The sequence below is a fragment of the Moschus berezovskii genome, chromosome 4 (assembly GCF_049115385.1).
Source record: "Moschus berezovskii isolate FMDL1 chromosome 4, NW_MosBer_1.0, whole genome shotgun sequence".
NCBI lineage: Eukaryota > Metazoa > Chordata > Mammalia > Artiodactyla > Moschidae > Moschus > Moschus berezovskii.
Genome location: NC_142463.1, coordinates 27,522,034 through 27,767,576, shown reverse-complemented (window position 1 = coordinate 27,767,576; position 245,543 = coordinate 27,522,034). Strand labels below are relative to the sequence as shown.

The window sequence follows — 245,543 nt, the reverse complement described above, 5'->3', positions numbered from 1 at the left end:
CTGAGGCCCCTTCCAGTATTAAGGGTGTATGATAAGAGCCCCTCATAGATCTTCATGGCATAAAGGATCAAATGTTGGAAGGTTACCTCCTCCAGTTGTTCTTAGGACTTGTAGAATTTAAGGCCAGGTGTTCATTTAGCAAAAACTCCACTTGGCTGCTGAGGAATTACTGGGAAGGAGGTGAAAGGACAGAGGACTTGGGGCAAGCTGAGGTGTTTCTGAGACTGACCAAGCTATCTCTGTTGGGACTAAGTATCCTGTCTGGGGGCAGGGGAGGGTGGGTAGGGACATGTTCAAATTGATGCTGACTGGCCTCAAGGGGGTGGCAAAAGACCGACACACTAGCCCTGAAGGGAAACTGAACCAAGTGGACTCTCAGTTCATAGGCCATTTTTATGATTTCAAAAGGCCTTATGGAAATTGCACGTTTATATATACTGTGCCACCCCCCAATAAAAATCACCAAAGGTTCAGAACATCAACATTCAGAGCCCACTTTCTACTGAATCAGAGCATCTGGGAGTAAAGCCTAGGCATGAATGTTTAGAGTTTCTCCAGGTGATTCTAAGGAGCCTCCACTAGTCTAGGTAAAGAATTCCTGGGTTAAGAATGGGCCAGCTTAGTAAAATCTTCACCTGATCAGACAAGGGGCAAAGAATCTCCCCTTTTCCTCCCTATCCCTAGAGCCTAGCATAAGGCAGGCACTGAAGAGGTCATTAAGTGGAGAGTTGTTTCTTGAAACTCTGATTGACTGATAAAGACAGCATTATGACTGGTGGATAAACAACCCAACAGAGCAAGAAGTCACAGGGTCCAGGTTAACTATCATGCAACAAATGCTCCTGTCCATTGGATATTGGTTTCAAGATAGAGCCCATAGTGGAGACGGAATAATAAACATTGCAGTTAATGCTGAAAAGGTTAGAAAGGGACACTTTCCCTTCCAATGTGGAAGACTAGATAATCCAAAAAGTCTACCACAAAATACCTAGAAATTCACCATAAAATACAATAAATGTTCTTTTAAAAGTATACAACATAGGAGAGGGACATTTTTTGTTTTAATTTTATAGCCCTCTGTACTGTTTGAATGTTTTGATCTTACATGTGTGGTTTTTTTGTCATTACTATAGTATGTCTTATTTTAATTTTTGTCATCATGTTCATTTTCATTTTAACTAATTATTTTTGAGTAGATAAGACTTAAAACATGAATCAAGATTCAAAAATTTTAAAAAGTCAAACTGTAAAATTTCTCTCTCCCACCCCTATTGTCAGTTCCCCAGTTCCTCTTCCCACAGAGTTGGACACGACTGAAGTGACTTAGCAGCAGCAGCAGCAGCAGCAGCTGCCTTATGAAAAGAGTTGCTCAGTCGTGTCCGACTCTGCGACCCCATGGACTATAACCCACCAGGCTCCTCTGTCCAGGGAATTTTTCAGGCAAGAATACTGGAGCATGTCGTCATTTCCTGCTCCAGGGGATTGTCCCAATCCAGAGATCAAACCCACTTCTGTTGTGTCTCCTGCATTGGCAGGTGGATTCTTTACCACTGCACCACTTGGGAAGCCACACAAGTGTATATATGCACACCTAAATAATGCTGTCCTTCTCTATAACACAAATTTTAGTTTTCTTCACACAGTCTGATAGCTCAGTTGGTAAAGAATCCGCCTGCAATGCAGGAGACCTGGGTTTGATCCCTGGGTTGGGAAGATCCCCTGTAGAAGGAAATGCTACCCACTCCAGTATTTTTGCCTGGAGAATCCCATGGACTGTACAGTCCCTGGGGTCGCAAAGAGTCGGACAGGACTGAGCGCCTTTCAATTAATTAAATTAAAAATCACACACTATTCCAATGTTGACTTTTTTCATACAATAGATTTGAAGCTCACATTAGAGCTTCCTGTGTTTTTTTTTCTTAACTGCATAGTATTCAATGTATCACTTCAGTTCAGTCGCTCAGCCATGTCTGACTCTTTGCGACCCTGTGAAGTGCAGCACACCAGACCTCCCTGTCCATCACCAACTCCTGGAGTTTACCCAAACTTATGTCCATTGAGTTTGATGCCATCCAACCATCTCATCCTCTATCATCCCCTTCTCCTCCTGCCCTCAATCTTTCCCAGCATCAGAGTCTTTTCCAATGAGTCAGCTCTTCGCATCAGGTGGCCAAAGTATTGGAGTTTCAGCTTCAACATCAGTCCTTCCAATGAACACCCAGGACTGATCTCCCTTAGGATGGACTGGTTGGATGTCCTTGCAGTCCAAGGGACTCCCAAGAGCCTTCTCCAACACCACAACTCAAAAGCATCAATTCTGTGATGCTCAGCTTTCTTTATAGTCCAACTCTCACATCCATATATGACTACAGGAAAAACCATAGCTTTGACTAGACGGACCTTTGTTGACAAAGTAAAGCATAATTTATTTAAGCAATCTCTATTGTATATTAACATGGTTTCCAGTTTTTTGCTATTATAAGCAATTCTGCAATGAATAACTTTGTATATATGATATTTCACACCTGTGTGGGTATATCTGCAGGCTAAATTCTTAATATTGGTATTTCATAGTAAAAAAATCGAGGTAATATCTACCTCTAAACATAAACTGTCAATTAGTCTCCATTAAAGATATTCCTATCATCATTGTCAGAGTGCTCTACATATATCCCTTAATAACTAAAACAGGACTTCCTTGGTGGCCCAGTGGTTAAGACTCCATCTGCCAATGTAGGGGACACGGGTTCAATCCCTGGTCCAGGAAGATTCCACATACCATGGGGCAACTAAGCACATGTGCCACAAGGACTGAACCACGCACCCTAGGGCCCATGCTCTGCAACAAGAGAAGCCATTACAATGAGAAGCCCTTGCACCCGTGGACAGCAACAAAGAGAAAAGAGAAAACCCGTGCACAGCAACAAAGAGTCAAGAAACTAAAACAAATAAATAAAATAACCAAAACAATAATTTTTATTTCATATTATAAATTCAGAAGAGATTATTGAGGGAGTTTGGCTTAAAACCAGCAGGATTTAAAAGGAGAAAAAAATGTTATTACTATGGCCATATTATTCAGTTCAGTTCGGTTCAGTCGCTCAGTCGTGTCCGACTCTTTGCGACCCCATGAATCACAGCACGCCAGGCCTCCCTGTCCATCACCAACTCCCGGAGTTCACTCAAACTCATGTCCATCGAGTCAGTGATGCCATCCAGCCATCTCATTCTCTGTCGTCCCCTTCTCCTGCCCTCAATCCCTCCCAGCATCAGAGTCTTTTCCAGTGAGTCAACTCGTCGCATGAGGTGGCCGAAGTATTGGAGTTTCAGCTTTAGCATGAGTCCTTCCAATGAACACCCAGGATTGATCTCCTCTAGAATGGACTGGTTGGATCTCCTTGCAGTCCACTACCACTCTAATCCTACCTCCATTGCTCTTTTGTTAAGCTTCCTTGGAATCCCAGAAATAATCATAATGTAGAGAGGAGGCAGAGCACCTTTTTATTTTAAAAACCAGGCACCAGATTTCCTCTTAGGAAAAGAAGTTTCTTTACTTGGTGTATTAGTTTTCTAGGGTTGCCATAACAAAGTCACAAAATGGATAATTTAAACAGCAGCAATGTATTTCTGCACAGTTCTGGGGGCTAGAAGTCTAGGATCAAGGTAATGGCAGGGTTCATTCTGTCTGAGGCCTTGGCTTCTCCTTGGCTTCTAAATGGCCATCTTCCCCTTTGTCTTCCCTTATACTCATCTGTGTTTAAAATTTTTTCTTCTTCTAGGGATATCAGTCATTTTTATTTAGGGCCAACCCTAATGACTTCATTTTAACTTAATTACCTCTTTAAAAACTCTGTCTACAAATACATTGTGAGGTACTGAGGGATAGGACTTCAACATATACATTTGGGGCAACACAATTCAGTCCATAACAGTTAGCCTTAACCTCCTTAAGTATGAGAAGTGAAGTCCCACAACTGTTTCCCAACACCTGTAAAAATCTTTCTATGCAGCCTTGGGTCTGTGATTCTTTAAGGAGTGGCAGAATTGGAGTTGTGTCCAGTAATGTGGAGAAAAGGGACAGGGAGAGATGGCCTGGTGATCCATAACCTGAATTAATTCATTGGAAACAAGGGCAGCTTATAAATAGCCAGAAGTGAGACAAACCCCAATTAACCTTGAGGGTCACAGAGAAGAACTATCATGAGGTAGTGACAAAGATTCTATCATTGAACTCTAGCCAGGGTCCTCTGAATCCTCTTCTCTACTAGGCTTCGGCCTCCCCTAAAGTAGTGAGAACAGATTTTACAAGGAGAAGAAGGAATAGGGAGGAGGGTGAGCCAGGAAGGTGTCCAGTCGGGGAAGTGAAAACTTTCAAAATACGCAGAGTGGGGTTTGTTCACATGGAACTTGCTGTCCCTTATGCAACCCACTCCAGTGTTCTTGCCTGGAGAATCCCAGGGACGGCAGAGCCTAGTGGGCTGCCATCTATGGGGTCGCACAGACTCGAACACAATTGAAGTGACTTAGCAGCAGCAGCAGCATGCAAACTTAGGCTCCCTCAGAGACTGGGAGATAGGAGCCCTACCTTCAGGTGTTGGCTGGAACAAACAGTAATTTCTTTCGTCAGTCTTGAGTTTTCTCAGGCAGGCACTTTAAAAGGGGCTAGAGACATCCTAGGGATGTGTCCTTGAGCTGTTAGAAACTATGTTAAGAGGTTCAGTTCATGCTGGACATTTCTCTTTTGCACCAGTGTATTACTGATTAAAATCTGTTCTCACTACTTTAGCTTTTGCTTTCTTTACCTTTGGCACTTCTCACTTTTATTACCCGTGCTTCACAGATTAAAATTTTGGCACTTAGAGAGATTGGCAGGCTTGTCCAAAATCACACAGCAGAGCTGGGCTTTCTCCCACCCATGTCTTCTGGTCTCCAACAGGCTGAGGGTGTTCCCAAAGGAGGAACAGCTTTTGAAGGCTTGGGGCAGAGCAGCGAGCTTTCAGCGGGAGGCGGTGGTGGACAGCCGAGCAGCCCGTTCCAAGAGTGGGCCCCAATGCTGCGCGCCTGACCAGCACCCTGCACTTTTCGCACCCCTGGAGGCCACTTGAGACACGAGGCTGCTCCTCCAACCACAGGGCTGCAGAGCAGGAGATCCAGGTGTGCGCTCCGGTGGGTCCAGACCGAGGTAAGTGCACTTGCTGTCCTGGTGAACCTCGGAGGCGAGCTCCACTGGGCTGAAGGAGACAGGTCCAGCATGCCTGGTGCTGTTGCCAGGCAGGGACCCATGGCCAGTGCTCCCACTGCATGCAGGCAGATTGAAGCAGATCTCAGAGAGAGAAAGGAATGAGTGGTCCTGAGAGAGAGCTTAGTCCCCCACCCAGAAATTGAACCTGGATGGGTAGCCCGGATGAAAACCAGGAATCCTAGCTGCTAGACCACCAGAGAGGAGAGGCTATAAGGAAAGTGGCCTTGGCCCCATTTGAAAACAGGAATGTTTCAAGGAGTCAAAGACTGTAAAAACAGATACAAAGCTTATGACAGACACAGCACAACATGTGGGAGAGCACACAGAGAAGCAGTTATATTTAAGTCAGAAAAGCTAGGCAGAAATACATACCCAGAGAGAAAGGGTATCAGGGGCCTCTCTAACGAGGAGGAGGACAGTAAAGAAGTGAGTTAAATCACTTATAAAGGACAGCCTTTGGGTGTTTATATGTATCTTGTTTCTTCACACCTGAATGGTCCTGGACCTCCCCAACATGTCAGTGTAACACTTTGCTAACATGGATCCCACTGCAGAGACCTATGGGGGTGTGTCCACGCTTACTATGGGGTGGCAACCCCGCCCTTTTTGACCCCCAATAAACCTTTCTGCACATGTATAGACAGGGACATTTTCCTTGACCTCAGGAGTGGTCACCTAACCTCTTTATTCCAGCAGAGCTCAGTTACTGACACTAGTTTTGTCCTTGGAGTGCCGGGGTAAGAACAAAACTTCAGTTTTACTTCACTTGACAAACACCAGCTGTCCAGCCCAGGGGCCTGTCTATCTCCTACCCCAAAACCAGTAGGGGGAGGCAGGTTGCTCAGTGTGCTTGAGGATTGGACCCCAAAGTTCCTGCATCCCAGTAGAGGCTCCCCAAGCCTAAATCCTTTGGTAGGTGACCACCTCACCTGCCACTCCCACCGTAATTGCGATGGGATTTTACATCAATATCTGTCCCTTCAGCCCTATATTTGGTTACCCGGGGCTGTGAGGAAAGAGAGGGGACTTGTTCAAGGGGTAGAACTAGGTGCCAGCAAGCCCAGCCCCCACTAAAGCTTTAAAATGCCTGATTTCATTGCAGGCCAAACTTCCTAGCAACGTTCCAGTGGACTGGCCAGCCAAAACAATTCCAATTTGGCTTAGTGTACCCGGCCTCCTGGAAAGGAGGAGCAGAGGAGAGGACCCGGTTGGGGGTCAGGGGGGAGGGGAGAGAGAAGAGGCCACGAGGAAGGCTTGGCGCCCCTCTGCACCATTGCCCTGCAGCTGCTGGTGGAGTTTGGAGTCCTGCTGAATCAAGAAAAGTTTGCAGCAGTCGCTCCTAAGAACACCTTGATTGAGCCTCGTCTGGGTTTAGTTTGGTTGTGTTTTATTTTGCTTTGTTTCTGTTTGGGGGTAGTGTTATCTGCAAAGGCGGGTGAAGGGCAGTGGTTGGACTTTGCAATCAGTGAGTGGCATTCCCCTGTGGGTTGTGTGTCACCAGCTGGGCACGGTCCTCTTGTCTACTATCTCCCCAGTTCCAACCCCTCTAACCTTCCCCCCATTTAAAGTAGAACTGTTTGTGCCCAAGTTTTAGTTTACACAGATTCAGTTGTTCTAGGCATTTTGTACATCTCCTTTTTTCTTGCTTGATATGAAGTTGAAGAGCTGTTCCTGGCGCCCTCCTGTTGCATACACTTCCCTATGTGCATCCCTCACTTTTGATGGATAAGGAGGAGAAGGGGGTGACAGAGGATGCTGGCACCTAGTTCTACCCTTGAACAAATCCCCTCTCTTTCCTCACAGCCCCAGGTAACCAAATATAGGGCATCCCATTACATCGTTTGGTGAAAATTCTCTGGCCATGTGGGATGGCGAGCATTAGAGGATACCCCGCTTGCTCTCATGCTCAGTTCACTGCCAAACTGGCAACAGCGTTTGGTTTGAAATAACTGTAACTATTCTCCCAGTATTTGGTCAATAAAACAAGGAGCAGATAGTTTAAGCAAATTGAACCAGGTCTGATTTTAAAACCTGTGTTCTCGACTATTAATGGTCATCACATTCTTCCAGTAATTCAGTGATTACTAGTAATTCTAGTAAATCACTAGAATTCTAGTAATTCTATAGCCCACCAGGCTCCCCTGTCCATGGGTTCTCCAGGCAAGAATACTGGAGTGGGTTGCCACGCCCTCTTCCAGGGGATCTTCCCAACACACGGATCGAACCAGGTCTCCCGCATCGCAGGCGGATTCTTTACTGTCTGAGCAAGCGGGGAAGCCCCTGAACCACAAGGGAAGCTCTTTAAGAAGACTGAACACCAAAGAATTGTTTCTTTCTAACTGTGGTGCTGGAGAAGGCTCTTGAGAGTCCCTTGGAGAGCAAAGAGCTCAAAACAGTCAATATTAAAGGAAATCAACCCCCCTGAATATTCATTGGAAGGACTGATGCTGAACCTGAAGCTCCAATATTCGGCCACCTGATGAAAAGAGCCAACTCACTGGAAAAGACCCTGATCTGAGAAGGACTGAGGGCAGGAGGAGAAGGGGGTGACAGAGGATGAAATGGTTGGATGCCAAGACTGACTCAAACGACATAAGTTTGAGCAAACTTAGGAGACAGTGAAAGACAGGGAAACCTGGAGTGCTGCAGCCAGTGGGTCACAAAGGATCAGAAATGACTGAGCCACTGAACAATAAGCGTCAGGAGATTAAGCTTCTGCCCTTGCCAGAGGGCATATAGAATGTCCTAGAGGGAGGAGATAAGGAAACCAAGAAGAGGCAGTGGAGGAGGCACGAGGAGGAGACCCTCACACAGGAGGACCATCCTACCATCCTCCTAGAAGTCACCAGTCTGTCTTCCACTGGGTGTGACAGAGCCAGAGCACTGTCACAGTGTGCCTATTGTCTTGAAAATGAGATTAGCCCGTTAACCACCCCTCACCCCTCACTTTACTCCAGCTCCTTCGCTGAATATTCAAGGTTCTCCACCACAACCTGACCACGTCACCTTATCTCTTCGACCATGGGTGTGTTCGTTTTAAGCCATCCCACTTAAGGGTTTTCTTCTAACTGTGCCCCTGACTGGGGTCCTCTCCTCCCTCTCTACCTTGTAAACCACTTAGGAATTACACCCTCTTCCCCCATCCTTGTCCTTTTACATTCCTTCTGTCTGGACTTGTCTTCCTCATCACTTGTTAACTCTGAGAGTGAGGATTGCTAGCTGGGTCCACCTAGTAACTGTGGCACATTCTCTTCTTTCTGAGCCTCCGTTTCCCCCTCTATATACTAAGGGATTATTAAGGCTTCCCACACAGCTCAGTAGTAAAAGAATCTGCCAGTGCAGGAGACACAGGAGACTTGGGTTTGATCCCTGGGTCAGGAAGATCCCCTGGAGAAGGGAATGGCAACACCCCTCCAGTATTCTGACCTCGAGAATCCCATGGACAGAGGAGCCTTGCAGGCTACAGTCCATAGGGATTACAAAGAGTCAGACACTACTGAGCAACTGAGCACACATACCCACACGACCTTCCAGTGGTTTCTATCGACTCCCACCCACATCACTGTGTGATCCAGACCATCCAGATAGATGTGACTCTAGGTCTTCTGCTAAGCAAATCAAACCATCACGGGAGTCTGAGAAGAGTAGAGAGGGTGCAATGCAAACCCATCATTATCACTGGGGTCCAGCAAGGGCAATGGTCCCAGAATAGGGTGTCAATTAAGAAGTCAGGGACCACGGCTGAGTCCTCTATTTCTCCGGGGCCTGGCATGTGGTAGTACAAGTTGAACATTGTCAGGTGAATGAATGAAAGCCAAAGACACCCTGTCTGGCTCCTTAGGTCTCCCAGCTTAGAGCTCACACCTCATATTGGGTGTGAGCTCTAAGACTTTCAGACTTTCACCAGCTTCTGTGCATTTTCCCTGCTCAAAGTGCCCACAAACTCTAATTGTGCACTTATGGACATTATCTCTTTTAATCTTCATTACAACCTTTTTAGTATTTCTATTTATAGATCAGGAAAGTGAAGGTCAGAAGGATAAAGTAACTTGTCCAAGGCCATGGAGCTGGTATGTGACTGAGCTGTGACTTCAGCCGAGCACCATATTTGCATTCTGCAAGAGGGAGCTAGAGATGAAATATGGGAGAGAGTTAGCCAGAGAAAAAGGAAAGACCGAACAGGAAAGTGAAGAGGAGAGAGGAAAGTTCCTGTCAATCCCAGGATGTCATGATTATATTTGTTTTCTACTGCCACATAACAGATTACCACAGACTCTGTTGCTTAAAATAGCATACATTTATTATCTCATAGTTTCCATAGGTCAGAAGATCAGGCACAATTTTGCTGGGTTCTCTGCTGCAAAGTGCCCACAAACTCCCTTCTCAGGGTTTTAGCAGGCTGCAGTCCTGAAGCTGGAAGGGACTATGGTCTTTCATTATGGGCTTCAACAGGGAGTTGAAGCCATGAGAATTCTACACAAACAGACAAGTGTGTTGAAATAGACAGTGTGAACAGACAACTGTGTAGAAACAGGTCTTCTCTTCCTGTAGACCCCCACACAGTTAACTTTCCCACAAGTGCTGCTCTTCATTCAACCTACTGTAAAAGCACGTTGTTTGCTGTTTGTCTGCCCAGTTGTGTCTGACTCTTTGCGACCCCATGGACTGCAACACACGAGGCCTCCCTGTTCTCATCATCTCCCAGAATTCATGTGCATTGCATGGGTGATGCGTCCAGCAACCTCATCCTCTGACACGCTCTTCTCCTTTTGCCCTCATTTTTTCTCAGCATCAGGGACTTTTCCAGTGAGTCGGTTGTTCACCTAAGGTGACCGAAATACTAGAGCTTCAGCTTCAGCATCAGTCCTTCCAATGAGTATTCAGGGTTGATTTATCTTAAGATTGACTGGTTCGATTTCTGTGCTGTCCAAGGGACTGTCAGGAGTCTTCTCCAGCACCACAGTTCAAAGGTGTTTGGCACAGTCTTTGGCGCTCTGCCTTCTTTACAGTTCAGCTCTCACAACCGTATGTGACCACTGGGAAGACCATAGCCTCAACTATACAGACTTTTGCCAGCAGAGTAATGTTTCTGCTTTTCAACATGCTACCTAGGTTTGTCATAGCATGTAGGCCTTACCATTCTTGGGGTCTTCATTTCCTTTTGAAGGCTAGTGTGTTACATAAAATTTGAACAAATTTGTATGCTTTTCTCCTGTTAATCTGTTTTATCTTGGCTTAATTCTCAGGTGCAGCCAAAAAACATTGAAGGCCCAGCTCTACAAACCCTATAGTACCCCTCTGCTACACTCAGGGTCCTCATCCGTGCCACTCGCTCTGTCTGAAATAGGCTTTTCCCCACCAACACGCTTTTCCCCAGACAACACACTTTTGCCTGGCTAACTCCTATTTATTCCTCAGCTCTCAGCTGAAAGGTCACTTCTTCCCCCAGGAAGTCACTGCTGATCTTCTACACTAGGGCTCCCCGCTGCCACTCTAAACCCCCAACCTCCTGTCTCTTTTCCCCCATGTTCTTGTCACAAATAGTAATTACCTGTTGAATGCCTATCTCCTCTGTTAGACTGTAGGATCTAAGAGGGCAGGGACTGAGTCTGCTCTAGTCTCTGACATCAGTGTTTGGTACAGAGGCCAGTGTGTGTTAAATGCAAAACTGTACAAAGGACTGAATAAAGAGACCTTGGATTGACCTTTCAGGAACTTCAACTACTTGAGTAGTCTCATAGAGAACAGACTTGTGGTAGCCAAGGGGAAGGAAAGGTTGGGGAAGAATGGATTAGGAGTTTGGGGTTAGCAGATGCAAACTATTATATATAGAATGGATAAACAAGGTCCTACTGTATAACACAGGGAACTATATTCAATATCTTGTGATAAATCATAATGGAAAAGAATAGGAAAAGAAGAATATATGTATATAACTGAATCATTTTGTTGTACAATAGAAATTAACACATTCAATAAGATACAAATTTTCAAATGGAGTAGTCTCTTACCTGTAGTATCTTTCCCACTATACCTAACTCTGAAAATGAAAATTTTTACCTATTTCTACTTTGCTCAAATGCTTCCATCTATGAGCTGCCATTTATAATCCTATAGTACTTTATGTATTCATTTTTACTTATGACCTCATATTATCATTTACTTATATTAGGCTATAGCACTAATACAATAATCTTTTGAAGACAGGGATTGTTACATACCCTTTTAACTCACACAATTTATTATATATCAAAGTTGTTCAGTAGATATGCAGGGTTTTTTTTTTAATAACCAACACTTTATTTTTATTTTTCGCCTGCTTAGTTTTAGTCATTGTAACTAGTCATGGTGTACAGTCATATCTAGGCTTTTTTAAACTCTCATCTATTGGATACCAATAAAACTAAACATCTTTTCATATGCTTCGTGGTCATTTGTATATCTTCTTTTGTGCAGTTTTCTTCTGTTTAAAAAGTGGGTTTTTAATCAAGATATAATTGACATATTAATCAATATATAATTGACGTATTAGTTTCAGATATACAGCATAACAATTCAATATTTGTTACATGATAAAATAACCACCACAGTAAGGGTAGTTAAGATCCATCACCACACAGTTGCACAATTTTGTGTGTGTGTTGGGAACTTTTAAGATGTACTCTCTTAGTACAAATATTGTTAAAACTTTCAAATATTGTTAACTCTAGTGACCATGCTGTACATTACATACCCAAGACTTATTTATTATAGATATATGTTGAATAAATGAATTAAGAATTTTTAAATTAGGTAGAAGGAAACCTAGAAAAAAAGGGCAGGGCATCATCTGAGAGGTAGGAAGGCCAGGAAAATGTGGGGCCACAGGCAGGCACACGTCGTTATATGTTTGTCAAAACCCATAGGCTATGCAACACTGAGAGTGAACCCTAATGTAAACATGAAAGTTGGGTGATAATGACATATGCATGGAGGTTAATCTTTGGTAACAAATGTCCCACTCTGGTGGGAGGCCATGCCTATGCAGTGGCTAGAGGATTTATGGGAATCTCCACACTTTCTCAGTCGTGTCTGACTCCTTTCAATCCCACGGCCTGTAGCCTGCCAGGCTCCTCCGTCCGTGGAATTCTCCAGGCAAGAATGGGGGAGCGGGTTGCCACTTCCTTCTTCAGGGGATCTTCCAAACCCAGGGATTGAACCTGGGTCTCCTGCATTGCAGGAATATGCTCTACCCTCTGAGCCATCAGGGAAGCACTTTCTAATCCACTTTGCTGTGAACTTAAAACTGTTCTGAAAAAACTGCCTACTTAAAACAAAAAAGGCCACGGCAGAAAATGTTCACAGAGGAGCAGGTGTATGGTCAGAAGAGTTAATTGTTGCTGGGCCTGGAGCAGGATGGAAATATGTCCCTCAGTTAGTGATTTGATTACACTGGTTACACTGGCCTCACTTAGGTGAGACAGCTCCTGCTGAGTGACGGGGTGGGAGCTAGACTGGAGAAGACTTAAGTGAATGGAAGGCAAGAAAACTATTAACTGATACAGAAAACCCTTTCAAGAAGTTTCACTGGTGCTCATGAAAGAATATCACATGAGTAGGGAACAGGATATTCTCTTGCCAAACAGGACAGAATGTGAATGTGCTCAAGCCTCTGGATTAATTGTTAAATTCTTATCACAGAAGCTTCTGTTCGTTTGCCCCATGAGTGTGCAATCAGTAAATTCCACACTGCAGGAAATCATACAGGTCAAATACCCCAAGTTCTTTTTTATTGTTTTGGCTGTGCCAGTCTTTGTTGCAGTATTTGGGTCTTAGTTTCAGCATGTGGGGTCTAGTTCCCTGACCAGGGATTGAACCCAGGCTTCCTGCATTAAGGGAGTCTTAGCCACTGGACCACCAAGAAAGTCCCACTCCAGATTCTTTAATAAATAACTTTTGAGGGAAAGACAGGGCTAGAAGCAGAACCTGAGGGGTTTTAACAAGATTTTAAGAGTTTTTTTTTTTTAATAGCAAGTCTAAACTATAATGTCTAAAGAAGAATATTTTTGTGATAAAATTGTTAAGAAACGCATGAAAGTGATCACCATAAAAACTCAGGAGGAAAAAGAAAGTCAGGAGAGTTGTTACTTTTGGGGCGAAGTGGGAGCAGTGAATGAGTCAGGGCACACAGGGTTTCTGGGTGGTGGTGTTATCATAACTCATTCAGCTCGAGAGGAAGAAGTCCCGCTGTAGAGAAAAGAATCACATGGAGAGAAATACATGAAATTGAAGAAGGGGTGTGTGGGTGTGTGTGTGTCTCACAATGGCAGAAGCAGGCAGGAACCACTGGGGCAGTCATTCTCGTCCCTCTCCCCATGGTGCTCCGAAGTTCTCAAGCCCTTCCACTTCTGTGAGGCAGAAAGGGCAACGGTTATGCTACCGATTTTATGGGTGGGAAAACCGTGGCCTGAGTGTGTGTGACTTGCCTCAGGTCACACTGCTCATCAAGGGTAGAGGCTGCTCAGATCCCAGGCCCCAGCCCAGGAGTGAGCAGGGCAGCTGGCTCACCCGAGGCTGCCTTGTCCCCTGCAGGAATTGCTGAGATTCTGATGAACAGACCGAGTGCCCGCAATGCCCTGGGGAACGTCTTCATCAGTCAGGTGAGTAAGGGCGGGCACCAGGGTGGGTTGGGGCTGAGCTGGGAGGGGTCTGATCAGGTGTCCTCTGCAGCTGCTGGAAGCTCTGGCCCAGCTTCGGGAGGACCGGCAAGTGCATGTCCTGATCTTCAGGAGAAGAGTGAAGGGTGTGTTCTGTGCAGGTGGGTTTCCTTCCTTGCCCCCAATCCAGAGTTCAGCATGGCTCCCACCAGCCTGCACTTAGGGGATACTTAGGTCATTTCTAGCACAGGACTCAGGGCTTCCCAGGTGGCACTATTGCTAATGAACCCACTTGGTGACACAGGAGACATGGGTTCAATCCCTGAGTTGGGTACATCCCTTGGAGGAGGAAATTGCAACCCACTCCAGTATTCTTGCCTACATAATCCCTATTGACTGAGAAGCCTGGCGAGCTACGGTCCATAGGGTCGCAAAGCGTCAGACATGACTGAAGCGACTCAGCACACAGCACAGGACTCATTCCCACTTAAAGATATGAACTCAGAGCTGAAATTCCTTGCTTAGAGCAACACAGCTAGTGAGAATTCAGTTAGAACTGGACCTCTCTGAACCCCAAATCCTTGTTCTGTTCTGACCCTTCATTGAGGAAATGAGAAAACGGAGTCCAAAGACACTCACCAGGTCTGTGGCCAAGACAGGACTGACTTGCTGCCCCTTTGCCCACCTACAAGATTTCAGTCCCTGTCTACAAAACTCCCATGTTTCTGCACCATTTGGTCCTCACAACAGGGCAAGCACCACGCACTTCCTTTCTGAGACAAGAAATGTCGCATCCCAGGCCTATAACAAGAAGCAAGCAAATGAGAGCTCAGCTAAGAACTGACTTTGGGGTGGCTGTGGAGGGGGTGCTGGGGAGACGGGAAGAGGCTGCGGAGGGCGAGGGTGGGAGGCGAGTTATTCTTAGGCGCTTTCAAGGACATGTGGCTCAGTCCCCAGGCCTCAACTGTCAGGATCACGGTGAGCAGCTAGGGGAGGGAGGTGGCAGGGGAAGTAAGTATGAGGACCACTCTGCCTGACCCCGCTGCCCTGATCGAGGCCCTCCTCCTACTCCAGCCCCTTCCTTTGGCTCTCCCATGGCCTGACGTCTTCAATCACGGTCACTTCATGACTGTTAGCCCCGCTCCTCACCTCCTCCCAGTGAAGGACAGGAGTAGGGGGCGTGCAGGAGGTCTGAATCTGCCCCCGATTTGCTCTGAAATCCTGGGCTAGTCCCTGTCTCTCTCTGGGCCTCAGTGTCCCCATCTGTCACTGAGGGTCTAGGACTAATCAGACTCCCAAGGGCTCTCCCAACTGACTGTCACATAATCTAGGACTTCCAGGCACTATGTTCACCCCTTATTCGTGACTCAGGCTCCTGCTATCTGGCCTTCAGTGACCCTCCACCGTCACTACTCTCACCTAGGACGCTGCCCACCCCTATGCCACTGTCCCCTGCACTCACTCCTCATCTTACTTGACCTTCAGCCTCTTCCACCAAGCCCTTCTTTTAAAAAATAATTATATCTGATGTATGCCAATTATTTCTCAATAAAACAGGAAAAAATAATTAATAAAAAATTATTACTATTTAATGTATTTTTTGAGTTGTCACAAATATATACATTACACAAAATGTATATTTTAATCACTTTTAAGTGTAAAATTCACTAGCTTTAAGTACATTCACAAGGTTATTCAACAATCACCACTATCCATTTCCAGAAAACTTTCATCATCTCAATAAACTGTATACTTATTAAGCAATTCCTCCCCATTTCCCTAACACCCAGTAACCTCCATTCTACTTTCTATCTTTACGAATTTGCTTACTCTAAGTATTTAATACAAGTAGAATCATACATTTGTCCTTTCATGGCTAGCTTCTTTCACGTAGCATCATGTACTTCATGTTCATCCATGTTGTAGCATATTGCAGAATTTCTATCCTTTTTAAAAATGAATAATTTTCCTTTTCACATATATATTCCACAATTTTTTTATCCATCCGTTGATGGACTTGGATGGTTCCCACATTTTGGCTATTGTGATTAATACTGCTATGAACATTGGTGTGCACATATCTGTTTTGAGTCCTTGCTTTCAATTCTTTGGGGTATATACTTAGGAATAAAATGGATGGACCATATAGTAACCCTATGTTGAACTTTGGGAGGAAGCACCAAAACATTTTTCACAGCAGCTGTATCATTCTACATTCCTACCAGCAGTACATCAGAGTTCTCCACACCAATGTCAACACTTTTTTATTTGTTGTTTATAATCACCGTCTGAATGAGTACAAAGCACTATCCTATTGTGGTTTTTATTTGCATTTCCCCAGTGATGCTAAAGGGCTTCCCTGGTGGCTCAGAGGTTAAAGCGTCTGCCTCCAATGCGGGAGACCCGGGTTCGATCCCTGGGTCGGGAAGATCCCCTGGAGAAGGAAACGGTAACCCACTCCAGTATTCTTGCCTGGAGAATCCCGTGGATGGAGAAGCCTGGTACGCTACAGTCCACGGGGTCGCATAGAGTCGGACACGACTGAGGGACGGAACGGAATGATCCTGAACACATTTTCCAGTGCTTACTGGCTTATATTCCTTTTTAAATATTTATTTGGCTGCACTGGGTCTTAGCTGAGGGACATAGGATCTTCAGTCTTCATTGTGACATGCCACCTTTTAGTTCTGGCATGAGAGCTCTAGTTCCCCAACTAGGGATCGAACTCGGGCCACCTGCATTAGAAGCCGAATCTTAGCCATTGGACTAGCCGGGAAATCCCACTGGCTTATTTTCCTTGGAGAAATGTCTACTCAAGTCCTTTGTGAGGTTGTTTTTTTTTTGATCACTCTGCACAGCTTTCATGATACGCTCCCCAATCAGAGATCAAACCATGTCCCTTGCAGTTGAAGCGTGGAGTCTTAAACCACTGGACCACCAGGGAAGTCCTTTGTATATGGTTGTAGGAAATCTTTATATATCCTAGATATCAGTTCCTTTCCAGATGTATGATTTGCCAGTATTTCTTTCCATTCATGGGTTGTCTTTGCTCTCTTGATAGTGTCTTTTGATGCATTAGTTTTTAATTTTGATGAAATCCAATTTATCATTTTGTTATTGTTATGTGTCTCTTTTTTTGACCATCCTCCCCCCTCCCTGGCTTCCGTGACGGAGTTTTCCTGGTGTTTCTCTTTCCTCTCTGGCTGCTTCTCTTCAGGTTTCCATTGCTGGATCCTTTGACAGCCTGGGATTCAGCGCCAGGTCATATCCCAAGGGCTGTCACCCTTGCATCTACAGGTGCAGACCTGAAGGAGCGGGAGCAGATGAGTGAGGCAGAAGTGGGGGTCTTTGTCCAGCGGCTCCGAGGTCTGATGACTGAGATTGGTGAGGTTCTGGAGTGGGGAGGAGGAGACATTCAGGGGTCCTGCTGATCCCAGCCTCACCCAATCTACCATACTCTAAAGACAGAATGGTTTCTGTTGTGAGCTCTGTGGAGACACAGGTGATTCTCCCAGGGAGAAGGGGTAGGGACAAGGAATTCTACAAGGAGGAGGGTGTCACGAGGTTCCAAAGGGAGCACTGGCTCCCCAGCATTAGTGCCCTGCTAGTTCTGACCCCTAGCCCTTGTGCCCTCAGGGTACAAGTCTGGCCATACCAGAGTCAACTTTCAGCAAGCATGCTTGCAGGCTTTGACAAATGCTTGTTCCTTTTTCTGGAATATTCCTCCAAGGCCATCTGAGCTGTTTATGCATTCTTTAAGACCACCAGTGCCTCTTTCTCCAGGAAGCCATCCCTGGCCCCTCATCCAAGCTTCCTTTCTCAGATCACTGATCACCCAAGATCGTCATCACCTCTTTGTCCTTCTGCCTTCCCCATGTCGGATTCAATTCTGTTCCCAGCACACAGAATGAGAAGGGAGAGCAAAAAGGCTGGTCCCCGGGAGGCCCACCAGGCATCACCCTGCCCATCCATCTCCCCACTTCTATTCCCCTGCTGATCCCACAACTTTCCCCAGTGGGAAAACTGACTGCTAAGATAACCTGGCTGAGGTACCAGGTAAGGTCCCCAAACTTGGGACCAATGAAGCCTTCTATCACAACCAGCTAGACCGTCTCCTACCCTGAGACACTGTCCTGATCCTACCAGGGCCTCGCAGGCTGAGCCCTCCTTTGTCTCCACAGCAGCGTTCCCTGCACCCACCATTGCAGCTATGGATGGGTTTGCCTTGGGTGGAGGCCTGGAACTCGCCCTGGCCTGTGACCTCCGAGTGGCAGGTACTGGGTAGAGGGAGAGGTGTGGAAGGGTGGGAGGGAAGAGTGAATGAAGCTAATTCTGGCGATTCTGCAGTCAGCCACTGCTCTCGGCTTTCCAACAAGCCCCAGAACTAAAGACAAAGTGGGAGCCAAGGAATTCAGGCAGTAGCGGTTCCCCACCGACCGCCCAGACCCTGACTGCTGCAGGACTCGTCCCTTCTGAGTCAGCTGCCCTCAGCTCAGGACTGCTTGTCCCAACCCCAGGGCAACTGCTGATACAACTAGAAAGAACATAGAGAGCGAAGGTTGAGGACAAAGGTATCTTATTCAGTCTTCCAGTTCTGTCCAAGCCAGCTTTATCCACCATATTGTGAACAAAGGTGAGCCGCGAGGGCAGTCTGTTATACACCCAGTTAATCACAAGCATGACTGGGCAGGAACAGTGCCCTACAGTAGCTCTATCAGAATCCACAAAGGTTTGCATTAGTAGTTCAAAGAAACTGAACTTCAAAATGTGGAGGGCAGGGAGGATAAAGATAATTGATCACTTTTAACCTTGCTGACTTGGTGGTTAGCTGTGCCCTTTTTAGGGAGATAAGAGAAGATCTGAGTGCCATAATGGTGCCACATTTTCTCCTGCCACCAAGCAAGAAACTTTCATCTTTTTTTTTAACATGTAGCCCCAGGCATAGAAGAACTTTATATCCACATGATGCATAACAAAGAGAAGCCATCAAATACCAGGTCAGGTCATAGCACCAACTCTGGTTCTACCTGTCTGTGTTTAGGGGAGCTAACTTGCAGGGTTTGGTGGATAGAAGGTGAATGTAAACCCCTCCTTCAAATACTGCATGGTTCACAGGGGCCATGTTGAAGGAATTCAGGAGAAGCCTGTGGAGTGGGACACTCAAGGAGGGCCTCTCACATGAAGTACAACTGTGAAAGGAGAATGTGGATCAGAATACAGGAAAATTTCAGGCTGACAAAAAGCTGGGAGGAAAACTGGTAGAAGCAGGAGTCACTGAGACTCTAGGCCAGACCTGAGCTAAGAATGCATGAGACAGAGAATCCATTAACTTACAAATAGGTACCGGGCAGCATCCAGGAACCCTTCCTTGTTCGAAGCACCATGACCTCACTTGATCATTATCAACTCTATAAAGCAGGTAAAAGAGAGGTTATCAATTTTTTTTCCCCATCCGTGAGGCTCAGCAAGGCTAAGAAAATTGCTCAGTGGGTTGTGGAGGTAGGGTGAGTGCTGGGCCTCCTGACTTCCAGGCTAGGGCTCTTCCAAAGGCAGTGACTGGAGGAGTATGGCTGTGGCTGCACCATGAGGGAAGTGATCAGCTGGATGGGTGAGCAGAGCCCGCAGACAGTGTCTCCTCTCCTCAGGGACTGGTGCTGGAAGACAGGTGAGGGCCTCACTGTTTCGTCTAAGCAGCTTCCTCGGCTGTCATGGGGCTGATCGAGACCGCCCGAGGGCTCCTCCCAGGAGCAGGTAATCTCAACACATACCATCCATCCTCTACCTGTTCTTTCTATCCAGCATAATTCCCTACTTTCCTCTTTTGCCCTATGTTCTGGGCTCTCCCCCACCACCCTAACCCAATCTTGTCCTCTGAGAGGTCTTGGCTGACTACCAGCCAGGGCCTCCTCTGGGCCCCCACATTCCATGAGGATTCACCATCCCTACTCCACCCTGACAGGAGGGACTCAGAGGCTGCCTCGATGCCTGGGGGTGGCCCTGGCAAAGGAGCTCATCTTCACAGGCCAACGACTGAGTGGGGCGCAGGCCCAGGCTCTGGGGCTGGTGAACCACGCTGTGGCCCAGAATGAGGAGGGCAATGCTGCCTACCACCGGGCACGAGAACTGGCCCAGGAGATCCTGCCCCAGGTACGACTGCTGCTCAGCACGGGCGGGCTTGTGCCACTGGGGATCACGGGTGGGGAGGCCAGGGGTCAAGGGTGTCTCATGCAACCACACAAGATCCATTTTCCCAGATTTATAAAATCAACCGTCTTTGGCGGTCTTGCCTCCATTCAGCCATCTAGTAAAATAATTTAAATCAGATTTTAAGTTAAGATGAAAATTGAGTTCCGAAGGGCTGGGATCAATTAAGTTTGAAAATCCTCAAAACAGCCTATAAAACAGAACTTCCTGTGATGATGCAAACGATCTCTATCTGTGCCATCCACTAAGGCAGTCACTAGCCACATTTTGTCTCTATGTCCGACTCTGTGCTACTCCATAGACTCTAGCCCACCAGACTCCTCTTGTCCATGGTATTTTACAAGCAAATATACTAGAGTGGGCTACCATTTCCTTCTTCAGGGGATCTTCCCAACCCAGGGACTGAACCCAAGCCTCCTGCGTGCCAAGCAGTTTTTTACCATTGAGCTACCTAGGAATCCCCACTAGTCACATTACTTAAATTAAAATTTTAATTTCTCAATTACACTTCCCATAATTTTAATGCTAATAGACACATTTGGCTGTTGGCTATTTTACTGGACAGTAAAGCATGAATGTGTCCCAAAATTGAAACTGCAAGATTCTTTAAAGCAGGTAATGAACTACCAGCCCATCTTTCAACCATACTACGTGGTGGAAAAGCACTTGAAATACATGATGTAGGACATGTGTTAAGACCCATACTTCTTTTTTTAAATCCTCTAATAGCCTATTAGCATAGTCTCCCCAAAAGTGTAGATACCCAGGGAGTGGGTTAGGCCCTTCCTACATGTAATCTCCAAGTATCTGAGAGGCTCCACTGGCTTCTCACTTCTCTAAGAGAGCCAGAGGGAGGTCCGAAGTTTCCACAAAGATAGGCAAGCAGCTGAAATGGAGCCAGGTTCGCTTAAGTTGTAATACTCACCGAGCCCATATAGTGCATCCTCATTCAGACATAATCAGATGCAAACAAGCCTGGGTAGTGTAAGAGTGTCCCAGTGTTAGAACCATCCAGTTGAGGTGATTATCCCTGTCGTGTCTGTGCTATAACAGACCCAACAAGGTTAAGTGAATGCTCATCAAAGTCAAAGAAAGTGACTGCAATAATACCACAAAGACAGACACTATTTTGGCATTCATTCCGCATAATACAGAAATACATATAATAACTAGTTTTTAAAGAGTGCAGACCATGTACAAAATTTTTAAAGAACAAACTAAATCTTTAATGGATTTCAAATACAAAAAATTAAAGACATATAACAAAGGTCAAATACAACAATGTTAACCATATTCTTTCATTTTAATATTATCAACACAGAAAAGTATTTGAATTAATCAAGAAAAGTAAAAAAGAGTTATCCTATTTTGGGGAAAAAAGTCTCCCTTAAATAATCCTGCCTCTTTTATAATTTTGAGATCTTTACTTACTTGCTTGCTTAGTTACTTGAGGGTAAGGACTATGAAAAACTAATGGTAAGTTTGGTTTTCGGTGTTGGCCATCTGGTGATGTCCATGTGTAGAGTCTTCTCTTGTGTTGTTGGAAGAGGGTGTTTGCTATGACCAGTGCGTTCTCTTGGCAAAACTCTATTAGCCTTTGCCCTGCTTCATTCCGTGCTCCAAGGCCAAATTTGCCTGTTACTCCAGGTGTTTCTTGACTTCCTACTTTTGCATTCCAGTCCCCTAGAATGAAAAGGACATCTTTTTTGGGTGTTAGTTCTAAAAGGTCTTGTAGGTCTCCATAGAATTGTTCAACTTCAGCTTCTTCAGTGTTACTGGTTGGGGCATAGGCTTGGATTACTGTAATATTGAATGGTTTGCCTTGGAAACAAACAGAGATCATTCTGTCGTTTTTGAGATTGCATCCAAGTACTGCATTTCGGACTCTTTTGTTGACCTTGATGGCTACTCCATTTCTTCTAAGAGATTCCTGCCCACAGTAGTAGATATAATGGTCATCTGAGTTAAATTCACCCATTCCAGGCCATTTTAGTTCACTGATTCCTAGAATGTCTATGTTCACTCTTTTCATCTCCTGTTTGACCACTTACAATTTGCCTTGATTCATGGACCTGACATTCCAGGTTCCGATGAAATATTGCTCTTTATAGCATTGGACCTTGCTTCTATCACCACTCACATCCACAACTGGGTATTGTTTTTGCTTTGGCTCCATCCCTTCATTCTTTCTGGAGTTATTTCTCCACTGATCTCCAGTAGCATACTGGGCACCTACCGACCTGGGGAGTTCCTCATTCAGTATCCTATCATTCTGCCTTTTCATACTGTTCGTGGGGTTCTCAAGGCAAGAATACTGAAGTGGTTTGCCATTCCCTTCTCCAGTGGACCACATTCTGTCAGACCTCTCCACCATGACCTGCCCATCTTGGGTGGCCCCACATGGCATGGCTTAGTTTCATTGAGTTAGACAAGGCTGTGGTCCATGTGATCAGACTGACTAGTTTTCTGTGATTATGATTTCGGTGTGTCTGCCCTCTGATGCCCTCTCGCAACAACTACTGTTTTACTTGGGTTTCTCTTACCTTGGTCATGGGGTATTTCTTCATGGCTGTTCCAGCAAAGCTTGGCCGCTGCTCCTTACCTTGGACGAGGGGTATCTGCTCACGGTCGCCCCTCCCGACCTTGAACATGGAGATGCACACTGGGGTGGATATTTCTTGTCACTTCACCATGAGGTTTCGTGTTTCCCTGGCAGAAAGAAACTGTCTGCCTGGGTTACTAATCCCCCAGGATGGAGGTTCGTGACATTGTACAGGAGACAGGGATCAAGACCATCCCCATGGAGAAGAGATGCAAAAGAGCAAAATGGCTGTCTGAGGAGGCCTTACAAATAGCTGTGAAAAGAAGAGAAGCAAACAGCAAAGGAGAAAAGGAAAGATATAAGCATCTGAATGCAGAGTTCCAAAGAATAGCAAGGAGACATAAGAAAGCCTTCCTCAGGGATCAATGCAAAGAAATAGAGGAAAACAATAGAATGGGAAAGACTAGAGATCTCTTCAAGAAAATTGCAGATACCAAGGGAACATTTCATGCAAAGATGGGCTCGATAAAGGACAGAAATGGTATGGACCGAACAGAAGCAGAAGATATTAAGAAGAGGTGGCAAGAATACACAGAAGAACTGTACAAAAAAGATCTTCACGACCTGGATAATCACGAGGGTGTGATCATTCACCTAGAGCCAGACATCCTGGAATGTGAAGTCAAGTGGGCCTTAGGAAGCATCACTATCAACAAAGCTAGTGGAGGTGATGGAATTCCAGTTGAGCTATTTCAAATCCTGAAAGATGATGCTGTGAAAGTACTGCACTCAGTATGCCAGCAAATTTGGAAAACTCAGCAGTGGCCACAGGACTGGAAAAGGTCAGTCTTCATTCCAATCCCAAAGAAAGGAAATGCCAAAGAATGCTCAAACTACCGCACAATTTCACTCATCTCACATGCTAGTAAAGTCATGCTCAAAATTCTCCAAGCCAGGCTTCAGCAATATGTGAACCGTGAACTTCCAGATATTCAAGCTGGTTTTAGAAAAGGCAGAGGAACCAGAGATCAAATTGCCAACATCCACTGGATCATTGAAAAAGCAAGACAGTTCCAGAAAAACATCTACATCTGCTTTATTGACTATGCCAAAGCCTTTGACTGTGTGGATCACAATAAACTGTGGAAAATTCTTCAAGAGATGGGCATACCAGACCACCTGACCTGCCTCTTGAGAAACCTGTTTGCAGGTCAGGAAGCAATAGTTAGAACTGGACATGGAACAACAGACTGGTTCCAAATAAGAAAAAGATTATGTTAAGAATGTATATTGTCACCCTGCTTATTTAACTTATATTCAGAGTACATCATCAGGAACGCTGGGCTGGAAGAAGCACAAGCAGGAATCAAGATTGCCCGGAGAAATATCAATAACCTCAGATATGCAGATGACACCACCCTTATAGCATAGTGTGAGGAGGGACTAAAAAGCCTCTTGTTGAAAGTGAAAGAGGAGAGTGAAAACGTTGGCTGAAAGCTCAACATTCAGAAATCTAAGATCATGGCATCTGGTCCCATCGCTTCATGGGAAATAGATGGACAAACAGTGGAAACAGTGTCAGACTTTATTTTGGGGGGCTCCAAAATCACTGCGGATGCTGATTGCAGCCATGAAATTAAAAGACGCTTACTCCTTGGAAGGAAAGTTATGACCAACCTAGATAGCATATTAAAACGCAGAGACATTACTTTGCCAACCAACTAGGTCCGTCTAGTCAAGGCTATGGTTTTTCCCGTGGTCATGTATGGATGTGAGAGTTGGACTGTGAAGAAAGCTGATCGCCGAAGAACTGATGCTTTTGAACGGTGTGTTGGAGAAGACTGTTGAGAGTCCCTTGGACTGCAAGGAGATCCAAGCAGTCCATTCTAAAGATCAGTCCTGGGTGTTCATTAGAAGGACTGATGATAAAGCTGAAACTCCAATACATTGGCCACCTCATGCAAAGAATTGACTCACTGGAAAAGAGTCTGATGCTGGGCGGGATTGGGGGCAGGAGAAATAGAGGACGACAAAGAATGAGATGGCTGGATGGCATCACTGACTCGATGGACATGAGTCTGAGTGAACTCCAGGGGTTGGTGATGGACAGGAAGGCCTGGCATGCTGCGGTTCATAGGGTCGCAAAGAGTCGGACATGACTGAGTGACTGAACTGAACTGAGGTTTGGTTTAAAAGCATTTGTCTTGTCTTCATTTCTTGTTTATAGTTTCATCACACAAAAATGGAGAGTCTGATGCTGTTCATTTTAATGCTATCATGTTTCTGTTATACTTGGCCAGAAAGTCTCTCAACTGATACAAAACTCCGAGTAACTCAGGATAGTAGCTGATTACACTTCCATGGAGTGGGGGTCCTATTTGTATAGAGCTTGTCTTTTTGCATAAAATGAATAACTTGGTCTTTGAGCTTGATCTCAAGATGATTCAGGTTTCAGATTTTTCAATATATTGAAATAATGGTATTTTACTCATTACTAGCATTTCAGCATTTAAAAGTAGCTTTCTATACCAAAGGACTTCCCTGATAGCTCAGCTGGTAAAGGATCTGCCTGCAGTGCAGGAGACCCCTGTTTGATTCCTCGGTCGGTAAGATCCGCTAGAGAAGGGATAGGCTACCCACTCCAGTAGTCTTGGGCTTCCCTTGTGGCTCAGGTGGTAAAGAATCCGCCTGTGATACGGGACACTGGGTGCAATCCCTGGGCTGGGAAGATCCCCTGGAGAAGGAAAAGGCTACCCACTCCAGTATCCTGGCCTGGAGAATTCCATGGAGTGTAGAGTCCATGGGTTTGCAGAGTCGGACACGACTGAGTGACTTTCACTTTCTATACCAAATCAACATCGTATCAAAAACTAGTGCTAGAATCACTAATGAAAATGTTGGGACATTCTGATGCAACCTGTTTAACTTCCAGGTGAGTTACTGAGTGCCACTGAGTGCAAAGTATGAAGATGCCCTATAGGGTGAGTGCAAGAGATACTGTGGTAGATGGCTGCCCTCTAGTGGAGAAACTATCAAGACCAGGGAGTCAAAACGGTCCAGAAACTACATCCACCCCAAAAAGAAAGTTCACTTTCACACATTGGAGAAGGAAATGGCAACCCACTCCAGTGTTCTTGCCTGGAGAATCCCAGGGACAGGGGAGCCTGGTGGGCTTCCGTCTATGGGGTCACACAGAGTCGACACGACTGAAGTGACTTAGCAGCAGCAGCAGCAGCAAAAGGAAAGTGAAGTTGCTCAGTCAGGTCCGATCCTTTGCGACCGCATGGACTGTAGCCTACCAGGCTCCTCCATCCATGGAATTTTCCAGACAAGAGCACTGGAGTGGGTTGCCATTGCTTCTCCAGGGAATCTTCCCAACTCAGGGATCAAACCCGGGTTTCCCACATTGCAGACAGATTCTTTACCCTCTGAGCCACCAGGGAAGCCCTACAGCCCCAAAGAGCCTGTCAATAAACACAAGGTCCACAAATTAACACTCAGATTTTCCCTTTAAGTGGTAAATACACTTTACCCTAGGAATATGGATTTGGCTACATTTTCCATGGAACATCAAAGGAATGGAACATCCTGTGGCAACTGTGACTCATTTCCAAATAACATAAAATGATCCATCATATTTCTAATTGAGCTACTTCACACAGTGTTACCTCGAACACCACAGGTTGGACCTGTGTAGGTTCACTTATTCATGGATATTTTTTCCCACTAAATACATACTACAGTACTACATGATCCAAGGTTGGTTGAATTTGTGGATGAAGAACTGTTTACAGGGCGGGTTGGCTGCAAAGTTATGTACAGATTTTCTATGGCATGAATGATCAGTTCCCCTAAGCTCCAGGCTGTTCAAGGCTCAACTGCAATTATGCATACATGCACAGACACACTCAGAAACATAAATATGTATGTTTTCAACACAGAGTCAACATGGCTATATAGTTTTTAATTTTCTCTGACAAGAAATCAGTAGTTAAATAATACATATTCATAACAAGCAAATCAAAGGACATAGAATAAAAATCAAAAGTAGGGTGATCCTGTTATCCTGGGGCTGTCCAGGTTCAAAGTGAAAAGTCCCACATCGTAAAACAGCACATCAGTCACTGGCAAACCAGGACAGTTGGTCACCAAAACATTCCTCAGTTCCCCAGTCACTCTCCCCAGAGATGACCACTGTTAACAGTTTTCATACTCTTCCAGAAATTTTCATTGTACATGTAAAATATGCACATATACTCACATATCTAAATAATTCTAAATTCCTTTAGGACAATTTAGGGGAGAAGGAACACACCTTTAATGGCTAGTCTAGTTCTAACTGATGTTTAAAAACATAAACTATGCACAGAAAAGAATTCAAACAGTATAGAAAAGTACAAAACAGTGAAGTTCTCCATTCTCTTGATCCTTCTCCTCAAAGACACATCATACCAACACCTTCCACACAAATGGAATAATATATACAGCCACTATGCAGCTTCCTTTTTTCACCTAATATGTTGGAGAGTTACCCATTTCAGCACATACTTATCAACCTCATTCATTTAAACTGCACACTTTTTCATTCATGGTATGGATGTGTCATCATTTAACCAGTACTCTAGTGAGGAACATCACATTACTGACATCTTTAAGCTCCTGAAAAATAGCTGGAGTGATGAACTTTGGACATCTTAGTGTACTCCTGAAAGTGCACCTGTAGGGCAGATGCCTTCGTGGAGTTACAACAGGAAAGAGCATGGGCATCTATCTAATTTGCCAGTTCTTGTCAAACTGTGCTCCTGAAGCATTGTTCCAGTTTACTCTCCATTCAATTATGTGAGCAAATACTTCTCAACAGTAATGGGCATTACCAACCTTTTACAGTTTCCAAGTGTGAGGTGAAAAGGAGCACCCAACTGTTCTGATTTATGTTTCTCTAAAAGTAAAGCTGAGCACACCTTGTATCTGTTTTTCTTTTTGGTGAACTAGCTTTCCATACTGCATGAATGCTAAAAATATATATATATATATATCAGCTTTTTTAAAGGAAATGCTTCTGTCACAATATCACAAATATATTCTCCCAGATCTTGATTTTTGCTTGAATCTGTGGCATTTTTCCCAGTCGTAAGTTCTTTTATCTTTATGAAGCTAGTTTTTCATTTATGCCTTCAATGCTAACAGACTTTTTAAATTGTTCTTTTCCTGATAAAGTCTTATAAAAACTTCAAATAATACAATGTGAATAAAATACGAGGTAAATGCCTGGAAGCAGGGCCCAGGATGGACAGCCAAACCTGCAGTAGGACAAGATAACTAGAAGCAAGATCAATGAGGCAAAAATGGTCACCGTGGTGCTCGTGCTTCCAAGTGGCCCTACAAAACGCCCCTCAGGATTTCAATCCAGGCCTGTCAGATTCCAAAGTCCAAGTTCCTAATACTGACCTTTTTTCGCCCTACTGGGGAAAAGCGTGCTTTCAGTGGAGGCTTGCATTTGCTGAGATGAGAAGGGTAGAGGAAGGCAGCAGCAGCGGGAAAGGTGACCGGGAATCAGATCTAAGTTTCACCACTGACTCACTGGACAATCGTGGCCAAGTGCTTCACCACCGTGAGCCTCAATCAAACCCATCCTGAAGGGGTGGGGAGCAGCCTGTGACCATTAGACAAGTCTGTGGGTGGGAAAGCATTTATACAATGGAGTATGTTGTACACGCTGGAGGATGTATTAAAGGACAAGAATTCCAGATGGTCAGGACTAGAAGGGTTAGGGATCAGTTAGGCTTCCTTCATTATTGAAAAGGAACATCAGCTAAGTAGTAGGTGTAACACTAACAAAAGTAAACACTGTCACTAGAATAGTTGGATTTCTATCCAGACCTCTTCCCGCATCATGGAGCTTGTGTGCAACTGTGAGCACCAGCTGATCCCCTTCTCAACCAAGCGTTTGCTTTTCCCTAGGCCCCCACTGCTGTGCGGCTGAGCAAAGTAGCCATTGACCGAGGAATAGAGGTGAGAGGGTTCTGGGTCGGGACTCAGCATCTGCTAAGGTCAGTGGGGTGGCTGGGAGGCAGTGCTTTCAGGGCACATAGATGGACAGTACAGCTGGAAAGAACTCAGGAACTGGACTCTTCCTACAGACTTTGAGCCTGATCTCTCTCTCTGTGCCTTAGTTTTACCCATCTAACAAAGCATTTGCCATCTGTCTCTGTGGAGATACAACCCTGTGCTGCTGCAGCTGTCGACCTTTAACACTTCCCCTAGAGGGAGTTCAGGGTGGAGTGAGGCACTCTGTGCTCCAGGAAATCTGGAGGAACAGGTGTTTAGATAGTTAGATTTTCAGGAACCGATTTCATAACAATCTTTATATCTCTTCATATCTAGTTCAGTTCAGTCGCTCAGTCATGTCCGACTTTTTGCAACCCCATGAATCACAGCACGCCAGGCCTCCCTGTCCATCACCAACTCCTGGAGTTCACTCAAACTCCTGTCCATCGAGTCAGTGATGCCATCCAGCCATCTCATTCTCTGTCGTCCGCTTCTCCTCCTGCCCCCAATCCCTCCCAGCATCAGAGTCTTTTCCAATGAGTCAAGTCTTACCATGAGGTGGCCAAAGTATTGGAGTTTCAGCTTTAGCATCAGTCCTTCCAATGAACACCCAGGACTGATGCCCTTTAGGATTGACTGGTTGGATCTCCTTGCAGGGACTCTCAAGAGTCTTCTGTAACACCACCGTTCAAAAGCATCAATTCTTCAGCTCTCAGATTTCTTCACAGTCCAACTTTCACATCCATACATGACCACTGGAAAAACCATAGCCTTGACTAGAGAGACCTTTGTTGGCAAAGCAATGTCTCTGCTATTTAATATGCTATCCAGCTTGATCATAACTTTCCTTCCAAGGAGTAAGCGTCTTTTAATTTCATGGCTGCAATCACCATCTGCAGTGATTTTGGAGCCCCCAAAATATAAAGTCTGACACTGTTTCCATTGTTTCCCATCTATTTTCCATGAAGTGATGGGACCAGATGCCATGATCTTGGTTTTCTGAATGTTGAGCTTTAACCCAACTTTTTCACTCTCCTCTTTCACTTTCAACAAGAGGCTTTTTAGTTCCTCCTCACACTATGCCATAAGGGTGGTGTCATCTGCATATCTGAGGTTATTGATATTTCTCCCGGATATCTTGATTCCTGCTTGTGCTTCTTCCAGCCCAGCGTTCCTGATGATGTACTCTGCATATAAGTTAAATAAGCAGGGTGACAATATACAGCCTTGACGTACTCCTTTTCCTATTTAGAACCAGTCTGTTGTTCCATGTCCAGTTCTAACTGTTGCTTCCTGACCTGCATACAGGTTTCTCAAGAGGCAGGTCAGGTGGTCTGGTATGCCCATCTCTTGAAGAATTTTCCACAGTTTATTGTGATCCACACAGTCAAAGGTTTTGGCATAGTCAATAAAACAGAAGTAGATATTTTTCTGGAACTCTCTTGCTTTTTCCGTGATTCAACAGATGTTGGCAATTTGATCTCTGGTTCCTCTGCCTTTTCTAAAACCAGCTTGAACATTTGGAAGTTCACGGTTCACATATTGCTGAAGCCTGGTTTGGAGAACTGTGAGCATAACTTGACTAGCATGTGAGATGAGTGCAACTCTGCAGTAGTTTGAGCATTCTTTGGCATTGCCTTTCTTTGGGATTGGAATGAAGACTGACCTTTTCCAGTCCTGTGGCCACTGTGGTCATTATGGTGTGTAGGCTCTTTTAATTACAGTGTGTGTGTTCTAGTTCCCTGACTATAGTGACTAAAAAGATGCACAATTTGAGAGTTGTGAGTTAAGTTTTATTTGGGGCAAAATCAGGACTGCAGCCCAGGAGGGAGCACCTCAGATAGCTCTGAGAGACTGCTCCAAAGAGGCAGTCAGGGAAGGTCAATATATAAGATTTCAGCGAAGTGGGAGTTCAATATAGTCAAGCTTACTTTGTAAAAGATTTTCTGCTAGTCGGAGGAGCTGATATCACCAGGAAGGGATTTAGTGTTTTTCTAGATATGAATGGGGCGGTGGCCGAGAGGAGCTACCCCACATCTGAGGTCGGGGCAGCGGCCAAGAGGAGCAACCTGATGTCCAAGTAGCGGCGGCTATGCGGGCACAGGAGGGCCGAGAGGAGCTACTCCACATTCAAGGTCAGGAGAGGCGGCCGTGAGGAGATACCCCTCGTCCAAGGTAAGGAGCAGCAGCTGCGCTTTGCTGGAGCAGCCATGAAGAAATACCCCACGTCCAAGGTAAGAGAAACCCAAGTAAAACGGTAGGTGTTGTGAGAGGGCATAGAGGGCAGACATACTGAAATCATAATTACAGAAAACTAGTCAATCTGATCACATGGACCACAACCTTGTCTAACTCAATGAAAATAAGCCATGCCATGTTGGGCCACCCAAGACGGGCGGGTCATGGTGGAGAGGTCTGACAGAATGTGGTCCACTGGAGAAGGGAATGGCAAACCACTTCAGTATTCTTGCCTTGAGAACCCCATGAACAGTATGAAAAGGCAGAATGATAGGATACTGAAAGAGGAACTCCCCAGGTCGGTAGGTGCCCAGTATGCTACTGGAGATCAGTGGAGAAATAACTCCAGAAAGAATGAAGGGATGGAGCCAAAGCAAAAACAATACCCAGTGGTGGATGTGACTGGTAATAGAAGCAAGGTCCGAGCAATATTGCATACAAACCTGGAATGTCAGGTCCATGAATCAAGGCAAATTGGAAGTGGTCAAACAGGAGATGGCAAGAGTAAATGTTGACATTCTAGGAATCAGCAAACTAAAATGGACTGGAATGGGTGAATTTAACTCAGATGACCATTGTATCTACAACAGTGGGCAGGAATCCCTTAGAAGAAATGGAGTAGCCATCATGGTCAACAAAAGAGTCCGAAATGCAGTACTTGGATTTAATCTCAAAAACGACAGAATGATCTCTGTTCGTTTCCACGGCAAACCATTCAATATCACGGTGATCCAAGCCAATGCCCCAAGCAGTAACGCTAAAAAAGCTGAAATTGAATGGTTCTATGAAGACCTACAAGACCTATTAGAACTAATACCCAAAAAAAATGTCCTCTTCATTATAGGGGACTGGAATGCAAAAGTAGGAAGTCAAGAGTAACAGGCAAATTTGGCCTTGGAGTACAGAATAAAGCAGGGCAAAGGCTAATAGAGTTTTGCCAAGAGAACGCACTGGTCATAGCAAACACCCTCTTCCAACAACACAAGAGAAGACGCTACACATGGACATCACCAGATGACCAATACCGAAATCAGATTGATTATATTCTTTGCAGCCAAAGATGGAGAAGCTCTATACAGTCAGCAAAAATAAGACCAGGAGCTGACTGTGGCTCAGATCATGAACTCCTTATTGCCAAATTCAGACTGAAATTGAAGAAAGTATGAAAAAACACTAGACCATTCAGGTATGACCTAAATCAAATCCTTTATGATTATACAGTAGAAGTGAGAAGTAGATTTAAGGGACTAGATCTGATAGACAGAGTGCCTGATGAACTATGGATGGAGGTTCGTGACATTGTACAGAAAGACAGGAACCAAGATCATCCCCATGGAAAAGAGATGCAAAAGAGCAAAATGGCTGTCTGAGGAGGCCTTACAAATACCTGTGAAAAGAAGAGGAGCGAAAAGCAAAGGAGAAAAGGAAAGACATAAGCATCTGAATGCAGAGTTCCAAAGAATAGCAAGGAGAGATAAGAAAGTCTTCCTCAGTGATCACTGAAAAGAAATAGAGGAAAACAACAGAATGGGAAAGACTAAAGATCTCATCAAGAAAATTAGAGATATCAGTGGAACATTTCATGCAAAGATGGGCTCGATAAAGGACAGAAATGGTACGGACCTAACAGAAGCAGAAGATATTAAGAAGAGGTGGTAAGAATACACAGAAGAACTGTACAAAAAAGATCTTCATGACCCAGATAATCACGATGGTGTGATCACTCACCTAGAGCCAGACATCCTGGAATGTGAAGTCAAGTGAGCCTTAGGAAGCATCACTATGAATGAAGCTACTGGAGGTGATGGAATTCCAGTTGAGCTATCTCAAATCCTGGAAGATGATGCTGTGAAAGTGCTGCACTCAATATGTCAGCACATTTGGAAAACTCATCAGTGTTCACAGACTGGAAAGGGTCAGTTTTCATTCCAATCCCAAAGAAAGGCAACGCCAAAGAATGCTCAAACTACCTCACAATGGCACTCATCTCACACGCTAGAAAGTCATGCTCAAAATTCTCCAAGCCAGGCTTCAACAATACATGAACCGTGAACTTCCAGATGCTCAAGCGGTTTCAGAAAAAGCAGAGGAACCAGAGATCAAATTGCCAACATCTGCTGGATCATTGAAAAAGCAAGAGAATTCCAGAAAAACATCTATTTCTGCTTTATTGACTTATGCCAAAGCCTTTGACTGTGTGGATCACAATGAACTGGAAAATTCATCAAGAGATGGGAATACTAGAGCACCTGACCTACCTCTTGAGAAACCTATATGCATGTCAGGAAGCAACAGTTAGAACTGGACATGGAGCAACAGACTGGTTCCAAATAGGAAAGGGAGTACGTCAAGGCTGTATATTGTCACCTGCTTATTTAACGTATATGCAGAGTACATCATGAGAAACGCTGGGCTGGAAGAAGCACAAGCAGGAATCAAGATATCCGGGAGAAATATCAATAACCTCAGATATGCAGATTACACCACCCTTATCGCATAAAGTGAAGAACTAAAGAACCTCTTGATGAAAGTGAAAGAGGAGAGTGAAAAAGTTGACTTAAAGCTCAACATTCAGAAATCTAAGATCATGGCATCTGGTCCCATCACTTCATGGGAAATAGATAGACAAACAGTGGAAACAGTGTCAGACTTTATTTTTTTGGACTCCAAAATCACTGCAGATGGTGATTGCAGCCATGAAATTAAAAGACGCTTACTCCTTGGAAGGAAAGTTATGACCAACCTAAATAGCATATTAAAAAGCAGAGATATTACTTTGCCAACAAATGTCCGTCTAGTCAAGTCTATGGTTTTTCCAGTGGTCATGTAGGGATGTCAGAGTTGGACTGTGAAGAAAGCCGAGCGCTGAAGAATTGATGCTTTTGAACTGTGGTGCTGGAGAAGACTCTTGAGAGTCCCTTGGACTGCAAGGAGGTCCAACCAGTGCATTCTAAAGGAGACCAGTCCTGGGTGTTCATTGGAAGGAACGATGCTAAAGCTGAAATTCCAATACTTTGGTCACATTATGGGAAGACTTGACTCATTGGAAAACACTCTGATGCTGGAAGGGATTGGGGGCAGGAGGAGAAGGGGATGACAGAGGATGAGATGGCTGGATGGCATCACCAACTTGATGGACATGAGTTTGAGTGAACTCCGGGAGTTGGTGATGGACAGGGAGGCCTGGCATGCTGTGATTCATGAGGTCACAAAGAGTCAGACACAAGTGAGTGACTGAACGGAAACCACTGCCGGGCCGCTCACAGAACAAAGGACTGAGAGAATACCAGAGGAAAGCTAGTCAGCAGCAGACTGGCCCATCCTCCATCGGAGGCAGGGAGGCAGGCGGGCAACAGCCAGAGCCGGAAGGCAAGGGGCAACTCGGCCCCAGAGATGGCATCCTCTACCAAACTGCCAGCAGGCTCCCAGTTGCTAACCAAGTCTTCCTGGGACCCTGGATGGCTAACATCCACCAGGAGGGTTGCAGTCAGAGATCAGCTCCCCAGAGGAGACACACGGCATACCTGAGATGGTGCTACTGCTACATACCCAGGAAACCGAGTGGCCTGGACCAGGGAGGTGATAAGATGCACTGCCCCACCTGGGGAGAGTGTGCTCGCCAAGTACCTGGTCGCCTGACCTGCTCAGACCTGGGAAGGGCACAAAATGCAGACCCAACCAAGTCTGTGCCTTTGTGGAGTACCCAAGAACCTGAACCTGAGCAGCTTAGATCTGGGAAGTGCACGCAACCAAGGGCACACTTTAGACAGTTCCCCTGCAGAGCAATCTGGAGCCTAAGCAGTGTAGACTGGGAAAGCCCACACTGAGAGCAAAGGGAAAACCCAGTGTGGCCCAGACACTGCAAGCACTCCCCACACACACCAGTGATATTTGTTTTTAATGTTCCTCCCTCCCCGCAGCACAATTGAACAAGTGAGCCTAAATAAAGGACCACCTTTGCCCCCTTGTGTCAGGGCAGAATTTAGATACTGAAGAGACTTGCAAACAGAGGAAGCTGAAATAAAGAATAGGGAACCACTTTGGAAGTGACAGGTGCAACAGATTAAAACACTGTAGTTAGTATTGACTACACTGGAAGGGACCTATAGACCTTGAGAGGAAGTATAAGCTGGAACAAGGAACTATCTGAAACTGAACTGACCCCACACTGCCCTCAACAGATCCAAAGAAATTCCTAGATATATTTCTCTAATATCATTTTTAATTTTTTTAATTTTTAAGTTCTTTATTACTCCTTTAACTTTCATTTTAAAACCTACTATTGCCTTGCAAAAAAAAAGACCCTATTTTTAAATCAGATTTCATATATATTTTTTAATAACTTTTGCGATTTTGTTTTTTTTAATATTGCATTTTTGAGAGTCTAACCTCTACTCTAGATTTTTAGTCTTCACTTTTTGGTATTACCAATTTTGTACCTTTAAGAATCCAATCTTCAGTACCCCTGATGACCGGCTTGATTGCTCTCTCCCCTTTTGATTCTCCTTGTTCTCCCCCAGGTCACCTCTACCTTCTCCCTCCCTCTTCTCTTCTATACTTAACGCTGTGAGGCTCTTTGGGTGTCCAGGCTGTGGAGGACACTTAGGGAACTGATCACTGGCTAGATTGCTCTCTACCCTTTTGAGGCCCCCTCCTCTCCTCCTGGTCACCTCTATCTCCTTCCTCCCTCTTCTCTTCTCTGTGGAACTCTGTGAACCTCTCTGGGTGTCCCTCACTGTGGAGAATCTTTTCACCATTAACCTAATTGTTTTATCATCAGTGCTGTATGGATGGAGAAGTCTTGAGGCTACTGTAACAATAAGACTGAAAGTCAGAGGCATGAGGCTTAAATCCAAAACTTGAGAACACCAGAAAACTCCTGACTCCAGGGAACATTGATCGACAAGAGCTCATCCAAAAGCCTCCATACCTACACTGAAACCAAGCTCCACCCAAGAGCCAACAAGTTTCAGAGCAAGACATACCAAGCTAATTCTCCAACAACACAGGAACATAACCCTGAGCACAAAAATACAGGCAGTCAAAAGTCACACCAAACCCACAAACACCTCAAAACTCATTGCACTCCAGAGAGAAGAGATCCAGCTCCACCCACCAGAACACCGACACAAGCTTCCCTAACCAGGAAACCTTGACTCGTCCAACCCCACCCACAGGAAGGAACATCCACAATAAAGAGGAATCACAAAGTTCCAGCATACTGAAAGGCCACCCCAAACACAGCAACCTAAACAAGATGAAAAGGCAGAGAAGTATTCAGCAGGTAAAGGAACATGATAAAAGCCCACCAAACCAAACAAAAGAGGAGGAGATAGGGAGTCTACCTGAAAAAGAATTCAGAATAATGATAGTAAAAATGATCCAAAAGCTTGAAAACAAAATGGAGCTACAGATAAATAGCCTGGAGACAAGGATTGAGGAGATGCAAGAAAAGTTTAACAAGGACCTAGAAGAAATAAAAAAGAGTCAATCAATAATGAATAATGCAATAACTGAGATCAAAAGCACTCTGGAGGGAACCAACAGTAGAATAACTGGGGCAGAAGATAGGATAAATGAGGTGGAAGATAGAATAGTGGAAATAAATGAAGCAGAGAGGAAAAAAGAATTAAAAGAAATGAGGATAACCTGAGAGACCTCTGGGACAATGTTAAACACCCCAACATTCGAATCATAGGAGTCCCTGAAGAAGAAGACAAAAAGAAAGGCCATGAGAAAACACTTGAGGAGATAATAGCTGAAAACTTCCCTAAAATGAGGAAGGAAATAACCACCCAAGTCCAAGAAATCCAGAGAGTCCCAAACAGGATAAACCCAAGCCGAAACACTCCAAGTCACATATTAATCAAATTAACAAAGAACAAATATTAAAAGCAGCAAGAGAAAAACAAGAAATAACTCACAAGGGGATTCCCATAAGGATAACAGCTGATCTTGCCATAGAAACTCTTTAAGCCAGAAGGGAATGGCAGGACATACTTAAAATGATGAGAGAGAAAAACCTACAACCCAGATTACTGTACCCAGAAAGGATCTCATTCAAATATGAAGGAGATATCAAAAGCTTTCAGTTCAGTTCAGTTCAGTCACTCAGTCGTGTCCGACTCTTTGCGACCCCATGAATCACAGCACGCAAGGCCTCCCTGTCCATCACCAACTCCCGGAGTACACTCAAACTCATGTCCACAGAGTTGGTGATGCCATCCAACCATCTCATTCTTGGTCGTCCCCTTCTCCTCCCGCCCCCAACCTTTCCCAGCATCAGAGTCTTTTCCAGTGAATCAACTCGTCGCATGAGGTGGCCAAAGTATTGCAGTTTCAGCTTTAGCATCAGTCCCTCCAATGAACACCCAGTATTGATCTCCTCTAGAATGGACTGGTTGGATCTCCTTGCAGTACAAGGGACTCTCAAGAGTCTTCTCCAGCACCACAGTTCAAAAGCATCAATTCTTCGGCGATCAGCCTTCTTCATAGTCCAACTCTCACATCCATACATGACCACAGGAAAAACCATTGCCTTGACTAGACGGACCTTGGTTGGCAAAGTAATGTCTCTGCTTTTCAATATACTATCCAGGTTGGTCATAAATTTCCTTCCAAGGAGTAAGCGTCTTTTAATTTCATGGCTGCAGTCAGCATCTGCAGTGATTTTGGAGCCCAAAAAAATAAAATCTGACACTGTTTCCACTGTTTTTCCATCTATTTGCCATGAAGTGATGGGACCAGATGCCATGATCTTAGTTTTCTGAATGTTGAGCTTCAAGCCAACCTTTTCACTCTCCTCTTTCACTTTCATCAAGAGGCTTTTGAGTTCCTCTTCACTTTCTGCCATAAGGGTGGTATCATCTGCATATCTGAGGTTATTGATATTTCTCCCGGCAATCTTGATTCCAGCTTGTGCTTCTTCCAGCCCAGCTTTCCTCATGATGTACTCTGCATATAAGTTAAATAAGCAGGGTGACAATATACAGCCTTGATGTACTCCTTTTCCTATTTGTAACCATTCTGTTGTTCCATGTACAGTTCTGACTGTTGCTTCCTGACCTGCATACAGGTTTCTCAAAAGGCAGGTCAGGTGGTCTGGTATTCCCATCAAAAGCTTTACAGAGAAGCAAAAGCTCAGAGAATTCAGCACCACCAAACCAGCTCTTCAACAAACGCTAAAGGATCTTCTCTAGACAGGAAACACAGAAAAGGTTTATAAACTTGAACTCAAAACAACAAAGTAAATGGCAACAGGATCAAACTTATCAATAATTACCTTAAATGTAAATGGGTTGAATGCCCCAACCAAAAGACAAAGACTGGCTGAATGGACACAAAAACAAGACACCTATATATGCTGTCTACAAGAGACCCACCTCAAAACAAGGGACACATACAGACTGAAAGTGAAGGGCTAGAAGAAGATATTTCAGGCAAATGGAGACCAAATACTCATATCAGATAAAACAGACCTTGAAATAAAGACTGTGAAAAAAGACAAAGAAGGACATTACATAATGATCAAAGGATCAATCCAAGAAGAAGATATACCAATTATAAATATATATGCACTCAACATAGGAGCACCGCAATATGTAAGGCAAATGCTGCTGCTGCTGCTAAGTCACTTCAGTCGTGTCCAACTCTGTGTGACCCCATAGACGGAAGCCCACCAGGCTCCCCATTTTCCAGGCAAGAACAGTGGAGTGGGTTGCCATTTCCTTCTCCAATGCATGAAAGTGAAAAGTGAAAGTGAAGTCGCTCAGTCATGTCCAATCCTCAGTGACCCCATGGACTGCAGCCTTCCAGACTCCTCCACCCATGGGATTTTCCAGGCAACAGTACTGGAGTGGGGTGCCATTGCCTTCTCCAAAGGCAAATGCTAACAAGTATGAAAGGGGAAATTAACAGTAACACAATAATATTGGGAGATTTTAATACCCCACTCACACTTATGGATAGACCAACTAAACAGAAAATTAGCAAAGAAGCACAAACTTTAAATGATACAATAGATCAGCTAGACCTAATTGATATCTATAGGACATTTCACCCTAAAACAATGAATTTCACCTTTTTCTCAAGTGCACACGAAACCTTCTCCAGGATAGATCACATCCTGGGCCATAAATCTAGCCTCGGTAAATTCAAAAAAATCTAAATCATCTCAAGCATCTTTTCTGATCACAATGCGGTAAGATTAGATGTCAACTACAGGGGAAAAAACTGTTAAAAATACAAACATATGGAGGCTAAACAACACACTTCTGAATAACCAACAAATCACAGAAGAAGTAAAAATATGCATAGAAAAGAATGAAAATGAAAACACAACAACAACCCAAAACCTATGGGATTCAGTAAAAGCAGTGCTAAGGGGAAGGTTCATAGCAATACAAGCCCACCTCAAGAAACAGGAGAAAAATCAAATAAATAACCTAACTCTACACCTAAAGCAACTAGAAAAAGAAGAAATGAAGCACCCCAGGGTTAGTAGAAGGAAAGAAATCATAAAAATTAGGGCAGAAATAAATGAAAAAGAAACAAAGGAGACCATAGCCAAAATCAACAAAGCTAAAAGTTGGTTCTTTAAGGAGATAAATAAAATAGACAAGCCATTAGCCAGACTCATCAAGAAAAAAAGGGAGAAGAATCAAATCAACAAAATTAGAAACGAAAATGGAGAAACCACAACAGACAACACAATAATACAAAGGATCATAAGAGACTACCATCAGCAACTACATGCCAATAAAGTGGACAACTTGGAAGAAATGGACAAATTCTTAGAAAAGTATAACTTTCCAAAACTGAACCAGGAAGAAATAGAAAATCTTAACAGATCCATCACAAGCACAGAAATCGAAACTATAATCAGAAATCTTCCAACAAGCAAAAGCCCAGGACCAGATGGCTTCACAACTGAATTCTACCAAAAATTTAGAAACGAGCAAACACCTATCCTACTCAAACTCTTTCAGAAAACTGCAGAGGAAGGTAAATGTCCAAACTCATTCTGTGAGGCCACCATCACCCTAATACCAAAACTAGACAAAGATGCCACAAAAAAAGAAAACTACAGGCCAATATCACTGATGAACATAATGCAAAAATCCTTAAAAAAAAATTCCAGCAAACAGAATCCAATAACATATTAAAAAGCTCATACATCATGACCAAGTGGGCTTTATCCCAGAGATGCAAGGATTCTTCAATATTTCCAAATAAATCAATGTGATACACCACATTAACAAATTGAAAGATAAAAACCATATGATCATCTCAATAGAAGCAGAGAAAGCTTTTGACAAAATTCAACATCCATTTATGATAAAAAAAAAAACCCTCCAGAAAGCAGGCATAGAAGGAACATACCTCAACATAATAAAAACCATATATGACAAACCCACAGCAAACATTTTCCTCAATGGTGAAAATTGAAAGCATTTCCCCTAAAGTCAGGAACAAGACAAGGATGCCCACTCCCTAATACTATTCAACATAGTTTTGGAAATTTTATCCACAGCAATCAGAGAAGAAAAAGAAATAAAAGGAATCCAGACTGGAAAAGAAGAAGTAAAACTCTCATTGTTTGCAGATGACATAATCCTCTACACAGAAAACCCTAAAGACTCCACCAGAAAATTACTAGAGTTAATCAATGAATATAGTAAAGTTGCAGGAATTAAAATTAACACACAGAAATCCCTTGCATTCCTATACACTAACAATGAAAAAACAGACAGAGAAATTAAGGAAACAATTTCATTCACCATTGTAATGAAAAGAATAAAATATTTAGGAATAAATCTACCAAAAGAAACAAAAGACCTATATATATAAAACTATAAAACACTGACTGATGAAAGAAATCAAAGATGACACAAGTAGATGGGGAAATATACCATGTTCATGGATCAGAAGAATCAATATAGTGAAAATAAGTATACTATCCAAAGCAATCTATAGATTCAATACAATCCCTATCAAGCTACAAATAGTATTTTTCAGAGAACTAGAACAAATAATTTCACAATTTGTATGGAAATACAAAAAACCTCGAATAGCCAAAGCCATCTTGAGAAAGAAGAATGGAACTGGAGGAATCAACCTGCCTGACTTCAAGCTATCCTACAAAGCTACAGTCATCAAGACAGCATGGTACTGGCACAAAGACAGAAACAGATCAATGGAACAAAATAGAAAGTCCAGAGATAAATCCACAGACTTATGGACACATTATCTTTGACAAAGGAGGCAAGAATATGCAATGGAAAAAAGACAATCTCTTTAACAAGTGGTGCTGGGAAAACTGGCCAACAACTTGTAAAGGAATGAAACTAGAACACTTTCTAACACCATACACAAAAATAAATTCAAAATGGATTAAAGATCTAAATGTAAGACCAGAAACTAAAAAACTCCTAGAGGAAAACATAGGCAAAACACTCTCTGACGTAAATCATAGCAGGATCCTCTATGACCCACCTCCCAGAGTAATGGAAATAAAAGCAAAAATAAACAAATGGGACCTAATTAAACTTAAAAGCTTTTGCACAATGAAGGAAACTATAAGCAAAGTGAAAAGACAGCCCTCAGAATGACAGAAAATCATAGCAAATGAAGCAATTGACAAAGGATTAATCTCAAAAATATCCAAGCAACTCCTGTAGCTCAATTCCCGAAAAATAAGTGACCCAATTAAAAAATAAGCCAAAAAAGTCATTAAATTGTAATGTTTAAAATTATTTAATTAAAAATAAAGAAAGCTTAATGAGGAATAAATTAAAACAAGAAAAAGTGTTGAAATGACTCAAATGTTCATCAACTGGTGATCAAATAAATAAAACATGCAATGCAATATTATTCAGCCATCAAATGAATCTGATATATGCTATAACATGCTATAACCCTGAAATGATCATATTAAAAGACTCCAGGCACAAAAGGCTGCATATTGCATTATTCTGTTCATGTGAATAAATATGTCACAGACTAGGTAATCCACTAAAGACAGAAAATAGAGGAGTGGGTGCCAGGGCCTAGATGAAGGGGAAATGGAAAATGTCTGCCAGCTGGATAGTGTTTCCTGTTAGAGTGATGAAAATATTCTAGAATGAGGGAGTGGTTATGGTTATGCAACCTATAAAGAAATAACAAATCAATGAATAATACAGTTTAACTGCTAACAAACATGAAAATATGCTCAACATCACTCATCAGAGAAAAGCAAATCAAAACCACAGTGAGGTACCATCTCACACTGGTCAGAATGGCTGCTATCAAAAAGTCCACAAACAATAAATGCTGGAGAGGGTGCAGAGAAAAAGGAACTCTCTTACACTGTTGGTGGGAATGCACACTAGGACAGTCACTATGGAGAACAGTATGGAGATTCCTTAAAAAACTGGAACTAGAACTGCCATACGCCCCAGCAATGCCACTGCTGGGCATACACACCGAGGAAACCAGAATTGAAAGAGACATGTACCCCAATGTTCATCACAGCACTGTTGACAATAGCCAGGACATGGAAGCAACCTAGATGTCCACTGGCAGACAAATGGATAAGAAAGCTGTGGTACATATACACAATAGACTACTACTCAGCTATTAAAAAGAATGCATTTGAATCCGTTCTAATGAGGTGGATGAAACGGGAGCCTATTGTACAGAGTGAAGTAAGTCAGAAAGAAAAACATCAATGCAGTATATTAACACATATATATGGAATTTAGAAGATGGTAACAATGAGCCTATATGTGAGACAGCGAAAGAGACACAGATGTAAAGAACAGACTTTTGGACTCTGTAGGAGAAGGCGAGGGTGGGATGATTTGAGAGGGTAGCGTTGAAACATGTGTATTATCATATGTGAAAAGATCGCCAGTCCAGGTCCAATGCATGAGGCAGGGTGCTCAGGGCTGGTGCACTAGGATGACCCTGAGGGATGGGATGGGTAGGGAGGTGGGAGGGAGGTTCAGGATGGGGAACACATGTACACTGGGGCTGATTCATGTGAGTGTATGGCAAAAACCACCACAATATTGTAATTAGCCTCCAATTAAAAAAAAAAAAAAAGATTCTAGCACCAGACTCTAGCCGGGGTCCTGTGAGCCCTCTTCTCTACTAGGCTTCAGCTTCCCCTAAAGTAGTGAGAACAGATTTTACAAGGAGAATGAAGGAAAAAGGTGGGTGAGTTAGGACTGTGTACAGTCAGGGAAGTGAAAACTCAAAATACGCAGAACAGGGTTAGTTCACATGGAACTATTCTAGGTTTGCTGTCCCTTATGCAAGCTTCAGTTCAGTTCAGTTCCGTTCAGTCGCTCAGTCGTGTCCGACTCTCTGCGACCCCATGCAAGCTTAGGCTCCCTCAGAGACTGGGAGATAGGAGCCTTACCTTCAGGTATTGGCTGGAACAAGACCTTTCGGCAGTCTTGAGTTTTCTCAGGCAGGCACTTTAAAAGGGGCTAGAGTCATGCTAGGGATGTGTCCTTGAGCTGTTAGAAACTGTGTTAAGAGTTCATGTTGGACATTTCTCTTTTGCAACAGTGTATTACTGATTAAAATCTGTTCTCACTCCTTTAGCTTTTGGCTTTATCTTTGGCACTTCTCACTTTTATTACCTGCGCTTTACAGATTAAAATTCTGGCACTTAGATCGGCTGCTGCTGCTGCTGCTGCTAAGTCACTTCAGTCGTGTCCGACTCTGTGTGACCCCATAGACAGAAGCCCACCAGGCTCCCCCGTCCCTGGGATTCTCCAGGCAAGAACACTGGAGTAGGTTGCCATTCTCCAAAAGCACACAACAGAGCCGGGCTTTCTCCTTACATGTCTTTCGGTTTCCTACAGGCTCAGGAAGCCGCGCAGGGCTCTCGGCCTATAGGAGGAGCAGTTTGTAAAGGCCTGGTGTAGAGCAGCGAGCTTTCAGCGGGAGGCGGTGGTGGAGGGCCGAGTGGCCCTTTCCCAGAGTGGGCCCCAATGCTGCGCGCCCTGACCAGCACCCTACGCTTTCCGCGCCCCTGGAGGCCGCTTGAGACCCGCGGCTGCTCCTCCAACCCCGGGGCTGCAGGCCGGGAGATCCAGGTGTGCGCTCTAGCGGGTCCAGACCGGGGTAAGTGCAGAGAGCCCGGAAGGCGGCTGGGGTGAGCTCCGGCTGGCTGAGAGGCAGGCCTGGCATGCCTGCTGCTGTTGCCCGGTACGGACCCTTGGCCAGTACTTCCACTACAGGGAGGCAGACTGAAACTGATCTCAGAGAGAGAAAGCAGTGAGTGGTCCTGAGAGAGAACTTAGTTCCCTACCCAGAAATTGGACCTGGGTGAAAACCAGGAATCCTAGCTGCTAGACCACCAGCAGGGAGAGGCTAGAAGGAAAGCAGGCATTTGAAAACAAGAATGTTTCAAGGAGGCAAAGACTGTAAAAACAGGTACGAAGCTTATTATTACAGACACAGCACAACATATGGGAGAGCACAAAGAGAAGCAGTTATATTTAAGTCAGAAAAGCTAGGCAGAAATACACATCCAGAGAGAAAGGGTATTGGTGGCCTCTCTAATGAGGAGGAGGCCAGTAAAAAGGTGACTTAAATCACTTATAAAGGACAGCCTTTGGGTGTTTATATATGACAGATTATCTTGTTTCTTCACACTTGACTGGTCCTAGGACCTCCCCAGCATGCCTGGGCAACTTTTTGCTAAGAGAGATCCCACTGCAGAAACCTATGAGGGAGTGTCCACACTTACTAAGGGGTGGCAACCCCGCCCTTTTTGATCCCTAAAAAGGTTTCTTGCACATGTGTAGACAAGGGCATTTTTCTTGACCTCAGGGGTGATCATCTTACTTCTTTATTCCAGCAGAGCTCATTTACTGATACTAGCTTTGTCCTTCGGAGAAGGCAACAGCACCCCACTCCGGTACTCTTGCCTGGAATATCCCATGGTTGGAGGAACCTGGTAGGCTGCAGTCCATGGGGTCGTGAAGAATCTGACATGACTGAGTGACTTTTCACTTTCACTTTTCACTTTCATGCATTGGAGAAGGAAATGGCAACCCACTCCACTGTTTTTGCCTGGAGAATCCCAGGAATGGGGGAACCTGGTGGGCTTCCGTCTATGGGGTCACACAGAGTTGGACACAACAGAAGCGACTTAGCAGCAGCAGCAGCTTTGTCCTAGGCAGGTCTGGGTGAGAAGTTTCAGTTTTAATCCACTGACAAACACCAGCTGTCCGGCCCAGGGGTCTGTCTATCTCCTACCCCAAAACCAGTAAGGGGGAGGCAGGTTGCTCAGTGTGTTTGAGGACTGGACCCCAAAGTTCCTACATCCCAGTAGAGGCTCCCCAGGCCTAAATCCTTTGGTAAGTGACAACCTTACCTGCCGCCCCCACCGTAATTGTGAAGGGATTCTGCGTCAATATCGGTCCCTCAGCCCCAGATTTAGTGGCCTGGGGCTGTGAGGAAAGAGAAGGGACTCGTTCAAGGGTAGAACTAAGTGCCAGCAAGCCCACCCCCTACTAGAACTTTAAAATGCCTGATTTTCCTACCAGGCTGAGAGTCCTGGCAAGGTTCCAGTGGGCTGGGGCAGGGGAGCCAATTCCAATTCGGCTTAGGGTGTCCCGCCTCCTGGAAAGGAGGAGCTGAGGATGGGGGAGGGGAGGGGAGAGAGGAGAGGCCAAGAGGAGTGCTTGGCGCCCCCCTATGCAATTGCCTTGCAGCTGCTGCTGGAGTTTGGAGTCCTGCTGACTCAAGAGAAAGTTCACAGCAGTCACTGGCAAGAAAACCTTGATTGAGCCTTGTGTTGGGTTTTCTTGGTCGTGTTACATTTTGTTTTGTTTCTGTTTGGGGGTAGTGTTGTTTGTGAAGGCGGGTGAAGGGCAGTGATTGGACTTTGCATTCAGTGGCATTCCCCTGTCTGCTGTGTGTCACCAGCTGGGCAAGGTCCTCTTGTCTTTACTTTGTCCCCAGGTCCAACCCCTGTAACCTTCCCCACATTTAAAGTAGCACTGTGTCCAAGTTTTAGTTTACACAGATTGTATTGTTCTAGAAATGGCAACCCACTCCAGTGTTCTTGCCTGGAGAATCCCAGGGACGGGAGCCTGGTGGGCTTCCGTCTGTGGGGTCACACAGAGTCAGACACGACTGAAGTGACTTAGCAGTAGCAGCAGGCATCTCATATTTCTTCTTTTTTCTTGCTTGATACTAAGTTGAAGAGCTGTTGAAGAACTGTTCCTTGCTCCGCGATATTGCATACTGTTCCCTACGTATATCCCCCACTTTTGATGGACATGAAGGGGCTTCTAGCGTCCAACTACCTCACTTGGTGAGAATTCTCTGGCCATGTGGGATGGCTAGTGTTAGAGAATACCCCAGTTGCTCTCATGCTTTGTTCACTGCCAAACGGGCAACAGTGTTTGCCTTGAAATAGCTATAACTATTCTCCCAGCTTTACAGATCAATGCACCGAGGAACAGAGAGTTTAAGCAACATGAACCAGGTGTGATTTTAAAACCTGTGTTCTCAACTATTAATGGATATCACTATTCTTCTAGTAATTCAGGGACTAAGAACACAGACATGTACATTAGTTGAAAAATTATCACGGCTCATTTGTAGATAAGAGAATTTTTTATCCAGAAATAACAAGTATCACAGTAATCCAAGTCTGTGACCCAACCACTAATGCCAAAGAAGTTGAACAGTTCTATGAAGACCCACGTGACCTCCTAGAACTAACACCAAAAAAGATGTCCTTTTCCTCATAGGGGACTGAGGTAGGAAGTCAAGAGATACCTGGAGTAACAGGCAGGTTTGACTTCAGAGTACAAAATGAAGCAGTGCAAAGGCTAACAGAGTTTTGCCAAGAGAATGCACTGGTCATAGCAAACACTCTATTCCAACAACACAAGAGCTGACTCTTCACATGGACATCACCAGATGGCCGGTACAGAAATCAGACTGATTATATTGTTTGCAACCAAAGATGAAGAAGCTTTATACAGTCAGCAAAAAAAAAAAAAAGACAGGAGCTGACCTTGAATCAGATCATGAACTCCTTATTGCCAAATTCAGAATTAAATTGAAGAAAGTATGGAAAACCACTAGGCTATTCAGGTATAACCTAAATCAAATCCCTTATGATTATACAGTGGAAGTGAAAAATAGATTCAAGGCATTAGATCTGATAGGCAGAGTGCCTGGAGAACTACTGATGGAGGTTTGTAACACAGTACAGGAGGTGGTGATCAAAACCATCCCAAAGAAAAAGAAATACAAAAAAGTAAAATGGTTGCCTGAGGAGGCCTTAGAAGTAGCTGAGAAAATGAGAGAAGCAAAAGGCAAAGGAGAAAAGGAAAGATGTACCCCATCTGGATGCAGAGTTCCAGAAAATAGCAAGGAGAGATAAGAAAGCCTTCTTAAGTTAACAGTGCAAAGAAATAGAGGAAAACAGTAGAATAGGAAGAACTAGAGATCTCATCAAGAAAATTCGGAGAAGGCAATGGCAAGCCACTCCAGTACTCTTGCCTAGAAAATCCCATGGATGGAGGAGCCTGGTAGGTTGCAGTCCATGGGGTCGCTAAGGGTCGGACACGACTGAGCAACTTCACTTTCACTTTTCACTTTCACACATTGGAGAAGGAAATGGCAACCCACTCCAGTGTTCTTGCCTGGAGAATCCCAGGGACAGGGAAGCCTGGTGGGCTTCCGTCTATGGGGTCACACAGAGTCGAACACGACTGAAGTGACTTAGCAGCAGCAGCAGCATCAAGAAAATTAGAGATACCAAGGGAACATTTCATGCAAAAATGGGCACAATAAAGGGCAGAATTGGTAAGGAAGAAGCAGAAGATATAAGGAGAGGTGACAAGAATACACAGAAGAACTGTACAAGGTCTTAATGACCCAGATAATCTCGATGGTGTGGTCACTCACCTAGAGCCAGATATCCTGGAACGTGAAGTCAAGTGGGCCTTAGGAAGCATCACTATGAACAAAGCTAGTGGAGGTGATGGAATTCCAGGTGAGCGATTTCAAATCCTAAAGGATGATACTGTGAAAGTGCTGCACTGAAGATGCCAGCAAATTTGGAAAACTCAGCAGTGGCCACAGGACTGGAAAGGACTGCTTTCATCCCAATCCCAAAGAAGGGCAATACCAAAGAATGCTCAAACTATCACACAATTGCAAAGTAGCAATTTCACACGCTAGCAAAGTAGCGTTCAAAATTCTCCAAGCGAGACTTCAGCAGTATGTGAACCAAGAACTTCCAGATATTCAAGCTGGATTTAGAAAAGGGAGAGGAACCAGAGATAAAATTGCCAATATCCACTGGATCATCGAAAAAGCAAGAGAGTTCCAGAAAAACATCTACTTCTGCTTTATTGACTAAGCCAAAGCCTTTAACTGTCTGGATCACAACAAACTGTGGAGAATTCTTAAAGAGGTGGGAATACCAGACCATCTGACCTGCCTCCTGAGAAATCTATATGCAGGTCAAGAAGCAACAGTTAGAATTGAACATGGAGCTGGACTAGTTCCAAGTTGGGAAAGGAGTATATCAAGGCTGTATATAGTCATCTTGTTTATTGAACTTATATGCAGAGTACAGATGTGAAATGCCAGGCTGGATGAAGCACAAGCTGGAATCAAGATTGCCGGAAGAAGTATCAATAACCTTGGATATGCAGATGACACCACCCTTCTGGCAGAAAGTGAAGAGGAACTAAAGAACCTCTTGATGAAAGTGAAAGAGGAGGTGAAAAAGCTGGCTTAAACTCAACATTCAAAAAACTGAGATCATGGCATATGGTCCTATCACTTCATGGGAAATAGATGGGGAAACAATGGAAACAGTAACAGACTTTATTTTCTTGGGCTCCAAAATCACTGCAGATGGTGACTGCAACCATGAAATTAAAAGATGCTTGCTCCTTGGAAGAAAAGCTATGACCAACCTAGAGAGCATATTAAAAAGCAGAGACATTACTTTGCTGAGAAAGGTCTGCATAATCAAAGCTATGGTTTTTCCAGTAGTCACATAGGGATATGAGAATTGGACCATAAGGAAGGCTGCAATGTGTTAGTCACTCCATCATGTCTGACTCCTTGTGACTCCAAGGTCTGTAGCCCACCAGGCTCCTCTGTCCATGGAGATCTCCAGGCAAGATAACTGGAGTGGGTTGCCATTTCCTTCACCAGTGGATCTTCCCGACCCAAGGATCAACTGCAAGTCTCCTTCATTCCAGGCAGATTCTTTACTGTCTGAACCACCAACTGTGCTGTGCTGTGTGCTTAGTCTCTCAGTATGTCTGACTCTTTTCAACCCCATGAACTGTAGCCCACCAGGCTCCTCTGTCCATGGGGATTCTCCAGGCAAGAATACTGAAGTAGGTTTCCATGCCCTCCTCCAGGGGATTTTTCCAACCCATGGATCGAACCCAGGTCTCCCTCATTGCAGGCAGATTCTTTACCATCTGAACCACCACGGAAGCCCCTGAACCACCAGGGAAGCCCTTGAAGAAGTCTGAGTGCCAAAGAATTGATGCTTTCGAACTGTGGTGCTGGAGAAGACTCTTGAGAGTCACAGCAAGGAGATCAAACCAGTCAATCCTAAAGGAAATCAACCTGGAATATTCACTGGAAGGACTGATGCTGAACCTGAAGCTCCAATCAAAGAGATGACTCATTGGAAAAGATCCTGATGCTGGGAAAGATGGAGGAGAAGGGGAGACAGAGGATAAGATGGTTGGATGTCATGATCAACTCAATGGACATGAGTTTGAGCAAACTGTAGATGATGAAGGACAGGGAAGCCTGGAGTGCTGCAGTCAATGGGGTCAGAGAGTCAGAAATGACTGAGCCACTGAACAACAATAAGCATCAGGAGATTAAGCTTCTGCCCTTGCCAGAGGGCATATAGAATGTCCTAGAGGGAGGAGATAAGGAAACCAAGAAGAGGCAGTGGAGGAGGCACGAGGAGGAGACCCTCACACAGGAGGACCATACTACCATCCTTCTAGAAGTCACCAGTCTGTCTTCCACTGGGCGTGCCGGCGCCAGAGCACTGTCACAGTGTGCCTATTGTCTTGAAAATGAGATTAGCCCGTTAACCACCCCTCACTCTTACGGCTTTACTCCAGCTCCTTAGCTGAATATTCAAGGTGCTCCACCACAACCTGACCACGTCACCTTATCTCTTCGACCATGGGTGTGTTCGTTTTAAGCCATCCCACTTAAGTGTTTTCTTCTAACTGTGCCCCTGACTGGGGTCCTCTCCTCCCTCTCTACCTTGTAAACCACTTAGGAATTACACCCTCTTCCCCCACCCTTGTCCTTTTACTTTCCTTCTGTCTGGACTTGTCTTCCTCATCACTTGTTAACTCTGAGAGTGAGGATTGCTAGCTGGGTCCACCTAGTAACTGTGGCACATTCTCTTCTTTCTGAGCCTCCGTTTCCCCCTCTATATACTAAGGGATTATTAAGGCTTCCCACACAGCTCAGTAGCAAAAGAATCTGCCAGTGCAGGAGACACAGGAGACTTGGGTTTGATCCCTGGGTCGGGAAGATCCCCTGGAGAAGGGAATGGCAACACCCCTCCAGTATTCTGACCTTGAGCATCCCATGGACAGAGGAGCCTTGCAGGCTACAGTCCATAGGGATTACAAAGAGTCAGACACTACTGAGCAACTGAGCACACATACCCACACGACCTTCCAGTGGTTTCTATCGACTCCCACCCACATCACTGTGTGATCCAGACCATCCAGATAGATGTGACTCTAGGTCTTCTGCTAAGCAAATCAAACCATCACGGGAGTCTGAGAAGAGTAGAGAGGGTGCAATGCAAACCCATCATTATCACTGGGGTCCAGCAAGGGCAATGGTCCCAGAATAGGGTGTCAACTAAGAAGTCAGGGACCACGGCTGAGTCCTCTATTTCTCCGGGGCCTGGCATGTGGTAGTACAAGTTGAACATTGTCAGGTGAATGAATGAAAGCTAAAGACACCCTGTCTGGCTCCTTAGGTCTCCCAGCTTAGAGCTCACACCTCATATTGGGTCCTAGACTTTCACCAGCTTCTGTGCATTTTCCCTGCTCAAAGTGCCCACAAACTCTAGTTATGCACTTATGGACAGGATCTCTTTTAATCTTCATTACAACCTTTTTAGTATTTCTATTTATAGATCAGGAAAGTGAAGGTCAGAAGGATAAAGTAACTTGTCCAAGGCCATGGAGCTGGTATGTGACTGAGCTGTGACTTCAGCCAAGCACCATATTTGCATTCTGCAAGAGGGAGCTAGAAATGAAATGTGGGAGAGAGTTAGCCAGAGAAAAAGGAAAGACCGAACAGGAAAGTGAAGAGGAGAGAGGAAAGTTCCTGTCAGTCCCAGGATGTCATGATTATATTTGTTTTCTACTGCCACATAACAGATTACCACAGACTCTGTTGCTTAAAATAGCATACATTTATTATCTCATAGTTTCCATAGGTCAGAAGATCAGGCACAATTTTGCTGGGTTCTCTGCTTCAGGGTTTCAGCAGGCTGCAATCCCGGAGTTGGCAGAGGCTATGGTCTCTCATCATAGGCTCAACTGGGGATGGATCTGCTTCTAGTTTCCTCAGGCTATTGACAGAATTCATATCCTGTTGTTGTAGTATATCTTGAAGTCCTGTTTTCTTCCTTTTGGCCAGGGGCCACTCTGAGCTCCTAGAAGCTGCCCACAGGACCCTGCCACAGGACCGTATCCATGGGCCCACTAGTTTCTCTAGTGTGTGCTAGTAATACAGTCTTTTAAAATTTTATTTTTGGCTGCGCTGGTTCTTCCTGCATGCAGGCTTTCTCTAGTTGCAACGAGCAGGGGCTACTCTCTAGTTGCCATGTGCAGGCTTCTCATTGTGTTGGCTTCTTGTTGCAGAGCTTAGGCTCTAGCGCACGCAGGCTTCAACAGTTGTGGCTCGCAGGTTTAAGGGTCCGGGCAGTAGCTGTGGTGAATGAGCTTAATTGCCCTGCGGTGTGTGGAATCTTCCTGGGTCAGGAAGTGAACCCACGTCCTCTGCATTGGCAGGCAGATTCTTTACCAGTGGACCACCAGGGAAGTCCCATACAAGGTCTTGTATACAATATAAACTAATCACAGAAGTGACATCTCATTATCTTTGTCTATAATTGGAAGGCAATGGCAAGCCACTCCAGTACTCTTGCCTAGAAAATCCCATGGATGGAGGAGCCTGGTGGGCTGCAGTCCATGGGGTCGCTAAGGGTCGGACACAACTGAGCGACTTCACTTTCACACATTGGAGAAGGAAATGGCAACCCACTCCAGTGTTCTTGCCTGGAGAATCCCAGGGACAGGGGAGCCTGGTGGGCTTCCGTCTATGGGGTCACACAGAGTCGGACACGACTGAAGTGACTTAGCAGCAGCATAATTGGACCTAATCTTAGAAGTGATCTTTTATGACCTTACCTGTGTTCTCTTGGTTAGAAGCAATTCACAGATTCTGCCCACATTCAAGGGAAGGGGATTATTCAGGATATGAACACCGGGGCCACTCTGAAGTCTATCTGCCACAGTGGCCTTGGACCTAGACTGCTCTCCTCAACCCTTCTGATGTGGTTCCTCTGTATCCACCAGTTTCCCTTCCCCAGGTTGCAACATTTTCTTTTCTGGAGAGGAGGACCTTTGGGACATCTGAGTTCCTCGGTGGGATCTCCAGGCCTGGGGCTCAAAGAGTTCTATGAAGGTTTCCAGGGAGGCTAACGAAGCCACTTAGACTGCATGCTACAGTTCTCTGTCCTAGACCACAGTTCTCTAACTGTGGCTGTAAATCTTTTCCCTTGAGAGCACCAGAACTTTCACTGGCCCTTCTGGGTGTCTCAGATCAACTCACACTGAGAACACCATCTTAATAAATCCTGCTTGTTCCACAAAGCAAGGTACACTGAAAGAAAAGAATAAGAGGCCTTTGAAGACCAAAGGATTGGTGAACACACTCCTCTAATCCATCCTGACATTTTACAGGAGGGGAAACAGCCGAGAAGGCATAAGAGTATTTGAGCCTCTGCCCAGAGTAGGTCTCTGCTCCCCACACTTGGCCCTGATTTGGCACATGAGGCCAGAGTGATGTACAAAGGCCAGATTGTAGGAAATCTTTTGGGTGGTAATAAGGATTTAGACTGAATTCTGATGAAAAGGGAAGCAAGAATATGGTCAGATTTGGGTTAGAAAGATGACTTTGACCCAAATGAGGGAATGAATGTGGAAGGGGAAGGGGAGGCAGACCTGAGGATGGTGGTCCAGTTGGGGCATTCATGTAATAGAAGGAAGAGCCCACCAGCTTAGTGGCTGCAGGAGGGTGGGGTATGAGCTGAAAGGTCTGAGATCCAAGAGGTTGAATTGTCTGCCTCAGACACTGAGTAAACTTCAAGTATCAGAAAAATGGAGGCAACAGGAGAGACCCCCAAGTTGGTATGTCATTCACTCACCAAAGGAGCAGAAGAAAGACTGATCATTTTTTGACATGTTGGTCTAGATGTCAAGTGAGCAGCAGGATATATTCAGGCTTGGAGCTCAGAGGAGAGCAGGCTGGGTGTGCGGGGCAGTCCTGCGTGTACAGGAGGCAAGTGCATGGGAAGCAGAAAGAAGGAGAAGGGGCAGACAAGCAAGCGCAACCCTCCTGACTCTCCTGTCACGCCTCACGGGGCTCTCCTTTCCTCTGAACTCCTCCAGTTTTGGAAGACACTAAAAGGTGACCCCCTCCCCCTGCCAAGAAATATGCTACATTAGCATAGGGATATTTTTGAGCTAAAGCTGCTTGAAATAAACAGCAGATGCAAGAAGGGCATGCTTCTCCCCTTTTCTTACTGAAAACAGAAGATAAAAAACTCACATTTGAAAAATGCCCTTCCTGAAACTGGAGATTAAAAAACATTCTTCAACAGGGAGTTGAAGCCAAGAGAATCCTGTACAAACAGACAACTGTGTAGAAACAGGCCTTATCTTCCTATAGCCTCCCACACAGTTAACTTTGCCACAATTGCTGTTGTTTCTTCTGTAAAAGCCTACTGTAAAAGCGTGTTGTTTATTGTTGTGTCAGCCCAGTTGTGTCCGTCTCTTTGCGACCCCGTGGACTGCAGCACACCAGGCCTCCCTGTCCCTACCATCTCCCAGAGTTTGCCCAAGTTCATATTCATTACATGGATGATGCTATCCAGCCATCTCATCCTTCATGCCCTCTTCTCCTTCTGCCCTCGATCTTTCCCAGCATCAGGGACTTTTCCAAAGAGTCAGCTGTTCACATCAGGTGACCAAAATACTGGAGCTTCAGCTTCAGCATCAGTCCTTCCAGTGAGTATTGATTTCCCTTAAGATTGACTGGTTTGATCTCCGTGCTGTCCAAGGGACTGTCAGGAGTCTTCTCCAGCACCACAGTTCGCAGGTGTCTGGCACAGTCTTTGGCACTCTGCTTTCTTTACGGTCCACTGTAAAGACACTAAAAGGTGTATCTTTTACAACTGTCCGAGAACACTGGGAAGACCGTAGCCTTGACTATACAGACCTTTGTCAGCAGAGCAACGTCTCGTCTTTTCAACACACTGTCTAGGTTTGTCATAGCATATAGACCTACCATTTCTAGGGATCTTCATTTCCTTTTGAGGGGTCCTGTGTTACATAAAATTTGAACAAATTTGTATGCTTTTCTCCTGTTAATCTGTTTTATCTTGGCTTAATTCTCAGGTGCAGCCAAAAAACATTGAAGGCCCAGCTCTACAAACCCTATAGTACCCCTCTGCTACACTCAGGGTCCTCATCTGTGCCACTCGCTCTGTCTGAAATAGGCTTTTCCCCACCAACACACTTTTCCCCAGACAACACACTTTTGCCTGGCTAACTCCTATTTATTCCTCAGCTCTCAGCTGAAAGGTCACTTCTTCCCCCAGGAAGTCACTGCTGATCTTCTACACTAGGGCTCCCCGCTGCCCACTCTAAACCCCCAACCTCCTGTCTCTTTTCCCCCATGTTCTTGTCACAAATAGTAATTACCTGTTGAATGCCTATCTCCTCTGTTAGACTGTAGGATCTAAGAGGGCAGGGACTGAGTCTGCTCTAGTCTCTGACATCAGTGTTTAGTACAGAGGCCAGTGTGTGTTAAATGCAAAACTGTACAAAGGACTGAATAAAGAGACCTTGGATTGACCTTTCAGGAACTTCAACTACTTGAGTAGTCTCATAGAGAACAGACTTGTGGTAGCCAAGGGGAAGGAAAGGTTGGGGAAGAATGGATTAGGAGTTTGGGGTTAGCAGATGCAAACTATTATATATAGAATGGATAAACAAGGTCCTACTGTATAACACAGGAAACTATATTCAATATCTTGTGATAAATCATAATGGAAAAGAATAGGAAAAGGAGTATATATGTATATAACTGAATCATTTTTCTGTACAATAGAAATTAACACATTTGATAAAATATAATTTTTCAAATGGAGTAGTCTCTTACATGTAGTATTTTTCCCATTATACCTCACTGTGAAAATGAAATTTTTTTTAATGTATTTCCACCTTGCTCAAATGCTTCCATCTGTGAGCTGCCATTTATAATCCTATAGTACTTTATGTATTTATTTTTACTTATGACCTCATATTATCATTTACTTATATTAGGCTATAAGCACTAATGTAACAAACCCTTGAAGACAGGGATTGTTATATATCCTTATAACTCCCACAACTTATTATACATCAAAGTTGTTCACTAGATATGCAGGATTTTTTTAAATAACAAACACTTGGTTTTTATTTTTCGTCTTCTTAGTTTTAGTAATTGTATTTGGTGTACAGTCATATTTAGGCTTTTTTTTTAAACATTTATTTGAGACTAATAAAATTAAACATCTTTTCATGTGCTTAGTGGTTATTTGTATATCTGCTTTTATGTGGTTATCTTTTGTTAAGTGGGTATTTTAATCAAAATACAATTGACATATTAGTTTCAGATGTTCATTTCAGTTCAGTCGCTCAGTCGTGTCCGACTCTTTGCACCCCCATGCACTGCAGCACGCCAGGCTTCCCTGTCCATCACCAACTCCCGGTGCTTGCTCAAACTCACGTCCATCGAGTCGGTGATGCCATCCAACCATCTCATCCTATATCATCCCCTTCTACTCTCACCTTCAATCTTTCCCAGCATCAGGGTCTTTTCCAATGAGTTAGTTCTTCGCATCAGGTGGCTGAAGTATTGGAGTCTCAGCTTCAGCATCAGTCCTTTCAATGAATATTCAGGACAGATTTCCTTTAGCATTGACTGGTTGATTCTCCTTGCAGTCCAAGGGACTCTCAAGAGTCTTCTCCAACACCACAGTTCAAAAGCATCAATTTTTCAGCACTCAGCTTTATGGTCCAACTGTCATATCCATATGACTACTGGAAAAACCATAGCTTTGACTAGACAGATCTTTGTCAGCAAAATAATGTCTCTGCTTTTTAATATGCTGTCTAAGTTGGCCATAGCTTTTCTTCCAAGGAGCAAGTATCTTTTAATTTCATGACTGCCGTCACTATCTGCAGTGATTTTGGAACCCAAGAAAATAATATCTGTCACTGTTTCCATTGTTTCCCCATCTATTTGCCAAGAAGTGATGGGGCCAGATGCCATGATCTTAGTTTTCTGAATATTGAGTTTTAAGCCAATTTTTTCACTCTCCTCTTTCACTTTCATCAAGAGGCTCTTTAGTTCTTCTTTGCTTTCTGCCATAAGGATGCTGTCATCTGTGTATCTGAGGTTATTGATATTTCTCCCGGCAATCTTGATTCCAGCTTGTGCTTCATCCAGCCCAGCATTTCGCATGATGTATTTTGCATATTTAACATAAGAAGTTGGTGATGGACAGGGAGGCCTGGCGTGCTGTGGTTCATGGGGTCGCGGAGAGTCGGACACGACTGAGTGACTGAACTGAACTGAACTGAACTGAAATAAGCAGGGGGACAATATACAGCCTTAACATACTCCTTTCCTGATCTGGAACCAGTCTCTTTTTCCATGTCCAGTTTTAATTGTTGTTTCTTGATCTGCATGTAGATTTCTCAGGAGGCAGGTAAGGTGGTCTGGAATTCCTACCTCTTTTAAGAATATTCCAGAGTTTATTGTGATCTACACCATCAAAGGCTTTGGCATAGTCAATATAGCAGAAATAGATGTTTTTCTGGAACTTTCTTGCTTTTTTGGTGATCCAGTGGATGTTGGCAATTTGATCTCTGGTGCCTCAGACTTTTCTAAAACCAGCTTGAACATCTGGAAGTTCACAGTTCACGTATTGCTGAAGTCTGGCTTGGAGAATTTTGAGCATTACTTTACTAGCCTGTGAGATGAGTGTGGTAGTTTGAGCATTCTTTGTTATTGCCTTTCTTTGGGATTGGAATGAAAACTGACCTTTTACAGTCCTGTGGCCACTGCTGAGTTTTCCAAATTTACTGGCATATTGAGTGCAGCACTTTCACAGCATCATCTTTCAGGATTTGAAATAGGTCAACTAGAATTCCATCACCTCCACTAGCTTTGTTCATAGTGATGCTTCCTAAGGCCCACTTGACTTCACAGTCCAGGATGTCTGGCTCTATGTGGGTGATCACACCATCGTGGTTATGTAGAGTCTTCTGTGTATTCTTGCCACCTCTTCCTAATATCTTCAGCTTCTGTTAGGTCCATACCATTTCTGTCCTTTATTGTGCCCATCTTTGCATGAAACCTTCCCTTGGTATCTCTAATTTTCTTGAAGAGATCTCTAGTCTTTCCCATTCTATTGTCTTCCCCTATTTCTCTGCATTGATCCCTGAGGAAGGCTTTCTTATCTCTCCTTGCTATTGTTTGGAACGCTGCATCCAAATGGGTCTATCTTTCCTTTTCTCCTTTGCCTTTAGCTTGTCTTCTTTTTTCAGCTATTTGTAAGGCCTTTTCAGACAACCATTTTGCCTTTTGCATTTCTTTTTCTTGGGGATGGTCTTTATCACTGCCTCCTATACAGTGTCACAAACGTCCATCCATAGTTCTTCAGGCACTCTATCAAATCTAATCCTTTGAATCTCATTGTCACTTCCACTGTATAATGGTAAGGGATTTGGTTTATGTCATACCTGAATGGTCTAGTGGTTTTCCCTACTTTCTTAAGTCTGAATTTTGTAATAAGTTCATGATATGAGCCACAGTCAGTTCTTGGTCTTGTTTTTGCTGGCTGTATAGAGCTGCTCCATCTAGCTGCAAAGAATATTAATCAGATTTCAGTATTGACTATCTGGTGGTGTCCATTTGTAGAGTCTTCTCTTGTGTTGTTGGAAGAGGGTGTTTGTTATAACCAGTGCATTCTCTTGGCAAAACTCTGTTAACTTTGTTTCAATTTTTTCACATGTACAATGTAACAGTTCAGTATTTGTATATATTATGAAATAATCCCCACAGTAAATGTAGTTAAGATCCATCACCACACACTTACACATTTTTGTGTGGGTGAGGGGAACTTATAGTTTTAGTTTAGTTCCTTACAGTTTTAGCACCTTTCAAATATTGTTAACTCTAGTCACCATGCTGTACATTATATCCCCCAAGACATTTATTACAGATTATGTTGAATAAATGAATTAAGAATTTTTAAATTGGGTAGGATAAAACCTAGAAAAGAAGGGCAGGGCATCATCTGAGAGGTAGGAAGGCCAGGAAAACGTGGGGCCAGGCAGGCACACGTCGTTATACGTTTGTCAAAACCCATAGGCTATGCAACACTGAGAGTGAGCCCTAATGTAAATATGAAAGTTGGGTGATAATGACATATGCATGAAGGTTAATCTTTGGTAACAAATGTCCCACTCTGGTGGGAGGCCATGCCTGTGCAGTGGCTAGAGGATTTATGGGAATCTCCACACTTTCTCAGTCGTGTCTGACTCCTTTCAATCCCACGGCCTGTAGCCTGCCAGGCTCCTCCGTCCGTGGAATTCTCCAGGCAAGAATGGGGGAGCGGGTTGCCACTTCCTTCTTCAGGGGATCTTCCAAACCCAGGGATTGAACCTGGGTCTCCTGCATTGCAGGAATATGCTCTACCCTCTGAGTCATCAGGGAAGCACTTTCTAATCCATTTTGCTGTGAACCTAAAACTGTTCTGAAAAAAACTGTCTACTTAAAAAAGGCCACGGCAGAAAATGTTCATGGAGGAGCAGGTGTATGGTCAGGAGAGTTAATTGTTGCTGAGCCTGGAGCAGGATGGAAATATGTCCCTCAGTTAGTGATTTGATTACACTGGTTACACTGGCCTCACTTAGGTGAGACAGCTCCTGCTGAGTGACGGGGTGGGAGCTAGACTGGAGAAGACTTAAGTGAATGGAAGGCAAGAAAACTATTAACTGAATACAGAAAACCCTTTCAAGAAGTTTCACTGGTGCTCATGAAAGAATATCACATGAGTAGGGAACAGGATATTCTCTTGCCAAACAGGACACAATGTGAATGTGCTCAAGCCTCTGGATTAGTAGCTAAATTCTTATCACAAAGGCATCTGCTCGCTTGCCCCATGAGTGTGCAATCAGTAAATTCCACGCTGCAGGATATCATACAGGTCAAATTCCCCAGGTTCTCTTTTTCTCTTTGGCTGTGCCAGTCTTTGCTGCAGTATTTGGGATCTTAGTTGCAGCATGTGAGGTCTAGTTCCCTGACCAGGGATTGAACCCAGGCTTCCTGCATTAAGGGAGTCTTAGCCACTGGACCACCAGGGAAGTCCGCCCCAGGTTCTTTAATAAATAACTTTGAGCAAAAGACAGGGCTAGAGGCAGAACCTAAGGATTTTAACAAGCTTTTAAGTATTTTTTTAATTAGCAGTCTAAACTATATTGTCTAGAGATGACCATGGTGATAAAATTGTAAAGAAATGCAAGGAAGTGATCACCGAAAAAAGTCAGGAGAAAATAAGTCAGGAGAGTTGTTACTCTTGGAGGGAGGTGGGAGCAGTGAATGAGTCAGGGCACACGAGGTTTCTGGTGGTGGTGTTATCATAACTCATTCAGCTCGAGAGGAAGAAGTCCCGCTGTAGAGAAAAGAATCACATGGAAGAAATACATGAAATTGAAGAAGGCGTATGTAGGTGTGTGTGTGTCTCACAATGGCAGAAGCAGGCAGGAACCACTGGGGCAGTCATTCTCGTCCCTCTCCCCATGGTGCTCCTAAGTTCTCAAGCCCTTCCACTTCTGTGAGGCAGAAAGGGCAACGGTTATGCTACCGATTTTATGGGTGGGAAAACCGTGGCCTGAGTGTGTGTGACTTGCCTCAGGTCACACTGCTCATCAAGGGTAGAGGCTGCCCAGATCCCAGGCCCCAGCCCAGGAGTGAGCAGGGCAGCTGGCTCACCCGAGGCTGCCCTGTCCCCTGCAGGAATTGCTGAGATTCTGATGAACAGACCGAGTGCCCGCAATGCCCTGGGGAACGTCTTCGTCAGTCAGGTGAGTAAGGGCGGGCACCAGGGTGGGTTGGGGCTGAGCTGGGAGGGGTCTGATCAGGTGTCCTCTACAGCTGCTGGAAGCACTGGCCCAGCTTCGGGAGGACCGGCAAGTGCGTGTCCTGATCTTCAGGAGTGGAGTGAAGGGTGTGTTCTGTGCAGGTGGGTTTTCTTCCTTGCCCCCAATCCGGAGCTCAGAAGGGCTCCCACCAGCCTGCATTTAGGGAATATTTAGGTTGTTTTAGCACAGGACTCGTGCTTCACAGGTGGCACTAGTGGTAAAGAACCCACCTGTGGACACAGGAGACACTGGTTTGATCCCTGGGATGGGAAGATTCCCTGTGGGAAGAAATGACAACCCACTCTGGTGTCCTTGCCTGGAAAATCCCCATGGACAGAGGAGCCCGGTGGGCTACAGTCCATAAGGTTGCCAAATGTTGGACATGACTGAAGCGACAGCACACAGCACAGGGCTCATTCCCACTTAAAGATATGAACTCAGAGCTGAAATTCCCTGCTTAGAGCAACACAGCTAATGAGAATTCAGTTAGAACTGGAGCTTTCAACCCCAAATCCTTGTTCTTTCTGTTCTGACCCTTCAATGAGGAAATGAGAAAACGGAGTCCAAAGACACTCACCAGGTCTGTGGCCAAGACAGGACTGACTTGCTGCCCCTTTGCCCACCTACAAGATTTCAGTCCCTGTCTACAAAACTCCCATGTTTCTGCACAATTTGGTCCTCACAACAGGGCAAGCACCACGCATTTCCTTTCTGAGACAAGAAATGTCGCATCCCAGGCCTATAACAAGACGCAAGCAAATGAGAGCTCAGCTAAGAACTGACTTTGGGGTGGCTGTGGAGGGGGCGCTGGGGAGACGGGAAGAGGCTGTGGAGGGCAAGGGTGGGAGGCGAGTTATTCTTAGGCGCTTTCAAGGACATGTGGCTCAGTCCCCAGGCCTCAACTGTCAGGATCACGGTGAGCAGCTAGGGGAGGGAGGTGGCAGGGGAAGTAAGTATGAGGACCACTCTGCCTGACCCCGCTGCCCTGATCGAGGCCCTCCTCCTACTCCAGCCCCTTCCTTTGGCTCTCCCATGGCCTGACGTCTTCCATCACGGTCACTTCATGACTGTTAGCCCCGCTCCTCACCTCCCCCCAGTGAAGGACAGGAAAGTAGGGGGCGTGCAGAAGGTCTGAATCTGCCCCCGATTTGCTCTGAAATCCTGGGCTAATCCCTGTCTCTCTCTGGGCCTCAGTGTCCCCATCTGTCACTGAGGGTCTAGGACTAATCAGACTCCCCAAGGGCTCTCCCAACTGAATTGCAGGCACTATGTTCACCCCTTATTCGTGACTCAGGCTCCTGCTCTCTGGCCTTCAGTGACCCTCCACCGTCACTACTCTCACCTAGAACACTGCCCACCCCTATGCCACTGTCCCCTGCACTCACTCCTCATCTTACTTGACCTTCAGCCTCTTCCACCAAGCCCTTCTTTTAAAAAATAATTATACCTGATGTAGGCCAATTATTTCTCAATAAAACAGGAAAAAATAATGTTTTTATTTTATTACTATTTAATGTGTTTTGTGAGTTGTCATATATATAATTATACAAAGTTTACATTTAATCACAAAATTTACATTTTAATCACTTTTAAGTGTAAAATTCACTGGCATTAAGTGCATTCAGAATGTTATTCAACAATCACCACTATCCATTTCCAGAAAAATTTCATCATCTCAATAAACTATGTACTTATTAAGCAATTCCTCCCCATTTCCCTAACACCCAGTAACCTCCATTCTACTTTCTATCTTTACGAATTTGCTTACTCTAAGTATTTAATACAAGTAGAATCATACATTTGTCCTTTCATGGCTAGCTTCTTTCACTTAGCATCATGTACTTCATGTTCATCCATGTTGTAGCATATTGCAGAATTTCTATCCTTTTTAAAAATGAATAATATTCCTTTTCACATATATATTCCACATTTTTTTATCCATCCGTTGATGGACTTGGGTGGTTCCCACATTTTGGCTATTGTGATTAGTACTGCTATGAACACTGGTATGCAGATATCTGTTTTGAGTCCTTGCTTTCAATTCTTTGGGGTATACACTTAGGAATAAAATGGATGGACCATATAGTAACACTATGTTGAACTTTGGGAGGAAGCACCAAAATATTTTTCACAGCAGCTGTATCATTCTACATTCCTACCAGCAGTACATCAGAGTTCTCCACACCCATGTCAACACTTTTTTATTTGTTGTTTATAATCACCGTCTGAACGGGTACAAAGCACTATCCTATTGTGGTTTTTACTTGAATTTCCCCGATGATGTTGAAAACACTTTCCAGTGCTTACTGCCTTCTTTTTTCAAATATTATTTGGCTGCACTGGGTCTTAGCTGAGGGACACAGGATCTTCAGTCTTCATTGTGACATGCCACCTTTTAGTTCTGGCATGAGAGCTCTAGTTCCCCAACTAGGGATCGAACTCGGGCCACCTGCATTAGAAGCCGAATCTTAGCCATTGGACTAGCCGGGAAATCCCACTGGCTTATTTTCCTTGGAAAAATGTCTACTCAAGTCCGTTGTTTGTTTTTGGCCACTCTGCACAACTTGCATGATCTTAGTTCCCCAAACAGGGATCAAACCATGCCCCCTGCAGTGGATGCATAGAGTCTTAAACCACTGGACCACCAGGGAAGTCCTTTGTATTTGTTTTTAGTTGTAGGAAATCTTCATATATCCTAGATATCACTTCCTTACCATATGTATGATTTGCAAGTTATTTCCTTCCATTCATGGGTTGTCTTTGCTCTCAATAGTCTCTTCTGATGCATTAGTTTTTAATTGTGATGAAATCCAATTTATCATTTTGTTGTTTCTGCATCTATTCTTTTTTGAACTTCCCCTCCCTCCCTGGCTTCCGTGACGGAGTTTTCCTGGTGTTTCTCTTTCCTCTCTAGCTGCTTCTCTTCAGGTTTCCTTTGCTGGATCCTTTGACAGCTTGGGATTCAGCGCCAGGTCATTTCCCAAGTGCTGTCACCCTTGCATCTGCAGGTGCAGACCTGAAGGAGCGGGAGCAGATGAGTGAGGCAGAAGTGGGGGTCTTTGTCCAGCGGCTCCGAGGCCTGATGACTGAGATTGGTGAGGGTTCTGGAGTGGGGAGGAGGAGGACATTCAGGAGTCCTGCTGATCCCAGCCTCACCCGATCTACCATACTCTAAAGACAGAATGGTTTCTGTTGTGAGCTCTGTGGAGAGATGATTCTCCCAGGGAGAGGGGGCAGGGACAAGGAATTCTACAAGGAGGAGGGTCCAAAGGGCACTGGCTCCCCAGCATTAGTGCCCTGCTAGTTCTGACCGCCAGCCCCTGTGCCCTCAGGGTACCAGCCTGGCCATTTCAGAGTCAACTTTCAGCAAGAATGCTTGCAGGCTTTGACAATTGCTTGTTCCTTTTGCCTGGAATATCCCTCCTAGGCCATCTGAACTGTTTATTCATTCTTTAAGACCACCAGTGCCTCCTCCTCCAGGAAGCCATCCCTGGCCCATCTCCAAGCTTCCTTTCTCAGATTACTGATCACCCTGGGTCATCATCACCTCTTTGCCCATCTACCTTCCCCATGTCGGATTCAATTCTGTTCCCAGCACACAGAATGAGAAGGGACAGCAAAAAGGCTGGTCCTCGGGAGGCCCACAAGAGGGTGGGCCTGACCAGGTATCACCATGCCCATCCATCTCCCCACTCCTATTCCCCTGCTGATCCCACAACTTTCCCCAGTGGAAAACTGACTGCTAAGATAAGGTACCAGGTAAGGTCCCCAAACCTGGGACCAATGAAGCCTTCTATCACAACCAGCTAGACTGTCTCCTACCCTGAGACACTGTCCTGGTCTTTCCAGGGCCTCGCAGGCTGAGCCCTCCTTTGTCTCCACAGCAGCGTTCCCTGCACCCACCATTGCAGCTATGGATGGGTTTGCCTTGGGTGGAGGCCTGGAACTTGCCCTGGCCTGTGACCTCCGAGTGGCAGGTACTGGGTAGAGGGAGAGGTGTGGAAGGGTGGGAGGGAAGAGTGAATGAAGCTAATTCTGGCGATTCTGCAGTCAGCCACTGCTCTCGGCTTTCCAACAAGGCCCAGAACTAAAGACAAAGTGGGAGCCAAGGAATTCAGGCAGTAGCGGTTCCCCACCGACCGCCCAGCCCCTGACTGCTGCAGGACTCGTCCCTTCTGAGTCAGCTGCCCTCAGCTCAGGACTGCTTGTCCCAACCCCAGGGCAACTGCTGATACAACTAGAAAGAACATAGAGAGCGAAGGTTGGGGACAAAGGTATCTTATTCAGTCTTCCAGTTCTGTCCAAGCCAGCTTTATCCACCATATTGTGAACAAAGGTGAGCCACGAGGGCAGTCTGTTACACACCCAGTTAATCACAAGCATGACTGGGCAGGAACAGTGCCCTACAGTAGCTCTATCAGAATCCACAAAGGTTTGCATTAGTAGTTCAAAGAAACTGAACTTCAAAATGTGGAGGGCAGGGAGGATAAAGATAATTGATCGCTTTTAACCTTGCTGACCCGGTGGTTAGGCATGCCCTTTTTAGAGCCTATCAAAGAAGATATGAGACTTTCCCGTATCTCAAACTGTAAAGAATTTGCTTGCAATGCAGGAGACCTGAGTTTGACCCTGGGTCAGGAAGATCCTCTGGAGAAGGAAATGGCAATCCATTCCACTATTCTTGCTTGGAGAATCCCATAGACAGAGAAGCCTGGAGGGCTAAAGTTCATGGGAAAAGAGTCGAACACAACTGAGTGACTAACACTTACTTACTTTACATAAGATCTGAGTGTCATCATGGTGCTAGTACTTCTTCTGCCACCAAGAACTTTTTTTTTTTTTTACATGTAGCCCCAGGCATAGAGGGACTTTATATCCACATGATACATACCAAAGAAAAGCCATCAAATACCAGGTCAGGTCATAGTACCAACTCTGGTTCTACCTGCCTGTGTTTAGGGGAGCTAACTTGCAGGGTTTGATGGGTAGGAGGTGAATGTAAATCCCTCCCTCCCATACTGCATGGTTCAGAGGGACTGTGTTGAGGGAATTCAGGAGAAGCCTGTGAGGTGGGACACTCAAGGAGGGCTACTCACAGGAAGTACAAGTCAGAAAAAAGGATGTGGATCAGAATATAGGAAAATTTCAGGCTGACAAAAAGCTGGGAGGAAAAACTGGTGGAAGCAGGAGTCACTGACACTCTAGGCCAGACCTGAGTTAACATGAGACTGAGAATCCATTAACTTACAAATAGGTAGTGGGTATCATCCAGGAACCCTTCCTTGTTGTAAGCACCATGACCTCATTTGATGTTTATCAACTCTATAAAGCAGGTAAAAGAGACGTTATTTTTTTTTTCCATCCGTGAGGCTCAGAAAGGCTAAGAGAGTTGTTCAGTGAATTGTGGAGGTAGGGTAAGTGCTGGGCCTCCTGACTTCCAGGCTAGGGCTCTTCCAAAGGCAGTAACTGAAGGAGCCTGGCTGTGGCCACACCATGAGGGAAGTGATTGGCTGGAGGAGTGAGCAGAGCCCACAGAGTGTCTCTTATCCTCTGGGATTGGAGCTGGAAGACAGGGTGGGTGGGGGCTTTACTCTGTTTTGTCTAAGCAGCTTCCTCGGCTGTCATGGGGCTGATCGAGACCACCCGAGGGCTCCTCCCAGGAGCAGGTAATCTCAACACATACCATCCATCCTCTACCTGTTCTTTCTATCCAGCATAATTCCCTACTTTCCTCTTTTGCCCTATGTTCTGGGCTTTCCCCCACCAGCCTAACCCAATCTCATCCTCTGAGAGGTCTTGGCTGACTCCCAGCCAGGGCCTCCTCTGGGCCCCCACATTCCATGAGGATTCACCATCCCTACTCCACCCTGACAGGAGGGACTCAGAGGCTGCCTCGATGCCTGGGGGTGGCCCTGGCAAAGGAGCTCATCTTCACAGGCCGACGACTGAGTGGGGCGCAGGCCCAGGCTCTGGGGCTGGTGAACCACGCTGTGGCCCAGAATGAGGAGGGCAATGCCGCCTACCACCGGGCACGAGAACTGGCCCAGGAGATCCTGCCCCAGGTACGACTGCTGCTCAGCACGGGCGGGCTTGTGCCACTGGGGATCACGGGTGGGGAGGCCAGGGGGCAAGAGTGTCTCAGGCAACCACACAAGATCCATTTTCCCAGATTTATAAAATCAACCATCTCTGGCGGTCTTGCCTCCATTCAGCCATCTAGTAAAATAATTTAAATCAGATTTTAAGTTAAGATGAACACTGAGTTTCAAGGCGCTGAGATCAATTAAGCTTGAAAATCCTCAAAACAGCCTGTAAAACAGAACTTTGTAATGATGCAAATGATCTCTATCTGTGCCATCCACTAAGGCAGTCACTAGCCACATTTTGTCTCTATGTCCGACTCTGTGCTACTCCATAGACTCTAGCCCACCAGACTCCTCTTGTCCATGGTATTTTACAAGCAAATATACTAGAATGGGCTACCATTTCCTTCTTCAGGGGATCTTCCCAACCCAGGGACTGAACCTGAGCCTCCTGCGTGCCAAGCAGCTTTTTACCATTGAGCTACCTAGGAATCCCCACTAGCCACGTTACTTAAAATTTTAATTTCTCAATTACACTTCCAATAATTTTAATGCTAATAAGACACATCTGGCTATTGGCTATTGTACTGGACAGTACAGCATAAATGTGTCCCAAAATTGAAAACGCAAGATTATTTAAAGCAGATAAAGAATTACCATACTTTCAACCATACTACGTGGTGGAAGAGCACTTGAAATACATGATGTAGGACATGTGTTAAGACCCATACTTCTTTTTTTAAATCCTCAAATAGCCTATTAGCATAGTCTCCCCAAAAGTGTAGATACCCAGGGAGTGGTTAGGCCCTTCCTACATGTAATCTCCAAGTATCTGAGAGGCTCCACTGGCTTCTCACTTCTCTAAGAGAGCCAGAGGGAGGTCCCAAGTTTCCACAGATAGGCAAGCAGCTGAAATGGAGCCAGGTTCGCTTAAGTTGTAATACTCACTGAGCCCATATAGTGCACCCTCATTCAGACATAATCAGATGCAAACAAGCCTGGGTAGTGTAAGAGTGTCCCAGTGTTAGAACCATCCAGTTGAGGTGATTATCCCTGTCGTGTCTGTGCTATAACAGACCCAACAAGGTTAAGTGAATGCTCATCAAAGTCAAAGAAAGTGACTGCAATAATACCACAAAGACAGACACTATTTTGGCATTCATTCTGCATAATACAGAAATACATATAATAACTAGTATTTTAAAGAGTGCAGACCACGTACAAAATTTTTAAAGAACAAACTAAATCTTTAGTGGATTTCAAGTACAAAAAATTAAAGACATGTTACAAAAATCAAATATAATATTTTTAACCATACTTTATCATTTTAATATTATTAACACAATATTTGAATTAATCATGAAAAGTAAAAAAGAGTTATTTAAGGGGGAAAAACATCTCCTTCAAATAATTCTGTCTCTTTTTATAACTTTGAGATCTTTACTTAGCTACTTGCTTAGTTGAGGGCAAGGACTATAAAAAACTGACGGTAAGTTTGGTTTAAAAGCATTTGTTTTGTCTTCATTTCCTGTTTATAGTTTCATCACATATAAATGGATAGTCTGATGCTGTTCATTTTAATGCTGTCTTGTTTCTCTTATACTCAGTCAGAAAGTCTGAACTGATAACAAAACTCTGCGTGACTCAGGGTAGTAGCTGATTACACTTCCACAGATTGAGGGGTCTATTTGTAGACTCTAGGGTTTGTCTTTTTGCATAAAAGAAATAACTGGGTCTTTGATCTTGGTCTCAAGATGATTCAGGCTTCTGACTTTTCAATATCTTGAAATAACGGTATTTTACTAATTACTAGTATCTCAGTATTTAAAAGTAGCTTTCTATACCAAAACAACAGCCTACCAAAACCTAGTAGTAGAATCACTAATGCAAATCCTGGGACATTTTGATGCAACCTGTTTAACTTCAGGTGAGTTGCTGCTGCTGCTGCTAAGTCACTTCAGTCGTGTCCGACTCTGTGTGACCCCATAGACGGAAGCCCACCAGGCTCCCCCATCCCTGGGATTCTCCAGGCAAGAACACTGGAGTGGGTTGCCATTTCCTTCTCCAATGTGTGAAAGTGAAAAGTGAAAGTAAAGTCGCTCAGTCTTGTCCGACCCTTAGCGACCCCATGGACTGCAGCCTACCAGGCTGCTCCATCCACTGGATTTTCTAGGCAAGAGTACTGGAGTGGCTTGCCATTGCCTTCTCCGGCTCAGGTGAGTTACTGAGTGCCAAATATGAAAAGATTCCCTATGGGCTGAGTGCAAGAGATGCTGTTGTAGACAGCTGCCTCCTAGTGGACAAATTACCAAGACCGGGCCAGTCAAACTGCTCCAGAGATTACAGCCCCAAAGAGCCTATCAATAAACACAAGGTCCACAAATTAATACTCAGATTTTCCCTTTAAACAGTAAATATACTTTACCCTTTGAGTATGGATTTGAATACATTTTACATTTGAACATCAAAGTAATGGAACATCCTGTGGCAACTGTGACTCACTGTTCTCATTTCCAAATATTTCTAACTGACCTTCTTCACAGAGTGTTCCATTGACCAACACAAGTTGGAACTGTGAAGGTTCGCTTATACATGGATTTTTTTTTTTTCCACTAAATACATACTACAGTACTACACGATCCAAGGTTAGGTGAATTTGTGGATGTAGAACTCTTTATAGGGCGAGTTGGCTGTTAAGTTCTGTGCAGATTTTTTTACTGCATGGATGGTTGGTTCACCCAAGCTCTGGGTTGTTCAAGGGTCAACTACATATTTGTACACACACACACTCAGAAACATAAATATGTGTGTTTTCAACACAGAGACAACATGGCTATATTTCTCCAATGAGAGATCAGTAGTTATATTCATGACAAACAAATCAAATAGGATAGAAGAATAAGAAGGACATAGAGTAAAATCAAAACTGGGTGATCCTGTTATCCTGGGGCTGTCCAGGTTCAAAGTAAAAACTCCCACATCCTAAAACACTTCAGTCACTGGCAAAAAGACAAAATGTTTGGGGTCACGAAAACATTCCTCAGTTCCCCAGTCACTCTCCCCAGGGATGACCACTGTTAAGTTTTCATACTCTTCCAGAAATTTTCATTGTACATGTAAAATATGCACATATACTCACATATCTAATTCTAAATTCCTTTAGGACAATTTAGGGGACAAGGAACACACCTTTAAAGGCTAGTCCAGTTCTAACTGATGTTTAAAAACATAAACTATGCACAGAAAATAATTCAATCAGTATGGAAAAGTATAAAACAAAAAGTGAAGTTCTTCATTCCCATGACTTTTCTCCCCAAAGACACATCATACCAACACCTTCCACACAAATGGAATAATATATACAGCCACTATGCAGCTTCCATTTTTCACCTTATATGTTGGAGAGTTACCCATTTCAGCAACTTATCAACCTCATTCATTTAAACTGCACACTTTTTCATTCATGGTATGGATGTGCCATCATTTAACCAGTACTCTAGTGAGGAACATCACATTACTGACATCTTTATGCTCCTGAAAAATAGCTAGAGTGATGAACTTTGGACATCTTAGTGTACTCCTGAAAGTGCACCTGTAGGGCAGATGCCTTCGTGGAGTTACAACAGGAAAGAGCATGGGCATCTATCTAATTTGCCAGTTCTTGTCAAACTGTGCTCCTGAAGTATTGTTCCAGTTTACTCTCCATTCAATTATGTGAGCAAATACTTTTCAACAGTAATGGGCATTACCAACCTTTTACAGTTTCCAAGTGTGAGGTGAAAAGGAGCACCCAACTGTTCTGATTTATGTTTCTCTAAAAGTAAAGCCGAGCACACCTTGTATCTGTTTTTCTTTTTGGTGAACTAGCTTTCCATACTGCGTGAATGCTAAAAATATATATATATATATCAGCTTTTTTAAAGGAAATGCTTCTGTCACAATATCACAAATATATTCTCCCAGATCTTGATTTTTGCTTGAATCTGTGGCATTTTTCCCATTCGGAAGTTCTTTTATCTTTATGAAACTAGTTTTTTCATTTATGGTTTCCATGCTAACAGACTTTTTAAATTGTTCTTTCCTGATAAATTCTTACAAAACCTTCAAATAATACAATATGAACAAAATAGGAGGCAAAGGCACTCCTTGCCTGGAAGTGCGGTGGGTGATGGACAGCCAGACCTGCAGTAGGACAAGATAACTAGTAGCAAGATCAATGAGGCAAAAATGGTCACCGTGGTGCTCATGCTTCCAAGTGGCCCTACAAAACGCCCCTCAGGATTTCAATCCAGGCCTGTCAGATTCCAAAGTCCAAGTTCCTAATACTGACCTTTTTTTGCCCTACTGGGGAAAAGCGTGCTTTCAGTGGAGGCTTGCATTTGCTGAGATGAGAGGGGTAGAGGAAGGCAGCAGCAGCGGGAAAGGTGACCGGGAATCAGATCTAAGCTTCACCACTGACTCACTGGACAATCGTGGCCAAGTGCTTCATCACCGTGAGCCTCAATCAAACCCATCCTGAAGGGGTGGGGAGCAGCCTGTGACCATTAGACAAGTCTGTGGGTGGGAAAGCATTTATACAATGGAGTATGTTGTACACGCTGGAGGATGTATTAAAGGACAAGAATTCCAGATGGTCAGGGCTAGGAGGGTTAGGGATCAGTTAGGCTTCCCTCATTATTGAAAAGGAACATCAGATAAGTAGTAGGTATAACACTAACAAAAGTAAACACTGTCACTAGAATAGCTGGATTTCTACCCAGACCTCTTCCCGCATCATGGAGCTTGTGTGCAACTGTGAGCACCAACTGATCCCCTTCTCAACCAAGCGTTTGCTTTTCCCTAGGCCCCCATTGCTGTGCGGCTGAGCAAAGTAGCCATTGACCGAGGAATAGAGGTGAGAGGGTTCTGGGTCGGGACTCAGCATCTGCTAAGGTCAGTGGGGTGGCTGGGAGGCAGTGCTTTCAGGGCACACAGATGGACAGCACAGCTGGAAAGAACTCAAGAATCGGAGTCTTCTAATAGACTTGGAGCCTGAACCTCTCTCTTTGTGCCTTAGTTTTACCCATCTACAAAATGAAGTTTGGCCAGGTGATACTCCAAATTATATTTTATCCTCATTTCTCTCCCTTGGAGAGAGAAGGTAACTGAAGTCCAGAAAGGGTAAATGACTTACGCAGAGTCACAGAGCACATGAGTTACAAGAACCCAGGTCTGCATGGCTATCAGTCCATGTTCTCAGGATTATGCTGGTGGTCAGTAACGTGGCCTCACAGACGGGGCTCAGGCATGCTGACTTGGCTGCAGCTAACTCATCCTACACATCAACTTATTCATTCATTACACACTAAACCTAGATCTGAACTGGGACACCGGAATGAATCAAATATGGTCACTGCCCCAAAGGTGGGGAGAGGGGCTGACACAAATCACTAATATAAAGTCAAGGGTACCAAGCAGACAACCTGGAGAGGGTAGAGCTGCACCATCAGCTAGTGGGTACAGGGCTGGACAGTGCTGCATTGGAGAATGTTTTCTAGAACTGGATAAGAATTCCAGAAAAATTGGAAAGTGTGCGAGAAAACACAGAGGTGTGTAAGTAAGCAACTCAACTGAACAGGAGGAAGGGATGAGTGAGCCAGCACAGCAGCGAGGTTAGGGGCATGGGCCCTGGTGCTGGACCATCTGGGTTCCAAGACCTGTTTTTCCACACACTATTGTGTCCTTACACAAATCACTCCAACTTTCTATGCCTCAGATTTCTCAGCTGTGTAGTAGGGAAAATAACTGCTGCTATGAATAGTACTTCTCTTACAATAGTACTTTTAAGTGAGTAATAGCAAGCAGTGGACAGTAGAGACTGGGAAGTTGCCAGGGGCCAAGTCATGCAGGCCTTAGTTCTGAGGGCAATGGAAAGCCAGCAAAGTTCATTAATGGGGGTGACAGGAGGCATGGTGAGGCAGCCAGGTGGGGAAGGAGGGAACAGTGGCTGTGCAAGCACAGCTCCTACACTCCCTCCTCGTCTCTAAGGCTGTTTGTAATCCTCCCTGTTGTTCTCACAGCCCCCATTCATCCTAGCTGTTTCACCTCTGTAATGAATGGTGGTCCCTCTCCAGTAGGGGATTCCTTAGCACATCATCTCTCTTCATATGGGCTGGCATACAGTAAGCCTGGATAATTCTTTGCTGGAAGAATCCAGGAAACAGTAGGAAGTGGTGTAGAGAGAAGGGCGAGCTGGCGGCCAGGGCACATGGAGGTGGGAAAGGCTGATCCAGGCACCACTTCTTTCTTGCAGGTGGACATTGCATCAGGGATGGCCATTGAAGGGATATGCTATGCCCAGGTATGTGTCTGCTGCCAGTCCTGCATGCTTGTAAGCAGAGGTCAGGTCAGAGTGCGTTCCCCAAGTACTATTAGTACATAACCAATTGAATAGGTTCCTCCCAACCCACACAGTCAGTCTTTGGGGCACTCCTTTCCTCACAGTCAGCCTGCACTGATCCCAGGGGAGCCACAGAGCACTCTCTGGGACTGTTTCCTCAGCCATCCAATGGTGCTGTACCCTGCCCTACTTTGCTGTCTAGAGAATCACAGAGGAACCTGACAGAAGAAAAGCAGCTTTTCAGTTCTCTGTATCAGTGGCTACTGGTACAGGCCAGGCTGTACCAGCCTAGAGCCCAGGCTGGAGGATGCCAAGGTCTTGATTATTGCCTATAGGCTATGTATGCTCAATGGTGGGACAATAAACTGTGGCTGACCCATTTAGCCCCTTACTCCTTAGTGAGTCAAAAACATTAATCTCCAGGCTAACAAGTAACAAAAAATCCTCCTAAACAGGGGTTTGGGAACTTGTAGAACCTGATGTGAACCAACTGCATACCAGGATTCAAAGCCAGAGCTCTTACCAAAAGCCTAGTCTTTGTTTTCTACTGAGTAGCTTCATTTCAGACTGCTGCATGAGGCTGTGAGCTCTCAGAGGCACATACACTGTGCACAAATACAGGCTGGTGTGAGGAGACCAAGGAGCCACCAAGGCCCACATATTTGCATGGCCCAACCCCAGAGTCCAGAAGCAGTGAAAGACTTGGATTCTAGACTCATCATGGGATGAACAACTTGCGTGAGTCCTTACTGGCCTCTGGTCCTGCCCCTGCAAACTGATACTCTGTATGTTGTTTCAGAACATCCCAACCCGGGATCGGCTGGAAGGCATGGCTGCTTTCAGGGAGAAGCGCCTCCCCAGATTTGTTGGCGAGTGACCCCATTTAACCTGAAGCAAGGGAGATGCACACCTTACAGGGCAGGATCCAGAAGGAAGATGTGCAGCACCTCTGCCCTCATCATTTCACCTCTCTGGGTTCCAGTTTCCTCACAAGGACAAGGATGGATAGGAAATGACTGGCATGTGCCTGGTAGTAGGGTGCTGACTATTGCCAGCTACTGCTCCCTTCATTACTCCTCACCCAGGCGAGCTCATCACTGGCATCAGATTTGCTTTGGAGCACACCTGTCTCTCCCTAATAGAGCAATAAACCAAGGATAAAACAGACCCCTCTGGGCCTTTACAGTGCTGGCACTCAAGTCTGATTGTTGCATCTCGGTTATTAGGTGTTCATCAGAGATGGCAAGAGGCTGTAAGAACCACCCCACAACGGCCCTGTTTCTCCCTCAGTACAACAGAGATAATAAGGAAACCCTGGTTGTGGTTGAATGGACTCAGCTCTCTGCCAGTTACTCACTGTTTGCCTCAGCCTCCTCAACTACAATGAACCTGTTGTGAGGATTAAAAAATAATAAATAAAATACCTGATGTTCCATAAACATGAGTTATGATTAATGTACAGTGTTCTTTTAGGAACCAGACGAAATCACTGCTGTGAAAGCCTTTTGTAAACGGTAGGGTGGCAGACAAATCTTTGCTGGTGCATTTAGTAACTTTCAGGAGCTCTGAGAAGGGAACGATTAACCCAGGTGGACAACATGAAGATGAAGAAATGGACAGGTAACACTGCAGTTAAAGGCTGAAGGATCGAACAGGCAATGGAGGCAAAAAAGAGGAAAACTGAGGAGAAGAGCATGAGCAAAAAAGTGAGCAAGATGATGGCACTTTGAAATAAAGGGGGGCTGACATACACATGTGCACACTAGCCTCAGTAGCCCTCCTCCCATACCAAGGCAGGGCAAGAGGCAGTCATGCGGTCATTCTTTAACTGACCAGAGCTTCCTAAGCCTGTGCCTGGGTAGGCTCAGGAGTTACTGAACCATGGGAATGGGCATGGGCATGGACACACACCAGTAACATTGTTGACTTGCTTTTAAAAACAAATGTGCCTCAAAGCTATACTCATTTCCTGGAAAGGGAAAGTAAGATAAGAACCCAAGTCTTAGGAATCAGCACCAACCACATGAGCAGTATTTGTCTACTTAGGAAAGTAACCATCTTGCTGTACTTCCTTCTTCTTATCTGTTAAGTGGGGAGATTAAAACTATCCCAGAGGACTGCTGAAAATCAGAGAAAACATACAGAGGTGCCCAGTGCTGAACTAGACCTCAACAGGCACTATTTCCCACTCATCCTCCTCACATGAGCCCAAACTAGTATCTGGTAACAGCATGTTCTGACATATGGAACCCAGGTCAGGAAACTAAGACATACTTTTAGAATCATGCAGAAGACTGAATGAGAAAATCTGTGGAGTTTCAGGGCTGTTGAAGGAAGCAGGTCATAAATTCCCCTTATCCAGTGGGACACCAGTGAGCAATAGTTTGAAAAAACAATTTAGAATAAGAATAAACCTCATTTTATTTCAAAAGATGATATGGGGCATTCTGGTTAAGAATCTGGCCAGCTTACAGTATAAAAATCTAGTCCTAAAATAAGCTACCAATTTAAAAAAAAATTGTTTCTTCGAAAAATTTAGATGAATGGCTTAACATGTTTCATTGGCTGTCAGTAAGGTGAGGAAGGACTTTATTCCATAGAGCAGGTTTGCAGAGGACACAAACAAAAGCCTCTCATAGCTTATACTGGGGTTGAGGTTGGTTCTCAGAAAAGCTCATTTTTCTCATTGAAGTTAGGTGAGAGCACCTCTTTAAATCTTTGGCACAGTCCTTCCTCTCAGTTTTGGTCACAGTCCCACTCAAATTAAAAGTCTGAGGGATTGAGATTTATACTCGCTATATAATCTTTCCTCTAAACGCTTCTCAGTCCTGTGACCATGCCCCACCAGCACACCCAATTACCCACAATGTTATTATGCTCATTCAGTCTAATGTGTAAATTGGAGGAAAAAAGGTCAAAGGTAGACTATCCAAAAATCATAAAAATGTATTTCCCTTTCCTCCACCCAAAAAGTGGAAGGTAATTTGGTATGTATTAAAAAAAAATTTTCCCTTCCCTCTAACAGAGGCTCTGCCTTCCAAACAATACATTAAAACACACGTTTCCTAGAACTCTTTCATGTATTTCTTTTCCAAAGGCCTCATATAGCCAGTAATAAAAACTCAGGACATTCTTTCAACCATGAAATTTAACATAAATACTGAAGTCCCCCATAGGTATTTCTTTTTTTCTTTCCTCTGACAAATACACAGTTAAGAAATTGGTCAGGGCTAGAGAAAATTAACTGGCATAGCTGTTCTAACAAAAGCTTACAGGTCTTCCCAGAGTCCAGGGCTTGATTTTTCAAAACTACTGAAAAGGTATTCCAAGAATGATTCCAGCTTGATTTGAGATTATGCCTATCATACAAATCCAAACTTCTTATAACTTACAGAAAATCATCCCCAAAAGGGCAACAAGGCGGTCAGCTCACAAACTCCAACGACAACTTGTTTCAATCCAACGCTTGATTGCTGATACAGCAGAAGGCCTGATACTGAGGATGCAGCACCTCTGAGGCCCTGAGCTTAAGGGCCTTCAACAGAGAGAGGGTCTCTGGTAATTCATAAAATGCATTTTGAAGTCATCTACAATGGAGGCTGCAATCTGCTGTGCTTGGGGGTCTGCCTCACTGTGCTCCCGGATGTCACACAAAAGCTGCAATCCTTCTTCTTCAACTAACATTTTGCAGTATCTGCTGGCTGAAAGAAAATCAAGCAAAGAAACCTGATGTTCAAGTTGGTGTTTTAAATATTCCCAATTAACACATTCATCATTTTAAAGATGCCAATAATGCTTGGCTTGTGCAATTTGATAACGGATGATTATTTTATTAAGTTTATTTCCAGACAACTCCATGCTTCAAATATCTCTAGCTAAAAGGATAAGAACTTTCTTTATTACAAAAATAGTAAAAATTTCATGTTCAGGCAGTATGCTAAGCTAGACAAGCTAAAAACACCAGAGGCTGGATAAAATATAATTGAAAAAAATTTTAATTCATGGTTGAGTGTACAAAGTAAAGGAACTGTCAAGGAGTCAGACACAAAGAGCAAAAAAAAGCACTTAAAGCTCATGTAACCTCACCTGTAACTTTTCTGGAGTAGAAAGGGACTGTCAGTTTCAGTAATCTAGGAATTTCGATTTTAACTTAGGAAGTCAGAAGCAAAAATAACGCATAAATTTGGCCCCTCAAAAGGCCAGACAAGACAAGGGATAAGACAATGAAACATCTCTAGTTAAACATTTCATTAATTCTAAAAGTTATACCTTTAAGATTTTTCAGCATAAAGTTACAGTCTATAATTCTTTTTATAATACAAATTCTTTAATTCTTTTATACAGAATTAAAGTCTATAATTCTGTTATAATACAAGCAAAAATTTTAATAATAATCCTTAGCAAAGAAAAAAAGTGAAGAATTCCCAAAAGGAATTTAAAGCAGCAAATGTGGAAAAACAATTAATTTGCCTGTGAAAGAACTGACATCTGGCCCCCCAGTCTCCCACAAACCACTACACAAAGAGGCAAATCTGTGCATTACTTGTAGGAAAGATAGTATTATGATAAACTATTCAGTGAAAAAGAGAAAGCTATAGGATACCATGCACAAAATGAGCCCATTTTGTCTAAAAATATATGCACGTACAGTATATAATAACTATAGCATATATACAGAAAATTACCTGGAAGCATAGTTATAGTTAGCTAATGAACAGTGCTTGCCTGTGGGGAATAGGAGCGGAAGCACACTTTCACTTTCTATACTGCTTACCATCCATCCCCAAATAAATTATCATTCTGTAGCATTTTTAATACTAATACAAAAGCTCTTTAGTTTCCTCTTAAAAAGTGTTAAAATCAGGACATAAGAGAACAATTTTTCCAAATTCCATCTTGAACTTAATCCTTATACAAAAAAATAGCTTAAAAACGATTATTTTTAAATACATACGGTTTTTACTGCAGACATGATACATGGCCCATAGTGCCCAGAGCTGAACCTCTGGTTGAGAGAAGTTGCCAAGGAGCGGGAAAAATGCCTTGAAGGATCTAAATAAGTACAAAGAAGATGCTTCTTCAGAACTCAGGCTAACATCAGGGATATAGTAATAATTTTTAACATTCCCGCCGCCACCCCCAGAGTCAATTCTTCATTAAGACAGATGTTATTGCTGAGCATATAATTGGAACTAGCATTTAAGAAATTATATTCTGTGTTAGACACTATACATTCAATAACTGATTCCACCCTCAATATTGCACACTGCCAGCTTCATTTTACAGATGACAAAAACTAAGTCTCAGAGATTTTCTTAAAGTGATTTTACAAGTATCACAAAGAAATCGGATTTGAATCCAAGGCTATTTGATTCTAATATTTTATCCCTGTACCATGGCCTCTACATAGTGAGTAGACCGAGGACAAGCTTTAAGAGAAGCACTACATCATGAAATTACCTGTAAGTGACCAAAGCTGTCATCTTACAACTTGAACTTGGCCAATTCTGGATGGTTGCATACTATACAAAAAGAGAAATCAAGATTCTAGTATTGTTTCATGTCATTTATAATTATATACATATGAAACAATATAAATTTTCAAAATCAAGGATTGATTACTCAAATTTAGGTATACCTAACCAACCAACTCGGAGAAGGCAATGGCAAGCCACTCCAGTACTCTTGCCTAGAAAATCGCATGGACAGAGGAGCCTGGTGGGCTGCAGTCCATGGGGTCGCTACTAGTTGGACACGACTGAGCGACTTCACTTTCACTTTTCACTTTCACACATTGGAGAAGGAAATGGCAACCCGCTCCAGTGTTCTTGCTTGGAGAATCCCAGGGACGGCGGAGCCTGGTCGACTGCCGTCTATGGGGTCACACAGAGTCGGACATGACTGAAGCGACTCAGCAGCAGCAGCAGCAGCAACCAACCAACTTCCCTGGTGGCTCAGAGGGTAAAGCGTCTGCCTGCAATGCAGGAGACCTGGGTTTGATCCCTGGGTCGGGAAGATCCCCTGGAGAAGGAAATGGCAAACCACTCCAGTATTGTTGCCTGGAAAATCCCATGGATGGAAGAGCCTGGTAGGCTACAGTCCACGGGGGTCACAAAGAGTTGGACACAACTGAGTGACTTCAGTTTTTCAACCCCAACTATTAATTAGACAGCCATTATATATGTAGAATATGAAGAAAGTCATGTGGAAAACAATACACCAGAAAGGGACTTTCGTTTAAAAATGGAAGACTGAGTATGAATGGAACAGTACAAACGGTTTAAAAGAAGATAAACACACATGAAACAAAGCAGAAGAAAAAGGGTAAGTGATTTAATAGATCCAGCACTGGGGAAGGTTAAAAAAAAGAAACCATTTTGAACAGAACCCCTAACAGACTTAAAAACTGGGCATACAAAGTACTTCAGGAAGTGAGACTACAGGTAGGGTTAAAAATAGGAGGACTGGTTCAAAAGTACCAAAGAATCAAGACTCCCAGATCTCCTCTACCACTCCTTACAAAAATTTTTGGACTAGGCAACCCCATGAACAATTGAGGTTGGAAGTACCATGCTGAAAACAGGGGGCTAAAGTGAAAAATCTAAATACTAAATGCTGAGGTGCCCCTGCCCTCAACTCTATCCTTCTATGGGTATTTAGACTGTTGGAAGTCAAGCTTATGATTTTCAATCAGGAGAATAGGAATTAAGCAAGGGAGGGAGGCAGGGAGAAAAAGAGGAAAGAAGTAAGGAAGGAAGTAAAAGTAAAAGAGGAAGAAGGGATGGAGGGATGAAAAGGATAGCAAGAAATCTAGAACTGAAGGAAAACAAGATTCCAGAGCAGTAAGTAGCCAATGGAACAGATGAAAATAAACTCATATCAAGGCACATCATATTATTCCAAACAATAAAGACAAAGATCTTAAAGCTTCCAAAGAAAAATGGCACAGGACTTCTCAACAGTGATACCAAGAAATAAAAGACAATGGAGCAATGACCCAGAAATGTGAAAGGAAAATATTTCAGTACTTGAGTTTTATATCCAGCCATTTGATCAACTAAAGGTGAATGTAAAACAAAGGTCTTTCAAATATAAAAGGTTTCAAATTCTTTTCATACATCTCTTAGGAAGCTACTGAAGGATATGACCCAACAGAATGAGGGAGTATACCAAAGAACAGGAAGGTATGCAATCCAGGAAACAGGGAATCCAACATGAGAGAGCAAAGAGAATCTTCAGGACGACAGTAAAGGAACTTCCTGGGATCTAACAGATATACAAAATATATCTAACAGATACATCTAACAGATGGAACGAAAACAGAGCCTTGGGAAAGAAGCTGACGTGGACAGCATATGTTGGAACGTACTGAAAGGAGACATATACTTGGAGTATAAGAAAGGGTGTGCACGGGGAATTTACATTTTCCAAAGTGGGAAATAAACTGACAATGTCTAAAACTACAAAGTCAAGGCATAACAACATATGTTAGCGATAAGAAGGTAAACACCAAAAGAAACAGCTTTAAAAAGAGCTGAAAGTGGGAAACAGAAGTGGAATAAGCTATATAAACTGTTTGCATGCTTAATTTTATAAAAGGAAAGTATCGGAAGGAATGCAAAAAATGTTAATAGAGGTTAGCTTTGGGTGGTAAGGTGTGGATGATTTATAATGTTTTGTTTATATTTTTCTGTCTTTCCCATTTTCTACAATTAACACATATTTCAAAAATTCTTATGATCTAGAAAAATAAGTTTTCTGCAAGAAGAGATGACTCTGGATTTTGTAAAGAGGAACAGTCCTTATACCAGATCCTGGAGAAGCGCTCTCCTCTGGAGGTCACAGGACATCCAGGGCTGTTTGTCAGATGTCAGGTGGGCTATGATGCCTGCAGCCAAATAGCTGACTTCCAATTCCTTGCTATGGAGCAAGCTGCTGATATGCTTTACCACATCTTCAGTAATCAGCTTGGAAAAGAGTTCTCTGACTTCAGCTATGTTGTTCTATGGGGCAGATGGAGTAGAGAATATCAGGAACTGGTCCCTCTCCCTCTCCTACTGCTCAGCTCAGATACATGTATGAACACTCAGTCCCCCCTCCTCCCTCTGATTTAGCCTCACATCTACTACAAACCCATCCCCTTGATGATAAAGATGATTAGTAAGAACAAATCATTGAGGAAGCACTTACTAAGTGCCAGGCACTGCGCTTAGATAGACTGAAATGTCTTTTCTATCTGCCTCATCTCATTTAATCTTTGATAGTCTGTAGTCTGACACTCAGAAAGACTAACTTGTCAGCTTCACATTGATAACAACTGGTTGGAGTAGATTACAAACCCAGGTCTGATGCAAAAACTTAACATTCCTGGGGCCCTGCTATACGTTACATCAGTTTTAACAGTAACAATGAAAGGCAGGTAGTAGTTTCATTATTTTATGTACTATATTAGTTTTCAATGCTGTGTAACAAATTTAACACAAACTCAGTGGCTTAAAACAACACACATTTTTCCTCTCACAATTTCTATGGGCCTTGCTTAGCGAGGTTTCACAAGCCTGCAGTCAAAGTGCTGGCTGGGCTGTATGCTCACATCTGGAGGCTTCAATGGGTGAGGTGGGGCTGGGGAGACTACTTCCAAGCTCACTCAGGGATTCATTTCCTTGTGGCTGTAGGAATAAGAGTTTCTTGCTGGAGACTCTTTCATTTGACTTTTTCTGAGTTGTATCTATAATAAATTAAAGATAGCAGGGGACTTTACCTGGTAGTACAGTGGTTAGGGGGGCTTCCCAGGTGGGCACCAGTGGTAAAGAACCTGCATGCCATTGTAGAAGTAAGAGACGTGGGTTCGATCCCTGGGTTGGTAAGATCCCCTGGAGGAGGGCACAGCAACTCACTCCAGTATGCTTCCCTGGAGAATTCCATGGACAGGAGTCTGGCAAGCTAGTCCATAGGGTCAAAACGAGTCAGACATGACTGAAGTGACTTAGCACGAACACACAGTGGTTAGGACTCTGCATTTTCACTGCAAAGAGCAATGATTCAATCCCTCACTGGGAAATATAGATTCCCCCCATGCCATGTGGGACACAGCCAAAAAAAAAAAACCTTTCCTTTGGGACTTCCCTGGTGGTCCAGTGGCTAAGACTCCACACTTGCAATGCATGGGGCCCAGTTTTGACCCCTGGTCAGAGAATTAGACCCTACATGCTGCAACTAAGAGTTTGCATACTGCAACTAGATTCCGCAATGCCACAACTACAGATCTTGCATGCCGCAATGAAGATCACACATGCCATAAATAAGACCGAGCATGGTCAAATAAATATATATTTTTTAAAAATATCAAATAAAGTGCCTTCCCAAGTTCTGTGAGCCATTCTAGCAAATTACCAACCTGAGGAAGGGGTTGTGGAATCCCTCAACTTAAAGTCAGTCAGAAGTAGGGGTAGCTCGGACTTAACAGTTGGCAACTAAAGTGGAGGCAGACTTGTGGAACTGAGCTTTTGAGGATTTGATGCTAATGCCTGACAGTCAGTGACAGAATTTAACTGAATCGAACTGTAGGACATCCACCTGGTGTCAGAAAACTGGAGAAGTGGTTGTTAGAAAACACCCAAGATTGTATAACCTGCTTTTGACCAGTGAGACATTAGAAAATCTGACATAAACAGAAGTTGAAGAAGCATTTGTGCAGTGGACTTGCTTTCTACCACTGCCCTGAAACCGCCAAGTGAGGAAGCTCATAGAGACACAGGCTCAGCTAACAACCTGCACGAACTGTCAGAGATGAGTCAGATCATCCTAGAGCACCTAGGTCTGGCTCAGCCACCTATGACTGCAGTGACATGAGTAACCACATAAGACCAGCAGAACTGCACAGCTGAGCTGAGTTCAAACTGCTGACCCACAGATTCACAAGTAAATAAAATGGATGCTGTTTTAAGCTGTAGTTTGTTTACAGCAATAGCTGACTCATAGATAATGATATTTACTTTATAGAGATGGTGTGAAGATCAAACAAGTTAACGTAAACTGCTTACAAAAGTGCCTAGCACATAGTAGGTAACACATAATTGTTAGTTTTCTTATTGTTTAATTAATTACATTTAATTCAAAACAATTCACCTTACCAAAAGACCAAGTACTTTGCTTTGTATTGCTGTCTCTGAAAAAGTCTGTGAAAAGAATATACAGGTTATTTTATCATGAAGAAAACAACTTTACAGATAAACTCAATCCTGTCTTCCCACCTCCAAGACTTGGATGAAGATTGCCAATCCTTGATTTTCAATAAAGTGCCTACAAGCAGCTGGAGATTGTTCTGTAAGATTCCAAAGTGCTTTCAAAGTAAACAAGAGGGTGACATCATCTAGATTCTCAGCAGTCTTTTGTTTTACTATTGCTAGAAGTTCCTAAAAAAGAAAAAGGGAGTTAGATACTCTGGTGACTGACTCTTATATTTCCAATATAAGGAAAGTAATGGTTAAGAAAAACTTTAGAATCAAACCAAGGTTCTAAACCCAGTTTGACCACTTAATAGCTTTGGTTCCTACCTTCTCTCTGTAAAATGAGTTACACCTATTTCCTAGGGTTTTCGTGAGGTTCAAAAGAAAAAAATATTAAAGTTTAATAATCACTTAATCTAGTTTGTCATGCTTATTAATAAACCTCATAATCAAGTACATATTAGCTATTCCATTATTCATGTATTAAGAGTATCTGGTCAACACCTTTTGGAAGGCAGACACATATTCAGATAAAAGAGACATTTAAAAAAAAAGGCAATTGGTTATTCTCAACTAAATAAAAGAATTTTAAGATTTGGTAAATGCTCTGAAGGAAACACATAAAAGCCTAAGAATTTTCTTTAGAAAAGGTGTGAGAAACCTCCAAATGTAACAGCAGCCTTCCCAAAGTGTGATGGGCCCTTCCCTCCCCCATCCCTAGCACCAGCCATCTAGGGAGGGGCTGCTGCACCACACTGCACCTCTCTGCACGCAGTGACACAAACCCCACTGGTCCATGCCTGCCACCTACCCACTGCACAGGTGGGCAGGCTAGAGCTCCACTCTGGTGACACTTGCACATGGGCCACCTCATCAGTCACGAGCTGACTAGTGAAGTCAGTATGGGCTGAACGCACAGCGCCCCCGCCTCAGACAGCAATTCCAGGATGGGTGTGTCAACTGCCTCCGCGTAGCCACTGTGGTCTCCACTGCTGTGTGCCTTCTGCTTCGCCCCACCCAGAGTTACAACATGCTGGAGTGACCTGGCAGTTCTTCGGACCTGGCCGCTTTCTGATGTTGCACTGTTCTGCTCAGAGTGTAGTGGCAGCAAGACAGGGGCAAGCTATAGCAGCCCCACTCAGCCATCAGTTGGCACAACATGGGCCCCTCTCCTGAAGAGAGCAACTGTCAACATGCAACCATTAGTGATCCTGCTCAGCCACTGGTCAGTGCCAAGTGAGCCCCTCTCCCCTTCTGCATATAAAAGGAGTCCAAATCTTATCTCAGTTAAGATTGGGTAAGATGGGTTTGGTTCTTTTAAAAATAATTTTCTTAATATTTATTTATTTGGCAATATCAAGTCTTACTTGCTGCATGCAGGACCTTTGTTGTACCATGAAGGCTCTTAGAGGCACAAGGACCTTCTAAGTGGTGCCAGGCCTCCATGGCTGCCGTATGCTGGCTTAGTTGCTCCACGGCATGTGGGATCTTAGTTCCTGGAGCAGGGATTGAACCCATTTTCTCTGCATTTCAAGGCAGATTCTTGACCACTGGACCACGAGGGAAGTCCCTGAGGCAAGGAGGTTTCTGAGACACCAGTCTGCCATCTTCCTGGTCTGCTAGTTATCTGATTAAAATCATTATTTCCTATTCCATCAACTCATCTCCTGATTGGTCTGTTGTGTAGCAAACAGAATAAGCTTGTGCTTGCACTCAGTAATACATACAAAGGTAATATCTAAACTTTGACCAGAATAAAAAGAGGATAAGGCAGCTAAGCAAGGAATGAGGACACAGGGGATGGGGGGAGGGGCACGGGGAGATATTCTAGAGGAAAAAAACGTCTGTTCTATGCCAATGACCAGGTTAGTATGGCTAGAAGATAACAGTAGTATTATAATCGTATGTCCTAACAGCTTGAAAAAACTTTAACAGACTCCAACACACCATTTCATATTAGAATGCTTCTAGATCAAAGTTAAGCTAGTATTCATGCTTTCTTTCAAACATGCTAGACTATCATGTAAAAGGAAAGAGACAGCCATTTCCACAAAGGACCTAGTATCAGACCCTTTTTTCTTGAGGTCAGGTCATGGTGAGGTAAGGTGTTTCTGTAAATCTCTACCAACCAATATTATTCTTTGTCCTGACAAGAAAGGGCTAGGTCCCTAGGCAAAAATTTCACCCTTCAAGGTCCAGATCCTGGCTGAAGAAGCATATCTCAGTTGGCAACTCCCTCAGGGCCATGTCCCCAGACCCTGTCTGGCTGTCATCACTGAGGAGCCAGGTGCCCAACTGGCCTTCAGGCTCCTCAGGCCACCTGTATGGTGGGGGCCAGGTCCCGCCAACTGCATCCTATGCTGACTGCCACTGCCACTGGGTCAAGAGGTAGAGACAGATGAGAGGTTCACCGCTGCCTCAAGGCCTGGGCCAAGGCAAGTGGGTGGCCTTGGCGAGCGTTCTGGAGCCTTGCAGGACACAGCCCCCAGCCTGTTCCCTGAGCCTCCCAGCTCACCCAAGGGCCCAAGGCCAGGTGAGCTGGAGGTCCCCAGGGAGAAGACCCCGATCCACCTTTTACCTCACTCTCCCCGATGACCACTACTCCACTGACTTTCTTAAATGGGCCCGTTAACAGTCACTCAGACAGTTGGTTGCTTGTGGGAGGGACCTGGTGCCAAACAACAGCTGAGCAGGACCAATAATGGTCACTCATTGACAGTTGGCCGCTTGTGGGAGGGCCCACTGCAGCACCAATCAATGGCTGGTAACAGGGTGTATAGTAATAGTACACAGTGATAGCCACGTGCCAACATCTGTGCTTGGCAGAGCTCTGTTATAATTCTACCTCAAATATTTAATACAGCCAGAGAGAATATATCTAGAGAATTCACAAAAATAAAGCTGCAAGAACCGAAAGTGTAATACAGCATGGCTGTGCACAGCCCTTAGCATGCAGCCAGTGCCGCAGCCATTAGCTCCCACTTTCCCCCTTACCAGAAAATGATTACCAAAAGACTATTAATGGTTGCTCAGCGATGGGTTGGTGGCGAATTGGGCCCCTCCCTAAACTCAGCAACTGTCAATGAGCGACCATTAGTGATCCTGCTCAGTTACTGGTCAGCAGGGCAATAGGCCCCTCCTACAAGCAAGCAACTGCCAATGAGCAACCATTCAACCAATGGTAGGCAGAGTGGTGGTCGTCCTGTGCAGAGTGAGGTAAGAGGTGGATCTCTGCCTCCTCCCTGGAGACTCCAGCTCACCCAGCCATGGATCAGTGGGGTGCCCAGAGAACAGGCTGAGGTCTGTGTCCCTGTAGGACAAGAACCCTCGCCAAGGCCACACGCTGGCAGAGCCAGGCCCTGAGGTGGTGATGACCCTCTCCCCTATCCCTGGCTCTGTGATCTAATAGCAGTAGCAGTCTGTATAGGATGTAGTTTGTGGGACCTGGCCCCTACCACTTGGACAGCCTGAGGAGTCTGAGGAACGGCTGGATCCAGGGCACCTGGCTCCCTAAGAGATGCCAACTGGGCAGGGTCTGGAGACCTGGCCCTGAGGGAGATGCCAACTGAGATGCATCTTTTCAGCCAGGCCTGGACACTGGCAAGAGAACCCAGACTGGGTGCTGGATAATGCTCTGTGGCAGGGTAACTGACCCCTGTAGGGACCCCCGCCTCATAGCTGGGACTTGGATCTTGGAGAGTGAAATTTTTGCCTAGGGACCTTGCCCTTTCTTGTAAAACAGAGTAACATTTGTTGGTGGAGATTTACAGAAACTTCACTACCTCACCATGACCTGACCTCAAGAACAAAGGATCTGACACCAAGAAGTTTGCAACAACTAACCAGGAAGAATTGATGCTTTTGAACTGTAGTGTTGGAGAAGACTCTTGAGAGTCCCGTGGACTGCAGGGAGATCAGTCCAGTCAATCCTAAAGGAAAGCAGTCCTGAATATGCATTGGAAGGACTAATGCTGAAGCTGAAGCTCCAATACTTTGGCCACCTGATGCGAAGAACTGACTCATTGGAAAAGACGCTGATGCTGGGAAAGATGGAAGACAGGAAGAGAAGGGGGTGACAGAGGATGAGATGGTTGGATGGCATCACTGACTTGATGGACATGAGTCTGAGTAAGCTACGGGTGTTGGTGATGGACAGGGAGCCTGGCATGCTGCAGTCCATGGGGTCACAAAGAGTTGGACACGACTGAGCAACTGAACTGAACTGACAGCAGCAGAATCTGGAGGTAACATCTAAAGTTGATAAATCAGGAAACTGTAGTACTTCCTTGGTGGTACAGTGCTTAAGAATCCACCTTCCAATGCAGGGGACATGGATTCGATCTCTGGTGGTGGTGGAGAGGCATGAGTACACTAAGATCTCACATGCCGCGGAACAACTAAACCTGCACACTGCAACTAGAGAGCCCAAGTGCTCTAGAGCCCAAACGCCACAACTCCCGACGCTGGGCTCCATAACAAGAGCTCATGCCGCACATGCCGCAACTAGAAAATGCTCACACTGCAAGGAAGACAGTACAGCCAAAACGAAAGAGAGCTGCAGTTAAAAGCATTTTATTTAGAAATATGGAGGTAAATACCAGAAGAAACAGCTATTTAAGAGTAGAGAATAGCTTCTTCTGGGTAGCAGGTCCTACAGATTGTTCATTTTATAAGACTTTTAAACTGTTTTTAATTTTTTAAACTATTACTATTATTGAAAAGTTCTAAAAGTGACAACCTACCTTAACTGCCATGAAAACTTCCTCTTTAAGTTGTGCAGTTTGCTCAGGTGAGAGCTAGAAACAAAAAAGCAGAAAGTGAAATGTTTCAAACTCTATCAATGCTCCGCTAAGACTAGGGAAACAGGTCTTGCATTTAGCAACCACATACCTGCAGGGCTAGAATAGAGATTATGCTCACTGCCATGGCTTGCATCTTGGTGTCTTCATGCTTACAGAGCCATCTCATAACAAACTTGGCAGCATCGAACCTAAAAAACAGTATTTTTCTCACAATAAACTTTGTAAACCATACATGAGAAGTTAAGAAATCACTCAGCAAATCCAGTTTAAAAATACTTGTGGACTTGTAAAGATTCAGCTATGGAACCCAAGAGTATCTGGTAAAAAGAAGAGAAGAAAAGAGAGCATGCAAAAAAGAAGAGCAAGGCTTCCCTGGTGGCTCAGTGGTAAAGAATCCACCTGCCAATGTAGAAGACACAGGTTTGATCCCTTATCCAGGAAGATCTGACATGCTGCAGAGCAGCTAAGCACGTGCTCTAGAGCCATGCTCTACAACAAGAGCAGCCACCACAGTGAGAAGCCCATGCACAAGTAGAAAGTAATCCCCACTCTCTGAAACTGGAGAAAAACCTGTGCAGCAATGAAGACCCAGCGCAGACAAAAATAAACAAAAGTATTTTTTAAAAAATGAGAGCAAAACACACAAGATTCAAAAATGGACAAAAGTTAAAAGGACGTCTTTTTAGCACTCAGTTTCTACTGTAATAAAAAGGGCAATAAGTTCCCCAAGAAACAATAATTCGTAAACTAGCTTGCAGACAGTGCTAAAATGCCACAGCAAACAATAAATCAATTTATTCATAGTTTTTACTCAGCTCCAACTCATGCAATACAGAAATGAGTTGAGAATGAAGAAGTTCACCTTCCCCACTGTATTTTTAAGAGTCAACTCTCATTGTAAGTATATACTTCCAATAAATTTGAGAATGGCTGAGCCTACAACCTTACACCTATAAATTATGGACTTTGTCCATATCAGACTGTGCTTATTTTCCCTGTTGGCAGCAACTATTACTAAAGTTTTGAAACAAGATTACAATGGCCTCCAGAGAAATTCTTCTGGAATCTACAATGATAATTTTTTAAAAAATCAATAAAATAATAACCAAAAGAATGACTAATATTTAGGATAGCCTGCACTCATAAGCTAGGTACTGTGGTAAGTACCTTACAAACATTCTAAGAGTCACTATTTCACAAATGAGGAACTTATGCACAAGGATAATTGAAGAGCTAGAACCTGATTCAATATTTAACCCTCTAGCCCCCATGTTCTTATCACCCACTGCCTGCCCTGAAATGGACTCACACTTTAAGAGACAACATTTATAACTACAGTACCTCTGAACAGAACATTCTCCCCAAATGCTTTATCCCAGCCTCAATCAGACCCCTGCTAGGCTAATAACCAAAAGACAACAAAGCTCAGAGTAATACTGGTCAATACCTCGAAATCAGATCATTCAATTTTATACTTGCCTGTTGAATGGAACATCTACAAGAATCCTGGAATTGGTTAAGGAGAGAAGACAATTCCTCTGTAACTTTAAGGGAATAAAGAAAAATAATTTTGAGCAAATGTACACCCATTCTAAACAAAAGTTCTAAGCATTTGGAAGGTTCTAAGCTTTTCTTCGGAGAAGGCAATGGCACCCCACTCCAGTACTCTTGCCTGGAAAATCCCATGGATGGCGGAGCCTGGTAGGCTGCAGTCCATGGGTCGCAAAGAGTCGGACATGACTGAGTGAGTTCACTTTCACTTTTCACTTTCATGCATTGGAGAAGGAAATAGCAACCCACTCCAGTGTTCTTGCCTGAAGAATCCTAGGGACGGGGGAGCCTGGTGGGCTTCCGTCTATGGGGTCGCACAGAGTCGGACAAAACTGAAGCAACTTAGCAGCAGCAGCAAGCTTTTCTTGTATAAACCCTGCTGTACACCTCGTCCTTTCCAAGTTCTTCATTCAATCTTACTACTTGGTATCAATCTTACTATTAAACTCTAACATTCACCTTTGTCCAAAGAGTAATCTTTCTCTTTTCTGGCAAAGAGGGAGCCTCTCTTCCCCCTGAACCCTAGAAGGATCTATGTGGAAAGCTGCCTGCCTGTGTGTCAATCTAAATCAATTCCTGGAAGCCTGGCCCATCTAATGAATGACTATGTCTGAACCAGATCTCATAACTCTGTGACAGAGCTTCTACTTTCTACCTATGACTAGCAGGAATTGAACTAGGAGAGAGAAAACGACTTCTAGGAAAGCTATAGGAATAAAAAATTATAACGTCTCTTTGAAAGACCATGAGTAGGTCAGTGGCATGTACTGCCGTGACAGCAGTATAATGTATGAGGCAGGGGTAGCAAACCTGAAATGCCAATGGGAACTAGGCAGTAACATAAACAAGTGAAGAAGGACGAGCACAAAACAACAGGGCAGCGGGAAGTTCGGCAAACTGAACGATTCAGGCCCTTTCATGGGGGCACTTGTTAATCAGCTCCGACCAGTGAGGGCCATGCAGGAATTCAGACTGAACTGAGAAGGATCATCCAATTTTTCAAGAGAAAGTGGAAATACAGATTTAAGTGAGGAAAGATCCAAGTTATTGTAATTTTAATAGACTGATTCCCATTTTAACTTTAAGTATACATTTCAATCAGATCTGACACATTTATATATATTATGTATAACTTTACCCACCACCACAATCAACATAAAAAATACTTCCATTACCCCGAAAAGTTCCACTGTGACACTTTCCACTCCATTCCTAACTTGCAAATTTCAACCCCAGAAAATCATACTGTCATTAAAGATTAGTCGTTTCTAAAATTTCACATAAAGTCGTATGGTATCTATTTTATCCTGTCTAGCTCAGCATAAAATGTTTTTTAAGATTCATCCATGTGGCATGTATCAGTACTTCACTTCTTTTTATCACCAAGTAGTATTTCCTTATATGAATATATCATTATTGGTTTATCTATTCACCCGTTGCTGGACATTAAGTTTTCAGTTTGGGGGGATAATGAATAAAGACATTATGGGCATTTGTGTATGTCATTATATGGCTACATAATTTCATATCTCCAAGTGAATAACTGTGTAGTATGAAAGGTATATCTCTAACTTTCAAAGAAATTACCAGACTGTTGGATTGGTTTTATAATTTTTCATTCTTAACATCAACATATGAGAATTTCAGTTTCTCTCCACTTTTGTCAACACCTGATACTGTCACTTTTTAAATTTCAACTCCTCTAGGGCATGTGTAGTGTTATCTATGTGTGCTGAGCCTGCGATGTGTACTCAGTAGTGTCCGACTCTTTGCAGACCCATGGGTTGTAGCCTGCCAGGCTCCTCTGTCCATGGCATTTTCTAGGCAAGAATACTGGAGTAGATTGCCATTTTCTACTCCAGGGGATCTTCCGGACCCAGGGATTAAACCCATGTCTCTTGCATCTTCTGCACTGGTAGGCAGATTCTTACCACTAGTGCCACCTGGGAAGCCCGTCTAAGTGTGCAGTGGTATCCAAATGTGCTTTTAATTTGCATTTCCCTGACAGATAAAGATACTGAGCAGCTTTTCAAGTGCTCATTTGTCACCTGCACTATCTTCTTTCAAGGAGTGTCTGTTCAAATTTTCTGCCTTCTTAAAAAATTGGTTTATCTTGTGTTACCTATTTAATAGTTCTTTACATTCTAGATAAAAGTCCTCTGTCATATATATATAGTGGACATTTTTCTCAGACCTGGATTATCTTTTCATTTTTTAACGTCTTTGTGCATGTTTGAGCAGAAGCTTCTAATTTGATGAATTCTAATTTATTATTTTTCTTTTATGAAGTGTGCTTTTTGTATACTAAAAAAACGTTGCCTACTCTGATGTTTTCTTCTAGTTTTATGGCTTTTATATTTAGACCCATGACTTAGCTTTTATATTTAGATCTATGACTCAATTCAATTTAATTTTTCACATGTTGCTAAGCCTATAGGATGTACCAAAGTGTTAACAGTAGATGTTTCTGGGTACCTGTTTTCTGATAAATGCAAAATTTTTAAACCATATTATTTATCTATATTTCTTATTTTTTCTACAGTAATCATGCATTTATTTTTCTCTCTCCCTCCCTCCCTCCCCCTCTCTCTTAGGATGAAAAATCAGAACTAAATAAAACATATTTTTCATGTATTTGTCCTTAAGTAAGAAGCACAGTCATATATTAAAATAAAATTACCTGCTGGTAATGGGGGAAAGTTTTCAAAGCCTTGAAAAGTAGACAGGTAACCTCTGACAACAGACGAACAGGCATCCCCCTGGCCAGGCCCTGGCGTGTTAAGTTGAGGGCACAAGCACTGGCTGTGAACTGCACTGGCAAATCCAATGGATGATTCCTCATTCCTACAGCCACAAGCTGAAGATGAATTTGTTTTAAGTGTCATATGACAACATTAGCATTTTTTGCACAGTCTCATTTTTGTGTTATCAAAAATACTTGCTTATCAGGACAAAAAGTAACAGATTTTTTTCCCATTCTCACCATTTATTTTTTAGGACACCACCAATACCTTCCAACCCAAATGTAGTCATTAATTTGCTGTGTGACTTTAGGTAACTCACTTCCCTCCTCTGGACCTATCTCCTCATCTGTGATTTCACAATCATTTATCAAGCCTCAGTCCCGCCAAGGCATTATGATAAGCACTATAGGCGATATAAACAGGAATCACTTATATCCTACTCCTTAGCATAAAGCCTTATGAAAGAAATAAGGTATATAAACACATGCAGAGTACATTATGAGAAACACTGGGTTGGAGGAAGCACAAGCTGGAATCAAGATTGCCGGGAGAAATATCAATCACATCAGATATGCAGATGATACCACCCTTAGGGCACAAAGTGAAGAGGAACTAAAAAGCCCCTTGATGAAAGTGAAAGAGGAGAGTGAAAAAGTCTGCTTGAAGCTCAACATTCAGAAAACTAAGATATGGCATCTGGTCCCGTCACTTCATAGCAAATAGATGGGGAAACAGTGGAAACAGTCTCTGACTTTATTTTTCTGGTCTCCAAAATCACTGCAGATGGTGATTGCAGCCATGAAATTAAAAGACGCTTACTCCTTGGAAGGAAAGCTATGACAAACCTAGACAGCATATTAAAAATCAGAGACATTACTTTGTCAACAAAGGTCCATCTAGTCAAGGCTATGGTTTTTCCATGGTCATGTATGGATGTGAGAGTTGGACTGTGAAGAAAGCTTAGCGAAGAACTGATGCTTTTAATTTATTTTTTTTGCTGAGACTTTTATGGAGTCTCAAACTTAACTTTATTTTTTTTTATTTTTATTGGAGGCTAATTATTTTACAATATTATATTGGTTGGTTTTAAACTGTGGTGTTGGAGAAGACTCTTGAGAATCTCTTGGACTGCAAGCAAGTCCAACCAGTCCATCCTAAAGGATATCAGTCCTGGGTGTTCATTGAAAGGACTGATGCTGAAGCTGAAACGCCAATACTTTGGCCACCTCATGTGAAGAGATGACTCACTGGAAAAGACCCTGATGCTGGGAGGGATTAGGGGCAGGAGGACAAGGGGACGACAGAGGATGAGATGGTTGGATGGTATGAGTTTGGATAAACTCTGGGAATTGGTGATGGAAGGGAGGCCTGGAGTACTGCAATTCATGGAGTTGCAAAGAGGCAGACACAACTGAGAGACTGAACATAACTGAAACAAATAACATTGTAAGAGATGTCAAAAGATGAAACTGGAAAAAAAGCACCACAAAAGAGGTATAAATAAAGTGCTGCCTAAGGTGGTCATATAGCAAGCAATCATTTCTGATATGGAAGTCAAAAGTTTCATTCAGAGAACACATTTAGGCAGGGTCTCAGATAGGATCTGGGAGAAGGCAATGGCAAGCCACTCCAGTACTATTGCCTAGAAAATCCCATGGATGGAGGAGCCTGGTAGGCTGCAGTCCGTGGGGTCGCTAAGGGTCGGACACGACTGAGCGACTTCGCTTTCACTTTTCACTTTCCACTTTCACACATTGGAGAAGGAAATGGCAACCCACTCCAGTGTTCTTGCCTGGAGAATCCCAGGGACGGGGGAGCCTGGTGCGCTGCCGTCTATGGGGTCACACAGAGTCGGACACGACTCAAGTGACTTAGCAGCAGCAGCAGCAGATAGGATCTGGATAGGAAATGGAGGTGGGGGTGGAAAGGAAAGGGAATTACTAGGGAAGGGAAACGTGATAAAGAAAAACACAAAGTGGACAAAAAGATGGGATGAATCCACCAAAAGAGGAGGAAGAAATTTGAATTTGAAAAGTGATAAAACCTAACATTAGGGAGTTGCCTGGTGGACCAGTGGTTAGGATTCTGTGTTTTCACTGCCATGGCCCAGGTTCAATTCCTGGTTGGAGAACTGAGATCCCACAAGCCATGAGGCATGGCCACATAACAAACAAAAAACCTAACATTAGAAAGGTAACTATTAATAGAAGAAATATTGTATAGACCTAGAAATAAATTTAAAATGAAGGTGTTATACCAAGTGTATACCATACCTGTCCCAACATTCAGGTCCAACATGATCTGTTTTGTCTATCAAATAGGGATAATGATCCCTCCCCTCCTCAGAGACCAGTCTGCTGATACAGAAATGAGCCCTGAGTTTATGAACCACTGAAAGACCAGAGCCCTTTATTTTGACACCTACATGAACTCAGAGCCAGTATACACAGCTCCTATGGAAATTGTTTTTTTCTATATTGCTAAACTGCTCTTAGGATTTCATGTAATTGCCATCACCTGCAATATAAATATATAGAAAGCAAAACAAACATGATTTTCAATAAAAAAAAAATCACAAAATCTCACAGATATGAAAAGGACTTTAGAATATCTATTCAATTCCCTCCTTACAGATGGGAAACAAAGATCCAGAGTTTTTCCCTTTATACAGTATTGTTTTAAAGTTATGACTAAATCTAATTCTCCATGGTACACAAATAGCCAAAAATAGCTACAAAAATAGCCTATTTTTATGGAACTGCAGAAATTACAAATAATAAAAACACTAATTTTAAGACTTCAAGTCACACTTAATTTTAAATAATAGCAGTTTTCTTTCTCAAACCACTTAATTCTTCCAATTACATTTAAAACAAATTCATCCTTCTGTAAAGAAAAGCAAAGTCTGACGCTATCAATACTGGTAACTTTACTTTATTCACAAAATACTTTCAATGCTAGAATCAATTACCTTTAATTATTGCTATTTTGTTCTATTCTTATAGGGATATTGTGGTTGCTATTTTTTGAAAAAAACTATTATCTTAGATTTTAAAGAGTAAAGGAATAAATGAGAATGTTTATACAAAGTGAATTCATGTTTTCAGATTAAGTCCTGTTTTAGGCAATGGTTCTATCATCCCGAGCTCAGATCAAATTAAAAAATCCGAACAACTGAGATTGATTAAGATGCTCAAAACATGAGATGATCTGGCAATTTAAAGCTAACACTGCTTTTTTTCTCTCTGTGTGGGCACTGTGACTCACAAAAGAATAAGGCATATTAAGTAACTGTATTCAATGTGTTTAATCAGTTCAGGTCAGTACAGTTCAGTCGCTCAGTCATGTCCGACTCTTTGCGACCCCATGGACTGCAGCATGCCAGGCCTCGCCGTCTATCACCAACTCCTGGAGTTTACGCAAACTCATGTCCATTGAGTCAGTGATGCCATCCAGCCATCTCATCCTCTGTTGTCCCCTTCTCCTCCTGCCCTCAATCTTTCCCAGCATCAGGGTCTTTTCCAATCAGTCAACTCTTCACATCAGGTGACACAAGTTTTGGAGTTTCAGCTTCAACATCAGTCCTTCCAATGAACACCCAGGACTGATCTCCTTTAGGATGGATTGGATGGATATCCTTGCAGTACAAGGGATTCTCAAGAACCTTCTCCAACACCACAGTTTAAAAGCATCAATTCTTCGGCACTCAGATCTCTTTATAATCCAACTCTCATATCCATACATGACCACTGGAAAAACCATAACCTAGACTAGATGGACCTTTGTTGGCAAAGTTATGTCTCTGCTTTTTAATATACTGTCTAGGTTGGACACAGCTTTCCTTCCAAGGAGTAAGCGTCTTTTAATTTCATGGCTGCAATCACCATTTGTAGTGATTTTGGAGCCCCCCAAAATAAAGTCTGACACTGTTTCCACTGTTTGTCCATCTACTTCCCATGAAGTGATGGGACCAGATGCCATGATCTTAAGTTTTCTAACTGTTGAGCTTTAAGACAACTTTTTCACTCTCTTCTTTCACTTTCATCAAGAGGCTCTTTAGTTCTTCTTCACTTTCTGCCATAAGGGTGGTGTCATCTGCATATCTGAGGTTATTGATATTTCTCCTGGCAATCTTGATTCCAGCGTGTGCTTCTTCCAGCCCAGCGTTTCTCAAGATGTACTCTGCATAGAAGTTAAATAAGGAGGGGGAAAATATACAGCCTTGACGTACTCCTTTTCCTATTTGGAACCAGTCTGTTGTTCCATGTCCAGTTCTAACTCTTGCTTCCTGACCTGCATGTAGGTTTCTCAAGAGGCAGGTCAGGTGGTCTGGTATTCCCATCTCTTGAAGAACTTTCCACAGTTTATTGTGATCCACACAGTCAAAGACTTTGGCGTAGTCAATAAAGCAGAAATAGATGTTTTTCTGGAACTCTCTTGCTTTTTCCATGATCCAGCGGATGTTGGCAATTTGATCTCTTGTTCCTCTGCCTTTTCTAAAATCAGCTTGAGGGGCTTCCTTGGTGGTCCAGTGGCTGAGATTCTGCACTTCCAATGCAGGGGGCCCAGGTTCGTTCCCTGGTCAGGGAACTAGATCCCACACTTCACAACTAAGAGTTCAGGTGCTGCAACTAAACATCCTGCATGCTGCAACTAAGACCTAGTGCAGCCAAGCAAAAAATATATTAAAAAATAAAATAAAATACAACCAGCTTGAACATCTGGAAAGTCACAGTTCACGTATTGTTGAAGCCTGGCCTGGAGAATTTTGAGCATTATTTTACTAGCGTGTGAGATGAGTGCAATTGTGCAGTAGTTTGAGCATTCTTTGGCATTGCCTTTCTTTGGAATTGGAATGAAAACTGACCTTTTCCAGGCCTGTGGCCACTGCTGAGTTTTCCAAATTTAAACAACTTTAATTGAATCAAGTAATAAGTAGTTATAAAAATTACATTTCTGAGTTGTAGTTACCTTTAAAATAGCAGGCATGGTTACTTGCGTTGAAAACGTCTCTGTGAAGAGCCTGTGGAGGGCTTCCTTCACAAAACATGATCTATTCTTGTAGCAGCTCAGTGCTTCTGAAATCTGACTTATACTGGCTCCTCCAGCAACCTAGAAAACAAGGATGTTACCAACATGTTTCACCTTTCACCTACAAGGAAGGCTTTTCTTAGAGTGTGTCAAGTGTTTGAAACAATAAACATTCACTTAAATGTTGCAAGAGCAACACAATGTTGATCTTATTCAGTAATTCTAGTCGGTCAATGTTCTCTTCAACCTCATTTTTACATGGTGGCTCCACAGAGGTGATGTACATTGCTAAATAAAACAAACTAATTAAGCAGTGGAGACAGACTCAAATACCATCTCCCTACGGCTGTGTTACAGTTGAGACCTCGACTGAATAATGCATAGCATGTAAATTCTTAAACAATCAATAACCATGAACACATGTTCTCTAAGTACTCACATAAAATAGACAAAAAAAAAGATAGGGAAAAAAAACATAAAATAACTAAGATGAAAAAGGAGTTGAACTTTTATAGAACTAGTTAGTTCATTAATACTAAGATAATTCTTCCTTGCTACCACTCAAGTACAACCCTGAATACACGTTGGAAGGACTGATGCTGAAGCTGAAGCTCCAGTATTTTGGTCATCTAATGAAAACAGCCAATTTACTGAAAAAAATCCCTGATGCTGGGAAAGATTGAGGGCAGAAAGAGAAGAGGGTGTCAGAAGATAAGATGGCTGGATAACATCACTGATGCAATGAACATGAACTTGGGCAAACTTCAGGAGATGGAATGGTGAGGGATAGGAAGACCTAGTGTGCCACAGTTGATAGGGTTGCAAAGAATTGGACACAACTAGGCAACTGAACAACCACCACCACTAAAGAAATAATTTCAAAAAGTCTATATATAGACTTTGGGTCTGGAGAATAATGGTAACCTTACCCAAACCATAAGCTAAAAAGAAATGTTTATTTAAACATTTATTTAAAAATATAAAACTAGATTTTACCCAGTTTTCAGCATTCCTGGGAGTGAAGAAAAAGAGAAAAAAGGGGGTAAAATTCAGGATTTCACAAAAATGGAAAGAAAAACAACCCCTTTTCCACTCCACCATGACAGTCATCGAAGAAACATCACATCACTAAAGTGACAGAAGAATGCTTTTGAATTAGGACACTGGTCAATTAAATACAAAGAAATAAAAAGATTCAAACCAATTCCATATAAAGCTACTGCAAGAATTTTTTAAAAAAGCAAATCTAGGGACTTCCTTGGTGGTCCAATGGCTAAGACTGTACACTCCCAATGAAGGGGGCCCGGGATCAATCCCTGGTCAAGGAATTAAGAGCCACAACTAAAGATCCCACATGCCTCAAAGACTGCAGGTGCCACAAAGACCTGGCATAGCTTTATACATTAAAGCAAAACTACACATTTCAGCTAAGAAAAATTCTTCTCATAAATCAAAAATAAATCTGTAACATATCACTTTAAACTGAATTAAATGCTCTTAAGCATTATTGGATGCGAAAAAAATACATTCAACAAAAAGATGAAACAGGGATGATTAAACTCAGGAAAAGAAAAGATCAAGTCACATCAAACAGAAAAACTAAGTACAAAGTATCCAAGGAATAAAAGAATTGATTGAAATTTAGTAAGGAGAAGAAATGCAAGAAACAAACAAGATAAAGAAATGTTAAAAGAAAGAAGTTAAAAGGATCTAAGATTGAGTGCTGATATAGAAAAGAAGATACAACACACATATACTTGAAGTTCCTGGGGAAGAAATGAACTAATTTTTAAAATTACTACCAACAAAAACTTTCCAGAAATTAAAAAAAGACCTAAATCAACACACTGAAAGAACTCCCACCAACCACCTGGGAAAACTGACCCAAAATCAAGTCCAAATCAAGACATATCACAGTATAAAGATTAAATTTAATGATAAAGAAAAACAACCTTCAGGGCCTTCTCATAAAAAGATCAAACAAATTATTAATATGAAAAGAAATCTACTATAATTATTAATGACATTATTCAAGATTTCCTATTCTTCTTTTTTTTACACTTGACAAAATACTCAGAGAAATGTTAATATGTGTTACTATGATTGTATTTTTCTTTTCCCTTAGATCTGTTCTGATTTTGCTTTATATATCTTTGTTTCTTTGTCGTTAGGTGTCTAATGGTTTATGATGTCTATCTTTGTGAATTGTACCGTTTATCATTAAAAATATTCATCTCTTTCATTTAAAAATAATTAAAAGATCAAAACAAATTAGAGAATTAGATTGTCATCAGACTTAACAAGCAACACACAAAGTAACGTAACACTGGACAAGCATTTTCAAGAAATAAGGAAAGAAAAGGGGGCTCCCCTGGTAGCCCAGTGGTCAAGAATCTGCCCAGCAATGCAGGGGACACCAGTTCAATCCCTGGTCCAGGAAGATCCCACATACCACAGGGCAATTAAGCCCATGTGTCACAACTACTGACCCCACGCACCCAGAGCCCGTGCTCTGCAACAAGAGAGGCCACCACAACAAGAAGCCCACAGACCACAACTAGAGAGCAGTCCCTGCTCACCACAGCTAGAGAAAGCCTGTGAGTAGCAACAAAGACCCGGCACTATAAAAATTTAATAAATAAAAATTTTAAAAGGGTAAATAAAGGAGTTTATATCCATGCTTGTAACTTCTAGAGGATGTTTCAATAATAAACTGAGGCTCATCTCCATCAATTTCAGCCCTTTCCACAATAGCTGTCCATGCCCCACCCAACTCTCCAGCCACAAGCACATGCTCCTAGAGCTGCCTGCACCTGGCCTGTGAGAGTCCAGGTGGGGAAAAGGACCCTCCAAATATCAGGGATCTGTGCTCTGACTGCTTCTGATAACAGGTACAAAAAGGTGGGTAGCCAATGCCGCTGCACCCTCACCAGCCAACTGTTCAAAGCCCCTCTCCCACTAGCTAAAATGACTTCCAGGAAATTTCAAGGGCTGCCCCTTCATTGTTTTCTTTTCCCCCTTTTAGAAGATAGACATTAATGACTATGACATTCAAAACAACTACATATACAGAGAAAATCCCAAAGTTACTGCACATACCCAGGGAAACGCTCATAAAAGACCTAGAGATCTTAAAATTTATACTTCAGGCTGAACCTCAACACAGACCCCAAACACAAAAACAATAACATAGACATCAAACCCTGGGAAGGGAAAAGAATCTGATTTCCAGAATTGCCATATTATTAGTTTCAAATGCCCAGTTTTCAACAACAAAAATCACAAAGCATATGAAGAAATAGGAAAGCATGGCCCATTCAAATGGAAAATATTAAAATCAAAAGACACTGTCCCTGTAATAGAACTGATAGCAGGTCAACTCAAACAAGACTTCCAAACATCCACCTTAAAGATGTTCAAAGAAAGAAAGGAAAATTAGATAAAGTCAAGAAAAAGAACAAAAGCGAAAACTCAAGAAAGATTTAAAGAAAAAAAAAAACTTAAAAAGAATCAAAAGATATTCTGGAGTTGAAAGGTATAATAACAAATAAAAATTCACTTGAGTTTTTCAAGGTAGATTTGAGCAAGAAGATGAAAAAAATCAACAAACTTGAAGATAGGACAAAGGAAATTGTGTCAGAGGAACAGAAAGCAAAAAGATTGAAAACAAAGGAGCAGTCTAAGGACCCTGTGGAATACCATTAGGCAGGCCAACAAACACACTGTAGGAATCTTAGAAGAGACTTAAAGTAGCAAAGAATACTGGGGGGGAAATGGCTGCAAATGTCCCAAATTTGATGAAAGACATGAATATAAACATCCAAGAAATTCAAGAACTCCATGCAAGATGAACTCAAGACTCACAGTGAGACATGTTATAATCAAATTTTCAAGGACAAAGATTCTAAGCAGCAGCAAGAGAGAAGCAAATCATCACATACAAAGGATCCTCAGTAAGACCTGCAGACTTCTCATCAAAAACTTAGAAGCCAGAAGATAATGGTTCAAAGTGTTAAAAGAAAAAAACTGTCAACCAAGAATCTTATGCCCTACAAAACTGTCCTTCAAAAGTGAGGGTGAAAGCCAGAATGACTATCATCAAAAATTCCACAAACAACAAATGCTGGAGAGGGTGTGGAGAGAAGGAAACCCTCCTACACTGTTGGTGGGAATGCAAATTAGTACAGCCACTGTGGAGAACAGTAGGGAAGTTCCTTAAAAAACTAAAACCAGAGCTACTATATGACCTTGATATCCCACTCTTGGGCATATATCCAGAGAAAAACAAGATCCAAAAGAATACATGCAACCCAATGTTCACTGCAGCACTGTTTGCAACAGCCAAAACATGGAAGCAATCTAAATGTCTACTGACAGAGGAGCAGATAAACATGTGGGGCATAAATACAATGGAATACTATTCTGTCTTTAAAAATAATGAAATAATGCCATTTGCAGCAACACAGATAGACTTAGAGAGTGTCATACTGAGTGAAGTAAGTCAGACAGAGAAGGAGAAATATCAAATGACATCCCTTAAAAGTAGAATCTAAAAAGAAATGATACAAGTGAACTTACTTACAATAAAAAGAGAATCATAGACTTGAATGAAATTATGGTTGCTAGGAGAAAAGGATAGGCAGATGGGATAGCTAAGGAGTTTGGGATGGACATGTACACCCTGCAATATTTAAAATGGATAAACAACAAGGATTTAACTATACAGCACATGAAACTCTGTTCAATGTTATGTGGGAGCCTGAATGGGAAGGGAGTTTGGGGTAGAATGAATATATGTATATATTTATGGCTGAGTCCCTTTGCTATTCACCTGAAACTATCACAACACTGTTTATTAATCAGCTATATCCCAATGAAAAAGTGTAAGTTTTTTAAAAAGTGAGGATGAAGCCAAGACATTTCCATGTAAAGAAAAGCCAAGGAAGTTCATTACCACTAAACTTGCCCCATGAAAAATGCTAAAGGAAGTCCTGCAAGATGAAATGAAGGAACACCACACAGTAACAAGAAGCCATATGAAGAAATAAAGATCTCAACAAAGGTAAATACGTGAGCAATTACAAAAGCTAGTGGTATTTTTTAAGTGGTTGATAACTACACTTTTTTTCAACATGATTTAATAAACAAATAGTTCCTTCAAAAGATCATTATTCATCTAAAAACTAGTGTCATTATAAATTTGGTTTATAATTCCAAATTTTGTTTTCTACGTAACTCATGATGAACACACTAAAAATAATTATTTTTTGCTTTGAGGCAGACAACGTATAATATAATTTGGGAACATCAATTAAAAGGGGTGCAGACAGAGATCTAAAAGAAAAGCTTTTGTTTGTTATTGAAATTAAGCTAGTATAAATTCACATTAGTGTCATAACGTTAGGATGTTAAATGTAACCTCCACAATAACCACAAAGAAAACAGCTACAGAATACACAAAAAAGGAAACGAATACCAACCAAAAAAAAAAGTCAGTTGAACAAAGAAAACAGTAATGAAGCAAATGAGGGATTAAAAAAAAGTTGTAAAACATATAGAAACTAATGAGCAAAGTGAAAGAAGTCCTTCCTAATCAGTAACTATTAAATGTAAAAAGATCAAACAAACTAAACCCAAAGCTGGCAGAAGGATGGAAATAATCATTATTAAAGCAAAGAGCAAAACATAGAGAATATAAAAATAGTAAGAAAATGAAACAAAAACTTGGTTCTTTGAACACATCACCAAAATTGACAAACGGATGGACTAGGGGTGAAAAAAAAAGAAACTAAGAAAAAAAGAAAGGACTCAAAATACTAAAGTCTGAAATGAAACAGAAGACATTACCACCAATTCAACAGGAAAAAAAAAGAATTATAAGAGTATTATGAAAAATTACATCCTAATAAACTTAATAACCTAGATGAAATGGGCAAATTTCTAGACACATAAGACCTAATAAGACTAAATCATGAAGACACAGAAAACTGAAATAGGAAATTGGATCAATAATAAAAAACTTCCCCCAAAATAAAAGCCCTAGATCTAATGGGTTCACTAGCAAATTTTACCAAACACTTCAGGAAGAACTAATGTTAAAACTTTTCAGTTTAACAACTGGAGATGGAAGATTTCCTAACTCATTCTAAGAAGCTAGCATTACCTTGATACGAAAGCCAAAGACGCTACAAGAAAAGGAAACTAGAGTTTAACAGTCCTTACAGAGATGGAAAAATCCTCAACAAAATACAGGCAAACCAAACTCTGCCAAATAAAAGAATTATATACCATGACCAGGGCTTTCTTGGTAGCTCAGCTGGTAAAGAATCCTCCTGTAATGCAGGAGATCCCGGTTCAATTCCTGGGTCAGGAAGATCCCCTGGAGAAGGGATAGCTACCCACTCCAGTATTCTTGGGCTTCCCTGTCAGCTCAGATGCTAAAGAATCTGACTGCAATGTGGGAGGTGAGGGTTTGATCCCTGGGTTGGGAAGATCCCATGGAGGAGGGCATGGCAACCCACTCCAGTATTCTTGCCTGGAGAATCCCCAGGGACAAAGGAGCTTGGTGGGCTACAGTCCCTGGGATCGCAGAGTCAGACATGACTGAGCAACTAAGCACAGCACCGTGACCAAGTAGGACTTATTCCCAGAATGCAATGCTCAACATACCACGGTATACGAAAAGTCAGTGTTACACACAACAGCATCAGAATGAAGGAGGAAAGCCACGTGATCACCTCGTCCAACACAGATAAAGCACCTGACAAAACTCAACAGCCTTTCTGGCAAAGTGGCCAACTCTGTGACCCCATGGACTGTAGGCCAGGCTCCCCTGTCCACGGAATTCTCCAGGCAAGAATACTGGAGAGGGTGGCCATTCCCTTCTCCAAGGGTCTTCCTGACCCAAGGATCGAACCTGGGTCTCCTGCATTGCAGGCAGATTCTTTACTGTCTGAAGCACCAGGGAAACCCCCAAACACTTCCAAAAAGCCCAGAAGGAAGCTACCTCAACTTAAGAAAAGCCATACATGAAAAATCTACAATGAACATGATACTCAATAGTGAGAGACTTAAAGCTTTCAAAATCAGGAAAAAGACAAAAGCCCCTTTCACAGCATCTACTGAACACAGCACTGGAAGTTCTAGGAAACAGAGCAATTAGGTAAGAAAAAGAAATAAAAGGCATCCAAGATGGGTGGGGAGTTTAGGGGAGAATGGATACATGTATCTGGATGGCTGAGTTCCTTTGCTGTTCACCTGAAATGATCACAACATTGTTAATCAGCTCTACTCCAATATAAAATAAAAAGTTAAATTAAAAAAATAAAAGGCATCCAAATGGAAAAGGTAGAAGTAAAATGATCTACTTGCAAACTATATGATCTTATATACCACACACACACAAAAAAACTGTTATCTGTTAGAGATAATAAATGAATCCAGAAAGTTGCAGGATACACACAAAAAAATCAGTTCAATCTCTATACAATAATAATGAACAATCTGAAGAGGAAATCATGAAAATAATTCTGTTTACAATAATACAGTACTTAGGAATTAACAAAGGAGATGAAAGGCTTGTATGATGAAAACTACAACATACTAATGAAAGAAATTAAAGATTACATTAATAATGGAAACACACCCTATGTTCATGGATTAGAAGACTTAAGGTGTCAATACTACCCAAAATTATCTAAATATTTATATAATCCTTACCAAAATCCCAATGACCTTTTTAGCAGAAATACAAAAACACACCCAGAATTTATACAGAACTCCAAGGGAGTCACACAACCTGATTTCAAAACTGACTATCAATACAAAGCTATAATAATCAGAACAGTGTAGCACTGGCATAAATTCTGGCATACAGACCAGTGGAATGGACTATAGCCTGCCCAGCTCTTCTGTCCATGGGATTCTCCAGGCAAGAATACTGGAGTGGGTTGCCATCTCCTTCTCCAGGGGATCTTCCCAATCCAGGCATCAAACCTGGGTCTCCTGTATTACAGGCAGATTCTTTATCATCTAAGCCACAGGGGAGTCCATGGAATAGAAAGCCCTAAAACAATGCCTTGCATTTATGATCAGATGATTTTTAACAAGGGTGCTAAGACAATTTGGTATTTTCAAGAAATTGTCCTAAGAAAACTAGATACCCACATGTAAAAGAATGAAATTGTAAAATCTAACGTAACACCACATGAAAGAAATTACCTCAAAACAGATCAAAGACTTAAATTTATGAACTAAAACTATAAGACTCCTATAAGGAACATGAGGAAGAAGCTTCACAATTCTGGATTTGGCAGTGATTTCTTGGATATGACACCAAAGGTACAAGCAACAAAAGAAATACAAACTGAACTTCATGAAGACAAACCAGAGAAGGGGAGAAAATATCTGAAAATCTTACAGCATAAGGAGTAATATCCAGACAACACAGAGAACTCCTATATCTCAACAACAATAACAAAAATAAAACCTAAGCAACCTAATTTAAAATTTGGCAAACAACTTCACTAGACATTTCTTCAAAGACATACCAATGGTCAATAAGGTTCTGAAAAGATGCCCAATATAGCTGATAAGTATGGAAATGCAAATCAAAACTGCAATGAGGTACCACTTCACACCCATTAAAATGGTTACCATTAAAAAATTTAAAAAGAGAAAAAAATACGTGTTGGCCAGCGTGTGAAGAAATTCGAACACTTGTGCACTGTTAGTGAGACTGTAAAAACTGTGAACTGCTGCAGAAAACATTATGATAGTTCCCCCCAAAATTAACAGAATTATCATATAATCCACCTGCAAAGAGGGAGACCTGGGTTTGATCCCCTGGGTTGGGAAGATCCCCAGTAGTCTGGCCTGGAGAATTCCAAAGGGGTTGCAAAGCGTCGGAACAAGACTGAGCGACTTTCACTTTCACACCATATGATCCAGCAATTCCATTTCTGGATTGCTCATTGTTCAGTCGCTAAGTCATGTCCAACTCTTTGTGACACCATGGACTGCAGTACACCAGGCTTCCCTGTCCTTCACTATCTCCTGGAGCTTGCGCAAACTCATGTCCATTTTAGTATATACTTCTGGGTATATACCAAAAGAACCAAAAGCAGAGTCTTCGGAGTTTCCCAGTGGACTAGTGATCAGGATTCCAGGCTTTCACTACAGAGGCCTGGATTCAATCTCTGGTCAAAGAACTGAGATCCCAAAAGCTTCACAGAGTAATCAAAAAAAAGCGGAGTCTCAAACAGATATTTGTGTACTCCTACTTGCAGCAACATTACTCACAATAATCAACACAATAGCCAAAACATGGAAGCAAACCAAGTTCATATCAATGACTACTGGATAAGCGCAATGTGGTATACACATAACGGTTATTATTTAACCTGAAAAAGGCAGTATGCCACATGGACAAACCCTTAGGACACTATGTAAAGTAAAATGAACCAGTCACAAAAGGACAAGTACTGTGTGATTCCACTTACATGAGAGAGTTGGTCAAAATCATAGAGACACAAAGTAGAAGTTTGTATTGCCAGGGTCTGGGGAGAAGGGGTAAGGGAGTCAGTGTTTCATGCATACAAAATTTCAGCTTTACAAGGTGAAAAGAGCTATGGAGATTAATGATAGTGATGGTTGAACAAAATTATTACTGTATTTAAAACCAGTGAACTATACATTTAAAAAGATTAAAATGATAAATTTTATGTGTATTTTACCATCCCCTCCCAAAAAATGGGAACATGAACTGACATGAGGTGATTTCCAAGACATACCTCTAAGTAAAAAAAGCAAAGTACAGAGTACATGTACTATGCTACCTACTGTGTAAGAAGTGGAAATTTAAAAACCTAAATATATACGGCTTAATACTTTGACTATACTCTCAGTCAAGAGTGAAAAGAAAGAACTGCAAATATATCTTCAACTCTTTTTTAGTAGTTTTGTGCTTCAAAGGAGTATAGGTGAAGCAACTCTGAAACGATTTTGTTTGTGTTATAGGATTAAGGACTAAGCGCTGAGGCTGTTGGAAGCCGAGGTTCTCCACGTAGAAAAGAGAGATACAAACAGAATGTGGAAAGGCAAAGAAGAACAATATAAAGATGGGCATTTGTAAGGACCACTTTTAAACTTATTTCAGCTGTTTCTCAGCTCTGCTTGATGAAACGGTTTAAAAACACATCTAGCACTCAAGACAGTGGTTTCCCACTAAAAGGAACCAGGGTTCTTGGGAGAAATATCTCACTCTAAGACCAAAACAGGGAAGTATAAGAAGCCGAGAAAGTCAAGAAGGACTCAAAATAATAACAGTAATAATGGGGGCATATAAACACGGACACAGGAGCTCTCATTGGCCACCCTGTGACAAACTGAGCATCAAAATAATTGAGAATAGCAATGCATTATAAATCATTGAAAACAACAGGAATCAATGAGTTCATACAGAGGATATGTTAGACTTGCTAAATGTTTTGAATAAAAAGAAGAGCTGAAAAAAAAAGGAGAGTTAGAGTTGGAAAATCATCACTTTGCAACCACTGCAGTAAAGAATGGTTCAGTTAAGAATTATCAATGGATGCTATATCTAGATAAGAAAGTCCGATGAGGGCCAGGATATTGGCATAGTCTTCTAATATCTTATACAACACTCATTAGTTTCAAAAGGAATAGTATTATCTATGTAGGGGAGAAACAGTACAAGAGTATATAGATAATATTTTATCTGCACCTGGATATTTTACCTAGTACCTGAACAACTCTGACCAAGTGATGAAAATTAACACCACCAATGAGGGGCACTCTGTGCTTCATATCTTAATACACTTGAGAAGGGCACAACATCCCTTATGTGGTATTCTGGGTAGACCTAGAAGAATCTGAATTATGATGAAGCATCAGACAAACCCAAAATGAGGAACATTCTTCAAAAAACCAAACAAAACAATGTTAGTTTGTATTCTTCAAAAACAACAATGTAATGAAGAAAAGGAAGGATTATGACAACTGAGGCTTTCCAGATAGCCTGGAAATGCAGGAGATGCTGGTTCAATCCCTGGGTTGGAAAGGTCCCCTGGAGTAGGAAATGGCAACCCACTCTACTGTTACTGCCTGGAAAATTCTGTGGACAGAGGAGCTTGGCAGGCTACAGTTCATGGGGTCACAAAAAGCTGGACATGACTAAGCACACATATAACAACTGAATGTAAAAATAATCATGGACTAAAAGGAAAATTATTTTATAAACGGTGTTAAACTGGGAAAATCAACACTGGAAACATGTACAGTAGATTTTTATTTTAAAGTATTATATCGATGTTAAATTTGCTGAAATTTGACAGCTACACGATGGTCATCCTTAAGATTACCTTTGATCTCAGAAGAGTCAAAGAGACTATCTTTCCTCTAGGAAATACAAACTAAAGTATATTAATGAGCAGAGGGGCATGTTGTATGCAACCTACCCTCAAGAAAAAAATTGTGTGTGGGGACTTCCCTGGTGGTCCAGTGGTTAGACTTTCCGCTTGCAAGGAGCCTGGGTTTGATCCCTGGTCAGGGAAGTAGATCCCACATGCTACAATTAAAGATCCCACATTTTGCAACTAAGACCTAGCACAACCAAATATGCGTGTGTGTGTATTAAAAACTGCATGTATAGAGACAGAATAGGGTAAGACAAATTTGGCAAAATGTTTACAGTTAGTGATCTGCCACATTAAAAATTATTTCAAAACGGTTTTCAAGTACTATATGTAGATCAATTGAGCAAGGATCTACATATTATTAACAATCTAAACAATGGATATAGTCTAGATTTTTAAGTGTTGTGATAATCTAGATGTAAGAGTTGAAAGAAAAACACAGGAAAAGCCATTATAAGACTAAGCAGAAGACCAGATAGCTGTTGCATCACCCTCTCTCTCCAAGGTTTCCTACAGAAGCCATAACAAAACAATTCTCATTCTTGAGACACCCCACCAGTGGATCAGCAAGGATTTCCGAGCAAATGAAAATGTTATATGGCTCTTAGGACTAATGGTGGGTGCCCTTTTCACCCATTTTAAAGAAATTAAGTACACACTGCCCACTCTAACATTAGGTACAAGAAAATAACACATACCTGTTCTGTTAGAAGGTCTTCACTGACACTTAATTTTATCCATTTTTAGCAAATTTTTGAGCAACCCAAACAACAAAAATGCTTAGTATATTTTGCATCTGATTTGAAAAATACATATTTCTCTTAAATATAAGATTTTCTGAAACACACCTTTTAAACTTATCATACCTTATACTCCACTAAGTCTGGATTAAGATCTTTAGAATTTCTTAGTACTGGGAAGATTGTGGTCTCTCCTCTCCCTCACCCAAAATATTCAACACTGTATACAATGCATTATTTAACATTTTCAAAATAAGCTAAACTTACATGTGTACCAGATAAAGTTTACTGAAAGAAATCTTGTCTCATTTTCTTTTGGTATACTGGCTTTATAGTATCTTAACTACATGCATAGTCTCTCTACAGAATATTCTAGCACTTGGCAATATTACTGTATATATCATGAGTTGATGTCTTAAAAATCTTTTTTTTTTTAAAACTGCTGTGGTTCTTTTGATCATTGGGACACTAAGTGCCATTAATCTGAAACAGACCTAGGTGTACATTCTTGGTAAACAATTATCTACTATACACATTTAATCTGAAAGTTCAAATTATCTCTCTATTTGTAGCCTAATCATGCAACTGATAGCTTCATGGCTTCATTAAGAAGTCATTTAAAATTAAAAAACTTTAAGACACAATTGCTATTTCCAAATCAAAAGAATAAAATGTGAAAACAACTAATGACTGCAAATCACTTGACTCTCACCCTAGTAAAAATTACATAAATCATTGTTTTTCAAGGGTTCTTCTGAAGTCGTTGTTCTGAACTTTGGCTCCACATTAGAATTACTTAATGCCCAGGCCAAATCCCAGACCAGTTACATCAGAATCTCTAGGGAATAGGCCACAAGCATCAGTGTATTTTAAAACTCCCAAAGTGATTAAAATGTACAACTGAGGTAGAAAGCCACTGTTTTAAAAAAGTATTCTAGGACATAAACATTTAAATATATGCTTTTAAAAACAGCACCACTAGAGGCTATAAACATAGTCTAGCAATGTACAATACTTTTTCCTTCAGGGTCTTTTAAAACTTGTGTTTTGTCATACCTTTATCAAAAATGGTATTAGGCACATACATCACTTGCCTTATTCATTATATTTAGCTGTTACTAGAGGTAAAAGCATTAGTTTCACAAAGACCCAAATATAAGACCCAGCTCTCTCATTTAATAGTTCTATGACTTTGGATAAACAGCTTAACCTCCTCATCTATAAAATGGAAGGATTAAAATAGAAAACAATGTGCAAAACATGACAACTGGCACGTAAGAGGTGATGTATAAATGGCTCTGCTTATCATCATCAAGCTAGACTGGGAGACACTGGAGGCTAGGGCTGTACCTTGTTTAAGGTTCTATTTTCACAACCTCATACCACATAGTAGCTACACAATAATTCTTAATCACTAAGCTCCTTCTGTCTTTGTAACCCGAATGCCTAGTACAGACTCTGATACACAAAGAAAGCTTAATAATGTTCAGAACAAATGAAACAAACTTATTTCAGAAAAGAACGAACCCTCAAGCCTTCCTTTGCAGAAAAGAAGTCAGAATAACCAGCATCTGTAGCCAACAGTCCCACAAATCGCATCGCAGGCCGTTGTTGTATAAATAGTTCTACAGCTCCATCAGTGATGTAACTACCCCCAGAAATGTCCAGGGACTCAATATTAGGCAGAATGTCTTTCTGCTGTAGCAAATGAAAAGCTAGATCCGACCTGAGTTGCCTGTGATCAGAAATATCAAGGTGAAGCAGACATTTAAGTTCTCTAATGACTGAGAGAATCTGTGTTTTGGTCATGGTCAGACATTTTAGATAGTGCATTGTAAGAGACCTGAGTCGATCCTTACAGGTAAGGAGTGCAGAGATGTTAGTGACCAGAGTATTAGAGATATCCAAGCTTTCCAGTTTTGGTAACTGCGAAACATTAGCCAGGTCTTCACTATGAAAACAAACATTGATAACACTTAAAACGCGAAGACCAGTGAGCTGACCAAAGAACAACAGTCTTGAATCTTGAGGGATGCTTGTTGAGTCCAAGATGAGACGTCGGAGGTTTTCTTGGATCCAGCTATTGCTGCAGAGACCACTTAGGATGTCTGGAATTGAGAGGTCAGTGTGTGCTGCAGTAGCATCCAGTTCAATGAGTCTGTGATGGCAGAAGGCTTTTAGGAACACAGCTGTGGATATTTTAGCTTTCTGAATGTTGACCAGCTTCAGTTTCATTTGGTTGCCTTGGAAAATGCTTGCTGTTCTATCAGTCAGCTTGCCTATAAGAGAACCAGAACCAGCTTGTAATAACTAAATCTCATGCCTTTTCCAGGAGGCACTGTGGCCAGTAAACTCTGATAGATGCTAATAGTAACAATAATGACTACATTTACTGTTTACTCTGTGCCGAGCGTTGTTCTAAACCCATTACTCAGATTATCTCATTTATTCTTGAAAATAATATTGTAAAGGAATTACGATTATTACCATTTTACAGCTGAGGAAACTAAAGCTTAAAGAGGTTAAGGAACTTACTCAAGGTCAAAATATGTGGCAGAATCAAGAATCAAAACCAGTTTGACTTCAGCGTCCACAGTTTTAACCATAGTAACCTTGTTTACTTGGGTTTCCCTGGTAGCTCAGCTGGTAAAGAATCCGCCTGCAATGAAGGAGACCCCGGTTCAATTCCTGGGTCCTAAAGATCTGCTGGAGAAGGGATAGGCTACCCACTCCAGTACTCAGGGGCTTCCCTGGTGGCTCATATGGTAAAGAATCTGCCTGCAGTGCGGGAGACCTGGGTTCGATCCCTGGGTTGGGAAGATCCCTGGAGAAGGGAATAGCTACCCACTCCAGTACTCTGGCCTAGAGAATTCCATGGACAGAGGAGCCTGGCAGGCTACAGTCCATGGGGTCACAAAGAGTTGGACACAACTGAGTGACTTTTACTTCACTTCACTTCAACTTTGTTCATAAAAGAAGAAAAAAAAAAAGAAAAGACAAAATAAAAGAGGTAGGTAAGTATAGGGCCTATAATACGCAAACAGCACTAATGATTACTTTTAACCAAACCAGTGGATGGCCTTTGGAAGTCACTTGTCCCTCTATGCCTCATTTTCCTCATCTGTAAAATGAATGGGTTATATTAGATTTCATTTAGAAACAACTTATTAATACTAAGCATCTTCTATCTGTGAGATTCCATATTAAGTAACAGGAATACAAGGTAATAAAGACACCTGTGACCACAAAGAATTCAGTCTAGGAAGCATGTCAGGCAAATAAGTGATTATAATAATATATTATATTCAGTGGTGATTTGTACCAGATATTGAACACAGATGAGATTACTATCAGGGCAGGTTTTTAAGGCTGAATATCAGTTTCCCAAGGGGAAGGGTAGAAGAACACAACGAAGACATGGAGGCACAGAACATCAGATTATTCAGAATGACCCTATTTGATCAGTGCTACTGGACCACAGTGTACAAGGGGAGGCCCGGCTGGAAATGACAGTGGAGAGGAAGGTAAAAGGCAGATGGGGCCTGTAAATAAAACGAGGAAACTCATGCACCCTGTAAACAAAAATGAGAAACTCAAAATTTTTAAGCAAAAAATGAATGATTATAATATATTTTTACAAAGACCAATTATGTGTGATGACACAAAAGAATTAAGATGGTGTTTGATGGAAGTGGGATGGGGCAAGAGATTATTAATGATTTTAATGATAAGAGATGAAAGTTTAAACTGACAGAATACAGCAGTTGAATGGATTAGGGGAAAGAACTGAGGGAAAAGGTATATAAGCTGATTCACAAGTCCCCAGTCTGAGTTGGGCTATGCTACTAACATAGGAAAAAGGAAACCTCAATACTCAAGGCTTTCAGAAAGAACTTATTACATTTATTCAAGGGCTTCCCACGCAGCTCAGTTGCTAACAAATCTGCCTGCAATGGTGGAGACCTGGGTTCTATTCCTGGGTCAGGAAGATCCCCTAGAGAAGGAAATGGCAACCCACTCCAGTATTCTTGCCTGTAGAATGCCATGGACAGAGGAGCCTGGCAGACTACAGTCCATAGTGTTGCAAAGACTCGGACACGACTTCATGCTATCTTTCTTTCTTATTCAAGAAATATCAAGTGCTATGCTACATGCTGAGAATAGTGAATGAGACAGACATGACTCCTGCCATAATTGGGTTTTTTTCACATCCTAGAAGAACACAGATACAAAAGAATATAAAACAAGCAAAATACTATCAACATTAAAAACGCAATAAAGGTTCTAAAGGAAAAAAAACTATAGCACAGGGGTGGGGAAAAATGAGAAGGAAGACAAGAATCTTCTGTCTTTCGGTACAGTATGAGGAGGTGACATGCTGAGACAAAAAGGATGTGAAAGGCAAAGGTAGCTGTCATTCCAGATAGAGGGACAGGCTAATGCCCTGAGAAGAAAAACAGTTTGGCTATTCCTGTGAAATGAGAGAAAACCAGTGCAGCTGAAGCACAGTGGAGAAGGGGATACCATAATCTGACAGGCTATAGGCAGAGGCAAGAGTCAGTAAGACCTTGTAGGCCAGGTAAATAACTGGCATTTTATCCTCCCTGGTGGCTCAGACGGTAAAGCATCTGTCGGTAATGATGGAGACCCGGGTTCAATCCCTGGGTTGGGAAGATCCCCTGGAGAAGGAAATGGCAACCCACTCCAGTACTCTTGCCTGGAAAATCCCATGAACAGAGGAGCCTGGTAGGCTACAGTCCATGGGGATGCAAAGAGTTGGGCACGACTGAGCGACTTTACTTACTTACAAAGAGAAGACTTTGAAGAGTGGCAAAAGTGCAGACAGATTAAGATATGGAGGACTACTCTCCACTATGTGGCAGAGCTTGGCAATGAGCAAAATTAAAGGTAAGGAAACCACTTGGGAGACCAGGGGAGAAGAAAGAGAAAGGTGTCATTGACAGGGGTTAGGAGGAAAAGGTGGCTCAGATGGTAAAGAATCTTCCCGCAATGCAGGAGGCCTGGGTTCCATCTCAAGTTGGGATCCTTAGTTGGGAAAATCCCCTGGAGAAGAGAATGGATACCAATTCTGGTATTCCTGCTTGGAGAATTCCCCAGACAGAGGAACCTGTCAGGCTACAGTCCATGGGGTCGCAAAGAGTCAGACACTAACATCTGACCTGACACTTGAGGAGAAGAACACTTGAGATCTGTACTTTGAAGGCAGAAAATGTGTCAAAAGAATCAAGGACAGAGGTGGGGGAGGAATGAAGAGTGACTCCTAAGTCACTGAACATGTAGACAGATGGCCAAACCATCTTGAGATAGGAGGAAATGGCAGTGTAGCAGATGCTGTGATGTGACACCAGATCACATTTACAAATAAATGACTGGGACTTCCAGCGGCTAAGAACCTGTCTTCGAATGCAGGGGACGCAGGTTCGATCCCTGCCAATGTCGAGGGGCAACTAGGCCCACAAGTTCCAACTACTGATCCCATGCAACCCAACTAGAAAGCCTGCATGCCACAACTACAGAGCCCTTGCACGCTGGAGTCCACACATTATGACAAGAGAGAAGGCCACAGGCCATAATGAAGAGCTAAGACCCAATGCAGCCATAAATAAATAAATAAATGGTTTTTTTAAAAAAAAGAAATAAAGGTAAAATAAAATAAAAAAGAAAGAAATAAAGCTCAACTTACTACTTGAGCTGCTGGAAATGCCACCAACTGACAGTCCTCATCTATGCAGAATGCATCAGCTGAAAAGAGTTGCTTCACCCATGGTCGTACCACTTTCCCATGGAAACTCACATCCAAAGACTGTTGGGAAGTATAAAGATCCAGTCCTCACACCCAAACAAAACACAGATCTGAGTAGCTATCCTACCTTCAGGACTTTCCACAAAATCAGCCAAGGTCTTCTCGATTCTATATATTTTAAATCTAAAAGACTGAAGCATAAACATTTGGAATTAGTCAGAATAGAAAATGGTATTTAAAACATGGACTATAAGAGGAAAAGGAACAAGGACCCACTACCAACAAGTATCTACATTCAAGGTCAGACAGCTTCTGCGCTGTCCTTCAATGGAAGCTAGATGAGCAGGAAGATAAGCAGCAGACACTGAAGTGGAAGAAAACCAAAACAGGATGACTCAGCAGCCTAGGTAAGAGTTACAAGATACCAGGCTATCTTGTATGTGGTTCTGGAGCTTCGAATAAAGACCTGCACTGAAAACTCTGGGAAATTAAAGTAGAAGTGATAGCTAAACCAAAGAAGATTACCTAGGGAGTATACAAAGTGAGAAAATACACAAAACTTACCAAGATGGAAACTTGAGGAACATAAAACAACACATATACAAAGAAACAGAAGCATACCAAAGAACGTGTGGAACAGTAACCAAGGATAAAAAACAGAAAAACAAAGTTACTCCAAACCAGGAAGGTTGAGAGTAATAAACACTAAGTCAAACATACAAAAACCCCTGATGATTTAATAAATCTAAGTAGGTAATTATCATCTATGGTCACCAAAAGTGAAAACCAACCAGACAATCAGACTTCATTAACACCTTAAGAAGTACAATGCAGAAGGAAATGGCAACCCACTCCAGTATTCTTGCCTGGAGAATTGCCATGGACAGAAGAGCCTGGCGGGCTCCAGTCCAGAGGGTTTGTGCAGAGTCAGACACAACTGAAGCAACTGAGGACAAGAGGTAGAAACATCACTACCAAACATCAAACTTCAGTTTGATCAAGCCTCTGCCTCTAATTTTCAATGTACGGGAATTACAAGAATGAGAGAAACATGTCACATCATAGCACAATGGTAAAGTCTACATTGTAGGATACTGTACAAAACAAATGACCAGTTTCTTTAAAGAAAGAAAATAACTGGAGGTCCCAAAATACATGAAGATAAACATACTTCTAAATAACAGATGAATCAAGTGGAAAAATTCAAGAGAAACTACAAAATATTTTGAACTAAATGAAAATAAGAACACAACTTACCCAAATCTATGGGATGCAGCAAAGGCAGTGCTACGTGGGAAAGTTATAGCTGTGAATGCATTCATTAGTAAAGATCTAAAATCAATAACCTAAGTTCCCACCTTAGAAAACTAGAAAAAGAAGAACAAATTAAATCCAAAGTAAGCAGAAGAAAAGAAGTAAGAATTAGAGCAGAAGGCATAACATCAGCAACATGGCAGAGTGAAAGCAAGATCTCCCCTCCAAACTATTCAGTTCAGTTCAGTCGCTCAGTCGCATCCGACTCTTTGCGACCCCATGAATCACAGCACGCCAGGCCTCCCTGTCCATCACCAACTCCCGAAGTTCACTCAAACTCATGTCCATCGAGTCAGTGATGCCATCCAGCCATCTCATTCTCTGTTGTCCCCTTCTCCTCCTGCCCCCAATCCCTCCCAGCATCAGAGTCTTTTCCAGTGAGTCAACTCTTTGCATGAGGTGGCCGAAGTATTGGAGTTTCAGCTTTAGCATCACTCCTTCCAATGAACACCCAGGACTGATCTCCTTTAGAATGGACTGGTTGCATCTCCTTGCAGTCCAAGGGACTCTCAAGAGTCTTCTCCAACACCACAGTTCAAAAGCATCAATTCTTCGGCGCTCAGCTTTCTTCACAGTCCAACTCTCACATCCATATATGACCACTGGAAAAACCATAGCCTTGACTATATGGACCTTTGTTGGCAAAGTAGTGTCTCTGCTTTTTAATATGCTATCTAGGTTGGTCTTAACTTTCCAATCTATTAGGTTGGTGCAAAAGTAATTGAGGTTTTGCATTGTTGAACTTTGACATTTGATATTGGGATACATTCTTAAATAAATGTAGTTATATCATTTTAATGTGCATTTCTCACTTTATGTTTTTTGCTTGTTACATGCTGCTTCAGTTCCGTTCAGTTCAGTCGCTCAGTCATGTCCAACTCTTTGCAACCCCATGGACTGCAGCAAAATTAACTGAGGTTTTGCACTGTTGAACTTTGCCATTTGGTATTAGGATACATTCTTAAATAAATGTGGTTACATCATTTTAATGTGCATTTCTCACTTTATGTTTTTTGCTTGTTACATGCTGCTTCAGTTCAGTTCAGTCGCTCAATCATGTCCAACTCTTTGCGACCCCATGGACTGCAGAACGCCAGGCCTCACTGTCCATCACCAACTCCTGGAGTTTACTCAAACTCATGTCCACTGAGTTGGTGATGCCATCCAACCATCTCATTCTCTGTCATTCCCTTCTCCTCCCACCTTCAATCTTTCCCAGCATTAGGGTCTTTTCCAATGAGTCAGTTCTTCAACTTCAGCCATCAGTCCTTCCAGTGAATATTCAGGACTGATTTCCTTTAGGATGGACTGATTGGATCTCCTTGCAGTCCAAGGGACTCTCAAGAATCTTCTCCAACACCACAGCTCAAAGGCATCAATTTCCTTTGGCACTCAGCTTTCTTTATCATCCAACTCTCACATCCATACATGACCACTGGAAAAACCATAGCCTTGACTAGACAGACCTTTGTTGGCAAAGTAATAGCTCTGCTTTTTAATACGCTATCTAGGTTGGTCATAACTTTTCTTCCAAGGAGCAAGCGTTTTTTAATTTCATGGCTGCAGTCACCATCTGCAGTAATTCTGGAGCCCAAGAAAATAAAGTCTGTCACTGTTCCCACTGTTTCCCCATCTATTTGCCATGAAGTGATGGGACCAGATGCCATGATCTTAGTTTTCTGAATGTTGAGCTTTAAGCCAACTTTTTCACTCTCATCTTTCACTTTCATCAAGAGACTCTTTAGTTCTTTGCTTTCTGCCATAAGGGTGGTGTCATATTTGAGGTTATTGATATCTCTCCCAGTAATCTTGATTCCAGCTTGTGCTTCATCCAGCGTTTCTCATGCTGTTTATTGTTTTGTTATTTATTTTAGACTACAGAAATGATGTTAGACAAAAAGCAAATTAAGCAATTTTCTTATTCAAGTTCAAAATGGATTGTAAAGCAGTGGAGACAACTCAGGCAACATCAACAACGCATTTGGCCCAGGAACTGATAACTAATGTACAATGCAGTGATGGTTCAAGAAGTTTTACAAAGGAGACAAGTGCTTTGAAGATGAGTAGTGTAGTAGCTGGCCATTGGAAGTTGACAATGACCGATTGAGAGCAATCATCGAAGCTGATCCTCTTAAAACTACATGAAAAGTGGCTGAAGAACTCAATGTTCTGCGGTCATTTAGCATTTGAGGCAAATTGGAAAGGTGAAAAAGTTCGATAACTGGGTGCCTCATGAGGTGACCGAAAATCAAAAAAATCATTGTTTTGAAGCGTTGTCTTCTCTTATTCTACCCAACAAGAATGAACCATTTCTCCAACTGTAATGCCCAACCCCACGTCACACAACCAATGCTTCAAAAGTTGAATGAACTGGGCTAAAAGTTCTGCCTCATCAACCATATTCACCTGACTTCTCACTAACCAACTACCACTTCTTCAAGCATCTTGACAACTTTCTGCAGGGAAAATGCTTCCACAACCAACACATGCAGAAAATGCCTTCCAAGAGTTCACTGAATCCCAAAACACAGATTTTTATTCTATAGGAATAAAAAAAACTTACTTCTCATTGGAAAAACATATGTTGATTGTAATGGTTCCTTTTTGATTAATAAAGATGTGTTTGAGCCTAGTTATAATGATTTAAAATTAAAATTCACAGTCTGAAGAATTGCCATTACTTTTTCACCAGCCTAATACAACCAATAAAACATCTACAATGCATGCATAAACAACTCATATAACTTAGTACCAAGAAAACAAACAATTCTATTTAGAAATGCAAAGAAGACCTAAACAGACATTTCTCCAAAGACATGCACATGCCCAACAGGCACATGAAAAGATGTGTGTGCTACATCCCTAATCACCAGGGAAATCCCAATCAAAACCAGAATGAGGTATCACCTCACACCCGTCAGAACTGCTATCATCAAATAGAACTCAAAGAACAAATGCTGGTGAGGAGGTGGAGAAAAGGAAACCCTCATATACTGTTGGTGGTAATGTAAAAATTGGTACAGCTACTGTGGAAAACAGTACGGAGTTTTCTTAAAAAAAAAACTCAACTACCATATGACCAGCAATTCTACTCCTGGGTATATATCCAAGAAAAAAACAAAACACTGATCTGAAAAGATACATACATCCTAATGTTCACAGGAGCATTATTTACAACTGCCAAGAAATGGAAGCAAGGTAAGTGTCCAGCAACAGATGAATGGATACCATCTATACAACAAATGTTAAAGGAGATTCCCTAGGCAGAAAACACAAGAGGAGAAAAAGATCTATAAAAACAATTTTTAAAATGACAACAGGAACATACATATCAATAACAGATGAATGGATAAAGGAGGTATATGTGTATTTTTTATATTTATATTTTATATTGTGCTGTTGCATCTGACTCTTTTTGACTCCATGAACTATAGCCCGCCAGGCTCCTTTTGTCTATGGAATTTTTCAGCAAGACTATTGGAGTGGGTAGCCATTCCCTTCTCCAAGGGATCTTCCCAACCCAGGGATCAAACGCAGGTCTCCTACATTGAAGGCAGATTCCTTACTGTCTGAGCCACCAGGGAAGCCAATTAGCTATTAGGGAAATACACATAAAAATCACAATAGATACCACTTCACATCCACCAGAATGGCCATAATCAAAGTCATTAGATGACAAGTTTGGGTAAGGATGTGGAGAAACTGGAACTCTTCTGTTCCAACTGCTGGTGGAAACATAAAATGGTACAGCTACTTTGGGAAAAAATTTGAAGTTCTTCAAAAAGTTACACACAAATCTACCACTTAACCCAGCAATTCCACTCCTGGGTATACACCCAAAGATATAAAAGCATATATACACACACACAATGTGCACACTAATGTTCATAGAAGCATTATTCATAATAGCCAAAATGTATAATAAAAACAACACAGGGACTTCACTGGACTGCCTTCCAGTGCAGAGGGTGAGGTTCAGTCCCTGGTCTGGGAGCTACAATCCCACACATCTTGTGGTCGAAAAAGCAAAACATAAAACAGAAGCAATATTGTAACAAATTCAATAAAGACTTTAAAAATGGTCCACATTAAAAAAAAATATCTTAAAAAAAAACCTAATGTTCATCAACTGAGAAACGAATAAAAGGTAGTATATCAATACAATGGAACATTACACAGCCATAAAAATTCAGTAGTAGATGATGTTACAAAATGGATGAAACTTGACATTATTATGCTAAATGAAAAAAGTAAGACACAATGCTGCTGCTGTCACATCAGTTGTGTCCGACTCTGTGTGACCCCATAGATGGCAGCCCACCAGGCTCCCCCGTCCCTGGGATTCTCCAGACAAGAACACTGGAGTGGGTTGCCATTTCCTTCTCCAATGCGTGAAAGTGAAAAGTGAAAGTGAAGTCGCTCAGTCGTGTCCGACTCTTAGCGACCCCACGGACTGCAGCCTACCAGGCTCCTCCGTCCATGGGATTTTCCAGGCAAGAGTACTGGAGTAGGTTGCCATTGCCTTCTCCGAAGACACGATAGATCACATATTAAACGATTCCATTTACACTAAACGTTCAGAAAAGGCAAATCCATAGAGGTAGAAAGTAGATTAGTGACTGCTAAGAATTACAGGGGGATGAATAAAGTTGTTTTTTTTTTTGAGGTGGTGAAAACTGACTGTGATGATGGCTTCATAAATCTGTGAATATGCTAAAAAAAAAAATAACTGAACTATATACTTTAAATGGATGAATTATACACTGTGAATTTAATCTCAATAATGTGTTACTCCCCAAAATTTTTCATTAACAAAACACTAACATAGCAAACACAGCCCTTTGAAAGCCCTACTACAAAAGGAAGTAAAGGAAAAATTTTTCAAGATTCACATTCACAATCAAAAGAATGGGAGATGAGACTATAGCAATAGCAGGGCAAGCCTAGAAGGAAGATAATTTTCATCAAGGGATCCCAGAAAGATTCTGAGAATCAACCTCCACACAAATTTCTAAATTTCTCAGCGGGCTACTGAGAGGAACAAAACAGAATTATATGCAAAAGTGCTTTTCAAATAGTAAAGTGCTACAAATGTACACAATAAACCGGTCTTATTATTACCTTGCCCAGTCATCATCCCAATGAATTGATCAGCTAATTCCTGAGGAAAACTCCAATGCTCCGGAAGACAAAGTGTTCCATCAGATCTTTCAGAACACAATTTCTCCAGGTTAGCAACCAGGACGTTCAGGCATATGTTGACCAAAGAGTAGGGAGATGCCTCCTCCTAGCAAACAAAGCCCCAAACAAACAAACTTGTTATATCTACAAAAATTCAACATAAAAGTGGTCATGTTATACATCAGAATATCTTAAGATACATTCTTCTCACTCTAATGATTTATATGTAATGAAACCACCTTATTCCAATTATCAACCGTGTGGAAGATTTTTACCTGTTGTAGCTTCTGTTGCATCTTTAAAAAAAATTAAGTTCTCTCAATCCTTCACTTATCTCCTGTTCTGTGCCAGCCCCTGAGAATACAGGGATGAGTAAGATATAGCTCTAACCCTTTTGGACCAAAGAGTTTAGTAGAGAATACATCCAATAAATCTGACAATTTCAATACAACACAAGGAAATAAACAAGCAGAAATCATACAGTCATTTATTCAGCAAATATTTATTCAGTGATTACTACATGCCAGAGGATAAGAAGGTCTGCCCATTCCCACCCTCAAAAGTGTTCACACTATATGACTGTTATAATAAGCAGGCTGTAGAAGAATACAAACTGAGACATATAACACATCTTCACTAAGAGACTGACATTTGTTCATTCAACAAACATTTGAAAGGTATGGCATTCAGACATAAAGAGAGAGTGATAAGCCAGGGACTGCCATCTTTGTCAGGGGTTTCAACGTGCAATACATTCAACGACCTCCACACAATTTTTTACTGAATAAATTCCCTCCATAATCCAAAGTATAGATTATTCCTTCATAAATATCGTCAACTCCTTGTTTCCTCTCCTCCATCATACTATTTAGACATTCTCCTGGAAGAACTTCGCTATTCACCTTTTTTGATGGCAACACCCAGCAGCTAATTATCTATGAAGATGGGAAGATTCACACAACATATTATTTCATGGAAAATTCATGAACATTAACTTCAAATGAGCCCTATGTAGCTGGAAATCATTCAAAGTCTTCTTAGACAGGGCTGCTGCTGCTGCTGCTAAGTCACTTCAGTCGTGTCCGACTCTGTGTGACCCCATAGACGGAAGCCTACCAGGCTCCCCCTTCCCTGGGATTCTCCAGGCAAGAACACTGGAGTGGGTTGCCATTTCCTTCTCCAATGTGTGAAAGTGAAAAGTGAAAGTGAAGCCGCTCAGTCGTGTCCGACCCTTAGCGACCCCACAGACTGCAGCCCACCAGGCTCCTCCATCCGTGGGATTTTCCAGGCAAGAGTACTGGAGTGGCTTGCCATTGCCTTCTCCGCTTAGACAGGGCACTTTCCCACTATTAAGCAACAATTATTTCATGCCTTCTACTTGATCCTCAAACCCATTTCACACTGATATCAGAATCTGATCCACTTCAATGAAAAAAATGAAGCCACCTCCCCACCAAATTTAGCTCAAAACTGCATGCAATCTTTTCCATGGTCTCCTCTTCTATGGAAAACATGTACATCCTTGCAAAGAACAACACTTCTACATGTGCTGGCTGGATTTCATCCCTCCTGTCTTGGCTCCTCCTGTTGTTTCATTTACGCACATCTTCAAACTATCCTTCTCAAATGCATCATTCTTTTTTTTCCTGGCTGTGCCCTGCAGCTTGCAGGATCTTAAGTTTCCCGTCCAGGAACTGAACCTAAGTCTGTGCACTGAAAGCAACGAGTCCTAATCAACAGACCACCAGGGAGTTCCCATAAAATAGATCATTCTTATACAATTTATGCGCCATTATTTGCTTTAAAAACAAAACCCTTCTGTTGACTCCCACATCCTCTTCAGTTACTCTTCTCCATAACCAAATTTCTCCAGTAAGTTTACTCTGATTTACTCTGAATACTGTACTATCTTCTTATTCATTGTTTTTAATTGTAGTATAATTTATACATAGCAAAAAAAATTATTTCGGTATAGTTAGTTCAGTGAGTTTTGATGAATCCATACAGTTATGTACTACCACCATAATAAAGATACAGAACAGTTCCATAACCCAGAAATTCTCCAGTGTCCCTTTGTAGACAATCCCTCTTACCAATCCCAAGCAACTACTCATCTTTGTTCTGTCTCCAGTGTCCTGCCTTCTCCAAAATGTCATATAAACAGAATCATTAAGTAATTAAGCCTTTCAAATCTGACTTATTTCATTTTGCATAATGCATTTGAACACAGGTTCATTGGTATTGTTGCATGCTTCTGTAATTTGTTCCTTTTTATTGCTGAGAAGCATTCCATTGTAATGAATACACTAGAATTTCTTTCTTTACCAACTGAAGAGCATTTGGATTATTTGCATTTTAGACAAATTTGAATAAAGCTATAACAACTCACATAAAAATTTTTTTCAATTATTTATTTTTGGTGGGGTTAGTTCTTTGTTGTGCTCCCGCATTCTCCAGTTGCAGCATATGGGCTCAATAGTTGCGGCTTGTAGGCTCCAGAGCTTAGCTGAGCTTAGTTGTTCTGTGGCCTGGTCTTTCCAGACCAGGAATCGAACCTGTGTCCCTTGCACTGGCTGTTGAATTCCCAACCAGTAAACCACCAGGGAAGTCCCTCGTGGGACTTCCCACATAAATCTTCGTGGGAACACAGTTTTCATTTTTATTGGGTAGTCACCTAAAAATGGGATTTCTCTGTCCCTGGAATTCCACACTTCCTACATGTTAAGTGTGTATTTAACTTTACATAAGAAAGTACTCACCTATTCTTGCAATGTGGCTCTATTATTTAACATTCCCAAAAGAACATATGAGAGTTTCAACTGCTTCAAATCCTGACCATGTAAGCATTAATGTCAGAAAGAAGCATCAATTTCAGGAAAGCAAAAAAATTCCCTGAAACAGTCTTAGCAGACTTTTATTTGGGTCTCAAAACCCAGAATTGGTTCATATGCCCATGTGAAAACAGAAATTATGCTTCCTGTGGGTAATTTCTACAGATCTACCTTCCAGCTCACTATTTCTTTATTCTGTCAAATTTAGTTCTTCATAGTCTAATCATACATTGCTCTTTTTTCATTTTTTAAATTCATCATTTATTTCAGTTCAGTTCAGTCACTCAGTCGTGTCCGACTCTTTGTGACCCCATGAACCACAGCACGCCAGGCCTCCCTGTCCATCACCAACTACTGGAGTTCACCCAAACCCATGTCCACTGAGTCGGTGATGCCATCCAACCATCTCATCCTCTGTTGTCCGCTTCTCCTCCTGCCCTCAATCTTTCCAGCATCAGGGTCTTTTCAAATGAGTCAGCTCTTCGCATCACGTGGCCAAAGTATTGGATTTTCAGCTTCAACATCATTCTTTCCAATGAACACCCAGGACTGATCTCCTTTAGGATGGACTGGTTGGATCTCCGTGCAGTCCAGGGACTCTTAAGAGTCTCCTCCAACACCACAGTTCAAAAGCATCAATTCTTCGGTGCTCAGCTTTCTTTATAGTCCAACTCTCACATTCATATATGACTACTGGAAAAATAATAGCTTTGACTAGATGGACCTTTGTTGGCAAAGGAATGTCCTGCTTTTTAATATGCTGTCTAGGTTGGTCATAACTTTCCTTCCAAGGAGCAAGCGTCTTTTAATTTCATAGCTGCAATCGCCATCTGTAGTGATTTTGGAGTCCAGAAAAATAAAGTCTGACACTGTTTCCACTGTTTCCCCATCTATTTGCCATGAAGTGATGGGACCGGATGCCATGATCTTAGTTTTCTGAATGCTGAGCTTTAAGCCAACTTTTTCACTCTCCTCTTTCACTTTCATCAAGAGGCCCTTTAGTTCTTCGCTTTCTGCCATAAGGGTGGTGTTATCTGCATATCTGAGGTTATTGATATTTCTCCGGGCAATCTTGATCCCAGCTTGTGCCTCCTCCAGCCCAGCGTTTCTCATGATGTACTCTGCATATAAGTTAAATAAGCAGGGGGAAAGTATACAGCCTTGACGTACTCCTTTTCCTATTTGGAACCAGTCTGTCGTTCCATGTCCAGTTCTAACTGTTGCTTCCTGACCTGCATATAGGTTTCTCAAGAGGCAGGTCAGGTGGTCTGGTATGCCCATCTCTTTCAGAATTTTCCACAGTTTAATGTGATCCACACAGTCAAAGGCTTTGGCATAGTCAATAAAGCAGAAATAGATGTTTTTCTGGAACTCTCTTGTTTTTTCAATGATCCAGCGGATGTTGGCAATTTGATCTTTGGTTCCTCTGCCTTTTCTAAAACCACCTTGAACATCTGGAAGTTCACAGTTCACATATTGCTGAAGCCTGGCTTGGAGAATTGTGAGCATTATTTTACCAGCGTGTGAGATGAGTGCAATTGTGCGGTAGTTTGAGCATTCTTTGGCATTGCCTTTCTTTGGGATTGGAATGAAGACTGACCTTTTCCAGTCCTGTGGCCACTGCTGAGTTTTCCAAATTTGCTGGCATATTGAGTGCAGCACTTTCACAGCATCATCTTCCAGGATTTGAAATAGCTCAACTGGAATTCCATCACTTCCACTAGCTTTGTTCGTAGTGATGCTTCCTAAGGCCCACTTGACTTCACATTCTAGGATGTCTGGCTCTAGGTGAATGATCACACCATCATGATTATCTGGGTCATGAAGATCTTTTTTGTACAGTTCTTCTGTGTATTCTTGCCACCTCTTCTTAATATCTTCTGCTTCTGTTAGGTCCATACCATTTCTGTCCTTTATCGAGCCCATCTTTGCATGAAATGTTCCATTGGTATCTCTAATTTTCTTGAAGAGATCTCTAGCCTTTCCCATTCTGTTGTTTTCCTCTATTTCTTTGCATTGATCCCTGAGGAAGGCTTTCTTATCTCTCCTTGCTATTCTTTGGAACTCTGCATTCAGATGCTTATATCTTTCCTTTTCTCTTTTGCTTTTCACTTCTCTTCTTTTCACAGCTATTTGTGAGGCCTCCTCAGACAGCCATTTTGCTTTTTTGCATTTCTTTTTCTTGGGGATGGTCTTGATTCCTGTCTCCTGTACAATGTCACGAATCTCCATCCATAGTTCATCAAGCACTCTGTCTGTCAGATCTAGTCCCTTAAATCTATTTCTCATTTCCACTGTATAATCATAAGGGATTTGATTTAGGTCATTCCTGAATGGTCTAGTGGTTTTCTCCACTTTCTTCAATTTCATTCTGAATTTGGTAATAAGGAGTTCATGATCCGAGCCACAGTCAGCTCCTGGTCTTGTTTTGCTGACTGCACAGAGCTTCTCCATCTTTGGCTGCAAAGATATAATCAATCTGATTTCAGTGTTGACCATCTGGTGATGTCCATGTGTAAAGTCTTCTCTTGTGTTGTTGGAAGAGGTTGTTTGCTATGACTAGTGCGTTCTCTTGGCAGAATTCTATTAGCCTTTGCCCTGCTCCATTCTGTACTCCAAGGTCAAATTTGCCTGTTACTCCAGGTGTTTCTTGACTTCCTACTTCCGCATTCCAGTCCCCTATAATGAAAAGGACATCTTTTTATGGGTGTTAGTTCTAGAAGGTCTTGTAGGTGTTCATAGAACTGTTCAACTTCAGCTTCTTCAGCATTATAGGTCAGGGCATAGATTTGGATTACCGTGATACTGAATGGTTTGCCTTGGAAACGAAGACACCATTCTGTCGTTTTTGAGATTGCATCCAAGTACTGTGTTTTGGACTCTTTTGTTGACTAAGATGGCTACTCCATTTCTTCTAAGGGATTCCTGCCCACAGTAGTAGATATAATGGTCATCTAAGTTAAGTTCACCCATTTCAGTCCATCTTAGTTCACTGATTCCAGAAAGTCAATGTTCACTCTTGTCATCTCCTGTTTGATCACTTCCACTTTGCCTTGATTCATGAACCTAACATTCCAGTTTCCTATGCAATATTTACTTAATAAATTTTAAACACACTGCTTTATAGTGTTTCAATAATACCATTTTCTGAGTCTCTGGGAATCTAATTCTGTTGATTCTTTTTTTAAAAGATTTACTTCTTTGTTAATTTGTTTTTGACTCTGCTGGGTCTTCATTGTACTGTTTGGGCTTCTCGTTGTGGTGGTTTCTCTTGGTGTGGAACACAGGCTCTAGAAGACAGGCTTCAGTAGTTGTGGCTCCTGGGCTCTGGAACACAGGTCTCAGTATTGTGGCGCATAGGCTTAGATGCTCCATGGCATGTGGGATCTTCCCAAACCAGAGATCAAACCTGTTATCTCCTGCATTGGCAGGCAGATTGCCAACCACCAGACCATCAGGAAAGCCCCTGATTATGTTGACTCTTAATCAGAGAGGTTCATGTTTTATAATTTAAGATTGTGAGCTAATCTTTTCTTTTTTTTAAGGCCTCATGGCACAGTGTGCAGGATATTAGTTCCCCAACCAGGGATCAAATCCATACCCCTAGGATTGGAAGTACAGAGTCTTAACCACTGAACCACAAGGGAAGTCCATGAGCTAGTGTTTATAAGTCTCTGAGTTAATCTTTAGTGAGATTTTACTAGACTCCTGTGAAACCTGGGTAGAAGATAGGCCACATCGGGTGGTTATGCTAAATGCTACTTACCCAGGGGCATCATCAGTGACCATTTTGATAATTTCTCAGCTACACATTTCCTGAACCAAGCAAAAAAATGTCAATTAAAACCCTGAGTCTGTATGAGGACAGACCTATGACTGCACCTTTTTAGGAGATATTTTTCTCATTCAAAAATCCAAGCCAAAACTGACAAGGTTCCCTGTTTCTCTTTTCCATAAACAGACTTTCAGATCTACCATTTCCCTGAAGTATGATCAGCTTTTGTTAGTTCATGTTTATATATATATATATACATATTACAATTCAGTCTCCATTCAAACTTCTCACCTGGCTTTGGCAAAGGTCTAGTCTCTAATCTTTTGTTATTTTAGGGCCTGCTTACAGCAGTGAGGTCCAGCTTCTATGAACTGAGTGGGAATGCTGGGGATTTCCTTTACTCTGTAATTGAATTTGCTGCCTTTTATCCAGAATATTTCCTTTTAAGGCTTTATGACATTATTTGCCAAATTATTGGACATGGCAGTCTCATATTTAAAATACAGTAAAGATTAAAGCCACATAAATGATGTTTAGAACATATGTAAAATATTCAAATATAAAACAATATTTTTTAAAATATTTTTGTATTCATGACACAGCTTAAATATATCAAATTTCTTAAGTCCCTATATACCCTTTCCTGATAGTACTTATCCCTTTACCCAGAAGTAACCGTTATCCTGAATATTACTTAGTTCTATATGTTTTTGAACTTTATATATACAGAATTATATCACAGTATTTTGTTACTTGTCTTTGTTTTATAAATCAGAAAATCCCATGGATGGAGGAGCCTGGTAGGCTGCAGTCCGTGGGATCGCTAAGGGTCGGACACGACTGAGCGACTTCACTTTCACTTTTCACTTTCACACATTGGAGAAGGAAATGGCAACCCACTCCAGTGTTCTTGCCTGGAGAATCCCAGGGACGGGGGAGCCTGGTGGGCTTCCGTCTATGGGGTCACACAGAGTCGGACACAACTGAAGTGACTCAGCAGCAGCAGCAGCAGTATGTTTTAGAGTGGAGAAGGAAATGGCAACCCACTCCAGTGTTCTTGCCCAAAGAATCCCAGGGACGGGGGAGCCTGGTGGGCTTCTGTCTATGGGGTCACATAGAGTCGGACATGACTGAAGTGACTTAGCAGCAGTATGTTTTAGAGACTGACTTCCCATCAAGACCACTAATGACTAATAACTCTGCCTCTATAATGTCTGATTACTGATAACATGATTCTAAATATTATCTATAAAACCAATGAATTCTACATTATTATTATCTTCAGGTCAGATCTCTCTTTAAGCCAGTGTTAGACAACCAGTTGCCTCCCTGACATATCTGCTTAACCATGTCAGACAAATACTTCAAACTTACCATGTAGGAAACTACACTTATCCAGTCTTTCCCTACTCAGAAAATGGCATAACATCTATTCAGCTGTTTAATCTTTACTGACACTTCCTTATCTTTAATCAACATCCCACAAACACACACAAATCCAATACATTAGTCGACCTGTGCCAGACATCTTCTATTTGCTCACTACCTCCCACCCAGACCCACTCAATCTTCTCCATCTCTACTGCTGAGGTAACTTGTATAGATCCTATGAATAGGTTCCCATGAACAGGTTCCCTTACCCTAGTTTGGCTCTGACATGAAACTCTCAAAAAACTGGAACACGTATTAGTTTCTGAGGTAATTTTCTATAACAAATTACCACAAAATTGGTGGCTAAAAACAACAGATATCTATTCTCTCAGAGTTATGGAAGACAGAATTCCAAAAATCAAGGTATGAGCAGGACCACTGTCCCTCTGAAGGCTCTAGGGAAGAATTCCTACGTTATCAGCTTCTGGGAGCTGTGGTTTCCCTTAGCTTGTGGCAGCACAATTCTAATCTTCACATGGCCTTCTTCCCTGTATCTCTAGGTCTCAAATCTCTATCCCTTTATCTTATAAACACTATAAATCCAGACATTAGATTCAGGGTCTAGCCTAAAAATTTAGAATGGATCAGATGTTCTCACCAAGATACTTAACCTGGGAATTCCCTGGTGGTCCAGTAGTTAGTTAGGACTCTGTGCTTTCATGCCAAGGGCCCAAATTCAATCCCCAGTCCCACAAGCCACCTGGTGGGGGTGCAGAGAAGCAAGAGGGGAAGATCCTCAACTTAATTACATTTGTAAACATCCTGACTCTAAAGGTCAAATTCACAGGTTCTAAGGGTTAAGACTTGGATATATGTTTTGGGGGTTACAACTCCACACAGATAATTTCACCTGTTCTTTCTCATTTAAAGCATCTTGGGCTGGCTATGTCACACTAATCACTCCTTTAAGATTAGTCCTCTGTCCTTGCCATTGACTAAATGTCTGCATTTTTCCAAAATTCTTATGCTGCAATCTAACCTCTAATTTGATGTTTGGAGGGAGGAACCTTGGGAAGTCATTAGGTCATAAAGGGGAAGCCTTCACTGAATGGAATTAGTACCCATACAAGAGTGACCTCAGAGAGTTCCCTTGTCCCTTCTGCCATGTGAGAACACAGCAAAAAGATGTATATAAACCACGAAGCGGGTTCTCACCAGTCACCAAATCTTCCAGCACCTTGATTCTGAACTTCCTAGTTTCCAGAACTGTGAGAAATAAATTTATGTTTTTCTATGAGTCACCCAGTCTACAGAATTTTAGTCACAGCAGCCTAAATGAACAAAGACATTCCTTCTGAGAGGTCCTCTGGGCCTAGGGGTGGCAAGAGCTACTGTCACTAGACAAGTAGTATATTATTGTGGTTTTCCATAACTCTCCCTTATCTTTGGAAGTAATCCTTTAATTAAACTCTCATTGCTGCTGCTGCTGCTGCTACGTCACTTCAGTTGTGTCCGACTCTGTGTGACCCCATAGACAGCAGCCCACCAGGCTCCGCAGTCCCTGGGATTCTCCAGGCAAGAACACTGGAGTGGATTGCCATTTCCTTCTCCAAAACTCTCATTAAAATAGCCCTATTCTGACGTGTCATCTATTTCCTGCTGTATGACTATCAAATCTCCCAAATAAATTTCTAGTTCATCCTCTTCTTTCTAACTCCACTATCAATTCCTAATCCAAGTCATTACCATATCTTTCCAAGAATACTAAGCTTCCCTGGTGGCTCAGAGGTTAAAGCATCTGCCTCCAATGCGGGAGACCCAGGTTCAATCCCTGGGTCGGGAAGATCCCCTGGAGAAGGAAATGGTAACCCACTCCAGTATTCTCGCCTGGAGAATTCCATGGACAGAGGAGCCTGGTAGGCTACAGTCCACGCGGTCGCAAAGATTCGGACACGACTGAGCGATTTCATTTCACTTCACTATACTTCCACTCTTAATCCTTTTCCAATCCATCTCAACCGAGGGTTTAGATTCATCATTTCTAAAATACAAAACACTACTACATAACTCTCCTAATTAACATGTTTTAATGGGTATAAGGTAAAAAAATCAAACAAAAAGCTGTATTTTATAAACAACCAACAATTAGAAATTAAACTTTAAGTTTACAACAGCATTTTTTGTTTTTGTTTTGTTATTATTTTTGGTCACACCATGTGGCTTGCGCATGTAGGATCTTAATTCTCAGACCAGGGATCAAACCTGTGCTCCTGCATTCCTTAAGCAGTGGACCTCCAGAGAAGTCCCTTCAATAGCACTTTAAAAACCTCAGAGACTTTCTTGGGTAGTCCAGTGACTGAGACTTCGAACTGGGACTCCAACGCAGGGAGCCAAGGTTTGATCCCTCATCAGGGCACTAGATCACACACATGCTGCAACTAAGAGTTACAATGCTGGAACTAAAGATATTCACCCAGCTCAGCCAAAAAAAACCTCAAGGAAATCCCTGGCAGTCCAGTGGTAAGGACACTGTGCTTTCACTGCCGAGGGCCTCAGTTCCATCCCTGGTCAGAAACTAAGATCCCATGAAGGGCAGAACACAGACCAAGAAAAAAAAAAATCTGTTTTAAAAACATCAAATAAAGGCCTGACTCAAAAAGACAACAAAAATCTAAACACACTAGGATCCATAATGTTTAGCTTACAATAAAATATAAGAAACGGTAAGAAGCAGGAAAGAAAATAAAATCAATCACCAGAAATAGATCCAGGGAACTCTCTGGAGGTCTGCGGGTTAGGGCTCCACAATTTCACTACAGAGGGTTTGGTTTGGGTTTAATCCCTGGATGGGGAACTAAGATCCGACAAGCTGCATGATGCAGCCAAAAAAAGACAGCAAGAAATAGATCCAGAAATAACATAATTAACAAACAAGAACTTTAAAATAGGTATTATAATTCATGGATATACAGGAGAATATGAATATAATGAGGGAATAAATATGGAATCTCCACAGAGACTAGAGAAAGCTCACATGCAGCAAGAAATTAAATAAATAAAAATAAAAAAGGTCAACAAGGACAATGTCCTATACTTGGAATCTATGAAATTGCTTTACAGTTTAATATTTATTGAATTACATAGTTAATTCACCAGGTACAAAAAACAATAAACTTAATAACTTTCTTTTTTAAAAAGTCAAAAAATATTGAAATTAGATACAAAATATAAACCAACTGATCCCGGAAGCAAAAACTGACCCAATGTTAAATAAACAAAAAACACTACAACATGACAAATGAAAAAACCTATGACAAAAAGAAAAACCTAAGTTAGGGGTGGGGCAGGGGGAGCTAGAGGTACTGTGGACAGTTTAAAACGAAAAAATATGACCACTGAATTCAGAAGCAAAGCTAGCCAAAAGACAATGAAGTAACACTTTTAAAGTGCTGTAGAGGGTTTTCCTGGTGACGGAGTGGTGAAGATCCACCTGCCAGCGCAAGAGACATGGATTCTATCCCTGATTCATGAAGATCCCACATGCCTCAGAGCAATTAAGCCTATGTGCTGCAACTACTGAACCTGTGCTCTAGAGCCCCAGAGCCACAACTACTGAGCCTACACGCCGAAACTACTGAAGCCCGCACACCCTAGAGCCTGTGCTCAGCAACAAAAGAAGGCTCTGCACTGCAACTAGAGAATACCCCTGCTCACCACAACTAAAGAAAAGCCCATGCAGCAACAAAGATCCAGCTAAATAAATAAAATTTTCTAAAAAATTCAAGTGCAGTAGGAAGAAAAACTAAGTGCGTTGAAAATATCTTTCAAAAATAAAGGTAAAATAAAGATATTTTCAGACAAAGTAGAAAGAACCTATCATCAGCAGATCTACACTATAAGAAAGGTAAAATGTTCTTTAAAGAAACATTATATATGCCTGTTATATATATATAACACAGAAAACCCTAAAGACTCTACCAGAAAACTACTAGAGCTAATCAATGATTACAGCAAAGTTGCAGGATATAAAATCAACACACAGAAATCCCTTGCATTCCTATACACTAATAATGAGAAAATAGAAAGAGAAATTAAGGAAACTATTCCATTCACTGTTGCAATGAAAACAATTAAATACTTAGGAATATATCTACCTAAGGAAACAAAAGACTTGTACATAGAAAACTATAAAACACTAGTGAAAGTAATCAAAGAGGACATGAATAGATGGAGAAATATACCGTGTTCGTGGATTGGAAGAATAAATATTGTAAAAATGAGTATACTACCCAAAGTAATTTATACATTCAATGCAATCCCTATCAAGCTACCAACAATATTTTTCACAGAACTAGAACAAATAATCTCACAATTTGTATGGAAATACAAAAAACCTCGAATAGCCAAAGCAATCTTGAGGAAGAAGAATGGAACTGGGGGAATTAACCTGCCGGACTTCAGGCTCTATTACAAAGCCACAGTCATCAAGACAGTATGGTACCGGCATAAAGACAGAAATATAGATCAATGGAACAAAATAGAAAGCCCAGAGATAAACCCACGCTCCTATGGACACCTTATCTTCGACAAAGGAGGCAAGAATATAAAATGGAGAAAAGACAGTCTCTTTAACAAGTGGTGCTGGGAAAACTGGTCAGCCACTTGTAAAAGAATGAAACTAGAACACTTCCTAACACCATACACCAAAATAAACTCAAAATGGATTAAAGATCTAAATGTAAGACCAGAAACTATAAAACTCCTAGAGAACGTAGGCAAAACACTCTCCGACATAAATCACAGCAGGATCCTCCAAGACCCACCTCCCAGAATATTGGAAATAAAAGCAAAAATAAACAAATGGGACCTAATTAAAATCAAAAGCTTCTGCACAGCAAAGGAAACTCTAAGCAAGGTGAGAAGACAACCTTCAGAATGGGAGACAATAATAGCAAATGAAGCAACTGATAAAGGATTAATCTCCAAATTATACAAGCAGCTCCTGCAGCTTAATTCCAGAAAACTAAGTGACCCAATCAAAAAATGGGCCAAAGAACTAAACAGACATTTCTCCAAAGAAGACATAAAGATGGCTAATAAACACATGAAAAAATGCTCAACATCCCTCATCATCAGAGAAATGCAAATCAAAACCACAATGAGATACCATTTCACACCAGTCAGAATGGCTGCTATCCAAAAGTCTACATGCAATAAGTGCTGGAGAGGGTGTGGAGAGAAGGGAACCCTCTTACACTGTTGGTGGGAATGCAAACTAGTACAGCCACTATGGAGAACAGTGTGGAGATTCCTCAGAAAACTGGAAATAGAACTGCCATATGATCCAGCGATCGCACTCCTGGGCATACACACCGAGGAAACCAGAATTGAAAGAGACACATGTACTCCAATGTTCATTGCAGCACTGTTTATAATAGCCAGGACATGGAAGCAACCTTGATGTCCATCTGCAGATGAATGGATAAGAAAGCTTTGGTACATATACACAATGGAGTATTTCTCAGCCATCAAAAAGAATGCATTTGAATCAGTTTTAATGAGGTGGATGAAATTGGAGCCAATTATACAGAGTGAAGTAAGCCAGAAAGAAGAACATCAATACCGTATATTAACGCATATATATGGAATTTAGAAAAATGGTAACCTGAACCCTGTATAAGAGACTGCAAAAGAGACATAGGCATTTAGAACAGTCTTTGGGACTCTGTGGGAGAGGGTGAAGGTGGAATGATTGGAGAGAATGGAATTGTAGCATGTATATTATCATAAGTGACCAGTCCAGGTTCGACGCATAAATTTTCCTCTGTTCATTTCTTTGCATTTGTGCTTTTTTAATAAAATTCTTTTTTAGATATAAAAACAATAAAAAAATAAAAAAAAAAGAAACATTATATAGGATGGATATTTGGGATCTAGAGAAAAGAGAAAAGGGAAGAGTACTGAAAACAGGATCATGTGGATAAATATAAAACTATTTTTCTTATTTCTTAATTTCTTTAATAACTGATCAAAGAAAAAGTAAAAACAATATACTGTGCAACTTAGAAAAGTAAAATGTATTATTTCAATAGTACAAAGGAGAGGGAAGAGGGGAGAAAATGAAAGAATACTGTTGTAAGCTGAAGTGATATATTTAGAAGTAGTGCAGTAAGTCAAACGTGTACATTTTAAAACCTAGAGCGGTGACTTTCAAACATTTTAGTCTTAGGACCAACAGTACTCTTAAAACCTGGATTACATCTATCAACATTTACTGTATTATAAGTTAAAACTAAGAAATCTTTAAAATATATATTAACTCATTCAGAAATAATAAAAGTTAAACTAATCACATGTTCACACAAAGAACATTTTCTTTTTCTGGTCGCACCACATGGCTTGTGGGATCTTAGTTCCTAGACCAAGGACTGAACCTGCACCCGCAGCAGTGAAAGCACCAAGTCCTAACCACTGGATTACCAGGAAATTCCCAAAAAAGAACATTTTTTTTTAAAGAGCTATATTTTCAAAAAGAATTTTGAAAGTTTACTGACAATGGCAGCACTGTTTTACATATTTGCAAATTTCATTAACGTGAGGCTTAACGAAAGAGTCTGGGGTCTTAGAGACCCCAGAGGTCTTGAGTTCACATTTTAAAAACTGTTATCTTTGTGTGACCATTCAGAGAAGAGGAACAAAACAAGTAAGTCAACAGAAAAGATGGAATGAAACTTTAAAAATAATCAATTGAAAAAAAAAAAAAAAAACTCAATGGAGGGAATTCCTTGGCAGTCCAGTGGTTAGGACTCTGAGTTTTCACTGTCAAAGGTGAGAGTTTAATTCCTGGTCCAGGAACTAAGGTCCAACAATGTAAAGTTAAATTCACAATCAATAAAACCTACTATATCAACAAAATAAAGAACAAAAATATATATATTTAATACATGCTGAGAAAGTATTTCAACAAATTTCAAAACACATTCATGATTTCCATGACTGAAAAAAGCAAAAACAAAAAAAATCAGCAAACTAAGAAAAGAAGAAAACTTTCTTAATTTAATAAAAGGCATCTATGGGAAAACCAAAAGAGCTAGAAGGATATAAAGATGTCTCTTCTCACCACTTCTCTCCTACATTCTACAAACAGTCCTAGATACTGCATTTTTTAGAAAAGGAAATATAAAGCACAGATTGAAAGGGAATAAGTAAAGCTTGTCTTTATTTGCAGATAACAGAGTATAAAGAAAATCTTAAGAAAACATTAAAAAAATAACCAGAGAATATATGTGGCTTTACATCAGTAGTGACAATAGCTCCTTCATTCTGATATTGGTTATTTCAGTCTTCCTTTGGTTATCCTGGCTAAAGATCTACCAATTTTATTGATCTCTGCAAAGAACCAACTTTTGATTAAATTTTTTTCTATTTTTTTTTAAAGTAGCTTGAGCAAAGTCGTAAGATACAAGATCAATACACCACCCAAACTACAAACTTGTAAAAAATATTTACAGTACTAACAAAAACAGGGATAAATTTAACAAAATATGTAAGACATTTACACTAAAAACTACAAAACACTGCTAAATAAAATTTAAAACACAGAAAAATCTAAAGGAAAAGTATTCATGAATTGTACAATTTTTTTAATTAATTAAAAATAAAATCTTAACCAAATGACAAATGTACACAGTACAGTGTGGAACCACACAGAAATGAATTAGTCTGATCACTTTTCTAAAGAAAACCTTGCTTTTCAATTACATCAGTGGCAGCAAAAAATGTACCTGACATGCCGTGCTGCTTCTGCTGCTGCTCCTGCTGCTGCTGCTAAGTCGCTTCAGTCGTGTCCGACTCTGTGCGACCCCATAGAGGGCAGCCCACCAGGCTCCCCCATCCCTGGGATTCTCCAGGCAAGAACACTGGAGTGGGCTGCCATTTCCTTCTCCAATGCATGACAGTGAAAAGTGAAAGTGAAGTTGCTCAGTTGCGTCCGACTCATAGCGACCCCATGGACTGCAGCCTACCAGGCTCCTCCATCCACGGGATTCTCCAGGCAAGAGTACTGGAGTGGGGTGCCATTGCTTTCTCTGACATGCTGTGCATTTCTCTGACATGTTGTACATTAACAACTCAGCTTTTCAATTAGCTACAAACAAATGTCAGGCTGGATGAATCACAAGCTGGAATCAAGACTGCTGGACTAGTAACAACCACCTCAGATATGCAGACAATACCACTCTAATGGCAGAAAGTGAAGAGGAACTAAAGAGCCTCTTGATAAGGGTGAAATTTCAGTTCAGTTCACCCGCTCAGCCTCTTTGGGAGCCCACGCACTGCAGCACGCCAGGCTTCCCTATCCATCACCAACTCCCAGAGCTTGCTCAAACTCATGTCCATTGAGTCAGTGATGCTATCCAACCATCTCATCCTCTGTCGTCTCCTTCTCCTCTTGCCCTCAGTCTTTCCCAGCATCACGGTCTTTTCGAATGAGTCAGTTCTTTGCATCAGGTGGCCAAAGTATTGGAGCTTCTGCTTCAGCGTCAGTCCTTCCAATGAATATTCAGGACTGATTTCCTTTAGGATGGACTGGTTGGATCTTGTAGTCCAAGGGACTCTCAAGAGTCTTCTCCAACACCACAGTTCAAAAGCATCAATTCTCTGGTGCTCGGCTTTCTTTATCATACAACTCTCACATCCAGACATGACTACTGGAAAAACCATAGATTTGACTAGACCAACCTTTGCTGGAAAAGCAGTCTCTGCTTTTTAATATACTGTCTAGGTTTGTCATAGCTTTTCTTCCAAGGAGCAAGCATCTTTTAATCTCATGGCTGCAATAGTGATTCTGAAGCCCAAGAAAATAAAAGTCTGTCACTGTTTCCATTTTTTCCCCATCTATTTGCCATGAAGTGATGGGACCAGAAGCCATGATCATCATTTTTTGAATGTTGAGTTTTAAGCCAGCTTTTTCACTCTCCTCTTTCACTTTCATCAAGAGGCTCTTTAAAAAAAAAAAAAAGGAGGCTCTTTACTTCCTTTTCACTTTGACCATAAGGGTGGTATCATCTGTGTATCTGAGGTTACTGATATTTCTCCTGGCAATCCTGATTCCAGCTTGTGCTTCACCCAGTCTGGCTTTGTCACTGATTCCATTTTTTTCTCCTCCTGTTTGCCATAAAGTGATGGGACCAGATGCCATGATCGTAGTTTTTTAAATGCTGAATTTTAAGCCAGCTTTTCACTCTCCTCTTTCAACCTCATAACCCAACAGTATACATTCAAAAACTAAGATGATGGCATCTGGTCCCATCACTTCATGACAAAAAGAAAGAGAAAAAGTGGAAGCAGTGGGAAACGTTATTTTCTTGGTCTCCAAAATCACTGCGGACTGTGACTCCAGTCATGAAATTAAAAGACGCTTGTGCCATGGAAGGAAAGCTATGACAAACCCAGACAGAGTATCAAAAAGCAGAGCCATCACTTTGTCGACAAAGCTATGGTTTTTCCAGTAGTCATGTCTGGATGTGAGAGTTGGACCATAAAGAAGGCTGAGCGCCAAAGAATTGATGCTTTCAAATTGTGGTGCTAGAGAAGACTCTTCAGAGCTGCTTGGAGAGCAAGATCAAACCAGTCAATCCTAAAGGAAATCAACCCTAAATATTCATTGGAAGGACTGATGCTGAAGCTGAAACTCCAATATTTTGGCCACCTGAGGCAAAAAGCTGACTCACTGGAAAAGACCCTTATGGGGGGAAAGTAAAAGTGGAAAAGACCCTTATGTTGGGAAAGTGGAAGTCATTCAGTCCTGTCTGACTTGTTGCCACCACATGGACTGTACAGTCCACGGAATTCTCCAGGCCAGAATACTGGAGAGGGCAGACTTGCCCTTCTCTAGGGGATCTCAACCCAGGAACTGAACGAGGGTCTCCCTCATTGCAGGCGGATTCTTTACCAGCTGAGCCACAAGGGAAGCCCAAGAATACTCAAGTGGGTAGCCTATCCCTTCTCCAGCGGATCTTCCCTACGGAGGAATCTCCTGCATTGCAGGCGGATTCTTGACCAACTGAACTATCAGGGAAGCCCAATGCCGGGAAAGATTGAAGGCAAAAGGAGAAGGGAGAGGCAGAGGATGAGATGATGAGATAGCATCACCAACTCAAAAGAAGTAAATTTGCGCAAACTCCAGGAGAAAGTGAAGGACAGGGGAGCAGAGCAGTGTTGTGGTCCATCGGATCGCTAAAGAGCCAGAAAGGACTTAGCAACTGAACAATAACAAACAAATTTATGCATTATTTAAGAAGCTTTTAAAAGTGAGTCCAAAAGGGTCTACTGGATTACAGGTTAGATCTCTGCAGGACACAAAGGCCAACAAGGCGTTAGTGTGTAAAGTGCAACCTCAATCAGAATATTTCCTTTCCTCCATATTAACTGTGGGCTGAGCATTCACTAGATTTTGAGTTCTAAGAAGGGTGGCCCTTGAGGTTTTGTACAATATGGAGTCACATCGGAAATGATATCAGGTTCAAGATCTTGAGCAAGTCAAGGGTTCTCAATTTTCCAACACACTAGCAAAATGGAGACCATCAATGCCTACCAAAAATTCTTAGATTTTAGACATGCGACAACTGATACACAGTAGGCTCCAAATACACACTCTTTCGGTTTGCATCCTGCTCAATTTCGTTTGAAAGGCATTCCGAGGGAAACGGGGCGCAGGGCCGAAAAGAACACATGGAATTTTAGCAATTTCACTCTTTGCGGTTCCAGTTCTTCCAGGCGGGCTCTTTCTGTTAACAATCCCAGGACGGACAGGTCGCATACTCTGGGGAGCAACAAGTCCCCAACACACGTTAGGAAACAGTCTTAAGTTTAAGGCATTTGGCCGCACGATGACAATAAACGCCAAGGGCCAACCATAAAGCCACGCCCAGTGCTTACGTCTAAACTTAACACCACCTTGCAAAACAGCTGTCGCCCACGCTTGCACGTAGTCTTCCCAGGTGGAGCTAGTCAATACCCCAGGCAATGCAAGAGACAGGAGAGACACGTTGGATCCCTGGGTAGGGAAGATACCCCTGGATGAGAGTATGGCAATGTACTCCAGTATTCTAACTGGAGAATACCGTGGACTGAGAAGCCTGGTGGGCTACAGTCCATAGGGTCGCAAAGAGTCGGAAACGACTGAAGCGACTTAGCACGCACGCACTCACCTGCACAGGAGAACCAAGGGGACCAGAGGAGAGGACCCGCCCAAGGTCAAGCGGGAGGCGGGACACACCCCGCCACTCCTCCGAGGCGCAGGGTCGGCGCGCTCGGCCCGGAGGCTGGGACGCCCGGGGCGGAAAACTCCTCTCCGACAAGCACTTCCCAGCATCTGAAGACAGAAGCCTAACAGGGGCTTAGCCTCTTCAGACTTTACCCACCGCGTAGGTCAAACGAGCCAAAAATGTCTCCACACGGTATCCGACGACTTGCCGTGCTCGCCCAGGGCTGGATGCCCAGCCGAGGTTCGCGTTCCATTTCCTGCCCCCGTCCCGTGCCCTCCTCGGAGCTCACCTGCACCACGAGGCAGCCCAGTGTATCCTTCCGAGCGTCCGGAGGGACAATGGTCCGGGGTGAAAGGCCCGGGTGCAAGAAGTGAACCATGGCGACAGCGAGGCGTCGAGGAGAGAGTTGCCGTCGAGCTGCGCCTGGATCCCGCGATAGGTGGACTCGACCCGCGCCAGGAAACAGCGCAGCAACACCCGCTCGGCGAGCGAGGCTTGAAACCCGTTCCAGCCCGCGAGGTTTGAAACGCCGGGCGCGGCGACGCGCACTCGCCCACCGTAGACCCCGCCCCCAGGACGGGCCTCACCGCCCCCGCCGGGGACACGCACCACGCCACCTGGTGTGGACCCAACCGTTCTCCTTCCGCCGTAGAGACCAACCACTCACTCAACTCCTACGCACACGTCTACGACCAAGTCTCCCACAAAACCTACGCCACAGGGTTCAATACCACGTTCCCTTTGCCCGTCAAAGGCACGCCCACCGACCAGCTGGGAAACAGAATATGGTGGTCCCTCTGTGTCCGCAGGGACATTGATTTCAGGGTCCACCATACCCAAATCCCATGAAACGGAAGTACCTTATAAAAAGGAATAGTATTGGGGTATGACTTACATACTTCCTCTTCTATACTTTAAATGACTTGTAGATTGCTCTTACTAGTATAACTAAAACAATGTAAATTCTGTGTTCAGTTCAGTTCAGTTCAGTTCAGTCGCTCAGTCGTGTCCGACTCTCCGCGACCCCATGAATCACAGCACGCCAGGCCTCCCTGTCCATCACCAACTCCCGGAGTACACTCAAACTCATGTCCACAGAGTTGGTGATGCCATCCAGCCATCTCATTCTCCGTCGTCCCCTTCTCCTCCCGCCCCCAACCTTTCCCAGCATCAGAGTCTTTTCCAGTGAGTCAACTCGTCTCATGAGGTGGCCAAAGTATTGGAGTTTCAGCTTTAGCATCAGTCCCTCCAATGAACATCCAGGATTGATCTCCCTTAGAATGGACTGGTTGGATCTCCTTGCAGTATAAGGGACTCTCAAGAGTCTTCTCCAGCACCACAGTTCAAAAGCATCGATTCTTCGGCGATCAGCTTTCTTCACAGTCCAACTCTCACATCCATACATGACCACGGGAAAAACCATTGCCTTGACTAGACGGACCTTGGTCGGCAAAGTAATGTCTCTGCTTTTTAATATACTATCAAGGTTGGTCATAACTTTCCTTCCAAGGAGCAAGCGTCTTTTAATTTCATGGCTGCTGCTGCTAAGACACTTCAGTCGTGTCCGACTCTGTGCGACCCCATAGACGGCAGCCCACTAGGCTCCGCCGTCCCTGGGATTCTCCAGGCAAGAACACTGGAGTGGGTTGCCATTTCCTTCTCCAATATATAATTTGCTGGTACTAGCAAATTCAGATTTTTCTTTTTGAAACCTCATGAATTTTTTTTTTTTTTCTGAACATGTTCCATAGACGTTGAATCCGGGGATAGAGAACCCATGGATATTGAGGGCTGATTGCATACATTTTAAAATATATTTTTAAAAGACTTTTATCTTAGAACTGGCAATAGCACTTCTCTCGTTTCTTATGACCTAAAAACTATCAAGAAGACCCTTATAATCTGCTCCAAGAAACCCTGAAAGAGAGCAATAAATTAGTACACTAGTAAAATTAACAGAAAGTATGTCTTGGAAAAGGATAGTTGTTAAGAGTAGGGAAACTTGAATTTGAATACTGCATTGGAATGCCTGCTCTTGGACAAGATTCTTAATTGCTCTAAAGCTCAACTTCCTCATCAGTAAAATGGGATGAGAATGCCTTATAAATAAGATAGTGTATGTAGTGAGCTTCCTGGTGGTCTAAGAGTTATGATTCCACGCTTTCACGACCTTGTCCCAGGTTCAGTCCCTGGTTGGGGAAGTGAGATCCCACAAAATGCGCATTAAAAAAGAAAAAAAATGTATGTAAAACACATGAAAATACTTGACAGAGAACAAGTCTTTGATTGTTGTTGTTCAGTTGCTCAGGCATGTCCAACTCTTTGTGACCCCGTGGACTGTAGCCCGCCAGGCTCCTCAGTCCCTGGAATTCTCCAGGCAAGAATACTGGAGTGGGTTGCCATGCTCTTCTCCAGGGGATCTTCCTGACCCAGTGTCTCCTGCATTGACAGGCAGATTCTTTACCACTGTGCCACCTGGGAAGCCTCATATTGAAGTATAGTTGATTTACAATGTTGTGTTAGTTTCAGGTGTACTTTTTTATTTAATTTTATAGTAGACTATTTTCCTCGAATCTTGAACACCTCTTCCCCTAATCATATTGTCAGTTTCCTCTTTCACTAAAAAAAAAGAAAAAGAACATTCTAGGGACTTCTGTCGTGGTCCAGTGGTTAAAACTCCACATTTGAAATGGAAGAGGGTCAAGGTTTGATCCCTGGTCAGGGAACTGGATCCCACATGAAGCAACTAAGACCTGGAGCAGCCAAATAAATAAATATTATCTGAGCTCCAACCATGGTATCTACCCAGCTGCCGCTGTAGGCTTTCTGTCCCGTTACCACGGACTCTTTACACTTTCTGCTGTGGTTGTGCAGGTGCTCAGTCGTGTCTGACACTTTGCAGCACCATGGGCTGCAGCACGCCAGGCTCCCCCGTCCTTCACCATCTCCCAGAGCTTGCTCAAACGCATTTCCGTTGAGTTGGTGACGCCATCCAACCATCTCATCCTCTGTCATCCTCTTCTCCTCCTGCCCTCAGTCTTTCCCAGCATCAGTGTCTTCCAATGAGCTTGCTCTTCACATCAGGGGGCCAAAGTATTGGAGTCTCAGCTTCACCATCAGTCCTTCCAATGAACACCCAGGATTGATCTCCTTTAGAATGGACTGGTTGAATCTCCTTGCAGTCCAAGGGCCTCTCAAGAGTCTTCTCCAGCACCACAGTTCAAAAGCACCAATTCTTCAGCTTTCTTCACAGTCCAACTCTCACATCCATACATGACCACTGGAAAAACCATAGCTTTGACTAAATGGACCTTGGCTGGCAAAGTGATGTCTCTTCTTTTTAATATGCTGTCTAGGTTGGTCATAGTTTTTCTTCCAAGGAGCCAGATCTTTTAATTTCATGGCTGCAGTCACAGTTCACAGTGATTTTGGAGCCCAAGAAAATAAAGTCTATCACTGTTTCCATTGTTTCCCCATCTATTTGCCATGAAGTGATGGAACGAGTTATGCCATGATCTTAGATTTTTGAATATTGAGTTTTAAGCCAGCTTTTAAACTTTCTTCTTTCACCTTTATCAACAGGCTTTTTAATTCTTTTTTGCTTTCTGCCATAAGGGTGGTGTCATCTGCATATCTGAGTTATTGATATTTCTCCTGGCAATCTTGATTCCAGCTTGTGCTTCATCCAGTCTGGCATTTCACATGATGTATTGTGCATATAAGTTAAATAAACAGGGTGACAATATATAGCCTTGACGTACACCTTTCCCAATTTGGAACCAGTCCTTTGTTCCATGTCTGGTTCTAACTGTTGCTTCTTGGCCTGCATACAGGTTTCTCAGGAGACAGGCAAGGTGGTCTGGTATTCTGATCTCTTTAAGAATTTTCCACAGTTTGTTGTGATCCACTCAGTCAAAGGCTTTAACGTAGTCAATAAAGTAGAAGCAGATGTTTTTCTGGAATTCTCTTGCTTTTTCTGTGATCCAATGTATATTGGCAATTTGGCTAGTTCTGGGCTTCTGCAACAAGTTTCATCTCTTGCTTATTCAAAGACATCATCCAGCAACATCCTTTCTTTCTCCTGAATTATTTTTTCCCCTTTCTTGGGTCATTGGCACCAGCTGATACTTTTCCCATAATTAAGGGAAAAAAACAACACTTCTTTTGACCTAATTTCTAGTACTTAATACCTATTCAGGTCTTGCCCTCATATCTCTTCACCCTTTTGTGCAAAACTTATCCAAAATGTGGTCTGTACATGCTGTCTCCAATTTTTTTCTTACCATTTTCTTTCTCCCCTGCCACTCCACTAACCATTCTTCTCAACGTCCAGGTCGCTGAATTCAGTTGTCACTCTTCTCTCATTTATTCAGCAGCATTTGACCCAGGTGATCATTTCTTCTTCCCTAAAATACTTTCTCCATTTGGGTTCCAGGATGCATCTTCTCCTCCTCCTCCTCTCCCATGCCTTACTCTTTCTTCTTTCTCTTCTCCTCCTATCTCATTTTTGCTCCTTCTCATCCTCTTTATTTCTCATCACCCACAGTTCTAAATCTTTGTGTACCCCCAAGACTCTGTACTTGTATTTGTCTTCCCTATCCAATCTCTCTTCCTTGTGGTAATTTTGTCGTTTCATAACTTTAAAAGAAATTGATATGCTGATATATCCATGTTTTATGTCTAGACTGTACCTTGCTTTTGAGCTTGAGTGATACATTCAGTGGTCTATTCAACATATACACCTGGTTATGAAAATAGCCTAATGTGTCCAAAAGCAAACTCCTGTTGTCCTTACCCTAATATGCTTTTCCTGCCAGTCTTTCCTGTTTTAGTATATGGCAACTCCTTCCTTTCTGTTGCTTGTGACAAAACCTTGGAAATAATTTTTAACTCCTCTCTTATTCTGATATCCAATATCCTAGCTGTTAGGAAATCCTATCAACTCTGTCTTCAAAATATACCCAAGGACTATGTCTTATCTCTTCCACCTGCTACCCTGGTCCAAGGCCCTGTCAGAACCTTCAGAACCAACTTGGATTCTTACAATATCCGTCTGTCTGGTTTCCCAGCTTTCAGGCTTGTTCCATTAAAATCTGTTCTCAACATAGCAACTAGAGTGACCACTTTAAACATCATGTCATCCTCTACCCCAAATCCTCCAATAGCTTCCCATCCCAGGCAGAATATAAAGATTCATAAGGATGGTGTTCTCCAAGGTTCTACATAATCTGTTCTTTCCATGCCCTTCTCTTACTTAATCTTCTGCCACTCTCTCCTTTATTTATTCTACTCCAGCACCATTGGACTGCTTGTTATATTCATGGATATCTCTCTTACTTCCTTCAAATTTTTGCTCAAATGTTGCCTTATCAGTAAGGCTTATTTAATTTTTATGCAGAGTACATCATGTGAAATGCCGAACTGGATGAAGCACAAGCTGGAATCAAGATTGCTGGGAGAAATATCAATAACCTCAGATATGCAGATGATACCACACTTATGGGAGAAAGTAAAAAAGAACTAAAGAGTCTCTTGATGAAAGTGAAAGAGGAGAGTGAAAAAACTGCCTTAAAACTCAAAATTCAAAAAAATTAGATCATGGCATTGAGTTCCATCACTTCATGGCAAATAGATGGGGAAACAATGGAAACAGTGATAGACTTTATTTTCTTGGGCTCCAAATCAGTGCAGATGGTGACTGCAGCCACGAAATTAAAAGATGCTTGTTCCCTGGGAGAAAAGCTGTGACTAACCTAGACAGCATATTAAAAAGAAGAGATATCACTTTGCCAGCAAAGGTCCATCTAGTCAAAACTATGGTTTTTCCAGTAGTCATGTATGGATGTAAGAGTTGAACAATAAAGAAAGCTGAGCACCGAAGAAATGATGCTTTTGAACTGTGGTGTTGGAGAAGACTCTCGAGAGGCCCTTGGACTGCAAGGAGACCAAACCAGTCAATCCTGAAGGAAATCAGTCCTAAGTATTCATTGGAAGGACTGATGCTAAATCTGAAGCACCAGTACTTTGGCCACCTGATGTGAAGAACTGACTCACTGGAAAAGCCCCTGATGCCAGGAAAGATTGAAGGCAGGAGGAGAAGAGGATGACAGAGGATGAGATGGTTGGATGGCATCACCGACTCGATGGACATGAGTTTGAGGAAGCTCCGGAAGTTGGTGATGGATAGGGAAGCCTGGTGTGCTGCAGTGCATGGGGTTGCAAAGAGTCGCACGTGACTAAATGACTGAACTGACATGAGGGAAAAGACTTTGTTATACCCAGGTGTAAAATAGTGCCAAGGGACTTCCCTGGTGGCTCAGTGGTAAAGAATTCGCCTGTGATGCAGGAGATGCAAGTTTGATTCCTGAGTCAGGAAGATCCCCTGGAGAAGGAAATAGCAACCCAGTCTATTTTGGGGGGATCCAAAGTCACTGCAGATGGTGACTGCAGCCATGAAATTAAAAGATGCTTCCTCCTTGGAAGAAAAGCTATGCCAAACCTAGGCAGCATATTAAAAAGCAGAGACATTACTTTGCCAGCAAAGATCCATCTAGTCAAAGCTATGGTTTTTCCAGTAGTCATGTATGGATGTGAGAGTTGGACTGTGAAGAAAGCTGATCGCTGAAGAATCGATGCTTTTGAACTGTGGTGTTGGAGAAGACTCTTGAGAGTTCCTTGGACTGCAAGGTGATCCAACCAGTCCATCCTAAAGGAAATCAGTCCTGAATATTCATTGGAAGGACTGATGCTGAAGTTCAAACTCCAATATTTTGGCCACCTGATGCGAAGAACTGACTCATTGGAAGGAACCCTGATGCTGGGAAAGATTGATAGCAGGAGGAGAAGGGGACGACACAGGATGAGATGGTTGGATGGCATCACTGACTTGATGGAACATAAGTTTGAGCAAGCTCCGGGAGTTGCTGATGGACAGGGAAGCCTGGCATGCTGTGGTTCATGGGGTTGCAAAGAGTCAGACACAGCTGAGCAACGGAACTGAACTAGTGTTCTTGCCTGGGAAATCCCTTGGACAGAGGATCCTGGTGGGCTACAGTCCATGGGATCGCAAAAGGGTCAGACAACTTAGTGACTAAAAACAATACCGCCTAACTTACAGAAGGTAGCCAGTAATATTTGTTCGAAAAAAAAAATGTGTAATGGCTACCTGGAAAAAATCAATTGTAGCTGTAAAAGGAAGTTTGTCTCCAAAATCAGAGGCAAGGTTGCAGCTACTTATCTAGGAGCAAATTTTTGTCATAAACTGTGCCTTCTGCCCTTCCTCCCCTAATCTCTATGTCCATCCCCTACCTAGTCTCCAGTTTTCCACTTCAATTTCTGATGATTTATTTTATGCTCCTAACTGATCCATTACCAGACCCATCCCAACCAATCTTTTACCCACCTAAAATGAGTATTCTACCTAAACACAAATTTGATGATGTTTCTCCCCAGTTTAAAACACTTCCATGTCTCCCCATTGTCCTCAGAATAAAATCCAAACTTCTTAGGATGGCTTAGATTGTCCTTCATGATCTGGCCCCTGGTTGTATCTCTAGTTTAAATTATTAGTATTCTGGTTCAGATAGTAAAGACATTGCCTGCAATACAGGAAACCTGGGTTTGATCCCTGGGTTGGGAAGATTCCCTGGAGATGGGAATGGCAATCCACTCCAGTATTCTTGCCTGGAGAATTCCATAGACAAAGGAGCCTGGTGGGCTATAGTTCATGGGGTCGCAAAGAGTCAGATATAAGTGACTAACACTTTCATTTCACTTTTCATTCTCATTTTAACATCATGTAGTGAAATTGTTTCAATTCTAGACTTGTACTTTGGCACATTCATTGTTGTCCATGCTACCTTGCCCTATTAAGTAATTCATATTAATCCCTCAGGTTTCACTGAGACTTCACTTCCTTTAGAGAGCCCTTCCCTGACATTCCCCTCCCTTTTCCTGACAACTCTGAAGAATAGGGGAAGGATAGTGCAGGAACAGAGAAATTGGAAAGTCTTAAGAAATTAAGCTTCTGAAATGAAATGAGAAAACTATAGTCAAGATTCTTTAGATCATGGTTGAATTTCTTTAAGAACTTTGTAAAATTTCTTTAGCTATGTTGGCATGGGAAAGATTGAAGGCAGGAGGAGAAGGGGACGACAGAAGACAAGATGGTTGGATGGCATCACTGACTCAATAGACATGAGTTTGAGCAAACTCCGGGAGATGGTGAAGGACAAAGAAGCCTGGCTTGCTGCAGTCAATGGGGTCACAAAGAGTCGGACTCGACTGAGCTACTGAACAACAACTGGCATGAAATACAGGGGAAAGATCATGAGTTCTAATGTCAAAAAAGCCTGAATTCAGATTTCATCTCCACCTTACCTTTGGGTAGTTACCCTGTGAGCTTCACTTCCTCTTCTGGAATACCAAACTTAGCGAATTTCAAAAACTAAGAGATCAACACTGCCTGTGTCATTTCTGTGTTTTCTAGTAGACAGGATAATTTCTAAGGAAAAGGGTCATTTGAAGGTCTGAGACTTTGAGCAATTGTCTCTTTCTGGGCATCAAAAACACAAAGACTATTAAGTCTTTGTCTTATCTAAGGCTGTAGCTTTGGTTTATTTTCCTATTGTAGTGATCAGCAGTAAAACCTGTATTACTATAAAAAAGAGCCTGCTTAGAAAATAAAGGAACTGGAATCACAGAGCAATACAAAGAATCAATGGCCCTAAAGAAAAGGCTTCCTGTATTTAGGGAGGGGCAGCCTGCAGTTCTGAGATCTCCCTCTTGACTAGTCTCCATTTGTGCTCAGTCCTCAGTCTTGTCCGACTCTGTGAGTTCTCAACTACAGCACGCCAGGTTCCTCTGTCCATGGGATTTTTCAGGCAGAACACTGGAGCAGGGTTGCCATGTTCTCCTCCAGGGGGTCTTCTCCACCCTGGGATCAAACCCACATCTCTTCAGGTATTGGCAGGAAGTCTTTACCACTGAGCCCTCTGGGAAGCCCCAGTCTCCCTCTTTGCTAACTTGATTAGTAAAAGGTAACGCACTGAAGTAGTGAACTTGAAGAAAGACAAACCACTCCAGGGAAATGAAATTAACTAAGGAAATTGTTCTCTAAGGCCATCCAAAAGACTCTTGTTGTCTCTAAGTTATCACAGGTGGGCAGAAAATGAGTAAAATAAGGACAAGTGATACATGTAAAACTACATGCATCCATTTAAAGTACTGTCCTTTATTCCAACATTCTCTCTCCCTATTTATTAGTTTTAACATTTTTTTTTAATGAACTTACTGTGAAGGCTTATGGGAGGAAAAACTCCTCTACCAACTTAGGTCCAATTGTTGGAGGTGGAAGGAGACCTATAAATTAACTGACAGTAGGTAAACGGGGAAGTTTTATTACACACATGGGAATAACCTACATAGAAACTAACTCCTGGAACAGCTGTGGGGAAAGGTTTACATACTGGCTTAATACGACAGGGGAGTTGGTTTAGAACTTCAAAGGATGGAAGGTTCTGATGAGAGTTGTTTATACAATTATTTGGAAAGGTCTCAGTGCTCAAGGTCAGTGCCCCTTTGATTGGAGACCTCCATACAAATGAGGTCTATGGCAGGTGACTCTTCTAAAGCTCCACACTAGTTAGATAAGGCATGTTCAGATATTTTCACATTGAAGTAATCTCTATCTGTATCAGTGTGGTGGTTTCTTGGTCTCTTTAGTCCTATTATTTTGGGGAGGAAATTTTCTCCCTAAGTTGTAAAAGGCTTATGTTTTATTGTAGGAGACACTACAATAATGACACTAAGGGCCAGTGAGGCTGCAAATCATAAACTTGGAAAACTGTCAATGGGTTCCATCCTTTGAGAGAGGCCAAAGTGTGAGTGGGAATGGCCTTAATGTTTAAATTAGATTTGGGATTGTACTGAAAGGTTCAATTTATTTTCCCCTTTATAGCACAGTATTTAAGAGCATAGATTTCAGAGTTTGATAGACTTAAATCTTATATGTGACTCTGAAACTTCATAACCTGTGAACCTGGCAGTTATTTCATACCTCACAATTTCCTTACCCATGAATGTCATAATTATCTTCTTTGCAAGGCTGTTGCAAGGCTCAGCTGAAATAATATACATTAAAAAATGCTTAGCATAGTGCTTGCCTGTATGTATTTTCTGGATATACAGAATTCTAAGTCAATCATCAGAATGTACTGAAAACTAGTGTTATTTGAAATTATACCCTTCTTACAACAGAATTTGGCACAGTGGTAATTGATTGACTCCAAATCACATAGTTGATCTGTTCCCATAGGTCTTTAAAAGAGAAGATTCTTTAAATCCATTGCTAGTATCCACAAACAATAATGTGGTTTATTTCATGAACCAGTTTCAGAGGACTTTTTTGATTATTCAGTTCAGTTCAGTTCAGTCGCTCAGTCGTGTCTGACTCTTTGCAACCCCATGAATCACAGCACGCCAGGCCTCCCTGTCCATCACCAACTCCCGGAGCTCACTCAAACTCATGTCCATCGAGTCGGTGATGTCATCCAGCCATCTCATTCTCTGTTGTTCCCGTCTCCTCCCGTCCCCAATTCCTCCCAGCATCAGACTCTTTTCCAGTGGGTCAACTCATCGCATGAGGTGGCCAAAGTATTGGAGTTTCAGCTTCAGCATCAGTCCTTCCAATGAACACCCAGGATTGATCTCCTTTAGTAGGATCTCCTTGCAATCCAAGGTACTCTCAAGAGTCTTCTCCAGCACCACAGTTCAAAAGCATCAATTCTTCGGCGATCAGCTTTCTTCACAGTCCAACTCTCACATCCATACATGACCACGGGAAAAACCATAGCCTTGACTAGACGGACCTTGGTTGGCAAAGTAATGTCTCTGCTTTTTAATATGCTATCTAGGTTGGTCATAACTTTCCTTCCAAGAAGTAAGCGTCTTTTAATTTCCTGGCTGCAATCAGCATCTGCAGTGATTCTGGAGCCCAAAAAAATAAAGTCTGACACTGTTTCCACTGTTTCCCCATCTCTTTGCCATGAAGTGATGGGACCAGATGCCATGATCTTCGTTTTCTTAATGTTGAGCTTCAAGCCAACCTTTTCACTCACCTTTCACTTTCATCAAGAGGCCTTTGAGTTCCTCTTCACTTTCTGCCATAAGGGTGGTGTAATCTGCATATCTGAGGTTATTGATATTTCTTCCTGCAATCTTGATTCCAGCTTGTGCTTCTTCCAGCCCAGTGTTCCTCATGATGTACTCTGCATATAAGTTAAATAAACAGGGTGACAACATACAACCTTGACGTAATCCTTTTCCTATTTGGAACCAGTCTGTTGTTCCATGTCCAGTTCTAACTGTTGCTTCCTGACCTGCATATACATGTCTTTTAAAAAATTATTTATTTATATTCATTTGGTGAGGTCTTAGTTGAATTACACAGGATCTTTGATCTTCATTGAGGCTTGAGGCCTATGGGATCTGAAGTTGCAGCATACGAACTCTTAGTTGTGGCAAGTGAGATATACTTTCCTGACCAAGAATCAAACCTGGGCCCCCTGCATTGTGAGCCTGGAGTCTTAGCTACTGGATCACCAGGGAAATCCCATATTTGTCTTTTTATTCAGAGGTATCACTACTGAGACTGTACAAAGCAGCAAAGATTCTTCAAAGAGTGGGGAAGCTGGTGTTAGAACAGTATCTAGGTTTAATTTACAAATTACTTTCTATATATGTGATATGAGACAAGTCATATCATTATTAGGCTTCCCCTCATTTGTAAAATGAGTTAATTCTCTTCTCTTACAGCATGTCTGAGGGTTAAATACAGTACTTTTCTCATTATTCATATTATTTCCAGTTTTGAAGGGCTTTAAGACTGAATTGATGAAACCAAGAATTAGGTAGAAAATGTGTTTGATAACTCCTTAATCTCCATATTGAAATATGACAATCACATTCTAGCTTTGTCATTGAAAATGGTTCCTTTTATAATGTGTATTGATGTAAAGTGATAGGAGAGCTAAGGTTTTTTGTTGCCGTTCTTCACTCTTATAGTCACATCGCAGTCCAGGAGAGACATTCCTTTAGTGACGATTTTTGAGTCACTGCAAGATGATTTTAAACAGCTGTCTTACTGAATGCACAGGAACAAGCCACTCATCTGCAAAAGCTGGTATCATTTCCGCAAACCTGCTCCAAAGGCTGGTTTCTAGAAGTCAAGAGCTAGCTGCGTGTTGATACTCCCACCCTGTGACTTGCTCTTTTATAGACTGAATTTTCAGACTGCATTAGAAACTTAAATTATAAAAAGACAAAAAATGATTAATGCGAGTGCTCATGGTTTCTGACAGTCACCCATGCCTCTCAATTTGAAGAGTTATGCAGTTACTCAGAGCTGTTCATTGGATTCTTACAATGCAGATTAAGAATAGGGAATAGGAAGTAGAAAGATACTCAGGAGAAAATAATTTAAATTAAGCCAAGAGACTGGGCCAATCTACATAATAAAAACTGCTAGAAAGGGTAAGGGAGGGGGGTGAATGGAGAAAGTCTTACTTTTTTTCTCTTTGAAGGTTGGCTATAGACAACATAGCTCAACAACTTGTTTGGTTAAATATTGTCCAAAGGTATTTATCTTCCTATGTGTGGCCCATAGTGATACCATGTTAGTAGTGAATGAATTATTGGAGAGACAATGAAAGGTTAAGAAAAGCTAATAATTATTATAAAAATTATTTTAAAAAACTGCTTTTAAAGGTGACTTTCCTGGTGGTTCAGTGTCTAAGATTCCACTCCGAGTGCAGGGGGCCTGGGTTCCACCCCTGGTCAGGGAACTAGATCTCACATGCTATAACTAGAGTTCTCATGCTGCCACTGAAGAACTTGCATGCCCCAACAAAGATCAAAGATCCCAAGAACTGGAACTAAGACCCAGTGCAGCCAAATAAATAAAAACAAATATTTTTAAAAACCCTATCACTCTAATACATCTAATCTCGTGTTTGTGTATTAGTGAAGCAGTAGTATTTCTAGTAACCATTCATCAACAATTCTATGGCATCTAAACACTAATGCTGCCTTACACCATCAGTAAGGACAGTCAACCTCCACTTTTGACCATTTGGTGCACTCTTTTCTGTACCATTCATTTGATGCTTAATCCCAATTGTCTAACAGCTAAGCAATCTCATGCTATTATTGCAATAATAGGGGGAGAGAAGAACCATTGGATTGTAAATTTGGAAGTAAGAGTTGAAGTGCAGAGTTTGTCACTCACTTGCTGTGTGATCTGGGCAAGAGCATTAAGACCCTGATTCTGGGAAAGACTAAGGGCAGGAGAAGGAGATGACAGAATGAGATGGTTTGATAGCATCATTGAATGATGATGAGTTCTTAAATTCTTGAGCAAACTACAGGAGATAGTGAAGGACAGGAAAGCCTGGTGTGCTGCAGTCCGTGGGGTCACAGAAAATCAGACATGAATTAGCAACTGAAAAACAACAATTTTCCCTAAGACTTAGTTTCTTCAATTATAAAATGAGGTTTCTGAAACTAAAGTTACTAAGGATTCTTCCTGGTCATGGGTTTCTTATATTGTTGCAGGAAGGAGGACCTCTTCCAGGGCCCTAGAGTGGGCTCTTGTCTAATACACGGAAAAGAATTGTCCGAGGAGACACACGTGCTGACAAAGCAGATTTTATTGGAAAGGGCACCCAGGTGGAGAGCAGTAGGGTAAGGGAATCTGGCAGAACTGTTCTGCCACGTAGCTCACAGTCTCGGGTTTTATGGTGATGGAATCAGTTTCTGGGTTGTCTTTGGCCAGTCTCTGAGTCCTTCCTGGTGGCGCACACATTGCTCAGCCAAGATGGATGCCAGTGAGGATTCTGGGAGGTATGATACATGGGATCCCCTTTTGACTTTTCCCGAACTCTTCTGGTTGGTGGTGGCTTATTAGTTCCATGTTCCTTACTAGGACCTCCTGTCATAAAATCACTCATGCAAATGGTTACTATCGTGCCTGGCCAGGGTGGGCAGTTCTTAATAATACTTTGCTTTTTGGTAGCCTCCCTCGCTAAATGCACTTAAACAATAATGCCAGTTAATTATCTCAACAGTTGTGTGAATGACTATCAACACAGATAAGCTCTTTAGTTAAGTGTTCTTGGGCTGTCTGATGGGAGCCCAGTCTTATTAGGTATAGTTTCTGTGGCTCTACAACAAATACTGTGGAGTGGTCTGTGCTATGTAATATTTATCTGTTTACTACTTCGTCTTCTCAACAAAACTGTAAGTTCTCTGAAGGACTTATATAAGTTCCAACACATGAACAGCACCTGTTTGTGTTAGTTGCTCAGTCATGTCCTACTCTTTGTGACCTCGTGGACCGTAGCCTGCCGGGCTCCTCTGTTGATGGACTTCTCCATGCAAGAATACTAGAGTGGGTAGCCATCCCCTCCTCCAAGGGACCTTCCTGACCCAGGGGTCGAACCCATGTCTCCTGCATTGCAGGCAGATTCTTTATTGTCTGAGTCACCAGGGAAGCCCAAACAACACCTAGCGTGGGAATTTAATGAAATGAATGAATGGAGTTCCAGGTCCTGAAAAAAAAAAACACTGGAAATTTTTGCAGTAAAATCACTGGCCTTTGAGAAAGCCAATTGAGAGAGCAAATGTTATAAGTGGATGACCAAGGAATCTGCATTAGTTTTAAATTTTAAAGCAAATGTCTAGAATAAATGTAGACAAGACACATTTTACATAAAATTTTTAACATTTATTTAAGCAAAAAAAAAAAACCAAACAAAACCCCAAACAAAAATCTGTACACACAACATTAATACCTAACGATGTCCTGATTTAAAATCTAGCATGATTCAGGTACAGGACACTCCCATTCATCTGGCCACAGTGAGAACAGTGCCTTCAGTCCAGATAACTGAGAGACTGAAATGTATACGTATTTTCCAATGAATTTTTCATCTCTTCTGAAAACAGTTTAATTCTTCCACCAGAATTCAAGCAAAAGATACCTTTTTCCACACTCACAAGTCAGTGAGAATTTGACAGTGGGAATTCTACAAAAGTCAGGGATTTAAAATTTTATTCTTACAGGTTATCTGAGAGTATAAATCTTGTTATAACATCCTCCCTTGTCAATGTATGGCAAAACCAACCAATATAATATTGTAAAATAATTTGCCTCCAATAAAAAATTAATTAATTAAAAAAAAAATCCTCCCATTATTAAATGCTCTCAAGAATATCCTGCTTTTATGAAGTATGTCACAGCTTCCATTAGCTAAGTAGCTTCTTGCTTCTAAGCTGATTAAAACAAGCTTAAAAGAACCCAATTTGAAAAATTTTCCAAAGTAACCTCAAAAATTAAGCACATATTATTAATGAATTATTATTTCTCATAATTTGATATATTTGGATTTTCTAAATATTCTTAACAGCCATTCTGTCTAGCTATGCAGTTAGGTTGTGCTCTCCAGCAGAGCTTTGCTTCATCCAGAAAATAAGAACTAGCATTGATTTTCCCATAATTTATTAAAAACATTGGGGGAGGGTAAAAACAGGCAGAGAAAGCTCTTTCTTAGGTTAACATTGAATGTCTTCAGTTAAGATTTAGAAACCAAAGTGCATAATTAGGAGTGTACATGTCATGCAAAATCTATGAAATACTAAAAAAGATAAAGCAATTACTCATTTTAAGCACACTCAGCAAAATCTTCTATCATACTGCTATTTTCATCACTGGATGAAGCTTGGATTTGCATTATTACTTAAATAAACAGTTCATGAGTTAACACAAAAAAATGAAACATGTGTCAATACAAAGCAAATGGTAAAGTTTAAATACTCAATATCCAATGCTACAATGGACTTCAGAGGGAAACCTTAAGTTTGCAAACCTCTCTGTAAGTTGTCTCAGAACACCACTTGGAAACCCTAGCCATGTAAGTCCCCAAAAAAGTAACATACAGATAAAACTGCCCACATCAGCTGACAGTATGACACTGCCTTTAACTTACCCCTTCATTTTAACACTGTTTATCTCAAGATAAAAGTTGCACAATAACTAAATAATGTAAACATACTATTAGAAGGCAGGAGAAGGGTAGGTTTCAACATATACAATACAGCAAGTTTATTTTCCTGGCTACTCATGACCTCTTTTTCAACTTTGGGTACTGCTGCACAGTGTCTCATAAGGGGTGGAGAGCAGGGGGAGGGAGAATGTCAGACATTCTAAAGCACTAAGCCAAAACCATGGTTTATTAATTGATTCTACCCTAATTCAGCACACAGTGAAACAAAATATGTTTTCATCAAAATGTGTCCCAAAGATCTAAAAGATGGCCCAATACTATCCTGAGCAATGCATAATTTAAAATACAGCCAAATGACTGACTAAAGGGCCAACTCAAAAGGTCCCACCAGCAAGATCAACTTCCTAGGCTGGATATTCAGGACCAATGTTTTTGTTTTTTTTTATTTATTTATTTATTTTTTTAGGACCAATGTTTTAAAACATGAATCCTTGATTCTTTGGAAGCTTGCAAACCAAAGATATGAAATTAAATTTCCACAATTGCCTTGTGGGATTCATCTCCACCTGGGTCATTCACTTAAATTGACTAGTGCCACTAAATAGCATTTCTGTCCAGGAGTGAGAAGCAGCAACATTTAAGGTCAATTCCTGGGTCTGTGAGTCTGACATGATTTTTAAAATTCTCAACTAAGATCAGTAGCCACTGAGTATTTGGCCAGAGAGTAAAGTAACTTATTACTACTTGATTTATGTTTCTTTTCAACTACAAAAGGACAAAATGATTTTTTTAGAGTATAAAGAGAACAGCAAAACTTACTTGATGGGAAGAATGATATACCTTAAATTTTTTGCTTTAATTTCAGACTGCTCTTGTTTTACTCATTGATAACAACATGCATCATTATAGTCTAAAAAGTCTAATTCCTTTCCTTTAGTAGGTTTAAACCTTGCTGTTTGTGAACTGATGTAGTGGTAAGTTGCAATATCTAAGCGCACCAATGATTTGAGCAATGAGTGGTTAAACCCTAGTCTAAATTGTGCTTGAAGCAGCACCTCTAACCCACTGAAGAGGTAACCCTTGAAGGCACCAAGTTCCATTACATTCTAGTGTACAAATGCAAACGGGAGGCTGAACAGATTCTACCTTAAGAGACAGGCCAGCTATACCTCATAATTTATATATGAATAAGTGAAAGTTGCTCAGTCATGTCCAACTCTTTGCGACTCCATGGACTATAGCCCACCAGGCTGCTCTGTCCGTGGAATTCTTCAGGCAAGAATACAGGAATAGGCTGCCATTTCCTTCTCCAAGGGATCTTCCTGACCCAGGGATCAAACCCAGGTCTCCTGCATTGTAGGCAAATTCTTTACCATCTGAGCCACCAGGAAAGCCCTCAATTTATATATATACACACACACACGCACACACTGAATTGTAGTCAGATTTAAGACCTTATAGACAATTCTGTGCCATAATTAGATACACAATTTTAAGAGTCATCCCAATCACAAAGGCACTAAAATTTTTATCTATCTGGGATGTGCCTAATTATTTTGCTTTTAAGAATCAGAATTATCTGGTCATTACCAGTGCTCAAAGTAGTAAATTTCAATTTAAATATATTTGAGTCTTCATCTATAAACAAGTTATTCTGAATAATGAAGGGGTTAATTGTTTACCATACATTTTTAGCCATATTTGAAAACAATTTATAAAGACAAAAAACCTAGGATTAGCCTACAAGGAGCATGTACTTTTGTTTTGAATAGGATACAATAGAAACTTGAAGCCAAACTTCTCCAATAGGTTTTTCCTTTACAACACTAGTCAGAAGACCTGGAAATGGTCCACACAGCTAGCAACTTCTAAGCTATTGTAGGACATCCTATTTTTGACATTTTGCCTTAGATATTTAAAACCCAGGAAAAGGGGACACTTAAAAAAGAATTTTCCATTTCCTTTGAAATACTTAACCTGTGAAAATTTATCTTACACCTATAAAAATTCCTTGAGTCAGAATTGACCCACAATTTAAAATGGTTTTTAGTGATTCTAAATACCTATTTTCTTTTAGGTTTTATTTCTGTGAAGGAGTACCAAATAATTCAAGTATGGTTATTGTGATAGTGGTATGAAACGTGTATGTCAAAATGTTAACAGCATACTAATAAGCCAGCTCCTTTCTAAATAAAAATGCTTCTGAATGATCACAATGATTTAAATGTACCATTTAAAAACTCTATTGACAACATTTTGGCCATCTTTGAAAAAAATGCAGTTATCTAAGACTGCAGGTTAACCTTATTCACAAACTAAAATTTTAAATGGAAAATAACTCTCTTGGTGACTTGCTGCCTCCCAACTGCCATTATTGATAACTCATTCTTTACTATAACAACTTTCCTAAAGGAAAGAAAAGTGTCTAAAAAATAACCTATCACAAAATATTTCCTTTTCTGCACTGCAACTGGAGTCATTACATTTAACAATCATCTAATTCTTCTTATTTAATTTTGGCAGTGAGATGTGGATATCTTTCCCCAACATGAAAACATTAAGATACATGTATTTTGAAACAAAAGAAAATTAACTTCTTCTGGCAGAATTTACTGTTGGTAATTATTATTTTAAGTGAGCAGGTAACACCATATATGGTCTCTATTCCACCGAACAAAATGACTGAAATAGAAAAGAACGGTCAGTTTTAGCAAGAGACGATTTTTTCACAACAATATGACATAAAGAGATTCAGACAGTTAATTAATCTCTAACACAGAATGCTGTAATATTTTACACCGTGGTAGCTTGGGGAAATATTTCTAGAGAATAACCTGCAGTCTGTATAGGAAGCAGCAGTCCGTGCCTCCAAGAATTAATATGAAGAACAAGCTACTGCTCAATGTCTTAGGAGAGGTGGGTTCCAGAAGATTAGCCAGTCCCAGTTTAAAAATACCTCAAGAGCAGGCCTTTTCCTAGTTCCTAACCTCTATTCTCCCTTCGTAGTTTTTAATGTATTTTCTGCCAGCCATCCTGGCACTAGCCAGTTAGTAGCTTTCACAAGGGGAGGACTCAGATTTCCATTCTTTCACACTAAGAAGGACATCTTATAAAAGATACACACAGAGAATAAAGGCATTTTATACAGAAGCAGTATAAAATTTACAACTGAAGCAGTGCCAGCAATCAAGTTAACAGCTTATCTGAAGCTGCAAATTGATTGGAAGGGACTTTAAAATCAGTAAAGTCTGGCCTAAGGGTTCGTGCAAACTTCATCATAAAACTGTAGAATTTTAAGCACAGGTAAGTTCAAACACTGAAAGATGTGGAAATCTTCCTAAAAGGCAATGATGAAGGAAGAGGCCCTTCTTGCCTAATAAGTTAAAAATCACAAGACAAATCAGAGACTGTTCACATGGGCAGTACTGTACATTGTCAATCCCATACTCATCTTATGACTCTTATCAGAGAAACCCCTAAAACAGCACAGAGGATAAGCTATTCCAAGTGAACTTATCACAAAAAGAATTTCTGTGACTCCATTATCCAATTACCTATGGCTATCAATTTAGTCTGGCCTGGGACTGCTTTTTACAGGGAGGTGGCCTCCCATGCCGTACAATGTGTTTTTCTAAGCTGTCCAGAATGGCCACAGCAATCTGTTGGACATGGGGATCAGTCTGTTCATGTTCTTTGATGTTGTATAAATGCTGCAACCCTCCTTCCTCAATCAGCATGCTGCAGTACCTTGAGGCTGAAAGAAAACAGGAGAAAGAGCTTTCCTTAAAACACTTAACTCCGTTTTTTGTGGAATAATTTTTATTTATTTGCTTTGACTGAAGTGACTTAGCAGCAGCAGCAAGCTGTTTATTACTGCCCATTAACATAAGTTAGAGCTTGAAAATGTCTCTGCGATGATGTTACACTACACTACAGGACTCACATATAGGTCATAGAAAACACTCATAACATTATATATATATTATATAATGTATATATAAATCATAACCATAAGACAGGTAGTCCAGAAAATTTCTTTGACTCCAAAACATGGGTAAGATAGGTACTTTAATTCATTTCCAATGTTTAAAAAAAAAATTTAATGGCAGTCATATTGTATATGCCAATGTTCATTATTTAAAAAAAATTTTTTTTCGACTTCCCTGGTAGTCCAGTGGTTGATAATCTGCCTGCCAATGCAGGGGACACAGGTTCTGATCCTTGGTCTGGGAATATTCCACATGCCCTGAGGCAACTTAGCCCTTGCCCCCTAGAGCCCATGCTCTACAACAATAGAAACCACTGCAGTGGAAAGCCTGCGCACAACAGCTAAAGAGTAGCCCTGCTTGCGTTAACCAGAAAAAGCTGGCGCGTAACAAAAGACCCAAAGCAGCCTAAATAAATAAAACATTTTTAAGACTTAAAAAAATATATATTTTTGCACACATGCTTTTTTTCAGGGGGTGGGGGTAGGGAGAGGGCTGTGCTATTTGGCTTGTGGGATTTTAGTTCCCCGATCAGGGAGTGAAACAGGACCCTTGGTAGTTAAAGTACAGACTCCTAACCACTGGAACACCAGGGAATTTACTGTACATGTGTCTTTTAAATTTTTTTAGTTTTAGTCATATTTATTAAAGTCTAATTTACATGCAATCAGTTCAGTTCAGTTCAGTCGCTCAGTTGTGTCCGACTCTTTGCGACCCCATGAATCACAGCACGCCAGGCCTCCCTGTCCATCACCAAATCCCGGAGTTCACTCAAACTCATGTCCATCACGTCGGTGATGCCATCCAGCCATCTCATTCTCTGTCGTCCCCTTCTCCTCCCGCCCCCAATCCTTCCCAGCATCAGACTCTCTTCCAGTGAGTCAGCTGGAAATACACCCAATTTAATCTATAGTTACATGAGGCAGAGGATGAGATGGTTGGATAATGTCACCGACTCACTGGATGTGAATTTGAGCAAACTCCAGGAGATACTGAACAAGAACAACAGATACACTGGTGTAACCCTAATACAATCAGGATGTAGAATATTTTCAACAACAAGAAAAGCTTCCTTGTGCACCTTTGCAGTCAATCTCCCCTGCACCTCTCATCCCAAGCAACCACTGTTCTAATTTCTGCGATGTAGATTTTTGCCTAGAACTTCATATAAATGGACTCATCCAGTATGTAATCTGATGTTTTTAAGATATATTCAAGTTGTTACCTGTATATAGTAGTTCTTTTGCTTTAAGCTGAGAAATATTCCATTGTATTGAACACGCCACATGTTTTTAATGTTACTATAGTGGACATTTGTTGGGATGTTCTCCCCTGACCCCCAGCATTTAGTTACAATGACTAAAAATGTTATAATCATCCTATTAAGTTTTTTTGTGAACTTTTCATTTCATTCATCTTGAGGAAACACCTAAAATGCTGGGCAAATGCTAAATGTATGTTTAACTTTATAAGAAATCACCAAATTGTTTTCTGAAATGACTGTATAGTTTTTCCATCTCATCATCAATGAATGAGACAGTTATTTCATCAACACATGCCACTGTCCATCTCTTTGATTATAGGCAGCCTTCCTAGCAGGTATAAAGTTGTATCTCATTGTGGTTTTAATTTATATTTTTCTAACGATGTTGAACTGCTTTTAATTTGCTTACTGGCCATTTGTATATATATCTGAAGACATGTCTATTCAGATCTTTTGCCAATTTTTAAACTGGGTCATTTTTATTTTTATTATTGTGTTTATACATTTTGAAAACAAGTCCCTCATTACGTATATAATTTGCAAATATTTTCAACCATTCTGAGTAGTCTTTTCACCTTGCTGATGATGTCCTTTAAAGCACAAACGTGTTAAAAATTTTTATTAAATCCAATTAGACTAGTTTTTCTTTTATCACTTATGCTTTTGGTGTCCTATATGAGAAAACATTGCTTAACCCAGTGTCATAAAGATTTATATCTATTTCTTTTAAAAGTTTTATGTATTTATGCATATGTAAATGCAGTTTTTATACTTGGGCTAATAACCCATTTTTGAGTTAATTTTCGTATATGGCATGAGGTAAGCATGCAAGTTCCTTCTTTAACACATGCCTACTCAGTTTTCTCAGCACCATTGGCTGAAAAACATATTCTTTTCCCACTGAATTGTCTTGGCACCCTTGTCAAGAATCATTTGGCCATAGATGAATGGGTTCAGTTTTGGACTCTATTATAGAGAGTATAGATCTATTGCATTGATCTATACATATATCCTAATGATGTTGAGCATCTTTTCATGTGTGTATATTTGCCATCTGTAAATCTTTTTTTAAAAAAATATTTATTTATTATTTATTAGGCTGTGTCAGCACATGTGATCTTCGTTGTGTCATGCACGATCTTTCGTTGCAATGCATGGATGTCCAGTTGTGCCATGTAGGCTTCAGCAGTTGCGGCACACAGGCTAGTTGCTCTGTGGCATGGAGGCTCTTCCTTTCCCAACCAGGTATTGAACTTGCATCCTCTGCATTGCAAGGCAGATTCTTAACCACAGGACACCAGGGAAGTCCCCCTGTCATCTGTAAATCTTTGGTGAAGAGATTATTCAACTCTTTTGTCCATTCTTTTGTTTTTTTACTCCTTTTGTTTTCTTATCATAAGTTTTCAGAGTACATTATATATTTTGAACACAAGCACTTTATCAGACATATGACTTGAAAACATTTTGACCCAATACAGTGGAGGTGACAAATAAATTCAAGGGATTTCAAGCTAACAGAGTATTGTCATAACATCCTCTTCCAACAACACAAGAGACAATTCTACACATGGACATCATCAGACAGTCAATCCTGAAATCAGGTTTATTATATTTTTTGTAGCTGAAGATGGAGAAGCTCTATGCAGTCAGCAAAAACAAGACCTGGACCTGACCATGGCTCAGATCATCAGATTCTTATTGTAGATTTCAGGCTTAAATTGAAGAAAGTAGGGAAAACTACTAGGCCATTCAGGTATGACCTAAATCAAATACCTTAGGATTATACAGTAGAGGAGAAGAACAGATTCAAGGCATTAGATCTGGTAGACAGAGTGCCCCAAGAACTGTAGATAGAGATTCATAACATTGTACAGGAAGTGGTGACCAAAACCATCCCAAAGAATCAGAAATGCAAGAAGGCAAAGTGGTTGTCTGAGGAAGCTTCACAGATAGCTGAGAAAAGAAAACAAGTAAGAGGTAAAGGAGTAACGGAAAGATAAACCCAACTGAATACAGAGTTCCACAGAACAGTAAGGAGAAATAACAGTCTTCTGTAAATGAATAATGCAAAGAAGTAAGAGGAAAACAACACAACGGGAAAGACTAGAGATCTCTTCAAGAAAATTGGAAATACTAAGGAACATTTCAGGCAAAGATGGGCAAAATAAAGGACAAAAACAGCAAGGACCTAAGAGAAGCACAAGAGATTAAGAAGAAGTGGCAAGAATACAAGAAGAAATATACATAAAAGGTCTTAATGACCTGAATAAACATGATGGTATCATCACTCACCTAGAGCCAGACATCCTGGAATGTGAAGCCTTAGGAAGTATTACTATGAACAAAGCTAGTGGAGGTGATGGAATTCCAGTTGAGCTATTTCAAATCCTAAAAGATGATGCTGTTAAAAGTGCTGCACTCAATACGTCAGCAAATTTGAAAAATTCAGCAGTGGCCATAGGATTGGAAAAGGTCAGTTTTCATTCCAATCCCAAAGAAAGGCAACGCCAAAGAATGTTCAAACTACTGTACAACTGCACTCATTTCACATGATAGCAAGGTAATGCTCAAAATCCTTCAAGCTAGGCTTCATTAGTACATGAATTGAGAACTTTCAGATGTAAAAGCTGAATTTATTTATAAAAGGCTTCTTCTTTAGAAGAACCAGAGATCAAATTGCCAACATCCTTTGAATCACAGAAAAAGCAAGGGACTTTCTGAAAAACATCTACTTCTGCTTCACTGACTATACTAAAGCCAGACTATGTGGATCACAATCAACTTACCTGTGTCCTGAGAAACCTGTATGCTGGTGAATAAGCAACAGTTAGAACTGGACATGGAACAATGGACTGGTTCAAAATGGAGTAAGGAGTACATCAAGGCTGAATATTGTTAACCTTCTATTTAACGTAAATGCAGAGTATATCATGTGAAATGCTGGGCTGGATGAATGACAAGCTAGCATAAAGAATGTCAAGAGAAATATCAACAACTTCAGATATACAGATGATACCACTCAAATGGCAGAAAGCAAAGAGGAACTAAAAAGCCTCTTGATGAAGGTGAAAGAGGACAGTGAAAAAGTTGGCTTAAAACTCAACATTCAAAAAACCAAGATCTTGGCATCTGGTCCTATCACTTCATGGCAAACAGATGGGGAAGAAGTAGAAACTGACAGATTTTCTTTTTGTGGGCTCCAAAATCACTGCAGACCGTGTCTGCAGCCATGAAATTAAAAGACACTTGCTCCTTGTAAGAAAAGCTATGACAAAACTAGACAGCATATTAAAAAGCAGAGATATCACCATGCCGACAAAGGTCTGTATAGTCAGAGCTATGGTTACTAAAGGTTAAAATTACCAATGGCATTTAGAGATGGATCCAAACCTGACCAGCATTTGTTTTATATAATCAAGACAAAGACTGACAAAAAGCCAGGATTCCTTGGCTTGACTCCTTACTGGGACTTAAAGAATTCTGCACAAGAGTAAGCTAGTTAAGAAGTAGAGAAGTTACCAAAACCCACTGGTGAAGCCCTGATGTGGGCTACACTTAGACTGAGAGAAAATAAAAATGTAAGGATTGATAGGATTATGAAAGTTGGAATGTTTAAACAGACTTTCTATAAAGAAGTTGTGCCTCTTCTACCTGCATATTTTATGGAAATGAGGATTATGTCTGGCTGGGGAACACTCTCCTACTCAGTATTGTAAGATTAAAATCTGTGGATGAAGTCCTAATGGAAGCTACAGTTAGGAATACAAGGATTAACGGAATTAAGGTAAAGTTTGTAGGAGAATTGGTATGTGAAGTGGTTACATTTCTTTTATCTGACTATATTATGAGGATGAACATTTTACTGACTGAGGAATGTTCTCCCTACCTAACATCATAAAACAGAAAGCATATAAATCCTTCTTTTAAGCAATGTTAATTAGATACGCTAAATGGGGAGTAAGACTGCCCTAGCCAAGGCAGTGTGGAACAGACGCTGGAGTGCTAGTAGGGACAAATTCTCTGTGTGAAGTCCTATGTGAAGGACAGACTGGGGGTTATGGCAAAAGCCTGTGAGCCTACCAGAGATGACTACTGGGACTCTGGACTAAGAATTTCCATTTAAGGGCATTTTCTACCTTGCTATTTGACATTAATTGAAGCTACCCTTATGACTGAAGGACAAACAATGATCTTCAAACCTGAAAGAGCCACAGTGTTTTTGAGTGACGTCAGAGAAACACTCTAATGGGAATGACAATGCCCAGAAATGTTAAATAATACAATGGAATCGCTTACATAGAGTCATGCTACCTGGAGAATGTAAGGAGGGGATACTCATGAGAAGGGAGCATCTTTCTCACTAGTACTGACTTTGGAACTGCACAAGGAGCTGCCAGATTCTATTGTCACTTGGACAGTGGCACATAAACAGCTCTCCACTAACCAACAAAGAGCTGCCCGGTTTGTGGACAGCAATTCCAAGGTAAATAGACAACATTCTGTTTGGAAGGTCATCCCTCTGACTGAAAAAGGTAAAATCCAAAACACCTCTGTAGAAGGAACTGCAAACTGTTTTCCCAGCAAGGACAGAAAAACTGAATAGTAGTAAAAATCCCTGCTTTCACAGGCAGTGGCCAATGGTCTGCCTTTCTGCATCTATAGAGATGTTTAGATTGCTTTTCTTTCCTGGTCTGGTAATAGGAAGAAACATACTGATTTTCAAATCTTAAACCAATTTTGCATTCTTTTATACACTGTTAGAAGTTCTGTTTGTTAACATTTTTTTCAAAGAATATCCTCATCTATGCTCATGAGATATATACTGTTCAATAATTTTCTTATGTCTTTGCCTGGTGTTCATATCAGGATACTTCTGGTGTTCCATTTTTTTTTTGTAAACTAGCTTTCTTTGAGTTTGGATATTCTCTATTGCTTTGTGTTCAATTTCAAGGAACTTTTTTCTTCTGTGTATCTACTCTTAAGCTCACTCAGATATTTTTCATGTTAAATTTTTATTTTTTATACTTCACTTTTCCTCCTTTTGGTATTCATATTTTCTTTAAAATCTTGAATTATATCTATAAAAAATGTTTTTAATTTTCCCCTGCTAATTCCATCATCACTATCATTTCTGGGTTTGTTTCAACTGTCTGATTTTTCTCTTGGTTCTAGATCATATTTTTCTGCTTCTTCTCTCATCTAGCAACCTATCATATAACTAAACATATTGTTGAGTGTAGACTTTGTTGTCTTTTTTACAAGAGTGCTTAGTTTTTCTCTGGCCGACAGTTTTTACAGAGCAGCTTGATCATTTCAAGACTTGTTTTCTAAGCTTTGTAGGGTTGCCTTAGAGAAGCCTTTAATTTAGGGCTAATCTCTTCTGGCTCTTCTGGCATCTGCAGTGAAAGCCCTAGGTATTACGTTCTTTCCACTGTTTGGAATTTAAATATTTTCCAACCCCGTGTAAGCTCATGTTGTTCAGTTAGCAGCCCTTTGGTATTTGGCCTTGAGGAGTCTCATCCTAGGCATGCACAGCTTAGTATTCAGCCTAAGACTCAAGAAACTCCTATGAAGATTTCTGGAGCTCTTTCTAGATGTAACTGCATTATTCTGCCCCCAAATTCCAGGCATCTCAGTCTTGCTACACTCTGATTTTTGTCTCCTCCATCCAATGAAATTGCTGAGCTGTACTTGATTCCCCTATGCTACTCCAGTAAATGCCTCCAGGAAGAAAGGCAGGGAGTCTGCAAAGCTTGTTCTATGCCTGACTCTCAGCACACAGTGTGATCTGATGGCAAACAGCAGGGCTGCTGGAACTGCAGCAGGGCCTGCCTCCCCACCCACCTCCCCAAGCCTCCCCACCCCCTTCCACCCACCAAGGGCCCAAAGCAGTCCAGTCACCCTGCCTGTGCCCTGCTGGGGAGACCCTCAGATGTAGGCACACTGGAGGCAGGTCTCTAGGAGGGGAACTCCAGAGTCTGAGGGTGGTGCTACATGTGAGCTGGGGCAGGCCACATCAGTGTGTGGTTATCTACTTGAGCACACCATTCACATGTATATGAGGGGTAAGCTGCCCACCAAGGGTGGACTCAGGGTTGCCAAAACAGAGGCCTCTCCTAGTTTGGGATGGTCCCCAGGTCTCATCTTGGGCACCCTGATTACAATCTTGAGAGTTCTCTGTCACCACCCCCTCAGGCTGCCCTCTCCTAATCGATGTACCAACCCTCATCCCTGGACCCACTGAAATCTTCCCTAAGGGTATCTGTGCCTGGCGTGACATTTAGGGCAGCCCTGCCCATGCCAACAGGGCCAAGTGGAGACTGGTAATGAGGGGCCCTGGCTTCCCAGACTCCTCATACTGGCCACTGTGGCCATCTTCAACACCACCTCCCTGGACACACTCTTATTCATTCAAGAAACAACTACTTTCGTCCTCCCCTGCAACAGCCCTCCCTGCCTGCCCTGTCTTCATCTCTTCCAGGAGGCAAAGGCTGTCTGCTCTGCTCTGTAGCCAGGGGAGACGTTTCTTTGGGCAAAGAAACGGGCTTTCTTTGGGTTTTGGGCAAAGCTGTGTTGACTAGAAAAGGCTGGCTTCCTCGAATGGATCTGTGATTCTTACAGCAAGCCAGCTTCCTTCTTTCCCTAAGCCACTAGGAATGTCCCCCCGCCCCCACTAGGCTGTGGCTGTTCTCCATCCCTTTGTTCCAGTCTCCACCCTGTTCCTCAAGCCCCTGGAGGAGGCAGGGCCAGAAGAACAGGTGACAAAGCCCTCTCATTTGTTCCCTCCTTTCAAGGATCAGAATCCTTGCAATCTCTTGTCTAAAGTCTAGAACACTGTTTCAAATTTTCCCCACATTTTTCTATTGTTTATGGCTGGTGAGCTACTCTGGTACCAGTTACTCTGTCCTGACCCAGAATATAAGTTTCTGCTCATATACTTTTCTATCATGTCTTCACTTATAATTCCACTGTCTGGATGTTTCAACATTATTTTACATTCCCCTATTGCTGGACCTCTAGGCTACTTAGAGTTACTTCCTACTATAAATAATAATGCAATGAATATCTCTGTAAAAACAAGCATTTGAGTGTAATTTTTAAATTAAAAGGTAGACTACCTAAATGTTCACCAATACGGATGTAGCTAGGTAAGTTTAATAAATTTATAGCCATATGTTATGAGTTAAATTGTATCTCCCTCAAAAGACAGGTTAAAGTCCTAACACCCCCTAAGGCCCCATACTTCAGAATGAAACCTTATGTGGAAACAGGGGTGTGGCTGATGTAATTAGTGAAGTTATGTGATACCATTGGGGTGGGCCCTAATCCACTATGACTGATGTTCTTATGAAAAAGGGAGATCTGGACACAGAAACAGACACTCACACACAGAAGACGATGATATGAAGACGCAAAGAGCAGCAAACACCGGAAGCTGGAAGAGGCAAGGAAGGGTTCTCCCCTGGAGCTGTCAGAGAAAGCATGGCCCTACTCACACCTTAGACTTCTAAGCCTCCAGAACGGAGTGATAAAATGTTCCTATTATTTTAAGCCACCCATTTTTGGTACTTAGTTACACCTGCCTTAGGAATCTAATACACCACAAAATAAAGATTAAGTGATTATTGTAAATTATATTGCCAAAAATTTTCCAAAATATGGGAACATGCTCATTATAATGTGTGAAACAGATACTATTATTATTTCCATTTAACAAATGTGAAAACTGAAGTCCTAGATTTAATAATTTGCTCAAGATGGCATATATGGTAAGTGGTGGAACATGATTTGAATCCAGGTATCAATCGTCTTGTGTGCTGTTAATCACTATGCTACACTAACTCTTTAATTTTTAAAAGCTATATGCTTTTTAGTGCATTAAAACTTTTTAGTGAAAACTGAGAAGTAAATTCCATTTAAATATAAACAGGGAAGCAAGAAAGTAGGAACCTGAACTACCTGAGTTGGAGATAAAATAATCTAACCATCTCCAAATAACAGTGCATTATAGAATAAATTCTTCAGAATTTATTTACTCATTTCAGGGTGACCCTGAAAAAACACCAACACCTAAGAGTAGTCACAAAAATAGTACCAATTAAATGAAAATGCACTATTATTTATTTATTATGTTTTATTTTCTCCTATGAGTCTGTGAAAAGCAATGAGGAAAGAAGTCTGGAGATTAGAGGCTGGGTATAAAATCAGATACACTGTTAAAAAAAAAAAAGTACTGAGCGTTCTCAGAACCTAAAGGTACAGAGAAAGGAAAAAAAAATTTATAGCAGAGGCAGTTTAGAGTAGCTAATGAGGCAGTCTTATGTTTATGAATGAACAACTCTGCTCCAGGAATTTAGTAGGAGGAGGCAGAAAAGCTTCCAGGTGGAGGTTTAAGTGGGTACAGGGTGGTTTTCTTTGTCGCTTCCCATTCCCTAAACCATCTTCCTCTATCCACCTGACAAAGAAGAACTTTTATTGAGTTCTCTTTCTGTGGTATGTGTTCATCAAAGAATGCAACAAGAAAGAATATAACAAAACAGTACTGCTACTTGCTAAAAAACTACTGTTAAAAAAACGACTCTCACATTCTTATATAAGGCCATTTATAACACAGCCCCTATTAAGGCTCTATAAAAGAAATTTAACTTGTAGTTAATTGTGCAAAAAAGCTTTATACCCCTTTGAGGATATATAATGTTCTTCCCTCTTATATATAGAAAGAGAACCATGTAGCTGATTATTTGCAGCCCAGTCACAGAGAGTATATCAATTACTATGAATGGCCTACATATCTAAATTCTACTATCTTCCCTCTATCTTTTAATTTTTTACAAATTATTTTTCCTTGGTTCTGATTTTTAAGAAAATTTAATTTATACTTTACTATTAAGGTATATTTATGTGCTTCTTTTTAATATTTCAAATCACCTATGGAATGAGTTTATATTAATAAATACTGACAAAGAGTTACCTCACACCACACCCTTCAAAAAAGAATCATATGGAAAAAAAAAAAGATATGAAACCTGATTTAAATCTGTACTTCTACACACAATATGGGTGCTGGCAGCAATGTCCTAAACACTGAATATACATATCATTTTAATTTTATAGCTTCTTTTTTTTCCAGAACAATATAGCTGAAGGACAAGAATTACATTCAAACACAGTTCTCTTTTGATACATACGATTCTTGCTGCAGACATGTTGCATGGCCCAAACTGCCCATAGCTGGACTCCAGGTGTTGTGAAACAGCCAAGTAATGGGAAAAATGGATTAAAAGATCTAAAAGTTCAAAAGAAAAGAATAAAAGTTACATCCTATACTTTGTGTCATTTTCTAAAGCAATGGTTCCTGAGCTTTTCACTCCAGAAATTTCATCCTTCTATTTTTAAACTAATATAAATGACCCTCTGTAGAACATCATTCCTTTGTCTTAGCCATCTGATAAAGGATTGTATTCAAACAAAAGTCTTGGTGCAGAAAGATAGAAGGTGACCAGAACAATGTACTTTTTCTCAAAAGCACCTTTTAGTCTCGAAGATACACATTCTGAAGAACCGTAGACCTTGGTTTGGAAATCTAGATAAGAAGTTAGTTGATAACTAACCAATAGCACATCATGAAGGAGGTCCAGAATTTAGCCTATTTCTACTAGTCTTCTGCCCAAAAATGTGTAAAACATATTGGAATAAAAAGTACTGGCAACATCAGCATTTATAAAGTAGACAACAAAATAAACCGTAACAATAATATTTATGCAGCAATCTGGAATATTTCAGGTATATTAGTAACTTATCTACCAAATCACTTGTCATAAATAAAGTTAGAATCCAGCATGCAATTTAATAATTACAAACTGCTTCCCTAAACAAATCAGGTGCTGCTTCTAGTTCTTTAAACGTGTTTTCTTGTTCTACACCTGCTTGCATTAATACTCTTCCTAAAATCTTCTGTCCCTACCTAAAACTCAGTTCACAATCTACTTCCTCTGGAAATTTTTCATTATTTTCCAGTGCAGATTTAAGTACTTTCATCTTTTTTAAAAAAGTATTTTCATCTTTGATTTTAGAGCATTCTATGAATGACTCTTGAGAGTCCCTTGGACTGCAAGCAGATCCAACCAGTCCATTCTAAAGGAGATCAATCCTGGGTGTTCATTGGAAGGACTGATGCTAAAGCTGAAACTCCAATACTTCGGCCACCTCATGCGACGAGTTGACTCACTGGAAAAGATTCTGATGCTGGGAAAGGTTGGGGGTGGGAGGAGAAGGGGACGACAGAGAATGAGATGGCTGGATGGCATCACCGACTCTGTGGACATGAGTTTGAGTGAACTCCGGGAGTTGGTGATGGACAGGGAGGCCTGGCGTGCTGTGATTCATGGGGTCGCAGAGAGTCGGACATGACTGAGTGACTGAACTGATGAAATTAGCATAAGAGTGAATTATATCTGATTTACATTTGGTTTCCCTCACTAGGCTGTAAAGTTCTTGTTTGGACGCATCATATCTTATTCATTTTTGAATTTCAAGAGGATAGAACTTTGGCACCTGTCTTCAATGAATATGAAAGAAGGACTGATGAATGATAGGTAGCAAAATAAAGTAAAAACATAGGTGCCTAAGGGAAAACAATCATACATCTAATAGGAATGACCTCTAGCAAGCAACATGACTAGGTTACTGGTTTAATATTAATTATCTTGCTAATTACCTGTATGCTACCATCTCACACTCTGGAGTTGGCCATTTCAAAATAGCTGAATGCTGAAAGACACAAGACACACAAGAAAGGATTATAGTATTTATTTAGTATTGCATGATGAGGTTTGATAATTTAATCATTATGAATGTTGTTTGTATTCTTCCAGAAAACAGCAAGTTACCCTACCAGATCATCCAGAAGAGAATTCCTCTGGCTGCGACTCAATGTCCAAGCTTGTTCACCTCTAGATATTAAGTGGGCAATAATTCCAGCTGCAAAGTAACTGACTTCCACTTCAACACTATGTAGAAGACTACTGATGTGGTCTATAAAATCCTTCCACATTAATTCAGAATGCAATTCTTGTACTTCAGCTATATTGTTCTGGGGAAAAAAGTAGAAAAATTAAAGTAATATGTATAGTAAATGGCTAAATGACACTGCAATGATTTAAACGTGTATGGACAAAAGGTGAAGACTGTTGATATGTTAACACTGTGGGATTACAGGTGATTTTATTCCTCTCCACCCCAAACAATAAAATAAAGAAATAGTAGTTTCTTTTCAAGTGAATTAGTGAACTAGATAACCTAAAAATTTCCTGCTGTATAATATCTAGTTGTCCTGGGTGAAAAACAGCAAACAAACTTTAAATATGTAACTTTTTTGTCTAGGATAAAATGTAAACAGGAAATCAAACTAAAGCCTAACAGACTATCTCTGGCTAGCAGCAGCAGGGGCGGGCAGGGTGCAAGAGAATTGAGTTTAACAGCCATGCTGGGTCAGAAGGACCAGAGATACTAAGGCTTTGCACACAATGCAAGAATTTTCAAAGCATTACACCTCAATAAAAGGGTGGCCTGACATAGAGACCAAAGAAAGAAGCCTATAATGATCTGGGATCTGGCCTAAAAGGAAAAGTCTTCTCTTGTAATTTATAAACAGGGGCCTGCCCTCAAGCAAGACTGTAGTTCAAATTTACACCATCTGTGTGGTCTGGAGAAACTCCAACCTAAGAGCAACCATAAGAGAGGTAGGAGGAACACAGTAGGAGAGGTAAGGGGAAAGTTTGGTATCTAGAAAGCAGAGATAGGTGAATACATCCAAAGGATGAAAGGAGTACTTCCCTGGCGGCCCAGGGGTTAAGAATCCTCCTGCCAATGCTGGCAACATGGCTTCAATCCCTGGTCCAGGAAGATTCCACGTGCCATGGGGCAACTAAGCCCCTGCACAACTACTGAGCCCTGCACTCTAGAGCCCATGAGCCACAATTAGTGAGCCTGCGTGCTGCAACTCTGAAGCCCACACTCTCTAGAGCACCTGCTCTGCAACAAGAGAAGCCATTGCAATGAGAAGCCAGTGCATGGCAACTAGAGAGTAGCCCCTGCTTACCACAACTAGAGAAAAGCCCACGCAACAGTGAAGACCCAGTACAGCCAAAAATAAGTAAATTTTTTTTTAAAGGGTGAAAGGATTAGTAGTTCTAAGTAATGTGGAGAGCCTAAGTAAGATGAAGACAGGAAAGCATTCATTTACGTGAGCAATATAGTGATCCTCTGTCTTAAAAACTTCATAGCCTAGGACCTCCACTGAATGTCAAAATTTGCCTGCTGGCCTGTGGAAGGTAGGTGTTTTATCTGGAGTTGGGATATGATGGCTTGCCTAGGCAGTACATAAGGAAGACCTCTATTCACATGGGAAACAATTGAGGGGTTTACAATTCAGGCTGTGCTTGATTTCTCCAAAACAATATAAGACCCAACTTACCTCACTATTCTGAAGATTAATCCTCTTTCTCAAAACTTCATCTGATCTACTATGAAATCATAATTCTTTTCCTAACACACTGATTCCAATTCTGAGGAACCAAAACCCCTGGCCTCTTCATTGTTAAGAAACTATTCACTCCCTAGCTTAAGTCATTCTATGACAAGTGAAAATGAAAGACATCACGTCCAAATGCATCCTCTGTAAAGACTAAGTTCTCTTTTCCAACCGCCAAAAAGAAGGAAGACAGAAGAGACAGGTTTAACTTTACCTGCTACATGAATGTATATAATCCTGTATTTTTCCATCACCATAAATGATTAATCAAAGTCTCCTATGCCCCTCTCTAATCTCACATATTCAAATTAGAAAAGGCATCTCACACTTATTTTTTATATTCTTCCATATTCATATTTTTTACACAGCATGTATCATTTTACAGAGACAAAAAAAGGAAACAAATATATACCTTTTAAAATAAACAAATAAGGGAATTCCCTGGCAGTCCAGTGGTTAGGACTCTGTGCTTTCACTCCAAAGGGCCTGGGTTTAATCCTTGGCTGGGGAACTAAAATCCCACAAGCTGTATGGTGTGGTCAAAATAAATAAATTAAATTAAACAAACAAACAAAGGTAGTCCTCCATCTCCTCCAAGTTTGGTAGAAAGAAATAAAAAGACCCTCTGAGAAAGACACATCTTGAACTCTAAGCCTCACAGAAAATGCTAGATTACAATTCACAATGAAAACAATCCATAATGAGTGAGAATCATCAAATATACAGTAGTGATTTAGACTCCCCCAAGAATCTCATGCAATATAACTACAAGATAGTAACTGATTTAAGAAGTTTAAAACATACATACACACGAAAATGCAAAGACAGCATCATTAAAACAAAAAAGAAGAAGAAAGATCTGGAACAAAGCATCAAAAGAATCATGGGCCATTCTTTGTTGCAATAAACAAGTTACTGGGAAACCAGCCAAAATACATGAGAGAATGGACAACTAGCTATACAGGGAACCTGCATAGACACAAGAGAAAATATTAAAATAGGGCCGTTTCTAGATTGCTGTGCATGTAAGAGGAATCTAAAGAGAATCTGACAGTTTTGCTGAGTTGAAGAGATAAGGATCGGTGTGTAGGGTGGCTAAGGCAGCCAAAATCTATAGAACAGAGTAATGAAAAGGAAAATTTTCCAAAGAAAAAGGCATCTGCAGAGGGATCCCCTAAAATCTTTGGCTGACTACTGATATGAAATGAAACCCCATGAAGCTAGGGAAAGAATCACCAGAAAGCAATACATGAAAAAATCCCAAAGTCACACAGGTTTAGGAATAGTTTACATTTTTACCAGCCAGAGTGAAGGGATCTCATCTAAACAAAGCATTTGAATATAGTGGGGTAACTAGGGTTAAGCAGTAGGGGAAAGGATAATCTGAAGCTACTCTAAAAAAGCAAATATAGGCATACCTTGGAGATTGTGGGTTTGGTTTCTGACAATCACAAAAAAATGAATACTGCAATCAAGGGAGCCACACAAAACATCATAGTTTCCAGTACACACACAAGTTATGTTTATACTATATATATTGTAGTCTAATAAGTATGCAAACACTCTACATACCTTGATTATTAAATACTTTATTGCTAAAAGACTCTAACCATCATTTGAGCCCTTGAAATAGTTACAGTAGTAACATCAAACATCACTGATCAGAGATCACCATATCAAATATAACAATGAAAAAGTTTGAACTGTTACAAGAATAATAAAAATGTGACACAGAAACACAAAGTGAGCTAATAATGTTAGAAAAATGGTGCCAACAGACTTGTTACAAATCTTCAATTTGGAAAATAACACAGTATTTGAGAAGTGAATAAAATGATGTATAACTATAAAATAAATAAGCTTTGAATGGAACAACCTCATCTGTGAGTAGCTTAACTGAATACCAGGACAAAGTCCAAGACTCTCTAAATGAAAACAGTAAAATCTAGTAATCAACAAAGTGAATAAAATTTCACAATGGCTACAACCAGTGAAAAATTACCAGACATATAGAGAGTCAGGAAAATACAATCCTTAACCAGAAGAAAAGTCAATCAATAAAAATAGATCCAGAAATGACAAGGATAATAGAACCAATAGATAAGGATTTAAAACAGTTATTATAAATGTTATAAATATATTACAGAATGAAAGAAAAATATAAGCCTGAGGAGAAAAAAAAAAATGCCGATATAAAAACGATCCAAATGTAACTTCCAGAAAGAATATATATATATTATTATACTATACGTATATAATTATAATATATATATATATATCTATATATAAAATGAAAAATGAAAAAACAGTAGTAGAAAACATTCAAGCCAAAACATGGAAAGAAAGAAAAAAAAACTGCCAAAAAAGCCAGTAGAGTACTTCTGTCACGTGACCTGTGTGATAATTTCAAGCAATCTAACATACTTGTAATAGGGGTCTCAAAAAAAAAGGATATAAGAAAGGGTACAGAAAAACATATTTGAAGAAATAATGGCAAAAATTATTCCAATTTATGAAAATTATAACCAAAAAAACCCAACAGAAAAAATGTCCACTTGGACTTTAATAGTAACAAAAAAATTTATCTTCTGAAAATGAAATAAAGACATTTTCACACAGACAAAACCTAAATGAAAATTCATTGCCAACATACCTACACTAAGAGAAAGTTTCTTAAAAAGTAGTGAGAAATACATTGTTGTTGTTCAGCTGCTAAGTCATGTCCAAATCTTTGCAATTCCACGGACTATAGCACACCAGGCTTTTCTGTCCTCCACTGTCTCCCAGAATTTGCTCAAACTCATGTCCGTTGAGTTGATGATACTATCTATCTGATTCTCTGCCACCCTCTTTTCCTTTTGTCTTCAACCTTTCCTAGTGTCAGGATCTTTGACAAGTATAAAAGAGAAATTTCTCATTCTTAAATCTGTACAAGGAAAAACTGATGAGGACTCCTACTTCTGACCAAGATGAAATAAAAGGGGCCAGACTTACTTTCCATCCTAAAACAACTGAAAAAACACAACATGAAATGATAGTTTTCAAGATACTAGACATTAGGTAATAAAGAACAGTGACCTTTAGAGGTGGATAACAAACAAGATGAGATGCTGCCTTGAGAGTTTCCAGGCTGTGGCACAGTGATATAGAATTGAAGTGGAGCCCAGTGGACTCATGGAGTTGAAGAGATGGGAATTGGGAATCCAGGGAGATCAAGGCAAGTCATAGGACAGAGAACCAGAGAGAAGAGAACTGTACACGAGAGCTGCAGGGCATAGCACCCTATTCAGCAAAGTACTGATCACAGCATGACTGTGAGAAAACTATTTCAAGGTAGAAAATGAGCTATTAAAAAGATTAAAGTTCCTGACACTCACAAAGGGCCAGGAGTAGTGCCTGTTCTCACCATCCAGTCTGAGAAAACTCTTGCACAGGGCATTGAGTACTCAGGAAGGGCTTGTTTCAGTAATACAGAATAATTAGCCCTAGCCTCGGCACGATCTGGATCCTCCTAATACATCACAAAAGCAAGATCAAATAGGATCAGACTGTTTAAAAGTCAGTCAGTTAATCCTGGAACAAAATTCAACAATATGTTATAGGAAAATAGAACTATCCAGCACCCAACAAGGTAAAATTCAAAATGTCTGGCATCCAATCAAAAACTACCAGGCATGCAAAGTGACAGGAAAACAAAACTCAAAATGAGGGGCATAATCAATCATTTGAAATTTACCCAGAACTAATACAGATGTTAAAATTAGCAAAGAAGGACAGTTATTATGAATAAATTTCATATGTTCAAAAAGTTATGTAAAAATATGGAAGATATAAAAAAGACCCAAATTGAAATTTTAGAGAAGAAAATGATGTCTTATGATAAAAACTATATACTAGCTGAGATTAATAGCAGATTAGACATTGATGGTGAATGCAGCCATGAAATTAAAAGACGCTTACTCCTTAGAAGGAAAATTATGACCAACCTAGATAGCATATTAAAAAGCAGAGACATTCCTTTGCCAACAAAGGTCCATCTAGTCAAGGCTATGGTTTTTCCAGTGGTCATGTATGGATGTGAGAGTTGGACTGTGAAGAAAGGTGATCGCCGAAGAATTGATGCTTTGGAACTGTGGAATTGGAGAAGACTCTTGAGAGTCCCTTGGACTACAAGATCCAACCAGTCCACAGTCCTGGTCCTGGGTGTTCCCTGGAAGGACTGATGCTGAAGCTGAAACTCCAATACTTTGGCAACCTCATGCAAGGAGTTGACTCATTGGAAAAGACCCTGATGCTGGGAGGGATTGAGGGCAGGAGGAGAAGGGGACGACAGAGGATGAGATGGCTGGATGGCATCACCGACTCTATGGACATGAGTTTGAGTGAACTCCGGGAGTTGGTGATGGACATGATGGCATGCTGAGATTCATGGGGTCGCAAAGAGTCGCACACGACTGAGCGACTGAACTGAACTGAGACATTGAAGAAGAAACAATTACTAAATTAGAAGGCATAACAATGGAAACAATTCAAACTGAAACATACACAGAAAACAGAAGAAAATTTAAAAAGCACCAATGAGTTGTGAATTTCAAGCAGCTTAATATATGAAACTGAAGTCTCCAAAGGACTCCAGTGGGCTGGGGGTAAGGGGATGTAAAACATTTTTTGTTTCAAGAAATAATGGCCAAACACTTTTCAAAATTAAGACTATAAACCAAGAAGTTCAATGAATCCCAGATACAGGAATCATGAAGTAAATTACATTAAAACAAATCGTAATCAAATTACACAGAATTGTTTTTGCTAATCCTAAATCTTAAAAGTAGCGAGGAACAAAATCATATACATACAGAGGAATAAAGATAATGATGACATCAGATTTCTCATTGGAAAGATGGCAAGTCAGAAAAAAGGTAATCAACATCCTTAAAGTACTATCAACCTAGAGTTCTACAGCTGGCAAAAAAAGAAACTTTCAAAAATGATGATTAAATAAAGATGTTTGCAGACATACAAAAGCTGAAGAATTCATCAGTAGCAGACAGACCCACACTATGAAATATGTTAAAGAATGCTTTTTTGGAAGAAGGAAAACTATAGAAATCTGAATCTACACAAAGGAAAGATGAGCATCACAAATAGTAACTATTTGGGAAAACATGTAAGGTTTTTAAAAAGTATTTAAATCTCCTTAAAAGATAACTGATATAAAAAACAACATTTATTGGCTTATTACATATATAAAAGTAAAATACATGACGATGAAATAAAGGAAAGAAGAACAGAATGGAAATCTATTATTTTAAAGGTTTTTATAATATATATGAAATCATATAAAATCACTTAAAGGTAGACTGTGATTAAAAATGTATACTATAAACTCACAATAATCATTAACTTAGCAAATCAGAGTAATAGCTAATAAACCAAGAAAGAAGATCAAACAACATTATTAAACTCAAACCAAAAAAAGGCAGAAAAAGAAAATAACAAAAACAGATGGGACAAACAGAAAACAAAGCTGATAAACTCAAATATAACCATACCAATAATTACATTAAATGCAAACAATCCAAACAGTCCACATAAAAAGAAGAGATTCTCATACTGGATAAAAAACAGGGTGCAAAGTATATGCTGTCTATAAGAAACACACTTTAAATACAAAGAAAAATATAGGTTAAAAGTAACAGGAGTGAAAAAGATAAACCATGTCAACATTAGTCAAAAGAAAGCTGGCCTGGCTATATTAAGGAGACAAAGGAGATTTCAAAGTAAAGAATGTTACCAGAGATAAAGAATGTCATTTCATAATGATAAAGGGATCAATTAAGAGGGCATAGCAATTCAGTTTTTGAACCTAATAACAGAGCTTCAAAGTACAGGAAGCAAAAACTGATAGAATGACTTGAATATCAACCAACAGACATATATAGAACACTCTAACAAAAGCAGAATATTCATTCTTCTAAAAAGCACATGGAACACTGACCAGGAAAGACCATATCCCAGGCCACACATGTCTCAATAAATTCAAAAGGACTCAAAGTACTTTCTCTGATCATGAAAAATTAAACTAGAATCAATATCTCAAAATAAACTATTGAAAAAATTTAATCACAAAGTAAAGGAAAAAGATAACGGAAGGAAGCACATCAGGATGTATTAACATTAATTCACAGAAATGAAAATAAAGGAAGATTGGGAACAAAACCTTTTACTTTTTAAATACATTTTGGCACTGTTTCATTAGGTATAGTGAGCATGTATTCTTTAAGAATTTTTTTTAAAAAGCAATTTTAAAGCCCTATGTGATCTTTCTGAATATTTAAAATAAATTCCCCTTTTCCTCTTATAACAACTTGAGCCAAATTCCATATCTAATAATCCTATGAACCATGAATAAAACAATCAAATACTGCAATTTACTTAACACTGCTATTACTGGGCATTTAGATAGTTTTACATTTTCTGCTTTATATAACTAAAACTATAGTAAATAGATACTATAGTTTTTTTAGGTTTTGTTTTCGTCTTTTGGCCACAACCCACTGCATGTGGGATCTCAGTTCCCAGACCAGGGATCAAACCTTTGCCCCTGCACTGGCAGCACGAAGTCCTAACTACTGGACCGGTAGGGAAGTCCCTAGATAGTCCTCTTTAAATGCCAGCCCTCAGTTTTCGCAAAAATCCATCTCTCATTCTTCTGCATCTAGAAAATAAACATTAATCTACTTTTCTTTTATAATTTACTAACCTATGCCTCCTGTGATCTAATTCCTCAAGAGCAGAGGTCTGCTCTAAAACAGCCTTTACTGTTCAGGCACTTCTTCTGTTGCAGTGATTAAAACTGATAAAATATCTGATCTTCCTCTGTGTCTCAAAATCCTAGAGGGCTCACTTTAACATATATTCAGTATACTTATGGAATATCTGATTTGTTAAATAGTTGTTTAAGTAGTAATTATCAATTACCAGACATAGAATCTAAGGATATTTGTAGGTTAGTGACATTTTTCATGAGATCTTTTTTTTTCTGATTATACAAGTAAAACATGCTTACAGTGAAGCTTTGTACTGTACCACAAAATATAAAGAAAAGCATGTAATTTATATTCTTCCTTTTAGTATGGTGAAAATCTAAATATGTAACTTTGCAGCCTGTTTTTTTTCACTTAATTATATTTACATATATTTTTAACATCATTATGTGTTTACAAACAGAGTAGCATTTTTCTATGTAATACCTCAGATGGAAAATAATTACAGCTTGAACTTAGCAGGAAATGCTTGTATCTTACCAAAAGTCCTAGGACTTTCTGTTGAATGGATGACTCAGTTGGGAATGACTATAAAAAGAAAGAGACATCTATAACTAAAGAACCAAATATAATAATCAAATGCTCAAATCAATCAATAAATTAATGTCCAAAGCTGTAGGCTAAATTCCCATTCTAACCTCTAGAACCCTCATGAAGAGTTCTAACCCTTGATTTTCAATAAAGTGTCTGCAAGTGGTTGGAGATTCATCTGTGAGGTTCCAAAGTGCACTCAAAGTAAACTTCAAAGTAGTGTCCACTGAATTTTGATTGGTTTTCTGCTTCACTATTTGAAGAAGTTGCTGAAAGAGGAAAACAGAATTTCTAATTACTGAATTGTTATTATAACTAGTGGTAATAACATGGACTAACAAGTCCATGAGGATTAGTTTCATGGGTTCAAACATTTCCTATAAAGGTTTTTACAAGTGCAACAAACAGCCTATCGGATTAGATTTTTCCTTCCACAAGAAAAAAACAGAGGATTTTCATAAATACTTCTATAATATTCTGATCCCTTCCACAAGAAAAAAAGAGAATTTTCACAAATGTTTCTATAATATTCTGATCATACCTATAATCTAATCGCCTGTAAATAAAATGAAAAGTGAAATGATTAAAACTTAGGATCTACTATGTTACCCAACAGGTCACAACATATACTCACTTCAGATCCTGGGATAAAAAAGGTGGAGGGAATGAACGGGGAATGAAAACAATGCTTACTACATATCAGCAAATTATATCCTATATTGTAATACTGTTGTCCTCATTTTTCAGAAGAGGAAATTGAGTCCGAGTAATATTAAGTAATTTTACCATGGCCAACTTAGTAAGAGAGAGTAAGAATTGGAAGACCTAATTCTCTCTAACCCCATGTTTTCCTTAAGAAAAAAAGAAAGGATGAACTATATATAATAGTAAGAGAATTAAAGTCTAAATTGGATTTAAATAAGATAATAGCTTTGAAATTCCATTTGTAAATTATTTCTATCATAGCTTTAAATCTAAGAAATGTAAGCTTGAAAAATAAATATTTTAAGACCTACGTGGACCATCCATAATTCCATGTTTAGTTTACACTTTTGGGGATAAAGGGAACTCTGCTAAAACAGATACAAGTAACATTAATGAGCACTATTATTTAAAGTTATATACAATGAAGGAAAAAAGTTTTAAGAAACACCAACATCTAGTTGCAATTATGTAACTTAATAGCATAGTGGCCAAGAGTGTGGCATTAGAATTGGGCTATCTGAACTTAATTAAGGGCTTAAAAAAAATTAGCTACCATCACCATTAATTTTTTAATTATTAATTAAATTAATTATTTTAAATAATTAATTAATTCCTGCTAATTGATACTCAAACTTAATTTTCTCCCAAAGCATATAAATGGACTATTTCCTTATAATCTTTGAACACACCTCTAGCCAAAATTACTGAAACTCATACACAGCAATAAAAAGTCATATTTAAAACTAAAATGTCATCCCTGCAAAGAGTAAAAATTAATAAAATCAGCAGCCTTTTCTACTCATCTAACATATGTGTTGTATTTTGTGCTAGGAACTCAGTATATTCCTTCAATCTTTTTTTTCTTTTCAATCTTCATAACAACTGTATAAAGCATTTTTTATTACTTCAAAGAAAATTAGGTGACTTTCCTGAAATCACACAGCTGCTGACTGATAGAACTGGGAATAAGGCATGATTTCAACTTAGTCTCTTTAAAGCTTTTAAGTTTTCACTGTTCACTATATTAATTTCTCAACTGAAGCAACCCAATATCATAAATCAGCTATTTACATTATCTTTTCTCCTAAAGCATCTAGCAAAGTCTTATGACTGTAATAGAGATGCCACATTTTTTTAATAACAAAATCACAGAACTATGTGAAGATAGGATTTAAGGTTTATTTAGGCCCCAAAGGTCCAGGTAATTTATCTAAATTCACACAGTGAGTTTACAAGTTAGACCCCGGGTCATCTGATTGCTAGTTCAGGACTCTTTCCATCTCCTGTTAAAGAGTAAAGCTGCCCCAATGAGGAGAAATTAATACATTCGCTTAGAAGTAACAAAAACAAACTTTTGAAATATAAAATCTCAGAAGATAGGCAAGGACTGGCAAACACTGAAGACAGGCAAACACTGCTGAGAACAATGAAAATGAAAACTGTTTAGGGGTCTGCACAGACTTACCCTGACGATGAAGAGCTCAGCACCAAGCTGGGCTGTCTGCTCTGTAGAAAGCTGCAAGCAAGCAGAAGACAAGGTAAATGTACAGGGATCTACTAGTGGGAGTTTGATATCATTCACTGTAGCAGACTCCAAAGGTCAGACCAGATTCTCTGATCAACCTGGAATTCTGTAATACTGAATGCAGCTTGAATAAGTTAACCTGGTTGACTAAACTGTCAGGGGAAACAGTTTCCTATAGAAAATTATAAAACATGAGTTCAGGTACCTTGGCAGCCAGAATGGAAATGATAGCAACTGCCATCCTCTGCATGTTTTGATCCTCATGGTTGCAGAGCCACTGCATGACAAGCTTGGCTGCTTCAAACCTGAAAACACACACAGAGTTTCATGAATTAACCCTGGAGGCCCCAGGAATAGTTTCAGAGCTCCAGCTGGGAACTGATGCTACAATTTAGGTAGGTGAGAAAGAAAAGGAAAGTTCCTCCTAACTGATAGAGAATAACAAGTACACTTAGTGTTTTGGAGATGGTATTATTAATTCTGACAATACTGTAAAGAAACAGAGTTTGGAAAATATGGTCAAAAATATCTGACATTCATCTTCTAGAGATATAACATATTTCTATTCTGTAGTGATAATAATAATTTTAAGTATTTTCTGGTTCCCCCGCAGTACTGAACACAATGGGAATACTCATTCTTTTACTCAAAAACATTTATTCAGCTTCTCCTTTGTGCCAGATATTGTTTTGGGTGCTAGAGACAGATTAGCGAACAAAACAGAAAAATATCTACTCTCACAGAGATTACACTCTAGTGGGGAAGACAGGTAATAAATAAATAAGTAAAGTATATGGCATGTTTGGGTACTGACATATGCTAGAGAAAAAATAAATAAAACAGGAAAAGAGAGGATATGCTATATGGAAACTTTATTAGTCTCAAAACATGTCCATATATATCAAATAATATAACCTAGCATTAAAAGTTAAAGGCAGATTCTGAAGTTCTTTGAATTTGGGGGTTGGAATTCTAGCTCTACCTAATGTTAATGGTAACAATAAAATACATTGTTTTATCCTGTGAGGCAATGTAGTCACATCATTAAGAACATCATACACTTTGGAATCAGCCTGGATTCAAATATCACCTTCACCACATACTAACTTTGGGACCCTGGGTAACTTTCTTCATCTCTCTAAACTTCAATTTTCTTGTCTGTAAAATAATACAGTCTATTCCGTAGGACTGTTGTGAGGATTGTATCATATCACACATAAAGCTTAAGACTGGTACAGACCTTAGTACAGCACATATCAAACTTTTGATAAAACTTAATATTTATTAGTATTGACTTTCTCTGTGCCTTTTTTATTGTGCAGTTCCCACAAAACAATCAACTCAGTCAATTTTCAGTTTCAAGGCAACATGACATGGATATAAAAAGTAGAAGCTCTGGAGTCAGTCTGGATTTAAATCTAAATTCTGCTACTTACTATCTTATCACCTTGAGCAAGCTACTAAACTTCTCTGTGCCTCTGTTTCCTCATCTGTAAAATGAAGATTACAAGAGTAACAATTTCACAGGACTGTTGCAAGGACTGAATAAGCATATCTAAAACACCTAGCACAGTGTCTGGTAAGTGCTTCAAACATTAGTTATTATTTTTATTATCTTAATGCCATCACTAACATGAAATCGTTAATGATCACCAAGCTGATGAAATCTTTCTGTCCTTGCTTGGGGGGCTAGTACATTGTGTCATCGTCTTCTATGAAAGACTTTCTTCTGTTATACTCCTAATTCATTCTTTCATCCATCCATCAGTCGCTGAAGTACTAAGCACTAGAGGCAAAGATTAACCAATCTCTGTCTCTTACCACAAAGAAGCTCAATTCTAGCAGACTGTACTCACTGGCTACATCAAGGGCAAACAATAGCCCACCTCAAGTGATTTTATAGCTGTGGGTCTAGCTATCTGTTTTCTGAAGTTTAATTGGAACAGTTATACCCATTTTTTTTTTTTTTGGATAAAGTGTCTATGGCTGCTTTGGAGGTACAATGGGAGGATTAAGTAGGTCCAACAGAGACCCTATGGCTCATGAACCTGGAACATTTAATATCTAGCCATTTAAGGAAAAGTCTGTCAACCTCTGGGGTGGTTTATAATTTTCTTTAGGAGATTATGTCTTTTCAACCTATGACTTCATGTGATCAATGCAGATGCTTAACATATTTATAAAATAAAATTCAGTAATCTACATGAGATACATGTGAAAGTGTGTTAGTCGTTCGGTTGTGTCCAACTCTTTGTGACTCCAGGGACTGCAGTCCACCGGGCTCCTCTGTCCATGGTATTCTCCAGGCAAGAATACCGGAGTGGGTTGCCATTTCCTTCTCCAGGGATCCTTGTGACCCAGTGACTAAACTCAGGTCTCCTGCATTGCAGGCAGATTCTTTACCGTCTGAACCAATTATTTATTTCAAATAGTAAATGGAATACTTCATTCCATCAGCATGTCAGATAATAGCGTACTATTACCCAAATAAAAGTAAATCACTATAAAACTGCTGCTTGAGAAATATACTTCTCATTAAATCATAAAGTATAAATTTATTTTTGAAAATACCATCACTAAAAAATTACATTTTAAAATATTAAAATGAAAAAAAAAATTAGCTCCCAAATCACATCTTACAAAATACAGTTCTATTTTTGGCAGCTGTTCTCAATGAGGGAAGCTGGCTTTAATGATCCACTTACCAATCTGGGTTGCCAATTTTACTTGATTTTGGGTCTCTGAGTGTTTTCTACTAACTTGCCAACTCACTGTTAAATTTTAAGAGTTACTACCTATACTGCTAGAAATAGAACCCTTTTTACTTACTGGAATCCAGCTATATGGTCTCCCTTAACCTCTGCTTAAAATGTTTCTCCTATAATTCAATATCAAATAACTATAATAATAAGAGGCATGATACAGAGAAAAGAATGCTGGAGCTAAAACTAGACTTGATCCTCTCTAGCCTTGCAGTTACTAGTCACAAAACCATGGGCAAGATACTGAATTTCTATATGCTTCAGTTTCTTCAGCCTACAACACTGTGCATACATTCTAAAAACTATAATCAGTACAAATTCTTACGCAAAGAGGCATGAAAATAGAACCTGCTCTCATGAATATCAAAGCATTAAATTACAGAAAGTAAATTCAGCATTCTGTAAGATGACACACAACCCCACCCACTTGATTAACTGTAGGCTAGGAATACCCTAACTGGTAAGAAATGACCCAAGGCAGATTTCTAAAATTCCATTCTGTCCCATAGTTCTGGTGCTACCACTTGCCTGTTGAATGGAACATCTTGAAGAATTCGGTCACTGCAAAGTGAAAGGAGGCAATTCTTCTGTAACTAAGAACCAAAGAGAGAAAAAAAATCCTGAATAAAATATTGTTTTGTTAGATTCTATTTTTTTAAAAAAAGACATTTATAAAGCATAACATGTCTTAGAACATTTATTCTGCTCACCTAAGGTTCAAAGACTTCCACTGGACCCACATAGGTTTACTTGCACATTTTTAAAATCTTTTTTATTAGATGAGAAATTGGGTGATAAATTGGTAATTCCAGCTCATCTCCCTCCCTTCTGGTGGCCTGGGATGGGTCCTATTTTGTCTTCTGTTCACCTGGCTTCCAGAGTCCATGAAAACCAAAGGCTAAAACTCATCTAGTTTGGCAGCTGTTCTCAATGAGGGAAGCTGGCTTTACTGATCCACTCACCGATCTGGGTTGCCAATTTTACTTGATTTTGGGTCTCTGAGTATTTCCCACTAACTTGCCAACTCATTGTTAAATTTTAAGAGTTACAAATATAATTCAAGCAGCATTTTTAGTTTCCATCCAAAGAACAGGACAGGTTTTGTAGACTACCTATACTGCTAGAAATAGAAAATCCATGTCTTATTTGTTTCTCGATTCCAGTACTTAAGCACTGAGTACTTGAGTACTGAACCAATGCCTGGCTCAAAGCAGAAGCTCTATGCCTAATCCTGTATGCTAAAATTATCACTAACTCAAGGTCTAGGTGCAAGAAGTTTTACATGGCTTGCATTATTTCCCGCAATGTTTGGACTGAAATACTTTTAGGTGAGGAATGCATTCTTCAGTATTCTACTTCTCTATTGCCTTGCACTCAGTCACACCACAAAACTTATTACTTCACAGCCTCCAAAGGAATTTCCAGCTTTGGTCTACTAAAATGAACTGTACGGAGGTAGGAGATGGGTAGTAGACACTAAAAAGACCATTTGAACGTGAATTCCCATATGCTTGCCTGCTGGTGGTTGGGAAAATGTTCCATGGCTTTGAGCAGCAAATGGGTCACATCGGCCAGGAGTCGGACAGGCATTCCTGCAGCAAGATCCTGCTTGGTTAAATTAAACACACAGGCGCTTGCAGCGAGCTGTACTGGCAAATTCATAGGGTGGTTTCTCATCCCAGTAACCACAAGCTGAAAAAGAAATAAGTTCTCTTAATCCAACTTATAAAAACATATAAGCCCTCTTCATATAGCAACAGAGAAGGCAATGGCAACCCACTCCAGTACTCTTGCCTGGAAAATCCCATGGACGGAGGAACCTGGTAGGCTACAGTCTATGGGGTCTCAAAGAGTCGGACATGACTGAGTGACTTCACTTTCACTTTTCACTTTCACGCACTGGAGAAGGAAATGGTAACCCACTCCACTGCTCTTGCCTGGAGAATCCCAGGGACAGGAGACTGGTGGGCTGCCGTCTAAGGGGTCGCATAGAGTCGGACACGACTGAAGCAACTTAGCAGCAGCAGCATATAGCAACATTACTCTGTTGATCTGCAATAATTTCTAAGATATCTTAAGTATATTTTTTATCCTTATGTGCACAGCCTAGGATATAATCGTTATTCAACTACCTGGTCAAGGGAGGTGTCAAGTTGTTCATGTCCAGAAATTTTTCTGTAATGTTAATGAATCTTTTCTATTCAGAGAAAACATCTTAGTATTTCCTAGACATAGTTCAGTCTGACCTGTTTTATGCCAAGCATTAAACAAATTCTTACTGATTTGAATGGAGTAAACCAGCAACAAACTTCACTTTCAAATCCTAACATTCAGTCCCTTAAGAACACTGCTAAAATTAAAATATAATAAAATCCATTTACTTCCCTCTGGCCTAGATAACTACTCCCCTTCTCCTCTCTCCTCAAATCCCCAACAAATCCTCCCCATTCCTCATTACTGACTGAAGATCTTACTTCCAGAAAACTGAAGTAATCATAAAAGAACTTCAGATTCTGGCTTTTACACGTACCTCCTTGCCAGCATACACATGAGCAATTGCTGTCTGCCTGCCTGTTACCATAAATGACTTCTAGGGACTCCTCTCTAAAGATAATCCCTCCACTTAAATGCTTGATTCTTCCCTTTTGTCTACTCAAGGACACTGCTTCAGCTGATCTCCCCTTCCAACTCTTATACCAGATTTTTATTCTGTAGTCGATCATTCACACAGCATACAAACAAGGTATATTTTTTCTCCCATCTAAAACAAAACGAAACAAAACCCACACACATCCTCAGCTAACTACCACCTTTTTCCTTTGCTTCCTTTTGCAGCAAAAAGAATCACATTTCTCTCTGCACCATTCTCTGAATGAATGAATGAGTAAATATTTCAGATCAGGACTACGGGTCTGGTCCTTTGTTACTCAAGTGCACAGTAACCAAAACCAAAAAATGATAATGGATATACCAAGCACCAATATCCTCTGGTATGTGTATACAGGAGGTGGCAGATGATGCCGCCAACATCCGATGACTTAAATGTTACTGCTTCCTATCCAAACAGCCCATTCTCAAAAAATTTAAGAAACCGGGAGGTTAAGTCAGTTCTGGCTCTGTCACTGATTTGTTGTTACTTTTTTTTTTTTTTGATTTTTTTTTTTTTTGATTTGTTGTTACTTAACCTCACAGACCCTCAGGTACCTAATCTGTAAAACAGAAGATAAAACTTCTCTCTTAGGATTGTTGTGCCCAGATATAAGAAGGACCAAATATAATATAGTCCTATACTCACTGGTTTCTAAATTAAATGTGTATAAGGATTATCTTGAGGGATTATTACAATATAGAGTCCTGTATCTTTCTTATCCAGCCCTACTGAATCTAAATTTTCTTGGAATGAGGTTCACAAATACGCTTTTTAAAATAAGTAGTATTCCAGACTTCAGGTGGCTAGAGGACCACATTCTGACAAAAAACGCCCCACCCAATCAACAAAATTAAGAACCCTCCATTTTTTTCCTTCAAAAACTCTCCTGGATAAAATATCTTAATTGGGGAATAACACAGATTAGCTACAAAAGCACAAGAGGTTCATAAATAGCATGGAAAAGTGCTTTATAAAATCCCAATATTGTATTTCTTTAAAAACCATATATGGAAGCAATACATGGCTAATATACCAAGTAGTATCCTGATTCAAGTCATATACTCTATTTTCTACTACAGCTGGTAAAAAGATATCACACTGATTACTGGTTTGAGACAGTTAAATATGAACTTGAAGGCATTTATACTGTTTAAATGAGATTACTATAAAACTTCAGCAACACTATTCAGTTATCTCCTCTCATTCTCATTTATGGCTAAAAACTGAATTATATATTATCAATCTTACAAAAAAAAAGACTAAATGCAGATTTTCACCAATTTTCTTCACAAAACCATCATCTATCTAGGAAGATAATTTCACACTTCTCATATCCAGTTTCTTGTTCTTACCTTTAAAATTTCTGGCTTTGTTTTTTCCATCACATGAGTCAGGCTAAAAAGGTGAAATAGAGCTTCTCGGACAAAGAAGGCCCGTTCACTGTACCTCTTCAATGCTTCTGCAATCTGAGTTTCATTGGCTTCTCCAGACACCTTTGAACACAGCCAGAAGATGAGCTTTTAGGATTCTTTTCAACCCTCCAACTGTCTCTATCCAAACATCATTTGTGTGGATGGCATCCAGGATAGTTACGTAAAGCTTGAAACAAATGGCTATGATTATTTTCCAACCCATCCAGAAAAGTCATCCTGTGAAGGTATACATATGCTAAACAGATATATATTAGATAGGCTCAGACCCTAGAATAAGTCTATCGGTAAAATTCTCTATACTGTACCCAAAATAAATCTCAAGATATTTAACTCTATTTATAAGGTCTTACTACACATGATTAGGCTTCTGCTGCCTCTTAAGGTAACCCTCTTGCCTTAACTCACAATTTAGTAATGACAGTGGCCTTTTTTTTTATAGCAATGTGTACATGTCAATCCCAAACTCTCAATCTATCCCTCTCCCTCCCACACCCTACACTGACCTTTCTGATCTTTCAATAAGCCAAGCTCTTTCCCAGAAAAAAGCTAAGTATAATGTCCTCTCTGACTGAAATTTTCCTCTCTTTCTTTACCTAATTTCTATTCATCCTTCTCATTTCAAGTTAAATAACACTTCGTTAGAGAGGCCATCTCTGGCCCACCAATCTAAGTCAGGTCTTCCTGAAACATCACTTTCATAGCCATTATCATAATCCCCTTAGTAGACTGATCTATTCACTGTATCCCTATAGGCAGCACTGTGTGTGGCTCAGAATAAGCACTCAATAATATTTATCAAATAAATATATTAATTGATTCTCCCAGATTTATCAAGTTCCCATTCAGCATTAAAAAATTCTGTTCAAAAGTAGGTTTATCCTGGAATTTCCCATTTATACAGGTTAATATAGTTATCTTAAACTGTGGTTCATATACCACTGGGTAGCCAAATGTATATACCAAGAAGTGGCTTTTTGGAAAAGTAACTCAGTAATAAGCAAAAAAAGAAATTATTACAGTATCACCATGATCCTCAGTGAATTAATGGAACTAGGTGTTGAATGTCAACAACTGCTAATAAGGCACAGAAAGAAAAACAACCAGACATGACGTACTTCCTTAACGAAAGAACATAAAACGTCCTGCCAACGGGATTAAACATGAGTTTGGCTAAGTCCTGACATCCAGGTACCAATTTTCAGAAAATAGTCAATATGCACCACAAACATACAATCAAGAAAACCTAGACTGAGGGAAAGTCTACAGACCAAAGGGTCAGATTCTTTAATACACAAAGTATAAGGAAAAGAAACGGATGGAGAGAGGGAACTTTATAAAAGACACTGAAAAGACGTATGACTTTGAAAAGTGGGCAAGATTAACTAAGTGCATAGAGGTAAATGGTTGGGCTGTAAAACTATTTAATAGAGCAAGGACATGATTATCATTAGAGTCAGGACAGAGGTTACTTTTGCGGGGAAGGATGAAGTTGTGATCAGGATGGGGCATGTGAAAGAGCTTCAGATGAGCTGACAAGTTTTGTTTATTAACTGAGTGACGATTTCAAAATGGTAAAAAAAAAAAAAAAAATACAAAAAACACCCAAACCCTACTGTTCAGAGAGGTATAATCTTCTCACTAAGGTGGAAGACTATCTTTTTTTTGTAGCACCATTATAAAAGGTAACACAAAAATAAATACGTTTAAAATATATTACTTAGTAATAACTATGTTCATATGGGTAACGAATATGCAGCTTTAAGAGAATGAAGGGCTGTATCACAGCTAACATTTCAACCACTGATAGGATATGCTACAAAAGTCTAATAAGAATTAGACTACAGTACAGATGTGTGTACCAAGTGACAAAAAGGCATATACTGAGCATTTGTAAGACTGCGGGAATAACAATGGAAGTTTCTCTATAAAATGTTTTTTATACTATTTATGTACAATATAGGCTTCTTTGGAGGCCCAGTGGTAAAGAATCTGCCTGCCAATGCAGGAGACACAAGAGATGTGGGTTCGATCCCTGGGTGGGGCAGATCCCTTGGAGAAGGAAATGGCAACTCACTCAAGTATTCTTGCCTGGGAAATCCCATGGACAGAGGAATCTGACAGGCTTCAGTTTGTGGGGTCACAAAAGAGTCAGACACGACTTAGTGACTAAACAACAATAAGAATGTACAATATACATACATAAACATTGATTTTGACTATATATTCACATATATAAGCAGTTATCGAACAATAAAAATTTTCCTAATGTTCAACTTTTTGAATCACCCTGAACTTTTTCTTAGATTTTAGATTTGGAAAGACACTCAACTATTAGGAGAGCTAAAAAAGACTATAGGAGGGAAAACACATCAACAATAATCGTCATCAGACTTCATTTATGCACATTTGGTTGATTCAAACAGCTTTACAATCTTATATAAAATATAACCTCAAGTTAGCTTTAAATGTAAAATTACAGAACTTTTGTTGCTGGAATGTAAATAATCTGAACCAAATTTCATTGCCTGTATATTTATTCAGTGATTAACACTTCTTGAGCCCCTACTCAAATCAAGCAGTCTGGCTCCTCAAACTATATGCATCTTCAATTCAATCAATTTCATATGCTAGATCAAAAAGAAAAAAACAACAACAAAACAAACAACTGGCTGTATGTACTAGTTTCTGCAATCTATTTAAAACAGAAAAAATGTCCTTTACCACTAAGTTAAACTTAATTAATATTTAAAATATGGATAAAACTAAATGCATATTCTAAGGAAAGACTTTCTTGTAGCACTCAGCACATAACTCTGTTACAGCATTTCTCACAATTGATTAAAGCTATTTTTAAACTGTTCTGTCTCTTCTCCACTGGATCAGAATTCCTCAAGAGCAGAAGCACTAGCTCAGATTATCTTTTAAAAAGTACGTATTAAGTTTCAGTTCAAGGGAGAAGTCTAGGTTAGAGATATAACTTTAGGATGATTCCTAATTTACATAAGCATATAGGTTTGGGGTCTGAGAGATTTAGGAAGAATCAATAAAAGAAACTGAGAGAAAGTCCAAAAAAGTACAGAAAAAACAAGGTCAATCTGATATCCTAGAAACTAAGTTAAAAAAAAAAAGGTATTTCAAGAAGAAAGAAAGATCAACTATGTCAAAAGGTACTTAGACCAAATGAGATGAAGACTGAGAATACTGGGTTTAACATATAACCAGTGATTCTCAGGAGTGAGGCAGCCAAAAAAGAATCTTAATTGTGGGATAGCGGAAGGTTGAGGAAACTGATGGTTACAAACGAGCAAATAAGGTAGGGAAACAAAGGTGACAGAGTTGGTAATTCTATGTAAGAAAACCCTCTGTGCTGGGACTAGAGACGGAGAGTACGAGAAAGAACTAAGGTTCTCAAATATAGGCAGAGATGTAGTAAAAGAATACCTTCCAGGCTCATCAGCTAGCTGTGATCCTTAAGAAAATCATTCCCTCTCACTGAGGACAATACCTCCCGCACAGAGTCAAGAGATCAAAATACATAATATACATGAAAGTGGAAAAAATAAATCTTTTGTTCTTTGACCCACCCACTAAATGTACCAGATATTGCCTCATAAGGAATAGTGGGGAGTCACACTCTCTCTACTTCCTGCATCCGTTAGTGTGGTCTAAAAAACTGAGGCATGTAAAACCAAAAATGTCAACCTAAATTAATTTAAAGCATCATAATATTAAAACAATCATTTCAGACCGGTTTTTCAACTTCGCTAACCTGGGAAATTCTAAAAAAGGAGACAGAGCAATCTCAGCTCTCTTAATATGACCTATTATTTTTCAACTCTCAAATTAGTAGTCAAACAAATAACTTAAAACAAACATCAATTTTTATGTACAGTTGAATAAAGGGCAAAGTTCCAATGATCTCTACTTTTAAAAAATTATTTTAACAATGATTCTCCGTTTTGGCTACATATTAAAATCACCCAAGGAGCTTTAAAAAAAACTCATGCCTCAGTCCCACCTCCCTACAGTGCTTCTGATTTAATTGCTCAAGCTACTCAGATGATTTTTTAATTAAAAATTTTTTTCCAGCTTTATCAAGATATGTAATATTATAGATACATAATGACCAATACATTATGTAAGTGTAATGTGTAAAACGATGATGTTATTATACATGTAAATACTGCAAAATGATTACCATGATACAGTTACTTAATATATCCATCATCTCAAATAATTACATTCCAAGTAATTTTAATTACAGTCAAGGTTGAGAATCACTGTGTTTATAGAAGTGGAAACCAGATGACAGCAAAGTAGGTGTTTTCTAGAGTCAAAATTTCAAAGCAATGATATTCCATTTGTAAAATCAAACTTGTTTCAGAGAGGCATTGTATAATGTATATGTTCTACTAGCCTCAACTGAAAACCTTGGGCTAATTCACTCAAGGGTCTGTTGGTGGTAAGAAAAATCATACTGCTCGGGAATCATAGCTACTGAAGGATCTTTGCCTTGAGAAGATTACTTAGTGCAGCGTGCTAGGGACACATTCCTCTCATCCTTGAGGACACAGATCAAGCTCACCGCCTCTGGGAAATCCTTCCTAAACCCCCAGTACACAGAGATTTCTTCTCCTTTGATTTTTACAATTCTTTACTGACCCATTTCTTAGGCAGACAAGTAACACTAATAGTAATTTACATTTTTACATTTTTATGCTGCCTTTACCCACAAGCCCTGTGCTAGAAACTTACCTTGGTTAATAAAAAGCTGTTATGTTAGTTCCTCACACCAGGCTCATGTGACTTTGCCATTTCTGGCCCTAGCACCTACTTTTTCCAGCCTCATCTCATTGCTCTGCAACTTCCTACTCTAGAACTCTAGCCACCGTGGCCTTCTTGAAGTTCCTTGGATGTACCGTGTTCCTTCCTACCACACATCTTTGGCTGTATTATTCTTGCTGCCTGGAATTTTCCCTACCAAGTTACTTATCCATAAGGTCTTCCCTCATTCAAGTCCTCAAAGAAGCCTTAAACTAAGTCGAGCTTCTCTGTTAAACATATTCAAATACAATATTATATAGCTTTTAGATTCTTAACACTATGCAGTTTAAAGCATATATATGTGTGCATATTATGCATTAATATATATGTATATGATATATAAATACATATATTGAAATCATACACCCATGACATATGTATGATACTTCACTGTCTGAATCCCGCACTAAATTACAAGCTCCATCAGGGCAAGATCACGCCATTTCACTCCACCATCAAATCTCCATGTCCAGTACAGTACATAATATGCAGAGGTACTTAATACCTTCTCCTTTTTTGAGATCAATATTGATTGCTAAAAAAGAACCCTCCTGCACTGTTGGTAGGAATGCAAATTGGTACAGTCACTATGGAAAATAGTATGGAGGTTCCTTACAAAACTAGAGTTACCATATGATTCAGAATCCCATTCCTGGACATATATCTGGAGAAAATTATAATTCAAACAGATACACGCATCCCAAAATTTACAGCAGCACTATTTACAATAGCCAAGACATGGATGCAATCTAAGTGTCCATTGATAGATAATGGATAAAGAAGTGGGATGGTATACACACACACACACACACACACACACACATACATGAATATTTCTCAGCCATAAAAAAGAATGCAATATTGCCATCTGCACCAGGTAGAATCAAATGATGCTTCAACTTTAGTGGTTTGGTGTAAGTAGTAGAGGAAAAAAAATGGGGCTCTGAAATTTGACAGATGTATATCTAAACGCTGGTTCTAACTAACAGTAAATCATAATTTCTATGTTTCTCATCTATAGAGTTAATTTCAATCTATAGATATTACCATATACAATATAAAGCATTTATAGGATACAATATATGTTAAAAAAATACTAGTTGTCCTTAAACCTGTTACAGTTCTATCCTTCAAGGTCTGATGCAGATACCATCTTCCATCAAGACCAAAATTCTCCAGTGAGAAAAAGTTTCTCCTACTCTCCTACAGCAACTATACTGACCCTTGGCTTTAGAGGTGTTTGTGGTCATAACATTGCTACTACTATCAGGCTCCTTGGAAGCAAATCCTGTATCTTTTTTATCTTTCAATCTCAAGTTGTACCAAGTTCAGTAGATGTTTCCCAAATGGAATTTAAGCCTTTACGCATGAGAAACCTTAAGAAGAGAAGGATTTTACCATTTTTACAATAGAGAGCTTCTTGGAGAACTTACTCTCCCATTAGAAACTCTTCTCTAGCATCCCTAGTTTCTTTGAAGTGATCCTTTAGATATGATATGTTTAAGTGGTTCAAAATACCTAAACATTATCATCCTGAGAACTATCATTTATCCAGGGCCTACAACATGACTTGCACTTTACATATATAATTATTAATCTTCAGAATAATTTGCAGGTAAGAGTCATATCTACTTTATAAACAAATGAAAATTGAAAAGTTACATCATAGCTTGCTCTGGGCCATGAAGTAAATAATCTGGAATTTTAATTCGGACTCTAAAGCAAGGCCTTTCCACTATATAATGTCATGTTTCATGAATATAATCTATATATTATTAGACATTCACCTTAATGGAGTCTTATGCAAACTAAACATTGGTCAGCCTGACAAAGGAATATATTTTTAAAATCTAACCTTCAAATGTCCTTCGCCTGTGAGGAATTCAGAGTAGCCAGCATCAGTGGCCAGCAAACCTACAAATTGCATGCTGGGCCGTTGCTGAATAAAAGCTTCAACAGCTTTGTCTGTCACATGCTTCCTCCCAGAAACATCCAAGGAGACGAGGTTGGGCAGGATGTCCTTTTGTTCTAGTAATCGAAGAGCTATGTCTGATGTAAACTGTTTATCATCTGAAATATCAAGATGATTCAGATGTCTTAGTTCTCGAACAACATCCAGTATCTGGGTAGTTGTCATTTTTAAACATTTCAAGTGATGCATGGTTAGAGATTTGAGTCGGTCTTTGCAGGCCAGAAGAGCCGTGATGTCTGTGATTGAGGTGTTAGAAATATCCAGGCTCTCTAATCTTGGCAATGAGGCAACTTCAGCCAGGTCTTCATTGTAAAAGAGAACATTGGTGATGCTTAATGCTCGAAGGCCAGAAAGTCGGCTAAAGCACCGCTCATAAGGATCTTCAAGGGAGAGAGTTAATGAGTTCAGCACGAGGCACTGGAGATTTTGCTGGATCCATTTGTTACTGCCAAGCCCACTGATGATGTCTGTAATCGTGATATCAGCATTCACACCTGTGGCATCAAGTTCCACTAATTTGTGGTGGCAGAAGGCTTTTCGGAAAGCAACAGCAGAGATCTTGGCTTTGCGAATGCAAGCTCGTTTTAAGCGCATCTGGTTGCCCCTAAAAATACCTACAGTTGCATCATTCAGGAGACCTAGGAAAAAATAAGCAGTACTTTAACTTTAAAAAGTGGTTAAAGGATAGCTAAACTTTCCAACATACTTTACACTTCCAAAGCGTTACCATGTAACAGTATTTCATTTAATAGACATAACAATTCAGTGAGGTAAGAATGTGATTATCTACAATTTATAGATGAGTAAACTGGGGTTCAAAAAAGTGGTCTTCCAAGAGCACAGAAATAGCACGTGGCAGAATCAGGACTGTGTTAGACATTACTGACATTCACTAATATCTGGTTCTCCTCCCATTACTGGACACATGCAGTGTTGTGTTTTCCAACCTACCCTTGGATTTAGATGGGGCTACATGCCCAGTTCTAGCCAAAGGTATACCAGATCCAAGTACAAAAGTATCATGAAAGCAAAGAAAAGGAAGTAATCTACCATGCCTGGAGATCTGAAAAAGACTCCATGGAAGAGGTGATCCTTGAGAAGGTCCTTCAAAGATGAAGGAAAAATTCAAAGATGGAGAAGGAAGGTGAGGGGAATTTAAGAAGAATACAGGGGAAAACCTAGATACGAGTGAGTACATGGTCGATTTCTGAAGATTTACGTAGGGGAAGTGGGAAGAGACAAGGAATAAGGCTAGATCACTGAAAGGTCAAAAGAAGAAAGCAGGCCAGCTAGAGATCTTGGGACACAAAGAACAAAACGGTGGAATGCCTGGTTTTTTTCCCTGTACCATATATCCCAGACTTAAGCTGGCGATTGGAAAATACCAACAAGCACACAAAAAAAACAGCCCCTCCCCCACCGGGGCCATAAAATCTGCTCACTCTAGCCAAAGTACCAGGAAAAGGGCAGCCTAGCAAGGGTAAATGTTTTTGTCCCCCACTTGACTTCTGTTGACACCCAAGACTTACTGCTCCTCATTATGGCTATGTAGGAGATTGGTGTTCTGGTTCCTCATTAGGTCTCTGGTGTTTGACCGAAGTAAAGTGATTCCTTTATCTCACCACATTTGCTGATGTGGATGACAGTGTCAGAGACATAAACAAAAACTTCACCCTCATCTACACCAGCAAATGCCAAGAGGGGAACCTAGACTTTCACTCCTGCTGTAACTAGTTGCCACCATCTCTCCACAGAGAAGTGTTAGGAGAAGGCCGAGTATGGAGCCAGGACTTCCATGTCCATCTGACAGCAATGAGGTGCTTCTCCCTTTCCGAGCTGGGGTGGTATCAAAGGAAGCCTAGTGGAGAGTTGAGACTTCATCACTGACCAACAGTAAGTAATGAGTTCATGTCCCTACCACATGGTGTCAGTGGAGGCCAAATGAAGAAGAGAAATGAAGTACTCACACGGCTCTCACCTAGGGAGGTTACCAGAAGCGAACGAGTGGGGAACCAGAACGCCAATCCCCTGCATAGCAGTAATGAGTAATGAGAAGCACTAAGTCTCAGGTATCAACAGAAGTCAAGTGGGGAACAGGACCATTTATCCCAATCTGGCAATAACAAGGCAGTGCCTCCACCTTCCACTGCTAGAGCGGTGGCAGAAACACAAACAAAAACAGCAGAGTCATAACACAACATCCAGAATGTCCAGATTTCAATAAAAACTCACTCATCATACAAAGGACCAATAAGATCTCAAAGTGAAAAAAAGACTATAGAGGTCAACACTAAAAAATTAGAAATGTTAAAATTTTTTGATGAAGGTCTTAGAGAAGCCATCATAAAAATGCTTAAGTGTGCAATTACAAACAAGCTTGAAACAAATGGAAAACAGAAAGCCTCAGAAAAGAAGCAGAAGTTATAAAGAAGAACCAAAGGAAAATTTTAGAATTGAAAAATACAATAATGGTTGTGTTCAACAACAGAATAAAAGGAACAAAGGAAAGAATTAGTGAACTAAAAGATTAAAAAAAAATAGAAATTACCCAAATCTAAAGAACAGGAAAAAAAACAGACTTAAAAAAAAATGTGAACACAACTATTTGTCACAGAAAGAGTAGAGGAATAGGGCAGGGTTGAAAAAGTATTTGAAGAAATGGCTACACACCTATTAAAATGGCTCAAATAAAAAAATAGTAATAACACCAAATGCTGGCAAGTATGCAGAGAAACTGAGTCAGTCTTATATTGGTGAGAGTGTAAAATGGCATAGCCATTCTGTAAACAGTGTGGTAGTTTTTAAAAACCTAAACATGCAACTACAATAGGACCCAACAGTAGCACTCCTGGGCATCGATCCCAAAGAAATGAAAACTTATGTTCACATAAGACCAGTCCGTGGATGACTATAGCACTACAATATTCATATTTGACATTACATTCTTAATAGTTAGACATTATATTAATAACAGCTAAACGCCATTATCTTTTTAGATGGTAAAATTCTTATTCTGATTCCTAGATCTTATACACACATTTCCTGGAAAACTTTTAGCATTGAGACAACAGATACAGTGAGCAAAGAGTATGACAAGAGAATCATAGAATCAAGTACGTAAAACTCTTTAGTATCAGGCTTATTTTAATAAGGACTGCTACCAATATCATTAATCCTTTGAATTGAGTAAATAAGTAAATTTTAAAAAATAAACTATTTTCTAAAATCATTGCACTATTAGAAGACTTATATTAGCAATTTTGAAAGCATTCATAAGGAATTCCCTAGCAGTCCAGAGGTTTTTCTTTCTCAGTATTATTAGCAGTATCCACTCTTGAATGTTTGAAGGTGGATATGATTTTTACAAAGAGATTAAATAATTCGTGCATGTGATGAATAAGACAGGTAATCACATGGGGGAAACACAAATGGAGCAGCACACTGTTTCTCTTGACCCTCACTTTCCTCATTTGAAGTCAGTTTGAAGAAAACTGGTAGAAAACATATTTTGATCAAGCATATAGCTTCCCAAAGACATACTCTGGAAGACAATTATTTAGTTATATGTACTCAAAAACTACTTTCATTATTTTATTCATATAAAGCATTCATCAGTGCCTGATATATAATAAGCATTCAAAAATGTTTGCTGCTATTATTAATCAACAGTAGTTATATTTCAAAAGGAATATGGGAAAGCTACAACTTCAGTTAACATTTATTCTTTTGATTTACAAGACTAGTTATATGTACAAATATTTAAACTGAACTTGCTAAGTGTAATCATTAAATTGAGACCAGAAAGAAATGCTAGCACTAGCATAACCTTTTAAATCTCATCTGTAAGGGATCTTTAACTTAAATGTGGATAATACATATTGAAATTAACACTCATTCCTTCAGCAGGTTGGAAGAATCCAAAGAGACTACAGACTTGAGCAACCTTAGTGAAAACCAAGGAATGGAGACATCTTCCTCCCACTCTTCCCTCGAATGCACTGTCTACATTTGTGTGTGCTCTCTCTTCAGTTTCTCTCTCTCTATAGACACACACACACATATATCAGATAACGGGATATACTTTTGCTGTGATTTTAAGTATACATAATAAATTTATGTATCTGTGTATGTGTGTTCAGTTGCTCAGTCGTGTCTGACTCTTTGCAACTGGCATGGACTGTACCCCACCAGGCTTCCCAGTCCATGGAATTTACCAGGCTTCCCAGTCCATGGAATTTTCCAGGCAAGAATACTGGAGTGGGTGCCATCTTCCCAACCCAGGGACTGAACCGAGTTTCTTGCGTCTCCTGCACTAGAAGGTGAATTCTTTATCACTGAGCCACCTGGGAAGTCCCTTATAGTCCCTATATTCAATATTTAGTAAAATATAACAATTATATTTAAATGTATGTGTGGGTATATATATTTAAAGTCACAACAAAAGTGTATATACCATTATCAGCCCTCCAGGAGCAAGAATACCTCTAATGTAGGAGTAACAAGGTTGTGTGGCAGTGACAAGAAAACAGATTTAAAACAAAATAGATATGCATTTGAACCAGGACTCTATCATTTACTAGCACTGTGACTCTTAACAAGTTACTTCTCTGAACCTCAGTTTCCTTATCTGTATATGAATAGGATAAAAATAGATACCTTATAAGTTTTTGAGAAAATTCAAGAAAAGTATAAAATGCCTGGCATTAATATTACATGGAAGAGGCAATTAATAAATGATAATTATCACTATTGGCATATTTATTCTATCTTATAGTTGTGGAAAAAATTGTATTTCTTACTTGTAAGAGTTTACACACCCTAAATATATAAAGGGATTGAACCTCTTTCAACTTAGAACTTATACATAGGTAACAAAATTCTCAATATATTGTGCATAATCAGAATTTCACAGATAAACCTTTCAAAATTTATTTTCAGAATTTGTTTTTGAAGACAGAAGTAATACATTAGCTATGATTTCCTGTTTCAAAGATCAAAAGCATAAACTAGTTTTTCCATTATAACATTTATTGATTTTCTTGCTGCCAAATAATGTTGTAAGGTATTTTAGACCAGCAGACTTCCAAACGGCTATTTTGGGAGAGAAGTTATTTTTGCCATGCGAATAGCTTCTCATAACAACAAAATAGAAGAAACAAACAAAAACAAGAACTTGTCAGGTTAGAAAAGAAAATGCTTATTTAAATTAAACCATAAGTAGCAAGGTAGGCAAAAATAAATGAATTCCTTTTCCTCAATTAGGCTTTTCTGTTATTTCTATGAAAATAATTAAATGGCCACAGCAGCACTTCAAAATCCAATGCTAATTAAAAGGGCATAATTTTTGTTTCCTCTGTTTATTTATTACCATGAAAAGCCATAGTCTGAAGTAGCCGATCAGCCACCTCCTGTGGGAATACTCCAGGTTCCTGCAGACACAATGTTCCATCTTGTCTTGCTGAGCAGAACTTCTCAAGGTGAGTAGTCAGGAAATTCAAGCAGATATCAAGTAAGGAATAAGGAGATGCCTCCTCCTTGGATCCAGGAAGAAACAAAGGAAAAACCAAAGCCAACAAGTTAGTTTCCAGAAAAGTAGAGAACAAAAGATTCATTTACTTGCTCAACAAGTACTTTTATTCAAGTGTCTACCATGTGCAAGATACCATGTTAGGCAGTGGGAATACAACATATGATCCATGTTCTCAAGAAGCAGGAGAAGAGAAACATTTAAACCCATTTTCACTAAAAGTTTATTAAATACTATAGTATAGGATATATTGGGTAGTCATGTAAACATACAGCAAGGTATCCTAATCAGTCAAGGATGGTTAGGGAAGATGGCACAGCAGAGTCATCTTCCTAAATTACCATCCCAGGACGCTCTACTGCTCAAAACATCAGTGGGATGCATGGGCCTGAACACAAAAGAAAAAAATCTTAGATTGTTAGACTGTTGATGCCTGAGTCCTTCCAAAATCTAGCCCCAATTTACTTTCCAACTTGACCTCCCACAAAATTCCCATCCCAACCTAACAGTTCAAATATGATCAGTTTATTTGGAGGAAAGAATGTGCTATAGGTATTACCCTCAAAAAAGAAAAAGGTTAACCCAGTTATTCCAACCTGAGGAATACAGATCTAATCAAATAAGCACAAAGATTTAAGTATAAGGGTTTTGATTACAGAAATAAACACTCTTTAAGGTCCCTAATAACAGTAATATAACTAAAATATAATTAATTATAGCAGTTACCATCCATTAGGTGCTTTCTGTATGACTCTGCTGAGAGTTTAACATAAACTATCCATTATTTCAGTCATTCCTCACCGCTACTTTACTAAGTAGTGAGGCGTTATTTTCATTTTTGCATAACTGAAAACTAACTCAGAAAAATAACATCTAAGTATTCTACACATAGTAACTGACAAAGTGTAACTTCAAATTAAAAACGGACTTAGGGGGACTTCTCTGGTGGTCCAGTGGATAAGACTCCGAGCTCCCAATGCAGGCGACCCAGGTTCAATCCCTGCCACAACGAAGACCTGATGCAGCCAAATAAATAAATAAAAATATCTTAAAAAAAAAAATGACTCAAGAACACAACTCTTAACCATATTAAATTGATACTACACATGTGGCATTTTAATGGCTGAATAATATGCAGCCATTAAAAATTATAGTTCAAAGATATTACTCAAATATAAAAATATTCATAATAAAAGGTAAGTTTTTAAAAATATATAGTTTACAGAACTTCCTCAACCTGATAAAAGCCATCCATTCATGCTGATCCATTCATATTCATGGATCAGAAGATAATATTTTTAAACTGATCTACAGATTCAGTACAATCCCTACCAAAATTCCAGCTTCTTCTTTTGCAGAAATTAACAAACTGACCTAAAATTCATATGGAAATACAATGGACCTAGAATAACTGAAACAATCTCTGAAAAGAACAACAAAGTTGGAAGACTCACACTTGTCAGTTTTAAAGCTTACTATAAAGCTACAGTAAACAGAGCAGTATGGTACTGACATAAAAACAGACACATAAATCAATGAGATGGAATTGAAAGATCAGAAATAAACTCTTATATTTATGATCAGTTGACTTAAACAAGGCTGTCAAGACAATTCAATGGGAAAAAATAGGCTTTTCAACAAACAGTGCTGGGATAACTGGACATCTACATGCAAAAGGATGAACATGGGGTCCTTCCTCATAGCACATATAAAAATTAACTCAAAATGGATCAAAGGCCCAAAGGTAAACGTGAAAACTATCAGGTTCTTAGAAGAAAACATTGGTATAATCCTTCCTGACTTTGAATTGGTGAATGACTTCTTAGATATGACATCAAAAGCACAAACAACCAAAGAAAAAAGCAGATAAACTAGACTTCATAAAAACAAAAAAACTTTTGCATCAAAGGTCATCATCAAGAAAGTGAAAAGAAAACCCAAAAAATGGGAGAAAATATTTGTAAATCATGTATCTGTTAAGGGATCTGAATCTAGATTATACAAATAATTCTTACAACTCAATTATAAAAAGACAACTCAAAGACAGGCAAAGGTCTAAATGGACATTTCTCCAAAGAAATACAAATGATCAAGAGTCACATGAAAGACAATCAACATCATTAGTTATCAGAAAAATGCAAATCAAAATCACAATGAAGTAATATCTCACACTTACTATTAAGGCTACAACCAAAAGACAGATAAAAACAAGTGTTGGTGAAGATGTGAAGAAACTGGAACTCTCGTACCTTGCAAGTGGAAATGTAAAACGGTACAGTCACTTTGAGAAACAATCTAGCAGGGGCTTCCCCAGTGGCTCAGTGGTGAAGACTCCTGCCAATGCAGGAGACATGGGTTCAATCCCTGATCTGGGAAGATCCCACATGCTACAGAGCAACTAAGCCCATGCACCACAACTATTCAGCCTGCCCACTAGAGCCCAGGAGATGCAACTACTGAGCCCACATACCACAACTACTGAAGCCTGTGCACTGTAGAGCCTGCAACGAGAAGCCACCATAATGAGAACCCAGGCACCGCAACTAGAGAGTAGCTCCTGCTCTCCACAACTGCAGAAAAGCCCACACAGCAATAAAGACCCAGCACAGTCAAGAATAAATCAATTAAAAATTTTTAAAAAGCTAGCAATTGCCATATAACCTTGCAATTCCACTCAGTATATACTTAAGAGAAATGAAAACATTAAGTTACACAAAACTTGAACATAAATGTTTACAAAGGCTTTATTCATAATAGATGAAAAGTGGAAATGGCCTAACATCATCAACTTATGAATGGATAAACAAAACATGGTATACTTACACAATGGAATACTATTCCATTGTATTATGGAATCCCAGATGGATCTCAAAAACATTATACTAGGTGAAAGAAGCCAGCCACAAAAGACCATATAATTCAGAATTCCATTTATGTGGAATGTCCAGAATAGGCAAATCTATACAGACAGAAAGATTAGTGGATGCCTAGAAGCCACTCCAGTACTCTTGCCTAGAAAATCCCATGGATGGAGGAGCCTGGTAGGCTGCAGTCCCTGGGGTCGCTAAGGGTCCAACATGACTGAGCGACTTCACTTTCACTTTTCACTTTCACACGTTGGAGAAGGAAGTGGCAACCCACTCCAGTGTTCTTGCCTGGAGAATCCCAGGGACGGGGGAGCCTGGTGGGCTTCCGTCTATGGGGTCACACAGAGTCGGACACGACTGAAGTGACTTAGCAGCAGCAGCAGCAGAGCTAACGGAAAGGAAGGATTGTAGGAAAATGAGAAGTAAATGCTAATGGGTACATAGCTTCTTTTTGAAATTGAAATATTTGAAAATATTCTGAAATTGTGTATTTACACAACTATGAGTATATTAAAAACCACTGAATTGGGTACCCTTCAAATGGGTGAACTGAATGGTATGTGAATTATATATCAATAAAGTTGTCACAAAAATTAGTTTACAAAACTATAAATATAAAACTGAAATAAGTACATCAAAATATTAACAGTAGTTAACTCTGGGTAAATTGCTATCAGTTATTTTATATGGTATGACCTGCCTCTTGAGAAATCTGTAGGCAGGTCAGGAAGCAACAGTTAGAACTGGACACAGAACAAACTGGTTCCAAATAGGAAAAGGAGTATGGCTGTATATTGTCACCCTGCTTATTTAACTTCTATGTAGAGTATATCATGAGAAACACTGGGCTGGAGAAGCACAAGCTGGAATCAAGATTGTCGGGAAAAATATCAATAACCTCAAATATGCAGATACCACCACCCTTATGGCAGAAAGTAAAGAAGAACTAAAGAGCCTCTTGATGAAAGTGAAAGAGGAGAGTGAGTTGGCTTAAAGCTCAACATTCAGAAAACTAAGATCATGGCATCATCTGGTCCCTTCACTTCATGGCAAATAGATGGGGAAACAACAGAAACAGTGGCTGACTTTATTTTTCTGGGCTCCAAAATCACTGCAGATGGTGACTGAAGCCCTGAAATTAAAAGACGCTTGCTCACTGGAAAGAAAGTTATGACCAACCTAGACAGCATATTAAAAAGCAAAGACATTCAGTTCAGTTCAGTTCAGTCGCTCAGTCGTGTCCGACTCGCCGCAACCCCATGAATCACAGCATGCCAGGCCTCCCTGTCCATCACCAACTCCCGGAGTTCACTCAAACTCATGTCCACAGAGTCGGTGATGCCATCCAGCCATCTCATTCTCTGTCGTCCCCTTCTCCTCCCGCCCCCAACCTTTCCCAGCATCAGAGTCTTTTCCAGTGAGTCAACTTGTCGCATGAGGTGGCCAAAGTATTGCAGTTTCAGCTTTAGCATCAGTGGGCTGGAAGAAGCACAAGCTGGAATCAAGATTGCTGGGAGAAATATCAATAACCTCAGATAAGCAGATGACACTACCCTTATGGCAGAAAGTGAAGAGGAACTCAAAAGCCTCTTGATGAAAGTGAAAGAGGAGAGTGAAAAGGTTGGCTTGAAGCTCAACATTCAGAAAACAAAGATCATGGCATCTGGTCCCATCACTTCATGGGAAATAGATGGAAAAACAGTGGAGACAGTGTCAGACTTTATTTTTGGGGGCTCCAAAATCACTGCAGATGCTGATTGCAGCCATGAAATCAAAAGCAAAGACATTACTTTGCAACAAAGGTCCATCTAGTCAAAGCTATGGTTTTTCCAATAGTCATGTACGGATGTTAGAACTGGACTATAAAGAAAGCTGAGAGTCGAAGAATTGATGCTTTTGCACTGTGGTGTTGGAGAAGAATCTTGAGAGGCCCTTAGACTGCAAGGAGATCCAACCAGTCCATCCTAAAGGAGATCAGTCCTGAATATTCATTGGAAGGACTGATGTTGAAGATGAAATTCCAATACTTCGGCCACCTGATGCGAAGAACTGACTCAATGGAAAAGACCCTGATGCTGGAAAAGATTGAAGGCAGGGGAAGAAGGGGATGACAGAGGATGAGATGGTTGAATGGCATCACCGACTCAATGGACATGAGTTTGAGTAAACTCTGCGAGTTGGTGATAGACAGGGAGGACTGGTGTGCTACAGTCCATGGAGTCACAAAGAGTCAGACACAACTGAGCAACTAAACTGAACTACACTGATCTTATATGAATAAATCAAATTTTCTATATACCATGTGATTTCTAGAATTGAAAGTTATTAAAAATTACATATTTTACAGTTTACGAAGTGCTTTCACATGGACACATTTGATATTGTAATAACTGAGTAAAGTGGACAACAAAGATATTATTTATAAGATGAGAAAACAGACTTCACAAAAGTTAAATAGTTGGTCCAATGTAACAGAGGCTGTGAGCCACCAACCATGAAATTTGTTCTTCTTTTCTTCCATGTTGCTGCTGCTACTGCTAAGTCACTTCAGTCGTGTCCGACTTTGTGTGACCCCATAGACGGCAGCCTACCAGGCTCCCCTGTCCCTGGGATTCTCCAGGCAAGAACACTGGAGTGGGTTGCCATTTCCTTCTCCAATGTGTGAAAGTGAAAAGTGAAAGTGAAGTCAGTCAGTCACGTCCGACTCATTGCGATCCCATGGACTGCAGCCTACCAGGCTCCTCCATCCATGGGATTTTCTAGGCAAGAGTACTGGAGTGGCTTGCCATTGCCTTCTCCGTTCTTCCATGTTAATAAACCTTTTATTTTTACCTAGGCATAAGACCATCTGTAACAAAGGTCATATACCTCTGTCTTCTCTGCAGCCAGATGTAGCTAGAACACATAAGAAAAAGTTCAGAGGAAGTAATTCTTCAAATTCAACTTCTGCATCATAGAATTTTGCATTATCTGTCTTACTTCCTGTGTTTTAAGTATGAATTCTTCCTGCTTTTTCTACTCTTCACTGTACCATCTTCTTCAGTTCAGTTCAGTTCAGTCGCTCAGTCGTGTCCGACTCTCCGCGACCCCATGAATCACAGCATGCCAGGCCTCCCTGTCCATCACCAACTCCCGGAGTACACTCAAACTCATGTCCACAGAGTCGGTGATGCCATCCAGCCATCTCATTCTCCGTCGTCCCCTTCTCCTCCCGCCCCCAACCTTTCCCAGCATCAGACTCTTTTCCAGTGAGTCAACTCGTCGCATGAGGTGGCCAAAGTATTGCAGTTTCAGCTTTAGCATCAGTCCCTCCAATGAACATCCAGGATTGATCTCCTTTAGAATGGACTGGTTGGATCTCCTTGCAGTATAAGGGACTCTCAAGAGTCTTCTCCAACACCACAGTTCAAAAGCATCGATTCTTCGGCGATCAGCTTTCTTCACAGTCCAACTCTCACAACCATACATGACCACGGGAAAAACCATTGCCTTGACTAGACGGACCTTGGTCGGCAAAGTAATGTCTCTGCTTTTTAATATACTATCAAGGTTGGTCATAACTTTCCTTCCAAGGAGCAAGCGTCTTTTAATTTCATGGCTGCAATCAGCATCTGCAGTGATTTTGGAGCCCAAAAAAACAAAGTCTGACACTGTTTCCACTGTTTTTCCATCTATTTCCCATGAAGTGATGGGACCAGATGCCATGATCTTTGTTTTCTGAATGTTGAGCTTCAAGCCAACCTTTTCACTCTCCTCTTTCACTTTCATCAAGAGGCTTTTGAGTTCCTCTTCACTTTCTGCCATAAGGGTAGTGTCATCTGCATATCTGAGGTTATTGATATTTCTCCCAGCAATCTTGATTCCAGCTTGTGCTTCTTCCAGCCCAGCGTTCCTCATGATGTACTCAGCATATAAGTTAAATAAGCAAGGTGACAATATACAACCTTGACGCACTCCTTTTCCTATTTGGAACCAGTCTGTTGTTCCATGACCGGTTCTAACTGTTGCTTCCTGACCTGCATACAGGTTTCTCAAGAGGCAGGTCAGGTGGTCTGGGATTCCCATCTCTTTCAGAATGTTCCACAGTTTATTGTGATCCACACAGTCAAAGGCTTTGGCATAGTCAATGAAGCAGAAATAGATGTTTTTCTGAAACTCTCTTGCTTTCTCCATGATCCAGCGGATGTTGGCAATTTGATCTCTGGTGCCTCTGCCTTTTCTAAAACCTGCTTGAACATCTGGGAGTTCACGGTTTACATACTGCTGAAGCCTGGCTTGGAGAATTTTGAGCATGACTTTACTAGCGTGTGAGATGAGTGCAATTGTGCGGTAGTTTGAGCATTCTTTGGCATTGCCTTTCTTTGGGATTGGAATGAAGACTGACCTCTTCCAGTCCTGTGGCCACTGCTGAGTTTTCCAAATCTGCTGGCATATTGAGTGCAGCACTTTCACAGCATCATCTTTCAAGACTTGAAATAGCTCAACTGGAATTCCATCACCACCACTAGCTTTGTTCGTAGTGATGCTTTCTAAGGCCCACTTGACTTCACATTCCAAGATGTCTGGCTCTAGGTCAGTGATCACATTATCGTGACTATCTTGGTCGTGAAGATCTTTTTTGTACAGTTCTTCTGTGTATTCCTGCCACCTCTTCTTAATATCTTCTGCTTCTGTTAGGTCCATACCATTTCTGTCCTTTATCGAGCCCATCTTTGCATGAAAAGTTCCCTTGGAATCTCTGATTTTCTTGAAGAGGTCTCTTGTTTTTCCTATTCTGTTGTTTTCCTCTATTTCTTTGCATTGATCACTGAGGAAGGCTTTCTTATCTCTCCTTGCTATTCTTTGGAACTCTGCATTCAGATGCTTATATCTTTCCTTTTCTCCTTTGCTTTTCGCCTCTCTTCTTTTTACAGCTATTTGTAAGGCCTCCTCAGACAGCCATTTCGCTCTTTTGCATTTCTTTTCCATGGGGATGGTCTTGGTCCCTGTCTCCTGTACAATGTCACGAACCTCCGTCCAGAGTTCATCAGGCACTCTATCAATCAGATCTAGTCCCTTAAATCTATTTCTCACTTCCACTGCATAATCATAAGGGATTTGATTGAGGTCATATCTGAATGGTCTAGTGGTTTTCCCTACTTTCTTCAATTTAAGTCTGAACTTCGCAATAAGGAGTTCATGATCCGAGCCACAGTCAGCTCCTGGTCTTGTTTTCGCTAACTGTATACAGCTTCTCCATCTTTGGTTGCAAAGAATATAATCAATCTGATTTCGGTGTTGACCATCTGGTGATGTCCATGTGTAGAGTCTTCTCTTGTGTTGTTGGAAGAGGGTGTTTGCTATGACCAGTGCATTCTCTTGACAAAACTCTATTAGCCTTTGCCCTGCTTCATTCCGTGCTCCAAGGCCAAATTTGCCAGTTACTCCAGGTGTTTCTTGACTTCCTACTTTTGCATTCCAGTCCCCTATAATGAAAAGGACATCTTTTTTGGGTGTTAGTTCTAAAAGGTCTTGTAGGTCTTCATAGAACCGATTAACTTCGGCTTCTTCAGCATTACTGGTTGGGGCATAGGCCTGGATTACTGTAATATTGAATGGTTTGCCTTGGAAAGCCATCTTCTTAGATGTCTATAATTCATCACCCAGATGAATCAAGCTACCCTTTGACTTCAGTTTTTATTTTACAAAAGAAAATGAATGAAAGTTGGGTAACTGTCAGAGATGAGACATGAACTCTCTGAGTACATAATTTTTAGAAGTCATTTTAACAGAACAAACCTACGTAAGTAATATATGAACATTTAGAATACTGAATTAATCATTCTAAAAAATTTTTCCAATTGATAAATATGTTCACAAACAAAAACAATTTTTTCACCCCCATGAATTTTTCCTTTTCAGAGAAAACTCCACCTTATCTCTACGTTAATTCCTATTAGTAAGCATAATAAGACTGTTCTAGTCAGCTGTTCTATTGGGAAGTACATGTGCCTAATAGTTAATTACCTGGGCTTTGGAACTAGAATGCAAATCCCAACTTTTCATTAGCTAACTGTGTGACATTACACAAGTTATCTAAACTTTCTGCTCCTCAGTTTTCTCATCTTATAATGCAGATAATAATAATGCCTAATTCATAAAGTTGTTGTGAGGATTCAATGAGATAAATAGGAACAAAAGAACTCAGAATAATGGCAGTATGTCTGGAAACACAGCTTGCAAGGGTCAGAGTCAGGATTTAGACCCAGGAAATGTAGCTCCAAGAGCCTATGCCCTTATCCAGCATAATATACTATCTTTCAACTTTATATACAAATTCTAAATATGTTACCTCACCTGATACTGAAAGCAGTTATGTGATGTGAACAAGGAAAATCATCTCCATTTAAAGAAAAACAACAGAGGGGTTATATATATCAAGCCAATGACAAAACTAGAACTGTACTCAGGTTATTTGAGATCTCCTCCAAAAACTATACTGCCATCTGTGATTACCCAAATTCCAGTATTTTAAGCTAACACAGAAGTATTGAGAGATCAGTAATTTTAATTTTATTATTATTATTTTTGGCCACATCAAGGCATGTGTTCCCCACCCAGGGACAGAGTCTGGGCTATGGTGAAAAGTGAAAGCACCTTCTAACCACTAGGATTTCCAGGGAATCCCCTTTGTTTTTAAACAGACAACAGCAGCACAGGACAAATAAAGAAAGGATAAAGCAGAAGCTGAAATTCGGTGTCTAAACAATTCATCTCTTGAAAATTCCTGCTCAGGGAGATTTTTCCCTTCACCAATTAGGCACACTCCAGGCAAGGCAAAAACAAAGCTCCTACTGGAAAAAAAGCAGGAGGGAGAGGAGGTCAAGTCTGATTTCGTTTGGATCACAAGGTAACGCAGACAGTTCAAAGACTAAATTTCTAGGAAGAACAAACGAGAAAGTTCTTTTTAATTAATTGAAATGGCTTCTATTCAATCTGGACCAATCCAACTCTTCACTGCATAGCTTTTATCCTATACTCTTCCAAAAAAATTTCAAAGGTTCCATATCATCCATAACCACAGCTCTCATGCTTGGAACATGTTTCAAGAGGCTCCCCAGCAGGAGTGTGCCATGGGATTAAAACTACAGTATTAACTTGACACATTTTTTTTTTTTAACTAAAGAAAACAATTTTATAGAATAGATAAATGAACTTCATAAACAAAAAAATGGAATGGGCTATATGGTTTAACTGTATTTCCAAATGTTACCTTCTGTTTTTTTGTAAAGCTTAAATAATTGCTGGGGCTCCCTGGGGACTAGGTTCTGGACAGAGGGGCACTGCATTTTGCACAGCACTGTAAACACAGGTGGAGGGGAAAGAAACCCTGGTGAGTGTGTTTAGAACATCAAACACACTCAAAGATTATTTGAGGGGATAAGAGTATGGGAGGTTGGGGGAAAGGGAACCAAGTTATGTAACTAACAAAAATATTTTTGTACTGCAACCAGTATATTAAGTAAAAGGCAAAAACTGCATGAATTTTAAGATGTAACACAAAATTACCAAGAAATTACTATCTGTAACACTGGTTTCAAGTAAATCCCTTTTCTATCTTCCAGGAAATCAGTTTCCCCTGATGTAGGAAGTTGGAAAAGAGACCTAGAGAATAAAATATAAACATTATAGCATGGTATTCAAAACCTTTACTAACTGGCTCCAGCCTTCCTTTCCAGCCTCATTTTCTACTGTTCCCTTCTCCCTCTAAACATGTTACTAACTAAATACACTAAACTAAATGTTCCTTAACGCAACCGACTATTTACCATCTCTTCCTAAGCACTGGATCAAACATTTTCACATCTCTGAAACTTTTTTTAGATGAGTCCTTCTCTGTGGCAAAATCTGACACATCCTTCAGCAATCAGCCAAACCTCACTAGTTCTATGATGCCCTTCCTAATTTCCAGGGCAGAATTAATTTGACTCAGCACCTGGGAGATTAATCTGCACCATTATCTATTAGCTACTGAGGAGAAGGGGACGACAGAGAATGAGATGGCTGGATGGCATCACCGACTCTATGGACATGAGTTTGAGTGAACTCCGGGAGTTGGTGATGGACAGGGAGGCCCGGCGTGCTGTGATTCATGGGGTCACAGAGAGTCGGACACGACTGAGCAACTGAACTAAACTGAACTGACTGAACTGAATGACAGTTGTGTGGTGAAAGGCACAATCCAGCAACTTTATATTTACATTTGCAATCTTCAAAACAACCTGCTTTGAACAAAACAGGTAAACTAAGGCTCAGAAAGATTAACTTACTGTGAAAGATAAAAGAGCCAGCAGAAGGTAGAGCAAGAATAAAAATTACAAGAGCTATCATTGTAGTGACAGAGCGCGCGCACACACACACACACACACACACACACACATTTTTCATGAAACACTGTCTCTGATCCTGGTTCACAGCTCTTTAGATATATGAGCTCTTTGAATTTCTAGGTTCTCTGAATCAAGCACCATTACAATATACATTTTAATGAGGAAACTAAGGTTTAGGTTAAAGAAAAAATATATATAAATATACATACACACGGCCAGCATGTTGATAAACTGGAACTCCAACTAAAAAATGAGGCCAAACCTATATTTTCAAGCTCTTAAACCACTATACTAATATCATAATCATAGGGCTTTATTTGTTCATATATGCTATGTACTATATGCAATAAACTATGCTAAGTACATTACATATATAATTTCATTTCCTTCTCATTAAAATTGTACCAGTATCCCCTATTCTATGAAGATGAAGACACTGAAACTTAAGGAGTCATTAATTTGCCAAGATGATACAGCTAATAGGTGTCAGAGCCAGGATTAAACCCCAGGCAATCTGATTCCAGAATTAAGGCTGTGCTTTTACCACTACATAAGCTGCTCTTTATATCTGACTCCAAAGCTAGTTTCTTTTATAATTTCTGTTACACCATAGTTATTTATGACTGTATCTGTCTCCAAGGAACATATTAACCCTTTTTGTATAGCCTTAGCACCCAGCACACTCCCTGATATTTACCTGTTAAAAGAGAAAGAGTTCAAATTGGAATAGTGGTAAAAAGATTTGCCCAGTCACACTATTTGTAAGAAGTGGGGCAAAGATGTAACCCTAGATCTTATTTATGAGTCTATATCTTTTCCACTATAATATGTGAGAGACATGGGTTCGATCTCTGGGTCGGGAAGATCCCCTGGAGAAGGAAATGGCAATCTTCTCTAGTATTCTTGCCTGGAGAATCCAATAGACGGAGGAGCCTGGTGGGCTACTGTCCATAGGGTCGCAAAGAGTCTGACACCACTGAAGTGACAGTACGCACGCACCCACACATACCATGTGCTCAGTTGCTACAGTCTGTCTGACTCTCTGAGACCCCATGGATGGTAGCCCACCAGGCTCTTTTGTTCATGGGATTGTCCCGCAAGAATACTGGAGTGGGTTGCCATGTTCTCCTCCAGGGGATCTTCCCCACTCAGTGATCAAACCTGAGTCTCCTGCACCTCCAGCATTGGCAGCTGATTTCTTTACCATTGAGCCACCTGGGAAGCCCCATACTGTACCATACTTCAGAACGATTATTAGTTTGGCACTGACATAAATGCCAAAAACCAACTTGGGGACCAGCTGGTTGTTACAGTGACTCACACAAGTGGTGATAATGTTGTGGATTACGGCAGAAGCAAAGAAAATGGGGGGAAAAAATCCAAAGTGAAAAACAATTTGAAGGAAGAACTGACAAGATGCAGCAAGTGACCAAACAGGAAACAGATGCTCATTTCTGAATTCCCAGTGCCTAGCATAATGCCTTTGGAGAAGGAAATCGCAACCCACTCCAGTATTCTTGCCTGGAGAATCCCAGGGACAGAGGAGCCTAGTGGGCTGTCATCTATGGGGTCACACAGAGTCAGACACAACTGAAGCGATTTATTAGCAGCAGCAGCAGCATAATGCCTGGCACTCTCCTAGATACTCGAGTGTTCTCTGGATTGACCAGCATTCCTATAGAATCCTTTTGACACATATTTGGCCTTCTCAGCAGACTTGTGGAGCTGGTGTAATAGACGCTATTTTGTATATGAGGATACTGGAGATTAGAAAGAACAATGCACCCAAGTTCATCGAGTTAAAAATGTAGCAGAATTAGGCTTTGAACCAACATATTTAATTCTAATTTTTCGTATTCCATAGAGTGCTGTCAGATGAAGGAGGGAAAAGGGTGGAAGACAGAGAAGTTGAGGTTTTTTTTAAAAAAAAAAAACAAATCCAACAGGATAACTAAGCCCTGTAATTAACTATCACATGTACAGCAGGCAGGATGAGATGGGCCCTCAACAGTGACTGAAGAAATATCCTATGGAAAAGAGGAAAAATAACACCAGTCTGAAAGAACAGCACAGCTCTTTAACTTTTTTTGTTAACATGGTGTTTTCTGGAACTGGATAAAATCCTGACATTGTGAATCATTCAAATCAAGTATACCCAGATTGGTCCTCTCAAATACTGCTGCTCAAAGTATAAATTGTCACAATTTCTCTGGATATAAAAGACTTAATTACAATCTTAAAAACACCCAGTCCCTAGATCCAGGACCTCATCTAAGAATTTACCAGAAACAAAAAAGAAAAAATTTTTTAAAAGGGAGGGGCGGATAACCAGAGATATTAACAAAGGAATTTACACAAAGAGACTTATTCACATTTTTTTCTAACCTCCCCCCTAAAATACATATACAAATTCTAAAATAGGGGGGAAATGGCAAGCAAATTATGGTATATCAACTATATAGATAATTACATAATAATATGTTTATGAATAACTCTTTTTTTAGAACCCAGTCTTTAAAGTATCTTTTTCCACATTTTATTCTGAAATGATGAAACAAAAAGTTATTCAATTTCAGTTATGTATATGTGCGAGAAGGATACAATGTCAAACTATTTTTATTTTTTGTCTCTAAACTTCATTTCTGGAAAAAAATTTTACTTCTTAGATATGTGTTATGTGAATTCTTAAACGAATTTTTCCAGTAGTAGAGTAGTAATTTTTGTTCAGAATTTAAGTTTTCTTGAGCTATAATCAAACACCTTTGAGTTGGTTTGGGCTAAGTTTTTTTTTTTTTTTCAAACTTTAAACTTTTTACTTTGTATTTGGATATAGCCAATTAACAATATTGTGGTAGTTTCAGGTGAAGAGCTAAGGGACTCAGCCATACATATACATGTATCCATTCTCCCCTCAACCCCCTTCCCATCCAGGCTGGCACATAACACAGAGTAGAGTTCCATGTGCTATACAGTAGATCCTTGTTGGTTAAAGACAGTAAAATGCTAAGAATAAAGTTAATCTAAGCTAAATAAAAACTGTATATGCAGCAAGTTTTCAACTAAACATCTACACAGGCATAGGATTCCCTTGTGGTTCAGCTGGTAAACAATCAGCCTGCAATGCAGGAGACCTGGGTTTGATCCATGGGTTAGGAAGATTCCCCTGGAGAAGGGAACGGCTACCCATTGTAGTATTCTGGTCTGGAGAATTCCATGGACTGTACAGTCCATGGGGTCACAGAGTCGGACACGGCTGAGCAAATTTCAGAAGATTAAATAGCTACTTCTAGGTGATGGAATTCCAGTTGAGCTATTTCAAATCTTGAAAGATGCTGCTGTGAAAGTGCCGCACTCAATATGCCAGCAAATTTGGAAAACTGAGCAGTGGCCACAGGACTGGAAAAGGTCAGTCTTCATTCCAATCCCAAAGAAAGGCAATGCCAAAGAATGCTCAAACTACCGTACAATTGCACTCATCTCACACACTAGTAAAGTCATGCTCAAAATTCTCCAAGCCAGGCTTCAGCAATATGTGAACCGTGAACTCCCAGATGTTCAAGCAGGTTTTAGAAAAGGTAGAGGCACCAGAGATCAAATTGCCAACATCCGCTGGATCATGGGGAAAGCAAGAGAGTTCCAGAAAAACATCTATTTCTGCTTCATTGACTATGTCAAAGCCTTTGACTGTGTGGATCACAATAAACTGTGGAACATTCTGAAAGAGATGGGAATCCCAGACCACCTGACCTGCCTCTTGAGAAACCTGTATGCAGGTCAGGAAGCAACAGTCAGAACTGGACATGGAACAACAGACTGGTTCCAAATAGGAAAAGGAGTACGTCAAGGCTGTATATTGTCACCTTGCTTATTTAACTTATATGCAGAGTACATCATGAGGAACGCTGGGCTGGAGGAAGCACAAGCTGGAATCAAGATTGCCAGGAGAAATATCAATAACCTCGGATATGCAGATGACACTACACTTATGGCAGAAAGTGAAGAGGAACTCAAAAGCCTCTTGATGAAAGTGAAAGAGAGTGAAAAGGTTGGCTTGAAGCTCAACATTCAGAAAACAAAGATCATGGCATCTGGTCCCATCACTTCATGGGAAATAGATGGAAAAACAGTGGAAACAGTGGCAGACTTTATTTTTTTGGGCTCCAAAATCACTGCGGATGCTGATTGCAGCCATGAAATTAAAAGACGCTTACTCCTTGGAAGGAAAGTTGTGACCAACCTAGATAGTATATTAAAAAGCAGAGACATTACTTTGCCAACCAAGGTCCGTCTAGTCAAGGCTATGGTTTTTCCCGTGGTCATGTATGGATGTGAGAGTTGGACTGTGAAGAAAGCTGATCGCCGAAGAATTGATGCTTTTGAACTGTGGTTTTGGAGAAGACTCTTGAGAGTCCCTTGTACTGCAAGGAGATCCAACCAATCCATTCTAGAGGAGATCAATCCTGGGTGTTCACTGGAAGGACTGATGCTGAAGCTGAAACTCCAATACTTTGGCCACCTCATGCGACGAGTTGCCTCACTGGAAAAGACTCTGATGCTGGGAAAGGTTGGGGGTGGGAGGAGAAGGGGACGACAGAGAATGAGATGGCTGGATGGCATCACCGACTCTGTGGACATGAGTTTGAGTGAACTCCGGGAGTTGGTGATAGACAGGGAGGCCTGGTGTGCTGTGATTCATGAGGTTGTAGAGAGTCGTACATGACTGAGCAACTGAACTGAACTGAACTGAAACTAAACAATATGTTATTTTAAACTTATAGAGAAGAGCAAGGGAAAGATTTAAAATTAAAAAGGATAGTGGATATCTTGGGGTGGGTGGAAGTAGCACAGAAGAATGGGACACACAGAGGAAAAAATGGCAGTGGTTATCCTCTATTTCTTGCTGTATTGGCCCTGTTCTCCGCTTTTTGGTTTTGCTGTTTGGCGGCGTGGCCCTGCTCAGTTCTGCCTCCGGCCCACCATCTCCTTGAGACCTAACACCGTAAGTGGACGCCGATGAGGCTGGAAGGGGCGGGTTGAGAGCTGGTGGTCACACCGCTGGGGCTTTGCCCAGCTGAAGGCGGGAGGCACCTGGGCCTGGCCTCGCCTCGCCTCAGGCCTGGTGGAACAGCTGTCGACCGCATTCTCCGGGAGGTGCCAGCGGGCCCCGTTCTCCCACCCCTTGGGTCGACTCGAGGAGGCCTCCTCTAGTCGCGCGTCTTCACGGCGCCCCCGTGAGTGTCCGGCGGGCGGGAGGGAGAAGGCGCGAGTCGAGCCCGGGATTGGGCCTCGTCTGCACCGGGCGACCGTCAGCCGCCGCGGTGTTGGGCTGCAGGCCCAGTCTGGGGCCGGGGGTCTCCCTTGGCAGTAAGCCTGCCGGCCCCAGGACCCAGGGCGAGGGTGGCGGTGGGGCTTTTAATGGAGTTCCCGGGGCTGTCCTGAGTGTGGGCGTGTGTCCATGTTTCTTGTTTTGGTGTCCGGTGCGAGCGTGGCAGTGGTAGTCCGGGAACGCTGGATTCTTGGTTCACATCCTTTCTCGCCCGTGTATCTGGCGTCACTAGTCACCGGTCCTACCTAACTGCTGGGACCGAATCTTGGCAGAGAGCCGCCTTACCTGCTCCTTCAGAATATTTCTGTTTTGCCACAGCTAGAGATTGCTGAAACGCTTCTTGTAATAGCAGATGCCATCAATGGCAAGTCACTCCAGTACTCTTGCCTAGAAAATCCCATGGATGGAGGAGCCTGGTAGGCTGCAGTCCCTGGGGTTGCTAAGGGTCGGACACAACTGAGCAACTTCACTTTCACTTTTCACTTTCACACATTGGAGAAGGAAATGGCAACCTGCTCCAGTGTTCTTGCCTGGAGAATCCCAGGGACGGGGGAGCCTGGTGGGCTTCCGTCTATGGGGTCACACAGAGTCGGACACGACTGAAGTGACTTAGCAGCAGCAGCATCCTCAAGTTGGATGCTGGTTTTTAGACGTTTGTTTACTATGCTTCATGGCTTACATAAATGTTTTCTATGGTCTTCTAAATGTATCGAATTTTTTAAAAAATAAGATTTACTTTTATTCATTTATCTGACTGGACTGGGTTTTAGTTGGAGCATGTGGGATCTAGTTACCTGACCAGGGATCAAATCTGGTCCCCTGCTTTGGGAGCACAGAGTCTTAGTCACTGGACCATGAGGGAAGTCCCTAAAAGTATCAGTTATTAAAAATAAGAGGAAAAAAAAGCAAAAACTTGTGAAAACATTGAAAAAAAGAGCTGTCTTCACATTTGTGCTTTTCAAATATTTCAAAATAACCAAAAATCAGTGTCTATTTTATCAATGACAATCACACTTTTCAATATATGTATTCAAACTAGTAAGAACAGACCTTTTATATTAGACTTTATAATAGACCTTTTATATTTAATTACTCCAGGAGTTGGTGATGGACAGGGAGGCCTGGAGTGCTGCAATCCATGGGGTCGCAAAGACTTGGACATGACTGAGCAACTGAACTGAACTGATACATATAATTAAAATTATATTAACTATGAATGAAAATATACATGCTGTGCTGTGCTTAGTCGCTCAGTCATGTCCGACTCTTTGAGACCCCACGGACTGCAGCCCACCTGGCTCCTCTGTCCATGGGGATTCTCCAGGCAAGAAATCTAGGGCGAGTTGCCATGTCCTCCTCCAGGGGATCTTCCCAACCCAGGGATCAAACCCAGGTCTCCCGAATTGCAGGTGGTTTCTTTACCAACTGAGCCACCAGGGAAGCCCAAGAATACTTGAGTAGGTAACCTATCCCTTCTCCAGGGGATCTTCTGGACCCTGGAATCAAACCAGGGCCTCCTGCATTGCAGGCAGATTCCCTACCACCTGAGCTACCAGGGAAACCCATACACATGTACACACACATTTTCATTTTTCCTAAATTGGTCATAATGTAACTTCTCACCACTGCTCCTACACCCTTTCCCTATGCAGTCTTACATTCCTGAGATTTTACCATCTAATAATGATGGACTGGGTTGGAAAGGGCATCTTGAGAAGGGTTTCAGGGGAAAGGCAGGAGGACGGTTATGATGTATATAAAAGGAAGTAAATAGGAATAAAAAGGGAATTTTAAGAAATACATCTGTGAACTCTGTTCTATTTCAGGTGTCCAAAAATTTTGCAAATAAGACTCTGAGTTATTACTAAATGACTTTTTGGCTCAAGGATTATATTCCATAGATTATGACACTGCTCTGAGGCTAAGCGACGTGGAACATAGCTTAAATAGTTATACATAAACAATTAAAGAATTTTTCCTGCTATTAAAGCTAGGTATATAAATATGTATCTTCTCTTCTGCTCCTGTCTTTATATGCTACAAAGCAGACCCTTGAAGGAACAACAAAAGAAAAGAACAACAAAAATAAAGAACAAGCGGACTGAAAGGAGGTTAGGAGAGGTCTTGAGATGACACTACCTAGGGGAAACACAGTTCATTTCAGTTGCTCAGTCGTGTCCGACTCTTTGCGACTCCATGAACCACAGCACGCCAGGCCTCCCTGGAGACACAGAAGGCTTTCAAATGAGGAAAAGGGGAAAAAAGTAATAATGAAACTAACAGCTCGCACTACAAGAGCCAAGATGTAGGTCCACACCTTCATCATTTAACAGCTGTCTAACTCTTCGATTTACCAAGTCTTTTCAGTAGTCCAGTGGTAGTCCAATGGTTAAGAATCTACCTTGCAATGCACAGGACACCAGATCAATCCCTGGTCTGGGACGATCCCACACGCTGCAGGGCAACTAAATCCATGTGCCACAACTACCAAGCTTGCGCTCTAGAGCCCATGAGCCACGATTACTGAGCCCCTGAGCACCTAGAGCCTGTGCTCTCCAATAAGAGAAGCCTCTGCAATGAAAAGCCCGCACGCGGCAACTAGAGAGTAACCCCTGCTCACCACGACTAGAGACAGCCTGTGTGCAACAACGAAGACCAGTGCAATCAAAAATAATTTTAAATAAATAAATAAATATTAAGCCTTTTGAAAACAATCATTATGATGATTCTATGAAGTAAGGAGAAAAGAGATTATCTTTGTTGAAGAAGCTGAGGTTCAGAGAAGAAATGTTACCAGTGGTGGTCATGCCTCCCTTTCTTAATACATGCTGTCCTCTCTCCTTAGAGTACCCTTCTCTACCTCATGTATTAAATTCCTACCAACACTACAAGAGCCACGACACATGTTCACTGCTCCATGAAGCTGTTCCTCATATCCCAAAATACAATTGATATAATCACATGACATTCCTTATACAGTTCTATTACAATTATCCACTGTATAACTTTTACTTGTTTAGATGGCCATCTCCCTCTCAAGACTACACATTCAAGGAAAGTTAGTAGTTCTCAAATGCTTGTTGTCTAAGATCCACATAAGTGGGGAAAAAAAACCTCAAAGCCTATCCATCCCTCCTGGTTCCCAAGTTCCAATATAAAACGGTATTAACAATATCACTACAAGGGAATTTTACAGACATTTGCTTCACCAAGAAAAATGGATGTTTCCTATTCAAGTTACAAAACACTATCAAAGTCTAAATCTGGAAATTTTTATGTCAAAAGTTCTTTTAGTACAAATATATATATAACCACACACTAGATTAAGTCAATGATAATTTATAATTAAGATACAAAACTAGTAACAATAAAAAAAATACCACCATCTCAATACAACAATGCTGAAGCACTGATTACAAATCTCTCTTCCAAATTATGGGAATTACAATAAGCTACATTTGTACATATGTAGTAGGAGATTTGCAACATTTCCAAGTACCAGACAGAAGAACAGACTTCTTCCTAAGGAGTCTTTGAGGAGTTATATGCTGATACTCATTAGCTCTTCCTAATCTTCTCATGGCTTTCTTTTAATCTTCCTAATTTTTTAATTTTCTTTCTTATGTTCTCCTTTCTTGACGTATTTAGTAATCTATGCAATATTCAGCTAGAGGCATACTCAGTCACTTCCCCATGACTCAGTTATATAATTTGTTGGTTGGTTTGTTTTCTATACATAAAAGCTTCACTCTGTTACTATGTCACCAGGGTCACGGCAAAGAAGCATTTCAGCATTCTGAGCAGTGGTCTACCCACTTCTCGCAAGTGGGGAGGTGGGGGACACTGGGAATTGACTACACATTGTAACTGCAGTCTACTGCTGGAGGAGACTGGGGCCTCCACTGTTGCTGGAGTGATAAAAAATGAAGTCCTCATCCATCAGGCATCTTTTATACTTAGGACCTAAAGTCCCCAAAAATGCATCAGATAACTTATTTGTTGAATGAATTAGTAAGTTACTAGATGACATCTCAGAATTAATTTTATTTCTCAAGAAACTACTTCAGGAAACATCTGATACAAAAAATAGTAAGACTGCCTTAATTCCTCAAGACAGACCTTGTGGACTTCAAAACTATTAAATAATGAGGCCTCTCTTTTGATTAATTAATTAAAAGAAAAAAATACACTTTATGGATGATACCAGGAACAGTATCTAACAGTAAAAAAATCAAATTCACATCCTTTATATCATTTGACACCTATAATAACCTTGTGAAGTAAAAGGAAAAATATTACAAATTTCATTTCACAGTTAAGGAAGCTGAGGCACAAAAATGAAATGTTTCCAGAGACCCTGTGCTTAATAGGAAGAATACTCAACCTGGATTTGAATTCAATGGTGTTACACTGCAAATTATTTAGCTTTTCTGATCCTCTGTCCTATCCTGGGGATAATATAAATACTTATCTCATGGTGCTATTGTCAGGATGAAGTGAGAAACTGTTTTTAAAGCCCCCAGCACAATGCCTGGTAAGGTAATTACTCAATAAATGTTCCCTTCTTACTTAATAGCCATGATCTTGCACAAGTTACATAAGTTCAAGTTTCAGACACATAAGGCAGAAAGTTCATGATTGTAAATTCTTGAGAGAGACTATTCCCTTCCAGAGACCATGTCAAGACAAGTAAGCTCCTTGGTTTCCCTACACCATGAGGCAAATATTTTTTAGTCTATGTTGTCACCAATGGCATGATGTTAGGTGTTAGGGTCCTGGCTCTATGTAGTTGTCTCGGTAATGATTCATGAATCAGGTTCAAGATCTCACCTCCTACCTGAAAAGTTCCTAGGACTGACAGATCCTCCAATAGAAGGCAAAGGCTCTGATACTGGTTTTTTCTATATCCCCGGATGATTTTTTCCTAAAGATTGGACCAATAACCAGGTGACTACAAAGATCACAAACTTGACAATTTCAGTATTAGGAATAAATTTTTTACTGACGTCTCTCTGAGGGAGTATATAATAAATACTGTGGAGAAAAGTGTGGGTTTGGAAGTCAAACTGCCTGGATTAAAATGCCAGCTCTACCACTTACAAAACAATGTAACTTTAGGCATGAGTACTTAATCTCCCTGTACCTCAGTTTCCTGATCTATAAAAACACACAATAACAGTACCTACATCACAGGATTGTTGCCATAAATAAATTTTAGGTGTAAGACGCTTAGAACAGTGACTCAGTTCAGTTCAATTGCTCAGTTGTGTCCGACTCTTTGCAACCCCATGAACTGCAGCACGCCAGGCCTCCCTGTCCATCACCAACTCCCAGAGTCCACCCAAACTCATGTCCATTGTGTCGGTGATGCCATCTGACCATTTCACCCTCTGTTGTCCCCTTCTCCTCCTGCCCTCAATCTTTCCCAGCATCAGAGTCTTGTCAAAAGAGTCAGCTGTCTGCATCAGGTGGCCAAAGTAGTGGAGTTTCAGCTTCAACATCAGTTCCTCCAATGAACACCCCGGACCGATCTCCTTTAGGATGGACTGGTTGGATCTCCTTGCAGTCCAAGGGACTCTCAAGAGTCTTCTCCAATACCACAATTCAAAAGCATCAAGTTCTGGCATATATTAAATGCTCAGTGTGTGTGTGTGTGTGTGTGTGTGTGTGTTAGTCAATCAGTCGTGTCCAACTCTTTGTGATCCCATGGGATCCCATGTGATTCCATGTAGCCCGCCAGGCTCCTCTGTCCATGAAATGCTCCAGGCAAGAATACTGGTGGGCTGCCATTTCCTTCTCCAGGGGATCTTCTCGACCCAGGGATCGAACCTGGGTCTCCCACACTGCAGGCAGATTCTTTACCATCTGAGCCATGAAAGAAGCCATAAATGCTCAATAATTGTTAGCTATTACTATACAATGTAAACTCCATAAAATAAACACTATGTTTTGTTCACTGCTATATTTCCAGAGCCAACAAGAATGTCTAACAGATAGGCACTAAATGTTTATTGAATGAGTAAATGAACAGTCAACACAAATTTATTGTTGGGTGCGTTTAAAGTATTTATTTGCCCCTAGAGAAAGAGACCATATGTTCAGAGAGAAATATTAAGTCCCAAGTCTAGCAATAAAATTAAACAATGGGACTGAAAAGCAGACAGTGTCATTTGACTTCATGAATATAAGACACTTCAAGATATTGAAACAATCTTTGACTGCTCATTTTAGATCTCTTTTTAGTTTATGGAGTTTTTTCCCCCTTGTGGTAGTAATAAAGGCACAGGTATATTGTACTCAGGGGTACAGATATTTTCAATTATTTGGCATGGACTGAGGGGAGTTGTTTTCTTTTTTAAAAAATACCAACTAAGGAATTCCCTGGCAGTCCAATGGTTAGGACTCCACGCTTCCACTGCAGGGGACATGGGTTCGATCCCTGGTCACATGCCATGCAGTGTGGCCAGAAAAAAAACAAAACAAGCAAAATCCACCAACTACTCTTCAGAGATCCCTAGACACCAAATAAAGTTGCAGGTATGACCAACCTAGACAGCATATTAAAAAGCAGAGACATTACTTTCCCAACAAAGGTCCATCTAGTCAAGGCTATGATTTTTCCAGTAGTCACGTATGGATATGAGGGTTGGACTATAAAGAAAGCTGAGCGCCGAAGAATTGATGCTTTTGAACTGTGGTGTTGGAGAAGACTCCTGAGAGTCCCTTGGACTGCAAGGAGATCCAACCAGTCCATCCTAAAGGAGAACAGTCCTGGGTGTTCACTGGAAGGACTGATGTTGAAGCTGAAACTCCAATACTTTGGCCACCTGATGCGAAGAGCTGACTCATTTGAAAAGACCCTGATGCTGGGAAAGATTGAGGGCAGGAGAAGGGGACGACAGGGGATGGACTTGTTGGATGGCATCACCGACTCAATGGACATGAGTCTGAGTAAACTCCAGGAGTTGGTGATGGACAGGGAGACCTGGCGTGCTGCGGTTCTTGGGGTCACAAAGAGTCGGACATGACTGAGCAACTGAACTGAACTGAACTAAAGGCAAGCTTCTTGCATGTATCACTTCAAGGCTTGGCCAGTGTGGCAAAGGGCTCTGTGTTAAAGGGCAAGAAGCTAGATTTCTATCTACAAAAGATCAAGGCTTGCAAAGGTAAATAAATTCCCTTCCCTTCCATCTTAGTTCATGTAATAAAGCTATTCCAAGAAACAATACAAAAATTCAGGTCAGCAGTCACTTAGCAGATGAGCAGATCATAGCAATCACTAACTCAAAGAGATACTTTAGCATTATTTTCCTCTTAACTACTAGCATTAGTTTTGAAATATAATATGGTAAACAGAGAAGCTGGGTTAAGAATGGAAAGAGCACTGGGCTTGCAGTCAGTCCCAGCTCTACTATTCAGTAGCTGTGTGACCGTAGGTAAAGAAATTAACTTCTCGGTTTTCTTATCTGCTAAACCTCAATCTTGACTACCTCACAAAATGGCACTGAGGAATAAATGGGATGTGTATGAAAAGGCCTTTAAAATACCAACATACTATGGAAATATTAACATAATTGAAAGAAGGGTTTCCGCTGTGGAAAGTTGGACAGTATATTAATGGAGGTAAGAGCTCAGGTTCACCCCCGAAATTAAAACCTATTAAAGCAGTCTGCCACTACAGGTAATAGAATGTACCTACTTTACTAAAATATTTACCTTTAACATGCTAGAATCTTACTACAGTTTTTAACAGGTTTAAGAGGTCACAGAGAGAGGATTTAATACCACCTTTTCACTTTAGAGATTTTAAATTGGAGGCACAGCAAGGTGAAACGGCTTGCCAAAGGTTACAAGGTCTATGGAAAGAAAATAACTGATATTACATAACCAAGAGCACTGAAACTTTTTTTAAAATGCCCTTAGAAAAGGAGAATATGACACTGAACATGCATTAAGATGCTGTTGAGAGCTAAGCAAAGTGTTCATACAAGGGAGAACTGGAGATAGGAAAAAAGAAAAAAGATCTTTATACAGAGTTAACAAAATGTTTAAATAATTTAACCACCCCTCTCATTTACAAGTAACTGATTCTTTACTATCTGTATTTAAATATTCTATTCTTTGGAAGGATACCTCCACAAATTGTAGACAAATAATTTGCAAATGTTTATACAAAGGGATAGCGCTTTGCAATTCATCTCAAAATCATCTGGCTTCTTCCCCAGCTCTTCCTGATGAACTCTCTCAACAGAAACGTTTATCCCAGGTCAAAACTACTACTTATGCTAGTAAGAGAAACTATCTGATCGAAAATTTCTTACCCATCAAAACTCGCTTTCCCTCCTCAGAGGACCTGTACAAAGTGTTCAGCTATTTCCCCCTTTTTCATGACTCACATCTCAGTAAACATTCACCTTATGCAATTCTCTACAAAGTACACACATTCTTTCAGTCTCAGGAATTATGCTAACTGTTTAAGACATGAAGCTGAAAAAATACAATACTGTACTTACCACAGAAAACTCATAATCTGGAGAGACAGCCAGCCTCATTAATAATACTAGCACCATACAGTAATTCCCGTACCCAAAGCACATATAATGTACATGGGAGGCATAAGAAAAGGAGGAGTCCAAGGCTACCTGAGGGTAAATGAAGGCTTCACAAAGGAGGTAGGGCTTAAAGGGAACTTGAAACTTAAATAGTCAAGCAGACAGCATTCCAGGCTAAAGGAAGAGTCTAAGCAAAACTAGAGGCCTGATAAACAGTATGTGTGCTCAGTATGACTGAACATAAAATGCAAGGACTTTTTCTCATAAAATGATTAGCTCATTAAAGAATTTGATCTTAAGAATCCTCGTATACTGCGCAGAACTATTTGCTGGACTCCCACTATGTGATTTACGATGCCAAGTACACAGGATACACTGCTGGCTACAGGTACAGTTGCCACCTGTGTTGTGCAGTACAATCTGTGTGGCTGCAGCAGCCCTGTAAGGCGGACCCTAAACTGTAGGTTTCTTATGTGGAACGAAGAATCCACAAATCTACGTGCATACCAAGTATGCTCTGTACACAATAATATCTTGAAATGTACACTTTAAATGCCCAACAGATGCTGTTAGAATAATGATTTCCACCAGCCTTTGAGGCTTTCCCCCCTAATTATTGTGTTCTAAAAGTATATTCCTGTCATGTGTCTCAAGCTTTTCAACATGAAAAAGGTATCTAAATGCTAAAGACAGAATGCCACCAACATCTGACACTCTACAAATGCTCTGCAGAAAGTGATTTGGCAAGACAGATCAAGAACCATAAAATTATACACACTCTTTGACCAATTTTCTCTCAATATTAAATTACTTTTAAAATGGAAACAATAGTACAAATATTTTAAGTGCTTGAATTCAGTTTAGATTCTGAAAATCTCAGAGTCCAGGGAAGGTGTTTGAAATAGCACAGACTTAGGGGTCAGACAAACCTGTGCTTGCTGTTCAGTCACTTATTCAGTATATGACCATAACTGCCTGATTTCTCTAAGTCTCAGTTTTCTTAACTGTGCCATGAGAAAACATCATCAACCCCATGGAATTGTGAAGATTAATTAGTACATCATCTGATACTGTGTGCTCACTAAATGTGTGAGATCATGCTCTCTAAATAAATGTCCCAGCATTCAAGAACTTTGTCTTAACATTTTCCTCTATTAATTACTAGCATTAAAATTCTTTTATTCCACTGCAAATAATGACTATTTCTGCTACTTATTGGTTGTGTGTTTTTAAGGGTTAGCTTTAGAACCTACGAAAAAAAGTAGTGTTCCAGCCAAAATTTCCTAATTCAAGGATGACTCAACATTAAATTCAACATTGATATTTTGCTTCGTATTTGTTTTTTTAAAATTGAAGTATAGTTGATTTACAGTGTTGTACCAATCTCTGCTGTACAGCAAAGTGACTCAGTTATACACAGAGACACTGATTTGTGTATTTTTTTAACCATATAATGAAAAAATTACTTAAAATATTCTCCTTTGAAAACAGAATAGTTTGAGTCTATCCAAAAATTGATCTACTGAACATGTGTGAATTAGTGGAAATTAGGAAGCTGGCTCATCATATTACAGACACTCAATTGTTACACACTGAACAACTCAGTAATTTTGAATTATTTTTATTCTTATAATGAATTGTTGGTTAAAGAAAGACAGGAAACATAAGTTGCGATGACAAAATAGGAGTAAATAAGTGCATTTATCTTATCAGGACTCTTAAATGGTACATCAATATATCTCAGTATTTTTAAGTATTAAAAAAAGAAATGTGATGATAATTCTATCCAATTTGGATTTTCAATATTAGAAGTAAACTAACCATACTTCCTGGTGGCTCAGACGGTAAAGAATCGGTAAAGAATCGGTCTACAATGCGGGAGACCCAGGTCCGATCCCTGGGTCAGGAAGATCCCCTGGAGAAGGAAATGGCAACCTATTCTAGTATTCTTGCCTAGAGAATCTCACGGATAGAGGATCCTGGAGGGCTACAGTCCCACGGGGTTGCAAAGAGTCGGACACAACTAAGTGACTAAGCACTACTGCAATATCCATACTTCCCATGTTTTATTTGTGGAGACAAGCTTGTAAGCAGCAGCCTGGAAGCATTCTTTTTGTCATTTAGAAAAAAATTAGAAAAACCTACTAATTTTTACTTCTCCACCGCTCAGAGTAATGAAAATCAAAACAAAAATAAGCAAATAGGACCTAATTAAACTTAAAAGCTTTTGCACAACCAAGGAAACAAAAGCAAAACAAAATAACTGACAAAGGATTAACCTCCAAAATATACAAAGAGCTCATGCAGCTCAATAAAAAAAAATCAAACAATCTAATCAAAAAACAGATGGAAGATCTAAACATACATTTCTCCAAACAAGACACACAGATGGCCAAAAAGCACACAAAAAGATGTTTAACATCACTAATTATTAGAGAAATGCAAATCAAAACCACAATGAGGTATCATCTCACACCAGTCAGACTAGCCATCATCAAAAAATCTACAAACAATAAATGGTATGGAGAAAAGGAAACCCTCCTACACAGTTGGTGGGAATTATAGAAAACAGACTGGAGGTTCCTTAAAAAAAGTGATGCCATATAATCCAACAATCTCACTCTTGGGCATATCTCTGGAGAAAACTATAATTCAAAAAGGTACATGCACCCCAGTGTTCACTGCAGCACTATTTACAATAGCTGGAACATGGAAGCAACCTAAATGTCCATGGACAGATGAATAAAGAAGATATTTTTATATCTTTATATGTACAATACACATATAATATGTATTATACATATACAAAACAATATTATTCAACCATAAAAAAATAACTAAATAATGCATTTGCAGCAACATCACTGGACCTAGAGACTGTCATACTGAGTGAAATAAGTCAGACAAAGACAAATTTCATATGATAGTGCTCAAGTAATCCTAAAAAATGGTATACATGAACTTATTTATAAAACAGAAATAGAGTCACAGATACTGAAAACAATCTGATGGTTACCATCAGGGAAAGAGGGAAGAGTAAATTGGGAGATTAGGATTGACATATACACACTACTATACATATAAATATACTCAACAAATAAGGACCAACTGTATAGCACAGGGAACTACATGGGAAAGGAATCTTAAAAAGACATATGTGTATGTATAACTGATTAACTTTGCTGTACAGCAGAAACTAACACAATACTGTAAATCAACTATAGTCAAATAAAAATTTTTTTAAAAAGACCTACTGCTTTTTAAAGCACAAAAAAGCAAGAATTCCTAATTTAAGGTTAAAAGTCAGTTCTTACGTATTTTTTAAAATTAATTTATTTTTATTTTTGAATATATGCGTCTTTGTTGCTGCAAGGGCTCTAGTTGCAGCAAGCAGGGGCTACTCTCTAGTTGCCAGTGTGTAGGCTTCTCATTGCCATGGCTTCTCTTGTGCACAGCACAGGCTCTAGGGCTTGTGGGCTTCGGTGTTTCACCTTCCAGGCTTCAGAGCACAGGTTTAACAGTTATGGAGAACGGGCTTAGTTGCTCTGCGGCATGTGGGATCTTCCAGGACCAGGGAATGAACCCATCGGCAGGCATTTCCCCACATACATCACGCCTCCTTCGGTTTCAGCTTCTATGCTCAAGTCAGTCCCTTAGCCAAGAATGGCTTTCCTTCTCAAACTCTTATCCAATAAACCCTCAAAAGGTAAAACTCCAACTCAAATGGTCTTTCTCAACAAAGTCTACTTGACTTTCTGATCCTTTCCAAAGTCAGCCATCCATTCAACAAATATTTATTAAGCACATATTATGCATCAGGCTCTATTTACATGTTTGAGACACAAAATAAGTCTTATACAGTCATGTTCAGTAAATAGCAGCTATTAATGCTGCTGCCTAACCATATCATTCTTCGACGATCAGCTTTCTTCACAGTTCAACTCTCACATCCATACGTGACCACTGGAAAAACCATAGCCTTGATTAGATGGACCTTTGTTGGCAAAATAATATCTCTGCTTTTTAATATACTATCTAGATACTTTTGAACTATGGTGCTGGAGAAGACTCTTGAGAGTCCCTTGGACTGCAAGGAGATCCAACCAGTCCATTCTAAAGGAGATCAATCCTGGGTGTTCATTGGAAGGACTGATGATAAAGCTGAAACTCCAATACTTTGGCCACCTCATACGACGAGTTGACTCACTGGAAAAGACTCTGATGCTGGGAAGGATTGGGGGCGGGAGGAGAAGGGGACGACAGAGAATGAGATGGCTGGATGGCATCACCGACTCGATGGACATGAGTTTGAGTGAACTCCGGGAGTTGGTGATGGACAGGGAGGCCTGGCGTGCTGTGATTCATGGGGTCGCAAAGAGTCGGACACAACTGAGCGACTGAACTGAGCTGAACTGAACCATATCATTTGAAATAGTTCCACACACAAATATATTTAATTTTATACCTTACCCTGATTTATTTCTTCTTAGCATTTACAACTATTCTCATAATATATTTGTTTATTGTCTTTTTTTTTTAAAACCACTTTAACCACAATGCCCAGAACATCACCTGGCCCTTAGAAGCTAGTCAAGTCACTTCTGTAGCAATGATTTTTATAGTCTGAAGGTAGAGACAGATATTAACTAAAAAATCATAGCAAGAAACATAAAATTACAATTGATGTGTCTTCTATCAAAGAGACTTACGTAATGGAAGTGTGTGACTTAGCCGTGGTTTTGTTTTGCTGTGATGAGTAGGCAGGAGAGTTGGGGTTTCCCTGACTTCCTTGAGCTGAGAACTCCAAGATATGCAGTTAAGCAGGCAAGAGACAGTACTAGGTCATTCACAGATGAGATTCCTTCTAAACAAGTTTTCTACAACACAACTCAACTCCTGTCATTTAGTCCCTTAGGTTTCTCCTAAAAGTAAGACCCTCTGGGAAGCCATCCCTAACTTTCCCATATCATGATCCTGCCACTTCTCCTTTTTTAGCACTCTTCACATTTATAATTACTCTTTTTGCTTGATGCTATACTGTCCACAGACAAAACATACAAAAAAGCAGAGGCCACATCCGTTTTATTACTTGCACTATCCTCAATGTTACCAGTCAAATGGCAGTCCAAGAACTTTTAGATGAATAAAAAGGACTACATCTTAAACCAGTGGTTCTCAAAAATGTGGCTTATAGATCAGGAACACCAGCGTGACATGGTACTTGTTAGAAATGCAAACTCTCAGGTCCTACTCCAGACCTAATAAATCAAACTCTAGAAGTGGCAGACCACAAGCCCTACAGGTAATTCTGATTCATGATAAAAATTTGAGAACCCCTGTCTTAGACATATCAACTATTCAAAACACAACCTAACAATGAAAATTTTGAAAAATATAAAACACAAAGTTTTATAATAATATTTGGTTCTATTTATTGAGTGCCCATTACACCAGGAAACTTTTTTAAGTAGCCTCTACAAATAATTTTTAGCTCATAATAAGCTAAAATTTTGCCTTCTCTTCAACTCTCCCATATATATACTTTTACATTGTGTATGTATTTTAACAAGGAAAAATCCAGTTAGTTGCAGACAAAGTCTAAACCATAACCATGTGTAATATATCTAATTCTAGTCTCATTTCCTACTGCTGCTGCTAAGTCGTTTCAGTCGTGTCCGACTCTGTGCGACCCCATAGATGGCAGCTACCAGGCTCCGCCGTCCCTGGGATTCTCCAGGCAAGAACACTGGAGTGGGTTGCCATTTCCTACTACACTTCCTCATTCCTGCATTCTTCATGCCACATAAAAGTAATCCTACTACCTACAATACATCCTCATTACTTTCTATTCACATTCAAAACATTCTTCCCCTACCCAAAATGATCTATATAAACCCTATTCACTTTTCAAGCCCAGCTCAAATGGCACACTTGGATCCTAAACACCCAAAAAGGAGTTTATAACTTCTCCCTCTGTACTCATACATTCACTGTCTGTGGGAAGGCTAACACTTTCAAAAATCTAGCCACTTGATGTATTTGTTGGGACAGCTCTTTATTCTGAAAAGGTCACATCTTAATAAATTTCCTTTCTGCACCAAAAATAAGAATCTCAAACTCACTCTTTCTAAGCAGTCCACTAGTTTTCTCAAATTTCAGTTCAAGATCACATTTGTCAGATAGGAAAAATGAGACCATAAAGTGAAATCATTCAAGTATCTACTTGGCCTGGGCACTGGGAATAACAGGAGTAAGGCAAGTAACTGTGTAGAACTCACATTTCCGGGGAAGAAACAGATTAACATACAATAGCTGTGTGGGGGGTGTGAATGTGAAGGGTTGTTGTGCAGGCAGACACTGGAGAAAGACCACCTAAAAATGCAGAGTCAGCGAGTTAGAGAAAGTTCACAGATTAAGAACTTTGACCACTCTCCAAAAAAGGGAAAAACAGAAATTGACTATCCTCCTAGAAGAATATAATTACCAGGACTTAGTTTTGACTAGAATGTCTTATTCCGCCCAGAGACCGAAATTTAGATTGCTGCATATGCTGGAGCAACGGATTAATCAAATGAACTGCAAACCATGTGTAACCCAACTCAATGAAAGACCCACTGAAGCTTCAAACAGGAAGGAGAGAGAAAATCTGCAAATGTAAGGATCTCCCAACTAAAAGCAGAGAGGGTAAAACAAATGAAGATAATAGAGGTACTAAGGAGACTGTCACAAACTGACTGCCAAGCTGATTTTCCATCTCCAGATGCCGTGGTCTCAGACTCCAAACAAAAACAAACCATTTGTTCTGAGTAGCAAAAAAGCCTGTAAATAAATATTTTTAAATTTCCCAAACTATACTTCCACATTAAAAGATGCTCAAAATAAATATTCAATTTAAAACATTTTAAGTTACTTCTATCAAAAAGCTAGATATCTCATAAGGCCATAGTATGCACACCGGCCCGCACCCCACGTCTCACTCCGCCGCTCCAAAACACACTATCACTGAATTTTTGCAAAGACATTAGGTAATCAGGCTTGCAGGCTCTCTCCAATCTACCCCCTTCCCTCGACAAAAAAGAAAAGGAAGAAGAAAGCCTCCGACTCCCTATCTGCCCGCCCAACAGCTCCTGGGAAGCAACCGCCCTCAAATTGTTCCTGCTTAGACCCTTGAATCCCGTAGAAGGAAATGGGGACAGCTGTGAGAGCGCGGAAGGGAGGACATCCAATAAGGGGGAGAGGAAATGTGGATGGTGGAGGACGAAGGGGAGAAAGGATACGGAGAGGAGATAAAATGATGAAAGGGGGCAAGCAACGAGAGCAAAGAGCAGGAGCAAAAAGGAGGGAGGAAACGGAAGGTGTAGAGATCCCAAAAGAGAAAACAAGACAAAACCATAGAGGAGAAAAGGGAGGTCGGATTAAAAGACGAGGAGGGGTAGGCAAAGGGGAACGCGAAAGAGGCTGTCTCTGGGGGGTGATTTTTTAAAAAGGGGATGTCAACGAGTGGAGAGAGATGCGGGGGGGGGTGGGGGGTGGTTACCCCAGCAGGTGGCCGGGGCACCAGGGGAAGAAGGAGCGGATCAGTCAGGGGTAGGCAACAAGGAAGGGAGGTAAAGGCAGGAGCAGATGGGGCATCAGAGTTGGGGAGGGCAGGCCCGCCGGGGCCAGGGTGGCGGTCGGCCGCGGCTCAGGCAGGCCTCGCTCTCTCACCATGGCTGCGCCGGCCTGGTCCTCGGGCATGCAGCCTCTGTCCTGGGTTCCGCGGCGGGCCGGGCCTGAGCCCGCCCCCAGGTTGAGCCTGCGCGGGGGCTCCAGGAGGCTCCGAAGAGCGGCGGCTCCGGGCTTGGCCCAGGCCTCGGCCTCCTGGCCTCAGAAGCTGGAAGTGCAGCAGCCGCAGCCGCAGCCCAACCCGGAGCTCAGACTCCGCCCCCAAGGCCCCGCCCTCGCCCGCGAGCCCACGATTGGTCCCGCCTCCGCTCTCACTGCGCAGTCTCGGCGGAGGAGTCCCAACAAAAGCTCCCGCACAGGTCAGGTTCTATGGCTTTTCGCTCTCCCAGGCCCTTAAAGGAGCTGTATTTCCTCAAATAACCAGAGCTTTAAAAGTAGACTTTAAATATACGATCTAACAGGAGACTAGAGCAGTCACTCGTTTCGGTAACCTACAGATCGCTGTGCTTCTGGTTCGTCATTAATTACCATTATCTTAATTCTTGATCATTTCAGTTATTTTAGATTATACCTCCAATGCCCTAACTTATGGTTCTCTCCACTAGCGACCACCCGTGCCTCAGCTTTTCATTTCCCTGCTCATACTTTTGTTCTTATTTCCAATAATTGTAGTTCAGTTCAGTTCTGTCGCTTAGTCCTGTCCGACTCTTGGCGACCCCATGGACTGCAGCACGCTAGGCCACCCTGTCCATCACCAACTCCCGGAGTTTACTCAAACTCATATCCATTGAGTTGACTATCCCATCCAGCCATCTCATCCTCCTGCCTTCTCCTCCCACCTTCAATCTTTCCTAGCATCAGGGTCTTTTCAAATGAGTCAGCTCTTCGCTTCAGGTGGCCAAAGTATTGGAGTTTCAACTTCAGCATCAGTCTTTCCAATGACTATTCAGAACTGATTTCCTTCAGGACGGACTTTTGGATCTCCTTGCAGTCCAAGGGACTCTCAAGAGTCTTCTCCGACACCACAGTTCAAAAGCATCAATTCTTAGATGCTCAGCTTTCTTTATAGTCCAGCTCTCATATCCATACATGACTACTGGAAAAAACCATAGCTTTGACTAGAGGGACCTTTGATAGCAAATTAATGTCTCTGCTTTTTAATATGCTGTCTAGGTTGGTCATAACTTTTCTTCCAAGGAGCAAGTATCTTAATTTCATGGCTGCAGTCACCATCTGCAGTGATTTTGGAGCCCAAGAAAATAAAGCCTGTCACTGTTTCCATTGCTTCCCTATCTATTTGCCATGAAGTGATGGGACCAGATGCCATGATCTTAGTTTTCTGAATGTTGAGTTTTAAGCCAACTTTTTCACTCTCCTCTCAGTTTCACCAAGAGTCTCTTTAGTTCTTCTTTGCTTTCTGCAATAAGGGTGGTGTCATCTGCATATCTAAGGTTATTGATATTTTTCCCTGCAATCTTGATTCCAGCTTGTGCTGAAATCTATTAATATAATCTCAGTTTTAATCACCAACTCTCCCACCTCAACCTCCTTCCTTTCTAGCTCACTTCTTCTAATACCCAGCTCCAAAACTGATCAAGTCCACCAAGACTCAGAATCCACTGTCCTAATACATTTTTCACTGTTCTTCACACTATCCTGTATACTCATTTCCTTTCATGAACAACTTAGCTTCTATGTCCGTTATGAAAATCTTTCCTAGGTATTCACCTTCATTTCTCTAACTCTTTCAGTTCCCTGTACTCACCTGAGGAAACTTTAATCCTAAACCTGCAGCAAAATGTGGTAGAGTGGAGAAAAATCTGAAATCATACTGACTGACCTCCACCTACAATTGAATATCATTGTTGTCAAATAAGCCCTTAATGCTTGACTCTCCTACTACATTTATCCAGTTCCATCACTCCTCCTCCCCACTGGGTGACTATGTCAAAGATCTCTCTTCAAACTTCCAAAGCTTCTCACTTACATGATGATTTCATTTCCAATTTACTGTGAAAATGAAGCAAGCAAAAGAAAACATCTCTAAGTTCCCACCACTACCATGACCTCCAACCTACCTATACCTCTGCTATGCTCTGGACTGTGCTGTTATACTCTGCCTTCCTTTGCTTATTGCAAAGGAACTATTTACCTTTTAGCTAAGGTCAAACCCTCCTCAATTCTTGCACTATCTGTGCAAAAAGACTTGTTTTCTTCCCCCAATTAGCCATAAACCTATATTTTTATAAAATGCGATAAAAATTAATCGCTAGAAAAATTAAATTTTAAAAACAAATATACAAAAATGCAAGCCCAGATAAAGTTTTTTTTAACCCTCCCAACCATTCTTAAGTATACAGTTCAGTGGCATTAAATACCTTCACATTATTGTGCTACCATAACCATCATCCCACTCCAGAGTTCTTGTCAAACTGCAAAACCAAAGCTCTGTACTCTAAACAATAACTCTTCATTTCCTCCTCACCTCAGATCATAACAACCACCATGTTACTTTCTATCTTTACAAATTTGGCCACTCCAGGTCAGATTTTTTTTGTTGCTGTTATTAGATCCGATAGACATAAAATTTCTGTCAAATTGTTGTAAACGTTTCTAAATATTTACTCTCAATTTCTGTCACAAGCTGGTGACAAACTTTTGTGGGCCATTCCTAGTACACAGATCACACTTTGAGTAGGACAGTGCTCCTGTGCTGCTGTTTCACTTTCTTTAAGTCATCTATCCAGCAGTTCTCATCTCCATCATGGCTTTTCTTTCCCATTGACATAAAAATAAATTTATCTCTTCCATCTTAAAACAAAACAAGCACCCTCTTGACTGGGCTTGACCCTCCAACTATTACCCCATTTCTCTGCCCTTTTTCACAGCAAAATGTCTCACCAAGGTGGCCAGTACTATACTGTCTTCACTTCCTTTCTCCCATCTCCTATGGGACCCTGTCCAGTTGAGCTTTCACCTCCACCACTCCACTGAAATGCTCTTGTCAAGAGACACCAGTGACATCCATTTACTTACAGAAATCAGTGGTCACTGTTACTTGACATACCAAGAGCAGTAGACTTAGCTAATCAATTCCTCCTCCTTGCCCACATGACACTCCATTCCCTTGGTTCTTCTTCGGCCTTACTGGCTGCGCTTCATCTCTCCACGTTTCTCTGACCTCTAAATACTGCAGTGCCCCAGGGCTCAATACTTTGACCTCTTGCCTTTTCCATTTATACTCACTCCTTGATAATCTTATCCTATCACATTTTTAAAAAATACAATCTAAGTAGTGATAATCCCCCAAAAGACACCTCCATTTCTAGACCTCTTTTCTGAATTTCAGACTTATACATCCAACTGCCAACTTGTAAACATCCCCCTTTGTATGTCTAATAGATTTTTATTATTCCTAGTAGCCATTCAGTATGGTTCTTCTCAAGTCTACTGGACATGCATAAACCAACAAATAGAAAAGGAAGGGATTCCGTGGTGGTCCAGTGGATAGGACTCCGAGCTCCCAGTGCTGGGAGCTTGGATTCCATACCTGGTCGGGGAACTAGATCCCACATGCTGAAACTAAGACCCAGAGCAGCCAAGTAAGTAAATAAATATTTTAAAAAAGGAAGAAGGCCACTAGTATTAGCTTAGACCAATAATGATTTATTGTCTGTGTTCGATCTGAGGATCACCTTCCCTGAGAACCCAATGTTAAATATATTTAAAATATATCAATGATTTTAAAAAGGAAAGAAAAGAAACCAATGGTAGTGGTGGAAAATCACCATAAAAAAATCAGGCCTCTGCCATCAACGAAGAATGGAGCCACAGTTGACCTCTATATTCAATGAAATAGAACAGAAAGTCCAAAAGTACACCCAAATATACATGATAATTTTGTATGATAAAGGTAAAATTTCAAGTCAGTAAAAAAAAAAGTGGCACTATTTTTGGTGTTACAATAAATGGACAGCCATTTAGAAAAATTTAACTTGGACCTACACCTCACTATTCAAGAGAAATTAAAAATATATCAATGATCTTAAAAAGGAAAGAACAGAAACCAAAATGTTTTTGAAGGGATGATGGCAGTTTCTATAATCTCAAAGTGAGGAATATCTTTTAGATGAGATCGGGCGCGTTCGGGGTGGTATGGCTGTAGACGGAATATCTTTTAGAGTACAAAACAAAATGTAGATGCTATAAAAGATGGATAAATACAACTATGTGGAAATAAAAATTATCTGTAATGCAAAAACCACCACAAGAAGAGTGAGATGAAAATGACTATATATAAATATATATATGTATTTTCAGTTTGTATCATAAGAAAATGGGTAATTGTCATATTTATATAAAAAGATTAAATCTATAAGAACCAAAATCCAAGAGGAAAAAGTGCAAAGATGTGAACTAATAGTCACAAAAAGAAATATTAATAGCAATGGCTCTTAAATGCTCACTCTTGCCTAGGATAAGAGAAATGCAAATTATAATTTTTTTGAAATATTATTTTTCACCCATCAGATTGACAAGGATCTATAAGACTCATAAGACTGTATGGTGGTGGTAGTGGTGGTTTTAACAGGTACTCTCATATTTTGTTGGTGGGAGTGTAAATTTAAACAACTTTTATGGAGGACAGTTCAGTAGTGGTATTTTAAAAAAATATTTATTTATTTGTTTGGCAACTCCAGGTCTCAGTTGTGGATGCAGAATCTTTAGTTGCAGCGTGTGGAACCCAGTTCCCTCAACCAGGGATCGAACCAGGGTCCCCTGCATTGGGAGCATGGAGTGTTAGCCACTGGTCCACCAGGGAAGTCCCTTGGTGGTGATATTTATCAAATTTTTAAATTGCTATTCCATTGGACCCAGCAATTCTACCTCTAAAAAAAATTATTCAGAATTTTTAAGTCACAAGGACTTTTTTATTATTAATTTTTTTTAATTTTTAGTTATTTCTTTTTGGTGACACGGCATACAGGGTCTTACTTCCCCTACCAGGGATCCAACTGTGACCCCTGCAGTGGAAGTGCAGAGTCCTAATCACTGGTGCGTGCGTGTGTGCTCAGTCGATACAGTAGTGTCCGCCTCTTTGCGACCCAATGGACAATAGCCCTCCAGGCTCCTCTGTCCATGGGATTCTCCAGGCAAAAATATGGAGTGCCATGCCTTCCTCCAGGGGATCTTCCCCACCCAGGGATCAAACCCACATCTCCTGCATTGCAGGCAGATTGTTTACTGCTGAGCCACTGGGAAAGTCCCATAATTAGTGGACTGCCAGGAAATTCCCTCTACTTTTAAAAATTTAATCTACACATACACTCAAGCATGTTTTAAATTTTGTTTGTAATAGCAAAAGACTGGAAACAAATGTTTATTCATAAACATTAATACACAGTTTATTAATACACTGGTTAAACACAGTAGTAGTATATTCCTACAAAGCTTACTCGGCAGCCATAAAAACGAACAAGAAAGTTCTTCAAATAATCTTCAAGATCTACTGTTAAGTGAAAAAGCAAGGCGCTAAAAATGTAAATTGCATACTAGTGTTGCTGTAAGAAGTGAGGGTAGTAATATGTATTCATGATTGCTTATATTTGCAGAAAATATCCCTGGAAGAATTTAACAGAAATAGACATCATCGATTGTCTGATTGCTGCCAGGGAAAACAACTAGATGGCAGGAGACAGGTAGAAGACTTCACAGACTAGTCTTTTGACTTTTTAATCATAAGGGTGTGTTACCTATTCTAAAAGTAAATAAATAAAACTGATTTGGAGCTTCTTATTCATTTTACAATTAAAACAATTTTTTACCACAAGGAATGACTTTATAATGTCCCTATTATAAGAGATTCTGTATATTCTTATTATTGTTGATTTAATCAGAACTAGATTAATAGTTACTCATTATGTTTGGCGAATATAATCAACCTCCTTTGGCAAACAGAGTTTATGACTTAAAGTGAACAAACATAATACTTTACAACAAACATAGTTTCCTATAGTAACTCATAATCTCAGGATGATAAAGAGTAATTTATAGAGTCTTTAGTTCAGTTCAGTTCAGTAGGAACTATGAAAATAAACCTTTTGATATTATTGGGAAAGTCTGCTCCTTTTATAAACACAGAAATTCAACTTTATGAGAAAAGATTTAGACTAACTGAATTCAACTTAAATTTAACTTAAATTCAAAGATATATGGTATATAATTATATACTATTCTTTCCTCTTATCTATGTAAACAGAAGTTAATGGTTAATTCAGTGAGTGCTTCATCCTCTCAAAAACATTTGTATCCTTTAAAAATTCCTGCTATTGAAGCTTGTGGCCTTTGGTCTCTAACTATAGCCAAGGTTGAATCTAAGGTATTCAAGGTTTATGATAATTTATTTCTCTAGAAAATCAACTGTTTACAGAATTTGGAAGATTCTTTTATTCTTAAATAGCTGTTATTATTATTACTATTATTATGACGAGAATATCGATTTGTTCCATTTTGCTCTAGAAGGCAAAGCTGGAGGCAAAGAGAGAATAGGAAATTTTTGCAAGGTAGATTTTTAGCTCAAAAAAGAAGAGAACATTCTAAGAGCAAAAACTATCTCACATGGAATGGGCTCTGTATTTGTGACACAGTAAACTCTGTCACCAAAGAAAGGGGCTGATAGACAAAATGTTGGGGATATAATAGATGGGAGTTCTAATAATGAGTTTTAAAACAAATTAAATAATTGTTCAGTTTTCTTCTAATTCTGAAAGTCATCAGTTCAAGAAAGTTAAATGGGAAAAGACAAAAGCAAAGGAAAAAGAATTTCAACACAACTCACTCATTTTTCTAAGGCAGGATTTCGTGTTATTTTTTTACTAGTCAGTGCCCTGAAGCTTTAAGGGAGGGGATCATTCTAAAGGTCTACTGTCTTTTGTACTACTCTGTTGGATAATGAAAAAGACTTCCAGTTAGAAATAAGCACAAGATCCTCTTTACCAATTTAATATGAGAGAAAACAAACTTAGTATGATGAAATTTCAGCTGGTTTCTCTTGAGCGTGAGGTGCTGAGCCCCATTCCAACCACTCATCAGAACCTAAGCAGAAGTTTCCGATAAATATTCTCTCTATTAACAGAAGTCCACCCTAGTCACTGGGTTGGCTACTCTGTATAGAGCTAGGCAGTATCAAAGGGATTTTTTTTTTTCAGGCTGAAAGTAGCAATCCAAATATTAACTCTAGCAATCTCTTACAAAGTCACAACAGTGTTTTAGAAAGCAGTTTATCAGCAAGCTTCACATTCAAGCCTCCCAACAATGCCCTGGGGCTGGTAAAAAGGTGACTATTCCATTTGAAAGATGAGAAAACACCAGCTCAGAGATAGGAAACCCCTCAAGTCAGTCATGTAAGAACTAATGCTGACCCCACAATCAATTCCACTAACTCATTGCCTTGGAGAGAATTGGAATTTCTCTCTGGATAGGAAGGACCTGGTGAACAGGAGGTCTTTCTAAGGTGAAATTGTTTTTTGACTATAATCCATTGTAAATATTAGTGTCTATCAGAATCAACTGGAGCACCTGTTAAAGCAGATTGCTCGGTGTCTCCCCCAGAATTTCTGATCTATTAGGTCTGAGTGAGGGCTCAAGATTTTGTGCCACTAGCATGTTCCCAGGAGATGCTGATGATACTAGTCCAGGAAGACACTAGGAAAAGCACTCTCCCACTCTATCCTTCCTTTATAGTGTGTTTGTGCGTATGAAGTCGCTCATTCGTGTCCAACACTTTGGGACCCCATGGACTGTAGCCCACCAGGCTCCTCTGTCCATGGGATTCTCCAGGCAAGAATACTAGAGTGGGTTGCCATTTCCTCCTCCAGGGGATCTTCTCCACCCAGGGATCAAAACTACATCTCCTGTGTCTCCTGCATTGCAGGTGGATTCTTTACTGCTGAGCCACCAAGGAAGTCTCTCCTTCCTAGTATCTTCTGTAAGATGCTAGAAGGCAAATAAGAGTGATTGGAGTAGAAAAACTGCAGGATTTTATAATTCTCTGCACTGCTGAGACACAAGTATACCTCAGGATGAGACTGAGGAGCACTGCGCCAGAGTCAGAAGGGCTGCTTTCCAGCCACTGGTGGAGATGGGATTTGATACTTTTAAGGAACTTTCAAAAGATACTGAGGCCTTGGGCAAATCTTTCCTCTCTCTGGGGCTCAGTGGATCATCTGTAAAATGTCCTAAGGGTTAAATGGCCTGGAAGGGTGGCCCCCAAGTCCCCTCTACCAGTTCTAACATTGTAGTTCAGAGCTTACCTAGCAAGAGTCTTGATTTCCCTAGATATCTATGCTTCCAGGGTGGACAAGGAGTAGGTGATATTTAATGGGCCAGGGCACTCTGAAAAATTAGAGTGTATTAATATATGAGAAATTCTCTTTACATGGTGGCTCTAAGCGCTCATGGGGAAATTGGTGAGAACTTCTGACTGTGAAATCAGAAATACATCTCCAGAGAAGAGAAATGTGGGTTAAAAACCAGTTAAGTATCCTCTTGTCTTGTCTTAATTAAAAAGGAACAATGAACAGAGAGTTTTGTTCAGAAAGGAAACAAATTCCTTGGATCTAGACCTCAGTTCAGTTCAGTTCAGTTGCTCAGTCATGTCCGACTCTCCACGACCCCATGAATCACAGCACACCAGGCCTCCCTGTCCATCACCAACTCCCGGAGTTCACTCAAACTCATGTCCACAGAGTCGGTGATGCCATCCAGCCATCTCATTCTCTGTCGTCCCCTTCTCCCATCCCCAACCTTTCCCAGCATCAGAGTCTTTTCCAGTGAGTCAACTCGTCGCATGAGGTGGCCAAAGTATTGCAGTTTCAGCTTTAGCATCAGTCCTTCCAATGAACACCCAGGATTGATCTCCTCTAGAATGGACTGGTTGGATCTCCTTGCGGTACAAGGGACTCTCAAGAGTCTTCAACACCACAGTTCAAAAGCATCAATTCTTCAGCGATCAGCTTTCTTCACAGTCCAACTCTCACATCCATACATGACCACAGGAAAAACCATAGCCTTGACTAGACAGACCTTTGTTGGCAAAGTAATGTCTCTGCTTTTTAATATACTATCAAGGTTGGTCATAATTTTCCTTCCAAGGAGTAAGCGTCTTTTAATTTCATGGCTGCAATCAGCATCTGCAGTGATTTTGGAGCCCCAAAAAATAAAGTCTG

General features: G+C 40.8%; 4 protein-coding genes across 9 annotated transcripts; 2 read left to right on the top strand and 2 right to left on the bottom strand.

Annotated features, from left to right (window-relative positions):
* The first annotated feature begins 3,619 nt into the window (after positions 1-3,619).
* Positions 3,620-43,830, top strand: LOC129540334 (enoyl-CoA hydratase domain-containing protein 2, mitochondrial-like). Its single transcript, XM_088834992.1, has 10 exons — positions 3,620-3,663; positions 4,974-5,182; positions 13,814-13,881; positions 13,952-14,039; positions 17,176-17,262; positions 18,060-18,152; positions 19,573-19,629; positions 19,838-20,025; positions 28,586-28,636; positions 43,768-43,830. The coding sequence occupies exons 1-10, from the start codon at positions 3,620-3,622 to the stop codon at positions 43,828-43,830; spliced, it is 948 nt and encodes a 315-aa protein (XP_088691118.1).
* Positions 43,821-74,073, top strand: LOC129541200 (enoyl-CoA hydratase domain-containing protein 2, mitochondrial). Of its 5 annotated transcripts, none has more exons than XM_055402929.2 (10): positions 43,821-44,029; positions 60,320-60,387; positions 60,458-60,545; positions 63,453-63,539; positions 64,329-64,421; positions 66,054-66,110; positions 66,319-66,506; positions 71,371-71,421; positions 72,820-72,867; positions 73,706-74,073. In XM_055402929.2, the coding sequence occupies exons 1-10, from the start codon at positions 43,897-43,899 to the stop codon at positions 73,781-73,783; spliced, it is 891 nt and encodes a 296-aa protein (XP_055258904.2). In that variant the 5' UTR covers positions 43,821-43,896; the 3' UTR covers positions 73,784-74,073. The 5 variants fall into 5 exon arrangements, with proteins under 5 accessions (XP_055258904.2, XP_088691434.1, XP_055258907.2 ...); XM_055402933.2 differs by having other exon boundaries at positions 43,865-44,001; XM_055402931.2 differs by lacking the exon at positions 43,821-44,029 and adding an exon at positions 51,601-51,688.
* A 1,869-nt stretch (positions 74,074-75,942) lies between these two features.
* Positions 75,943-141,320, bottom strand: ZYG11A (zyg-11 family member A, cell cycle regulator). Its single transcript, XM_055402928.2, has 14 exons — positions 141,231-141,320; positions 121,638-121,803; positions 110,966-111,717; positions 97,204-97,344; positions 92,169-92,345; positions 89,417-89,481; positions 88,026-88,125; positions 87,878-87,931; positions 83,160-83,321; positions 83,040-83,084; positions 80,715-80,909; positions 78,367-78,428; positions 77,861-77,958; positions 75,943-76,607 (listed from the first exon to the last, which is right to left on the bottom strand). Exons 1-14 carry the CDS (start codon positions 141,318-141,320, stop codon positions 76,444-76,446), a joined length of 2,271 nt encoding a protein of 756 aa, XP_055258903.2. The 3' UTR covers positions 75,943-76,443.
* A 14,381-nt stretch (positions 141,321-155,701) lies between these two features.
* Positions 155,702-236,537, bottom strand: ZYG11B (zyg-11 family member B, cell cycle regulator). 2 transcript variants are annotated; one of them, XM_088835307.1, is made up of 15 exons: positions 236,359-236,488; positions 204,466-204,553; positions 203,379-203,544; positions 197,894-198,648; positions 191,134-191,274; positions 188,647-188,823; positions 187,660-187,724; positions 184,575-184,674; positions 184,310-184,360; positions 182,247-182,408; positions 182,089-182,136; positions 173,147-173,344; positions 172,970-173,022; positions 171,441-171,538; positions 155,702-160,756 (listed from the first exon to the last, which is right to left on the bottom strand). In XM_088835307.1, exons 3-15 carry the CDS (start codon positions 203,389-203,391, stop codon positions 160,566-160,568), a joined length of 2,052 nt encoding a protein of 683 aa, XP_088691433.1. In that variant the 5' UTR covers positions 203,392-203,544; positions 204,466-204,553; positions 236,359-236,488; the 3' UTR covers positions 155,702-160,565. The 2 variants fall into 2 exon arrangements, with proteins under 2 accessions (XP_088691433.1, XP_055257621.1); XM_055401646.2 differs by lacking the exon at positions 204,466-204,553 and having other exon boundaries at positions 236,359-236,537.
* Positions 236,538-245,543: the final 9,006 nt, after the last annotated feature.

Coding starts and splice junctions, on each gene's coding strand:
- LOC129540334 (XM_088834992.1), top strand. CDS start 3,620: ATGTATTTCTGCACAGTTCTGGGGGCTAGAAGTCTAGGATCAAG. Junction 14,040..17,175: donor GAAGGGTGTGTTCTGTGCAG/GTGGGTTTCCTT, acceptor TTGCATCTACAG/GTGCAGACCTGAAGGAGCGG. Junction 18,153..19,572: donor CTGTGACCTCCGAGTGGCAG/GTACTGGGTAGA, acceptor TCGTCTAAGCAG/CTTCCTCGGCTGTCATGGGG.
- LOC129541200 (XM_055402929.2), top strand. CDS start 43,897: ATGCTGCGCGCCCTGACCAGCACCCTACGCTTTCCGCGCCCCTGGAGG. Junction 66,507..71,370: donor CCCAGGAGATCCTGCCCCAG/GTACGACTGCTG, acceptor GCTTTTCCCTAG/GCCCCCATTGCTGTGCGGCT. Junction 71,422..72,819: donor CCATTGACCGAGGAATAGAG/GTGAGAGGGTTC, acceptor TCTTTCTTGCAG/GTGGACATTGCATCAGGGAT.
- ZYG11A (XM_055402928.2), bottom strand. CDS start 141,320: ATGGTTCACTTCTTGCACCCGGGCCTTTCACCCCGGACCATTGTCCCT. Junction 83,322..87,877: donor AAGTTTTCATGGCAGTTAAG/GTAGGTTGTCAC, acceptor TTTCTTTTTTAG/GAACTTCTAGCAATAGTAAA. Junction 80,910..83,039: donor GCAAAGTACTTGGTCTTTTG/GTAAGGTGAATT, acceptor TCTGCCCCATAG/AACAACATAGCTGAAGTCAG.
- ZYG11B (XM_055401646.2), bottom strand. CDS start 236,388: ATGCCCGAGGACCAGGCCGGCGCAGCCATG. Junction 184,675..187,659: donor CAAGATGTTCCATTCAACAG/GCAAGTGGTAGC, acceptor GTGTGTTTTCAG/GTTTGAAGCAGCCAAGCTTG. Junction 182,137..182,246: donor TCTTCATGAGGGTTCTAGAG/GTTAGAATGGGA, acceptor TTCTTTTTATAG/TCATTCCCAACTGAGTCATC.